The following is a 243,793-nucleotide window of genomic DNA, read 5'->3' on the forward strand; positions in this document are numbered from 1 at the left end:
TCGGCTGGCACCTTTTGCGCCACCCCTACTCACGGGGAAACCCAGTTTCGGGGATCCAGAGCAACGTAGGGTGAGTGGTGCGGTGCTTTGAACCGACTGCTTCCTTCACGGAGCAAAGCCGCACAGCTGTTGCCAGAGAGCACTGACTTTTTCCTGTGGACAATTTGATTTTAAAGCAATTACCCGTGAGTAGAGTGGAGAATAGGATTTTTAAAAACGTCTTAATTTGGCATCGAACAGGGGAGGTTCAAAACAGGAAGTCCGCCTTCCCCTTTTGTAAATAGACTGAAGCAAAGAGGCTGTAAGCTAAACTCTTGGAAAGCCTATCTTAAAAGACTAAATTTCCATCAGTAAAAAACATCTAAACCCCCCCCCTTGGAAGCAGGAGAAGAGGGGGGAAGTGTTGGATCGTACATGCCTGCAGGAGAGAGTGAAGGAAGTTAGAATACTACCGCTCCGAACCTGGTCTGGGGCTGCCATTAAGATTGACGTGCTTTGAAATGTTTACGCACTGCAAATAGAATGTTTTTTGACAGCTTGCCAAATAAGAGAGATACTTTGTTTTGACTGTCTCCGTCTGACTTAAAAAAAAAAGTAACTGAAAACTGTAACTAATTAACTTTATTGCTTGAACTGCTTTTTAAAAGTGGACATTACGGACTGTTACAAATTGCAACTGTTTCCCTCTAGAGGAAGTTTTTGAAACTGTCACAGGAGCTGGATTAGGTAATTCCCAGCTGTAAAGATAAAAACTGTGTGACTGTGGGACTGACCTTGAATTTTTAAAGTGTTATGGCAGATGGAAAGGGAAAGATAGATCAGTCAATCCCAGAAAAAACAACAAGGTCTGGGAAGTCTTGGCAGCAACCTAGTAGAGCCTCAACATCAGGTCCCCCTGCTCCCTTAGTGGCTGCATCAGTACATTCTAAACCAAGAGGAATGTCAACAGAAGAGGCATTAGCGGCTGCATTGGGCAAGATTAATGAGGCTTTGGAACAGCTTAATAAGAAAGCAGATGCGACAAATGCAAAAGTGGATGCGACAAATGCAAAAGTGGATGCTGCAACTATTAAAATTGACTTAAATACAGAAAGTATCAATAACTTGGGACAAAAGGTGAATACTAATACATAAACTATCCAGAAATTGATACAGGAATCTACTTTGATTTGACAGACTGCAGAGGAAGCTAGGGGAAAAGTTGCTGTTGTAGAAGATAAAGTAACACAACTGGAGGCAGAGAGAGTCCCAAATCTACAGAGGCAACTTGATCATAGAATCATAGAATCATAGAGTTGGAAGAGACCACAATGGCCATCGAGTCCAACCCCCTGCCAAGCAGGAAACACCATCAGAGCACTCCTGACATATGGTTGTCAAGCCTCTGCTTAAAGACCTCCAAAGAAGGAGACTCCACCACACTCCTTGGCAGCAAATTCCACTGTCGAACAGCTCTTACTGTCAGGAAGTTCTTCCTAATGTTTAGGTGGAATCTTCTTTCTTGTAGTTTGGAACCATTGCTCCGTGTCCGCTTCTCTGGAGCAGCAGAAAACAACCTTTCTCCCTCCTCTATGTGACATCCTTTTATATAGTGAGTTCCCAATGGGTTTGCAGTTCCATTTGTTGCCAGGCTGACACAGCTGTCAAACTGTGATCTCTGGACTCCGATGCACTCCTGCAGCAGGCTGCCTCGAATTTCTGTTCTCATCCTGAAGCAAAGTTGTTAACCTGAGGTACTATTTCTGGGTTAGCAGAGTCTGTAACCTGAAGCATCTGTAACCCGAGGTACCACTGTATGTACACAAACTACGGAATTAACCAGAACAGGATGTGGTGATGGCTACTAATTTAGACGGACACTGCGGAAAACAGGATGGTCTAATACAGAGGCCTTTGGCCTGATCCATAGGACTCTTTATATGTTCTCAGTGCTTCCCACAGGTCTCATGTTACTGTAAGTGTTGAAACTTAAATCAGAAATACACGACTAAAACCAAGTTTTGGTCATAAGGATGAGACCGTGTAGCTACTTAGGGCATGGTCAAGCTGTGTCTAGGAAACAGCTTTCTCACTTGGTAGAAAGTGATTCAGAGAATGGTCTGAAGATGCCTGAAGTTGGAGCTCTTTGGGACGGGGAAGAAATATACTCCAGGCCATGGATAGCTCTCATACAGAAGGGGGATACTACTCTTTAAATTAAAAAAACTCAGAAAACTTTAGTATAACTATAACAACATATTAAACTGTCTCAAGGGCTCAACCCTATATAAAAGCTTAAAATAGACTAAAACAGCAAAACACAGTTTTATCTCACTCAAAGATTGGGCCAAAATGTTTCCACCTGTGCTCAAAAGGAAGCAAGGAAGGAACATTCTACGAGAGGAGAAATCCCTTCATTCATTAAGGGACCACCACAGAGAAATGATGACAACCTAGCATCCAGAATGCTGGAGCATATTGTCGTTGTTGTTTAGTCATTTAGTGGTGTCTGACTCCTCGTGACCCCATGGACCAGAGCATACCAGGCACTCCTGTCTTCCACTGCCTCCCGCGATTCGGTCAGACTCATGCTGGTAGCTTCAAGAACACTGTCCAACCATCTCGTCCTCTGTCGTCTCCTTCTCCTTGTGCCCTCCATCTTTCCCAACATCAGGGACTTTTCCAGGGAGTCTTCTTTTCTCATGAAGTGGCCAAAGTATTGGAGCCTCAGCTTCACGATCTGTCCTTCCAGTGAGCACTCAGGGCTGATTTCCTTAAGAATGGATAGGTTTGATCTTCTTGCAGTCCATGGGACTCTCAAGATTCTCCTCCAGCTTCATAATTCAAAAGCATATAGCAGAGCTTTTAACCTGATCTTAATTTTTTTTTTTCTGAACCACACTGATTTCCTCCAGTAATGGTTGCAATATTTCTTTGTTGCATTTTGTATTATTTTCAGGTTATGAACTTACTGGTATAGAACATATCCCTAAAGGACCAGGGATTATTATTTATCATCATGGAGTTATGTCTATTGGCTATGTCTTATTTGTGGCTAGATATTTTTTAGAGACGGGGAGAGCATGCTTTTCATTAATGCATCATGTCGCGTATTGGATACCAGGTAAATTATTTAAATTTAAATCATGCATTTTTACATAAAACATGTAAAATATAACATAAAACAATGCTATAAGCTATGAAACAATGCTATAAAGTATAAAACTGCACATCAGGAAAGCAGGTAGAAACAACTGATAAATAAAATAGCAGCAACAGGTGAAATAGTTTAGTTAGTGCAGATGAAGGTACTTTTTCACCAAGTCATTGCTAGTAAAAGAGAATGAATGCAGGATGAATAATTATTTCCAGTTCAAAACTGAGTCAGCAGAAATGGTCTCCATGAAGAAATGCTGTGCTTTTCTGCCTACATTCTTCCCCAGAGATCTAAAAACTGAGGAATCTGGATAATGTCATCTGATTCCTATGCTATGACTACAAGCTCTCATGTAATAATTGCTGTTCACTTTAATAACAGAACAGGGCAAGGCGTAGGCTTTGGGGTGTCTAAGTTGATGATTTCCTCAAGTACAAAGAGTTTTGCAAAGTTCAGTCATTAGTAAAGATGGGATATTCCTTACTGGAAAGAACAACGCAAAGTATGGGATTCTGCTTGGGAGCATCTGCACTAGCAAACTACCTGTGCAAAATCCCTGTATTCAGACACCACTGGGTGGCAGCTGGGATGGGGTGGGAGCTACAGCTAAGGAAAAGAGCAGAAGCCCAAGTGAAGCCCAAAAGACATGTCCATGGCTTTCATAGCAAGTCCAACCTATCACCAAATCTGCACACAGATCCCAGAAAACATGGCCCCACCCAAACACATGGCCAATCAAGCACTCCCACACACAGCTTTTATGCCCCCATGTGACTGCAATCAAACACATGTGGCACCCTTGCTGTAGTGTTCATGGCCCTCCACTGCCACTCCCCCCACATCATCTTCCTCTGCATGCACACAGCAGCCACCCCAGGAAACTATGACATCACAGAAAGGTCATTTGAAGGAAGGAGTCCAAAGAGACCCAGTAGCACTCCTGTTTGGAGTTTTTCCACTAGGTTAATTAATGCAGCATATAACCTCCACCCATATATCTGTGTACCAATCTCTGCTGGTGGAGGCAGTTTTTCATCAGCATAGTCTCCTCTGTGCCATGCGTGTATCTCTCCCCCCCCCCCCATGTGTGTATCTACTATATCCAAAAGCTCTGCACCCTAAAGTGATTGAAGGTTTGGATGGTGGAACAAGGCACTGTGAGCTGTATTTTTATCATAATGCATACTTGAATGTATTACAGGCTTGACTTGAGGAACACATGCCTAAAAAGTTCCCTCCTCAGCACTCAATCCCACTCAATGTGCTTTCCAAAAAAAGCCTACTGTCAGAACCTCTGAGCAAAAGAGGAATTAGCATAAAGTCCTCCTTCATGAAATCCTAGTTGAAATGTATTAGCAGAGAGCTATGCTTGTGATCCATAATAGTGCAATATCTTTGGAATAATGACACTTGTATTGTATCCACACTATTTCCTAAATAAGTTTCACATAAATACATTCTTCTATTTGGGGCTTATTTTTTCAGGGCTGCAGATGTTTTATTATGTGATCGGGTTGAAATCTTACAATAAAGCTGAAATTGTGGAAATGATGAAGAAAGGCCGTTTAATGGGCATTTCACCTGGTGGAGGTAGAGAAGCACTGTATAGTCACGATTACTGCATAATGTGGGGTAAACGCACAGGTTTTGCTCAGGCAGCTTTGGAGGCGAAAGTGGTGAGTGATCTTTGTGCCATTTGTTTTTTGTTTTTTTTAATGATATTTATTCAAAATTTCAAAAGGAAAAAAATACAAGAAAAAACAAAAATACAACAACAAAACAACAAAAAACAGAAAAAAGAATAACAAAAAAAATACAAATCCAAATTACATCCTTTCATAGAATCATAGAATCATAGAGTTGGAAGAGACCACAAGGGCCATCGAGTCCAACCCCCTGCCAAGCAGGAAACACCATCAGAGCACTCCTGACATATGGTTGTCAAGCCTCTGCTTAAAGACCTCCATAGAAGGAGACTCCACCACACTCCTTGGCAGCAAATTCCACTGTCGAACAGCTCTTACTGTCAGGAAGTTCTTCCTAATGTTTAGGTGGAATCTTTTTTCTTGTAGTTTGGAACCATTGCTCCGTGTCCGCTTCTCTGGACTTCTCCAGGCTAAACATGCCCAGCTCCCTGAGCCGTTCTTCATAAGGCATCGTTTCCAGGCCTTTGACCATTTTGGTTGCCCTCCTCTGGACACGTTCCAGTTTGTCAGTGTCCTTCTTGAACTGTGGTGCCCAGAACTGGACACAGTACTCCAGGTGAGGTCTGACCAGAGCAGAATACAGTGGCACTATTACTTCCCTTGATCTAGATGCAATACTCCTGTTGATGCAGCCCAGAATTGCATTGGCTTTTTTAGCTGCCGCGTCACACTGTTGGCTCATGTCAAGTTTGTGGTCAACCAAGACTCCTAGATCCTTTTCACATGTACTGCTCTCAAGTCAGGTGTCACCCATCTTGTATTTGTGCCTCTCATTTTTTTTGCCCAAGTGCAATACTTTCTCCCTATTAAAATTCATCTTGTTTGTTTTGGCCCAGTTCTCTAATCTGTCAAGGTCGTTTTGAAGTGTGATCCTGTCCTCTGGGGTGTTAGCCACCCCTCTCAGTTTGGTGTCATCTGCAAATTTGATCAGGATGCCCTTGAGTCCATCATCCAAGTCGTTGATAAAGATGTTGAATAAGACGGGGCCCAAGACAGAACCCTGTGGCACCCCACTAGTCACTCTTCTCCAGGATGAAGAGGAACCATTGATGAGCACCCTTTGGGTTCGGTCATATGCTGATGACCATAAGCTGATGCTTTCTATGATTGAGCTTAAAGAAAAACAGACAAATCTGAGGATTAGAGCTGTACCTGAACTGGAGAAGGACAGTTTGATAGAATTTCTCATGCAGGAATTTGCTGATTTTTGGGAATTGGACTTGAAGCAAGAGGAATTCAGAATTGTGAGTGCCTTCAGACTCGGAAGGGGGGGAGAAAAGAGTAGAATAAGAGACTGTTTGATCACCCTCGAAACTAAAGAAGAGAGGGATAGAATTTTGGGCCGGCACTATCTGAAAACTTTGGAAATATAACAGTCAAGAGTGGAAATATCTTTTGGATCTTAGGTTTAATTACAGAGATTTGGTCGACCTGTTGAGAAGGAATAAAATCATCTTCAGGTGGGAATTCCCCCAAGGTCTATCTTTCAGTTTCAAAGGAAGGAAAATAAAAATAAGATCAGTAGAAGACAAAGTAAAGTTTTTGCATAAATACAAAGAAGATCTCCAGAAGGGACTTGGGAAAGAGCCAGAAGTACTGGATAGAAGACCAACAGACAGAGGACTAGAGCAAAGAGCATTGGACAGAAGATCATCAAATAAGGGAATATTGGATATATCAACATATTCCTTTGGATTGGATCCCCCAGTGAATGTGACACCAACAACACCAACAGAAGAAGAGCAAGCATTGGGTGCAGTTGGAGGAAAAGCAGAGTAATTACACCATGGCGTTGCAAGTACTGAGTTGGAATGTTAATGGACTGAACTCCCCAGAAAAAAGGCGGAGAGTCTTCCATTTATTGAAAAAAGAACATTTGGACTTGATCTGTTTACAAGAAACACATGTGATAAGGCTACACAGGAAGATATTGAGAAATAAAAGATTGGGCCATGAATTTATTTCATCGGATAAAGTTAAAAAAAGAGGAGGAGTACTTTATGCAAAGGAGAGCCTATCACCGAAATTTATGTTTAAAGATGAACAAGGAAGACTTGTTGCAATTGAAATTCAATCACAAGGAGAGAAATTTTTGATAGTAGGTATCTATGCACCAAATGAAGGAAAATCGGAATTTTTTAAGAAGTTACATGAGACTCTATTGGACTATATGGATTACAATATGATCTTGTTGGGAGACATGAATGGAGTGGTGTCTACAAATATGGATAAGGCACAGAGACAGGTAGTCACCAAAGATGGTAGATTACCAAAACCTTTTTTTGACATGACTGAAAATATGGATTTAGTTGACATTTGGAGAATGAAGAATCCTTTGGGAAGAGAGGGAACTTTTTTCTCTGAAGCTAAAATGACATGGACAAGAATTGACCAAATTTGGATAACTAGAGGTCTGGTTCCGAAGACTAGCAAGGTGGAGATATGCCCCAAAACTTGTTCTGACCATAATCCTGTGAAGATGGAGATGAAATTGACGCCAATTGGTTCCTTTAGATGGAGGATGAATGATACTTTGTTTAGGAATGAAGAAGTAACCAAGAAGGCCCAAAAAACTTTGAGAGATTATTTTGAGATAAATATGAATACTACAGTGGAAAAAAGAGTAATCTGGGGTGCAAGCAAAGCGGTTATGAGAGTATTTTTGATACAACAGAATGCAATTAAGAAGAGAACACAAAATGAGAAAAAGGATAAAATCCCGGAGAAAATAAAGGAAGGAGAGAAGAAACTGAGAACAAAACCAAAATCACAGGAGATCCTGAGAGAGATAAAGTTATATCAAGTACAATATATGAAATTGATGAATCAAGAGATAGAATGGAAGATTAAACAGATGAGACAAAAGGCATTTGAATTGGCAAATAAGTGTGGGAAATTGTTGGCCTGGCAAATGAAAAAAAGACAAAAACTTAATACTATTACGAATTTGGAAGGAAAAAATATACAGAATCCAGTGGAGATCAGGAAGTGCTTCCAGAGGTATTATAAACAACTTTATACACAGGAGAAGCAGAAAGAAATGGACATTGATCGATTTTTGAAAACAAATGGTCTACAGAAAATCTCTCAGGAAAATAAGTTAATGTTGAATTATAAAATAACGGATCAGGAAGTGGAAGGGGCCATACAGAATATGCAATTGGGTAAATCTCCAGGACCAGATGGTTTGCCTTCAAGATATTATAGATCTTTGAAAGAATGGTTAATACAACCATTGAAGCAAGTCTGTAATGAAATATTGGAAGGGAAAAGGGCACCAGAGTCATGGAAGGAAGCCTATATTACACTTATACCGAAAACAGAGACTGAAAAGACACAGCTTAAGAATTACCGCCCCATATCACTGCTTAACGTGGATTACAAAATTTTTGCAGATATTTTGGCTAAAAGATTAAAAAAGGTGCTAGTAGAAGAAATTCATAAAGACCAAGCGGGCTTTCTCCCGGGCAGACATCTGAGAATATGAGGAATATAATTAACATTTTAGAAAAACTACAAATGAATATTAATACTAAGGCAGTTTTGATATTTGTGGACGCGGAGAAAGCTTTCGATAATATTTCTTGGAGCTTTATGAAGAAGAATTTACAGGGGATGGGGGTAGGTCAAGGTTTTGAAAATGGTGTAGGTGCAATTTATTCAGAACAAAAAGCAAAATTAATTGTGAACAATGTAGTTACAGAAGAGTTTAAGATTGAGAAAGGAACACGACAAGGATGCCCAGTCTCTCCACTGCTTTTTATATCGGTCCTGGAGGTTTTGCTAAATATGATTAGAAAGGACCAATTTGTTAAAGGTATACAAGTGGGAGCTAAACAGTATAAATTGAGGGCATTTGCTGATGACCTAGTATTGACTTTACAGGAGCCAGAATCTAGTACTAAAAGGGTACTGGAACTGGAACAACTAGGCTTTTACACACACACACACACACTATCTCCTTTATCTTTTAGCTCCTGAAAGACTCAAGTTCCCATCTTAGCTGATTTCTTTCTTCCATAGCTTCAGTTATGAATACCAGAGTAGGCTGATCAGGATTCAAGAATTTTGGGGGCATTTGTTTCTGAAGATGATGTATGGCCCTGTGAACAAAGGCCAAGCTTTAGATCTGAAAATCATTGGGTGTGTTGAGGAATGTTATTACAGAGCTGGGAGGTAGATATTCTTGATGACGCCTCACAGTATTATGGTCATTGGCATGGTGCCATGGACATAGATTGTGCCATGAAAATACCATATTTTTCGCTCCATAACAAGCACTTTTTTCCTCCTAAAAAGTAAGGGGAAATGTCTGCGCATTTAATGGAGCAAAAGCACTGGACGGCAGAGTGATGCCTCAGCTGTGGCTGCAGTCGCGAGCTGAGGGATGCCTCTGAAGGGATGAGCAAGCAAAGTGAGAGCTGCGCAAAGCGGGACGGAAGCCAAGTAAGCAGCTCTTGCTTTGCTTGCTTTAAAGCAAGAAAATCGAGATCCACTTATACGCTCTGTGCATAATATTTTTCTACTTTTTTCCTCCTCTAAAAACTAGCTGCGTCTTATGGTCAGGTACATCTTATGGAGCAAAAAATACAGTAAATATTTGGTCACAGTATCGGAAAATCAATCATACTTGTTGCAATTTTTGTGTGGTATTCATTCAGAAGTGGCTCCATTCTTGTCATCCTGATAGCATCATTGATTGAAGTTCTCACGGCCCACATAGTGAGAGTTTCAACAATGCAGGGTGCATATCACCTTAGTGGGGTGTTCCAGCCCATTTCAAAACCACGCCAGCATAGTTGTGGGTGTGGGTGTACCTAGCAATTAAGGAGACACAGCAACTGCAGGAGACATTTTCTTACATGCCACTGCATTGCACCATGATGGGTTACAGCATTGGCAGAATGTGAAGGGGCACTGCTGCTCACCTGACCTCCGACTGGTCACATTGCTGCTGCTTAACAGGAGGTAGAGAGGGAAAGGCAAGTTGGAAGCGAGGTCAGCATGGTATAAACAAACAAACAAGCAGGATCACTGGAGTGGCTCCATTGATGTGTTTTAATCACACCCACCTTGCCACTATCTTCCCCACTCTCCCTCTACCTCCAGATAAGTAGAAGTCATGCAATACATTGGTTTGTTCCCCCCACAAAACCCTCAGTTATTGGATTACAAAGAAATAACCCCCTTCCCTCAATCATATATCTGAATATTTATCCCAGTTGTAATGATTTGTCCCAGTTGTAAAATTTTGAAGCAGTTATTTCCCATATTCTTTCTGCTGCCTTCACTACCATCTTACCTCCATATTGGAGAAGCAGCTGGCTTCTCCTGAATAGGCTGTACCAAGGAAAGGAAGGAACAGCAAAATGATAAAAAGATAAAAGAGAATTGATCCTTCTAGTCCTTTGCAATCTCTCATTTTCTTAGTTGCTTCCCTGTCCAAAGCCATTAGGGGGATTTGGTTAACAATAAAAAACAAAATATCTATCAAGACAACTATGTAAAAGCTTAGAAGAGGGAAAGATTTGGAAATATGGGAGAGAATGAAGTTATCACTGTTTTGGCCATCAAAATGTATGTCCTTCCAATTATAAATGATATTTGATGATTAATAGAGTGGCAGAAAAACATATTAAGGTTCATATGGCAGGGAATGAAGCCCAGAGTAAAATTTAAAATTATGAATGATGAAAACAAAGAGGAGGTTTGCCCTGCCAGACCTTCAACTTTACTTCGAGGCATCATGCCTATGTTGGATAAAACATGCTCTCTGTTCCCGTTTTTGAAAATGCAAAAAACAAAACAAACAGTGGGGAAAACTAGGAAAATATTAAGCAGTATGAGATTTTCATGTATTCATGAATGTTTCTGGGATGGCAGATCAAACCAATGTACTGCATTTTCTGTTTTCCAGGTAAACAGTGGGGGAAATAGCATCACAACTGAAGAAAATTTCACTTCATATAGTTATTTCATTGGCATACGCTTGGTGCTTCAGATCAGGATACAATGAGCTGGTTTACTCAAATGCTGCAAAACTTGATTAGTTTTCCTTATTTAGAAGAATACCTGAGCTCAGTGGTTCACCCTTGGTGGTTTCGTAAGCTTCTGATTTTGCTTTGTTCATTAATAATAGATATATATTTGGTTGGCTGTGCTTGCTCATTTGGGCTATATGTTTACAAGAAGATGAATAAGCACCAAGAAACTGATCCTGATAGCAAAATTTGGAAAAAGCCAAGGAAGATTTTTGCTCATATTGCAGATATATATGGAAAGATATGGCATGGTGAGTGAAAGTTTCTTTCATAGCAATAATTCTTCCTTATGAGTCACTATAATTTCATAGGACTGAGGATCAGAATTTCAGGCTTGAAGCACTGGTACAATAGTTGCCACAGTGAATCAGGACTGGACCTCTGAACCCCCCTCAGAGTCACAACAGTTACAAGTTTGGGTTGGCTATATAAGGATCAAAATAAAAGCATGGCTATTTATTTATGTAATAAGAAAAACAAAGCATTTTATGAAGTATGAAACTAAGGCGGTTCTGTGAACCCCCCTGAGGCCTCCATGTATAGGGTGGTATATAATTTCAATAAATGATAAAATAAATAAATAAGACAGATTAGAAAAGAAAGGGTCGGCTGGTGGCTGCATAAACACCATACATTTAAACCACATTTTAAGTATGCTTCTTCTCCAAAAGAAACCTGGAGAATGTTGTTTACCCCTCACAGAGACACAATTAGCAACTATGTACAGTGGTACCTTGGGTTACAGATGCTTCAGGTTACAGAACTTTGCTTCAGGATGAGAACAGAAATCGCACCATGGCGGCGCAGCGGCAGCAGGAGGCCCAATTAGCTAAAGTGGTACCTCAGGTTAAGAACAGTTTCAGGTTAAGAATGGACCTCCAGAATGAATTAAGTCCTTATCCTGATGTACCACTGTAGTTGCTATGGAGGTCAAAAGTGAGTTCCCAATGGGTTTGCAGTTCCATTTGTTGCTGGGCTGACCCAGCTGTCAAACTGTGATCTCTGGACTCGAATGCACTCCTGCAGCAGGCTGCCTCGAATTTCTGTTCTCATCCTGAAGCAAAGTTGTTAACCTGAGGTACTATTTCTGGGTTAGCGGAGTCTGTAACCTGAAGCATCTGTAACCCGAGGTACCACTGTATGTACCCAAACTATGGAATTTGCCAGCACAGGATGTGGTGATGGCTACCAATTTAGATGGACACTGTGGGAAACAGGATGGCCTGATCCATAGGACTCTTTATATGTTCTCAGTGCTTCCCACAGGTCTCATGTTACTGTAAATGTTGAAACTTAAATCAGAAATACACAAATAAACCAAGTTTGGGCCATAAGGATGAGACCGTGTAGCTACTTAGGGCATGGTCAAGCTGTGTCTAGGAAACAGCTTTCTCACTTGGTAGAAAGTGATTCAGAGAATGGTCTGAAGATGGAGCTCTTAGGCACGGGGAAGAAATATACTCCAGGCCCTGCAGAGCTCTCATACAGAAGGGGGATACTACTCTTTAAATTAAAAAAAGTCTCAGAAAAATTTAGTATAACTATAACAACATATTAAACTGTCTCAAGGGCTCAAGCCTACATAAAAGCTTAAAGTAGACTACAACAGCAAAACACAGTTTTAGCTCACTCAAAGACTGGGCAAAAATGTTTCCACCTGCTCAAAAGGAAGCAAGGAAGGAACATTCATTCATTAAGGGACCACCACAGAGAAAGTCTTGATCTGTGTGGATGACAACCTAGCATCCAGAATGCTGGAGCATATTGTCATTGTTGTTTAGTCATTTAATGGCGTCCGACTCCTCGTGACTGTGGGAATGTTCTGGGGTGCAGGAGAGGATATATTGACTAATTACATCCTTATCCAACTTGTGCTAACAAGTTCCCAAAATATCAGCAGAGTTTATGACATTCCCCTTTTAGTTCGCAACGGTAACGTCTGCACAGGTTCGCTAGAACCTCTATAATAATTACTCTGGTAATTTCCCCTTTTGTTCCCTCTTAAAATACAAGACACAACACAGTCTTTATAAAAGTATAAAAGAGTTTACTCACGTTCTGTTCACAATATGATCCCAGAAGGCAAGACAGCTTTAAAAAGGGTTACATACACTTAGAATCTATCTTATAGGAAGATAGTACTGTCCTCTCTTGGCTGAGAGCCAAGAGGGCATGTTGCTCCTTCAGAAGATGAAGATGAGAGAGAGAGATATGGCTGCCTGCCCTGTGCTTTTATCATTTACCTGCACAGGTGAGGCCACTCCCACCTCTGGTCACATGCGGAGGAAGTCCGTCCCCAGGAAGTTTACCTGCTTGCTAAACAGACATCCCTCCCCATGTTCTAACATGTACACTCTAGGAATGTTGTCATTGACTGCTCCTGTGTTTACATCCCACATACCCCTTCTCAGGCAGTACAACATACACAAAACATAAACAACTTTATTCAACCACCCAGAGTCCCAGCTTGACACGTAGATTCTGGAAACTCTCTCTTGGTAGGGGTTTCATCAGGATGTCAGCAGTCATCTCTTGGGTGCTGCAGTAGGATAGTTCCACAAGTCCATCCTGGATCATCTGGCATATGTAGTGGTATTTAACCCCAATGTGTTTTGTTCTGGCCAGGAACCTCTCACTCTGCGTCAGCTTCAGGCAACTTTGATTGTCCTCTAGCAAGCTGACAGGCCCTTTTCTCACCAACCCAAAGTCCTTTATGAGTTGATTAAGCCAGGCGATCTCTCTGCAGGCTTCTGTTGCTGCAACGTATTCTGATTCTGTGGAAGATAATGCTACACAGCTCTGTTTATAACTGCCCCATGAAACAGGTCCATCACCAAACATGAAAACATGACCACTTGTTGATTTATAATCAGCATTATCCCCAGCCCAATCCGCATCAGTATACCCAACCAACTTGGGATCTCTGACGGCTGGTAACCTTAATTTACAATTTATGGTACCCTTCAAATATCGCACCACCCACTTTACACCTGCCCAATCATGCTCAGTGGGAGAATTCACTTTTCTGCTAAGAATCCCCACAGCATTAGCTAAGTCAGGTCTACATGTGGTAACTAAATACAAAAGTTTACCAATCGCCGACCTGTAGTCATTGTTGTCTGGCAACTGCTTCGAATCCTGCTGATTCTTCAGAAAGTCAGTAGCCATTGGTGTAGCAACTGGATGTGCGTCTTGCATCTGCATGTGCTCAATCAGCTCGTGGATCTTCTGTCTTTGGCTGAGAAGAAATGAGCCGTCCTCTTCTCTTTCCACCTGGATCCCGAGGTAGTACTGGACATCTCCTAGCTCCTTGACCTCCACCTCTTTGCTAAGGTGTTTTACTATCTGTGTATAGTCTTTCTCACTTGCTGTGGCAATAATGAGGTCATCAACATAAGCTAAGATATATGAGAATTGTCCATTATTTGACTTACTGTACAAGCACTTGTCAGCGGCGCCTTGCTTGTACCCAAGTTGCGTCAGCATTTTATGCAACTTCTGGTTCCAGGCTATAGCAGCCCGTTTAAGTCCATAAAGTCCTTTCTGGAGTTTGCACACTAAATGTGCCTCATGTGGTTTTACAAAACCTTTGGGCTGTTTCATATAAATTTCTTCAGAAATCTGCCCATGTAGAAAAGCGGTAGCAATGTCTATGTGTTTCACTCTCATTTTCTTGGAGGCTGCAATGCTTAAAAGCATTCTTACGCTGCTGTACCTCACAGTTGGTGCAAAAACTTCATCATAGTCTTCACCAAAACACTGTGAAAATCCCTGTGCTACAAGTCTAGCTTTGTAGCGCTGCACTTCTCCTTCTGACCCCTTCTTAACCTTGAAAACCTATTTACTGCCAATGTCCTTCTTACCGGGAGGCAGCTCAGTGAGTGTCCAGGTCTTGTTCTGATGCAGTGCATCCATCTCCTCCTGCGCGGCCTTCCTCCAGAGACTGGCTTCTGCAGCTGGCATCTCCTGTATCTCTTCCCAAGTGGAAGGTTCCTGTAGAAACACTGACCCTGCAAAGTAGGACAACCGTAATGGTGGGACACCTTTGTTGGTTCTGGATGAGCACCTGACCTCTGGTTCTGTGACCGCATCAGCTTCCTCATCCTCCTCCAACGCAGGCATGTCCCCATCTGAGTCCTCCTCTTCGTCTCTGGTGCCGCCAGGGTTCTGGTCCTCTGCGTCTTCTGGTGTGTCGCCTGTAGGGGGTGCTGTAACACTCGAAGGCAGGTTAGTACTTTGTGGGGTCTCAAAGGGAAATATACGAAGTCTTGAGTCCTTTCTGACTCATCTGAAGAATCCACAACAGTGTTCTTAGTGTCTACTTTTCCATATTCATCAACATAAACCGCATGGTATGCATTTGTCTTACCAGTTTGTAAGTCCATAATTCTATATCCTTTGCCTCCAGAAGCATATCCCACAAGGATACCTGCTTTTGCTCTGGAGTCAAGCTTGTGTCTGTGTTCCTTGGGCACGTGGAAGTAACACAGACTTCCAAACACACGTATGTGCGACAGATTAGGAGCTTTCCCATGCCAAAGTTCAAATGGTGTGCGCTCTGCACCTTTAGTTGGTAGTCTATTCTGCAAATAGACCGACGTGTATACTCCTTCGGCCCACAGCTTCTGTGGCAAACATGCATCCTTTAGCATGCACCTTGTCATGTCCATAATGGACCTAAACTTTCTCTCAGCTATGGCATTCTGCTGTGGTATGTAAGGAATTGTGGTTATGTGTGCAATTCCTTCCTTGGCCAGGAGAGCCTGCATTTCATTTGAGCAGTACTCACCTCCATTGTCACTCATTAGCACAGCTGGAGCTCTCTGGAATTAGTTCTTGACCATGGCAATGTATTCCTGGAGCTTGTCCACTGTCTCACTCTTCTCTTTGAGGAAATATACAACAGAAAATCTTGAAAAGTCATCCAGAAATATTAAAATATATCTATTCTTTCCCAGTGAGGGAACATTCATGGGTCCACATATGTCAGTGTGCACAATATCAAGCACTTTGGTGCTTCTTTGTTCAGCACAACGTGGAAATGAAGGTTTTACAGCCTTCTCAGTAATACAGCTTATACACTTTGCTGGAGCTTTGTTGCTCTGCTTTACCTGCAAACCTCTTACAAGATCTCTTTTCTGTAGATCCAGAATGACGTTGGTATCTCTATGTCCAAGCCTTCTGTGCCATAGGTCCAGATCCGCTTCATTCTTCTGGCTGGAATATGCCACTTTTGCAGACTGGTTCTCTGAAAGATCAAGCTCATATACACCATTTATTAGCTTTGCTTGAGCAACCACTTTGCCATTTTTAGTCACCTTGCATTCTCCATTTCCAAATGTGATCTGGAAACCTTTCTTGTCCAAAGTGGACACGCTGATTAAATTGCAGCTCAGCTCTGGAACATACAAAACTCTAGAGATTGTGTTCTCAATGCATTCGTTGTTTATATTGCATTTCAGGCTCATGGAACCTGCACCTTTTGCTTTAACAATGTTGCCATCTGCAATCTCAATTTCAGATCCTTCTTCATCATTTATCTTATTTATCTCATTAAAATAGTCCTTTTTATATGAAAAGTGTGAGCTCGCTCCTGAATCAATTATCCATTTATTACGGTTATTTTCACGATTCTGGACAGCTAAAATCCTTTCTTGCAGTAGCCATGTGCATTCACAATTCCCCTTCTTTTCCCCTTTTGGCTGAAAGGGGTGGGGTTTCTTTGCTTTAGGAGCCTTGCAATTCTTTGCAATGTGTCCTTCTTTGTTACAATTGAAACAAATCACCTTCTTAGGCATCTCTTTGGACTTTGTAAGCTGCCTAGATGCATAACTGCTGTCCTTGATTCTAGCATTTCTCACTGGAGATTCACCTCTATCTCTGCATTCTTCTTTTAAATAACCAATCAAGTCTTTAAAAGTCAGACCTTGTCTATGGTCCATCAAACTTACAAATGCGCTAAAGCGTGGTCCAAGCGATGATAACAAAAATGCTATCTTTGTAACTTCATCAAAAGCTTTGGGAGTCAAATCAATTCTTTGAATAATCTCAGTAAACTTGTTGATGTGCTCTGTGAATTCCTCTTTTGAATTCATCCTCAATCTGGTTAATTTACACACCAAGTTTCTGAAGCAGTTTATGCTAGATTCTCCATACACGCACTCAATATCTCTTAAGATTTGAGATGCATCATCTGTACTATTTATTAATGATAGCTGCTCATCACGAAGTCCACTCAAAATTATGTGTCTAGCTTCGCTGTTCATGCGTTTCCAAGCACTTATCTTGGCTAAATCTCCCTCAGTTGTTCCTGTAGGTTGAGGGTTTAAAGCTTCCAAAATGTGCTTATAATCTAAACATGCTATCAAGCGCTGCTTCCAGTGTATGAAATTGTGTTCATCAGCACAGGCATTCCTAGCTTTGCATCACTATCAAAAGCTGCTCTAGCCATCTTAAAATCCAAAATTTGAAAATTCTTCAAAATTTGAAAATTTCTCAAAATTTTAAAATCAAAATCTCAAAAATCTCAAAATACAAAACAAATTTTCACTGCCTTGGGTCACTGTGAACTCTGAGGGAAGGGGGGGTTGCTTAATTCCCACTGCACAATGGAACAAAGGACCATGTGCTTACCAGGAAGTTAACTCAGAAAAATACTACTCAACTCAAAATCACAATCCAATGCAATCCTTCAAAAATATACAGAAATATGCAATACTGGGGCCACTAACCCTTTGTGGGAATGTTCTGGGGTGCAGGAGAGGATATATTGACTAATTATATCCTTATCCAACTTGTGCTAACAAGTTCCCAAAATATCAGCAGAGTTTATGACATTCCCCTTTTAGTTCGCAATGGTAACGTCTGCACAGGTTCGCTAGAACCTCTATAATAATTACTCTGGTAATTTCCCCTTTTGTTCCCTCTTAAAATACAAGACACAACATAGTCTTTATAAAAGTATAAAAGAGTTTACTCATGTTCTGTTCACAATATGATCCCAGAAGGCAAGACAGCTTAAAAAAGGGTTACATACACTTAGAATCTATCTTATAGGAAGATAGTACTGTCCTCTCTTGGCTGAGAGCCAAGAGGGCATGTTGCTCCTTCAGAAGATGAAGATGAGAGAGAGAGAGATGGCTGCCTGCCCTGTGCTTTTATCATTTACCTGCACAGGTGAGGCCACTCCCACCTCTGGTCACATGCGGAGGAAGTCCGTCCCCAGGAAGTTTACCTGCTTGCTAGACAGACATCCCTCCCCATGTTCTAACATGTACACTCTAGGAATGTTGTCATTGACTGCTCCTGTGTTTACATCCCACAGTGACCCCATGGACCAGAGCATGCCAGGCACTTCTGTCTTCCACTGCCTCCTGCGCTTCGGTCAGACTCATGTTGGTAGCTTCGAGAACACTGTCCGACCATCTCGTCCTCTGTCGTCTCCTTCTCCTTGTGTCCTCAATCTTTCCCAACATCAGGGACTTTTCCAGGGAGTCTTCTCTTCTCATGAAGTGTCCAAAGTATTGGAGCCTCAGCTTCAGGATCTGTCCTTCCAGTGAGCACTCAGGGCTGATTTCCTTCAGAATGGATAGGTTTTATCTTCTTGCAGTCCATGGTTGTGATATTTCTTTGTTGCATTTTGTATTATTTTCAGGTTATGAACTTACTGGTATAGAACATATCCCTAAAGGGGGACTTCCGGGTTAGCCCCTCTGGCAATGGCGGAATTCCTCTGATCGGGAGGAATTTACTCCGTGGAAACAGGGTCTGGCTGCCACGGCAAAGGCGGAGACCCACTAAAAATCACAGGCGGGAGAAGCCTATGAACCTGGGATTCGGCGGGCAACTTTTGCGCCTCCCCTACTCGCGGGGAAACCCGGTTTCGGGGGTCTGGAGCAACGTGGGGTGAGTGGCGCGGTGCTTCGAATTGACTGCTTCTTTCACGGAGTGAAGCCGCATAGCTGTTGTCGGAGAGCGCTGACCTTTTCCTGTGGACAATTTGATCTTAAAACAACTACCCGTGAGTAGAACGGAAAATTGGATTTTTAAACGTCTTAATTTGGCACTGAAATGGGGAGGTTTAAAACAGGAAGTCCACCTTCCCCTTTTGTAAATAGACTGAAGCAAAGAGGCTGCAAGCTAAAGTCTTGGAAAGTCTTCCGCAAAGGATTAAACTTCCATCGATTGAAACTATTAAACCCCCCTTGGAAGCAGGAGAAGAGGAGGGAAATTTTGGATTGCGCAAGCCTGCAAGAGAGAGTGATGAAAATTAAATCACCACTGCTCTGAACCTGGAAAGGGGCTGCCAGTAAGATTGACGTTTTGAAGTTCATTGGCTGTGAATAGAACGTATCTTGACAGTTAGCTAAATAAGAGAAATATATTGTTTCCATTGTCCTCTTCTGCGTTTAAAAAGGAGGAAAAGTAACTGAAAATTGAAACTATATTTACTGTTTGAACTGTGCTTAAAAGGATTGACACAAATAGAAACTGTTTCCCTCTAGAGGGAGCCTTTGAAACTGTTATAAGAGCTGAGCTGGGGGAACCAGCTGCAAGATAAGAGACTGTGAGAATCAGGGATTGACCTTGGACTATTTGAGAATGTCGACAGAAGAAGCTTTAGTGATTGCATTATGCAAGATAAGTCACTCGTTGGAACAACTCCACAAGAAGACAGATGTCATGACTACTAAAATTGATAACTTGGGACAAAAAGTGACTAACTTGGGACAAAAAGTGACTAATTTGGGACAAAAAGTGAACATCAATACAGAAATTATTCAGGATCTGATACAGGAATCTACTTTGACAGGGCAAATTGTCGAGAAGGCGAAAGAGAAAGTTGCTGTTGTTGAACCTAAAGTAATATAAGTGGGAGCCCCAGCCTTACAGAGGCAAATTGAGGACTATAAGTTGAGGCCTTTTATGATTGAATTTAGAAAAAGTCAGATTTTGAGGATCGGAGCCCTGCCTGGACTGGAGAAGGAAAGTTGGATAGATCCCTTCATGCAGGGATTTACTGACTTTTGGGATTTGGACTTGGGTCGTGAGGAGATTGGAGCTGTGGGGGCCTTTAAATTTGGAAGAATTTTGAAACATGTCCTGAAATACCTTATGGATTTTAGATTTAACCATGGAGATTTGGTTGACCTGTCAAGAAGGAATAAAAGCATTGCTAGGTTGGAGCTTCCCCGAGATCTGCTCTTCAGTATCAAAGGAAGGAAAATAAGAACAAGATCAGTAGAAGACAAAGTAAAGTGCATGTATAAATATGAAGAACACCTGCAGAAGGGACTTGGAAAAGAGTTAAGAGCCTCGGACAGAAGATCACCAGGTTGATGGACTATATGGAATTGACGAATGACTGGCAGTATCCGAGACCAGAGAGAAGAGATGGTGGAAGAAGATTGGAAAAAGTTTAAAGTTTATTTTTAGAAATAGAAATATTGTAAAATTATTGGGTGTTAGAAAAATGTTGGAATCAAATCTTATGGCTTTAGTAGAAATGTTATAAGGAGTTAAGTATAAATAAGCATTATAGTATTAATGGAAAATAAAGGTAAAAATAAGTTAAGATATTTATATGACAGAAAATAGAGAAAGATGGAAAGGAATTGCTGAAACAATTAATAGAAGTGGAATACAAAAAGGGAGGTGAGAGGAGGTCGATGAAACAAGGGTATGAAAGATAGAGTACTGAAATGGTATGATGTATGTTTTTAAATTGTTTTTGTTTTGTTTTGTTTAGGCCAATGTGTCAATATTGTGTTTTGTATTGTTTATATATTGTATTGTTTTTTCCCTTTCGTGTTTTTTTTCTTTTTGTCTTTTTCTTCTTTTTCTTTTTCTTTTTTGTAAGTTTTAAAAGTAATAAATATTATTTTTTTAAAAAAAATAGAACATATCCCTAAAGGACCAGGGATTATTATTTATCATCATGGAGTTATGTCTATCGGCTATGTCATATTTGTGGCTAGATATTTTTTAGAGACGGGGAGAGCATGCTTTTCATTAATGCATCATGTCGCGTATTGGATACCAGGTAAATTATTTAAATTTAAATCATGCTTTTTTACAAAAAGCATGTAAAATATGACATAAAACAATGCTATAAGCTATGAAACAATGCTATAAAATATAAAACTGTACATCAGGAAAGCAGGTAGAAACAACTGATAAATAAAATAGCAGCAACAGGTGAAATAGTTTAGTTAGTGCAGATGAAGGTACTTTTGCACCAAGTCATTGCTAGTAAAAGAGAATGAATGCAGGATGAATAATTATTTCCAATTCACAACTGAGTCAGCAGAAATAGTCTCCATGAAGAAATGCTGTGCTTTTCTGTCTACATTCTTCCCCAGAGATCTAAAAACTGAGGAATCTGGATAATGTGTCATCTGATTCCTATGCTATGACTACAAGCTCTCATGTAATAATTGCTGTTCACTTTAATACCAGCACAGGACAAGGTGTAGGCTTTGGGGTGTCTAAGTTGATGATTTCCTCAAGTACAAAGAGTTTTGCAAAGTTCAGTCATTAGTAAAGATGGGATATTCCTTACTGGAAAGAACGTAAAGTATGGGATTCTGCTTGGGAGCATCTGCACTAGCAAACCACCTGCGCAAAATCCTCTGTATTCAAACACCACTGGGTGGCAGCTGAGATGGGGTGGGAGCTACAGCTAAGGAAAAGGGCAGAAGCCCCAAAGACATGTCCGTGGCTTTCATAGCAAGTCCAACCTATCACCAAACCTGCACACAGATCCCATAAAACATGGCCCCACACAAACACATGGCCAATCAAGCACTCCCACACACAGCTTTTATGCCCCCATGTGACACTGCAATAAAACACATGTGGCACCCTTGTGTAGTGTTCATGGTCCTCCACTGCCACTCCCCCCACATCATCTTCCTCTGCATGCACACATCAGCCACACCAGGAAACTATGACATCACAGAAAGGTCATTTGAAGGAAGGAGTCCAAATAGGCGCAGTAGCACAGAGTGCAGTTTGGAGTTTTTCCACTAGGTTAATATATGCAGCATATAACCTCCACCCATATATCTGTGTACCAATCTCTGCTGGTGGAGGCAGTTTTCCATCAGCATAGTCTCCTCTTTGCCATGTGTGTGTGTGTGTGTTTGCATGTGTCCTTGATCCTTGATTGCCGTGACGGCAGATTGGTTCCTGAGGTAAAGGTCTCTACTAACTCTGTTAGAGACATTATACCAGGGGCTCATTTGTCCTTTAAATTGCGGTCCAGGATTTTGAATGGCCGCTATGTGGACATTTTTGACCTGGCACCGCCGACTGCAAGTCTGGATGGTCAAGCTAAAGCTGTTTCTGCCCCAAAGAAGCTGACTGTGCTTAAAAAGGCTGCTAGGACCGTTGAGCGCTGGCTGGACAGCTTCCAGGTCTTTGCTGGGGTTGTTTCGGCTTCTTATCCTCGGAGAGCTTTGCATCTCTTTGTGTACATGTCTATTGTCCGCTCGGCTTACGCCATGGCTGGGGAAGTGGCGGCAATCCAATATGATGAAAATTTTCAACGTCGCGCTGCTAAAATCCCTACGGCTCGATGGGACCGCAGGGATTTGGACATGTGGTCCCACATTTTGAGAGGAAGGCCCTGGAACAGCCCAAGCCGAAAGCAGCCCCTGTTCGGCCCGGGCATAAGATAATCTTTTGGGATTTTAACAAAGGAGAGTGCCAACGGCAGTCTTGCAGATATCCCCATGTGTGTGAGATGTGTGGTGGAGGTCACGCCGCTACCAATTGCCAGGGTGGTAAGCAGCCCTTTCGAGGGGGAAAAGGGGGTGCTCAGCAACCCCCAAAGGCCACACCCTCAGCCTCCTCTGCTGGAACTGTAAAGTAGCGACTTACTGTCTATGGCGTATACGCCGGTAAGACTGTCAGCATTGTTGCCTTGGCTGCAGTCTTATCCTAAGCGCGAGGCTGCAGGTTATTTGCGGGAAGGGTTTTCAGTGGGTTTTAGGATTCCTGTAGCCATGGCGCCCATGGCACAGAATCCTCGCAATCAGAAGTCGGTGCGGGAGATGCCTGATATCGCTCGCAGGAAGATTGTAAAGGAGTTGGCCTTACAACGTATGGCTGGCCCTTTTACAATACCCCCATTTCCTAAGTTGCATATTTCACCTTTGGGTATTGTCCCGAAGAAGGCTCCGGGGGAATTTCGCCTTATTCATAACTTATCTCACCCTAGAGGCACGTCAGTAAATGATGTTATTCCCCCAGAGCTTTGTTCAGTGAAATATGCATCCCTTGATCAGGCAATTGAGATGATCAGGAAATTTGGCCCTGGGGCCCTGTTGGCGAAGTGTGACATTGAGTCGGCGTTTCGCCTGCTACCTATTCATCCCGAGGACTTTTGGCTGTTGGAATTCCAATTTGAGGGAAAGTTTTATTTTGACAAGGCTATGCCTATGGGTTGTTCCGTAGCATGTGCGGCCTTTGAGTGTTTTAGTACCTTTTTGGACTGGGCCTTGCGTGTTAAGACTGGCCTAGTGGGCGTGTCCCATTATTTGGATTACTTTTTGTTGGCCTCAGCACACGACATGGGCAGCTGTGTTGTGTTACTGGAGGCCTTTGCTTCCCTTATGGAAGAGCTGGGGGTCCCCTTGGTGGCAGATAAAATAGAAGGCCCAGCTACTCAATTGACCTATTTGGGCATTCGGTTGGATACCAATGCTCAAACATCCAGCTTACCCCCGATAAGTTAATTACTTTACGTAGGGTTATTCAGGAGATCCTTCCTTTGAGGAAGGTTACCCTGAGGCAGCTCCAGTCCTTATTAGGTCATTTGAATTTTGCATGCAGAGTGGTGGCGCCTGGTCGCCCCTTCTGCTCCCGTTTGGCCAGCCTCACGGCCGGATTACGGGCTCCGCAGCATCGAGTGCGACTGTCAGCACAGTTCTGGGCGGACCTGCAGGTTTGGTTGGAATTCTTAGAAGAATTCAATGGTGTATCCTTGTGGCAGGACGTTTTGAACCTCCACAATGATTTTCAGGTGCACTCTGATACTGCTGGTTCATTGGGATTTGGATTGTACTGGAATGGAAGATGGTGTGCCATGCGGTGGCCTCCTGACTGGCAAGGGGAAGCGATTACGCGAGACTTAACATTTCTTGAGTTTTTTCCCCATTGCAGTAGCAGTGCATTTATGGGTCGCTGAATTCAGGGACCGTCAGATTTGTTTCTGGTCCGACAACCAGGCGGTGGTGAACGTGCTGGCAAAACAGTCGTCTCGTTCTCCCAGGGTATCGGCCCTTTTGCGGGCTTTTGTTTTACACTGTCTGAGGTTTAATATTGTGTTTTTGGCACGCTACATCCCCAGGATATCTAAGGAGATTGCTGATGCTCTATCCCATTTTCAGATGGAGCGATTCCGGTCCCTGGCTCCAGAAGCTCAGAAATGTCCAGAGTATTTTCCGCCGCACCTCTGGAATCTTGGCAGCACTTAGTTTTGCAGGGAGTAGCAGCATCCATTTCTACGTCCACTTTGCGATCCTATAAAAAAGCCTGGACTGACTTTTTAAAATTTACACAGTCAATGTCCACCAATTTTCAACCCCCTCCTTCCACTTCTCAGGTCCTGCAATATTTGGCACACCTGTTTCAGCTGGGCCGTGCTGCCAGAACTCTGAGAATTCATTCTGCAGCAAACTCATTTTTTAGCAAGTCCTTTTACGACAAGGACCCTTGTTCTAAATTTGTGGTGCGCAAAGCTATGGAAGGTTGGGGTAGACTTGCCCCCCCCCCCCCAGGATGGCTTCCAGGCGTCCTATTACCTTTGAGTTGTTGTCCAGTATGCGCACCAAACTGAGGAGCGTGTGTTGGTCTAGATATGAAGCTCGCCTTTTTTCAGCGGCTTTTTCACTAGCATTTTTCGGAGCCCTTCGGGTGGGAGAGGTCATGGTAGAGGGCAACTCTACTGCTGGTTCCCATGGTTTGCTCCTTCAGGACATTAGCGTGTCCCCCCTGGAGTTGAGACTAGTTGTGCGCAACTCCAAAACTGACCAGTTGGGTCGGGGGGAGGTGGTCTGCCTCCCAGCCACTGGGGAGGCGGGCCCGTGTCCGGTCAAGGACGTGAGGAAGTACTTGGCCTTGAGACCTCCTAGGGATGGCCCCCTGCTCATGCATGAAAATGGTTGCCCTCTGGCACGGCATCAGTTCACAAAAATCATGCGGCATGTGGGATTGCGGCCTCCGGTTTCACTCCTCATTCCTTTCGCATAGGGGCAGCAACCATGGCAGCCCATTGGGGTTTGTCAGCTGCCAGGATTAAGGATCTGGGGAGATGGAAATCGGATGCCTTCAAGGATTATGTGCGTAACAAATGTTGATTTTTTAAAATAATATTTGTTGTTTCCACTTGTAGATCCCTCGCCGGTCTGCGTCTGGATAGTGGGACACAGCATCGTTCATTGGGCTGGCATCAGAGCGAGGCAATCTGCCAGGGGATCGTGTCTCGGCCTCCCTCAGTACGTGCAAGTGTCATGGATTTCCAGACGCGGAATGTTGTGGGAAGAGTTTTTGCCGCTTATCAGATGTCGGCTGCTTTCTCCCCCCCCCCCCCATGGCCATGGTAGTGCAGCTGGGGGGAAATGATGTGGCAACTGTTGATTGCCTTACTTTGCGTTCCATTATCCGAAGGGATTTGGAGCATTTGGCAGCCTTGCTACCTTCTGTGAGAATTATTTGGTCTCACTTGTTGCAGAGGCAATCCTGGCGCGGCGTTTCCCGCCCGGAGGCCGCTGAGAAGGCCAGGAAGCGCATTAATTCTGTGGTGTGCAAGAAGGTTTTAGAGCTGGGTGGCTTAGTGATTCCACACCCTAGCATTTATTTTAAGGCTGTGGCCCTTTACCGGGTGGATGGTGTACACCTTTCTGATTTAGGGAATGATATTTGGCTGGATGTGGTGGCTGAAAAATTAGGTTCCTGGTTGGGTTTGTGAGTGGTTGACGGCGAGCGTTAGAGCTCGTGTGGCGGTTAGGCATTGGTTATAAAATGCTGGTCGTGGAGGGGTCAGGATAGGCTGTGCCTGCCCCTCCTATTGCTCTGAAGGGAATTCCGTTAAAGGAATCCTGGGGCTTGCCACGATTTCATCCAATCCCTGTCATGGGACCAGGGCTGGCAAGCCTTGGGGAGCTGCTGGGGTGAGCGGCGTGGGTCCGACGCTTAGCTCAAATGATCCCCCATTTTGACTTTCCCTTCTACTGGCTTCTGATCGAACCTCGGTATGTCAGTTCTGTCCCAGGTGGGGGGACAGATAGTCATAACCAATGTCTCTGAACCACTCACTGATTTTGTATTTTAATAAAGTTGTGGCCAAAATAGTGCCCAAAAACCAAAACTAAAATTACGTGTTATGTGTGAAATTATTTGAGGGGTGGCCTGGGGACCTACACAAGCAACTTGCACTAGTAGAGGCAGAATCGAGCAGTATAACAGGAAGGTGAGTGTTTAACTAAACATGAAATAATATTACATGTGAAAGAGTAAAAGTGGCACTTTTATGTTTATAAAAGGGTGCTCCAAGATTTGAGCCCTATAATGCAAATCCTTTTAAACTTTTAGCAAGAAAAGTAGAGAAAACAAAAAGACAGCTGGAATTGGTGAAAAATAGATAAACAACTACACAACTTTCTGAAGGCAACGCTGCATCAGGAAATTTTTAATTGATGATGTGTTCCTCTGGTTTTTATGTTCTAAGCTCCCCAGAGTGATTAGAACAACTAGGATTTTACACACACACACACATCTCAATAATTTTTTGGGCATTTATTTCTGAAGATGATGTATGGCCCTGTGAACAAAGGCCAAGCTTTTGATTTCTGAAGATGATGTATGGCCCTGTGAACAAAGGGCAAGCTTTTGATCTGAAAATCATTGGGTGTGTTGAGGAATGTTATTACAGAGCTGGGAGGTAGATATTCTTGATGACGCCTCACAGTATTATGGTCATTGGCATGATGCCATGGACATAGATTGTGCCATGGAAACACCATATTTTTCGCTCCATAAAAAGCACTTTTTTCCTCCTAAAAAGTAAGGGGAAATGTCTGCGCATTTAATGGAGCGAAAGCACTGGACGGCAGAGGGATACCTTGGCTGCAGCTGCAGTCGCGATATGAGGGATGCCTCTGAAGGGATGAGCAAGCAAAGTGAGAGCTGCGCAAAGCGGGACGGAAGCCAAGTAAGCAGCTCTTGCTTTGCTTGCTTTAAAGCAAGAAAATCAAGATCCGCTTACACGCTCTGTGCATAATATTTTTCTACTTTTTTTCCTCCTCTAAAAACTAGGTGCCTCTTATGGTCAGGTACATCTTATGGAGCGAAAAATACAGTAAAAATTTGGTCACAGTATGCTTCTTAATCTTTAAATGGTTTATTTAATTTATTTAGATTCATATCCTGCTTTTTTAACAAAATTCCTCAAAGTGACTAGTTCTTTTTACTAAAATAATGATGCTAGAATAATGGAAGCTGCAGAAATATATACAGAAAATATTCAAGTAAGCAGCCATGGGAAATCAATAATACTTGTTGCAATTTTTGTGTAGTATTCATTCAGAAGTGGCTCCATTCTTGTCATCCTGATAGCATCATTGTTTGAAGTTCTCACTGCCCACATAGTGAGAGTTTCAACAATGCAGGGTGAATATCACCTTAATGGGGTGTGCCAGCCCATTTCAAAATCACACCAGCTTGGAGGTGTGGGTGTACCTAGCAATTAAGGAGACACAGCAACTGCAGGACACATTTTCTTACATGCCACTGCATTGCAGCATGATGGGTTACAGCATTGGCAGAGTGTGAAGGGGCACTGCTGCTCACCTGACTGGTCACATTGCTGCTGCTTAACAGGAGGTAGAGGGGGAAAGGCAAGTTGGAAGCGAGGTCAGCATGGTATAAACAAACAAACAAACAAACAAACAAACAAACAAACAAACAGGAGCACTGGATTGGTTCCATTGATTTGTTTAAATCACACCCACCTTGCCACTATCTTCCCCACTCTCCATCTACCTCCAGATAAGTAGAAGTGATGCAATACACTGGTTTGTTCCCCCCATAAAACCCTCGGCTATTGGATTACAAAAAAATAACCCCTTGCCCCAATCATATATCTGAATATCCAGAATGATGTATCCCAGTTGTAAAATTTTGAAGCAGTTATTTCCCATATTCTTTCTGCTGCCTTCTGCACTACCCATCCTAACAGGTGCCTTTTTATTTCCTCCACCCACATGCCAAAAGAACCTTTACCTATTCGGCCTTTGTTTTTTTTTTTTTTTATAATAATTTTTATTGATTTTACAACATAAAGAAAAAACAAAACAAACATAATGCGACTTCCCCAAACCTCCCCTTCACTGCATCCAAATTTCAAAATTTTTAGCAATTCTTTATCCCATTTTTATATTTAATTCTCTTTAAAAAGAGTTTCTGCTTTATAAATTTCGATTTATAGCTGTAATTCTTAGTGTCCAATCCCCTGACATCTTAACATTCCGAAATTTTACAACAATTTTTAAGATAGATTTTAAATTTTTTCCAGTCCTCCTCCACTGTCTCTTTCTTCTGGTCACGGATTCTGCCGGTCATCTCTGCCAGTCCCATAAATTCAGTCACCTTGGTCTGCCATTCTTCCAGAGTAGGTAGTTCTTTAGTCTTCCAATACTTCGCCAAAAGGATTCTTGCTGCTGTTGTTGCGTACATAAAAAAGGTCCTATCTTTCTTTGGTACCAATTGGCCGACCATGCCCAAGAGAAAAGCCTCCGGTTTCTTTACAAATGTCCACTTAAGGATTTTCTTAATTTCATTATAGATCATTTCCCAGTAGGCCTTAATCTTTGGGCAGGTCCACCAAAGGTGATAAAAAGTTCCTTCACATTCATTACACTTCCAGCAATTGTTATTGGGCAAATGATATATCTTTGCAAGCTTGACTGGGGTCATGTACCACCTATAGATCATTTTCATTATGTTCTCTTTCAGGGCACTACATGCCGTAAATTTAATACCTGTGGTCCATAACTGCTCCCAGTCAGCAAACATAATATCATGACCAATATCTTGTGCCCACTTAATCATGGCTGATTTAACCGTTTCATCTTGTGTGTTCCATTTTAGCAGCAGATTATACATTCTAGACAAATTCTTAGTATTGGGTTCTAGCAATTCTGTTTCTAACTTTGACCTCTCCTTCTGAAATCCTAGTTTTCTGTCCTGCTTAAAAGTTTCATTAATCTGGTAATAATGTAACCAGTCTCGGACTTTAGGTTTCAATTTCTCAAAACTCTGTAGTTTCAGCTTTTCACCATCATATTCTACAATTTCACAATATTTTGGCCAGTCTGTATCCATGTTCAATCTTTTTACCGCCTTAGCTTCCATTGGTGACAGCCACCTGGGGGTTTTACTTTCAAACAAATCTTTATATCGATTCCATACATTATACAATGCTTTCCTAATAATATGATTTTTAAAATTTCTATGTACCTTTACCTTGTCATACCATAAATATGCATGCCAACCAAAACTATTATCATAACCTTCCAGGTCCAGAATGTCTGTATTCTCAAGAAGTAGCCATGGTTTCAGCCAGCAAAAAGCTGCTGCTTCATAATAAAGTTTTAAGTCCGGCAGGGCAAAGCCCCCTCTATCCTTTGCATCAGTCAAAATCTTAAATTTAATTCTGGGTTTTTTGCCCTGCCAGACAAATTTAGATATATCTTTCTGCCACTTCTTGAAACAGTCCATCTTATCTAAAATTTGCAATGTCTGGAACAAAAACAACAATCTCGGCAATACATTCATCTTAATTACAGCAATTCGGCCTAACAAGGAAAGTCTCAATCTTGACCATATATCGAAATCTTTCTTCACTTCAGCCCAGCATTTCTCATAATTATCTTTAAATAGATTCACATTCTTAGATGTTAAGTTCACCCCCAGATATTTTACCTTTTTAGTAATTTCCAAACCAGTTTCTCTTTGAAAACTATCTTTTTCCCCCACCGTGAGATTTTTTTCCAACACCTTTGTCTTGTGTTTATTCAATTTAAAACCTGCTACCTGACCAAATATTTCAATAAGTTCCAAAACTCTTTTTGTACTAGTTTCTGGCTGTTGTAGTGTCAAAACTAGGTCATCTGCAAATGCTCTTAGCTTATAATGTTTAGTTCCGACCTGTATACCTTTAACCAGCTGGTCTCTTCTAATCATGTTAAGGAAAACCTCCAGTACCGATATAAACAATAGAGGGGAAATTGGGCATCCCTGTCGTGTCCCTTTCTCTATTGGAATTTCATCCATAACCATACCATTTACAATAAGTTTGGCCTTTTGCTCAGAATAAATTGCACTTATACCATTTTCAAAGTTCTTGCCTACCCCCATTCCTTGGAGATTCCTCTTCATAAAGCTCCAACAAATATTGTCAAAGGCTTTCTCTGCATCCACAAAAATCAAAACAGCTTTTCTATTTATGTCAGTTTCCAAAAGTTCTAGAATATCTATAATATTCCTCACATTGTCTGACAAATGCCTGCCTGGTAGAAAGCCTGTTTGGTCCCTGTGAATCTCCTCTAACAGCACTTTTTTGAATCTTTTTGCTAGAATGTCTGCAAAAATTTTATAATCCACGTTCAAAAGTGATATAGGGCGGTAATTCTTGACTTGATGTTTCTCAGTTTCTGTCTTTGGTATAAGTGAGATGAATGCTTCCTTCCACGATTCGGGAGCCTTTTTCCCCTCCAAAATTTGATTGCAGACTTCTTTCAATGGTTGTATTAACCAATCCTTCAATACTTTATAATATCTCGCAGTTAATCCATCTGGTCCTGGAGATTTTCCCAGCTTCATATCCTGGATGGCACTCTCTATTTCTTGATCTGTAATTTTCTCGTTTAAACTCCTTCTGTTGTTTTCAGAGATTTTTGATAGTCCGTATTTTCCAATAAATTCTTCTATCTCCTGTTCATTTTTTGGCCCTTGTTTGTATAATTTCTTAAAGAAACTTTGAAAACAATTACTTATCTCATTTGGTTTATTAATAGACTTCCCATCTACTTCGAGTGATGTCACTGTATTCAATTTTTGTCTCTTTTTCAGTTGCCAAGACAGTAGCTTCCCACATTTATCTGCAGATTCAAAAGTCTTTTGTCTCATTTGTTTAATTTTCCATTCTATTTCCTGGTTCGTCAATTCCATATATTGTGTTTGATAGAATTTTATTTCTCTTAATATCTCCTGGGATTTAGGCTTAGATCTCAATTTCTTCTCCCCTTCTTTTATTAGATTCCAAATTTTCTCTTTCTTCTCATTCTGCTTTTTCCTCTTTATTGAATTCTGTTGTATTAGGAAGCCACGCATCACGGCTTTACTTGCGTCCCAAATGATTCTTTTTTCTGTGTCTGATCTCAAATTGATCTCGAAGTAGTCTTTAAGTGTTTCTTGGGCCTTTTTGCAAATTTCCCCATCTCCAAAGAGAGTGTCATTCATTCTCCATCTAAAGGTTCCAGCTGTTGTCAGTTTCATTTCCATCTTGACAGCATTGTGGTCAGAGCAGGTCTTTGGGCAGATTTCTGTTTTTTTAACCTTTGATGCCAGATTACTAGAAATCCATATTTGATCAATTCTAGTCCATGTCATTTTTGCTTCAGAGAAGAAAGTCCCCTCCCTTTCCAGAGGGTTCCTAGTTCTCCAAATATCGATCAGATCCATAGTGTCAGTCAGGTCAAAAAAAGTCTTTGGTAGTCTTCCGTCATTAGATATTGTTTGTCTTTGGGCCTTATCCATGTTTGTAGAGACGACTCCATTCATGTCACCCATCATTATAATTTTAAAGTCCAAAAAGTCCATTAAAGTCTCATGCAACTTCTTGAAGAATTCAGCCTTCCCCTCATTTGGTGCATAAACTCCAACAATCAATATTTTTTCTCCATAAATTTGGATTTCCACTGCCAGGTATCTTCCTTGGTCATCCTTAAAGATCAATTTTGGTTCAAATTTTTCCTTGACATAAATCACAACTCCTCTTTTCTTGACTCTATCTGATGATATAAATTCTTGTCCTAATCTCTTGTTTGTTAAAAGTTTTCTATGTATCCTGGCAATGTGAGTTTCTTGTAAATAGATTACGTCTAGATGTTCCTTCTTTAATAAATGAAATACTTGGCCCCTTTTTCGAGGGTGGTTCAAACCATTGCAGTTCCAACTGAAGAGTTGCAGAGACATTTTGGTTACTGGGTAGACCTTCCACCGACTGCACCAAGTTGTTGTTCCTCCTCGGTCGGTGCTCGGTTCAGTCCAAATGATAGATTTGAGATGTCCGGTACTTCCTCCTCGCTGACAGTTCCTTTCTGAAGATCCTCTTGATTTCTTTCCAAAAAGAACTCTTTATCCTGGTTTGTTTTTATTTTAATTTTCTTCCCTTTGTAGCTAAAGGACAGCCCTTGTGGAAATTCCCACCTGAATGGGATATTATTCTTCTTAAGTAGATCAACTAGTTCTTTAAATTGAGATCTAACCTCCAAAAAGTATTTAGGAATATCCTTGAAGATTTGAATCTGAGAATTTTTAATGACCAAGGCCTTCTGGAAATGTAGGTTCAATATTTTGTCTCTTTGTTCCTTTGATCCTAAGGTAATTAAACAATCTCTTGGCTTCTTCCCTTGCTTCCTGCCAATCCGAAAGGCTGAGGTTATCATAAATTCATCTTCCTCTCCATCTAGCTCATCATTCCAGAAGTCTTGAAATTTGTCTGTAAGGAATTCCCCGAGCTTGTCCTCTTCCTCTTCTGGAACCAGTCTTAATTTCAGATTCTTACTTTTCCTTTCCAGTTCTAGTAGGGCTAATGCTGAATCATGTTCATGTACTTTTTTTACAATAGGCGCAAACTTTCCTTTGGTTTCTTCAGCAGTGAACCTAGCACTCTCAGCTATTCTCCTTGTTTCCGTAGATTCTTGAACCAAACGGTTTATAGAATCTGTATTAGATGAAATTGTTGTTGTATTCAGGTCTAGTCTTGTTGTCAACTCCGTCAATTTCTTTGAGTTCTCTGTAGACTGTTTAGTGAGTTCTGCAGATTGCTTGGTAAGTACTTCTAGTGACTGATTTATTTTAAGCAGGGCCTGTGTCATTGACTCCATTGATGCTGCTGTTATTTTTTCTTGTGCAGCTGCTGCTCCTGATAAGGAGCCTCTTTTTTGAGCTTGTTTTTGAGCCTGCTTTGTTTTACTTCTTGTTGAAATCTCTTCTGGCGGGTTGCTCATAACTCAAGGTCATTCACACAGGAAAGTTGCAAGTGGAAAATCCCACTGGATACTCCGTAATGTAACTAAAGCCCTCTAGAGGAGGAAATTGTAACCGTCCAAAGGCACCCAGAACAAAGAAACAGAAAGTCCAAAGGCAAAAGTCCCATTAAAAGTCTTTAGTTTGTAGCACTTTACTGTTAAAATTGTAATCCACCAAAGTCCCGAGTATGTTTCAAAATAAGTCTTATTTTGTAGCCGCTGTCCTTTGACAGCTCACTTGACAGTTCCTTTTTTCAGGCGATCGCTGCTCCGGCAGCCTGGCCAGAAGTATCAGCAGCAGAGGTTTTTTATTCCTTATCCCTTTCTTTTGCAGGTTAAATTAATTCTGTTTCCTCCCCCCCTTCTCCTGCAGAACAGGGGGGAGATCCTTTCGATGTCTGGTTTAATAAGAGTTAAAAGGAAAGTCCGTTTAAACACAGCTTAGTCTTTTCATTGCTCCGTTAATCATGCAGTTCCGGGAGGCTGACTTCCTTAATTTTGCCTTCCCGTTTTCAGCCAAATCTTCTAAATTTTTTAAATCCCGTCTTACTTTTGCAATCTTACTCACGGGTATTGTTGTTGCCAATCGTTGATTTCAGAAAGGAATCGGCGCTCTCCGTTAATGGCGACGCGGCTTCACTCCGTAAGCTGGGTAGCGATCCTCAGCACCGCGCTCACCCCGATGCCGCTCCGGAGCCTTTAAAAAGGCTCTTTCACGATGCCGGGGGGGCGCAAAGGTGCCCACCGAATCTCCTTGCTCACAGGCTTCAGCGCCTGTGATTTTAGGGGTCCCCCGCTTGCCGTAGCGGGTAAGACCCGAACTTACGGAGCAGTCCTGCCTCGGAGCTTGAGGCTAGGACCGCCATCAAACGCTGGCGCCGACCTATTCGGCCTTTGCAAGGGTTGGTGGGCTTCTGTGGCACATTTGTCTTGGCTACTTTCATATCACTTTCATGTTTCTTTTAGAAATAAACGTTAAGACCACCATATGTGTATGTGATTATAGTATTGCTCTGACATAACTGACGAATGCATGTTGGACCCCCACCTGACAATATTGAACATGTACCGAAAGCCGGAGACCCTTTGATGTCAAAGCATGTCAACCTGGAATTTCTGGAGCTCCTGAGAAAGCAAAGCATACTGCAGGAGCAACGAGTGAAGAAGCTTTTTGATGAGCTGCCTGCAGAAAAATCAGCATGGCAGAATTTAACCAAACAATCAAATACATGGTATTGGAGATCTTAGACAATGCCCAGAGCACAAGTAGCTGGTCAAGTTTATTAGTGTAGGATTGATTACTGAGGATGATTACTTGAGATTCAGTATTCAAACCTAGTAGGTCTTAATGAAATCCACATACGCATGCTGCTGTAGAATTAAATGGCAGCACTCAGTGGAAGAGCTTTTATAGTGCTAAGGTTCAATAGTGTAAAAATGACATGTTATTAAGGTTTACGTATTGCAGGATGATCCTTTTACATGCATATCTTGTCACAATTCCTACCTTTCCTCCTTAATCAATAACTGGTTTTCTGTGACCCAATATGTTATTGTGCAATATGACTGCTATTGTAGGTGTGATTCCTTAAGTTATCCTTAATTACAAATGGCCACAACTTCCAAGTAGCAGGCACTCTAAGCACTCCCTCTTTTTCACAATTCTTCGTTTCCTCATTCAGATGGCACACCCATCAGAGTGTTTTTAAAGAGCCACATAAAGGGACATGTCGCCATAGGGGTGGAAATTAGCCTACAAAAAAGTGCACCAGACAAGACTTCTGCTGCTTCAAGAGAGAGGTGACTGAATTAAAGGCAATTTAGGCTTACCAGGAATGTAAGTAAAAGTTTTTGTTCAGATAATCATAAAGTGTAGATTTGGAAGGGTTCCAAGGGTCATCTAGTCAACCCCCTGAAATGCAGGAATCTCATCAAAGTCTCTCATTCTATTTGAAACCATACTGATCAAACCATACAGATCAAACCAATGTACTGCATTTTCTGTTTTCCAGGTAAACAGTGGGGGAAATAGCATCACAACTGAAGAAAATTTCACTTCATATAGTTATTTCATTGGCATACGCTTGGTGCTTCAGATCAGGAAACAATGAGCTGGTTTACTCAAATGCTGCAAAACTTGATTAGTTTTCCTTATTTAGAAGAATACCTGAGCTCAGTGGTTCACCCTTGGTGGTTTCGTAAGCTTCTGATTTTGCTTTGTTCATTAATAATAGATATATATTTGGTTGGCTGTGCTTGCTCATTTGGGCTATATGTTTACAAGAAGATGAATAAGCACCAAGAAACTGGTCCTGATAGCAAAATTTGGAAAAAGCCAAGGAAAATTTTTGCTCATATTGCAGATATATATGGAAAGATATGGCATGGTGAGTAAAAGTTTCTTTCATAGCAATAATTCTTCCTTATGAGTCACTATAATTTCATAGGACTGAGGATCAGAATTTCAGGCTTGAAGCACTGGTACAATAGTTGCCACAGTGAATCAGGACTGGACCTCTGAACCCCCCTCAGAGTCACAACAGTTACAAGTTTGGGTTGGCTATATAAGGATCAAAATAAAGGCATGGCTATTTATTTATGTAATAAGAAAAACAAAGCATTTTATGAAGTATGAAACTAAGGCCCTGAGCCAGCCTCCTCCTTATATACGCCCTGAGGGCGTTATATGAATTCAATAAATGATAAAATAAATAAATAAATAAGACAGATTACAAAGGAAAGGGTCAGCTGGTGGCTGCATAAACACCATACATTTAAACCACATTTTAAGTACGCTTCTTCCCCTAAAGAAACCTGGAGAATGTTGTTTACCCCTCACAGAGGCACTATTAGCAACTATGTACAGTGGTACCTCGGGTTACAGACGCTTCAGGTTACAGAACTTTGCTACAGGATGAGAACAGAAATTGCACCATGGCGGCCCAGCGGCAGCAGGAGTCCCCACTAAAGTGGTACCTCAGGTTAAGAACAGTTTCAGGTTAAGAACAGACCTCCAGAATGAATTAAGTTCTTAACTTGAGGTACCACTGTAGTCACTATGGAGGTCAAAAGTGAGTTCCCAACGGCTTTGCAGTTCCATTTGTTGCCAAGCTGACCCAGCTGTCAAACTGTGATCTCTGAACTCGAATGCACTCCTGTCATAGGCTGCCTCAAATTTCTCTTCTCATCCCGAAGGAAAGTTGTTAACCTGAGGTACTATTTCTGAGTTAGCAGAGTCTGTAACCTGAAGCGTTTGTACCCTGAAGCATCTGTAACTCGAGGTACCACTGTATGTACACAAACTATGGAATTTGCCAGCACAGGATGTGGTGATGGCAACTAATTTAGATGGACATGGTGAGAAACAGGATGGTCTAATACAGAGTCCTTTGGCCTGATCCATAGGACTCTTTATATGTTCTCAATGCTTCCCACAGGTCTCATGTTACTGTAAGTGTTGAAACAACATATTAAACCATCCCAAGGGCTAAACTCCATATAAAAGCTTAAAGCAGACTAAAACAGCAAAACACAGTTTTAGCTCACTCAAAGACTGGGCAAAAATGTTTCCACCTGTGCTCAAAAGGAAGCAAGGAAGGAACATTCCACGAGAGGAGAAATCCCTTCATTCATTCATTAAGGGACCACCACAGAGAAAGTCTTGATGCATGTGGATGACAACCTAGCATCCAGAATGCTGGAGCATATTGTCATTGATGTTTAGTCATTTAGTCGTGTCTGACTCGTCGTGACCCCATGGACCAGAGCATGCCAGGCACTCCTGTCTTCCACCGCCTCCCACGGTTGAGTCAGACTCATGCTGGTAGCTTCGAGAACACTGTCCAACCATCTTGTCCTCTGTTGACCCCTTCTCCTTGTGCCCTCAATCTTTCCCAACATCAGGATCCTTTCCAGGGAGTCTTCTCTTCTCATGAAGTAGCCAAAGTATTGGAGCCTCAGCTTCAGGATCTGTCCTTCCAGTGAGCACTCAGGGCTCTTTCCTTAAGAATGGATAGGTTTGATCTTCTTGCAGTCCATGGGACTCTCAAGAGTCTCCTCCAACTCCATAATTCAAAATCATATAACAGAGCTTTTAACCTGATCTTAAATTTCTTTTTTTCCCCCTGAACCACACTGATTTTCTCCAGTAATGGTTGCGATATTTCTTTGTTGCATTTCGTATTATTTTCAGGTTATGAAATTACTGGCATGGAAAATCTCCCTAAAGGACCAGGGATTATTATTTATCATCATGGAGTTGCTCCTCTCGGCTATGCCTTATTTGTGGCTAGATATTTTTTAGAGACGGGGAGAGGGTGCTTTTCATTAATTCATCATGTCGCGTATTGGATACCAGGTAAATTATTTAAATTTAAATCATGCTTTTTTACTTAAAACATGTAAAATATGACATAAAACAATGCTATAAGCTATGAAAAAAATGCTTTAAATTATAAAGCTGTATATGAGGAAAGCAGGTAAAAACAATTGATAAATAAAATAGCAGCAACAGGTGAAATAGTTTAGTTAGTGCAGATGAAGATACTTTCACACCAAGTCATTGCTAGTAAAAGAGAATGAATGCAGGATGAATAATTATTTCCAGTTCAAAACTGAGTCAGCAGAAATGGTCTCCATGAAGAAATGCTGTGCTTTTCTGCCTACATTCTTCCCCAGAGATCTAAAAACTGAGGAATCTGGATAATGTCATCTGATTCCTATGCTATGACTACAAGCTCTCATGTAATAATTGCTGTTCACTTTAATACCAGAACAGGGAAAGGCGTAGGCTTTGGGGTGTCTAAGTTGATGATTTCCTCAAGTACAAAGAGTTTTGCAAAGTTCAGTCATTAGTAAAGATGGGATATTCCTTACTGGAAAGAACAACGCAAAGTATGGGAATCTGCTTGGGAGCATCTGCACTAGCAAACCACCTGTGCAAAATCCTCTGTATTCAAACACCACTGGGTGGCAGCTGGGATGCAGTGGGAGCTACAGCTAAGGAAAAGGGCAGAAACCCAAGTGAAGCCCAAAAGACATGTCCGTGGCTTTCATAGCAAGTCCAACCTATCACCAAATCTGCACACAGATCCCAGAAAACATGGCCCCACCCAAACACATAACCAATCAAGCACTCCCACACACATCTTTTATGCCCCCATGTGACACTGCAATCAAACACATGTGGCACCCTTGCTGTAGTGTTCATGGCCCTCCACTGCCACTCCCCCCACATCATCTTCCTCTGCACGCACACAGCAGCCACACCAGGAAACTATGACATCACAGAAAGGTCATTTAAAGGAAGGAAGGAAGGAGGCCAAAGAGGCCCAGTAGCACAGAGCGCTGTTTGGAGTTTTTCCACTAGGTTAATTAATGCAGCATATAACCTCCACCCATATATCTGTGTACCAATCTCTGCTGGAGGTGGCGGTTTTCCATCAGCATAGTCTCCTCAGTTCCTTCTGTGTATCTCCTCCCCTCGCCTCCCGTGTGTGTGTCTACTGTATCCAAAAGCTCTGTACCCTAAAGGCATTGAAATTCCCCATCCATGAAATCATAGTTGAAATGGATGGCAGAGAGCTATGCTTGTGATCCATAATAGTGCAATATCTTTGGAATAATGGCACTTGTATTGTATCCACAGTATTTCCTAAATAAGTTTCACAAAAAACAGCATTCTTCTATTTGGAGCTTATTTTTTTCAGGGCTGCAGATGTTTTATTATGTGATCAGGTTGAAATCTTACAAGAAAGCTGAAATTGTGGAAATAATGAAGAAAGGCCATTTACTGGGCATTGCACCTGGTGGAGGTAGAGAAGCACTGTATAGTCACGATTACTGCATAATGTGGGGTAAACGCACAGGTTTTGCTCAGGCAGCTTTGGAGGCGAAAGTGGTGAGTGATCTTTGTGCAATCTGCATTGCCTTCACGATTATCCTAGATAAGACGTAATGTGTTGACATCCTTGATCCAGCATCCAAAAAAGCTGAGGATGGCAAATATCCTGTTTGGGGGTCAAATGATATCTGGAGTGCCACAGGTCTCCCCACCCCTGCTTTAAAACAAACCTACTGAAATTCATGACATTTAAAAAAGAAAAGCATTTTCCTTTTATCTTTCTTTTTATATATAATTTTATTTTAAAAATTTGTTTTAATGTTTAAAATACTCATTTTACATCCTTAAGATATCAATGACTTCCTTTCTTCTCCTTTGATAGTTCATTTTACATATCATAAATCCTTGCATATTTTACAAAAACTATACTATTCAGTTTTCCATTATTGAATCCATCAAAACACATTACACTGCAGAATTTATCTTAATGCTGCCAGTCATCATCTATTTCAAGATCCTTCTCATAATATGTCTGGAGCACTCAGTCTTTGATATTTCTAGAATAAAAAAAGAACCATACAATCTCCTGGAAATGTTTTCTTCTTAGCATACGGGGATTTAACCCTGAAAGCATGATCAATAGCTTGATGTACCTCCTGCTTTTGAGTCTCAAGAAGATTTGCAAGTGCCTCAATTATTTTATCCCTTATTGCTTCACCAGATTGCTGAGCAATAGATCTAAATCATAAAAGCATCTCTTTTTGCCTCAATTCAATTAAAGCCAAATTGTCTGCCAATAGTTCCCGAGATGCTATAGCTGCCGCCAGTTGAATCCAGGGGGGAGGAGTATAAAAGTTTGAATGCTTTTTCTTGAAAAAGAAAGTTTTCAAAGTTCTTATCCCCCCCGTCCCCCTCCTTTTATTTCCGATGGCAGACTTTCTTTGTTTCCTTCAATGCTTCAGCCATCTGGTTCCCATGCAGGATAGTCACCAATTCTAGAGAAGACTCCCCTTTTGTTCTCCTGGAAGTTCGCCAAATTAATCCAAATGCTAAAGACACTTGAATAATAAATCCCCTTTTCCTTGGTTTTATTTTCTGGGAAATCTGCTAATCAAAAACTTGACCTGATTGAGCAAAACCAATGTGATTTTTGGATTCAGCGCATCAGATTCGTCCTAAATCAACTGAAAAAACGCAGACAACAAATTTGTTGTTGACCAGTGTAATAAATCCCTTTTTCCTTCGTTTTATTATCTGGAGCCCAGAGATGACAGCTTGACAGCCGGGTTAGGCCAGCACCAAATGGAACCTCAGACCTGTTGGGAACTCGTTTTTGACTTCCACAGGAGCCCTCAGAGTCCTGGTCATCCCCAAGACCTTTTTTGGGTGCTCGTTGCCTACGAGCTGCCGCCAAACTCCAAAATGCAGCGGACGGTTGGCTGAACCTGGCTTCCTTTCCCCCTCAGGGCAAACCAGGAAATTCTTTTTTCCCCTTCAATTCCTGAAAATCTGGAGGACAGCTTCTGAATTTCTTCATCTGAGATATTTGAATAAATGTGTCAGGAATTTTAAAGCCAATTACATTATCATTTATGAGTTGCTTCTCATTATAATCTCAGATGTGAAGCATTCTTCATAGTCCATAACAAAAATAAAGGCAGGATGGTTTGGACAAAATAATTATCCACTCCTCACCTTTCTTTTCATGTTTGTTTCATCTTTTATTTTTTTAGCCCATCATCCCTATTTTTACACAAAACATTTGTGAAGCATACAGGACCATTGGAAAGACAAGTAAGTTAAATACCTTGGTTAATCAAGAGATCTCAGGCAATATACATTTTAATACTATAGAATGATCTTTTAAAAAGAATATCTATTTACTACTCACGAATAGATTTTATAGGGACATGGGTGGCGCTGTGGGTTAAACCACAGAGCCTAGGACTTGCCAATCAGAAGGTCGGTAGTTCAAATCCCCGTGATGGGGTGAGCTCCCATTGCTTGGTCCCTGCTCCTGCCAACCTAGCAATTTGAAGGCACGTCAAAGTACAAGGTAGGTACCGCTCCAGCGGGAAGGTAAACTGCGTTTCCGTGCACTGCTCTGGTTCACCAGAAGTGGCTTAGTCATGCTGGCCACATGTCCTGGAAGCTGTCTGCGGACAAACGCCGGCTCCCTCGGCCAATAAAGCGAGATGAGAGCCGCAATCCCAGAGTCGGTCACAACTGGACCTAATGGTCAGGGGTCCCTTTACCTTTACTTAATATATTTTATTCCATGTCCACTTATCTGCAAAACTGTGCTGCCTGCCTCAGTACTGAGTGAACATGCCCTTGCTTAGTTTTCTATTAGATTTAACAGAAAGCTATAATCGATAAATGTGGGAGCAACCCTAAAATGGAGGGGAACTGAACAGGAAACATACCATATTCTGTAGTCTATTGTACACAACTTATGACTGATTGCAAAGAGCTGAGAAGAGCTGACTGAATATCTTGTACAGTGGTACCTCAGGTTAAGTACTTAATTGGTTCTGGAAGTCTGTACTTAACCTGAAGCGTTCTTAACCTGAAGCAGAAAGTAATGGAAAGTGGATTGATCCGCTCCAGATGATGAAAAAACACCCCCTAAAATAGCAATTTAACACAAATTTTACTGTTTCACAAGACCATTGATCCATAAAATGAAGGCAATAATCAATGTACTGTACTATAAAATAAATAAGACAGTATTTTAGATGAAAAGAATTAAAATTTATTTCCAAACTCACTGTTTGGAGCGGGCTCAGGGTCCTCTTCCACAATCACAATTGGCTTGGCTTTTGGCATTCGTGGAGGCCTCAGAGAGCTCCTGGAGCCCAGTCGCAGAGCCTCTGCAGCCACCATGGATGTCGGGGCTTGGCTCCCGGCATTCGCGGAGCCGCTCTAGGCAGCGCAGATGTCAGGGCTTGGTTCCCTGCATTTGCAGAGGCCCCTGACAGCTCCGTAGGCTCTGCCGATGTCTGGGTTTGCCTCCAGGCAATGTCCTCCGAGAGCTTGGAAAACTTACTTCCGGGTTACAATCCTTCGTAACCCAAAAAAACGTAAGTTGAAGCGCTCGTAACCCGAGGTACCACTGTATCTCTTTTCCCAAGCACTCATATTATTTAACTCTTCCTCTCTTCCTATTTATTGCAATTGCTAAACACTGAGAATTTCAACTAATTTCAGATTTGATATGGTGTCGCTTTCCTTCAGAATCTTCTTCCATTTCATACACAGGGCTGACAAAATGGCTGTATGATAAAACTCGATGTATGCTTCTTCCCATTTACGGAGGGTTTCCAGTGAAATTGAGGACATTTATTGGAGAACCCATCCCATATGATCCAAATATAACAGCTGTAGAGCTGGCTGAAAGAGTAAGTTAACTCTAAACTTGGAAGTTTAAAAGCAGAATGTTTCTTTTCCTCTTGGTTTCTCTCTCTTTCAGCTCTAAATTGTATTGTACATATTGATTTCCTCATTCTATATGACCTGATATAGGGTTCATTATATATACTTTTGTGCATTATGCCCATCACTCAATTTCCCCTTTCCTTAACTTGTTGAGACTAATTAAATGGGGGGGGGGGAACTATGTGGTACAAAGATAGATCTGCTCATGCAATGGGATTTCTTCTTCCCATTATACTAGGGTGGACTATACAAAATAATCAAATAATAGATCTTATTCTAATTGCTCCTCATGAAAATTTTGGTCAATTGCATAAAAAGTTGTTGAGCTGAGCTTCTTTGGGCCATTGGTCAGAAAGTTGAGATTTGGGGGGGGGGCGGTTGCCCTCTCCCCACCCCAACTTCCCACAGGCGCAAAACAGAACCAGAGCCACTCACGTAGGCACCTGAAACAGCGCACACACAAATTCCCCCCCCCAACTCGGATATTTCCTTAAAATGGAAAAAAGAAACCCCCCAGATGGCCCCAGAAGGACCAGTCTGGGATTTCCCAAACATATGGCAACCCTACACAATGTGCCCCAGAATTTGCCTGACAAGGTGGCTCCAAGCCACCCTAGTGCTAATTTTTGAGGATATGGAGAGGGTTGAAGAGGAAGACAATTTATTGTACATGTTGATATATGTTGCATGTACACACTGATGTGTGTTTAAGAGAGCATTGGATACAGCTTTGTTAAACGGTGCCATAATTCCTGACCAACTACCAAGCTATCAACTCTGAACCTGCAACACATATACTGTAATTTGTTATATTTCATGCATCAGGAAGCTCCTATATGAGATGCCGTTTCACTGAATACAATGTCAAACACAGATACCATTTGTATGGTATTACATTGCATGACTTATTCTACCTGCTCCTGCAGGGGATGATACACTTTCCCCCTTCCTCCAGGAAAACATTGGACTCTGAATCCCAAAGGGAGGGGGCTAAGGGGAGGAGCATGTAGGGTCCTGGTGGCTAATGGGAACAGGGTGGGAACATTGTTTAGTATGCCTGATCCTTCTCCAAGCACTTTCTGCTTGTTTACTTGCTGCATCAAGCTTCAGGTTTTGATTGCCTGTTTAAAGGGGCAGATAAGAAATTTCTTTCTGCAAGGGGTTATGCCTTGGTTGTCCTGAGGTTCACTCCTTTTATCCTACATTGTAACAACCATGCAAGGTAGCTACTGTGTACAAAGCAGCCCAAGGCACATATGTTTGATTGTTTCTCTGCCATTCTCATACAGTGCTTTTGGTAAACATACAGAGAGTGGGCTGGATTCACTGAGAGATGAGCAGTTTCCTAGTGGGGGTTCCTCACCCTGGCTGCTCTGGCCCAACCCTCCATGTTGAAGAAACCACTTTTGAGGGTTGAGAGACAAGGACTCTCATGATGCAACACATCTCTGTGTACAAAGTCAGTTGTGTATCCCAGAAAGAAGTCACATATTGTGCTTCTATAGCTGGAATAAATGGGTTGCCTCTGGTTCTGATCCCTTTAGCTTTTTCCTCACAGATATTAATAACTGTGAATACCTAATTTGCAATCTATTCCTATAACACAATGTATTCCTCTGGTTTTCTTTCAACAGGCGAAGACTGCACTTGAAAATCTTCGGGATAAACACCAAAAAAGGCCAGGAAATATATTAAGAGCTCTATCAGAACGATTTGATAAGCATTACAAAGCTAACTAGTCCATATAAAATAGTTGCAGTGTTCATGAGAAGGTGTCTGTAATAGGAAGCATTAATAATTATGTTATTAAAGCTAAGTTGATATACACAGGATTGTGCTGGATTTTATATGAATTATTTGGAAGGGTCCCTGGCTCAGTAGCTCAGCTGTGTGTGCAGAAGGTTCTACGTTTTTGAAGACGTACAAGTGCTTTTCTGCCCTATCCTGCAATATACCCAGAATTCCCCTTTTTGGGGAACTTGCACTAGTAGAGGCAGAATCGAAGAGTATAACAAGTAGGCGAGTGTTTAACTAAACGTGAAATAATATTACATGTGAAAGAGTAATGTCTATAAATTACCTGTATTAAACAGTGGTACTTCTTTTATGTTTATAAAAGGGGGCTCCAAGATTTGAGCCCTATAATGCAAATCCTTTAAACCTATAGCAAGAAAAGTAGAGAAAACAAAAATACAGCTGGAATTGGTGAAAAAAGTGACTGATCTAACGAAAACAGCCAACTCACCTATGAATCTGGATCTGGTGCCCGCCCCACATTAGCACCGCCCCCCTGTTGAACACCCTCTTATCAGATGTCAAATAGATAAACAACTACACAACTTTCTGAAGACATCTGAAGGCAACCCTGCATCAGAAAGTTTTTAACTGATGATGTGTTGCTGTGTTTTTTATGTTCTAAGCTGCCCAGAGTGATTGGAACAACTAGGCTTTTATTTTATTTTATTTTATTTTGTTTTATTTTTTAAATAATATTTATTAGAGTTTAAAGATTACAAAAAGGAGGAAAAAGAATTAAACAAATCAATATAATAAAATACAAAAACAGAAACAAAAACACTACATGAAACATTGAATTAACAAAACAAAAACAATTAAAAACACTTCCAATATTTTCAATCTTAACTTTCATTCACTTGTTTCATTGACTTCCTCACGCCTCCCTTTTTGTATTCCACTTCAATTAACTGTTTCAGCAGTTCCTTTCCATCTTCATCTATTTTCTGTCCTGTAATTAATCTTAACATATTCTAACCTTGTTTTTTCCCTTTAATACATTAACAATCTATCTGTACCTAGTTCCTTATAACATTTCTGCCAAAGCCATATAACTTCATTCCACCATTTTTCTATAGCTCATTAATTTTACAATATTTCTGTAAATAATCTTTAAATTTTTTCCAATCTTCTTCCACCGACTCTTCTCCCTGGTCTCGGATTCTGCCAGTCATTTCCACCAATTCCATATAGTCCATCAACTTCATCTGCCATTCTTCCCGGGTGGGTAAATCTTGTGTCTTCCAATACTTCACAATGAGTATTCTTGCTGCTGTTGTAGCATACATAAAGAAAGTTCTGTCCTTCTTTGGCACCAATTGGCCGACCATGCCCAGGAGAAAGGCCTCTGGTTTCTTCAGAAAGGTATATTTAAATACCTTTTTCATTTTGTTATAAATCATCTCCCAGAATGTCTTAATCCTTGGGCATGTCCACCAAAGGTGAAAGAATGTACCTTCAGTCTCATTACATTTCCAACATTTATTTTCGGGCAAATGGTAAATTTTTGCAAGCTTGACTGGTGTCATGTACCACCTGTAAATCATTTTCATTAAATTCTCTCTTAAAATGTGAAAGAGTAATGTCTATAAATTACCTGTATTAAAACAGTGGCACTTCTTTTATGTTTATAAAAGGGTGCTCCAATATTTGAGCCCTGTAATGCAAATCCTTTTAAACTTATAGCAAGAAAAGTAGAGAGAGAGAAATACAGCTGGAATTGGTGAAAAAAGTGACTGATCTAACAAAAACAGCCAACTCAGCTATGAAGCTGGATCTGGTGCCTGCCCCGCAGTAGCACCGCCCACCATGTTGAAACCAACTTATCAGATGTCCTATAGATAAATAACTACACAACTTTCTGAAGACATCCCTGTATCTTATTCCTTTGACAAAAAAGAGGTGTTGGTGACCAGTCTATAGTTGTTGCACTCTGTTTAGGTCTAGATGGAGTGTAGTGATCAGGTGGGATTGCTATGAGGAATTATAACAAATATAGAGTAAGCCATCTGTGTCAGCAATGAAAGCATTGCGTTGTCTGGGTTTAAACTATTTTGATATGATTCTTGATCAATCCACACCTCTGCATCCCTGTTCCATTTCTCTTTCTTCACCAGTCATGTACACTGCCAGTTGCTTCGCCAGGCAGGCATCCTGGGCCATAAAGATAGTGGGCAAGCTTCTTTGAAGGCCTTTCTGATATGTTAATCCCAGGATGTTAATCTTAGGGCCAGGAAACAGATCTCACATGAAGGTGATAATGATCGCTGTCCTCCTGGCCATCCTTCTTATCATATATATTGCTTGTTTATCACCTCTGGGGTTGCCAAATGCTCTCCTTTGTAGTTCTGTTATTTATTTACCCCATGCCTAATTAGTTTTGGTAGTTTAACTTTCTCCCCACATGGATTTGTTGAAATGCTCAGAAGAAATCTGATTGGTTCTTACGAACACTCTGTAAAAAGTTCTTTTGTGAATAAAACAACCTGGGCCGAGGGGGCTGGAGACACAGACAGAGATTATTATACGTACCCTTCCCACAGTCTTGCTGGTTCAAGCCTCTGTGTGTATTCTCATTAATCAGAGTTCAATCCTTCCTTTACTTTGGGAACGCCTCAAGTGGTGCCCCGTGTGAGGCTAAGCTAAAAAGAAACATATGAGGCTTGTAAAAAAAAAAAAAACTCAGCGTGTGAGGCAAAGCAAAAGGAAACCTCAGCAAAAGGAAACCCCCAGGATTGGACTCCCCTCGGAGCTAGCAACCTGCTATCCCTTGGTCACGGTGGATCATCTCCTGCAAAACGATTCCCAGACTTAGGATCTCATTCGCTCGGAACGAGCCCCAAAGACGTGCGTCTATACCCCTTCAGGTGAGATCATGGGAAGCAAGCTTTCACATGAGCAGGAAAAGCATAGGAATAATTTGTTATTTTTGCTAGCTCAGGCAGGGCATGATAAGCATCTAGCACCCTTAGTAGAAAAAATGTTGTTAGGGATTGCTAGACTGTGCCCCTGATTTCCAGAGGGGGGTCCTTATGACATTAAGAAATGGAATGAGCTGGGAGATGCACTCCATAGACATCCTCAGGCATCTGTACAAGTTTTGCACACCTGGCATTTGTGTAGAGACGCAGTTGGAAAGCTCTCTAATGCTTTGCTCCAACCACCCGTTGTCTCTGTGAATGCTCCCACATTGTTGCAACCCCTAGCTGCTTTTAAAAATACCATAATATTGCTTCCCCCATCTCAGCCTCTAGATTTCAAGCCTCTCTCTGAGGTCATGCCAAATGTAATCAATTTCCAGTGGCACCTTCCTTTGCCAAAGATTTGCCTGGGTCGAATGTAAATTCCATGCCACCTTCTTTGTTGGACCAATGCCCGCAAGGGGCTCAGACCACAGTGCAAAAATTGGTTATTCCAAATATGGCAGAAGGAAGCAGTGAAGGAGAAATAGCTGACACCTTACCATTATTATCAGTCTGTCCTGTTGTTCAGAATGCACAGGAACAGAGAGCCAGTGAATCATTGCCCTTCGCAGTTTTTAAACAATTGAAGCAAAGTGTGACAGAAAATGGCTTGCATGGCATTCTTGATGGGCTAAGAGGAGCCAGTACAGTGGTGCCTCGCAAGATGAAAAGAATCCGTTCCGCGATTCTCTTCGTCTAGCTGTTTTTTCGTCTTGCAAAGCAAGCCCATTGACGGCTTAGCGGATTAGCGCTATTAGCGGTTTAGCGGCTTTTAGCGGCTTAGCGGATCAGCTGATAAGCAGCTTAGCGGCTTAGAAAAAGGGACGGAAAGGAAAAAAAACCTGCAGGAACTCGCAAGACATTTTCGTCTTGCGAAGCAAGCCCATAGGGAAATTCGTTTTGCGAAGCGCCTCCAAAACGGAAAACCCTTTCGTCTAGCGGGTTTTCCGTCTTGCGAGGCGTTCGTCTTGCGGGGCACCACTGTACTTAAATTCCAAACCTTGAAGCCTCTGAAGTTTAAATGAAACAATTGGCTTATGAAAATGAAAATGCTGATTGCAAGACTGCTCTTAAAGCAAGTTATCAGAAGCCAGAAACAGATATTGCTCAAATGAGTAAGCCTTGCCAGAATATTGACACCGAGACTCACAAATCTGCCCTCCTAGCAGCAGCTAGAAACTACAAACATGAGTCTGACCAAACTGCGGGAGACAGTGGAAGATAGGAGTGCCTGGCGTGCTCTGGTCCATGGGGTCACGAAGAGTCGGACACGACTAAACGGCTAAACAACAACAACAAGCAGCAGCTTTGTCTCCTTCAGTCCTTCATCCTGCTAAAGACAGGCAATGCCACAACGGATGGCCTTCCAGCCTGAGTTTAAATGGGAGAACAAACACTGTTGTGCCAGCTGATTGTCAGGATTTTACTGAAGCTAAATTAGCAGAGCCACCTATTGCTTCTAACACAGTTGCTTTTAACACACAGTCTCCTGTGACAGATCTGCGCCATGCCACTAAGTGCAGTGCTGGTTTGAATCTAAAGACAGCAGAACTTCCTAATTTCAGTTCCAGTGCCCTATGGTGGTTTATAAAATTAAGACATAGCATACAGGTCTGATTCCACCTCAGACAGTGAGACTTATTCTTCATCACCTGTTGCAGACTGTTTTTTCTCCTTTCCTCCCTCAACTTAAAATTCCTAATGAATTTACTTTACAGCAGTTGCAGAGTTTTGGGGTCAATTCATACGAGTGATTTTCCTTGATACAATGTTTTCACCTACAGGACTACTTTTTCCCCAGACGCTGCTGACAGAATAGTGATTTTAAAGTGGCTACATTTGCCTAACACTGGATTTAATATTGCTGTTTGTTATTTGCTTTTTTTCTAAAGAGGAACACGAGTCCCTAATGAGTTATTCTCTTTCCTACCAGTTTACATTTACTGATTAACATGGGATAGTTTATTTTAACCCTCCTAAAGATTCACGCCTAGTTTTAATTCAACAGGTACCCTGGAAATTGGTTTCTGTCCAAAAGCAGGTTCCTATTCAACACCTCTAGAGTGTTTTAACATAAGGATTCTGAAAATAACTGGCATATTTTTTGCAGCTAATCAGGAAACTGACAGAGACCAGCCTACACTTTCACTGCATTTTGTGATTTTTGTGTGAAGTGGGATATCTTTTTAGCACATTTGGCTAATTCCTATCTTTCTCCTATGCTAGATTTTAATCTACTCTTTGTTTTTGACACTGAAAAATCTCTTGACAAATAGAATTGCGCCTTTCTATGCTGCTCATGTTTACTCTCACGGTTGCTCCCATACAGGATTCAAAGATATAATTTCAGAAGGAAATCAACATGCTGATTCTGCTCTGAAATCCTTCTGTCCATTATTTTCTAATGTACTTGATAGCCATGCATTTTTCCATCAGGGAATTATGCAGCTGATAACATATTTTTTTCATTCCTTTGACACAAGCTAAGGATATTGTTGATGGAGGTCCTTCCTGCGCGTTAACTTCTGTTAACTTTACCTTAAATTAACTGTTTCCTGAAGTAAAAGGAAAAAGTCTGGAAGGGACTCAGCAGATTGGGAGATAACATCCCTCTCTGGAAGTTTGTGGTTTTTAATCTGCCTTTTAGTAGGTTCTAAGTGATTTTAATGGATTTTGGTAGGTTTTAGCTCTTCTTCAATTGATTCATGAAGGGACTAGTGAAGATTGGAGACCTGTTTGTTTTTTGTTTTTTGGCTTTATTTGCCTTTTATATGGCATGGATATTTGTCTTTATTGCATCTATGACTGAATTGCAGACAGAGAACTTCATGACACAGCATTTTTGTGGATAAGGAAGGTCAGCTACTTTATAAATCCTCATAAATCTTGAGAACCTGGTGATAAAGCATTGTGGTGTGTGGGGGGGAGTGAAGAGTAATGGTCTTTACAAGACTCCAAAAAAGAAAATTAGAACAAACTAACCATGTCAAACAAATTAAACAAGGCAAGGCTATCAAATTATTTCTCCCCTGTTGATCAAACCCCTTAATGCAGGAAAGTACTACTACTCTGTCACAACGAATACCTCTCCCCTCAAAAATAGAGTAAAACAGACCACCATATGTGTATGTGATTATTGCTCTAAATTAAAGAGAATTAAAGAGAGAGGTCCAATGGAAAAGCTTTTCCTGATGCAGCGCTAGGATTTAATATTGTAAACAGAACATGTTATCAAGGTTTACGTATTGCAGGATATCTTGCAAGCACATCTTGACCCCATAACTTACATTTAATTAAAAAGGGCCACGACTTCCCAGAAGCAGCCTCCCCAAGCCCTCCCTCTTTTTCACAATGCTTTGTTTCCTCATACAGATGGCACACCCACCAGAGTCTCTTTAAACCACCACATAAAGGGTCAAGACTCCATAGGGGTGAAAATTGGCCAACGAAAAAGTGCACCAGACAAGCCTTCTGCTGCTTCCAGAGAGGTGACTGAAGTAAAGGCAATTTAGGCTTACCAGGAATGTAAGTAAACGTTTTTGTTCATAGAATCATAAAATGTAGAGTTGGAAGGAGCTCCAAGGGTCATCTAGTTATCCCAACAAAGTCTCTCAGCCAATTTGAAACCATACTGGACCCTGCTTCGTTTGCAAATGTGCTAGAACCTAAATAAAAAAAATACATAGCAAACTGAGGTTCTGTCCCCGCCCCATGGTAGAAAGTACCCGATATATTTCTTTTTTACAAAAACCGGCAGTCTCCTGCTGAAGTACGTAGGCGCAAACAGCTCGAGGCAGCCTCACTTGCGACCGCAGACTCATCCGCAAGACTGCGAAGCTCCTTTTAACGCCAGCGCGACTCCTCCCTAGCAGACGCTTCGAGCTTGAGGCTACCTTCACCGACAACCTGCTGCGAACAGCAGCAGCCGAGCCCCTCGGAAGGAAGCGCCGGTGAGGATCTCTGGAGGCCGATACCCATTTCCTCGTGTCATTCTCCTTCTCCTTCTCCTCCCCTTCCGCCCTCCGCTAGCGACGGACGAGGTAACCGCAGAGGTGAGGCAGAAGGGCGCAGGGAGCTCCCGCCGGGTCCCCCTGCGAAGCGCCCACGTGAGGAGCTGAGGACGTCCCGTGTGAAGGAAGCTCGGCGCGCAGAAGAGCCTGAGAGGAGGCGAGGCGAGGGGAAAGCGCGCGAGCGGAGCAGGGCGGGAGAGCGGTTGATGGGGGGGGGGGGAGGCGAGGGAATGGTGGAGCTGCTGTGGCTATGGAGCTGAGCAACTCTGAGAGTCAGCTGCTGTGGCTATGGAGCTGAGCAACTCTGCGTCACTCAGTCGCCCTCCCCCAACACACACAACTAGGGGACCTCCAGGTGTTTGGGACCCTGGCGTCTGTCAACTTCTACCCAACCCTCATTCCTTTCCCCAAGCCCTCAGGAGCACTCAGCCTTCTAGCACCGCCTTGGCTCTTCCTTATTCTCCCATGTAGCGCCTTTTCCTATTGTGAAGGGGAGATCCACTTCAGGGCTCCCCCAGAATGCCCCATTGGGGGACTTCTGCTGGGTGGTGCTGAAGAGCCCACCAGAGGCAGCTAGCCCACCCACGTGCTCTGAGGACAGAAAATGGAACTCTGTGCTACTTGGGTGCTGCTGGCTTCACTCTGAAGCTAGGAGGACAAGTTGCGGGGGGGGGGGGACTTTTCTATCCTATCTAGCCCATTGCAAAGAGGAACTACACTGTTAAGTCTCCAGCCCGGAACTTAAGACACAGTGGGCACCTGCACCCAGGGGGTGCCACATGCTGGGGGAAGGCAGGCACATGTGCCAAAGGAGCGTTTACCTGGGAGTAAGCTTCCTTTTGCACAGTAGCACTTGCTCTTGAGTAAATATGCAGAAGGCAGCACTGTGAATATGTATAGGATTAAAATGATTTTGGATATGAGGTCCAAGCTATGCTTCTAGGCAGAAGAAATTTACTGGGTTACCATTCAGTACCTGCTCCATAGTGATAGTTACAACATCCTGGCACATTTGCTCACAGTATTGTGTGCCTGCTGCACGTCCTCTCCTTAATCAGCTGAACTATACGTAATGTTCTACCATCTATGGTGCAGAGAACTAGTGTTCACAGCCTCAGGCGAGACATGTGATGTAGATTGGCTGGTGTAGTTCTTGGGCAAGATAATTTGATTGTATTGCTAGTATCTCTAGAACAGGAGGAATATTTAGCAGCTCACAACTGGTTTTTCTGGAATGAAGAGATGCTTCAAGTTTTTTTTGAGGAGACTACAGTTTGTGGTAGAAAGGGTTTCACATTGTTTTATTCTTTTTCTTAAAAAAAACCCAGGACATTATTAGTGTGAATAAATGCTACATACAACTATGACATACTCTACATGCCTTAAGTATCTGATGGAAGAATGGATTTTTCTTGAATATCTCCCATATGTGATCATCTGTTCAGTAGTGCTGGTGTTTATCAACATCCTGTTATTTTTTACAATTCCTACATGTGTGCTGCTTCTTCTTTACCTTTCTTCTTTGGTCCTCTTCATCTATGAGAGGACACATAAACTAAAAGAAGCTTATTCCAGTAAAGCATGGGATGGTGCACGACTAATTATAACATTCATGTGGGATAGACTTGGAAGATATTTGAATGGTAAGCATGTTTCATCTTCGTCTTCTGATTTGTATGTTGTCTTTCCTTAATTAAAACCTTGCTCAAGGCAACTTACAACATGAGAATATTTACCATAATTACAAACAAAACCAAACTAGTTATCAACGTTTAGCGCTGCTCAGCCCTTGCCACCAGGCAAGCGCTCATGTGCAGGGCAGGGGTGAGGTGAAGGAAGGTCAAGAGTATTGTCTGCGTTCTCTTGCAGCCAGGTGTTGTGTGCTGGGTGGGAAAGGGGCGCAGAGAGTGCCCTTCACCCTCTGCTCCCCAGACCTTGCCACCGCTGTGCCGGCACTCACACAATGGGCAGGGGCAGGGCGTGGATAGTGTGTCATTTGAGGGTTCACAACCCCCCAAATTGTGGTTTTGGGGCAATGGCCCCCTTGGCACCTCACACTACACCACTGGAATCTACTATAGTTCAGTTACCCATTCAGAATTACTTAATTTGAAATAACAACCCTTTTGCACTTTGTATTCCAAACAGGTTACGAACTACATGGCATAGAAAACCTACCAGATGGACCAGGCCTTATAATATTTTACCATGGAGCAATTCCTATAGATTATGGTTACTTTTTATCCAAACTTTTTCTTCTGAAGCGCCAAAGTTGCTATACAGTAGTTGATCGTTGTGTTTTCAAACTTCCAGGTGATGCTCTTTGTTAATTTAAAACTGATTTCAGGTAATGTGTGTAATACTAAAATATACCCCATCTTCCCCAAATGGTTTAGGAAGCTTCAGCCTTTTGCAGCATTAGTTTCCTAGTGAGGAGCGGTTAATGGAGACACAGGTTAGTAGGTTGCTAACTACCAGCCATCAAAAGTTTTCTCTGCTTGTTTCAGGAAGCAATGCCTAGTCCTCAGTGGTCATGAAAAAGCATCTTATATCAGTAAATTAAAGAAATGAATAGAGGGAGTTAGAATCTGCTGGATGAGGCCAATGGCCCATCTACTCCAGCATCCTGTTCTCACAGTGGCCAGTCAGGTGCCTAAGAGAAGATCCAAGCTTGTGCAGGATCACTCTCCCCACTTGTGATTTCCAGAAACTGGCAAGATTTTATCTATTATCAAAATGGTAAAATCTATAAATTTCCCTCTGCTTAGCATCAGGGGTAATGCTGTTTACACTGGCTAGATAAGTCCTTCATTAGATAAGGCAGTTTTAATGCCTAGCATTAAATATTTGAAGCACAAGATTCAGTGTTGTGAGTATGGGGGTTTAGCCTGCTTGATGCCTGAGTCCCTTCTGAGTTCCCGGGGTCCTAGATCCAGCAAGGGTTAAAATGAAGGATTCCATTGTTGAACTAGCTGGGCAAGCTTTTTGATGAGTTAATGGCCCTTAGTGTAGCAAGGGAAATTGCTCTATGCCAGAGAGCAAATTGGTGGGTCCTTGGCCAATGGAAAACAAGCCTTTAATCAAAGGTTCTATGCCAGGTCACCAGGTCATGTGACTGAGTGGACTGGGCTTAAGATCCAGTCTAAGTTCCCCGCTCCCCATCCCACCACATCCTCAGAACACCCTTTTGGGGTGACTTTCAAAAGCCTTTGCTCAGTCAGTCTCAGTTCAGCCAGGATGAGCAAATTATGCTGGCATATCTTCAGCTGAGCCAGGTTTGGGGCTGTTTATTTGTTTATGTCTTCTTGTTTATATTTTATAGGTTTAAAAAACTTAGGTGCTGTAATGTGGCTTTTACCTGGTACACAGCAAGAGTGTGTAAATGTTCTAAAAAATGGTCATCTGCTGGGAATTTCACCAGGGGGAGTTCGAGAATCACTATTTAGTGATAAATCATACAAACTTATATGGAAAAATCGGAAAGGTTTTGCTCAAGTGGCTATAGATGCCAAAGTGGTAAGTACTATTCATATATGATTATACATTTGGACACTTCTGAATGCATATATGTTATCAAACAAAATAAGAAGCTAAACAGCTAGAAGACATGTTATGTTTTTTAACATAAAAATGTTGTTAATCAATAATCTAAAATTATAATTTTCATGTGCATGGGATTCACTTAATATAACTAAGATCCATGCTGTAAAATGAAGTAATAGCGATCTACCAAACAATTATATTTAAACTATTACCTGTGGTTATGCCTGTTAGCTGCAGAGAAGATCCAAGATGCCTAAGTATCAGTCTGTAACTGATTTCAGGGCTCGAGGCCACTGTCCTTCTGAAGTAACTTGATTATCAAAGGGGATCAGGACTTGCGCTGGTCCTTCCATTTGCATTAATTCTCATTTCTCGGTCTATAAGATCCACCTTGTGAAGATAAATCTCCATTCTCTAAAAGAATCTTTTGAGGAGTTTTCCCATGTAAATATCACATAAATTAATGATTGCTGCATGCAAGCACTACTATTGTGACCTCTGTTTTCTTCAGAACAAAAGGAAGACTACAAGGCACTAGTTAAATTTCAAACTTCAGCTCTGAATAACTTTATTGACTTGATTAAACCTTCTGAGTAAGTGATATGCTTTTTAGCAAGGCAACTTAAAATATTTGAACCTATGTACATTTTATAGTTAATACGGTACAGTACAGAGAAACTATGGCCCTCCAGTTGTTTAGTTGAATTCTAACTTCTACAAGCCCCACCCTGCGTGGTTAGAGGTCAGGGTGGATGGGAGTTGCAGACCATCAACATATGGAAGGCCACATCTTCCTGGTCCTACACACAGCTGTTCTGTACATTTCAGAGTTAAATAGTGGCACACTAGAAATTCAAATTAAATCCAGACATGTGGAAAATTAAGCATCTTAAAAAAGTAACTTTCTGCTTCAAGAAGTGCTTTGAGCGGTGAGAAATAACTGATTAAAACATACCCATTTGGAATACTGTAAAAAGGTATGATATAATTCTGCAGAAGTCTGGCCCTTTGGAATCCCATTCTAGTGCGGGAGAGAAAAAAATGGTAAAACATTTAAAATGAAACAATGGGTCTTAATTGCATTTTATTGTCTTCTGCTCTTGAAAGTGCTAATTGAAGTCTTCTGCTCTTGAAAGTCAGTGATTGTGCTAATATTGACTGAATCTAGAAAATTACAACTACCCAATAGACAAAGATCATCATATTAGATTAGCCTGGGAGGATGCAGGCATTTGTTTCTGAAAATAATATATGACCTGTAAAAAAAGGCCCAAGCTATTCACCATTTCCCTATTTTTCACATATTTATAAACAACAAAAATCCCCTGTGCTGCAAACAGAACAATCTGACAATCCAAAAGCAACACAATAGGCTAATAATATGATTACAACACTTTTATATCACTACTGAATTGTATCTTAATTTACAATCAGATAACATACAATATATACATGGTGACACCAACTAATATGAGTTAAGAAAATGTCCCAAAGTAAGGGATTTTTTGGCTAGTATAACATCACAAAGAATCACTCAAGCCTGTGGCAACATGCCTTCCAAGGTAAGTGTAAAGTCAGGCAAAGCACAACATATGCAGTGTTTTGCAGGGAATTTGTTGAAGCATGTTGGTGCTCCAAAATCAGCAGTCAGATTGTCACATATCTACAGCATGGTCTTCATATGACAAATGGTTACATAAAATGTCTACCTTAGGAACACGCATTACCTGACCAAAAGAGCCAAGGCTCCCCACCCACATGAAGAGGGCGGGAGATTATTCCTGCTCCTTTATCTAGTCTAGCAAAGCAAGTTTCATGTGATGTCATCACATTAGCAAGTTTTGCAACCTCTTGGCCAACCTTTGCAGAACGAGGGAACTTGCAACATGCCATATCATGTCTTTGAGCCTCAATGTGCAGTTTATAGAAGCTTTAGAAGGGGAAGAAGAATAAAAAAGAGAAGGGAAAGTAGAACTTTTGGTGAGGAGAGTAAAACAAGACTCTGAAAAGGGTCAATAAGTTGAGCTTAAATCCTGACAAGACAGAAGCACTGTGGGTGAGCCATTCCTGTGTTTGGGAGACTGGTTGTGTTTGGGAGGCGGGTTGCAGTTCTGCTACATATTCTGGGGGGTACTTCAAGATCCAGCTAGGGTAGGAGTGATTTTTCTCCACTTCTGTTGGTCTGTTGTCTGTGACCGTTCCTGAATTGGGATAGCTTGACTACAATTTTGAAACATTGGCAATTTTGACTATATAATATTGTAATGCACTATTTGTAGGACTACCCTTGAGGTTGGTTCAGAAATTGCAGCAAGTGCAGATTTCTAGAGCCTGGTTGCTGGCATCTAACAGTTGTGCTGAGGAAGCCACTGGCTACTAGTATGGTACCAAGTAGGACTGAGCAATATCTGGTTTTCAATATTGTGATATTTCACCAGCTAAACATTTGTTATATACTGATCTATCACAATGTATGAAATAAGGATGCAGCTATGTAGAGGCTTCATGATTTCCCCCGCACTGTGATTTTTGCGTAGTGCGCGCGCACACCCACACACACATTATTATTCGCAATATATTGCCAGGTCAAATATATTTTGGAGCCAAGATAGACTGTAAGAGTGGTTTGCCAGCTGGGTGGGAACTTACAGAATTCCTTTCTGGTAGCATCAGCTACCTGTGTGTATATTTATTCTCAAGATAAAGACTGAACTTTAAATATGCTAACTTTAACTATCATGTTTTCTCTCCTCCCTTAGCCCATCATTCCAATGCATACACAAAATGTTCGGGAAGGATTTAGGATCTTTGGACGAACAAGTAAGGCATGCAGATATTTAGCTTGTACTTTTAAAATGTTGTGTTCTCCAGCCTGCAGCTCAGTGCCTGCTTCAAAAGACTTGCATAGCACTTCCTTACACATGAAAATAAATCCTGTTCATTAAACAGAGTGGGGAAGCTTTTGCTAATGCGTTTGTTGGAGCAGCAAGCTCACATGCATGCTAGGAGCTTCATGGTTGGTCTGGACATTTGTTTTAATTTTGGTACTAATGTGGACTTCTAGTTTTAACTTAAAATCTTTAAAAACTATTCCTTCTCCTTAAGTACTGGGAGTCATCACATCTTGGCTATGGGCAGAGTCAATTGGTCAGGATAACACAGGCAGGGCTAGGAAGCTTTTCCAACCAGCCCTGGACCTCACTGTTGAGCTCACCAGAAGAAGATAACAGCCAGTGTTTTCTTTTCGCTTCCCTTTAATTCAAAGGTGTTCAATGCAGAAACATTCTTCTCAGGAAAGAGAATAAACAGGATATACTGCATGGCTCCGCCACTTTCTCCTCACAGCTGAGAAAGGTGTTTTCTTGGGGCACAAGCCAAGTGCTCAAGTGGCTTTCTGCCTCCTTCTGCCAGCCCACACTTGCAGGGAACAAGCCAGCCTCAATACAAAGTGGCCAATAGGTTCTCTTTCCCTCCTTTGTCCTAAGCAGGGAATGAACCTCTGAGTAAGGGAGCCAGCTGGTTGGCCATCTTTTGCATTACCTCAGCAGCCACAGAAACCTCATCTCATGGCACCTAGTGCCCATGGATGCACAGAGAGCAGAAGAAATTAGTGGGTAATTCCCTTAAAAAGTTGGGGGGCTCTCTTGTTTTACACCTTTATTTTTAAACTAAAAACTATGAAAAGCAACAAAGTTGGCTTCTGCCTGCTTTACCTCGTTACCTGAAAGAGGCAGAGCCCAAACACTTTGGAGAAAGATAGCTCATTCTCTCTCCTTCTAAAAAAGCAAATTCCCTTTTACCTTATGTGATATGGGACTGGAATGTGGCAAGAGCTAAATAGTAGTACTGCTATTGATCTCAGCGGAATATAGCTTTGAAGAGTTTAGTATCAATTAAAGCTCTAGCTAAAACCTTTATAGCAGGGGTCAGAAAACCTTTTCTGCAGGGGGCCAGTCCCCTGTACCTCTGACCTTGTGGGGGGCTGGACTATATTTTGAAAAATAATAATGAATGAATTCCTATGCCCCACAAATAACCCAGAGATGCATTTTAAATAAAAGTACACATTCTACTCATGTAAAAACACACTGATTCCCGGACCGTCTGCCGGTTGGATTTAGGCGATTGGGCCGGATCCGGCCCCTGGGGCTTAGTTTGCCTACCCATGCTTTATAGCTTTTTGAGCTTAAACATACATGATTTGAATGTACAGTACAAAAGTATTAAAGATGTGTATAAACCTGTGCCTTTGGAATAGGATTGATAAGATTCAGATTAAAAATGAATGTACATATGGATATCCCAAAAACACTGAATTCAGAAAATGGTCTCAGGCATGTAGAACCCTTCACATATGTACAATGCTGCATATTTACGAACAGATGTTTTAATTTCTGAAGAGCTACTTTATTGATCTGCAATGGAAGCTGTAAACCTTAATTAGAAGTCTTTCTGGGTGCAGGCACAGCAGTGAATTCAAATCCACAAGGACTCCCTCAGTAACTTCCAACAGGATGCTTTTGTGTGCTCATTGAAGTAAACAGCAAAACCCTTGTAGTCAGAGTACATCAATATATGTATCCCAGCAGTGGAGCAATGGACTGATCCTAGGGAAAAGAATTTTTAGATTAAAAAAATGATTTTCCTTTTTTTCCCCCAACATAAAGGGCACTCACATTTTTTTAACAGAAAGAAAACTGATATCTTGCTTGTTTCTTTTTTGCCCTCTGGATTTTAAAAAGGATTCACTAGGTGGTGTTTTGAATCTCTTCGAGTGCCTTTTCTTCCTGTATATGGTGGATTTCCAGTCAAATTTCGTACATATATTGGTAAACCCATTCCATATGATCCAAATATAACAGCTCCAGAGTTAGCAACAAAGGTATGTTTTCTGCTAAACCAATATAAAACACCAGCAATACTGTTTCATTATAAATGTGCACTCAAAATATTCCTATTTAAGAGAAATGAGTTGTTAGCTTTAATAGCTGGTAATACATTTACTAAGCCCTCTATTAAAACAGTTTGAAAAGAGAAAGCGTTTTTCTAAAAACATGTAGGCTGCAGTGCAGTATTGTCACCTTTAGAACTATATTGCTAAGCCATTTGGAGGTTAGAGCATTATTAAACACAGGCTCAAGTCCTAGAATTCTAGTTTTATTTGTACATGACTATTGCAGCCTTTTATTTGTTTGAAAATAATATCTATATTTGTTTGAACAGAGAGAATCTGTCACAAGGTTTATGTCAGGAGTGGGTAGAAAATTGAAACTGACCATGATCTGTCACCTGGGTATCTAGTACCTAGTGCTGGTTGCTATGATTTTCTTGCAAGGAAAGTTGGTCTGATCAAGCAAGGCATTTATTTTGTTCTTGATGAACAGTGTGTGTGTGTGTGTGTGTGTGTGTGTGTGTGTGTGTGGTGACTTGACAAAGATTAGGTTGACCCTCATTTTTAGCTCCTGAGTATGCATACGTTATTTGCAAATCAAAATGTGTTGAACTTTCAAATACTTATTGATTAGGGAAACTTGAGATGGTGTTTTTTAAATAAATAAATAAATAAATAAATAAATAGCGTTATTGTTTTAAATAGCATTAGTTCAATGTGGCTTATTCTACTCAGTTCCTATGACACTGGACAGTATATGATACAATATAATAAGGTTATCAGTTAGGCATACAATGTAATAAGGTTAGGGATACAATGTAATAAGGTTATCAGTTAGGCATTCTACTTGACTACAATTGCCATAATCTCTACTCACCGGCTAAACTGGCTGGTGCTGAGAGTTGCAATCCAATAACTTCTGGAGGGCATTGGATACCCCTGAATTAGGGTGAGGCCAGATCCTAGTCGTCATCCCCATGAGCTGAAGGAGTTCAAATGAGGAATCATTGTTTGTATATAGATTTGTAGACTTCATATGCATTTCACTATAATTTTTCAGGTGGATTAATTTACATGCCCATGGAGCTGTAGTAGTGAGATGCATAACTTTCCCCTCTTTTCCTCATTTTCAGAGTAAGGCAGCACTCCAGGCATTAATTCAAAGACACCAGCAAATTCCTGGAAACATCTATGATGCTTTAATGGAAAGATTTCACAAAGAGAAGAAAAAACCCTGAAATGAATTATTAGTAAATTTCAGCAGTTTTTTCTCTAATCAAATATATAAACTTTGTCTCAAATAACTTCAACAATTCCTCCACATTAACATTGAGTATAAATGATCTGCAAAAGGACGTTATGTACTGAAAACAGAGATGATTTATGGACTTTTGTAACCCAATTAAATATTTAATAAAAAAAAAAATTGAAAAAAAATTCGGTCTGTGTCCACACGAAGTCTCTCATCTGTGACCATATATCAAAATAATATTTCATAGTTCTTTTCTCGTTATGATTTCATTAATGTGCACCCAGTTCCATATCTTCCATTTCCTGTTGTGTTTACTGTGGTTTTCCATCCTGATTTTTTTAAAGCCCTTCCATTTACACTTCTTCCATTCTTTTCCCACAAAAATCCCCAGTCTTGAGGTAACACCTTGCCAGAGTTTTAGACTTAAATACCGTATTTTTCGCCCTATAGGATGCACCGTCCCATAAGGCGCACCTAGTTTTTTTGGGGGGAAATTATTTTTCCTCCCCCCAGGCGCAGGGCTGGGGCGGAGGAAGCCCAAGCTTCCCCCGACCCCAGCCCCCAGAACAGGCAACTCTCCGCAAGCCGCGGGAGCCCAGCGCCGGGCTCCCACGCCTTGCGGAGAGCTGCGCCCAGCCTTCGGCATGCAGGCAACTCTCTGCAAGCCGTGGGAGCCCCGTGCAGGGCTCCCGCACCTTGCGGACAGCTGCACCCAGCCTTCGGCATGCAGGCAACTCTCCGCAAGCCGTGGGAGCCCGGCGCGGGCTCCCACGGCTTGCGGAGATCTGCACGAAGCCTGGAGAGCGAGAGGGGTCAGTGCGCGCCGACCGCTCTTGCTCTCCAGGCTTCAGCGAAAGCCTGCATTCTCCCCATAGGACACACACACATTTCCTCTTCATTTTTGGAGGGGAAAAAGTGCGTCCTATAGGTCAAAAAATACGGTATATAATTTTTTTTATTTTCATGATTCAGTTATCCATTTTTCAATTCCATGAAAGGATTTATGTACATGTGAGGATGTGTGTTCTAAGAAAGTGTGTGTGTGTGCGCGCAAGAATGTCATTTTATGCCTTATGCATTTAAAAGCAACCCTTAGCAGGAGGGATATGTGTGGAGGGGTGGCAACCACCAGCCATGGTGGTTGCCATCCATCAAATCACCTGACATGCAACAGCCCAAATGCTATTGCATATTGGCAGTGGCAGGCACTGCAAAGAGCAGCTGCCACGTGAGAACTGAGCTTACCTCCTCCTCCCATTCAAAAAGTGCCTGCCTGCCCATTGCTGAACACATCAGTCCAGGATGTGGCACAAAGTGGTCAACACATCGAGAAGAGGGACAACTTCTGCTCTGCTACTGGTATACCTATTCCTACAGAAATCTTTTTATCACTGGCTGCCTTGCCCTTTGAATCAGAAATGAGGGTTTCGTTCTGACTGCTTTTTAAAAGATATACCATATATTTGCTCCATAAGATGCATCCGACCATAAGACGCACCTAGTTTTCAGAAGAAAACAAGAAAAAAAATATTCTGAACGAAACAGTGGATGTATGATTTTTGTGGTTCATGCTGTGGCCACAAACATGTGATTTGACGGTGAGTTTTGGGTAGCCCAATGCAAAAATCCTGAGGATCCATGTGGATTCGTGCTTTGTAACCATGTTTTTGCACCATTGCGGCCCCATGCAACAGTGGGTGCGTGATTTTTTTGGTGCAGGCTGTAGCCATGGACATGCTATGTGATCTGATGGTGAATTTGGGGTGACTCAATGTAAAAATCCTGAGGATCCATGGGCTTTTACCTCCCCCCTCTCAGGCAGCCTCCTTTATTGCTAGCATCCCTTATCTCGCTTCCGATCACTTGCGATCAGTGGCTTTGTTTCAACACCCACTTCCCTCTTTCAAAAAACAACACCATGATCTCCTTTTTGCCCCTGGGCAATTCAGCTCCAGGGACCACGCATTCACTCCATAAGACGCACAGACATTTCCCCTTACTTTTTAGGAAGAAAAAAGTGTGTCTTATGGAGCGAAAAATATGGGTATGTGTATTTTCTGTTTATTTCCAAGTAAGCAATGTTATATACAAAAAGGGCAACCAATAAAATTAAAAAGTTTGTATTTTTTCTTTGGCATAGGAGGTTAGTCTGTTGGTCAAGATTTTTGACCTTAAAGAGGGCCATGAACGAGGTGGGGTTTCATTTCAGGAAGCAAGGGGCCCAATGATACGTTGTGCCCAAGAAACCCCAGAAATCTAGAGGCAGCCTTGGGTTCAGGACTAAATGAACAGTTTCCTGTTCACTTACTCCCAAACCCCAGCTGTCTGCACAATAGGTCAACTTATTCTATAACACAAGATCAGTGGTTCCCAATTAGGGGTCCGCGACGCCATCCCCTGCCAGGGCCTTGCTTATCTTGGTAATTACACAATGAAAACACCAATAATGATCCACGGATCACTCAACCTCTGCTTAGAGAAAGAGGGCACTGCGCTTACCTTTCCAGGGGCTGCCGCCGCCACCGCTTCTTGTGTAGCAGGTAGGCAGAGTGAGCTCGTCTGCTCCGCTCCCTGGTCCACAGGAGCACTATGGGGGTGGCAGTGACAGGAGGAAGAGGCCGAGTGGCGGCGGCTCTGCCAATCAAATGCCATGCCTGGTTTACCTCAGCGTGGCGCGGGGAGGTCTCTACCAATCAAACACCACTGAGGTAAACCAGGCACGGCGTTCGATTGGCAGAGCCCCCGCCACTCGGCCTCTTCCCACCGTCGCCATTGCCGGGAGTCTTGGCTTTGTAGAGGGTTCTTAAATGGCCAGGGGGGTGGGGGTGGATTTAGGACCCAGGCGGGCCTGATCCGCCCTGGGGGACTGTACTTTGCCGACCCCTGTTCTACTTGTTTTCAATGACTATCAAGTTTAGAGGACTCTTCCACTGCTTCTAGGTTAAGGTTACCAGATTTTTTTCAATGAATCCATGGACACTTTAAATAAATAAATAAATAAATCACATTTGGGACGTTGATGCTGCAGCGATGGCGGTGGCAGAGGGGCGGCCACTGCCTTGACCTTAACCGCCACGTTTCCCCTTCCTCCGAGGCTTCTATCTCCTTTCTCCATGATCCATGAGCCTGGGCAGCCCCATAGTTGTTGGTTCTTCGGTGGTGGTGGTGGTGGGGAAGTGGTGTGTGGTGGGTCAGGCATGGAAAACGGAGGAGGGCCGAGAGTGGCAGCAAGGCTCGGGCAGCGCAATGCCTCCCTTCTCACTGGAGCAGCCCCAATTCCATTCCTACCTGTGTGCAAGCAGGAGGGGGCGAGGATCCCTCAGCTGGGAAGGGAGGCTTCCCATTGCTTAACTGAGCGATTCCCCCCCTGCCACCGCTTGCACACAAGGAGGAGTTGGGAGGCTGCTCCAATAGGCAGCATGAAACCTCCCTTCACAGCTTAGTTGCTAGGGTCAGGGAAGGTGGAGGCAGCATCTTAAAAGCCCCTGCACCACCATCATATGGGGACTTCCGAGCAGCTCCTGAAGCCAGCCAGAGCCAACTGCTCTGGGCTGCTGAGACAGCTGCTGCTGCATTTCCCAGGGACATTAGATGAAATCCGGGGACATTCCGGGGATGGAATTTGTCCGGTGACTTATTCACAAATCTGGGGGCTGTCCCTGGGAAACAGGGACATCTGGTAACCCTATTCTAGGTAGGGTTTCAAGTGACTCTTGGCTTATGAGTTTCGGATTCATGTCTCATCTTGGAAGTCCAACAGGGGAAATACCTAAGCAAATTGCCACGTTTAGCACAATAGCTTCCTCTCTGATGATTTAATTTTGTGCTAGGGCTGGGCAATACTTTCTTTGCAACATTGTGATATTCTTCTTCTTTGGTGATCACTCATAGTCGAGTAAGATTGTCTTCCATAAACACAGTTTTAGCAATGAGTCCATAAGTGATTGTGGAGGCCAATTCTGGATCCATACTTCCTTCCACAGTGGGGACATTGGTTCACAGGCGAGAGTTGATCACGGTATGGATTTGCCAAGTGCTCCTTCCTCTTAGCATGTTTCTCTCTTGCGTCCTGAGTTCAAATGTCTTCAAAGCCCATGACACCTTTGGTAAAGGCTGTTCTCCAACTGGAGTGCTCGCAGGCAAGTGTTTCCCAATTGTTGGTGTTTATACTACATTTTTTTTAGATTTGCATTGAGACAGTCTTTAAACCTCTTTTGCATTACACTTTCCATTTTTAAGTTCGGAATAGAGTAGTTGCTTTGGAAGACAATAATCAGGCATCCACACATGACCAATCCAATGAAGTTTATGTTGAAGAATCATTGCTTCAACACTGGTGATCTTTGCTTCTTTGTGATATATCAGCAGCTAAATACCTGTATATGCTGATATATCACGATGACTTCGAATTTATCTTGCCTGCTGCATCTGAGATACATAGCCCAGCCCTACACGGTGAGCAAGTCCCGATGCCTCTTAAGCTCAAATGCAAATCATGATATATTGCCGAGTAAAGCCACCATCACGGTCTGCTCCCATGCTGGTCCTGGGCGATGCATCAATGCATCGCTCAGGCCTATGTAGTGCAAAAGGCAGCCTGTGTGGATTTTTTTTCTTGTTTTCTGTGGGAAGCTATGTAGATACATTTTGGGTGGGAGGAAACAGATATATGGCAGAATCCTAATAAATTCAACAGTTCGTTCTTATCGGGTAATCAGCAATGATAAAAACCTCACTCCAAATAAGTACTGTATTTGACTAATTAATCTCTTTATTTTTTTAAAATAATATTTATTAAGGTTTCAAAAATTACAGAAAGAAAAAGTAAAAAATGACACATTAAACAAAAGCAAAACAACACATCACAATATAAAAAGGGGGGGAAAACAGAGAAATAAAACCCGTTAAACAAAAACAAAAACACACAAAAAATGCATCAAATCTCCTCATTACTAATCTTTCATTAGCTTATTTCCTTGACCTCCTCCCACCTCCCTTTTTTTGTATTCTAGGTCAATTATCCATTTCAGCAAATCCTTTCCCTCTTTTAAATTTTTTGTCCTGTAAATTGTCTTAATATAATGTAACTTTACTTTTCCTCCTTTCACCAATTAACAGTCAGTTATTCCCAAATCCTTTATATCATTCCGGCTAAAATCATATAATATTATTCCAACATCCTTCTAACAGATATTAATTTTACAATATTTCTGTAAATAGTCTTTAAATTTCCTCCAAATAACATTTCTGCTAAATCCATAAAATATCAATCCACCAATTATCTATCACTCATTAATTTTACAATATTTCTATATATAAACTTTAATTTTTTCAATCTTCTTCCATCAACTCCTCTCCCTGGTTTCGGATTCTGCCAGTCCTTTCCGTCAATTCCATATACAGTAGTCCATCAACCTGGAGATCTTATGTCTGAGGCTCTTAACTCTTTTCCAGGTCCCTTCTGCCGATCTCCTTCATATTCTTTGATGCTAGAGAGCAAATCAAGAAAACTCCATCTTAACAATATTTTTATTCCTTCTGGACAGTTCAGCCAGATTTCCATAGTTGAGGCTAGGGTCAATAAAGTATTTCAGGTCGTATTTCAAGATTCTTCCAAATCCAAAGGCCCTCAAACCTTCAATCTCCTCCAAGTCCATGTCCATGTCCCAAAAATCAATTAATCCCTGGATAGAGGGATCATTCTGACTTTCCTTCTTCAGTCCAAACCAGGAACTAATCCTCGAAATCTGACTTTTTCTATATTCAATCATAGAAGGCCTCAATTTATAGTCTTCAATTTGCTTCTGTAAAAGTAAAAGTCCCACTTGTGTTATTTTAGGTTCAAAAACAACAACTTTCTCCTTTTCCTCCACCATTTGTTCTGCCAAAGTAGGTTCCTGTGCCAAGTCCTGAATTATTTCTGTATTGGTGCTCTCTTCTCGTATCAAATTAGTCACTTTCTGTTCCAAGTTATCAACTTTAAAGGTCGTGGCATCTGTCTTTTTATTAAGCTCTTCCAGCGAATGACTTATTTTACATAATAGAGTCACAATATCTTCTCCTATCAACATTTTGAATAGTCCAAGGTCAATCACTGGTTCTCAGAATCCTTATCTTGCAGCTGGAGATCCCCCAGTTACACTCCTGTAACAGTTTCAAAAGCTCCCTCTAGAGGGAAGCAGTCTCCACTTGTATGAGTTCTTTCAAGCACAGCTCAAGCAATAAACAAAGTTTCAATTTTCGGTTACTTTTCCTCCATTTTGAATGCAGAAGAGGACAATGGAAACAGTATCTTGCTCTTATTTCAACTAGCTGTCAAATCCGTTCTGTCAACGAACTTTCCCCAAACGTCATCTGGCAACCCGTTCCCAGTTTCAGAGCTGAGGTGATTTGATTTTCCCCTCACTCCTGCAGGCTTACTAAGTTCAATTCAAAGCTTCCCCCCTCTTCACGTGCCTCCAAGGGGGGTTTTGTATTTTTAACTGATGGAAATTTAATCTTTTATCAAAGGCTTTCAAAGGCTGCTTGTAACGTCTTTGCTTCAGTCTATTTACAAAAGCGGAAGGCGGACTTCCTGTTTATGACCTTCCTGCTTCGGCGCCGAATTAAGATACTTAAAAATCCAATTTTTCGTTCTACTCACGGGTAGTTGTTTAAAATCCAATTGTCCACAGGGAAAAGTCAGTGCTCTCCAGCAACAGCAATGCGGCTTCACTCCGTGAAAGAAGCGGTCGATTCAAAGCACCGCGCCGCTCACCCCACGTCGCTCCGGATCCCCTAAACAGGGTTTCCCCGTGAGTAGGGGAGGCGCAAAAGGTGCCAGCCGAATCCCAGGTTCACAGGTTTCTTCCACCTGTGATTTCAATGGGTCTCCGCCTTCGCCGTGGCGGTCAGACCCTGTTTTTCACGGAGTAAGTTCCTCCCGATCGGAGGAGCTCAGCCATTGCCGGAGGCGCCAACCCGGAAGTCGACCAATTAATCTCTTTAAGCCAGAGATGAAACCTGGGCACAGAAGGACTAAATAAGTTGTTGTTGTTGTTACTACTACTACTACTACTACTACTACCAACATTACAAAATTCCAGCTGTTTTCTTCTAAGTCTTCACCAATACTTTATTAAGCCCCGACCAGGCCTTCACCTATGTCTTGAAGGTGCAAGATCCCTCAGTCAGCAGAACCATATGCTACAAAGTTTTGCTAAAATGTACCATCTCAGATTACAAGTAGGAAATAAAATGTTTGAATACTCTCTCATATAAATAGCCTTCTGCATATAGAACACGGGCAAGTTAGGGACACAATTGTTTGTTTGTTTATTCAGTTGTAGTGGAGCAATGGAGACAAGTTTTTCCTACTGTCTGGAGATAGGAATTTTGTGGTAATATCACAAATTTTATGGTCTGCTTTTTAGTATACCTAAAATCCTTTGCTTATTAGGGGCCACCCCAAATTTTCTTCAAAAAATTGCTTTGCACAGGTAGCTACTATAGAGTTATCAAAATTTTCAAAAGTAGGGGGTCCGTGGCTTGGCTTTTGAAAAATAGTAGGTCCTCAGTAATTAGCTAATTGGGAACCATTGCACTGAGCTGTAGCAATTCAAAGCTGAACATCTAGCCAGAGGCAGATTTAGGGGAACACAACTGGTTCATGAAGCCTCAAGGGCACCACAGTGGGCGCCGCAACTATGAAGTACAGTAACTGGGAGGTGAGAGGCAGGGGGATGTGGATTTTGGCTTTGCACAGGGCGCCGCTTGAATCTGAGACCCCTATGGTGTGCCACTGATCTAGCCCCAGAATGTAACAATACTGTACTTGAGGAACAAGCATTTCCTAATCCTTAATTCTCCTCCTATGTGAGATTGTGATTCAGCATGGCCCCAACTTGTTTGTTCTACTCCAGGATGTTCATGGTTGTCCCAATACACCTATGCAAAATAAACACACGGATTTCATACGTCATACACACTGTCAGATTTACGTATAAGCTAAACAAGCTATTGCTTAGGGTCCCACTCTCTTGGAGGCCCCCAAAAAATTTAAAGGGAAAAAACCCTGGATGTACATTTCCAAAATATAAGATAAAAAACATATAAAATAAAACCTACATACAGTTAGAGCTTAATAATTATTTCACTATTAATATACTTCTTCTTAATTGCATTTCACTATTAATATACTTCTTAATTGCATTTCAGTTCCAACAGTTACTTTGATAAAATACATATTTTGTTATGTGCAAATGGCTTTAGATACCTGTTAGGTCCATAAATTACCATATAGCATATATTCAACACAAAATACAGCGACAATTTGTTGTTGACAAAGGACCCCGTTACCTTCAGTAGCTTAGGGCCTCATCAAACCTAAATCCGGCCCTGGTCATACAAACTGACTTCAATTTACCTATTTTCCTAGGTTGCAGTTATCTTCATGTAGGCACAGAATCAGTGGCCCTAAGTGACAGATGTCCTGCAAAGAGCTATACATAGAACTCTGTTCATCTGCTTCATCTAATGTTCTGGGGGTATTCCTAACACCACCACCACTGCCTTTCTGTTAATTTCAGGGAGAAGAGAGGAGGGATAATTCTACTGGGTGTCATGAAATGCTTGCACAGATAGAATGACTGAAAGAGCACAGTATTGTATTGAATTCCACCCTATATCTTTTCATTAGATGGAGCAGATAAATCACCACAAGGTGGAGTTCTAAGTACAGCTTTGTTTCCAGAAGACCAGTGAAGAAACAGACGTGTGAGGACCACTGTGTGGCAAACTTGCTACATGGAAAACAGTCTATATAAGAAGTAGTTTGCAAAATGCGTAATGTGCACAAGCCTTGCTGTGAGTACACAGTGCAAAACGCATGCATGTATGATTGTTGCATCTAACAATGTACAAGGAATTTTAATGTAGTCTCTCTTACCAGGTTTTTATGAATACTTTTGCTTCACTTTGTACTCTAGCCTAAAAAAACTGTTGTGATGCTACCTGTAAAACCCATAGCTTAGGCATAGGCAAACTCGGCCCTCCAGATGTTTTGGGACTACAACTCCCATCATCCCTAGCTAACAGGACTAGTGGTCAAGGATGATGGGAATTGTAGTCCCCAAACATCTGAAGGGCCAAGTTTGCCTATGCCTGCCATAGCTTAAATCTTTCCTTTCATGGAGCATCTACTAGGTCATCTTGGGAAAACCAGTACAGTGGACGCTGGGGTTGCGAACCTGATCTGTGCAGGAGGCATGTTCGCAACCCACAGCGCCACATCTGCGCACGTGCGGGTCATGATTTGGAGCTTCTGTGCAAAACGCGATTTAGCGCTTCTGCGCTTGCACTGAAATCCGGAAGTAACCTGTTCGGTACTTCCGGGTTCGGCGTGGTGTGCAACGCAAAAACATGCAACCTGAAGTGTCTGTAACCCGAGATATGACTGTAACTCTCTGTCCCGGTACTGTTTCTTTGCAATGTAAGGTCAGAACAGTCATACCTCAGGTTGAAGTAGCTTCGGGTTGAGCGTTTTCAGGTTACACCCCACGGCGACCCGGAAGTAATGAAACGCGTTACTTATGGGTTTCGCCACTCTGTGGTTTTAAATTGTTTTCCGTGCTTTGCATTTTTAAAGTGCCCTGGGACCTCAGGGTGAACGGCGGGCAACAAATTACATTGTTAACAATAATGATAATAAGGGGATTTATGCATTTGCCTTGGCAGGGTTGTTTTAGATTTCCCTTTTCCCTTTTTAGATTAGTACTAAATAAGATGTGAGCTACAACAGCCTCTGCAGCTGCCTTTCTTGTTTGGAAGCAGCCATACGCCGTCCTCCCTTCCCTCTGGGCGAGACGGGAGATGGGCGTTTGTTTTTTTAAAGGCTTCCGACGCGCAGCCGCAAAGCAGTCTCTGTTACGCGTCCCTCTGCCCTTTCTTTTCTCTATGGCGCATTTCCCGGAAGCCGCCTTCTCTGACTTGTTCAGGCACCTGTCCTCCTACTCAATGGGAGCAGCGGCCCTAAGCTTAGCGAAGAGCACGCTGTCCTCTTTTGGTGCGTCCTCACTCGGGACAATGGGATAGCGGTGAAGTGCCAGGAGTGGCCGCTTGCCATACCGCCCCTTTGGGGGCGGCAGGAGAGGAAGAAAAGGCCGAGCTCTCTCGCCGAGTGAAGCGTCTCTGCAGCTGCAGCTGCCGCCGCCGCATCCTCCCTCTCCGAGACAGGTGAGGCCCGTCTTCCCTTCCTCCTCGTTAGGATGCAGCAAGTTGTCTCTTCGGGCGGGGAGGAGAGTTGACAGAGGGAGGGCAGCCCTTCCTGGCTCCTTTCTCGCCTTCCCCTCCACCCCCTTTACATGGGCAGCCTTTTCTGTTGCTTTTCTCCCCAACTTCTCGCAGGACTTCCCATCTCCGTGCCGGTTTGGGCGCTCTCTCCCTGATTCTGACTTGAGTCCTTGCGTTGTGGCGCGGGCGCCGTTAATATTTCCCGTGCTTTACGAATGTTGTAGGGGCTGCTTCACGCAATTCTTACAACCCCATGTCAGGTAGATATTGCAGGTGTGCAGCTGGGAAAGCGCGGCTCCCATTTGCTGGAAGCCACCCAGAGAATTTATAGGAGAGACAAGATTGGAGCTGGTCTTTCCTGATTTGTAACTTTATCAATTCAGCTATCGGTCATCAATTTGCAGTAGTGTCTCCCTGTGCACTGAGTTGCTGTTGTGTGTGCACTTGAGCATTTGTTTTTATGTGGGAGTGCCTTTTTGTGGGATATTCACTTGTCTGCTTGCTCTTTATTGCTCTTTCAGCTCTTTATTGCTGAAAGAAAGACTTTGAAACATGATGAGTGCCCCCCAAAGGACCAATAGCTCTTTTTGAAAAACAGGTGGTTATTTCATCAAAAAGACATTTGTGGCCCCATCTCTGTCAGGTACACAGATCTAGTCAATGTATCCCAGTAAACCCATGTGAATTAAACGAATGAAGATGATCACTGAAGCCTTTTTAAATCAGAGCAGGTTTCCATCATAGAACTCAGTTTGCTGCTCTTGTCTTTGTCACTGCACTACACAAAGAGGATGATGCTGGGACACAGCAAGAGAACCGAAGAAAGCCATACATAAATTGTTGTTGTTGTTGTTTATTAGATATATATACTTCCCTTCATCAAAAGATCTCAGGGAGGTTCACAAGATAAAGTCTGGAACAAAGTCCCTCCTGTACAAAGAAAGCTATCTTAGATGGGCTTTGGATTTTACAACATTGAAAGCCTGTTTTCTACTATTGTAAAAGTGCTACATGGGAGATAAGAATCTGTTGCCATACGTTGCACTTCATAGACTTTAAGAAGCAGAGGGTAGACAAGTATTACAGGTTCCCTAGTTGCTTCACTCCCAAACTTGATTGTTGTGTTTACTTGGTAATGACAGCAGTCTGTATTCAACTTAAGAGTATTCTGGTCTTTAGTGAAAATTGTCTGGAAATTCAAACTGACAATTCCAAACACTTCTTTATAATATACTATGCAGATCTTTATATACTTTAAAAAACTTGTTTTGTTTTCTTTTTAAACAGAATATGATAGGCCGAAATGAATCCTGTGGTGCAGAGCAGATGCCCATGTCTTACTTGACTTGCCTGCTTTACATACTGGAAGGATGGACTGGAGTCGAACACTTGGACGAATATCTGAGTTACCTGGTCTACCTCACATGGCTCTTTGCACCATTGCTTGTAGCATTTTTACTTCCTGCACTCATCCTCATTCTTGTATATGTCAGCATTTTTATTCTTCATATTTACAAGTTACGGACACACCTAAAAGAGGTTTATTCAAATGATTTTTGGGATAGTGCAAGACTTGCAGTGTTAACTTTGTGGCATGTTCATGGAAGAATATGGAATGGTAAGTACATTTTTCTTATGTAGATGATATAAGCTAAATAGTCTTCAAGTATAAGGATACAAAATCCTATACTTGTTTTCAGAAGAACTTTCCCAAGCATTTTTTTCAGTAGCACTGCATAAACTACTTTGTTATTACAGTTTCAGAGGTTCAGTACTTTTTTATTCCACTTCCTAATCAATCACATTCCTATATTCAGAATGTGTATGCGTTGTAAAAAAATTTGTTTGATTAAAGAGGAATTATTCCACTGTAGAAAGTAGCTTTATATTTTACATTCACGTATGTTTGAGGGAGGCAAATGATAATAAGGTTTATGTTAAAGGAGCTCTTTCTGAGTTGTTCATTGCTAACTAGTTGCACCATGTATTTCCCAACCTCACTGGACTTTCTGGAGATCGTAAAAAGAAGCAAAAAACAAAATCATTTTGATTTTGCACCATCTATTACCCAGATGTGTGTTTGTGCACACACCTCTTTGATGAGGAATGCATGGTGTGTGCATAGGAATGCATAGGCCTTTTCCTACAGGAAAGTGGAATTCTGTTGTGATTCATTCCTTTTAAGCAAGAACTGCACCAGTCTAAGAGGGTACATGAGATTCTCAAGACAATATAACAATAAACTCTTTAGCTTGTTCACTATAAATCTTGGACTACAAGGCTTTTTAGACAAGCTTCTTGTTAGGGAGAAGTCTTGTAGAATAGACAATAATGGGGGTGCATCAGTGCTTTCCTTCCTTCTTCCCAGCTGCCAGAAATCAAGGTGTTCCTGTGAACTTTCAAAGAAAACAGGAACTTCACGTAATGAACTCTGTCTACTTTTCTTCTGCTTCAGACTACCTTAACTATTGTTTCCCAGTCTGGTATGTCATACTTATTGTCTGTTACTTTCCTGTGCTGTACAGGCACTAATATTTAGCAACTGTATTCAGGTGACGTAGTTTGTCCTTGAAAGACAGATTTAGTCTGTGTGAATATTTAAATATATTTTGAATTTATATGCCCAATGATGTGGGGTTATTTTTTTTTAATAAGTAAATCGGATTTTTTACAAAAGGTTCTAAAAGATACCGTGAAAGTCAATAATGAAACAATTAAAGGCTTTCTAGGCATGGTTGCTAGACTTCTTCCCTTCTTTTTGCTTTAACAATGTATGCTAATTGTAGCAAGTATATTTTAGAAAAAAATGAATAGCATGAGATTGCCTCTGAGTCTGACTAATGGAATTGGTGGCAAAGTATAGTCAGAAAAACTATAGTCTCTTTGCTTGAAAAACTACATGATGACCAGGAAAACCAGTTACGTTGTTTCAAGCCTGCAATACTATGTCTACTCATTCCCATTCAAGTCCCATTCAATTCAGTGGGGCTTTACTCCTAGACAAATGGGGTTCCAACCTCAGTCAGTATTTCTGCTCCTTCACTTGCAAATGATAATGAATAGCTTCACACTTATTTCTGTTCAAAACCTAAGCAGCCTAATTAATCCTTCAAATATCCCATAGCTCAGGGGAGGACAGACTTCAGGCTTGTGGGATTTACATTTTTTTCTATTAAAACCTGAAGATCTATTAACCAGAGCCAGGTACAAACAGACACAAGTACTTAGAATTAATAAATTCTGAACCCAGTGACTTTGAGCATCAGAACAAAACTGAACTCTTCAGTCCCTCCACACACTAATGCATCACTTTCTGCTTCATTTCAGCACTATGCAGTAATGTGGGTGTGGGAGTCATTGCTAAACAATTGGGGATTTGGGAATCCTTGCCAATCTACTTAAATTCCCCAGAAATCTGCTGGTAGATTTTGCTCCACAGTGTCCATCAATGCCCTAGCCTAGCCTAACCTGTCATATGGAGGGAAATAGTTAAATAAAGGAAAGTATGCAATTAGGGCAGGAAAGAGGAACCTGTGGCCCTCCAGCTGTGGTTGTACTTGCAAGTTCTCTAAGCCCCAGCCAGCATGGGCTGTGGGTGTGGATCATGGGGGTTGTAGTTAACATTTGAAGAGCCTGAACTTTTCTGTCCATGACATAGGCCATGATATAGAAATCTTCTGTATTTCTGTTCAAGCCAGCAAAACCTCTTAGCCACAAATGCTGTGACCCAAATTCTAAGAAGTTGGTTATTCAGGATTAGAGTGGCAAACTGCAAGAACCACCCACATGTGTTGCCTCTTGATTCACTGGAATCTTTGATTGTCCTTGAATCTTCCTGCCACAATTGACATCCTCTCCTGCCACACCAGTGTGGCAAGCCACACCGCTTGAGAACCACTGACTTAAACCATCGGTCTAATAAGGCACATATATATGCTTTTGCCAATATATTGGTCTAGCATTTTATGTCATTCTCTTCCCCCATCCCAAGCTTCACAATTATGTGGACCTCCAGAGGAAAGAGTACAGAAAAACTAGTGGGGAAGATGGAAGAATGACTGTGGAAAGTCCAACAAGTTCAGCAAGTGTGTAATTATAGCAATTATCCACATTCATTTAGGGAAGTGGGGAGAAGCCCTCTTTATGGAAAAAGGCATTTTACAACTTTTAAGAATTAGAATAAAAATAATTAATGGACTGAGTAAAGGTAAAGGGACCCCTGACCATTAGGTCCAGTTGTGACTGACTCTGGGGTTGCGGCGCTCATCTCGCTTTATTGGCTGAGGGAGCCAGTGTACAGCTTCCGGATCATGTGGCCAGCATGTCTAAGCCGCTTCTGGCGAACCAGAGCAGCGCACAGAAACACTGTTTACCTTCCCACTGGAAGGTATTTATCTACTTGCACTTGGATGTGCTTTCGAACTGCTAGGTGGGCAGGAGCAGGGATCGAGCAACAGGAGCTCATCCTGTCACGGGGATTTGAACCACCGACCTGATCGGCAAGTCCTAGGCTCTGTGGTTTAACCCACAGCGCCACCCGCGTCCCTGTAATGGACTGATATATACAAATATTAAGTTGTGTATTATCAGGCAAATGCTGTAACAAATTCAGTCTGCTTCTGTTCTTAACCTGATAGTCCCCAGTAAATGGCTGGCATAGGACAAAGGTAGCTAATCACTTTAAACCCAAGGACTGCATTCAGTTTTGACCAACCTGCTTGAGGGTTTGATGCCAGAGGAGAGAAAAAGAAATTCATGTTCACCTGCATGCACTGTACTGCAGGGCACTTGTTCACCAATGAATCTCTGTCTCTGGCACACACCGCAACCATGCACATACAGGGATCCTTTCTTTTTCTTCCCCTGTGCAACTCTTCATTAATTCTACAGGTGACAGCACCCTTTGTCTTTGTCCTCAGTGCAACTTAATGGCAACAGCAATCTCTCCATTAACTTGACTGGAGAAGGGAAAAGGCCTTTGGTGGGCCATGTGAGGCTGTCTTGTGGGTCTGATCTGGTCCATAGTTCATAGATTCGTCACCACTGCCACAGGATACAATAGTATACCTTAAGGCAGTTTACTGTCAGTGTACCATAAGAGCAGTGCTAGGAAATATTTGTTGTGCCAGATGCTTACATGTTTTATGCTGGTGCTTAGCAATGTGAAATATTATTTTGCCGAATATGACCACCTCTTTTATTCATGTATCTCTATGGTCTCCCTTATTCCTGAGTTCAGATCTTTGTAGTTGTATACAACCTAGATAGCATCAGTTTTATAGACCGTTATTCATCTCCCTTTTCACCTGACCACTGATACTGTGTTAGTGGCACAGGTTGATGAACCTGAAAGTCAATAGGAACAACAATTAGGACATGCAACAAAAAGTTGCCGTGTATCCTTGCCCCCCCCCCCCAAATAACAGGGTTGTTCTGTACTCTCTGGGTGCTATAAGCTGTAAGGGCTTAAGCAAGCCATCTCAAGCGCTTAAGCAAGCCTGTCATTTCATATGAAGCTAACTTTGGTAACAGGTTGTGCTTCTCTGGTAATTCATTATCCAAATTTAAAAAGCATACTTAGTTTTTAATACAGCACAGGACCAACTGTTGTAAAGTAGTTGTACAATACCCACAGTGGATGAAGCAGAGCCTTTAGCAAAGTGTAATGGAAGAGTGGTTTGGCCAGGATTCTTCAGGAAAACTTGGAAAGGAATGGGGTTGAGACAGCTACCCAAGGCAGATCCCAGAATAAAATGACATTGCCAACCCAAAAGTGAAAAACTAGGTTTAGAAAACCCGAATTTACAGTGGGTGGGCATGATGTAACCACAAGTTTTTGATGTTGAAAATTATTGCAAAGACATGTTCTTTCTTGACAAAGAATGAAATTTATGATATTTTATTTCTTGTAATGAAAATTTTATGTATTTTGGACATCATGGGGGAAAATGGCTACTGGGCAGCCATTTCGTACAACTTTCCTACAATCCATAGCTGTAATAGAAAAAAATTAATGAAACAAAGTTGTATATCTTAAAAATTAAAATAATATTGGTTATTATAAGTTCTTTTTGAAAGTGTAGACTTGTTTTAATTTTGGGAAATTTGAAGTTATTACAGCTATGGATTTTCTAAACCTAGTTTTTCCACCCAAAAAACTAGGCTACAAGTGCATTTTAAAAAAAATTTTAAAAAAATAGGCATTTATAAAATCTTTTGAGTGCTGGTGTATTTTTTTCTTAAATCGTCATCATTTTATTGAGCTCTGTGTAAAATTTCAATCTGATACTTGTTTATGGAGAAGAAGAAGAAATGTACACAAGGGTATCTTATGCCGAGGGTCTCAATAGGGACAGACAATGCAGATTTAACAAAACTTCGAAGTACTATAAAATTAAAACCGTTTGAGATGGAGGGAAAAATTTAAGTGGGTTTCAAATTTCATCAACATCTGAGATGGATGGTGACATGACCTCATTGAAATGACATGGAATGACCCTTTGCTTAAACTCAGGTTGATGACGGTTCTTGGATATTCTTAAGCATTTCTATTTGGCTAAATAGTCAGGTGTTCACATGAATTTATCTTTACCTGTCTTGCAGCCCAGGGCTGGTCCAGGCATTAAGCAGAGTGAGACTGCTGCCTCAGGCAGCAGAAGCCCCCAAGGCTGTGTCCTTATGGGCACCCCTTCTGCCCCACTGCCTCCACCGCTGCCATTTACACTGATTTCCAGCGAGATTTTTCTTCAAATTGGCACCATTGCTGGAGGCACCAGGATGGCACTTCCTGTTTCTCCTTAAGCGAGTAAAATGGGACACTCCACCCCTGTTGCAACCTACCTATGTGATGAAACATAATTATAATTAGATTATGAAACAATGAACTGAAGGTTGGGAAGTTCCCCTATTCAGATCTTGCCTCAGGTGACTTGGTAAACAATTTTGAGTATAGCACAATAAACATAGAAAAATTTCTAAATATTTTACCCTACCTTGCCTTAACCTGAAATGATTTTATTCCATTCTTTCTAAAAAAAAGCCCAGACCAGTACACTACATTTAAAAACTTATAAATGATCGACATGGAAGGGCAGTGAAATAGCAGAACTACTAAATTCCATAGCCCGTTTATGGCCCAGATCCCCAGGTGAACATTTTAAAAATTGGTATCTGAATAGTGACAGTGTGGGGGACAACCACATTTCCTTTGGGAGGGAGTTCCATGTTCAGGGTGCTGCCACTGAGAAGGCCACTGCCTTAGACCACCACCAATAAGCCAGGCCACTGGTTGGATCTTGGAACACAGACCTGTAGGTATTGGGAGAGCACTCCCATTGGGAGAGTAGGTATTGGAAGGAGTACTTTGCTCCTAAGTCATCTGGGGCTTTGTACACCAGTACCAACACATTAAAATAGGCCCAGTAGCATGCAGTCAGCCAGTGCAGAGTTCTGAGGATTGGAATCACTTGAATCCCATCTGGCTGCCCCTTTTAGGAGCCTGGCAACCACATTTTGCACTAACTGCATCTTCCAGACTATAGTTAAGGGTAGCCCCACGTAGAGTGCATTGCAGTAACAAGTCATGAGGTTATCAGAGCGTGGATTACTGAGACCTGCTGTCCAAGTCCATGAATTGCTATAGCTGGTGAGGAGTAACTATTCCCACTGAGGCTACTTGTACTTCCAGTGACAGCTTTGAAATCTTGGAGAGCTCCCAAACCATGTACCTTTTTTCAGGTACAGTGCAACCCCATTCAGAACAGTCTCTCCAATTCCTGGACTTGGAAACTCTAAATGTGAGCAGGTGGTTCTTAAAGATTAGCATCTACAGCTCCAGGTCCTCTGTGCAACAGCAACAACAAAGGTGGTTATTCCCCCACTTTGCAGGTGTTTTCAAGAAGAGGGTGTGCCCATGAAGTAGTCAGTGAAATCTTTTGAGTCAGATGGGACAGATTCCTTATCAACAGAAGAATTCCTTTTGAAGGTAGTGTAATGTTGTAAGCGGATTTTCTCTACAGATTTTCATATATGTGCTTTCATGGGGTGGAGCCAATTGTATTGGGATGATCAGATATGTTTTCAGTTGCCCACTCTACTTGCAGAAAATGTTTCTCAGGAGCAAGGCAGAGATGGAATGAGATTCTTAATATTTGATAATGGAACAGCAGCAATGATCTGAAAAGGACAAAAGCCATTGCAATTTTGGCAGGACACTATAATTCCTCTACAGAACAGGAATGTTTTCTTTGGAGATGGACTTTATTGATACTGACTGCATTTATCAAAGAGTGCACAAGTATGTTGAAGAGTAACTAAACAAGATTATGAGATTTAGCATATGCTGGTGGAGAAACTGAGATGAACCCCCGATGGTTACCTTTGTGTCCCAAGGTAACCATATAACCCAGATTAGAAGCTCTTACTATTTTTCATTGACAGAAGCTAGTCCAATACAAGATATCATTTTTAAGAGCAATGTAACTTCTGTCTAAAGTAACAAAAGAGAAGTCAGCAGTTACCTAACTGGCAGACAAGTCAGTCATTTATGAGGGCATTAAAAAGTAGTTCAAAAGAGGCTTCCTTTCCAGGAATGTACTCAATCCTTCATATTGAATGTCCAGTTGTGATGTGGCCTTTGCTTGCCTGTCATTTGCAACTGTAGTTCTGGTGCTTCTTTGAGTAAGCTTTTGCAATGCAAAGTTGATATCAAATGTTAACCTTCCCTTCTCTTCTTAACAGGTTATGAGGTGCACGGCCTAGAAAAAATACCTGATGGACCAGCCCTATTTATTTTTTATCACGGAGCAACACCTATAGACTTTTTCTACTTCGTGTCTGTTGCTTTTACTAAGAAGAAAAAATTCATCCATGTAGTTGCTGATCACTTCGTCTTTTCATTACCAGGTAAAAACTGTGAAATGTGATTATGATGCTTGTAGATCAGTTAAGAGTACTAACTGGACATCTGAAGACACGTGTTATGGACAGGGTTTATTTGTTTGTGTACACAGGTGCATTCATACATAAATTCAGTGAGCAAATATGCAGTTTGTAGAGTTTTAGAACAACTCAAAATGCAGAAATGAACACTGGCTGTGTTTGTATGTCGTTTTGTTTCTCTCTCCTCCCCCCCCCCCTTACATTTATATCCTACCTTTCTTCCACCATGGAGCCCAAGGTGGTATACATATGATTCCCAGGCAGTTCTGCATTGAGATTCTGACCAGGCCTTGGCCCTGCTTACCTGTAGCAATGTGGTAGCTCCATGTGACTTCAGATCGCAGACCTGGGATCCATAGCTTACCATGACACATGAACACACTCACTGAGAATGTTCTTAAATTGTGGCTTCTGCATTGCAGATTTGAAATTTAACTTACTTTATTATGATTTGCTTACTGGACTGAGTTCTGTCTTCAGTGGTGAAAATCGGTAATAATGATCTGAAAAGGGATTGACTGTACCTTTTCTAGTTGTAGCCCTTTGAAGATGGAAACAGTATCTTTCATGACTTTTAAAAATATATCCTATATTAAAAACTAAATAACCATTCCTGAGGAATGGTTAGAAAATAAGGTGTTTCTTATTCACAGTTGCAGCCCCATACAGATGTAATACTTAACAGTGGTTAGAATTTGCCATAGTTGTTTCCTTTACCCTTTGCTAAAATTCCCAAATGTGCCATGAAATATATCTTGCTGTGCTAATTACCCTTCGGTGAGAGTGGTGTAGAAAAACACTGTTAAACTAAATAAAATTTAATGTGACCAAATGGAACGGTCACTTGCCAAATTATTAATTGTACCGAGAATTCTGTCTGATTACACCAAACTCTATGAAACTTTTAAATTTATAGTCTATAAAACAATTCACAAATTTTATGAAATATAATGTGTCTTCAAAACACTAACTTTTCTAGAGTGATAATAGTAATGGTTTGTTGTTTCTGTATTAGTACCATGTAAGCCCTGCAGCACTAAGCTTGAATTGGCCCAAATGCACCTGATATGTGGAAATTAGGTAACAAACTTTGTCCTAGAGAAAAATGATGAGTCAATAGTTGCTTAAAATTATCACTATTTTGTTTTGAAAGTACCGTATTTTTTGCTCTATAAGACTCACTTTTTCCCTCCTAAAAAGTAAGGGGAAATGTGTGTGCATCTTATGGAGCAAATGCAGGCTGCACAGCTATCACAGAAGAAGCCAGAACAGCAAGAGGGATTGCTGCTTTCACTGCGCAGCGATCCCTCTTGCTGTTCTGGCTTCTGAGATTCAGAATATTTTTTTTCTTGTTTTCCTCCAAAAACTAGGTGCGTCTTGTGGTCTGGTGCGTCTTATAGAGCGAAAAATACGGTAAATGTTTTGATTAAGCCCAATATTGATGCAGGAGGATGTGAACAAGAGGTGGGTGCTGGACTGCATTTAGGTGTATAAAATCCAATTCTTTCATGGTTTTGTTCAATATTTCCATTTTTCTTTTTTGCCTACTGTTTATTCCAGATTTCTCTCATGAGCTATTTGTTTCTTAACTCTTTGCAGGTTTCAAAATCGTAGTTGAAGTGTTTCGTACTTTGCCTGGATCACAGGAGGAATGTATAAAAGCATTAAAGAGCGGATGCTCATTGGCCATTTCACCAGGAGGAGTTCGGGAAGCCCTGTTTGCTAATGAATACTACCCCATACTATGGGGAAATCGTAAAGGATTTGCTCAAGTGGCTATTGATGCAAAAGTGGTGAGTGTTTTCTGAGCATAAATGCAATATAACTTCAGGCATCTTAACCAAACCAGCACCATCAGTGTTGGAATCTTTCTATATGTAAAATCAACAAAGTAAAGACAGATGATTTGCTTGCTCATGTTCTTCATCCAGAGAGAACTACAAGAAGCAGAGACAAGCAAGCAGAAATTGAAACAAAATGGATGCACTTAATGGCTCTTCAAAAAATGTTTATATGGAAGCCCACCACATACATTGAGAATCTATATAAATAATGTTTCCATTTATCCAAGTTGATCAGATCTTACATATTCCAAAGTAGTTGTATAAATGGTAAAGTATTGTGTTAGTGCCCTGGTTCTTCTGTGTAACACCGTAGTGTATGCCAACAAAACCATCAATTTCCTGGAAATTACAGAACATCAAATAAAATCCTGAATTGTTCCTCCTGTCTTATCTTTTGAATGGCCATCTAGACTAATGTGAATAAATGAATGTGTTATATGCAAGGCTATTACTGAAGATTTCTTAATAGGTTATGTTGCTTTCAGATGTTTTGTCTGATTGACTATCATACAGTCTGATGGCTTGATCCATATTTTTTTTTTGGAGGGGGGCTGTCCTGGTACAAAAAAAGGCTTTAATTGTATCAGTCTTTTCATTCTGAAAATTAATTTCATTTGCCCTTGTTTTAAATAAATAGAAGGCAAAGTCTGCTTTTTCAAATTGCATTGAGGATGAAATTAATGATCTTATGGACAAAATAATGTTTTTTAACAGGAACAGCTCACATAGAATGCTGAGAAGTACCGTATTTTTCGCTCTATAAGACACACTTTTCCCCCTCCAAAAATTAAGGGGAAATGCAGGCTCCATGGCTTCAGCGAAAGCAACGCAAAGCCAGGAGAGCAAGAGGGATCGGTGCACACCAATCCCTCTTGCTCTCCTGGCTTTGCTTTGCTGGAGAGGCGCTGCACAGCTTTCCCTCTCTGCACAGCGCTCTTTCAGCGAAGCTGGAGGAGAAATGGAAGGGGCTCCGTTTCTCCTGCCGCTTCGCTGGAGGGGCGCTGCGCAGAGAGGGAGATATTTTTTTTTTTCTTGTTCTCCCCCTCTAAAACTAGGTGCGTCTTATGGTCTGGTGCATCCTATAGAGCGAAAAATACGGTATCAGAAGTGATAAGATATTGATTGTGATCCTATATACCTTAATTTTTAGCATTCCAATTGTTTCTGTTAGAATATGCGGCTATGAAACACAAGCATTTGGGTGAAATAGATTCTTGTTCTAGTTGTGAGTAGAGTGGTTTGGTTTTCCTTTGAAAATACAGATTTACCTTGAGGGTTTTTCTTACTCCAAAACAAATTCTTTCTTTCTCTACAGAATCACATTCTAAGTTTATAGGTGTAATAATAGGGGATTCATATTATGCTGTGGCTAAAAACTCAATTTTGTGATAGAGACCCAGGTTCAAATGCCCATTCCCATATGAATCTCATTGGGTAATCTGTTTCACTGGACAGCTGTGAAAAGAGTAAGTGGGAAAATTGCACTAAGCTCTTTGGAGCAAGCATAAGATACAAATGTAATTAATGAATGGTTTAGCATGGTTCTCTCGGCTTTCTACTCATTTAATAATCCTATAATGATACAAAGTAATCGTTAGTGTGTAATCACTGAGGAATGCACTCTGTTATTTAGGATGCAACGCCTTGAGTGTGAGACAGAAACTGCTAACGCATGTCCTTCATCTTTACAGCCCATCATTCCCCTTTTCACACAAAATGTTCGGGAAAGCGTTCGAACATTTGGTGGAATAAGTAAGCAACTTCAGTTTTTGGGGTTTTTATATTATGCTTTCAGTTGTTACATTTATTGCTTTCCTGGTTGAACCTTTGGCTTGCTATCTTTGGTGCATATAGGGGTAAGATTTTCTTTCTTGAACGATGTGGTTGACATTTTAATCATTAAGTGCTGTGAAGTGAATATGTATTTGTAATCCAAAACATCTGGAGGGATGAGGTTGCTTTATGCTAACTCCAGCTCTACAAATCCACAAGTGTCAGTTGTCCTTTTGGAATTATTAGCAAAGCCTTAATACCTAGATATATACTGTTCTGTGTAGCAAGGTGTTCCAGACTGGTTCCATTTTTTCTTAAATCTCCTATTACCTTCCCCCCACCTATGCCTTTGACATTCAATTTTGTAAAAAAGAGAGACAGAGAAAAAGTGTAATTCACAACCATTACAAAATATAACAGAAGGCTTTGTTGCCGTTCTATCCCCTGATCCTTTTTGTTGCTTTCCTTTCTATTGTTTTCTGCCTCCACCCTATTCATGCTCAGTCCTCTCATATGTCTGCTTCTCAGCCTAGCCTTCAACCATCCTTTAGGCAGCCACCATGAATCTGTTTATCCCATACTTTAGTTTCCATACTTCATAAGTCATCTTTCTGCTCTGCTTTCCCTGTGCCTGCTTCCTGCCTTCTCTTTTTCCTAGGCACTATACAAGAGGTTTTCCCCACCCCACCCCCCAAACCAGGCTCTTAAAAAAAATAAATGGAGGGTCACTATTGTAGTTGTTAAGTAAATCTTAAAATATTAGCTAATTGCATGTATAATCAAAGATAAAGAAGGCAGACTAAATTTCATTTAAGGGTCTTCCTAAAAGGGGTGGGGAATTTGCTGCAGTTCTCACACTTGTTTAGATATAAGTTCTGTCCCTCTTATGACAATAGCACATTGATTGACTATGGTCCTATGAAGACCTAAAGAAAGGCTAAGCAGAGAATCTACTGGTATTTATCACAGGACATGCTCCCTGTCTTATAACACAGGTATTTAAGAAAGCAGCAATATGTTTCTAGAACAATGACTCTTTCCTCCAAAACAACTTTTGGAATCTCTTCTTTTACTATTCTACACTAGGAAGAGAGGTTATGTAGGACCTAAGGCTTCATTCATACTTTATACTAAGCTATAGTTTTGGATTCCTGCACTTCTCTTTTTCTTCTCACAGTCATGCAGAAGAGGAGATCATAAGTTTTTGCTTCTGTTTTCAAGTAACTGTAGTTATTCAGTATGTTGAACCAAGAACTGTGGTTAGTGTTAACTATAGTTAAGGAAATGCAGTAGGATTCCCTAAACCAGAATTAATATCAACAGTTTGTCCAGATTCAGATATTACTGGTTGGTGGGAAATGGAAGCAAAAGCTTGTGATTGGTGGTGGGGGTAACATTACATGCAAACACAACCTACATCTTGGAGATATTTCAGCAATTATTTCTTCTCTCTCATGACTTCTGGCTTAGAATGCATAATCTGTGCAACTAGCTCAGGATTGGATATACCTGTACATATTCCAGAACTGTGAGGCTTTTAGCTTGCATCAGTAATTTATGAGGCATTACTGTATAAACATGACTTGAAAGCCATTGCCTCCAAGATACCTTTAAAGAGTTGCATGATTTGGGCAACAGAACTTTATTTTACCTTCTATTCTCTTAAATATGTCTTCCCCCGCCTTCTTTTTAATGAACCAGAATTTCTTAGATGGGTCTATGAGAAGACTCGTTGGCCACTAGTCCCATTGTATGGAAACTTCCCTGTCAAACTACGCACATATATTGGAGATCCTATTCCATATGACCCAAATGTCACTGCTGCAGAACTGGCAGAAAAAGTAAGTTTTTGTTTTCATAATGCTGAAGTAGCAAAGTTACTATCCTAATCCTAAATAATTGTAGTGTAATATTCCTATGTTCTGAATACAGTTATGGAAACATCCCAAAGAGCCATGGGATGAAGCTGATTAATTTCATTGATTTTGAGGTGAACTGCCAAGATTGCCCAGCGGTATGCTAAATCAGTGGAGAACATTTTGGGAGGTTGTGATTTGAGAATGGGAATGGGAAAAGGTGAATTTGACCTGGCTGAGATAAAGATGCAAAGAACTAAAGAAACAAGAGAGTGCAAGGACAGTAGAATAAGGAATAATGAGAGATGGGAGAAGAGTGTCACATATCTCCTTTTGAAGATAGACCTTACAAGCTTTAAAATACATTTGTTGAAACATATCCAACTTGAATCTTGCTATTCTGGACTCACAGCCAGAAATTTCTCTTATTCCATTCTTGGTCATGATGCTAGAGTGTATTGTGACTTCTCAGCTTCAGGTTTTTCTGGATGATTCAGCCTGTCATTAGGCTGGGTTAAGGAAGAGGACCAAGTTTACCTTGCTACGCATATGGGGTATTATTAGAGAACAAACATTAGATTTCTTGTGGGTTTTGTTGCATATTTTGGGTCTGGACCCCATGTTAACTATTTAGCTTTGCTAACTATATGCTATAAATCATTGGATAGAAAGCATCAGAATTCTAACTTCAACCCACCTGACAGTTGCTAATACTTCGTACTCCATTTTGTGCATTTGCATCTCACAGTTGTTTTGTAATTTTGAAATTAAACTGCTGGTATCTTGGGTTTTTATTGCTACTAAAAGGGCTAAATGCTGGTTTTAATTTTAATCTGTGACTGACTGAAAGCTGTTACAATAATGAGCTATTTTCTTTTTGACCTTATAGGCAAAAAATGCAATACAATGTTTAATAGACAAACATCAGAAAATACCAGGAAATGTATTTAGAGCATTGATGGAACGATTTGAAACACAGAAAAAAGAAGACTAGTGTCTTTTTGGGTTCACAAATAGTTGTAAAATATTTTAAAATTATGTTTATGATGTGATGTAATATTTGAGAAAAATGCTATTGTATTTTACTTTCTTTACAGTTGTACAGTTTTACAGAAAAACAAGTTATTTCCCCAAAAGATCCTTGTTAAATCTGGAACTTGGGAATCTTACTCTTTAGGTACCAACACAAAAATTTGATATATTTTTAAAAGCACAGTTGTACCTTGGAATAAGCTATAAAATGGCTTTTTTGGTTTGTTGAAAATATATGAAATTTCCATACAAATTTTATTTAAATTGAAGATAACATTAGGATGTATTTGAACATTATAGTTGTGTCCATTTCATGTCTCGTGTGGTGTAACAGAGATTTTCCAATCATGATAAAGTCCTTAATTATATTTATTAACATTTGTGAAATGAAGATGATGCTATTGCTGTCAAACTAAAACTGCAATAATACGCATGGGTACCTGGGAGTAAATCTTACTGAACTCAATGGAGTCTGGCTTCTGAGTATACACGCATAGGATTGCACTGTAAGGGTGCTTAGAAAAGGCCCTGTGGATGCCATAATTTTACCATGTGTAAGGAACATTTAACTTGCATTACCTTCATTTGAAATCCCTAGAAATGCAAATTCCATCACAATTTGCTGTGCTGCAAAAGTATTTATTTGGAATTCCATGAACTTGCATTGCTGAGTTTTGCCTCTTTGTAGAGGGAGAGTATTCCCTCTAATACATCCCTTCAAAGGTTTTCTCTTTTTTCCATCTTTGGTGGTGGCTGAAGGTTTAGAATTTCCATAGACACTCTATAATAAGGAAAGCAAGCAGGATTAATACTATACAATTGCACAGTTCTTTAGCCCAAAAGAGCAGTAGTTGGATAGCCATATGCATCAGAAAAATTCCAAAACATGGCGAGTTTTAGCACTTTAGAAGGATGTGAATGCACTGAAAATTGTGTGGACCAGTGCTGTGCCAGATGGAAACTTAGCTAATTCACATAGCAGCCGCAGTTATCTCTCCCCATATATTATGAAAGCTAAGTGGTGGGTGTATAGATACTGCCCCATTTGTGATGGCAGCGTTGAAGCCACTGAGAGTTGTTGGGAGACTGGCTCCACATAACGGCCTTAACATTTATTTAAAAAAAAATTATGCACTGCTTCCGGGTTAAAAACACGCAGCTGGAAGTTGTTTACAAAAAAATTAAAACAAGCAAACAAAAAAATTAACAGCAATAATGTAAAACTTCCAAAAAGGTAAAATAACAATAGACCAGAAACATATTTGAAAAACCACCTGGCGCTCTTATGTAGAGAGTGCATTTTGGCACCAACTGCTGGCAGAAATATATGACAATACTGTGAAAGCCTGATAAATATCTTGCATGAAACCACGACCACACAAGCATTTTCCTGCCAAAATGGATAAAGAGGCCCTGGATGCAAAATGATAGGTCAACATGTTTATCCTTGGAATTGTATTCCAACTTTGTCTGTAGTAAAACTAGTAATATTTAATGCTTTAATTAGGTTGTTTTTTTTAAGTACTTTTAAAATTTGTTGGCTTATTTAACCTGAAGAGAGCTGGTTTGTGCTCCATAAATTGATGAGTTATACTGAACTTTCAGTGATGTGACTTCTGTTTAAATACCCGCTTTCAGGATAATAGCAATTCTGATATTTAGGTGTAAATACTTGAGTGGTAGGGACACAGGTGGCGCTGTGGGTTAAACCACAGAGCCTAGGACTTGCAGATCAGAAGGTCGGCGGTTCGAATCCCCGTGACGGAGTGAGCTCCTGTTGCTCGTCCCTGCTCCTGCCAACCTAGCAGTTCGAAAGCACGTCAAAGTGCAAGTAGATAAATAGGTATCGCTTCAGCGGGAAGGTAAACGGCGTTTCTGTGCGCTGCTCTGGTTTGCCAGAAGCGGTTTAGTCATGCTGGCCACATGACCCAGAAGCTGTACGCCGGCTCCCTCGGCCAATAAAGCGAGATGAGCGCCGCAACCCCAGAGTCAGTCACGACTGGACCTAATTTGACCTTTATTTGAGTGGTAGCTTATTTCCTAAATTGATATGCTACTTTTAAACATTCCAGAATAACTTGCCATGCTCATTTGTACTTCTTAAAATTAATATTTATATATTTAGCTTATTTGTTATTTTGCAGAGTTTATCTTTATTTTGTAGGTTTAGCTTAAGTAAAGCTACTTTAAAAATTGTCAGGAGCAAACTCCAGCTGAAGATGCTGTAAAATAGACTTTTTCAGTATACTTGAATACTAATCTGCATTGATTTGGAATATGTGAAATTGAGTTTTACATTACTTTTCAGATTTTAATATGTGTAAATAGGGCCTCACCCAAAACTCTTCAGGAGATCAATGTGTACTTCTTCTGGTCAGGGTAGGCCTTCCTGTTCAGTGAACATTTGAGCACTTATCTGCGCCTATCAGAAGATTGCTAGATTCAGGTTAGAATTGAGCTGCCAGAAAATTAAATTGGTTTGTTAAAATACATTTGTGGGCACTGATTTCTCTCTCAAGTGCCTAAATAAATGGGATATGGTATGATTTTGCTTTTTAAAAATGGTCCCATGTCACAATCTTGCAACAAATGTAAACCTGATGATATGAATAATGATGCAATTACATCCGGATCCAGTTTACTTTCTCTTGCATTAAAAAACAGTGGCAGCTCTAATACCAATTAAAAGTGAATGATAAGACAAATGACATTTTTAGAAACCTCTTTCTTTCTGTGATTGTAAGTTGTTTTAAACTGATCTTGACATTGTGTTTGAATTGCTGTAGCCAGTCCTGGGACCTTAGGGTGAAGGATGCATAATAAATTTTAATACTGTATGGAAAACAGCTCAGGTGGTTTCTGTTGACTTGATCAGATGTCATACTAGTGCAGTGCAAACATTATAGTTATTTGTCCTTGCCCACAACTCCTTGCTGGAGTTCTGATGTATATAGAAAAGCTGTCACATGCAGCAGCTTCTTGACAACAGCGCAGGTTGTAGCCAAAAGTGATTGAAAGAGCCTGTATGTATCTCAGAATGTATAACTGTATGAAGATATGTGTGCTCAATTCTGGTGTGTGAGAGACAGAGAAGAGAGAGAACGATTGGGTGGTGGTGGCAAATATAACAGTAAGTTGTTTTTAAAAATAATGCAATCTCATGCTGAACTGCAATTGTTTGTGTTACAAACCTGAAAAAATGGTACTGGTACATTCCTTCATTTTTAAAAAGTATTGAATTGAGTATCAAAGCAAAATGCAGTATAATTATTATGGTCAATTAACATATCTCAGTTAGTTTTTCCACATTCTGTTTTCTGCATATTTGTATGGTATTCTGTGAAGTTTTTTTTTTAAACTGCAGAATAAAGTTGAAATGGCAACTACAACAAAAATCCTGTGTGTTTTTCTTAATGCTTATAGTTTTCTTGAATAATAAATAAAAATAAATAACTGAATAAAATGAACTTTCAGCCAGTTTCAGATAAACAAGCACAGATGTGTATCACTACTAGAGTAGACAGAAACACCAATAATATACCCAGGCATATTGCAGACAACTAGCCTAGCAAGTGTTCAGTTGTGTTAAATGCATAACGATTTTGCAGGAAGGCAATTATCTACTGTTAGAGTTCCTCTCTTTTTAACGCTGAAAAGAAAGAATGTCTAGACAGTTTGTCAACTTCTGTCAGGAATGTGATAATCATTAGACTAATTAGTTTGAAAGCCAAATTAGGCATCAAATGTAGGATGGCATGGATAAGGTGAGGACAGCGTTCAAGAGTGTCTTCCTTTGCTTGTGCAGGGGAGCCGCACCAAGTTGACATATTCAGCTCTCTCCTTCAGAATCCAAGCCAATGGCGTCTGTTATATTGGAGGGAGGGGGTGGGAAATAAGTCGTCTTATGGCATTTGAGGGCGTAAGGCTAGCTGCTACATTTTTAATGTTGGTTTGTTTCTCTATTGAAGATTTTTAATCCCTCTAATTTGCATGCAATTTTAGCAATGTAATTGTTGTTGTTTAGTCGTTTAGTCGTGTCCGACTCTTCGTGACCCCATGGACCAGAGAACGCCAGGCACTCCTGTCTTCCACTGCCTCCCGCAGTTTGGTCAGACTCATGTTTGTAGCTTCGAGAACACTGTCCAACCATCTTGTCCTCTGTCGTCCCCTTCTCCTTGTGCCCTCCATCTTTCCCAACATCAGGGTCTTTTCCAGGGAGTCTTCTCTTCTCATGAGGTGGCCAAAGTATTGGAGCCTCAGCTTCACGATCTGTCCTTCCAGTGAGCACTCAGGGCTGATTTCCTTAAGAACGGATACGTTTGATCTTCTTGCAGTCCATGGGACTCTCAAGAGTCTCCTCCAGCACCATAATTCAAAAGCATCAATTCTTCGGCAATCAGCCTTCTTTATGGTCCAGCTTTCACTTCCATACATCACTACTGGGAAAACCATAGCCCTTTACTATACAGACTTTGGTGGCAAGGTGATGTCTCTACTTTTTAAGATGCTGTCTAGGTTTGTCATTGCTTTTCTCCCAAGAAGCAGGCGTCTTTTAATTTCGTGGCTGCTGTCACCATCTGCAGTGATCATGGAGCCCAAGAAAGTAAAATCTCTCACTACCTCCATTTCTTTGCCAGGAGGTGATGGGACCAGTGGCCATGATCTTCGTTTTTTTGATGTTGAGCTTCAGACCATATTTTGCGCTCTGCTCTTTCACCCTCAATAAAAGGTTCTTTAATTCCTCCTCACTTTCTGCCATCAAGGTTGTGTCATCTGCATATCTGAGGTTGTTGATATTTCTTCCAGCAGTCTTAATTCCGGCTAGGGATTCATCCAGCTCAGCCTTTTGCATGATGAATTCTGCATATAAGTTAAATAAGCAGGGAGACAATATACAGCCTTGTCGTACGCCTTTCCCAATTTTGAACCAATCAGTTATTCCATATCCAGTTCTAACTGTAGCTTCTTGTCCTACATAGAGATTTCTCAGGAGACAGATGAGGTGATCAGGCACTCCCATTTCTTTAAGAACTTGCCATAGTTTGCCGTGGTCGACGCAGTCAAAGGCTTTTGCATAGTCAATGAAGCAGAAGTAGATGTCTTTCTGGAACTCTCTAGCTTTCTCCATAATCCAGCGCATGTTTGCAATTTGGTCTCTGGTCCCTTCATGGATCACTGCCTTGCCGTGGCGAAGGGGCTTGAATAACTCAGAGAAGCTATGAACTATGCGGCTTACTGCAAACTCAACCACCTGACAATTGATCATGGAAAATCAAAAGTACTGGTCTTTACCAGGTCTCGGAAAACTTACAGCTGGAAGTTAGATGGAGTCCAATTAGAACAGGTTTTCAAATTTAAATACCTGGGAGTCTTTTTTCACTATAACCTAAGCTGGAAGCCACAGATACAGTATTTACTGAACAAAGGGAAAACAATACTTTACACTCTACTCCAATTTTTTGCGGCCGACGGAGCCTCCCACATCCCTTCTGCATTGAAGGTGTACCACGCAAAAGTGGTTTCCACCCTCTGTTATGCTGCCCCGCTCTGGGCCCCAGGGTCCAATTTAACATCGCTGGGGACATTGCAGAATCAGTTTCTCCGTCGCCTCCTGAAACTCCCCATGTGTGTGAGCAATGCAGCCATACATCTGGAGTTAAATATTGCATCATTGGAGACGGTCATCTGGAAGCGAGTCTTTGGCTATTGGCTGTCCAGCTGGCATAGGCTTCCCGACCATTACCTCTTTCAGTGCCTCTGGTGGGATGACTTTGTTAACCCATGGGTAGGAAAAATCCATGCCAAACTTTTGAGCATCGGAATTTCCCCAGCGGACTCCTTAAAGATGAACCTACGCTCAGCCAAAAGCCTTATCGAGCAAAGATTAGCAGACATTGAAAATCAACACAACCTCTCCAGGGGTGGGGGTGTCTGCTCTCCCAGGTATCACGGAATAACCCCACCACTTGGCCTTCCATCATACATGTCATCTCTTTCATCTGCACCACACCGACTTGCATTTATTCGTGCAAGGTTCAATGTTTTTCCATCGAACCTGTTGAGCTACAGATTTTCCAAGGGTTTGGTGTCTCCGCTATGCGAGTGTGACGGGAAAACATTTGAATCTCTTCCTCATATAATGTTCAACTGTCCCTTACATAGCATAGCTAGGACTAAATTCCTGGGTCCTGCTTTACTGCGCTTGGTTGGCAGGCCTGTTGAGTCACATGCCGCACTGCTCTTGCAGGATACAGATCCTTCTGTAACTCTGCAGGTGGCGAGATTCCTGAATGCAGTTATCTCACACACAAAAACCACCAAAAAAACCCAACAACAACAAAAACTAATCGGACAGTCATGATGAAAGTGCATGACGGATCTCGTCTCCAGTTCTCCTTTTTCTGTGAACCGTCCCTTGGATCTTTCCGGGCCCCAAGCCGTTACTGTCACTGTTCAATGACCCACCCTTGCATCGTGGTGTTCCCCTTCTGTTGTTAGATGTATTGGTTTTTATGCTTCTGTGCTTTTATGTTTGTACATATTTTATGGGCTAATAGCCGTAAAATAAATAAATAAACTATGCCAAGCAGGGCACCCAAGATGAACAGGTCATAGTGGAGAGTTTTGACCAAACGTGATCCACCTGGAGGAGGAACCGGCAAGCCACTGCCAAGAAAACTCCATGGACAAAGACAACAGCAATGTAATTATGTTATTTTGTTTTATTCTTTATGAACCTTTCAATTGTAAGCCAGCTTAAGAAGCCCTTTGATTTTGAAAGGCAACACACAAGTTGCAATAATAATAACTAATAGTAATAATAATAATTCTGCCTATTTACTGGATCTAGGATGGTAAATTAATCCCAGTTGCTGGGAATCATAGGAAAACAGTGCTTTCATGCTCATGCTCATGCTCATGTGCTGTGCAGCGCTCCGTCTCGCTGTTCTGGCTTCGGGGACAGCCTTTGAAGCCTCCGCAGGGCAGCGGGGTGCCTTCTCTCCGGTGCCCTGCGGAGGCTTTGCGCAGCTAAACCCAAGCTAGAACAGCGAGACAGAGCGCTGCACAGCTCTCCGTCTCCCTGTTCTGGCTTTGGGCTTAGCCGCGCAGCCTGCATTCACTCTATAGGACGCACACACATTTCCCCTTAATTTTTGGAGGGGAAAAGTGCATCCTATAGAGCGAAAAATACGGTATTCCTAGTAAAGAGTTTAGGATCCTACAAGCTACTTGGCATTGAGACACCTCAGCCTCACACACCATTGTTATTGTTAACATTTACTAAGGAGTGGAAACCTCAGACTTTTTGCATGAAAAAGAAAATGAAATAGTGGCACTTGGATTTGAGGATTGAAGATAATGTTTGTTTATAGAAAGTGGTATTGTTTGGTGTTATACTGGAACAGATTAAGTGAATATTGTTTATATATAATGGACAGACAAAGAACAGGAAGTTCTTTAGTTTTTTCTCTCTCTTTTAATACCTTTTATATTTCTTTTTCTTAATCTTTCTTTCATTCTCTCCCCCCCCCCCTTCTATGTTTTTATCTTATTTAATGTTTTAGTTTGGACAAAAAAGGATATTTTATATTAAGCTTTGTATTTCTCCTTATAAACTCTAGTAAATTCTATTATATATAAAAATAAATTGCTGCAGTTTTGGGAGGAAATTCTTTCCAGCAGAAACCGTGGTTGGATTGTGGAAGCAGCTAATAATTGTGTCTCAGATATATGGACTCTTTGTGTTGACATCCATGCCAAATCTAGATCCCTGAAGACTTACCGTTGCACAGTTGCTCAATCTTTTGAAACAGAATGCATTTACAAGCAGATGACAACCCATTAAAAGACTCCACGGCATCCATAAAATGACCACAGTGTACTTTATTTAATGATTTGGTACTTCGTGTTGCAATAAAAAAAAATCTACAAAATCCAAATATATAAAATTTTCAAGTTTTCCTTTGAAGTTTTACAAGAAAAATCAGGTTGTAACCAAAGAAATTTGTTAGTATGAAGCACTACTTTCAACTTCATTTCATCACAAATTGCAACTTACTTAACAGACCAAAAGAACTATGGTACTGTAGTACACCAAATACTTCACACACTGTGTTCTTTACTATAGCACATGTAACCACTGCCACACAAGACAGTAGTCTCTAGCTGATAAAGACACTCTTCACGATCGGGACTCTAAAGGAATGTTCGTATACATGGAATCTGAATATAGTTATTTACAGGAAGGATTTCATTTCATTTAACTATTTTTTGAATCTTCATTTCAAACAGAATACCCAATACATTTGTACAATGTTTACAATCCATAGCACAAGAACTGTCATGAATATCATTCAACTCGAGTCACTGTGCTTGTACCAAGGGAAATATCTACACTTTCCATAAACACAAAGGTGATCTCCCAGAACTTGTTTCTGATAATGGTTAAGTATTGAGTAAAAGCACAGTAACAATTAGTTAACACAATCAGTGTATAATTGCAACAGTTTACAACAGGAGCTGAGAAATTATTGATCCACTCTATTCCATTTGTTAGTCTGCTGTTGACAGTCACATTTCATTGTTATGGCATGTTTTTCAGAGTTTTATATAATTACATATCTGGTACAGGAGAAACAAAATGAAAAAGACTCATGAGTGGAAAAAGCACAAATCTTTTAAGGCAAATTAAGCATATACAAGCAGTGACCGTTTCTGTTCCTGGGTATGTGGTTTTTGATTCTGGATAATTAAACAACACCTCACAGACCCATAGCTTCTGATCCAGCTATGCATGCACTGAGCTGAACAATCTACCCCACTAATTAAGATGGTTGATACTGTTGACTGTGGACACATCTATCACTATTTTTTTTTTAAGGGAGGGGTCTAAATTCATCTTCCCTACCACTGAAGTGATTGGTGCTGCCATTTCCTATCAGGGCTGTTCTCAAAGTTCCTAATCTACCCCCTCCTGCCCAAAGGTAGATGAAGCCTGGAAATTCAAACCAAGCACTATGTTTCACATCACAACACAAGACATGTGGAAGCTTGTTTCTGTGCATGCACTGTCCTAATTGGATCAGGTAAAGATTGTTAGCAACTACAGTATGTTCTGTTCAGTGTCTTCTATGAATAAATTGGCATGGCTTTGAAACAGGTTTCATTTTCTAAACTGGGAAGGGCTGGTTGAGACAGAAGCCCTAATAAATACAAAGTGCATGCTTTAATATCTAGAGGGAGGAGAAAAATTAAAGGTAGCTGAGGTAGTTTGATGTAAAAATGCAACGTGTCAGAATAGCAAAAAAAAAAAAAAAAGTTATTTGGAATTTACTCACTTATATGTCTTTGGGATATTAATTAAAAATGGACATGACCCAGCCAGAGTTAAATATGTGTAAGTTCCATCTGGATTCAGCTGAAATAAGAGGAACTTAAACATCCTTAGTGTTCCCTGGGTTATGCCCAGGAATCCCTAGGCATGATCACTTACTCTGCTGTAGTCCCATTTACTTGACCAGTTTTGTATCAGTAAATAACAAAGTCTCAGTAACTAAACTGTACAAACAAAAAGAACATTTAGAACTGATTTTCAAGTATTGATATGTTTTTGCAGGTCTTAATTTTTTTTCCAAATATGAGATAACAAAAAAATGACATGACTAGAATGCTGTGCTAACAATGTACCATCTGAACAAGCAATAGCCCACTTAGCTGAGCTTCAGCAGGATTTCATAACAGCATCTGTAAGATATATTTTTACCACTGGAGACAGTCATACTTGTAGGAGTCTATATTATGTTGCATTGTTTGGTCTCTAGCGAAGGGGTGTTGACACTGTTCGTTCAGTTTAGCCCAGTACAGCTACAAGGATGAGCCCTGCAGTCCTCTGTTGTATGGCACTGCATTTAGTCAAAAGGGCATAGATAACACTCTGTATTGTTTCCAGATAGGCCATGTCCACATTGGAAGGTGTCACTAGCCTTACTCTAGCATTTCATGCACATGAAATTGCTCCCCTTGCAATATACCATGCAAGATCTTAAGCAACAGCCATGAGGACAGAAAGCACCCTGCTTCAGATCTTCACCCTCTATGAACTGAAAGGCAATGGGGCAGAGGTTAGCACTCTTGTCTATGCTCATGTGTAGGTTTTATGTGCAAGCAGAACTCCTGTTTAGGACTAGTATTCCCCACACTTCATTTCCTTGCTTTTAAAACTGTAGATTTCATATCCCGCCCCCGCCCCCAATCTCTGTGCCAGTGTTGATGGCAACACAAGTAGTCAGGGCTAGCTCCACTCTTGAGGGGACCCTCAGCATTGAGTATTCTAGTGCACACGGTTCTATGAAGGTGGGGTACCCCATGAGCCCAGGAGGGGGTGATATTAAGGGGTGTAGCATGCAGCAGCACTCACTAAATGATGGTAAGCTACAGGGCCATTGAGCACCCTGGTGTAGCATTGCTCTGTGGCATTGTGGGAAATGTAAAAGGCAGCTGTAACGTATTTATTTCTCACAATGCCCCAGAGAGATGCTATGCCAGAGGTGTGCTGGGATATTGCAGGAAATGTAAATGTCACTCCAAGCCACTCACAGCAAGTTCAGAGTTAGGGATGTCTAAGGAGAGCAGGTGCTGAATCTGGACCTGCTCATAGTGCAAAGGCAGGACCCAGATGTTAGCAGGGAAGAACAGAGCAAACGTACAAACCTAGTAACATTGTTGTGGGGCTGCTTGATTTCAAGGATGGAAAACTGATGGGCAGATGGGGCCCATGGATGTGTTCCAAGAGATAAAGGGCCAGAGTCCTTTATGGTAAAGGGGCAGATACAGATAACTAAATGCCCAGGAAAATAAAAACACTGAATTGGGGAGGGGAGAGAAACAGGTTTCATTAGAGTGGGGGACTGCATTGGAAATTTGGGGTGGGGGAGAAATAGGGACGGGAACTATCAATGCAATAGTTTCAGAATGATCAGTGTTGGTTTTTTTTTTTTTTAAGGACATCTTTTAAAATAACCAGACTCTGTTGCAAAATGCCTAGACCCAAGATCCAAAGGTAGCAATTTGATACTAGCTGTGATGACCCTGAGATTTAAACTTGCTGCCCTGAGAATGGACCCCAAAATCCCAGTCTCAGCATCAAACCTGAGACCTACCAAACCTAGGCAAACTCCAAACAGATCTGGTGGAGTAATAGTGGAACAATGAGCATTATAGCCCAAGTCTAACTATTTCTGCTCAGAAGGAAGGAAGTTCTATGGAATGTATTGACTGTATTAGGGCCCTTTCCCAGATAAGTGGGGTTATCCCTTAACCACTAAAACATACAGATAGTGTCCTGTTTTACTGAATTAGCTATAAACTGTGGATTGTACTGTGCATCCATTTCTAGTTGCATGCTAGACAACTCTGAGAATTTTGTAATTCTAGTGAACTGACTGAGGCCTCCTGAACAGAATATTCTAAAATGCTCATCTTGGATTCATGTGGAATGGAAATGAACAAACCATATCCTGAAATGTTCATTTATCACAGCACTCTCTTCTTAGCAAAGAATTATTGCCCTAATATGGATTATGGTGGAGAGTATATTCCTTTTAATTTGACATTAAAAAGCCCTTTGCCCCATTTGTTTGCAATTTGGCAGGCTTACTCCACCCACTCTAGAGGGGATACTGTGCCTGCAAATTTCATCTACTCCTGCCAAGGAGAACACATTATAGACATTTTTAGATTTCTCATTAGAGTGAAATTCAGAGCTTTACTGCACAAGAGTATATTGAAACCCATATCACAGATTGAAATGGACAGATCATGTCAGAAATATATTAGTTTGTTAGGATTATTTAAAAAAGAAGATCTACAAGACAAATCTTGGGGCCTGTGCCTACCTCTAAACATTTACTAAGTAGATCCCATGGGTTTTAATGAAGTATTTTAATATTTATATTTATATTATTTATTTTTATATATTTATTTTCCAAGAATGTGCTTAGCTAAAGAAACAGGCTGATTTATTAATTACGATCCCTTGGATACCACATATGTTCAGCAATTGCCAACCTGATGAACATAAAATAGCCATGTCTTTCAAGGATAGAACAACATTATGAAATGAATGTTCATTCATTATGGAATGAAAATCCATGGGATTCAACAACAACAGAAAACAGGTTGCAAAAGAGGCAGATTATTATGTTCTACACTGGGAAAGAAGGAGTTGGAGTTGGATGAAGTCACAGAAGAAAAGATTTGCCATGTTACACTTCCTCACCCTTTAAACTAACCCTGATGCCAAGACCAGATAATTCTGGTACATTTGGAACCATTGCACAAGAAGTGATGTCTGGAATGGCTCCTCTTGCAGCTCACTGTCTTTGTTGTCCCTGTACCCTGGTTTCATGCTGACACCTATCATTTGCACCACCACTGTACTGCAGCTGCCTCCCTCCTATGATCTGACCTGCAGCAACAGCATGCCAGGTGATGTGGAAAGCCTGGACCAGTGGCCCCCATCATAGGCTTGTCCTTTGTCCCCATCCACCACAGCATCTGCCTTTGCATTAATGATAATAGGAGGCCATAGGATTAGGCAGAAGCGAAACTGCTCCCTTCCCAATGGCACATGAAAAAGATTAGGCACTGCATACTACAAGAGCATGATGGGCCTGGGAGCCCAGCTGCTGTGGTGCTTGCACCAGAAAAACATGCCTATGTGTAGTCATCACATGGAGGAGGAGGAGGAAGAGAGAGAGAGGTAAGCCTTTTGTAAACAGCACGTGGTGTTAGCTCACAGTTTCAGAGGTATGATAATGAAAATAACAATTTCAAAAGCTCACAACCAATGATAATATGCATGCTATTACATACACCATTAAGTTGGAATTTAATCTTAAATCTAATCGCTTGCTATTGGTTTTACCCCCTCCTCTCCCACATAAATCTGAAATAGCATTTCTTCACATTTTTGTTGTGGTTTATTCTTTATGTTTCGTCATCATTACTTTGGATAATGTATCACCAAAAACCATGAACTAATTGCTTTACAACAGTTTAATCAGAAGTTATTCCCACTGAGTCCAGTGGGACCTGGAATAAGAGAAAATTAAGGCTACCTAGGAATAAGTGGGCCTTAATTCCTCTTTGCCCCACATAAAATATTAGAAAGAAACACTGCCTTCACTTCCTGTTCCCATTTGAAAGCTGCCATTTGGGTGGAAGGTCTATGACACGGAAGCAGGAATCTAGAATACAGCATAAGCCCCACCTGAATGGCACTGACCTCAGTGTTTAAGTAGTATAGAAGCATAGAAAGCTGCCTTGTGCCAAGCAAGACCAGTGGTCCACCCAGCTTTGTCTACAATGACTGGCAGCAGTTCTTCATGGTTTCAGACAGGATCTCTCCCAGTTAGAGATACTGGAGGTTCAATCCAAGACCTTCTACAGGCAACTCTTCATTCCCCCTACCTCCATTTGTTCAGAAGTTGCTATGCTTTAAAAGGAGAGTCGTGCAAATATGTATAAATTTGTATCCAATAAGGCATTTAAGGAACCCATTCCTGGATCTCACGACACTGGGGCTTAATGTTAAAGGACAAATTCGCAATCCATGTCCGAGAGAGTCGAACAGACAAGAAAATCACTACTTTTCAAATCAACCTGGCATAGTTTTATTATGTGACCTCGCAAGAACATGCTTTTGACCTCAGAGAACACATAGCTATTTGTGGAAGGATACCTTTGTTTGAAAACTGAAATGACTTAAAAGTTTAATGTAATTAAGTAGACATTTGATGCTTCTGTGGGGGGTGGAAGTGGGATTGTTCCTTTTTTTAATCAGCTGTGTATGAATCACTATTTATGACAGATATATGTCACAAATAAAGATATTGGGGGGGGATCGTCATGCCTTTTGGGGTAAGAGGGGGTCTTTTGGAGAAACTGCACCAGGGCCCCTAACCACCTTTAACTGGCCCTGCCTGCTTGTTTGATATGCATCTGAATTTGAAATCCCTCAACTTTATGTAACTTTATCAATACTCTTAGTGCTTTGAAATAGTTAGAATGCAAATGCATTTGTGGGAGGAATAAAGCAGCTTATTGAGGAGTTGCTTCATTGAAACTAACAACTCAATCAGTTAATTAAGAATGGCAGCTATATAATTACATTCCTGTTGAGACAAGCCTACCCAGAGGTTTATAAAGTTCAGGTAATTTTAATCTGTTTTAGTATTTTAACCTTTGTATGTTTTAAACTATGGCTGTGATTTTTTCTTGATTTTACTGTTGTATCTTTTTCTAAACAGCTTTGATGATTTTGACAACCAAGCAGTGTAAAAAATTTGTGAAACAAAGAAATAATAAAAAGTAGGGAGCAATACAGTCCTGGGGGAGAAGATTACTAGAAATATTACCCTTCAACATTTACAGGGATTGCAAGAATTTAAATTCATGGTTAAAAGGATGTGATGCTAGAGCAATGCTCCACTTCAAGATACATTGATTTCAGTGGGATATGTAGAAGAGGAGTCTTTGTTCAATTGCATCAATCCATACCTAGAAACACACTCACTCTGGTTAAAGGCAAAACAGATGCATGTCCCTACACCAGGTTAATAGCAACTTTGAAGTAATACTGAGACGGGGGAAATGGGATGAGGGAAAGGGTTCAGCACCCACAGCCTCAGCACCGCTGCACTCATTCAAACATGAATTGCTCCTTCAGCCATGGATCTTCCATGTCACATTTCTTTTGGTTCTTATACAAACTCTGGCTAGTGTCTATAATGTGTTTGACAGGAAGGGAAGGCTAGGAAGGACAGAATCCAGAATCCTACTTCCTGCTCTGAACAGCTTCTGGTGCTATTTGGCACCTTTAATTACAGGTTTGTCCCAACTGGTAGTTGCAGATATGGGATCCAGCTACGGAAACATACATGGGCACCTGCATCACTGAGCATATGGCAGGATGAATGTATGTTTTAATAACTAACTAGATTCTAATGAAGAGTGAACCTTTAAAAACCCACCCCAAACTGCTCACAATAGCAGCCAGTATCACATCACCAGCACAGACCTATGCAGCCCACTCAGAAGTAAGCATCACTTGAGTTCAATGGGGTTTTCTCTCAGGGCAGTGTATATAGGAATGCAGCCTGAGACATTCATTTCTTAACAGGAAACACCACCTTTAAAAGATCATTAAACTGATGGCAAGAATTTTCAAGGAGCACAAAGATCTCTCTGAGAAATTAAGATTTTTTTAAATGTATGGATTTCTCCCCTGCTCATTCTTTTTAATGCTTACTCACATTTATATGGCAGCAACACAGAATCTAGACCTTCTTCTTTTCATAACAGGTGATTCTATGGGTTACGATCCTATACATACATACATACATACATACATACATACATACATACATACCTTCCTTGAAGTAAGCGCCTTTGAACTCAGTTGGGCTTACTGTTGATTAGACATGCACTGGATTGCTAATGTGAACACACATGTGCCTACTGAGGCCTTTCCTGGTGCCCACAAGGTTTCCTCCCTGCCCAATTGAAATTAGTTTTGAAATAAGAGCTCTGCTTAGCCAATAGAACAGGTGGTGGGTCCAGTTTACAAATGGGTCCCAGAAAAGTTATCAGTCTCTGCCTTAAGTGATGTGAATAATATATATTTGCTAGCAAAGTAGCACATAATGTACACTTTTAAAATGCAGAAACATGTTTGCAAATATCTCCTCTTATGCAGAAAGTTATGGGCAGTTTAAGGGTAAAAGTGCACCTTCTGCCTGCAAATGTGTGTATCTGTACAAATGGGAAGAAGCAAAACGAGGCAAAACGAGGCATGCTACATGTATGGCTTTCTGGAGAATTAAAAAAAATCATAAGTTGACATTAAAAGCAGGACATTTTGGAAACTCATCTTGCCTCTAGAGTTTATAACTGAGATGTAAGCAAGAATGGAATGCCGCCCACAACACCCTGATGAGCTAAAAACATGCTATGTTTTAAACATACTTATCAAGAACCTTGATGCCATTTATGCTTTCTGGAGACCAAATGTGCATTTGAAATTATAAAGGGGAAAAAGACCACTGGGGGAAGATTTGGAGCAGAGAAAGAAATAAGTGCCAGAAGTGCCTGCCTCTCCCCACCAAGCATACTTGTTCAGATAATGATAAGTATACTCATATTTGGAAGGAGAAGTGGGATCATGGGGACAGGCCCCACATCAACCTCCATGTGTGGATTGTGCCTTGTGTACTGGTCCAATGTGTGTGTAAGATCTACACACACAGGCTCAGTTAAGATGCTTCTCCCTCCTCTCTCTCTCTCTCTCTCTCTCTCTCTCTCTCTCTCTCTCTCTCTCTCTCTCTCTCTTCCTTCCCCCATGTGTTTGCACAGGGCTTCAGCCAGGGCTGGTGAAAAATATTTTGGTGTCACACACGCATGCTGAGGCTGGTTAAGTTACTTTGATACCTGAGGAAGAAAATCCTACAAGCACGTCTCCCCCTCCTGGGCAGCAAAAATACAGCAGTCATAATTTGGTGCCTTCTCATAACATCCAGAGTTATTTGTCTGAAGTGGCTGCTTTACTTTGCTACTGGTAGGGCTGGTTCTAGATTCCCTCACCACCTCCAAAGGGCATTTGTTTAAAGGGCATTAGGATCCAAACATCATTTCTTGGTTTTTTGTTTTAAAGAAAAGCCACTTTGGAAACGACAACTGAGAGAAAAGAAACCTTCAAGAAAGATCACTCTGAATCCTTTCTCAACTGCACCCTATACTTTTTATATAGTTCTATAAATTTATAAATACACAATAACACAATACCTTTGCCAACAGTAAACATCTTTTGGTGATATCACATTACTATATTATTGCTAATGCGTGACCAATATTAACAAATAATAAACTGCCTTTAAAGCTACTTTTCCTTTCCACTCTCATTTTCCGTCAAAACAAAATAGAAAATCTCAATGCTAACAGAATCTGTATACTTTTTGACATTTTCAGCAACATGGATGGGCAAACTTACTTAAAAATATTATTCAACCCTATGTTTACTGCTTTCTTGTAAGGTAAAACATGTTACTGAAAACCCTCAGTTTAAAAGAGCTGTGATTGACTTGAAGCTCAGTGAGAGGAGAAATGCAGTTTCTTCACAAAACCTTTTCAGCCTGTCACACAGGCACCATTTGTCACCCTCAGACCATCCCAAAGAATAGTGCTGCTATTCTAGGGAGTTAGAACTGTTTTTGAGAGTATAAATTTTCTGGGCAACTCCATCAGTTATACATCAAACTGTGGTTTTGGTTGCATGGGTAATTTATTTTGGCAGTAGTTCACAAGTTGCTTTTTGAAATGGGTTGCTTCACTCCAGAAAGGAACTCCAGAAAGCTCTACAAAAATAGACAATGAATACTGAAGAAATATGCAAATAAATAATGTGATCTCTGAATAAATTTTCAGGTTAGGTTTTCAAAATCTCTCTTATACACAGTGAAAAAGAAAAAAAAGTTAACAAAGCACAATAAAAATACATGGCTTTGCCAAAAATGTGAGAATGCAAAAAATTTTACCTAATTATGCTATTCAAACCAAATGCTTGATTTCTACTTAAGCTTCCTGTGAAAGAGTGAGCAATTAAAAATAATTAAGGAGTTCAACACATTTCTCAATTCTGTTATACCATGCCAACATGTAAAAGTGTAGGCTTGTTGATTTATGAACAACTTACCATTATATAAAAAATAATGTACTCTCTGAAGATGCTTAACAGACACAGTGGGTTTGGAAGAACCACTTTCCTTAGGAAGTATACATTTTTTTTTTTTGTTTCCTGACATGCAAAGGAGAAAGTGATGCAACAGCAGACTTCCACCATTACATTACAGCCAGATTCCTGACATGTGAACAAATTTCAGAAGACAAGAGTCAAGGAGCAAAAACTCCTCTGAGCAGACACACTGAAATCAATGGACAAGTGCTGGAAACCACCCACTTTCATTTGCTCGTCGCCTCTCATCTCCTAAAATTGGTTACCACAATGTCAGCAGCTCTGATTAGAGATGGGGAAGGGGCACTAAAAAAAAAAAAAAATCCTCCCACTTCTTTAGCAGATACTTCCCAATGGATCACATGCAAGGGCACTAATTGGATATAAAGCCCTATACTGCTTAGTACAAGATGTATAGACCAAGAGAATCCTGTTTCAGAGTGAAAGAAAGTTACAGTGTGTCTGCTTTGATGCTGTGCCAGGCCACTAGCTGATTGACACGCATGGGGAATGCGAAATCAAGTGATAGCTAGGAGGAACAATTTCAATAGGGTTTATGTGTTGTGCAGATACTACAATTACGTAATACAAAAATGTGTATGAGAGAGATGTATGTAAACATGTGTAGTCATAGCCACCCTCCTCCCAAACAGGAATGCACCTGCCACTTGTTCTCTGCATCCCTTTGCTCACTAGAGGCTAAAGAAGCAATTAGTTGTATGAATGCTCTTCTTTGGGAGGGCACTATTGGCTTACATTGGAATAATTATCAAATGATATCTTTCTAACTTGATCAGTTTTCCTAGTACAACATGTCACAGTGTGTTGCTCCCACTCTATCCAACTTAAAATTAAACAGCTGCAGATTTAATGTCTTCAGCTTAGCTGGGTGTGAGCTGGATAAAACAAAATCTGCAAAAAAGGAATAGGGACCTGTTGAACCTGATTTGGAAAGTAGGTAGCACTTTCCCTGTAAGATCTCATGTGCCCAATATGAAATTTCAACATCACCTATATATGGCTGCTTTGTTTATACTGGCACCTCAGAAACTGGAATAATGGGCTAATTTGTGAATGCTGTAAATATTTACTACTCATTCATAATTACTATTATTACCACTGACATTTTATTTTTAGGTCTTGGTAGAACAAAATACCTTGAACTTCCAACCAACAGAAACATGCTTTTCATATACCTGCAGATTAAAAAATATACCCCCCCAATAATATTTTAACAGAGAAGACTAAATTTATGCACCACCAGAATGCACAGCAGAGACATGATGCCTAGTTCTTCTGAGATAGTTAATCTTGTATCTGGGGTTGTACCATTTCATACTGCATTATAACATTCTGTCTCCCCTCTTCACTCTCATACGAGAGATCACATTTACATGAAACACTAATGTATCGGGGGAATGGCTTTGCCAGAATGCTTTTCTGGCATCTATTTTTGTATATGGACCTTTTTGTGTGAAGGAGCCTTAAGTCGTGTGATCCTCCATCTGCATACTAATACAGTGGTGCCCCGCAAGACGAACGCCTCGCAAGACGGAAAACCCGCTAGATGAAAGGGTTTTCCGTTTTGGAGGCGCTTCGCAAAATGAATTTCCCTATGGGCTTGCTTCGCAAGACGAAAATGTCTTGCGAGTTCCTGCGGGGTTTTCCCCCTTTTTCCCCCCTTTTCCTAAGGCATTAAGCCGCTTATCAGCTGATCTGCTGGTAAGCCGCTTAGCAGCTGATCGCTAAAAGCCGCTAAACCGCTAATAGTGCTAATCCGCTAAGCTGTCAGTGGGCTTGCTTCGCAAGACGAAGAAACCGCTATACGAAGAGCCTCACGGAACGGATTAATTTCGTCTTGCGAGGCACCACTGTAAGTGTTTCTCGAACTTGGGTCTCCAGCTGTTGTTGGACCACAACTCCCATAATCACTTGATTACTGGTCCTGCTAGCTAGGGATTATGGGAATTGTAGTCCAAAAACAGCTGGTGACCCAAATTTGAGAAATGCTGTGTAGTACAGCTCAAACACAGGTTTAACACATCTGTGAGAACTAGGCCTGTCTTTAATTTCCATGATGCTGAAGATTAACAAACCAGACTACAATCTCTTCTGTTCTGTGACAAATTTATCCAGAATATAAGGTGGTATATCTTCTCCAACACCAAGTCAAATCTAGTGACATGCAGCTGGTGTGGATACAACAGGCCATATCTTAAGAACCTCACTGCTGACACAGCTGGTCAGACACAGACCAGTTCATATATGAGGACTTGGTTTAATTTGGGCTGGATTGAGATCAGTGATGCTCAAATGGAAATTTCCAGTTGTGTCCTACTCTTCTGAATGGGATTTACATCTACACAGGATTGCTTCTCAGGAAACAAGTTGGCTACCTTCAAGTCATTTGTTCAACAGTCTCTGATATACGCCCAATATTTGCTTATTTTAGTTCTTTATATTCCATTTTTCTTACTATGGTTGTTTATATTCCATTGCAAGTGCACACCTGAAATTGGTAATTATTGGGGTGGATTGAGAGAAACATCTGCACTGTCCACATTGTACATTTAAAGCATACTCAACACACAGGACTTCCCACAAAAAAACCCAAGAAACTGTGGTTTGCTAATTGTGCTGAAAATAGGTGAAAATTATGGGCCACATGATTCATTTGGGGTGCTTTAAATGTGAATTGAATATGCTTTTAAATGTATAGTGTGGATCTGCATATGATAAAGCCATCATGGGTGATTATTTCTGTGTTGTGGTAACCATTTGTTCTGACCTATTGCAGATGCATAGTGAGATAATGACTTGCTTATACCTAGAAGATGTACTGAATTAAAAGCATGAAAACTGTGATCTTACCATATTTTCTGCGAGATCTCATACTATTCAAACAGCACTCCTTCATGTTCCTAGTCTGTTCATCGTACCATAACTTTGCAATATATTTCTGAAGCTTTTTATACTTCTCTCAAAGATTCAGGGGAAAATAAGTTTTTATCATTATATCCAATATACACATTGCACTGTACTTGAAACACTCATTTGAAGGCTTCAGTATTTTCAGAATATTCTAAAAGTACCCATAGAGGCTTTCATATGCTATTATGTTGCAAAACAAATTAATATGGCATCAAGAGTACATGGTCACGTCAATGTACAAAGGGCCAGCTGATATAATTTGTGGACTATTTTTAAAACTTGAAGCTATTAAAAAGAATGAGTTATGTGAGAAAAAATTCAAAGTCTATAAAAAGTAACAACCTTGTGTACTGTGTTTTGCTTTAGAAAAATATTGGCGTAATACATGAGTTATTCCAATTTGCACCTGGTTTTGTTTTCTAAAAAATACTATCAAATTTTGACTTGCATCTGTAATGCAACTGAAAGCACCATCAAGGGATACTTTTAACATAAGGAAAGCTACAATTAGCTTGGCCAAGGGAAGTATTTCATACCTGAATGCCTGTAAGCAAAAGCACTTTTGTACAAGTGACTTTTAATAGATAGTTTGGATGTAATGCTAATATGAGAATGATCAAGTTTTTTAAAAAAACTTTCCCTTGTCCATGCTTCTTCAACATAGCAATAAGAAAATGTTCAGAAACTTATCTGAGTTCAACAGCATATTAATCTTAACTATGGTTAGTTGAAATCAGCCAACTTCAAACCATAGGTTTCAACTGATCATAATCACTGACAATAGTTTAGCATTCAGATGACATGGTAAACTATGGTCATTCTAAGATGGAAGTGGAAATTTCTGATCTATTTGCAGCTGTGCGGAAGTAGGAGAGGGAGCCCATGAGCCTGAGATTTTCTGAAGCTCATTTTCATAACATCCAAACACAGAGAAACAGGTTTTGGCCAATTCAAGGACATGATGCACACAGCCTGGTTTAATGTATGTTTACTTTAGATACCTACAGACAAGTAGCCAATTTTCACCTTAAGAAGGACCAAATAGTGATGTCTGCAAATGTGGGAAGTATGATTGCTCTTCCCAGCTTCTTGCTTAAGTACATGTGCCACCCATTTTCTGTTCCTCAAACAATAATATCAATTTTGCAGTTACAGCAATGTTTGGCACTAGAAGGGTATGGCATTGTGGTTTTTTATCACATCTTCTGCTCACACAGAGTTATGCATCCCAGATCCTGAAAAAAATGTAAGTTAAAAGTCTGTTCATCTCTTAATATTGTCCTGAATATGATCGCCAAAAGTTCAATTACAGGAAATATACCTTCTTGTTTTCATGCCATTTCTCTTTCTCACTCTTTTTTTCTAATTGAAAATTTAATCATGATTATCATTTAATTAACATTGCTAAGGACTAGCTGAAAGCTGGGGAGCCATCTGCATAGAATTTCTGTTTCAAAAATGCCAAACCCCTGAAATTGTATGTATAATATTTCTGTTAAATAGAATAAAATAAAGCAAATAAATATATAAAAATGAAGAGCTCCTTAGATTTCAACACATGTATTTTGCTCAGTTAGAATTTAATTTAGTTCTAGACTCAGAAAAAAATCCTTAATGTCTTTTTCAAACTGTAATTCTTTTGCAATTGTTTTATGATTTACCTATTCAAAACCAGAGAATAATTTTTTTTTTATAATTTCTTTTATAGAAACTAGAGTTCACTTAAGAGTAACATTACCGTTTACAAAATAAGTTATTTTGACACCCCCCCGACTGTTTCTTCATTTTGTAAATGACTATGCAAACACCAATAGTTGAAGTTTCTCTAAAATAAAATAAAAATGCATTAACTAGTATGTTGATGCAACTCATTCAAACCTTCCTGTTTTACTTTTAAATACTGTGCAGTGCACTTTGAAAGAAATAGGAAGTAACTGGACTAGGTCTATTTCTCAGTCAGATTCTTTGAGGCTCTTGGATGCTGCTGCTTTATAGGTGTACTATCGACAGACTGTGGGACAGCGGATCAAATGATAATCATGATGGTAGCCAGATACTATTACATCTTGCTGCTCTGTTGTAGAATGCAGTTAAGTTATTGCCACGGCCCTATTGCCACCCTTTTATTTTGGATGTATCGTAGCCGCTGCATTGAGCTCTCTTTAAAAATTGTATTTATAATGTTGTTTCATATTCCAACCGCTCCTGTATAAGGGCATCATCTTTATATTGTAGCCGTGGAGGAGCAGGCGAACATTCAAAAGCTAAAATGGCCTTTCTCAGGCTCCTGTCCAATACATGTCTTTCCCATGCTGGATACCTGTTCCTGAAGAGATCAATTTTAATGACAGATTCTTCAATCCTTGGTGGCCGGGATGAAGGAGTAGAAGGTGCAGTAGGTCTCACCTGAAAAACAGGCACACACCCATCTCTCTCTGCAAATTTCTGATCCCGGTCACTTGTGACACTCCTGTTATTAGAAATAGACCTTAAAGTACTTGATGCTACTTCTGGAGGAAGAGTAAAGGCAGCTACAGAGTCCTCACAAGCACAGCTTGGTGACTGCCCAAACCTTGGTCCATTGGGATGAAAGAAGGCATAGTACATCAGCATAAAAACAATGCCGGTTAAAAAGCTGCTGAACACCACACATAGTGCCGGTATGGCAAATGCGTCAGAAATCATAGGAGCCTTGTATAGGTACCAAAGAGCACTCAAGGCAGTGTTTTCCAAAAGGATCACAAAATAGTAAATGAAAAGCCTACAGCGTGTCCTTCCCTCCTTGACGTTGAACCAACTAAAGATATAAATGATCCCAACGACCATATCAAAGACAATCTCTTCCCACTTAGTGATGCAGAATTCCGTCTCGCAATGGACAATCCAGAAGGTCATGATGCACCAGTGGAGGACGATGAAGATCCCAAAATACAGTTGGAAAACAGAGGCAAAGAGAGCAAAAGTAATCACCCGGGCTGCAATTGTGAAGAAATGCCAGCAGAACTGGATTATCACAGCCATATAACTGATTGGTTTCTTGTCATCACGGGAATCACGAAGTGCTTTTTGATAGGAAGCCAAAGCCCATGCCAAAGACACAAGGGATGCTGCAGCAGTAAGTCCTAGAAAAATGGGGCAGGACAGGGAGGGAGAGAAAGAGAGAGAGAGAGAGAGAAATAGAGAATACAGTCAAGAAATGCAGAAGCTTCACATAGGAATGTTTTTGCAAAGGAATCTTAATGAACCAGGAGAAAGACCCATGTCTTTTAGCCTTATTACACAAATGACTAGGTAAAAAGGTAAAGGTAAAGGACCCCTGGATGGTTACGTCCAGTCAAAGGTGACTATGGGGTGCAGTGCTCATCTTGCTTTCAGGCTGAGGGAGCAGGCATTTGTCCACAGACAGCTTTCCGGGTCATGTGGTCAGCATGACTAAACTGCATTTCTATATTTAGCTTCTACTTATGCAGTCAGTTGTACAAATTAATATAATTATATAAATAGCATATAAAAGCAACCTCCACACCAACTAAATTCATAATTCCATCCAAGGCTGTCCGCTACAATGTGCAGTAGAAAGATGGGAACAAATATGAATCACAAAACCTGAGCAGAAACTCTATCTATAGATAGATTTGGGCCAGTGGACACATTTGGAATTTTGAGGAATGGACATCAGAGAAAGGAGCCTGTTCACAAAACTTTGGTTACTTTGGTGGGTACTTCCTTTGACAGAACCTCCATTTCACAGAAGGCAAGTTACTAGAGTGCAAGGCAAAGGGCGGGGATGTGAATCCCCAAACTCAAACCCATTCATTTGAACTCATATTAGCAAGAAGATATACCTAATCAGTGCTTTTTCAGGAGGTACTCAAGGGTACAGAGTACAAGTACCTCCTTTTTTCTTTTTGTTAAAAAGTGTGGCACTTACTGTAACAACTTCATGGTGAGTACTGGAACCTATTTTTCTCAAAAAAAAAAAAAAAAAAAAAAAGCACTGACCTTAATCATCAAATTTCCCTATATACACAAAATCACAACACCCCATACTGCAGAAACACAACTCCTCCCTCCCCACTCACAACACAAATTCACACACACACAAAAACCACAAGCCACTCAGAGGCATTTTAAAAAAATGCTTCAGGACTCTGCCTGAAAATCAATATTAATTCTTATTTCATTGGCTAAAATATGGTCTTGAGAACAGAAGTTAATAGAGGAATAGCAGGAGAGAAAGTAAAAGATCAGTGGCTTAAACATTTTTATCTTGACTTTCATATAGATTTCTTCCTCCATGGGAAAGAAATCAAATGAATCAAAGACAGGTTAATAAAATTTCCAATGAGTAAATAATCTAGGATCCCTGAAAAGGGATTAGTTATGCCTTAATTATCTGCACTGTCATACTCACAAATGATAAAAGGATAATATCTATTTTGCTGGGAGAGAACAAATATATGAACGAACTAATCTGCTTTTAAGTACAAGGTCTCATTTATGACATCATGCATGCAGATGGTGATTGTTGCATAGTGCTGAAGTTGGTGACTAATTCCAGTTCCCTATTTGCATGGAAGTTCAAAATATAGCTCAATAATAAAACTTCTAAAATAGCCAAAGGTTCCATGTCCCTGACCCTTAACATCCATTATGGTGAATAAAGCTAGCAATCGCTGCTAGCCACAATGGCTATGTTCTGCCCTCACAGTCAGATCCAGCAATTCTTCTGAATGCCAGTTGCTTGGAACCACAGGAGGGGAGTACACGATTGCGCTCAGGACTTGCTCAAGGGTTTCCCACATCTGGTTGGCCTCTGTAATGTTCATAATTACATAATCCCAAGCAATGACAACAATGAAAGAACTGGGGCAGTCACATCTACAATAAGCTTTTAAGCTACCTCAGATTATACACCTACGAATCCAGAAGACTGTCCATGAAAAGATTTGGTTGCATTGTGTCCAGCCCAATGCTTTACTTGTGAGTAGCAGACTGTTGAGGATGTGTGCCCATAATAATAACAATATAATTATAATTTATTATTTATACCCCGCCCATCTGGCTGGGTTTCCCCAGCTACTCTGGGCGGCTTTCAACAGAATATTAAAATACAATAGTCTGTCAAACATTTAAAGCTTCCCTAAACAGGGCTCCCTTCAGATGTCTAATAATAATAACAATATAATTATAATTTATATCAGCGCTAGACCTCAGTGTCCGGGCAGAAAGGTTTCGGGGAAAAACAGGTCCCCCTCATTCCACCTCCCCCCCCCCCGGACTTTCACATCATTAGGCACATGCAATTTTGGGGGTAATTTATACTGTCTGCACTGGACATTTTTGGGAACTAATACTAATTTAACTACAATGTATACATTTCTAAAGATAGACAAATGTCTCTGTTCAAATATGCATGGAAAAGATCCTATAAACTGAATATTTCTTTAGGTACAGTTTGAACACTTATGCCTATTCTCAGGAAATACAAGTAGTAAATAAATATGTATGTGAACCTATGCCTATTCAGACTATAGGATGGATGCACAGGGGTGATAGTCTTTTCATGCAATCAGGGACCAAGGAAAAAGAGGGCTTTGTAGATGCTGTGTAGACATTCAATGGAATGCCTGTAAACTGAGGTGTGTCCTTCTGCCGCAGTCTGTTCTCCTCACCTACACACATTAACTCACTGATTATTCGGTAAAAGCAAGGCGCTTAACTCCCATCTACTACTACTGCTCATAAAGAGGTGCAAGACGTCTTCATTTTTCTTAATTATACCTTTGTGCAGCAGTGTGACTCTAATCTTCTTGATTATAGCGGGATCATGGTGATCTGTCACACCCTGATGCAGAGTGCTAAACAAGATTGCTACAAGGATCTGTTGTTTTCTTCTTGGACATCAGACACTGGCACCTTTCAGAACATAATACATCAAGGCTGTCATGTCATTTATCAAATGGTCATTGCTACCTGATCAGGAGAACTTTCAGCTTAATCCCATGGGAGACAACATTATTAATGACAGGGTAGTGTTGAAGCCATTGCTTGCAATGATAACCCCTTAAGAAATTGGCAGCCATTGATTGAAAAAAATTGCCTTTGATTTTGAGTATGGTTGCTTAATGAGGTGCAACAACTTAGATCCAAATTTCAATTTGGTTAGCAAGCATGTCAAAACCAATGAATCCATTATTTCAAAAGCCTCACAGACACAGAGAGATTATTGTGCCAGCTCTTTTTCTCTCTCTATCCAACTCATGTATATTTGGTACCCTTTGTGTAGACCGGCATGAAGCCTTTTTGATCAGTTATAAACGTGTTTAGATGCTTGCTGTGAACAACTTTGCAGATTTACTGAGCTTGGAAGTGGGCACAGTGAAACTTTTGACCTCTGTGATGAGGTCAGCCAACACTATGCCAAGGTTGAGGCTGAAAGATATTCAGTTCTCTCAGGGATGTTACAGTACAATTATTATGTGAAAAACTTCCTTTTTTATAAGAACACTCAAGAGTCCTTCAAAGCACTATTGTAACATTGTTTTTAATTGATTGTTCCCTATTCATTATTGTTAGTGACCTTGAAAGTTTACTGGATGAAAAGGAAATAGTATTATAAATACTTTAAATGAAATAGTATTATAAATACTTTAAATGAAATACTTTAAATGAAAAACGAACACATAGACAATTCTCAGGATGCTCTAGTGGCCCTTGCTTCACTGCAAATTTCACTGTGTTGGGATTTACATCAGTGCAAGGGCCATTGGATTGTGCTGTTAATTACTGTATAGTCAACCAGAGCTGCTGAATCCCATGGAGAAACAGTCACTGGGTCAGGGTGTAAGCAAAGGTTGGTGTGGGTTGGTGGGATGTCTAATAGGAAATTTCTGCAGTTGGAAATCTGCTTTCATAAACCTATGGAGGAGAATTTGCGTTCCCAAATAGTTAAGTATGTGTATGGTGCAGCATTAACAAAACCCACTTCTCCCAAGGATGCTATGTGGGCCAATAGCCAAACACAAACTATTAATGTATAGAGATCGGCAAGGCAAGGTTACAGGAAGAAAAGAGGCCGTACTGTGCATAATTCTGAACTTTTTAATTTTGGCAAGTTCTGAATCTGAGATTATTCTAAATTGAGTAAACTGGGGAGGAGGTTTGGAAAAACCAAAACCAATTTCTTGTAGTAAGGAAATTTCAGAAAGATGTAGGAAGTTACATCTTTCATTGTCAGTGAAGAATCACTTTAGTGGTTTTCATGCATTACTAAGGTAAAGGTAAAGGACCCTTGGGTGGTTAAGTCCAGTCAAATTCGACTATGGGGTGTGGTGCTCATCTTCACTCTCAGGCCGAGGCAGTCAGCGTTTGTCCTCAGCCAGCTTTCCGGGTCATGTGGCCAGCATGACTAAAGCACTTCTGGTGCAATGGGACAGAGTGATTATGATCAACAAGCTCAAGAGGCTTGGTGGTTTAGACCATAGCACCACCTGTGTCCCTCATGCATTACTACAGTCACACAGCACTGAGTTGTAGGCATTAAGCCCAGAGGACTATCCATGCCATTCATCAACATCCAGTTACTAAGCAAAGAGGGATCAGAGGCAGATTTAGGGCAGTTTGATCAGTGTAGTTGCACCCAGCACACAAGCCAAGGAGGGAGCCTTCTTAAAGCCCAGTGAGCACTTGACTGGCTTCAGGAAAGAGGTGTGAGGGCTCTGACAGGGTCCTAGAGTCCTCCTGCCTCCTTCCCAAAGCAGGCAAGTACTCATCAGGCTTTGGGGAGAAGGGCTCTAGGATCCTGCAAAGGGCCTTGCGCCCCCTTCCCAAAGCCCGGCTTAAGCCAGTGCCATGAGGGCTGGGGGTATCAAATGGCTCACGCAGGGTGGCATTTTACCAAGATCCACCCCCTGGGGGGACCATAAGAAGGTCTGGTCCAGGCTTCTGTTTCAAGGTAGGGTTTTGGCACACTAGCCCCCACTGGTCAAACCATACATTCCAGACCTGTATGTATCATGATTTGTTTTACTGAACAAAATCATAGGCCACTTAACAACAGTAACAAAATAACCTCCAGTATAAAATATTTATCAAAAATACTGATAAATTGTCTAACTTTAAAAACAGAAATAATAAAATTATAAAAATACAAGTGATGATTATTTGAAATTGTTAAGCACTTGCACAAAAAGTAAGTTACAAAATCATCTCACAAAACTTACAAGCAACTTACAAAATCGACAAAATTAAAAACAAGTATGCATTGTATCTCTGGGTAGGTTTCCAAAAACAAATAAGTTTTGAACAAGTGTTCAAAATAGTACAATGAAGACACCTGCTTGATATTAAAAGGCAGGAAGTTTCAAAGCATGAGTGCTGCTACACTGAAAGGGAAATTCCTTGCTAGAGGCAGTGGAAGACAGGAGTGCCTGGCGTGCTCTAGTCCATGGGGTCACAAAGAGTTGGCCACGACTAAAAGACTAAACAACAAAAATGACAGAAGTGATCTTACAGGCCTTGGATGTGTAAATCCAAACGAGATATAGATGGCAGCACTTTAACTTTACCTTTACATAGATTTGGAGATGATAATGACCTACATTCCACCTACTGCATTAATCCCTATAAAATTGGAATAGCTTTGCCTTATTATTAATGTCCTGTTGTTGTTTTTTAATGTTGCTCAAGCAGAGGCAAGCCTTCCAAATTTCTTAATGATTAGTTCTGAATGTTGGTTGCACTAACAATTACCTCATCTCTCTGAGAATTACTAAACTATTCATTATGGAAAAGGATGAAGCAGTTTGCCAAGTTACAGTACTTTTAATAATAATAATAATAATAATAATAATAATAATAATAATAATAATAATAATTTATTATTTATACCCTGCCCATCTGACTGGGTCCCCCCAGCCATGCTGTGCGGCTTCCAACAAAACACTAAAATACAATAACCCATTAAACATTAAAAGCTTCCCTAAACAGGGCTGCATTTAGATGTCTTCTAAAAGTTTGGTACTTATTTTTCTCTATTATTTTTCATGGAATTCATAAATATGGCTGGCATGCATACCTTGGTACGAGAAGGTTAAAGTACCATGTGGTAAGGAAAGCGGTTTATGAAGTATCGACAAAATATAAAAAAATATTACAACCAAAAACAACATGGTGACTTTCCCCACTGGAGCCAATATCTCTAGAAAAAAGAAGAAAAAATGAGAAATGACTGGGCATCTTATAAAGAACTATTAATGGAAGTAGATCATGAGTTGAAACGAAAGAGGTTTGAAGATATAACAGGATTATTAACTGATTGGTTACAACACCATCAGCTTAATGATATATTTAAGATGGACAATCAGAAAGGTTTCTCTAATGAAATCTCTAAATTTGAAAAAGAGTCAAAACAAAATAAAAAAATTCCTTCCAGTAGCACCTTAAAGACCAACTGAGTTAGTTGATGGACTTCCATTTCATGCGGCTCAATGTGGTGCCTTCCATAGTTCCAGTTACAGATAGGTAGCCGTGTTGGTCTGCCATGGTCAAAACAAAATAAAAAAATTCCTTCCAGTTAACTCAGTTGGTCTTTAAGGTGCTACTGGAAGGAATTTTTTTATTTTGTTTTGACCATGGCAGACCAACACGGCTACCTATCTGTATTTGAAAAAGAGTGTTTAGAAAATAAGACTAAAATACTTTCAAAAATGTATGAACTACTATTAGAATGGCATACGAAAGATGAACAGGTCAAATCAGTTATGATATACTGGGCAAGGGACTTTGGATATAATATACAACTAGCAACATGTGAGAGGTTATGGAACTGGGATTTGAAGTTTACAGGATGATATATTTTGAAAGACAATTATATGAAAATGATGTATTGCTGGTATTTAAAACCTAGCAAATTAGCTAAAATGTATAAAGCAAGGTTAAATATATGCTGGAAATGTAAGGAAATAGAGGGCACCTTTTACCACATGTGGTGGATCTGTAAGGTAGTAAAAATAAAAAATAAAAAAGGAAGATGATATATAATGAACTGATTTTTTTAAAATAACCTTTTCTTTAAAAATGGAAGATTTTCTTTTAGAAATTGTAGGTGGCGAAATTCCAAGGGACCAGAAGAGACTTTTTATGTACATGACCACTGCTGCCCAGATGCTATTAGCCCAGATATGGAAAGAAAACATGGGCCCTACCAGAGAAGAATGGCAGATTAAATTGATGGACTACTCAGAATTGGCAAAAATGACAAAAATGACCGAAAGAATCAGGAACCAGGAAGACCAAAATTTTAATAAGGAATGGGGAAAATATACAATTTGCCTTAAAAATCATTGTAAACAATGAAAATTATTAGTAGGATGGGAATGACACTTGTAGTTAAACATTGGACTATGGTCGTAATGGAGATTTAATAGAATTGGATTATCAGGGAAGATGCAGGAGAAGAAAGTTAACGAAGGGGACGGGGGAAGTCCATGGGAATTTATTGAATTTTTAAAATGATTTTGTAAATTTGAATATATATATATATATATATCTATGCAGGGGTATGGTGTGGGGAAGGCCAAGGGGGCTATAGACCCAGCTGCATGGTTTTGAGGGGGTGCAAACCAGGTACCCCCACCTGCCGCTGAGGGTCTTTGGGCCCAGGACCTTGGCCTTGTTGTCACACCCCTGGCCCCCTCGCCAAGGGTTGCATTGTCCGGTTGCGCTCCCCACTGTGCAGGTGGTGTACCATAGCCCCATGAACATTCTGTGCCCCGTGTCACCCGGTGGCAGAGGCAAGGGTTCAGCTGGCGTGTCAGGTTTTGTTAACCCTCTGCACCCAGCCTCTGGTCCCGCCTTGGGTGCATGCATGCCCCAGGCGCCAATAAAAGATGACACTCCACTGCAAAAATGTACAGTATCGTAATACTACAAAGACAACTGTAGAGTAATTGGAACCACGACCACAGAATTCTAGAGCTTCCTTCCAGATAACTGTCACTCATAAGAATGTTGTATTATTAGAAACTAGTATACATTTCCCCCCCATTTCATGATTCAACTGGATTTATTCCTAATAAAGTCAAAAGCATTCATGTAGGTTGTTGTTGTTGTTTAGAAGTTTAGTTGTGTCCGACTCTTCGTGACCCCATGGACCAGAGCACACCAGGTACTCCTGTCTTCCATTGCCTCCTGCAGTTTGGTCAGACTCATGCTGGTAGCTTCGAGAACACTGTCCAACCATCTCATCCTCTGTCGACCCCTTCTCCTTGTGCCCTCCATCTTTCCCAACATCAGGGTCTTTTCCAGGGAGTCTTCTCTTCTCATGAGGTGGCCAAAGTATTGGAGCTTCAGCTCAATTTTTATAGCAAATGTACATTCCAGACATTCTTGCTTTATGTAAACCAAGATTGGGTAATATGTGGCAAGCGTCTGTTACTTACGTTTGTTGCTTCACCAGTCCAGGCAGGTGTAATTATCTGAAACTTTTTGCAAGGTGCAGTCCAGATTGCCACATTTTTGAGTGGGGAAATCTACTTCAATATACTGACATATTGATTTGAATGTCTTGCAAGAAACATCATCAGAACAGTAATTAGCAAACCATTTAACAGCATTATGTTCTGATAATTCATCGCATAGTTTCATTTGCTAAGGTGGTTCCAAAATGCCTTGAATTTTTTGAGTAAATGTGGGCTGTAAGTATTTAAATGCATGTTATGAATGTGGGACACCAGCACCAACTTCTAGCAGGCAAAAAGTTAAATGGAATGTCCTCAGTGGTTCAAATGATAGTCTGTTAAGATTTGAATCTGGGGTAAAGGCATCAACTCACTCCTACACCTTGGATTAATCATGTGCCCTAGGACATATTTCACAGGAGACTTGGTACTCTGGCCAAAGAATGAAAAGGTTATAAGCACTTTGCACAATCAGAGGTGTAGCAAAACAGCTAAAAAGGTAACATAAGGTAGTGGTCTAATAATCCGGTCTGGGGAGCACAAGAGAGCCCTGAAAATGAACTGTCACAGGTCCAGTGACAGCACAAGGAAAGAGTAAAAAGTCAAGCATTTGTTTAGCATCAGGACAAGGAGGGAGGTATCTTTCTTCCCCTATAATAAACTTAAGTAAATATTAAGGGCAAGGAGGGAGGTATCTTTCTTCCCCTATAATAAACTTAAGTAAATATTAAGGGCAAGGAGGGAGGCATCTTTCTTCCCCTATAATAAACTTAAGTAAATATTAAGGGCAAGGAGGGAGGTATCTTTCTTCCCCTATAATAAACTTAAGTAAATATTAACTAGCAAACCTTGGTTTAAAAAACTGTAAGAGTAACAACATGCATTTGAAGCTAGAAAGACAGTGTGGGTAATTGTGTTTGTGGGGCTATTCAGAATCATTCCTAGTACTACAAAGGCAGAGGCTGTATTTGGGGTCTTTTGCATTGGAGTATTTTGCAGATGTCATGCCACTTCACTCTTTGAAAAGTGTTTTTCTTTTTGGTACTTTGCGCATGAGGAGGCTGCCACACTGTGGGCAAATTTGTGGTACTGGCCTGACCTTCAAATCTTTTTAGGTACCTAGAAATGCCTGTGATATCACATGTTCGATAAACTGCCTACAGCACAGAAGTCTTGGGTGTGTGCTTAGTTTTAATTCCCATAAGGTTAAGTTGGCTCTAGGAGTGTCAGCTTATGTCTGTATGTGGTGTGACATCACCATGCCCCACAACATGCTGACGTCACTCACACATGCCACCATGGCGTGCATGCCTGGCAGTGTGCCCGTGTGCCAGCTGCCACACTTTGTGGGGGCCCAGGCCGGTCACTGGAAATTTTGAGGGTGCCCGCAGACTTGGTGCCTATGGTTGGCTTACCTGCAGAAAATGAAAGGAGCAGAAAGGCATGTAGGTCTAATCCAGACAAGACAGAGGGGCTAATGGTTAGTAAAAGAGGTGAACTGGGAGAGAATATGTGTTCTGTTATTGATGGCGTTTTTGAACGACCGGGCACATAGCCTGGGAATGCTTCTGGGCTCTGCTTTGCTCCTTGATGCTCAGGTGAAGGGCAATATATAAATTTAATAAATGAACAAATGATAGCATCTAAACCACTGTAGCAGCTCTATGCATGTATTGAGGAAGGTCCTGCAGAAAGCATGACATGGGGCATAGAGCTAGCTAGTGTGACTGTGCTGACATACTGATTTTTTTAAAAAATCAGAGGTGCCAGGACATTATGTACACACAAGGATGCACAAAGCAGCAGTGAGTGTGGTGTAGTGATTAGAGTGATGGGCAAGGATATGGAACCCCATTATTTCAATCCCCACTTGGCTATGAAGTTCATTGAGTGACCTGGGATCACTTGCTCTCAGCCTTTGTTGTGAGGATAACATAGAGAGAACTACGTATGCTTTATGGAGCTCCTTGAAGGAAAGGTGGAATATAAATGTAATAAATAAATAAAGTGCACTGTCACTGATTGTGCAGGGAAGAATCTGTTAGTGAGCAGTGAAGTGTGTAATAAAGTGATCCCAGAAGGCTCAGAAACATATAATTAAAAACTGACATGGAAAAGCCTTTTAACCCACTGACGAATTTATTGTATTTCCATTTTCTTCTTTAAAAAAAATCACCGGTGGGAAAAATGAAATACTAATGCATATACAAAAAGACTTCATTTTCATGCACTGTTTTACTATATTTTCAGCTGTGTCAGTGCACACCAATTTTGCCTGAACAGAAGAGAAGAATAGTGCAAGCCCAAACCTTAGCTGCTGCCCATTCATTTTGGCAGCTTTACATAAGTACTTTTGGTACAAGTGGAAAAAAACTACAATGCAAACCAAGTCACCTTAATGCTTGGACTAGTATCTAGGGATTATTTGGAGCCTATGTCTTACTTCTACCTGGCTCTGTGGTCAGACAAGCTTTACATATGTACAAAGGGATAGTCAACACAATATAAAATCAGGTTCAGTGAAAGTTACATAACTAGACCTGAGAGTTCTTTTTCTTCTTCCCAAAGACAATGTTACTTTTTTCTCTAGAGCAGACATGAGTGTTCTGAAGAGGAGTGGAGGGCACTTTACACTGAAAGCATTTTAGCGCATGAACACTTTTTATTTTTATTAATTTTTTGTCTTACAAATATACTTATAACACACAGATTACATAAACATCTCTCCCTCTCCCCTTTTGGACTTCCCTCAGCTTCCGTTTCTGATTTATTTACCTCCTTATATATTCTGCTATCTTCTACAAATATTATACTTTACCCTTTTATTAAATTACCTATTCTCTATCCATAAAATTGTGAATGTTTTTTCAAATCCTACCATCAGATCAATATTCTTCCTTTGTTTCTGCAGATATAATATAAAAGGTTTCCACTCTTTTCCAAAGTTCCTATTGTCCTTTCTCTGAAGTCTGTGTGTCAGCTTCACCATCTCCGCATAACTCATCAGTTTTTCTTGCCATTGTTCTTTTGTTGGAATTTCTCTAGTCTTCCAATTCTGTGCTAGCAGTATTCTCGCCGCCGTCATTGCATACATAAATAGTGTCCTTTTCTCTTTTGGCAGATCTTGCCCTAAAATGCCCAACAGGAAGGCTTCTGGTTTTTAAAAAAATGTCATTTGAGAGCCAGTGTGGTGTCGTGGTTAAGAGCGGTAGTCTCGTGATCTGGGGAACCGGGTTCGTGTCTCCGCTCCTCCACATGCAGCTGCTGGGTGACCTTGGGCTAGTCACACTTCTTTGAAGTCTCTCAGCCCCACTCACCTCACAGAGTGTTTGTTGTGGGGGAGGAAGGGAAAGGAGAAGTTAGCCGCTTTGAGACTCCTTAAAGGGAGTGAAAGGCGGGATATCAAATCCAAACTCTTCTTCTTCTTCTTCATTTTAAACATTTTTTTTAATTCATTGTAAATCATTTCCCAGTATACCTTAACCTTTTTACAATCCCACAACATAAGATTAAAAAGTCCCTTCAACCTCTTTACATCTCCAACATTTCCTCTGTTTATTTTTATATATTTTGGCCAGCTTCACCGGTGATCTATACATCATCTTCATATAATTTTCCTTTAACAATATACAGTCTGTGAATTTCAAATTTACTTTCCAGAGTTTTGTCCAATCTTCAAATTGTATGTTGTGGCCTATGTCTTGTGCCCATTTAATCATTACTGATTTCACTTCCTCATCTTTCGTTTTCCATTCCAAAAGGATATTATACATTTCTTTAATAATTTTGTGTTCTCTTCTATTACTTCCTTTTGGAATTTAGAAACTATATATGAAAAGCCTTTCTTATTATCCTCTTTGAAAATATCTTTTAGCTGCCTATGATGTAGCCAGCTTTGAAGATGTTCCTTTATTTCCTCATATTCTTTCAGTTCCAGTTTCCCTTCCTGTTCTACTAACAATTCTCTATACAGTATGTAGGCCAATCTCCCTTTCCCCCCAATGTTTTAAGTGATAATGCCTCAATAGGTGATAACCACCAAGGTGTTTTAGGTTCTAATAGTTTTTTATATTTATCCCATACCTTGAACAATGCTCTTCTTATTATATGATTATGAAATCCTTTATGAATTTTTGTTTTCCCATACCATAGGTAGGTATGCCATCCAAACATATTATCATGCCCTTCCAAGTCTGTTATCTCTTCTCTATCAAGTTTGATCCAATCTCGGATCCATATTAGGATTGCAGCTTCATAATACTATTTTAAATCTAGAAGTGAGAAGCCACCTCACTTTCACATCTGTATCTTATTTTTTATCTTCGGTTTTTCCCCATTCCAGACAAATTTTGAAATTTCTTTTTGCCATTCTTTGAAGCATGCAGTCCCTGCTATTATTGGTATTGCCTGAAAAAGAAAGAACATCCTTGGAAGTACATTCATTTTTATTGCTGCAATCCTTCCTAGAAGGGATAGGTTCATCCTATTCCACATTTCAAGATTCTTTTTTACTTCTAGCCAAACTTTTTCATAATTATCCTTATATATATATTAATATTTTTTGCTGTCAGCCATACACCTAAATACTTTACTTTTTTATGGGCTGCTATTCCTATCTTTTCTGTTATTTCTTTCTTTTCATGTTCTTTAATATTTTTTAATAACATTTTAGTCTTACTTTTGTTTAATTTAAACTCTGCCACTTGACCAAACTCTTGAATTTTTTCCATTACTTTAGGGAGAGAACTTTTTGGATCTTCTACCGTAATTACCAAATCATCTGCAAAGGCCTTTAATTTATGTTCACTCTTCTTTACTTTTATTCCTACTATTTCTTTATCTTCTCTTATATTTCCAGTCAGCCGTTCTAGGACCAGAATGAACAATAATGGTGATAACGGGCAACCTTGTCTGGTTCCTTTTTGTATATTATTTATTTGTTATTACCTGATTCTGCTCAGAGTAAACAGCCCGTATCCCCCTATTAAAGTTTACACCAAAACCCATCTGCTCCATCACCCTTTCCACGAAGTCCCAAGAAACATTATAAAGTGCTTTCTCCACATCTATAAACATCAACACTGCTTTCTTCACATATCTAACTTCCAGGTATTCAATAATATTCAACACATTTATAATGTCAGGGTTTTAGGGAGAGAGGAGACAGAGAGCGAGGGCGAGGAGGAAGAGGACGACAACGAGCCGAGGTTGTCCCAAAGTCCGTCTAGCGAATCAGAGGATTCCCAGAAGGGAGCCCCCCTGGTCAGGCCAAGGGGCAATAGAGAGGGAATCAGTCAGAGAGAGGGGAACGAAGAGGGAATCCCCAGTGGGAGTGGCAAAGCGGGACCAGCTCCCCCGTCGGAACGGAGTAGAGGGGGGGGAGTTGCCAGTGTGTCAGAAAGAGCAGAACAGGAAGGAGGAAGGGGGAGGAGTTCGGAGCAAGACGTCCTGCCTGAAAGGGAGGAGTGTAGTACCGAGAGCAGCGTAACTGTAGAAAGGAAGGTCAGAGGCAACGTACGCGCGCCAAGTTCAAATATAGAGGCGCGCGGAAATGAGGAGAGCTCTGAGGAGGAGCCTGGTGCCAAAGCACGAAGGAGGGGGGAGCAGGCGGGAGAAGACTCAGCCTCTGGGGAGTCCCGGAAAGAGGGAAGACAGGGGGGCAGGAAGACCCTGCGGAAAAGGAAAGAGAGGAAAAGGTGGAGCAGTACAAGCCTCTTAAATTGGTGCAGGGGAGGGACGGACTCAGAGGGGACTTCTAACATCTAAGGGTAACAGATGCGGAGCCACGGAGTTTGGATGTAATGACGACAATGATCTTCAATAAAACCTTTTGTATATAGCTTGGACTGGACTTTGGTCTCTTGTGAGCTGGGACCCAGGGTGGCTCTGACAGAAAGTCCCCTCTCCAAAGAACGCAAAATTTTTTTTTTTGCAAAGCTCACGAACGGTGACAGCCATGACTGCGGAGGAACAGTTGACAGCGCTGCGAACTACAGTTTCCGAACTCACTGCTGCAGTCCTTGCGTCTCAGAAGAAGCATGACGAAATGGAGAAGCGCTGCCAGGACCTGCAAACAAGGTGGGAACGTGCAAGCAGGGAAGGGTTCCCAGGGTCCAGATCAGAGGGGATTGGACTTGGACGGAGGGGGGGCAGCCTAGTCACCCACTTCGATGGGAACCTGAAGCACTACCCCAGTTTCAGAGCAGACGTTTTGTATGCATTGCACTTGCTTCGTCATGACTTTAAAGATGAGGAGGAGAAAGTGGGGTTTATTGTTTCTCACTTGCATGGGCCGGCCAGAGACTGGTTGCGCAATTTGTGGCGTGAAGATGGCCCTGCCCGCCGCGATGCAGATGAATTCATTAAAGCGATGGATGCCTGCTTCCAGTCTACTGTAGATGTGGATCTTGCACGCAGGGAAATTTTTGGATTGCGGCAAGGCAAAGCCACTGTGCGTCAGTACCATTCTAGATTTTTTGCTTTACTGACTGCGCTAAGCTGGGAGAAGGATTGTGCACCTGTGAGGGATTTGTTCTGGGAGGGGCTCAGCGGTCCCATTAAGGATGAACTTGCCAGGGGAGACAGACCCCAGACCCTGGAGGAGCTTGTGCAGAGGGCTTTGGCGATTGGAATACGGCACGAGGGACGTCCTTGGCACACTGAGGAAGAACGTCAGGTGCGTCCACCAGCGAGGACGTCTTCTTTCATCCCCAGGGAGTTCAGTCAGTCACATCCTTCGCCACTGGGAAGGCAGGGGGAGGAGCCCATGGAACTTGGTGGTGCTAAGGCTCAAGCAACAGCCAGAGCCCCAGCTTCCGGTGCAGTGAAGGCAAAGCCTCCTAGAGGGACCAGGAAGTGTTACATTTGCGACAGTGCACAGCACATGGCGAAAGAGTGTCCCCAGAGGCTGCAGAAACACACTGCAGCTTTAGCAACTGTTGCAGCAGAAATGATGCAAGCAGAGCAACCTCAGGGAAACGACAGTGCCTGGCTGGAAGCAGAGCTGCTGGGGCTCAGCCAGGCGAATCTGTAGAGCAGTCCCCAGCGCTTTTGCAACGCACAGACCCTTTACCACCCAAGCCAGCGGTGCAGCTCACTGCAACACTTCAGTTGCCGAATGGAACCACCCTGGAAGTCCCCATCACGATTGATTCTGGGAGCAACGCAGATTTTGTGGGGACGCACTTTGTCAAGCAGCATCGCATAGCGCTTCTGCCAGCGACAACACCTCTGAACGTAGTCACGGTGGATGGCAGGAAATTGCTAGGAGGACAAGTTGTGCAACAGACGCCTCCCATGGTGATGAGGATTGGAAATCATCGAGAAGTCATCAGCTTCAATGTCACCCGCCTTTCAGACACGCCTATAGTATTAGGCATGAGTTGGCTGGAGAGACACAGTCCTGCTGTAGCGTGGTACCAACGGCAGATCACCTTTTGCTCATCGTACTGTGCTCAACATTGCATCCAGTCCAGCCAGGAGGAGGGAGCTGAGCAGCAGTTGCAACTTGGCATGGTGCAGGCAGTACCCCGCAAGTACGAGGGGTTCCTGGAGGTTTTCTGCGAGAAGGAAGCTGACCAGTTGCCGCCCCACAGGCCTTATGATTGTGCCATCGACCTGGTGCCAGGGGCGCAGTTGCCGACTGCAAAGCTGTATTCCATGTCTGAGGACGAGATGCAAGAACTCAGGGAGTTCATAGAGCACAATTTGAAGCGCGGATTCATCCGAGAATCGAAAGCGGTGGGGGGCAGTCCTGTTTTCTTTGTAAAGAAGAAAGACACGCCCCAGAAAAGACTCATTGTGGACTATCGATTCATAAACAGTAAGACCAAACCCAAGGCCTTCCCCATGCCCAAGATAGATGATCTCCTGGCAACCGTAAGGAAGGGGAAGATCTTCACCAAATTGGATCTGCGTGGAGCGTATAACCTCATATGCATCTGGGAGGGCGATGAGTGGAAGACGGCCATGTTCACGCCTCTGGGCACGTACGAATACAGAGTTATGCCATTTGGTCTCCAAAATGGATCTCACGTCTTCCAAGCATTTATGCATCACGTGCTAGCGGGACTTCTCTACAAGAAATGCGTGTGTTTCCTCGACGACATCCTGATCTTTTCGGAAACGGAGGAGGCCCATGAGAAGGACGTAAAGGAAGTCCTGCAGAGACTACGGGAGAACAAGCTCTACGCCAAGTTAGAGAAGTGCCAGTTTGATGTGACGGACGTGGATTTCCTAGGCTACAAGCTGTCCGACAAGGGGCTGGCCATGGACAGCGCCAAGGTCCGCGCGGTGTTGGACTGGAAGAGCCCTCGCAATCGGAAGGAAGTCCAAAGATTCATCGGCTTCGCCAACTTCTACCGCAAATTCATCAGAGGTTTTGCAAAGGAGACGGCAGCGATCACGGACACTCTCAGTTCCAAGAAAAAGAGGTTCGTGTGGACGGAACAGGCGGAGCGCTCTTTTCAGAAGCTTAAAAGCCTTTTCGCCTCCGAGGAGCAGCTGCTGCACGTGAATCCAGGCAAGCCCATACGACTAGAGACCGACGCGTCAGACAGAGCGGTTGGAGCCGTACTCCTGCAAGAAGATCCACATGGAAACTGGAGACCCGGTGCCTTTTACTCCAGAAAGCTCAGCAAAGCGGAGCAAAACTACACCATATGGGACAGGGAGCTGTTAGCCATTCACGCAGCTTTCAAAGCGTGGCGACACTTCCTCATAGGAGCCAAGCACACAGTACAGGTCCGCACGGATCACAAGAACCTAGAGTATTGGCGCACGGCGAAGCTCCAAAGCCAGAGGCACATGCGCTGGGCGGAATTCTTCGCGGATTTCGACTTTCGGATAGAGTACGTCCCAGGAGATTCCAACGTTATAGCCGATGCGCTATCCAGGAAACCGCAATATCTCGATGAAGCGGCGCCTGTAGCAGCCAAGCACATTTTCGCACCGCAGGCGTGGTCGTGCGCTGCCGCCACAGTAGATCTGGACGCGGTGCGACGCGCGTTGCAAGTGGATCAGTTCGCACAGTCCAAGATGGAGGAATTGCACAGAGGTGTGCAGAGTGGCGAAGAGTTCCAACTACGCGACGGGCTGCTAACTCGCAGAGGTGCCCTCTACGTGCCAAGCGACGAGCTTCGCGCAAAGGTTCTGCAGCAGTTGCACGACGCCCCCAGTGCGGGCCACTTCGGTAAGGAGAAGACAATAGAACTGGTGGCAAGAGACTTTTGGTGGCCCCGGATGCGTGGAGAGGTAGCGGATTACGTCGCCAGGTGTGACACTTGTCAGAGGTTCAAGCCAGTACACCAGAAGCCAGCGGGGCTGTTGGAACCGCTGGAAACGCCACAGCAACCGTGGGAGAGGGTAGCTCTGGACTTCGTTACTGACCTGCCCAGCTCCAGGGGGAAGACGGCGGTACTGGTGGTTGTGGACCTGTTCACCAAGATGGCGCACTTCATTCCATGCGCAAAGGTGGCGACGGCGGAACAGACTGCCAAACTCTTCATCGATCACGTGTTCAAGGTGCATGGGCTGCCGCAGTCCATCCTGTCCGACAGGGGGCGCCAGTTTGTTTCCAATTTTTGGCAGAAGCTTTTAGGTATCCTGAACGTCAAGATCAACCTCACGTCGGCGAGACACCCACAAACCAACGGCCAAGCTGAGAGGGTCAACGCGATCATGCAGCAGTACCTGAGATGTTACGCCAACCAGCGACCAGCAGTTTGGGTGGACTACCTGCCGATGGCAGAGTTTGCCTATAACAACACGAAGCACGCGTCCACGGGGGTGACGCCGTTTTTCGCGAACAATGGTCGTCACCCCAGAACCTTCCCGGGGTTCGTGGCACCGGGAGAGGGGGTGCCGCAAGGAGCCGACCAGTTTGCAGCGGAGCTGCAGGAGGTGCACGAAGAGTTGCGGAGACATTTAGAGCTGGCCAAGCAAGCATATAAGGTGCAGGCTGACAAAAACAGGAGAGAGGGAGAGGAGATCCAGGTGGGGGACTGGGTGTGGTTAGCGGCCCAAGCGATGCCAGCCAAGTCGTTGGCCAAGAAGAAGCTGGGGCACTGGCAGTTAGGGCCGTACCAGGTGGAGGCTAAAATCAACCCTGTAGCCTTTCGACTAGCCCTCCCCGAAGGTTCCAGAGTGCACCCGGTCTTTCATAGATCGGTGCTCACTCCCTACAAGGCACCGCACAGGTTTCAGGAGTCTGACACAGTCACGCAACAACACACTAAGTCACAGGAGAGGGAGAGGGCGCCTAGGGCCGAACCACTCAACGAGGTCACAGAGATCCTGGACTCGAGATGGGGGCAAGAGGGAGTAGAATATTTTCTAGTCAGAGAGGGTGCCCCAGTCAGTGCCAATGGTTGGGTGCCGGGCTACGCCTTAGACGAACCTCTTTTAAAAGACGAGTTCCATGCCCTTTTCCCTCATAGACCCATGCCAGCCGAGTACTTTGATGACTGGCTCTTTACGCCCACATGTTCAGGCAGCACTTTCCACGGCTTTTCTTCAGCTGAAGAAAGGTCGCCGGACTCCAACTCGCCCAGGGGATCGTGTTCGGGGGTGGACACAGAACCCTCTTATTGGTGGGACGAGCAACCAGAGGAGGACTGGCGCAGGAAATGGCTGACGGGACCTTGGCAGGCAGCACCGGACCAGGTACCAATGGAGGAGGGAGAAGAGAACACCTTGGGTCAAGAACCCGAATTCGAACACTCGTACAACGAACTGCAAACAGAGGAGATGGAGGTGCAGAATCTGTATCCTGCGTCCGCCTCCGAAGAGCGGCAGCTTCCACAACCTGCACCCGATGAGCGGAAGGGGGGAAGGGGGGGCTTCGAGGGGGGGATGGATGTCAGGGTTTTAGGGAGAGAGGAGACAGAGAGCGAGGGCGAGGAGGAAGAGGACGACAACGAGCCGAGGTTGTCCCAAAGTCCGTCTAGCGAATCAGAGGATTCCCAGAAGGGAGCCCCCCTGGTCAGGCCAAGGGGCAATAGAGAGGGAATCAGTCAGAGAGAGGGGAACGAAGAGGGAATCCCCAGTGGGAGTGGCAAAGCGGGACCAGCTCCCCCGTCGGAACGGAGTAGAGGGGGGGGAGTTGCCAGTGTGTCAGAAAGAGCAGAACAGGAAGGAGGAAGGGGGAGGAGTTCGGAGCAAGACGTCCTGCCTGAAAGGGAGGAGTGTAGTACCGAGAGCAGCGTAACTGTAGAAAGGAAGGTCAGAGGCAACGTACGCGCGCCAAGTTCAAATATAGAGGCGCGCGGAAATGAGGAGAGCTCTGAGGAGGAGCCTGGTGCCAAAGCACGAAGGAGGGGGGAGCAGGCGGGAGAAGACTCAGCCTCTGGGGAGTCCCGGAAAGAGGGAAGACAGGGGGGCAGGAAGACCCTGCGGAAAAGGAAAGAGAGGAAAAGGTGGAGCAGTACAAGCCTCTTAAATTGGTGCAGGGGAGGGACGGACTCAGAGGGGACTTCTAACATCTAAGGGTAACAGATGCGGAGCCACGGAGTTTGGATGTAATGACGACAATGATCTTCAATAAAACCTTTTGTATATAGCTTGGACTGGACTTTGGTCTCTTGTGAGCTGGGACCCAGGGTGGCTCTGACATATAATATTATCCTTAATTTGCCTTCTTGGAAGGAACCCAGCTTGATTCTAATGAATATGATCTTTTGGAATGTTTTTCAATCCATTTGCCAACACAAATGCAAATAATTTGTAATCATTATTTAATAATGATATAGGCCTATAATTTTTAACCAATGTTATATCTGAATCCTGCTTTGGTATTAGAGTTATATAGGCCTCTTTCCATGTTTCCGGGACTTCACCTGTTTTTAAAATTTCATTCATAGTATCCCTCACTGGGTTTACAAGCTGTTCACTCATTTTTTAAATAATATTTAGCCGTTATTCCATCTGGCCACGGTGATTTCCCTTTCCTTTGTTTGGTTTATTGCATCTATAATTTCCTGCATGGTTATTTCTCGGTTTAAAATCCTTACTTGCTCCGTTGTGATTTCTGGGATGTTACTCTTTTTTACATATTCTTCTTTCTGTACCTTCTTTTCTGTTCCCTTTCTGTAAAGATCTGTGTAGTATTTCATGAAGGCTTCCCTTATTTCCTTTGTTTTTTTCAGTTATTTTACCATTAAGTTTTATCCTATTTATATAATTTTTTTGTTCACTTTTTCTCAGTTGCCATGCCAGAAGCTTACCTGATTTGTTAGCATTAAAAAAAAATATTGTTTTGTCTTTTTAATTTTCCATGCTATTTCCTTGCTAATTAGCATAGAGTATTGCAACTGTAATAATTTAATTGCCTCTTTTGCTGTTTCTTTATTAGGAGTTTTATTTAACTCTTTTTCTTTCTCTGCTAATTTATTTATAATTTCTTTCCTTCTTTCCTCTTTTAACTGCGTTTTGTTGAATAAACAGTCCTCTCATCACCGCCTTGCTAGTGTCCCAGACTGTTTGTGGCCCGGTTCCTTTATTCAAATTTAGTTCAAAATATTCTCTCATCATTTTTATTTTATTTTTTTGCCTTTTCTAAAAAGACATTATCATTTAAGATTTCTTCATTTAGTCTCCATCTAAAAGTTGATTGGGTTTCTTTTTGAATTTCCATCACTATAGGATTATGATCTGATAATGTTCTTGGCTCTATTTTGATTTTTCTTACCTTTAACTCTAATTCTTTTGAAACCCAAGCCGCATCCAGCTTGCCATGTACGTTAGAAAAAAAAGTGAACTGCCTATCAAACAAACACTTGACGCTCCAAATATCCACTAAATTTAATGTTTCTACCATTGCACATAAACACTTTAGAAAGAAGAGTATGTATTTCTCTTTTCTTCTCCCATCTCACTTTAATCCTCCTCCCTTGAAGAACTGGAGACTTAAAGAGAACATTAAACAAAAGATTGATGTTCCTTTGAAGAGATACTTCAATTCCCCATATCTATAATGTGCTTTCTGATCTGAGTGATCATATTGCTCTTCAAAATGGTAGCTTAATGTCAATAATGAAAGGAATGGGCATTCCTAAAAGACTTTGGGCTCAGATGTCTGCTTTGGAAAGTAAGCTTTGCTAACAGCATGATCATAAACATGCTTACTCAGAACCAAATCCTTTTCAGTTCACTGAGAGTTATTGCCAGTATGTCTATTTATTGCTGTCTAAATCTTATGAGAAGTTGCTGGTGTCTTCTCTCTGACCTCCTTACTTTGATTCATTCATTCATTCATTCAGTGTGTACACCACCAAGTGGTTTGCAACTAATTAAAACACCAAATAAAACAATAGATAACAAAGCACTACTGAAGAAGGTGAAATATAAAGTATACATTCAAAGCAGCATAATGAACAGGAAACTGAAATATGGAATGATAGAATAATAGAATTGTAGAGTTGGACCAACTTCCTGAAATGAAGAAATCTCACCTAAAGCATCTATGGCAGATGGCAATCCAATGTCTGCTTACAAACCGACAAGGAAAGAGAGTCCACCAACTCTCATGGGAGTCTGTTCCACTGTTGAACAGCTCTTGCTATCAGAAAGTTATTCCTGGTGATTAGTCAGAATCTTCTTTCTTGTAACTTGAAGCCATTGGCTCGAGACCTAGCATCCGGAGCAGAAGAAGACAAGCTTGCTCCATCCTTCATGTGACAGCCCTTGAGATAATTGAAGATGGCTATCATAACTCCTCTACATTAAGGTTACCAGATTCCAGGGAAACTTTTTTTTAAAAAAAGAGAAAAAATTTTTTAAAAAAACATTTTTTTTAATAAGAAAAAGGAGTAATATCTTCTCTTCTGTGGTCTCCTCTGTCGCACGGCCTTCCTCTGGGCCCTGGCCTGCTCTCTTGGAGCGCTAGCAGCCGTGGAGTAGGCTTGGGTCGGGCCAGGGCTCAGCCACGTGTCCTTGCCCTACCGGTGCTCTCCTACCTCTCCTCCTCAGTGGCGCAGCAAGGTCGGGGCTCCTCTCTTTTTTTCTCCTTCCTCTTTCTCCTCACCTTCTTCTCTCAGCATTGGCTCCAGGATTTTTACTGTCCTGGATCGTCTCTGGGCAGTCGGCCGGGTGCTCTTGCTCCCAGCTCAATTTGGGCTTGGGGGGGGGGGTCAGCGGTTTCCCCAGGTGATGCACCGGGCGTCCCCGGTTCCCCCTCAGCAGTGGCGGTGGCAGTCTCAGCAGCCCGGAGCCAGCCTGGTAGCGTAGTTGGCTCTGGCTGGCTTGAGGGCTGCTCGCTGCCATGGTGGCCACCATTTTGCCCCCATATGATGTGTCTTGTGCTGCTGAACCAATCACGCAACATTCATTCCCTACTAATAAATCTACAACATTTAAAATAAAAATCCAGGGACATTAAATGAAATCCAGGAACATTCCAGGGGCACTTCAAGGAGTGTAAGGAGTTCAGCCTACACTTGAGTAGGACCCTGGCAGAGACACATGCCCGACTGGCATGTTCTCTCCCTCCTGGTTGATCATTCGGGAGCTTCATAAGCTTTCTTCAGCCCAAACATCACAGCGACCGACGCCAACCGACACTGGCACACTTAGGGATCCGCAGAGTTTGCGCATTTCGCGTGACAGACCTCAGCAACTCAGCTTTTTGGCTAATCTACTTTATTTACATATAAACACATTTGCAATCACTGTTTGGGAGAGAAAGAAAACTCACTATTTAATTAATGTATATGTATTATATGTGCAATATAGATGATCATTTAGAAAATTATTTCTATGTGCATGAAAGTTAACCAGGTTGGGCTATGGTCTAAAATAAAGTGAGGAAAGTATTAGTACTGTAATATAATCCATTCCCCCCCCCCCCGGGCAAAATTGTTATATGCATGGCCCACTAGATGGCACTGCAGAACAGTTTAATTGATAGGTTCATTTGTGGGCTAAGGACATTTTTTGTTTCTATATTATCAGTCCTTAAAAATTTGTTAACAGCTTAGTCATATCCAATGGACAGACCTAAATGAGTGGGGCAAGATTGTTGATGACGTGCCTTTGAAGTCATAAGATCAAGGTAACCACAGCACCTTGTAGTAAGGATTTTTGGCAGGTGTCAGATCTACCTGTGGAAGTAGGAAAAACTGGTGATGAGGTAATCATGCAGGATGAGAGTAGTCAGAATCTATCAATGCCTGATTCAGGATCATTCCATATACAGCTGTAAATCAGAAAGCTGAACTGAATCCGTTCCAGAAGTCCATTCGACTTCTGAAATGTTTGACTTCCAAAGTGCGGCTTCTGATTGGCTGCAGGAAGCTCCTGCAGCCAATTGGAAGCCATGGAAGCCCTGCCGGACGTTCAGCTTCCAAAAGAATGTTCAAAAACTAGAACACTCACTTCCGGTTTTCGATTGTTTGGGAGCCAGAACGTTTGACTCCCAAGGTGTTTGGGAGCAGAGATACAACTATACAGGTAAACAGAGAACATGGTCTGTGTGATAGTATATTGAAATTGGACATTCACAAACAGTCGATGCATTCCAAAGCCATATATATATGCATCAACCAAATGATCTGGAATGGATTGATTACGTCTCTATCTCTCTGTCTCCCTATCCATCCATCACTTTTATCCTGCACTTATTGTTCCAGAAGGTTCAAGACAACTAACTGTGCTTCCAGTGAAAGCAATGAGAATACAATAAGAACAATACAGCACAAATCACCAGAAGAGGAAACAGCACAGCATGACATCAGAATCTTAAGGAGGGGAGCATACAAAATACTTACTTTACTGTAAGTATGCTAATAATTTCTTATTTGCTGAAACATGATTAGGAAAGCACAACACTCCCATTCCACTAATCTATATGCTTCTTAATAAGCAGAGTGCACTAATTTTCACACCTTCCTCCATGCCTGGCTCATATCTTTACTATGTGGACACCCACTAAGGAATTCCCCTAAGTGAAATTCTACTGGAACTTTACGTTAAGCCTTACATTCAATCAGTCCACAAAGCAGAGCTCAATATGCACAAGACATCTAACAAATATGCCACATATATACCTAACATATATTCATGATTTTGTCTGTACAAAAGCACAAATGGATATTGCACTGGTGGGTAGTTAGGGCACATCCGAATTTCATTTTGTGTCATGTTTCTAGGCACAGGTCCAGACGGGCTTTAAAGCTCCATGTCTGATCTGATCAGGGTTTTGGGTTTTTTTGTCCTGGCATTTTCCACAGGAAAACTCGCATTTTACTGCTGAATCAGAGCAAACGAAAACTGAGTTTTCCATGGATTGCTGCTTGCTCCAATTCAGCAGCAAAACATGGGTTTTCCTGGGGAAAGTGCTGTGGCGAATAGGACTGACTTAGACATGGAGCTTAAAAGCCCAGACCTGTGCCTAATTTCATTGCACCAGTCATTAGGTATAGCAGAATATTGCAGTGTGCATGAGCTCCCAATAATTTTTCTCCATTCGTTTTGCTTATAAATGCCCACTACATTATACAATGCTTTCCCCTCTAGTTGTGACATAACTGGGATTTCTTTTAGCTCCACAATCATTTCTTTCCCATTCATTTATCAGGATGAGCAGGAATATTAATTTTAAGCAGGCAAAAAAATTGTAAGCAGGTAAAACTAACCTAGATTTCTTTCAAGGACCGTGAAAGATCCTGCCTTTCGTTTACCAATTCATAACTATTTTTAGCAACAAATCTGGAACAGACGATTTCACACCATAGCTTTACTTGGTATTAATACTTTCCTTTTGTTTTGTTTTTAAAATCTGTCTGGAGGCAAGAGCTCATCAAACCGTTCACTAATAGCTGCAGAAAACTGTAAGCAGAAAAAGTGCAAATGTACAGAAGTGATGGTGGAAATATGAACTACTGTGTTCTATTTATTTTTTAAAAAATACCTTTAAGCAACTTTTCATTTAAAAATCACAAATTGGTGTAATAAAAATGCAGTAAAACCAAGATTTCTACAATAATAATAAAAACAAACAAACAGATTAAGAGCAGACTGGTTTAAATTGCCAGCTAAGCCTTGAAAGTGAGAATGAGCAATTGTGGGTCAAGTCAGGCTAGTCTCATTGCTGACCTCTTTTAAATGAGATATAAAGGCATACGTTTTCAGAAAAATCTTTGAGGATTAAAACGTGAGGTCGGCTCTTTGGGCATGTGTCCCATGATAGTTTTAGCCTGTTAATTTGTCTGATAGCAATGAGATTTCATTGCTGTATTTCACAGGTTGTTATTTTACTCCATTGTGTATAAAAATGCTTATATACTGCAATTTTGTAACAAAAATGTAAAAGTGGCATACACACACATAAACACAATAAATCACATAAAAACTAACATCACAGGTCACCAGGGAACTGTACAATTTGATTTTAGTTGTGTGCACAAGATTGTCAGCAAAGAAAAGTTTTCAGCAAGTATTTGCAAACAAATGCTAACAATGTCTGCTGAATGTTTACTGGAAGAGCATTCTACCAGATAGTCAATAACACTGAAGGCTTAGTTTCAAGTTGGTATCAGATGAACCTTACCAGGTTGGGAAACAACCATAGTTGATCTCAGTTATTGAGGTAGGATACAAAGGTTCTGGTGGTACAATCAGTGCCTTGTAAATTAATACAAGAACCTTGATCCAGGTTTGGTTGCAGGTCGGCAGCTAGTGCTGATATTAAGGATATATTTAAGTGACTATACATCACTTTGTATGTGACTATTCTGAAAAGCCTTATAAATTAATAAATGATAAATATGAAATTATGCTGCCACTTTTATTTGGTATAATGTATTTGGCCTGTGGTTTATTTATGTGTTTGTTTTTAAAAAATAGTCAAATGTTTTATTCCACTTCAAAGACTTCCCTAAGTGTGCTATTACGGCAAAATCACAGAAAGCCATCAATTCAAAATACTTGTTTTCCATTCAGGATTCCAGAATGGTTCCTATTAGCAATTTTCTGTCTGGATTTAAAGGAAGATGCTGTGTTCACTAACCAGCAAAGAGAACATTTTGTGCAGTATTATTCAATTCACTACCCCTGCATCCCTCATTTTGCTCAAAGCTCTTGAGTAAAAATTGCTCCAAACTGGACAAAAGATAAAATGGGGGAGGACGATAAGGCAAACATGTATGTGTGCATCAAGTCCTATTGCCTAAAACAAAACAAACTATGAACACCTCAAATTGTTGCATAAGCAAAGCAGAAAACAGCAAACAGAGGGAAGAAGTGAATTGAGTAATACTGTATATGCGAGGGGTCAGTTCCAATCCTACTTTTAAAAGATGACAGATTCTTGCTAATTGTACTTGCGACCTACAGATCAAGCCAAGCACAAGATCTGCTGAGATGAGTGAGTCTGAATTAGGCAGATCTTGGGCTTTCTCAGCTCAGCCAGGGCTCAGCTGGCATAACTTACACCAGCATAAGTCCCCCCAAAGGGCATTCTAGGAACATGGTGGGATGGAGCAAGGAGAGATTTACACTTATTCTAAACCCTGTTCAGCTTAGTCATGTGGCCAAGGTGGGGGTGGGAACAGGGCAGCAATGTCCTTATTTTTTTAAGGCTCCTAGCCATGTGAGATAATCTTGATTCTTATCATGGCAGAGAACCTACATGCTCTGGATAAAACATAGCAACCGCCTTGGAACCCTTTCCCTGTATTTCTGTCTTATTTTGCTTTTGAAAATGTTTCTGTGGGTCTTTGGACTGAAATAAAAAATGTCTGTGAGAGAGAAGTGAATAGATAAGTCTCTCCTTCCCACATGCTGTCTTCCTAGTAAGGTTCAGGCTCTCATGCACCTGTAACTATTTCAGGAAAAACAAGATATGTAGATGCATGCTTCATATTAAGTAAATACCTAGGTTGGCTCTCTGTTGAACAAAAAACTGGTGTCTTGCAGTCAAAATGAGCCATGAAATGTGCTCCTGCTTTGTTACTTCACGGTACTAGCGAGAAAAGAAGCTACAGCATATTTTATTGTAGTTTGTGCACTCTGCATTTCAATGTCTATTTAAATCCTCTTGTTGTTTTAGTTTAGCAAGAAAACAACAAAAACCTTTAACCAAGGAAAATTAATTCTGCTCCATGGGACCAAAACTGAGATTCAAGACTTTCAGTTAATTTTAATTTATATTCTTGAATGAAACCCAGAACCTGACTGTGACTGTGGATAATACTGCTTAGAACAATGAAGAGATATGACTTAATGCTGTGAACAGAGGTGTGTTTTTTTAAAAAGTGTTATTAAAGGTGCAATCTGTCCCTGCAAACCACTAAATAAAGAACCTGTGGAGAAATTTAATTAGGATTTAGGGTAGTACTTTTCTGTGATCTGAGATATTAAATTAGAAAACAGGGTTCAGATGTACATCTCTTGGCCTGATAAATCAAGATAAGAACAAACTTTATGCCCCAGTGCATCAGTTTCTTTCTCCTCCCTTCTCAGCATGTTGTGATTAATGCCCTCTTCGCACCCACAAAATATGCTCCAGAGAGTAGGCGTTGTCTCCAGAGCAGATTTTGATGGCATGCAGGGAGAAGAGAGGAAGGTGGAGTCCCATTACTTGAGTGGAAAGCCACTGATGCAATGTTGGATGCAACCTTTTACTTTTCTATTATTTCAGCCTTTGAACTCATCTCTGTTCCTCAAATTAGTCATTTTTTAAAAAAATAAATTGATAAACAGCACTACAGCATGCACAACACAGATATGCTACCTACTTCTTCCTCCTACTCTCAGTCTCAGCCAATTTACATATAGACTATATACTGCAACATTGTGTAAGAACTGAATTCTGCACAAATACTAAAATGTGGTACATTAAGTGATTTACAGTGGTACCTCTGGTTACATACTTAATTCGTTCCAGAGGTCCGTTCTTAACCTGAAACTGTTCTTAACCTGAAGCACCACTTTAGCTAATGGGGCCTCCCGCTGCTGCCGTGCCACCGGAGCATGATTTCTGTTCTCATTCTGAAGCAAAGTTCTTAACCCGAGGTAATATTTCTGTAACCCGAAGTACCACTGTATTCAATAAGGCTTCAGCGGTGATCATTTGTAATACTAATGCTTGATGTAGGTGCTATACTAAGCAAAAACTATAAATCATCACTTTATAGCTTATAGCCAAGAGCTAATTTACATGGTAACACTTGTGGGTAGGTGCAAATGAGTATGTATGCAAGTCACGAAGAGGAATGACTAAAGATAAGATGCATTAGCTATTCAATTAACACCATACATTTGAAGAGAAGTGTCATGCTCTGTAGGGCTAATACTATAACATTTCTGCATTCTGGCAGCCAACCACTATTGGATTTTGTATATCTTCAGAAGGTGGAGATTCTTTGTACTTGCTATAGATCACATTAATTAAGAGATTAATATTGGCCAATATTGAGTGGGACATAAAGGTAAAGGTAAAGGGACCCCTTACAGTCAAGTCCAGTTGTGAATGAGCTCCCGTTGCTCGGTCCCTGCTCCTGCCAACCTAGCAGTTCGAAAGCACGTCAAAGTGCAAGTAGATAAATAGGTACCGCTCCGGCGGGAAGGTAAACAGCATTTCCGTGCACTGCTCTGGTTCGCCAGAAGCTGCTTAGTTATGCTGGCCACATGACCCGGAAGCTGTACACCAGCTCCCTCGGCCAATAAAGCGAGATGAGCGCTGCAACCCCAGAGTCGGCCACGACTGGGCCTAATGGTCAGGGGTCGCTTTACCTTTACCTTTACCTTTACTGCACACATATGAGAAGGGTTGTTAATCAGCATTACAGCACTTTGCAAAGCAGGCATTGATCAGACCAATGACTTATCTATTGCAGTGACCTTGCTAGTAGCCTTTATTATTAGATGTCACAAATAATGTTGCAATAACATAGATTGACTAAATTTGAGAGAAATCCAGTATAGTGTATACTGGCCAAATGCTGTGACACTCCAGGGAACAGCTGATGAAAGAAAAATTGTCTCTCCAACTCATATTTCTTAATTCCATTGTCATACTCTGCTTGGTTCTCAGTTATGATTGTGCATTCCTAACATAATAGTATTTCAGAGATAAGAAACTATAATACTAAGATTATCAAGCTTCATGGGTATGTTGCTATATGGAGGAAATATTCTCTCTCTCATTTCTTAACTTGCTATTTTTTGGTTTAATGAAATGGCCTTTTCTTTTTCTTTACTTACTTAAAAAGCAGAACAAACATCCCATGGTTTTTATTCTGTATTATCATTTTTGTCAACTGAAGCCTTGTGCTCTTTTTTATTGATCTCCATCATAAAGGTTCTCGAGTTTCTTACTGGGGTTTTCCTAGCCATATTCAGCTTCCACCCTTAGATCACTTGATCCTTGCATGAATGATATACAGCAGGGTATTATCTTTGTAAGAAGACTGTGACAGAAAACATTTTCTGCTGATTGAAACAGAAGCTACATTTCCTTCTTTTCTTCTGAATGCACAAGCTTTTTTAAAAATGGATTGCAAGCGTCAAAACCTCTGTTTCCTCAATCACCATCTAGAAATGATTTTAAAAAACAAAAACAAAACAGATGTTAGAAGTAATTGAAAACTAGCTGGGAATTAAAACGCTGACAAAACCATATCCTTGGCAGCACTTAGCACAGCCTGTTGTATTGCAATCAGCTCTATATTGTAAGCTTTGCCTATGAATCTCTTTGATTTTAAGCTAAAAAAAAAGTTTAGATATCAATTCAATTCTATCCATTATGTGTCCTCTGAACTCCCATCTGGAGCCGACGCATAAAGAGCCTGAAAAGATTATTCTTCCTTCACTTACGTAATTGTAAATCTGAAGTACTGCCACTGCATTAAATACAGCTACACTATGCTAACCAGGTGCAAGAATATGCAAAGAATATGGCAACATGGCTCCATCATGGCTCAGAGTCCCTCTGTGCCTTTTGCTTTCAAAGACTTTACTGTGGTGCAAATTCCTAGTGTATGTAAAATTTAATTTACTTTTTTAAAAAACAAACTGCAATGGACTCTTGAAAGTAGAACAGATCCAAGCCACTTCCTTTCCCCAACTCGATGTTTTTCACTAGAAACATATACATAATATCTCTTTAAAACATACATTTTTGCGGGCTGAGTTGCATGTAACATAAAGATCATAACAGCTCCTTCAGCAGTAGCAGCCAGTAAAGTGGAACAAAAAGCCCGGACCACTGCTGCTGAGCAGGAATAAACAGGGCAGGACTTTGGGGCAGAAGTTATAGAATCATAGAATTGGAGCATTGGAAGGATCCCCAGCCAGATGGGTGGGGTATAAAAAATAAAATTGTTGTTGCTGCTGTTGTTGTTTAGGCCAGTCCCCTGCAATACAGGAGCCACAACAGAAGATTCCCTGGCAGATAGCCGCCCTCTGTTTAGAAATATCCAATGAGGAAGAGTCCACCACCTTCAGTCCAGCGTCCCCCCGCAACATAATGAGCACAGCAGCGGCCTCTCTAGGCAAGAGGCCTGTCATAGTACATTCTAAAGCAGTATCCCATATTAAGGGAGGCAAATTACCAAATTGCACTGAAAAGGTACGTGGCAGAGAATGTAAAGGCAGAAAGTGGCTTGTGGACATGCTGCTGGCAAATCTGGTATCTGTTATGGGATACAGACGTCATTGGGCCTTTCTCATGCAAAGATGGGAAGGGGTGCATTTTTCCTCAGCTGCATTCAAAGACACTTGTTGGCTTAGTAGGGCATGAGGCTTCTCCTCCTCGCTCTCACACCACTTTGCAGAGGTGGCCATTTGCTGCTTTCGGCCCCAGCTGATCAGCCAGAGGGCATGCTAGCTGGAATTACAATCGCTGAGAACATTCTGTAATAAAAGATGCCATTCTCAATGTCCTCTTAACTTCCAAGTCATTTGGCCTGCTTTCTCTCTTCCTGGCAGCAGAGACAGTAAAGAGTACTGATACCTTTCCTGGTAGTTATTTTTAGTACCAATAAAGCAGAAGCAGTAAAATAAAAAAGTATGTTATATCCAGTCAGAGAAAAAGCAGCGACTTGAATAAGGTCATTGGTTGGTAAAAGGTCAAACCAACTGTAATACATTTGAACTTCCACTTTTGTTTGTCTTCCATGCATTTTTTTAAAAATTAAACAAAAATAGCTTCACTTCAGAAATAGGAACTTTAGCATAGGGGAGACCATGTAAATTCCACATACGATGGTCATCTTACAGCAATGGAAACTAGCTGGACTGGCAAAAGAAAGCTGTGATATGGGCAATTCTTATTTATTTAAAGTATTTCTATCCCTAATTTTGGGGATGTGGGTGGTGCTGTGGGTTAAACCACACAGCCTAGGACTTGTCGATCAGAAGGTCGGCAGTTAGAATCCCCGCGGCGGGGTGAGCTCCCGTTGCTCTGTCCCTGCTCCTGCCAACCTAGCAGTTCAAAAGCACATCAAAGTGCAAGTAGATAAACAGGTACCACTCCGGCGGGAAGGTAAACGGCGTTTCCGTGCGCTGCTCTGGTTCGCCAGAAGTGGTTTGGTCATGCTGGCCACATGACCCGGAAGCTGTACGCCGGCTCCCTCGGCCAATAAAGCGAGATGAGCACCGCAACCCCAGAGTCGGCCACGACTGGACCTAATGGTCAGGGGTCCCTTTACCTTTATCCCTAATTTTACTATGAGGCAAGGAATGATGGTGACTCCAGGCATAAGATTTTGGGTACCACTCATGCAAGCAGGTTTTGCTTTGTGTTGTGTTCTCCCTCCTTCAATCCCTCTCATCCTTTCAACCCTTTCTAAATTCTATCCAGTTTTCACTTAAGTAATTCAGGGATGGATGTGAAGAGCTTTGAGGGAAGGCTGGCAAGGATGTTGGGGGAGGGGAAGCTGGCAATTTTTCTCTAGTTCAGATTCTGATCAGAGCTGGAGAAGAATCTGGAAGCTTTAAAAGCTCACCTGTCATTTGAGTCAGGCTTTTGGAATTCCCCGAAGTTCTTTACCAAGCTTGGCTTGGGTGACCTTTGCTGGCAGATCTATTTTTGTACAAATGGTATGTTCCTAGGGCTGAATCTACACATGTATAAAAAACGCTGTGAAAATGCTTTTGTAAAAAAAAGTTTTAAAATATATATGGAATTTGCCATTAGCTCACCAGTGCCATTTAGTGTCACATTTGTATAATGCACTTAAAACACACTTAAAACATTGTATTTGCTGTTGTACAGCTGAGTCCCTAGTGATGAAATCAAGAACACTTTAATCCTCTATCAGACATGTTGACTCAGACCTACCACATCACTAGGTGTTATAAATTATAAGGGAAGATTATTGTGTGCCCAAAAAGTCTTTGCCTTTATACTACTACAGACTGAAATGCAACTTTTCCAGAATAAAGATGTATGCTTGTACACTGGCACTTCAGATACTTAAATTATTAACTTTCTATTACATCCTTCATCTGATTATCACAGGGCTGTTTACAATATAAAACAGAAAAATACATGACAAGCAAAAACAATAATGCCCACACAGTTTAAAAGATAATAGATTATTTAATTACTGAAAGGCGTGGGAGAAGAGGAATATTTTCACCTGAGGCTAAAGGCACCAGGCAAGTTTCCCTGAAGAGAGCTTTCCAAATTCTTTGGACATAATAGTTTTTTATTGCAAAGAAGTCCCAGATGCACTAGGATTTGAGTTAAACCTTAGACTTTCATCACTTTGTATGTTACTCCACAAAATGTCTTTCTTTAACCATTTCTTTAACCATATCTATTCAAGTGTCCTGTAGCTAAAATCTCTTATTTCATTTTGGGTTGTCCCAAGCCAGTTTCTGCTTATTATTATTTTAGGACCATTCCTGTTATTTATACAAACAAAAACCAAGCATTTATCCTATTGAGACAATGAAATAATTCTAAATCTACTGCAGTTTGGAAGAGTTTGCAGGGCAATAAGGTGAGCAATGACTTAGTAACCACTAAAGGTAATGGTGAGATCGATAAGCAACATTTTTCAGGTCCTTTGTGTGCAAATCTTCCTGTCAGCTTATTTAATGGACAGCAAGGCAGAAGGGCTTTGCTATAACTCCCATTTACAATATATAATTCACCAATACACATTTTCTATATTGCATTGTTTGTCGTGAAGTTTGAATAGAGCATAAATAACCACTTCATTAACTGATCTTAGTTTATGTATGGTGAACAGATTGTTAAGGACAGAGACAGCAGGAGGGGGAAGCACAGAAGAGGTAAAGTAGGTGACTCATAGGAATAACTTTGATAGTGTTCTCATGCTATGTATAGGGAACCAAGCGATTTTGCTGAAGCTTGGAAATATCAGGAATATCAGCAATGAAAAGCTAGAGGGAAACTCCCTTGTCCTGGAAAATTGTCTTTTGTTTATAACTTAAACCAAGAGAATTATTACTGATGTGTAAATTGTGAATCCTTATCATTGTAAAAGCCACTGCTTATTTTTTCTTGAATTTGTTGATATCTGTGGTTCTTTTTCTAAATTTTTTTTAAACAATATGGTATTGTTTTATGAATCTTTCTGTTATTGTCTTTGAACACTACTACATAGAAAAATAAGATATAAGTGTACTGACAAACAAATCATTATGTGTACAGTAGTACTTTGGTTTCCGAATGTAATCCATTCTGGAAGACCGTTCGAGTTCTGAAACATTCGAAAACCGAAAACTCAATAGCTGACAGCTAGGCCTCAGGATCTTGCACTCAGTGGAAGCCGTGTGGCATGTTTGACAACCGAAGCATTTACTTCCGTATTTACAGCGTTCGAAAACCAAAATGTTTGTTAATGGAGACATGCAAAAACCGAGGTACCACTGTACATTGTCTATTTTTTGCTAGTGTGGTCTGCATTATTCAGACAGCACAAAAACATGGTGCATGCTAATCGATTGCTGCAATTTACTTGAACTTTTAAAAACAGGTATGCAAAGTACACAACAATAATCTGGCTCTGAGTCTGGGGATTCTCAGATTAGAAAAACTCATATTCACAAAGTGCAGGATATACATCATGTAAATGTAACCTTTACAAAACATGTAGATGCATAGAACTACAAAACATGTAGTTCTCCTCCCCAATGACGCTGCCTTGACTGCATACTCTGAAAGGGCAATGAGTCTCAAATGTAGATATCCTTTAAGAAACATTTGTGGTTGGATGTGGCTTAGGTTGTTCTGCTTCAACTCTAATTAACAGTTCATAAACAAAATACAATGCAAACTGCTTAACTACAAGTATTAGCAACATAGGAACCTGCCAAATTAGGAACACAGGAAGCTGTGCAAGAAGTCAGATAATTGAGCTCAGTGCTGTCAATGTACTAACTAGCTGTGGTTCTCTAGCATTTCTCTCAGTCCTACCTGGATATGCAAGGGTTTGAACCTTGGGGTCATTAACATGCACAGCATGGGTTTTTATCACTGAGTCAAAGGAAGGGTTAGCCCTGTTTTAAATCATGCCCATGAACATTTGAGGACATTTACAAATTTTCACTTTTCCTCTCCTGAAGACGAAACATAATAACAATGGAAAAATATACACTCAGAATATATTTTCAGACTATAAACCCAGAAGATCTGAAGGACGCAAGAAACAGCAACCCCAAAAGCAATGAAAACATTGTTCCAGTTTATGAATTATATTTCTTTTGTCTGATTGACTGCCAAATAGACAGTTTTGCAGAAATTCTGATTAATCCAGAGCTGTCATTTAAACAAGATGAGAAAGATGTTTCATTATGTCTCTTCTTCATGTACATTCTTCAAACACAAGAGGCTACAAAGATCAATGAGCCAAAATCTGATCACAGCATTGTTCAATATCTGTTCACAGCCTGGCAGTTTTTGAGCTTCTCTGCTAAAAACATATTTGAGAAACCTCTAATTTTTAGCTGGATAGATTCCAGATCTTAAACCAAGCTGTTCTTGGTTCTAGTCCTATGGTAAGTAGCTGAGGCCAGACTTTAACATGCACATCTTTAAGTTTCTTCCGGAAAAGAAAAGGCTTTGATTCTGTAAAAGATCCTCTGGTGTAACATGGGCAAATTGGTGCAATGGTCATACCAGCAAGGTCTGTGCCAGTTTCAGAATGTTTAATGGTTTCAAAGGTACAAAGTTCCAATTCAGGCAATCCTCCTGTGCGTGGTATCCAATTACAGTGAGCTTTTGGTGATTAGGATATGCATGCCAGCCCCAGGCCCAACATTCCTGTGTATGCAATTCCTACCCACTCAACCCCTGGCTTTCCCAGTACTGAACAAGAAGTTCTTAACAGTGTGTTCAGGGATTTGCATTTGTAAGCCTCTCCATGATTGGGAACTCTGATAACACAGGGTTCCAAATAATGGAAGCTTGTTAGTATGTTGGTTCAAACATGAGTAGAATTCTCTTTCAGACCTTCCCACTCTACTTGGGGAGGAGCAAGGAGGGACAGCACACATGGAGAAACTGATGAATAACACCTGAACAAGGCTACTATCAAGCTATGAAATTCATTTCTGTGTTAAGTATTTTAACCAATCTTTCTAAATTTAAACTTGTTAAATAAGAAGCCAAACCAAGCCTGGAACCTTACTGACCCATCTGTCTTTAAAAAGTGAATGTTCTGCCTTCTCAGGAGCTCAGTATTATTGGCATTTAATCATTTATGACAGATGGAACTGAAAGCATCATGACTGAGGCAACAAGTAGAAGAAATAACCAGGCACACAGCAACTATGACACCAAAAACAAGCCACCAAGACCAGTGGGAAAAAAATTTCTGTATATTATAACTATTATTGAAGCAAATGTGGATTAAAGGTTTTTTTTTAATATATTTATAGCAGTAGCACTTTGGTTCAGAAAAGAAGTCAATTCTTACAAATTTCATAGGATAAAAAGGTGGCACTGCATAATTTTATCCCTGCTTACTCAGAGGTATGTCACAATGAGATTTAGAAAATTGTTTTGGATTTTTAAAACAAAACAAATTCCTTCCAGTAGCACCTTAAAGACCAACTAAGTCAGTTCTTGGTATGAGCTTTCGTGTGCATGCACACTTCTTCAGATACACTGAAACAGAAGTTTCCAGACCCTTCTATATAGTGAGAAGGTGGGGAGGGGTATTACTCAGAAGGGTGGTGGGAATGGGTGATTGGCAGATAGCTGTGATGAGCCTGTTGACGACTCTTAACGACTGCAATAGGTCTTACAGGAAAAAGCAAGGGGTGAGAAGGTGAAAAATGGCTTTGTCATGTATAATGAGATAAGAATCCAAGGTCTTTGTTCAGACCAGGTTTCTCCATGGTTTTGAGTTTGGTGATAAGTTGTAATTCAGCAGCTTCTCTTTCCAGTCTATTTCTGAAATTCCTTTGTAGTAAAACAGCTACTTTGAGATCTTGTATAGAATGTCCTGGGAGATTGAAATGTTCTCCTACTGGTTTCTCTGTCTTGTGATTCCTGATGTCCGATTTATGTCCGTTTATTCTTTGGCGTAAGGTCTGGCCTGTTTGTCCAATATAGAGAGCTGAAGGACACTGTTGGCATTTTATGGCATACACAATGTTAGACGATGAGCAATTAAATAGTCCCGAGATGGTATGTGTGATGTTGTTGGGGCCAGTAATGGTGTTGTCCGGGTGTATGTGGCAGCAAAGTTGGCATCTGGGTTTATTGCAGGCTCTGGTGCCAGTGTCCGTGTTAGGTCTGGTTGTAGTATTATTGTGGGTTAGGAGTTGTTTAAGACTGGGTGGCTGTCTGTAGGCAATGAAAGGTCTTCCTCCCAGAGCTTGAGAAAGAGAACTGTCATTGTCCAGGAGAGGTTGTAGATCTCTGATGATGCGTTGTACTGTTTTAACTTGGGAGCTGTATGTGATAACAGTACAACGCATCATCAGAGACTGTTTTGACTATGGCAGACCAACACGGCTACCTATCTGTAACTGGATTTTTAAAATTATTCTCAGCTTCATTCAAGAGACTGAAGCTGTGTGAGACAAGGTGAACACCATACACAGTAGCCAGTAAAATGTATTATTTGCTCAACTAGTTTCATTTTCATTATAAAACAATCCCATTGTTATTTACCTGGATCATAAATGTATTGTTTATGTGGTAAATAATTGTGTTCAGAGACTCTGACATATCACATCTACATGATAACTAGTCTTCTCAGCAGCAGAGAACAAATTGCTAAATAAGTATTGTCATGCCACTAGCTTCTGAAGAAAATTAAAAGGATGTGTATTGATCACGGAAACAATAAGCATAGCAAAGATGCCACCCTCCCACCCCCCCACCCCAAATTGACAGTTCAATGTGAAGAAACGTAACAGGCTGCTATGCTGTGGGATTTAAAAATAAAATCAGCTGTAGCAAAGCACAGCTGTGAGAAATTAAGTACCATTTATGCAGCCCTATGATGTTTCTGTAAGCTGCCCCTCCTAAATGTTACATTATCTGAGGAACTGCACTGAATCATCATTATGCTCAATTCTTGAGTAGAAGTTTGAGTAGAAGTTTTTGCCTTAAAAAAAAAAAGGATTGAAGTAAGTTTTTAAAATCTTTGGCACCCCATTCCCCCCATCCCAGTATTTGTTATATTTACTACTTCCTATTCACTAACATATTAGATTCTCATTCCTCTGCAGAGAGTGCTCTCAGAGAGTGTTTTTATTGGAAGGTGTATTCCTTCCAATATTGTCTGCTGCCTTGTGTGACACCTAAAATGAACATACAGAATCTGATTCACAAAGAAACAACCTACATGCAAATCCACCTACATACAAATCTTTGGTGGCTTAAGTTTTTTACTCACTGATATCATTTGGCATAATTAATGGCAACCCAAACATAATAACCCAACGAGCCATTATAAGCAACTTATTATGGATGGAAATGTACCGTATTGTTCGCCCTATAGGACGAACCGCCCCATAGGACGCACCTAATTTTTTGGGGGGGAGGGGGAAATAAAGGGGGAAAAATATTTTTTCCCCAGGCACGGGGGCTGGAGTGGGGGAAGCCTGAGCTTCCCCCGACCTCAGCCCCCAGAACAGGCTGCCGCCCCAAGCCTTGCGCGCCTGGCGGGACTTCCTGCAGGGCGCGTGAGGCTTGCAGACATCTGCCCGAAGCAGGGGCGGGCTCTGCAGCTCACCCCCTGCTTCAGGCTGCAGGCTGCCGCCCCAAGCCTCGCGCGCCCGGCGGGACCTCCCGCCAGGCACACGAGGCTTGTGGATAGCGTCCTGAAGCCTGGAGAGCGAGAGGGGTCGGTGCGCACCGACGCCTCTCGCTCTCCAGGCTTCAGCAAAAGCCTGCATTCACCCCATAGGATGCACACACATTTCCCCTTCATTTTTGGAGGGTAGAAAGTGCGTCCTATAGGGCGAAAAATACGGTATATATTTGAGAGTGTTTGTGTATTCATTTAAAATAGAAAAGATTATCATGTATGCATTATCACCTATATGAATATGAAGCCCAGCCAGATGGCCTGGGAATCATAATCATAATTATAATGTGGTTAGTCTACCTCTAAGATTTACTAAGTTTTTAGCAAAACTAAAGTAGGTCACATTCAAAACATATCTGAAACAACTTGACGTGCAGAAGTTGTTAGGTTTTTTTTTAATGGGGGGGGGGAATTATGTTGATATGCATGGCTATCAGAAATATTGCTAGAATGGAGCATTATTTTAAATCCAGGAGATCTTTGGAGACTTTTGTTGGAAGCTGCCCAGAGTGGCTGGGGAAACCCAGCCAGATGGGCGGGGTATAAATAAGTTGTTGTTGTTGTTGTTGTTGTTGTTGTTGTTGTTATCATTAAAAATAGTTCAAGTAGAAGGCTTGGAACAATCTTAAGAGGAATTTATGTCCCATTCTGAAAGAAAAGTGTGTAATGTCATGTATATCAGTCTTTTCCTGTACAAGGCACTGGCATACAATTAGTAATATGTATGTTCATTAAGAAGACTTTCTTAAAAGGACAATTATTAAGGATATTCTAGAACAAAACAATTCACAGAATAAAGGTGAAGGAACTGGGCTATAGTATTGCCAGGGTACATCACAACTACAAGCATACTGTTTCTGTGGTATAGTGTCTGCAGCAAGAATGGCTGCATTTGTAAATCTACCAGACAGAAGAATATACCACTTCAGAATGAGCATATACTGCTTCTAGCCAACATATGACATTTTGTACTTTATTATGCCCATATTTAAAGAAATGCAATAATGTTACTAAATAAAGTTTTTGAAGATGAGATTTTGGAATTTTATAAAAGGAGATTGTTAGATCAATAGACATTTGGGCTGTAGACTGGAGTCAGCTGAGTCCTTAGCCAAAGCGGGTCTATTTTGGAGGGACTTGGGGTCGAATCATTTGGTTACAGACAGCCATGAATTGTATATGCAATCAGGAACCCTGCCTTTAATAAAGTCTTAAATGGCAGTAAGAATAAACTTTTAATAATGTCTGAAAATGGCCATGAGAATAAGCAATTACAACAGAATGGAATCTAGGTTGAATGTCAAATTCACAGAATCCTTGGTAATATCATGTCATGTGCTTCTTTTGACCTGGCGACACAATGAAAGTTGCAAATTGTTACTAAAGATGGATCCTGGCACTGATGTCACACAGCCTAGTTGGTAAGCAAGCTCTTTGAGTAACTATCAGCAACTATCAGCTTTGGCTCATTTTGGTTAGCTCTCTTTACTAACCCCAATGTTCATCCCATGCTTCCAGCCTGGTAGCATATCTCCAGATGTGCCAATTTTTTTGTTGACCTGGCAGCATCATGTCTTGTTTTGTACTGTGGAATAAGAGCTCACTCTTCAACCTAAATGCTACACTGTCTCCTACTTTCACAACACTTAAAAACACAGAATTATAGAACTGTAGAGTTGGAAGGGACCCTGGGAGTCATCAAATCCAACTTGCGTTCATTGATCCAGAATGAAGGTAAAAAAAGCACATTGCCTCTCATGATTACAACATAAAGGCTGCTAGCATTTACCACCCATACATACAGGGAACTGCATTTCTGGTCTGGATTTCCCCTTTAAACCCTGGCCTTTTTGTGTAGGAAAATTGGATTATTTAAGTTTGTTAAATCCAAAACACATTAATAACAGCTTGGCAAAAGCTTGATGCATTTCTCCTTTGCTTCCTTTTAGCCCCCATTAAAAATAAATCATTCTTAGGTCTTTACTTCAGTATATATAGCATTAGGTTGCATATATGCATACAGATTTATCTGTACATATTAATTAAGACCAATAAATAAATAAATCCTTACCTTGGAGGGCCTGAAGAGTACGTGTCTGTACAACAATGCAGAGCTGGAGGACCAGTTGTGGGGCACTTTCTAGAAATGTAGCAAGCAAATGCAGCATACTCACATCTGCATACTCATAGACCATTTTCCAATAAAAGCGCCATCTGTCACTATCACCACTCCGTCTACTTCGGATGCCCAAGTAGATAGTGTGAAAATACCTAAAAAGAAGTGAATGAAAGGTATTTCAAAGGATGGTATTTTTACTCTAATGTAACACTAATATACTCTCTGCATGCATGTATTTGTAAAGTGTAGATTGCAAGATCATGGAGAGGGAGCAGACTGCAAGATTAAATTAATGTATAATTCAAAATCAGAATAGTTTAGTAAAGCCTTTGACTTAAGCTACCAATGAGATCGGCCAAAGGAACCCTCTTCTGTACGTGCACTGGGAGGAGTCTATTCCAAAAACTAGAAAAAAGATCAAACAAGTGTACACTTTTACAGACCAGTCTCATCACTGAAGTATTATTATAAAAGTTGGCTAGAAAACTCATCAGGTAAATATGAACACTAAAGCAATTTTTAATCCACCAAATACCCAACAACTAGGCTGTAGTCCTAAGCATGTTTTTCTGCGAGTAAGCCCTTTGAATTTAGTGAGGCTTACTTCTGCATAGACATGCATAGGATTGAACTGAATGAATATTTTCAATTATTCTGAAACGGCTTTTAGTTTTCTTCTCAGGCTGTAAGGATGTAAACCTCAGTGGGGCAGTAAGGGGGGGGGGATTGATGTTCCGTTCCCTGTCAGCCAGCCTTCCCAGATTCATGTGCTGGGTTTTCGGAAAGGAGCCGCAAGGCTCTGGCAGGGTCCTAGAGGGCTCTGGCCTCTTTCCCAAAGCTGACGAAGTGCTAAGTAGGCTTTGGGAAGGAGGTGGGAAGGTGCCCCTTTGGCTCGGCATACTGCACAGGGAAAACCTGTTGCACTGCCCTAAATCACCCATGTGCTCAATATAGATCGGTCTTGTGTAGCCTGGCCCATAATTAATCTGGAGTTACCAGATCTTTCAATAAATTATTGACTTTCAACTTCTTCACCAAATTATATGCTATGCCTATGAGATGCTCTCTTCAACATTTTTATAGCAAGATGTTACTAAATAAATATGCTACATAGTAGTAGATAGAGTAGTAGAAAGACAACCTACTTTGCTTTCTTACAAGTCAAGCAAATGGTGTACTATGACCATTTGCTTGATTTGAAATTGCTATGAAGATACAGTTGACTAGAACAACATTTGCATTCTACAGAAAAATAGAAATGTACTGATTTCATGCCTCATACGCTCTGATATTTATGACAGCCACCCAAGTCAAGAGAGGGCAATTGCTTATAATATATAACATATTGAAACATTTATGAAAAGATCAAATATTACTAATGGCTTGTTACAGATACAGGAGACGCTTATTCCAATGTCTAATTTGCTTCCTGCACCAAACAGTACATTAAACAATTTAGCTACACCATAAACAGTTACTCTTTCTACCATCTCATAAGTACAGAGAATAAAAATCTCTACAGCTGGGATTTAAAAATAAAAAGTAAACAGCAATTCAGGTAAGTGGTGTTTTTTTCCAGTTGCCTAGCTACCGGGGGGAAAAAAACTATGCTGTATTTTTAGCTCAATGGAGCTGACTGTTTAAATAAAGATATATTGTCCTATTTTCTTTCTGAAGTATTTGCTTATTAGCTGTACCTGAATATAAAAGTGTGGGGGAGTTAAAAAATGAACACAACTTACCATAAATAAGTAAATATATCTATACTAGAGAACCAGTTTTATTGGCATCTTAAACACTTGGTATTATAACCTTCAATCTAAATTGAGGCTGAAAAAAATGTTAGTGTTATATATAAACAGGAAATGTACCCATGAAAATGATCTGTGACAAAGAATGACCCAAAATTTGTAGGAGTATCACATTCACAACATTCCTGGCAATTAAGCAACATAGAACTAGACTATGTTTTCTTTCACTATTTAAGAAGATTATACTGAAAAAATAAAAGTTTGTTCTTTGTCTAGAACAACTCCCACCACAACCCCACTCTTCTGGGTTAAAACCTCTGCAGGCAGAAGTGACCAACTAGAACACGCAAGCTTCAAGGTCTGAAAATAATATGTGGAATAAAATTCTAAGATTCTATGACCTCTGGTTTCACAAAAGAGTTATGGTGCTTATAAATTCCACCAAGGCACCAAAGAAAGTATGGAAATAGTGAGCTACCAGTCTTAACTTCAACACTATGGAAATTGAAGCAAACCGCAAACCAAAAACCCACACATTTGATTTGACTGTCTCACACACTGTTCTCACCGACAGTTTAGCCTTCAGCCCCAATCCTCTTCCTCTGGACATCATTGACAATGGGGTGGATTGGGGGAGGTTTGTGGCCTGTTGTAAGAACAAGCCTAATGAATCACACCAAAGGCATTTCTAGTGCCTTGCATAATCTTTCTGAAAAACATGTTACCTGTTTGATCAGTTTTGTATTATGTGCTTGGAATCATCTGTGGGGAAATGCTGTGGGTAGGGGGAGCCACTAGGCAGAGTGAGTGGGCAAGACATCTGAAGGAGAAGAGAAATCCAGCATTTCAGGTCTGCTTCACCTGATCCTAACATGGTACTCCGAATAATCAAGCTACCCTCCCCCCATAAGTCTTACAATGCTGCTATTTAATGATCCTGAATGAGGAGATTGACTTCGCTTGTTTCACCAAGATTTGAAAGGACGATAAAGGTAGAGCTTTTTCCCCCAGACACAGACTTGAGGTTCAGGAAAGAGCTGTTGCTGTTGTTTTTAGGGATTTCATCCCCCAGTCCAGGCTCCCTATCAGATTGGGTGCACACTTTAAGTATCTGTACCTGGTTCTGAGAACAAGGGACAAGGTAGGGCTGCTGTTGGTGTAGTAATCATCCTGCAAACAGCACACATGATACAAAACAGTAAAAGGGGAAAAATGTAACCCAAAATGATGTTGTGCATGACCAAGAACATGGTCAGAAACAGATAACTTCACCTTCAACGCAGAAGCTTTTAACTGCTAGAACTGTGCCATTTCCCCTCAGTTTTTAGCCAGACTATATCTCTTACCAATAAATTCTCAGTGAATTCCACCCCCCAATGAATATAAGAAATTATCTTGATGCTATGAAAAACAAAAAAATATGAATGTGTCATAATGGCAGGATGCTGAAAAGGATGCTGAAACTATGCAGCTGCATAAAAATAGGTCTAGTCACTGCCATCATGCAGAAAGTGCCACATTTCATTATGCAGTGGAGGTTACCCGGTGACAGACACACATTATAATACCTAGAAGTGGCCTGCTATATCTAGCTTATAGAATTGGAAATGAATGGGGGGGGGTATTTTAACTTGCTATAATTATTTCTTGTTTTATTTTACTAGAAATCAGTGCTCTTGGATTTCTGTCACCTGAGACCGAAAAACCCCAATATTTACTAACTAGAAAACCAAGTACTGTCAGTAGCATGCTGAACCTAGCAGTATGTCATCCATAGAAGAAAGCAGTCGGAGGAGCGTAGGTGCTCTCAGGGATATACAAAAGAATGGCTCACATGACACTTGCTATCCCCCAGCCTTCAATGTTACTTCACAGAAACATAACCTGCCTACTTTTTTTTGTTAGGTATTCAATAATGAAAAATGTGTTTTAGCGGGAGTGGGTCTGAAGGGTTAGGTTGCATCATTCAATTCAACGATGAATTTGTAAGCTAATGGCATCAGCTATGCTCCACAGAAGATTTACCAGGGAAAACCCTTGAATTTCTACTTGAACAATGAACTGTAAGCTGTTTCTCTGTCTTGTGATGGTAATAAATATTGTATATTGTGTCTCTCCCCCCCCCCTTGCTAGACACTCCTTTTAGGCCACATTATCTTTGCAACAGTAGACAACTAGCCATTCATGATTTTATTTGCTAAAATCCACAAGTTTCTACTAAAAGAAAAAGTTCCTGATGTGCTTTCTTAGTATCATGTACTATTAAATGCTTTTGCAATATCCACAAGCGGATTTAGGAGGATGAGCGACCTGGATCATAGACTCGTCTTAAAAGACAGATCTAAAAAGGAGATAATTATCCACAAGAGGAGCTTTGCTCAAGTCCATCAAGTCTGGCCCTAGGATTTTAAGACTGTAGACCTGACACAGTGGCTAATACCAGGATAAACATAGGTTCCAAATACATCATCTTTATGGCTTCTGGTTCCACTCTCTCTTAATGGAGGCAGCCCTCACTTGAAGGTGAAGGAAAAACAAGGATGATTGAGGGTAAATCATCCCTGCAAATTCCCCCCAGGGATGGGGGGAATGGGCTACACTCACAGTTTGTCTTGGTACCTGGCTCTCACTCCGGCTTGGAATGCGGGGGGCAGGGAGGTGCTGAGAGCAAAAGCACTTCACCTGGTGAAAACCCTCCAATGCAGCCATTAAGAAGCAGAGGTTCTTCTGTTAATTAGAGCTTAATTGGACTAAAGAACAGGTGTATGCTAGAAGAGATGAAATCACAAACTGAGGAACAAACCAACTGCAAGGACTTTAAGGTATGAATTTGAGATAAGACTTCATTTGGTGCAAAAGACGGTGGGGAGCCTACAGTTTCTTTATTTAAAATTTTCTTTTCTACATTTATGTTTCAACAACCCTCCTCTGAATATTAGTTCAAATTATATTTGAACAAGTGAGGATGGAAGAAATTGGATTATAAATATGGAATAAAACATGAAAAGCAACTGTGTGTGTATAAAAAAGGAAAGAGAGGGGGAAGCTCTACTTTGCAAAAGGTTTACGATGAAAACTTAGAGCTCACTCTTTCCCATCCTTTATTATCTACGAACTGAACTGAATAAAGCTAAGAGGACTTGGAATTTAATTTAATTGGAAGGATAACTGGCTGTATATCTTTAGCTGGAAGGAAGGATGAAAGGAGTCTGTGATCTGTCAAGGAATTGATAAGGTTCTTTATTGAGTCATCTGCAGTTCGACAGACTGCTCTTCTTCCCAGCCTGAGAGGAAAAATGGTGAAAGCAGTTTATATACTGGGACAGAGCGACTTTTGCAGCGGTTGTTAAAGTTCTCGGTGCAAAACAATGAAGCACGGGACGGAGTAATGAAGAAATTTCTGGAACAACAATGGAATATCAGCTCTGCCCAAGGGACGACGTGTTACAGCAACAATCGGAGTAAAGACAGACATAACATCTTACAAGGGCAGAAAAAAATACCATGGACAGAATAATTGCCACACACAGGAAGAACAAGGATATAGTTTGAATTCCTCACTTGAAGACTCATAAATCATTTAATGTGTCAACATGAATAGAAGTTATTAATAAATCATTTAATGTGTCAACATGAATAGAAGTTATTAATATTAGAATCATAGAATCATAGAGTTGGAAGAGACCACAAGGGCCATCGAGTCCAACCCCCTGCCAAGCAGGAAACACCATCAGAGCACTCCTGACATATGGTCGTCAAGCCTCTGCTTAAAGACCTCCAAAGAAGGTGACTCCACCACACTCCTTGGCAGCAAACTCCACTGTCGAACAGCTCTCACTGTCAGGAAGTTCCTCCTAATGTTTAGGTGGAATCTTTTTTCTTGTAGTTTGGAACCATTGCTCCATGTCCGCTTCTCTGGAGCAGCAGAAAACAACCTTTCTCCCTCCTCTATGTGACATCCTTTTATATATTTGAACATGGCTATCATATCACCCCTTAACCTCCTCTTCTCCAGGTTAAACATGCCCAGCTCCCTTAGCCATTCCTCATAAGGCATCGTTTCCAGGCCTTTGACCATTTTGGTTGCCCTCCTCTGGACCCGTTCCAGTTTGTCAGTGTCCTTCTTGAACTGTGGTGCCCAGAACTGGACACAGTACTCCAGGTGAGGTCTGACCAGAGCAGAATACAGTGGCACTATTACTTCCCTTGATCTAGATGCTATACTCCTATTGATGCAGCCCAGAATTGCATTGGCTTTTTTAGCTGCCGCGTCACACTGTTGGCTCATGTCAAGTTTGTGGTCAACCAAGACTCCTAGATCCTTTTCACATGTACTGCTCTCAAGCCAGGTGTCACCCATCTTGTATTTGTGCCTCTAATTTTTTTTGCCCAAGTGCAATACTTTACATTTCTCCCTGTTAAAATTCATCTTGTTTGTTTTGGCCCAGTTCTCTAATCTGTCAAGGTCGTTTTGAAGTGTGATCCTGTCCTCTGGGGTGTTAGCCACCCCTCCCAGTTTGGTGTCATCTGCAAATTTGATCAGGATGCCCTTGAGTCCATCTTCCAAGTCGTTGATAAAGATGTTGAATAAGACGGGGCCCAAGACAGAACCCTGTGGCACCCCACTAGTCACTCTTCTCCAGGATGAAGAGGAACCATTGATGAGCACCCTTTGGTCAGTCAGCCAGTTACAAATCCACTGAGTGGTAGCATAGTCAAGACCGCATTTTACCAGCTTCTTTACAAGAATATCATGGGGCACCTTGTCAAATGCCTTGCTGAAATCAAGGTAGGCTACATCCACTGCGTTCCCTTCATCTACCAGGCTTGTAATTCTGTCAAAAAACGAGATCAGGTTAGTCTGACATGACTTATTTTTGAGAAATCCATGCTGACTATTGGTGATCACAGCATTCCTTTCTAGGTGCTCACAGACTGTTTGCTTAATGATCTGCTCCAGAATCTTCCCTGGTATTGATGTCAGACTGACTGGGCGGTAATTATTTGGGTCCTCTCTTTTCCCCTTTTTGAAAATAGGGACAACATTTGCCCTCCTCCAGTCTGCCGGGACTTCGCCTGTTCTCCAGGAATTCTCAAAGATGACTGCCACTGGTTCTGAGATCACATCTGCCAGTTCTTTTAATACTCTTGGATGCAGTTCATCTGGCCCTGGAGACTTGAATACATCTAAACTAGCCAAGTATTCTTGTACTATCTCCTTAGTTATTCTGGGCTGTGTTTCCTCTGCTGAATCATTTGCTCCAAATTCTTCAGGTCGGGCATTGTTTTCTTTATTGGAGAAGACTGAGGCAAAGAAGGCATTGAGGAGTTCAGCCCTTTCTGTGTCCCCTGTTTGCATTTCACCATCTTCTCCTCTGAGTGACCCCACTGTTTTTTTGTTCTTCCTTTTGCTACGAACATACCCATAAAAGCCTTTTTTGTTGCTTTTAACCTCTCTAGCAAGCCTGAGTTCATTCTGTGCTTTAGCTTTTCTGACTTTGTGTCTACACGTGCTGGCTATTTGTTTGAATTCCTCTTTGGTGGTTTCCCCCCTTTTCCATTTTTTGTACACATCCTTTTTTAATCTTAACTCAGTTAAAAGTTCTTTAGATAGCCACCCTGGCTTCTTTAGGCACCTTCCATGTTTCCGTCTCATTGGTATTGCCTGAAGTTGTGCTTTTACTATCTCCCTCTTAACAAACTCCCAGCCATCATGAACTCCCTTTCCTTTTAGTATTACTGTCCATGGGATCTCACCCAGCACTTCCCTAAGTTTTATGAAGTCGGCTTTCTTAAAGTCAAGAAATTGAGTCCTAGTATGCTTGGCTGCTCCTTTCCGCTGTATAGTAAACTTCAGAAGAGCATGATCACTCGCGCCTAATGATCCTTCCACTTCTACCCCACTAACCAGGTCATCAACATTGGTTAGGACCAGATCTAAAATGGCTGTTCCTCTTGTTGCTTCTCCCACTTTTATTGCAGTTGTTGTATAAGGGATTATTATTATGACCGGGGTGTAATTGAAACTAGTAAGATTTTGTAATGCAGAATTAAAGAAAATAATTAAATCATCAAATCTAGCATGCTGGGGGCCACTTTAACTAAATTATATAATTCAGTATTTGAATGATTGGTATTAATAATTGCATTATAAACTGGAATTGTTATAATGAGGCTATTATTGGACTGTAATTGAAAACTAATAAAATTTATTGTATAAAAAACAAATATTATCTTTATAATACTGAGCCACTTTTAAAATATATTTATATAGGATATATCCATGCTCTAAATACTTTGCTAATTGATAAAATTTCTACTCTGCCTTTCTGTAAAACACATCAAATATCTTACAGTGCCCTGGTTTGCACACAACACTAATCCATGGTGAACATAAACCAACAACAAACCACAGCTTGAAGGCATAATTTGTTCATGCTTAATAAACCAGAATTAAGATGCTGGGCCAGGTTTGGAAGATTAAATTAATTAACAATTGCAATGATACTGAATATCTGAAAAAGACTAAACCTGAAATCTGATAGTGGGGTTTACAACTTCAATAAAATATTGGAGGGGGCCTAGATAAACTGAGCCCTGCATAACTGATCACAAGATGCAGTGCACACACATTTTTTTTTAATGAGGCAATTGCTTTTTGTGCTGGTCCCGGGGGGAAGGTTACCGTTGGCGTGGTCAAAGTCCAGTCCTGGGTCACGAGTCTGGAAACAGTTCACAAAGAGCGAGGCGGGGTCCGAAGCAGGAAGCCAGGCGGGGATGGGAACTCTGGAAGGACAGGTCTGGGTCTGGGCAGAAGCAGGTATTCAACGACGTTGCTCCCACAACCTGGGACCGGGCTGACTGGCCTTTATCTTGTCTGAGGCCGGGGCGGTCCCAGCCCCCAGGAGACCCGCCTCTCCTGACCTTAAGGCGAGCACTCCTCCTGGGAGAAACCAGTTCCCTCCGCCTCTCTGCCCTGAGCCTCTGCAGCTCAGGAGAGGCTGGAGGGTTACTGGACCCAGGGGAAGGCTCACCTTCCCCTGACAGGGCTGGGAGAGGCGCACCTGTAGGCACTGTGTCCTCAATCACCTCCGGAGCCAGAGTGGAATTACCTGGTGCCTGCTCCTGAGGATCCGGCACACTTGCAGGCGCTTCAGATCCAAGGCCCTGGAGGCGGGGACTCCTGTGCAGGCTGGGGTTCCTCCGGTTCAGCCTCTGAATCGGATTCCCAGGCCATCACACTTTTATTTAAAGATTGTCAAGAAACACAAATTCCAAAAGCATCTATTCATACAGCATTTCATTTGTTTGGGTAGACACAATAGGGATTAAGAAATCCCCTCTAGTGCCGTTGCTGAGTACTTACCGGTAAGTGTGTCTGCATTCCCACGTCCAGAGACAAAAGGCAATGATGGCTATATAGTTATACTGCAGATGGACATTCATTTTAAGAAATGAATCAGAAGAACAGAAACAAACAGCAAAGGTTGTTGCTTATCTATCCTTCCAGCTGCACGAAACATCTGTATTATGACAAAAAGAATTACTGGAGTGAAGATCACAGATCACCATGTTAGCATGCAATGAAGCTGAAAAGACTTCAACCAATCCCTTGAAATTTAGGAGAAAGGATTCCAAGTAGATTTGTTAATTCCCCCACTTCTGTGACCAGCAGCATCACCACTGGATCTCATCATCCTGGTCAGCAGCACTGATGGTGGTGGGAAGATAGCTCCATGACACCACACTGGTTGCTCTTGGCTATGCTGTTAGTGAAATGTCATATCTAGGTTGTCTCCACAACCTATTTCTCTGCATATCTCAATAACATTTCATGTGGCTGCAGCTGAGAGACAGGTGAGACAGTATTCATCAGTTCAGCTGTGGGCAACTGCCATTTGGTTCCTCTTCTCACAGGCCTGCCAGATCAGTGGCTACTCTGCCTGGTCATTACATATTACAGTGCTGCATCCATCTAAGTTTTGTTTAAGAGAGGACCCACTGAAATTAGTGAATCTAAACAACTTATGTTCATTAGTTTCAGTGGGCCTACTCTGAGTAGGACAAACACTGGATACAACCATATATATATATATATATATATATATATATATATATATATATGCGCCTCCATTTCCTAGCGTTCCTCTCAGCTCCTAATCAATTTTTCTTTGCTGTTATATTTATTTGTATCTTGCTCATTATATAGTTAGTAGGAATATGCTGTTCTCTTAAGTCTTTGCACAGCGCTTAGGAAACTTGGGTGTCTTCTAAATAATGATCATGATTACAACTATAACAGTATAATAGGTTTAGAAAGCTATGCTCCATTGAACTCAGATTGTCATCCAAGAAAATGTGCACAGAATCAAGCTGCACTTTGGATTTTCTCCCCCCCCACACACCTTTACTTTTTTTTAAAAAAAAAACTTGTTTTTGCTAGCATGTACAAGAAATGCAATTTACTCTTTGTCAAAGATCACAAATTTGCTAATTATGTATACACACCTTCAGAATAAAAATGGTTTGCAGTGATTCAAAGCAAGTATAAAATAAGTGGAAGCTGGTAAAAATGGAGATATGTTTGCTGTAGTTTGCAGCAGAGATGAGTGAACTTGGCTAGTTTCGGGCTAAAAACTTTAACAAAAGATGAGACTCCTCATGTAATGCTTCTCTTACTTAAGATAGAAGGTGTGGTTATTCCACATCTGAATGTTCCCCTTATTAGAGATGAGACTTTCAATGGCCCGCAGCAAGAATATTATTGACACAAAAATGGAAGCAAGAAGAATTACCGATGAAAGAAGAATGGTGGATGAAACTGATGGACTATGCAGAATTAGACAAACTAATGGGAAGGGTTTGAAGCCTGCGGGACCAGAGATTCTTAGAAGACTGGAGTAAATATACGAACTATTTGAAAAGTAATTGTAAAGAACAGATTATGCTAGTAGGACTGCAAGAAGTTTTGTAAGGAGGATTATTTGAAATATTGGAAGAAAGACTGTGAGGAAAATTATTAGTTAATGATAATTAAGTGTAATAGGGAAATTAAGAAATGCAGAATAAGTGATAAAGAATGAAAAATCATCAGAAGTGTCGACTGAAGTCTAAAACATTGTATAAGATAAAAAGTTATGTTATATGATTGATGGAAATGATATGTTAAAAAAACCAATATATATATAGAGAGAGAGAGAGAGAGAAACTTTCAATGGCCCAAGCAAACATAAGAACTTCTTGAACAGGGGCCAATGCTGATTTCAGCCCCTATTTCATGGGCTTCATTTAAGCTAGGTTCATTGCTGGGCCCTGTAGCATTTTCAGATGCTACAGTTGAGTATGCTTACAGCTCAGGTTGAGCCTGGAGCCTAGTTATCACTGCCAGTCTTCAGGTCACTATCTCCTTGTGCTCCTATTAATTTCCAGAGAACAAATGCGTGAAACACAATGCACAGTCTCAAAGCTATTGAATTTTATTCTCTCTTGAATATGCTGCTCATTCAAGCAATCTTAGCTAGTAGTTTTCACAGCTAAAGCTAATTTCTTGTTATGGAACTTTGCACATACATAAACCCAAAGCAGTAAGATATATAGAAAAAAATATCAGAAATATTTTTGAGATATTGCTCCATGCATGAGTGGTGGGCCTCTATACAGAATATCCGAGAAAAGAATTACAGCAATTATCAGCAAACATCTTGCACAAAAAGGCACACCAAAGCTCAGGTCTTTTCTGTTCAGGTTTTTTTGATGCTCCGCCCAAAATATAATTAGGCAAGGGTAACAGATCATTGACTAGATTAATCATTCTGATATTTCTAGAGTAGGCATAGTCTCAAGGTTCATGTAATCTGGTTAGAGAAGAGCAATGTTTCCTATTTAGGCTTCTACATTTTTATTTGGAATTTTCACATTTGTATTTAATGAAGCTTTTTTCCCCTGTGTAAATTCTTCTGTTTTAAAACATGTGATCGCTCCAAAGGCAGACAGCCTGAATTAGCAGTATGCTCCTATCAAAGGAACCTCTCGTGTTCTCATACAGAGAAGTTACACCCAAAAACCTTTCCATTCACTTCAGTGGAGTGCTGTATGCAGAAGCAATACAGTATACAATAAAAAATGGGAAACCTTTCCTTGTAGATATTTTGGAAGGTGTAGTGCAAATATATATAGATATATAAAATTGTATGAGATATATGTGTATTCAACGCTTCAATCTTGTGTTCATTATTGATATCAGGCATAGCTGCTGTCCATTGTCCATTGTTTTCAATAAGATCCTATTGCTACAGATATACCAGTGGTCTGCAAGCCAGTCACTGTTGAAATAAATGATGCCCATCCAACAGCAGTGTGGAGATTTCAGTATTGTGTAGCATAGATGCTTAATGGCATGATTAATTTTGTCCTAAGGGGTCCAATTCCAAGATGAATCTAAAGCTTACAGAATAATCTACTGGGATTCAGTCATGAGACACAAAGGGAATATTTGGTACAAATGCCCAGAAAACCAAACAATAATATTCCCAGCTGTGGTACATACATTCTTCCTCTCTCTTTAAATATTGTTGAAAATAATATTGAAAATTTCCCATTTATGATTTGCTTGTTCAGAGAAATATTTAAAAGGAAGACATTACCAATACTAACTTTAGAAGAAAATGGATCTGTACTTGTGTCCAAGGCTGCACATCACATTCCTTGAATTCAAAATTAGCTATTTGGAGTTGGGAATTGTTATTTTATTTGCTCAGACTAAAAGGTCAGCATTATTTTACCAGCTTCTTATTTTCTGTATTTAAAATGTCATCCAACATAGTTAGCCTGGGTAACATTTGTGCTTGGAACATTCCCTCTTCTGTTTCTTATTTCTGATAAGGTCTTTTATGCAAAATGAATTCTAATTATGTTTAAGTATGGATATGGGGCTTTGAAAAAGCATTCTGTTTAAAAAGATAAAGGACAAACTTATATGTCCATCCACATCTTGTCATGCTAAAAACGTATTTTACACGGGTTACTTGTGCTTGAATGTAAATTCATTGGAATCAACACCCCTCTAGAAACCATAACCCATTTTGGAAGATTTTTAGTGCCTTTTCTATCTGAAGCTTGTTTAGATCTATAAGTTGCTTTAAGACTAATTTGTGTGAAATGTGACAGATAAATGAAATAAATGAAAATTTAAAAATAATGATTTGCTGCCATGTCTTTGAAGTCAGTACTGTTTTGCATAGTACTATAGTCTGATAATATAACGTGCAGTGTAGTTCACATGATTGTGCTCATTGCAAGTCTTTTAACTAACCACATAAATTTCTGGATTTTTAAACTGCTATGATGGATGAGATCATGCTGTTGTGGGGAGAATGTCTATTACCAGCCATCATAGATCCTATTGTTTGAACACATTAAGCTTTGTAAAGGTTGACAGCAGTCAAGACTTCATTTTCTTGTCCACGTAATAATATGGCCCTAGGTGCCACTGTGTCAATAATCCTACTGATGAGAGGTGTGAATAATACTTAACAGCTAAATATGTGCACAACTTAATCCACCTCACAGTCTAGTTCCTCAGGTTACCAGGGCTGGTGCTGGGATAAGAATGGTTGCTTCAGCCATGCAGCAGCTCCAGCTAACAGCTTGTATAGGACGTGGTGGTTTAACCTGTGCCTGGCTGTGTCAGGTCCTGATCTGAACAGATATTTACATGCAATTTCCTTCCTCCCAAGTAACCTCATATGCAGCTACCTGGGCCCTTTAGTTCTGATGTCCCTGTCTGGATCACCCTTCCTCTGCTCCTGTCACCATGGAAAAGATAAAACAGGGAAACTAGCCAGAAATCCAGGGACCTGGTTGGGGCAAGCCTCCAGTCCAGGGGCAAGGATATCTTAATCCGATGGCTCCTTAGTACTATTGGCAATGTGGAGCTCTGCTAGAGGGTCCTGTTCCACTCGCTGCTCACCTGATGAGGTCTCTGGTTTGAGATATGGGTAAGACAGAAGCCTGACACACAGCCAAAGGGTGAAAGCAGAAATCATATAATACTGTAACAATTTAGCTTGATGTTCCACCTTTATTGTGTAAGATTCTTAACAGATGCCTGCTTACTTAACTGGAAGTCAGGTAATTAAAGAAAAAAAGCACTCTGTACAAAGATTCTGGCCTCATAAATATGGTAGAGTGGCTAACCTGTTGCTATTCAGATCTTCTTAATGGGAGTCGTATTCCCACCACATCTGTTGTGGTCACAGAGGTCAACCATAAAATAGAAGAAGACTAACCTGCTAATACTTGCCTTCTCAAACTCCTGTGTTATGGTACTCAGTTGTTTTCCCTATGCTACCACTTGTGAATGCAAGTGTCTAGTGGATGACATAACCTTCCCATTATCTTGCACACATGCATGGTTGATGTGTAATCATTTTTACCACATCTCAAACTTTGTAGCATTGCCATGAATCCTAGGGAGTAGCATCCTACAAGTTTGCCACATTATGTAATGCTTGGAACGCTGATTATTTCTTTTCAACTTTATTGCTAAGAGTGCACAGGAACTAGGCTGATACACTGATGTTAACACACCACAAACATAGCAGGACCACTGAATTTCTTGTCCCATCACCTTTTTAATATGCTTTTGATATGTAGGTTTTTTTGTGGTAAAAGCAATAAAAGCTGATCCTCTTCCAAAGAGCTGCTTTTGTCCTAACAGTATTTTTATGCCTGTGTTTATCTGCTTTCTATATTTCACCCCTGCCATCTGCTTTTGAATATACAGGTCATTGTAACCTTATAATATCCTTGTGAAAAATAAGATGTAGAAAAATGGCAAACAAAGAAAACAGGCACTGACAAATGGGGGGGGGTGAGAAATAACAAAATGAGGAGAAGATGGAAAGAAATAAAAGTAAAAAAGTGTCTTCCGAATAACATGGCAAAATAGATTTATTGTTTCTTTGCTAACACTGTGTCCAAATCCTAGCCTAGTTTTAGTGGCAGATGTTTTTGACTAAAACTCCCATCATCCACAACCTGGTTTGGATGATGGCAGTTGTACTCCAAGACATTTGGAGGTTACCAGGTTGAAGAAGGCTGTCTTGAATCACTACTTACTTCATGGGAAATACTGGTAAGATTAAACAGACACTGTTGCATTTCCCCAAAATGAGGGGAAATGTTTTTGGGGTTTAAGATTATTTGGAAATTATGCTCTCTGCTCCAAATTCTGGACAGGGGATTGCTGCAGTTCCTATGGAAATACACGTCACACATGCTCAGACCTATTTTAAATTATTTCATCTACTGTATTTTATGAATGATCCATGACATTTTCAACAGAGTCATGGCACCATTTTAGCCCAGATTGTGTGGCATCAGTACAGAACCTTATCTTGCCCATGGAAATCTAATGAATTCCTCGTAAATGCTGCTTATACAGTGCATCACATCTTAAGTCCTTCATTTGAAAGCTGTTCCTCTCTGCTCATTCCTCTCATTTATTGCATAGATATTGAATACTTATTAAACATGCCCCTGCTAGTTGTTTCTTTAAATTAGCTTCCTACTTAAGGTTTGATATCATTCTGAAATCCCTCAAGAACCATTCAAGCTGTAATCTGCACTCAGTATTGAATTTGCACCAGATAAATAAATTAGCTGCAAATTATGGAAGGTTCCCTTTATGCGTTATTTGAGTTCACTCAGCCAAAACCACTGTAGCCCTTGGCCACTGTAAAGAACTTTGGCCTCCTCCCAATAAAATCAGCCATGAAAGAAAAAAGAAAAACCAGGCAAACTCTACGGCTTCACAACAGCTGGAATCCCAAGCAAGTCCACTGTTATAATTGCCCTTTATCTGGTCTGAAGCCAGCTCAGCCAGTTTGCTTGTGTCCTGGCTTGTATTTTTTTTTTCTTGGGCAGGTTCAAAGTTAGTCCAAGGGTCAATACTACATGTGCATCATTTAAATAAATTGATCTGCATATGAGCAATGCTTTCAAACAATCTTGGAAAGAAAGCAATCCCACCCATATTGCCACCATATAGCATAATGCTATGCGAGTTTTAAAGGCATCATTTTGCACTAGCACATTAAAAAATAGAAAGCAAATGAAAGTTTGCAACTGTTCATAATTTTCAGTTCAAGAAAAATGTGAACAACCTACTCCCAAAGTATCCTATTTCACAGAAGTTTCTATTGTGAGGACACATTGTTTTGTATCTCTGTTTGGCTCAGAGAACACACCCAGAAATCATGAATGCTGTTCTCTGTTGGTAGTACAGCTGTTACACCACAAGTCCTTTGCCTTTATGGTCACATATCCAGCTCATCTCTGCTAATCGAGCATGTTGAGGCTCAACAACAGTTTCCTTGGGTCACTGAGTTCTCTCTGTTCTTGCTCATCCATCCCGACTTCTGGAAGCTGCTACAAATATGCAGTAGCATCCATACAAAACATGCATTTTCCTGAAGATTTTCATTTATATGCTAAGAGAAGAGCCACAAGCACATTAGAATATTGCAAAAAATTATCTGAAATTATGCACCTTCAATGCACATTTATGCATGGTGCCATGCATCAAGCAGTAAGTGAACACTGAAAATGAGCCATAACCTTAGCTTCTCAGTATGTGACATAATATACAGGGGGAAATCCAACAACAGAAAGTTTTAAAGATACATAAAAATGAAAAATACTCCATAAGCACTAATGTGATCCTCAAACTGACTCAAAGGTCTTCACTTTCTAATATGTAAAAATCCAAAACCTCCCACAAAATCCCTGCAAATGTACCAGTGACTTCTGACAACCAGCTATATGGAGGCATACAGACAAGGGGTGGGTGACGGGTGGACAGGAAGGAGTTTGAAGCTGGTGGGACTTGAACCTGATAAATGCTGGGCTTAGTTAAACTAGCTTTTATCACATTGATGAAATACGTTGTGATAGAAAGGAAAACTGAGGATATCTAAAACAGTTGAGGTGTGAAACCAAGTATACTGTGGGCAATAACATAGCTATGATAGAGTGGTAATAGCTTTGGTGAGGGAAAGCCACAATGCTTGTGAAATCTCTCATGCAGCCTGGGGACATGATGCACATCCTATGAACTTGAAAGGAAATAAGACAACTATGGCTTTCCCCCCAGGGGTAAAAGTGCTGTGGGGAGGAGAACTGATTTGCTGGGGCAGAGTATTGCTTCCTCTTTTCTTTTGAAGAAAACAGCTTGAAACAATTTGTTTTGGAAAACACACACACAAAGATCATACATTAAGAATAAAAGTACATTATAAGAGAAAATTTCAAGTAAGGTGTAAAATGAAACATCTTAAATTGATGTAGTAGTTAACTATGAACCACCCTTGCATTTATATAGTCTTCTACTTTGCTTTAAGAAGAAGAAATGTTTATTTCTACTTGTTGGAGTAACTGTACATGGGAAGGTGTCAATTTACTTCATGAACGTATATCACCCCATGGATGAGCTAATCACAGGTACAAGGTCAGCCAAGCCAGTTGTTATGGTAATAGCCCCGTGCCCTAACTATGTCTTTGATTAATGCATGTCAGTTTAGCAGTGTTCATTGGTGTGAGTAGTAGGTCAGATTGTCTAGCTTGAACTGCTGGAGTTTATTTGGAGCAATGGAGATACTTTCTCCTTGTATGTATCTATACATATCTGTATCTGCAAAAGCCTATAAACTACACACACAGAGAGAGAGAGAGAGAGAGAGAGAGAACTATTTTACTGCATGGATTTTGAAGGAGGTTGCAGCTTGTTATTTTATCTTCTGCAACTGTAAACTATATGGACCTTAATCTGCTTCCATACTAGCACTGGGAGAAACTTGTACTGCATCTGGATCTCATATAAAATTTCCCACACTAGTGTACTGTACTGCACTCCCCCACAGGCCAACATGATACATTTCATATGTTGTTAGCACTCCTATCAGCCCTAGCCAGCATAGGCAATGGTCAGGGATGATGAGATTTGTAGTCCAACAACATCTAGATAAAAGCTAACTGTTTAGCCGTCCTACTAACTAAGATTGGATCCTCTTGCAATGTAATCCTACACAATAGATCATATACATGTTTATTCATTAGTATAACAGAATCACAGAACCGTAGAGTTGGAAGGGACCCTGAGGGTCATCTAGTCCAACCCCCTGTAATGCAGGAATCTCCACTAAAGCATCCATGACAGATGGCCACCCCACCTTTGCTTAAAAATGTGTGTGAGATATTTGCTAACTGTATTTTTGTTTTACCTATACTAAAACCTAGGTGAACAAATAAAGTAATTATTGTAGAACTACTGTATAGTACTCTATAGATTAATTCAGCAGTAATCTGATAGGGACAAAAACAAATGCATTTCTAAAACTGCTAGTGTTGGGATGAATCCAGGCTATGTTGAAACATCAGTTTTAAATTCTGTATACAATTTATTTCCACCTATTTTACTTCTTTTGCACTTTAGCCAAGAGGAGCAAAATGCACATTTCTAACCCCAAATTGGATCAGTTTATCAGAATGTTTATTATTTACTGATGTACTCTAAAGAAGACTTGCTTTTGTCATCTTTTCACATGGCTGCCATCCAATCAGCTTCAGGCAATCCTAGCTGGTACTTTGTTAACTTGCCCTGCAAACTCAGTCTCCATATTTTCTGCATAGTTTAGACTTGCCCCCATCATAGGCATATCTGCATCTGTAAAGAATGAGAAGCAACATCTGCCCAAGTTGCTTAATAGCTAGGATCCTTCTCATTCACTGAACTGCTTAGTCTATCCACATTTCTCTTTCCACAGACCACTTAAATGTATCCTCTTATATTCAAGAAAGACAATGAAGCACCTGTCTCAACCATGAGAATCTACTTAAACCTTTCCCAGCAGGATCTCTGTCTGCTAGCAGAAAGGATGCATTGTGGAAAAGCCAACAGCAAATTTCTGGAAGTGTTCCATAAATTCAGATAGGAAGATGTCTTAAATGAAATGATGACAGATGAAATAAATGCAAAGGCTTTTCCTGTACAAGGTTATTTGAATCTCTGACAAATAAATCCAGTGATGTCTTAAGCCAGAATAACCAATATGCAAAGCTAACATAGCCAGGATACAGAACACTTTCTTGGTATGATTTAATTAAGAAATTCAAAGCACCTTTGCATTTCTTGAGGTGAAAACTTGAGTAGTTTGCATGTCTGAACTGATAGACAGTTGATGGCCAGCAATTCTACTTACTACTTTACTTCACCAAATCTTTATTAGGCATTACAAATATAGTCCATCATAAAACATCCATATATATATATATATTAAATATATACAAATAAACAGCCATGTAAAAAATATGAAATAATGAGGATTTTCATTAGAGTTTCTTCCCACTAAATAGTGCCATTCACCACTCAGCCACCCTTACAGTTACTTCTGGGTTGATGTCAGACAGATAGAATCTGATATTTACATTGTGCCGTGATGTTAGACTACCCAAAAAAGGGGATACCAAATGTTTGTGTAGCTCATTGTACAATGGACAGTAGAAAATAATATGTTTGACTGTGTCTGGCACATTAAAAAAACATCTGCAATGTCTATCATTTCTGGGGATGTTTAAATATCTGCCCTTGACAAAAGCTATTGGGAAAAACATTTAGTCGGGCTAACATAAAGGCCCTGTGTTGGACTCAAATTATTAATTTTGAAATATAAGCGCCCCTGCTATCTGTTCTATTTAAACAATAAAACTTGGGGGAGCAAATTTTTACAGGGTCAGCAATTCACTGTTGCTTGGATACAAAGATCTCAAGTGGGGAAAAAACCTTTAATATTTGCAGGTAAGCAAACACCATTGAACGTCACATCAGTTACATTAATTTTAATAACATTTTCGTTTGGGGATGTGTAAATCCAGACAAGACAAGTTAAAGAGATAAATGATATAACCATGTTTTTGGTTGAATGATTTAGTTAGAAGACTAGAAGTAGATTTGTAGACAACTGAAATTCCCTCAAGGCACAGCTCATAATAATTTGTGCAGACAAGATACATTCCTTTTCGAGTTGACCCATTTTCATAAAGAAAATCTTTGGACTCGGTCCTGCAAGGCCTAGTCATCATTGCAATACTGCAAAGTAGTTTTTACACATGCTTAGCTGGAATTGAATTGTATTTAATACTGAAGCACTATCACAATAACTATTTGCTTACAAGGGACATAAAGTAATCTTCTTTCCTACTGGATTGGAAAATACATCCATTCAGTACGTTAGGCTGAGGTGATGAGCTATTTATTAATTTTACTGATATGATGTTCTCTTACAGTCACATGATGGTTATTACTATGTTTAAAGATCTACATATGTGCTCTTGGAGGAAATAGATTTTCTAGATCCCTTTTAGTTAGGGTTTTGGCACAGAAATTGTTTTGGTCACTCAGTATGATGACCTCAGAGATAGGGGAAATGTGTCCTTGTTAATTCTCCTCAGCCTCTCAGTGGCTGTCCAAGGCAGGGGTGTTCAAGGCTAACAATAGCCTTCTCTTCCATGAATTTGTCTTTTGAAGCCATCTAAATTAGAGGTCATTACTGTCTCCTGCAGGAGACGTGGTTAGTGCCACATTGTCCTGAATCTTCCACAACTCATATAGCATTTGTAGACTTCCTTCTAGTGTCTAGAACTTCGGGAAGAGAGACAACTGAGAGGTTGTCTGCATAATCCTATATGTGAGTACTCAAAAGTAACTCCCATTGAGTGAGGATTTACTATCTGGTAAGTGGGTTGAAGGTAACAAGTTCTGAAGGGCCAAGTTAACACTAAATGAAAAGCACTGAACTCAAGATGGAATTTCTATTACAGCTACAGTACTTAAACTAGAATGTCACTGTGTTGTCATTACATTACAATCAGGCCGTAGTTCTTCCTGTGACAAAAAAATGAGCAATACCAAAATTTAAATTTGGCCCAATTAACTGGAAGTAGTGATGCTACTTACTGCATCACCAATCATATAGCATGAACAGCATCACACCATTACCAATTAGAGTCATTATTATTTTATAAAATGCTTGGATGGCATAAAGCACATTAGAGGTGCTAAATGAGAAGAATCATCATTAAAAGGTTTTGGCCCATTAATTAGAATCATCATTTTTTAAAAAACGGAATCATTCTAGGCACTTAGAAACTATTAAGCACAGTCAGCTAAAAAGAAAAGGATCTCTGTGGTACGGAAGAGGAACATTCGAATCACAGACTGGATATAGGGAAACTGTGCTGCTCTGCCAGCGTCAATTTCCTACACAGATATTGTAGCTATATGGGAGAGGACAAGCATCTTAGACCCTCGTTAAGTCCAATTCCATCAGATTTAATTTCTGTCAAACTCTTGTACAGGGTAGTCGGAAGGAGAAAAGCGCTGTTTCAATGTGCAAACGGTTATACATTCTGCCTAGAGAAACAGCCAGTTGTGATGAAGAGCTCATACCCATTTTAAATAAAACTCCCAAGAGTCAAGCTAGACATGATTCCACATGCATTTGCTGGAAGCATATCAGGTTTTTAGAAATTAGTAGCAGGCACATGGGGGCAAATTGCATTTGGACTGCAGTGCATAGAAAGGGGATATTTAGCCCTTTTCTCCACTACCAGGATCCTGAGGAAAGTTACTTTCCCTCCACTTTTATTAGTGGTGTTTTTATTGTAATGATCTGTATGTGATTATAGATATAGATATATATTCTACTAATGTTTATTTTTTATGATTGCTTTTTTATATGTGTTTTTAGCAGTGAGCCACATTGAGTCCCTGTCAGGGGAAAAGTTGGGATATAAATAAATAAAATGATAATAATTAGCTGGGGAAACTACCTCCACTGGTATCAATGGGAGCTTTTCTCCAGGGCTAACAGCTGTGCATGTATTAGGATGATTTTAATCAGGATCTTGGATGGTATGGGAAGGGCTAAGCATCTCCTCCCCTCACAGTATGGTCTTAATTCATTTGCTCCCTCCCCTGCACCTGCTATTAATTACAAACAAACAAACAAACAAACAAACAAACAAACAAACAAACAAACCTTGACATGGTTTAGAGCAGGCATAGGCAAACTTGGCCCTCCAGATGTTTTGGGACTACAACTCCCACCATCCCTAGCTAACTGGACCAGTGGTCAGGGATGATGGGAACTGTAGTCTCAAAACATCTGGAGAGCCAAGTTTGCCTATGCCTGGTTTAGAGCAATGTGTTTTAGTGTCACATCTCATTTGGCGCTCAGAAAAACAATGTTTAAAACATGTATATACTCTTCAGCAAAATTGGCCATTAATTATTATCATTTGTTGTATTAATGATGAACATAGAATTCATGTATTTAGTATGAGTTTTCCAAAATGCAATCTGGCATCTCCTTGATTTAGCTAGCTTGGTTATTGCTAACCAGATGTGTTCATCCACTTTGGACAAAGCTTGAATACAGAACCCAGGTGGTATTCAGGCCTTCCCCAAAATGAACTAGGTCTTCTCCAAAGTGGTCCTAAGCTATGTGGGTTACTCTCAAAGCTTTGAGAGCTTCAGAAGGGTGGGTGTCCCCCCCCCCATTAAGCACAATTGAATACTTGCTTTCCCTCTCCCACAGGCAAGCTCTACATAAAAAAAAATTAATCAAGGCAGAGAGGAGGAGCTTGTAGTTCTATGACTGACAGCTTTAGGTTCCAACCAGGCAACAATTTTACCAGAGCTCTCAATATAACTTGCAATCACAATGCTTTGGGATGGAATGTAGAAGGAACTAACAGAAGGTGTTCTATCATATATATTTTTTCATTTACTTTTTAGCTGTAGCAATGCACAGCTTCCAAAGTGATATACCCATCACTAACAGGGATTTGTCTGTTATCCTACTTGCTGCCTGTTCAGTGAGTGGTTGATACCGACCAACCCCCCCAATGATGCATTTGGATTTCTTTCCACCATCCAAGCTCCCTGACACTTTCTCTCTGGCTGCTGGGGCAGAGCAGTGGAGGCGGCTTCTACTGGCAACTGGTCTCACCACCTGAACTTCTTCCTTTCCCACTGCTCGTCATGTATAGCCACAGTGATGAGCTGGGCTTTTCAGCTGCAAAACTAAGAGTGAGAAGGCCCCTCCATATGCACCCAGCCTCTGCCTGAAAGAATAGTCAGATGGCACTCTGCTGACTTTGCAAGCAGGTATGTCTTTTTTTTAAGGTTGCACTAAGGACTATCAATTAATTAATTAATACCATTTATATTCCACCTTTCTTCAAGGAATCCAATATGGTATACAATATGGTTCTCCCTCTTTTCATACTATCCTCACAACAACCCTGGGATAGGTTAGGTTGAAAGATGGCTACCCAAGGTCACCCAGTGTGTTTTGTGACTCAGTGGGGACTTAAACTCTACTCCTCCAGGTCCTAATCCATTGCTCTAACCAATACACAACACAGACTTTCTAACATGGTGTGTATTGCACATTCACACAACAAAGATTATCCACACCTTAAAACCCACAAATGGTAAAAAATAAAAAAAGAATGTTCCTTTTTAAAACACCCCAAACTTTAAAAACATTCCTAGTGGGCACCAGCACAATATTATACCCCTCTATGTTTTCTCAAAGTATAATCCATCCATTCCACCAAGGCATTTGTTGCCAATTCAGAGCAGAAAGCAAACACAAAACAAATAGCCTCATACTGTTTTGATATTATACAAGAACTCCTGCCTTTCAAGCCAGTGAGAAGCTAGATAGTAGATCCAACTTTTTGTCCGTTTTACTGAAAAAGAGTTCTCTACTGATGTTTTATTTTAGTTGACTTCCCAAAAGAAGTCAAGACTTCAAAAGCTGATAAATATGACTGGAGAGGAAAAGGAATAAACCAGTGACTTTCTATAAATCTTGATAACCCTTTCACATTTTTCAGGTAAATGTGAAACAAAGTAAAGGCTACCTCAGTTGCCAAAGAACAGAAGAAAAGATTGGTAAGCAGACGCTAGCTGGATACATGATGACACCATATTGTTGAGAAACAAATTCTTTAGCACTGAGCAAAATCTGAACAATGTCTTCTCTAATGCCCTCTGCATTCAGAACAGTTGACCTTTCTCTTGCAGGTATGCTTAGGTATATAGAATCTTTCATTTGTTCATTTAATCCTTTCTGTTTGGGTCCAGCTGCTCCCAAAGACTATATATTGGTAGCACTGCAGATTGAGAGTACGGTATATGGGTAAAAATTGTAGGAGAATGAATAGAAGAATTACTGTGGGTGTCTGCTATAGACTTCCAAGTCAGACTGAAGACTTGGATAATGCCTTCCTAGAGCAGATTGCTCTAGGCCTGTGGCTCCATTGCTTCCTAATTACAAAATATCCAGACAAGACAGCAGATATATATTTTGGGTTTAATTAGGCCACAACTTTATTTGGGGTAGGGTGGTGTCGGTTTCTGTCCTGGGCCCACTGCTGTTCAACATCTTTATAAATGATGTGGATGAAGGAATTGAGAGGATGTTCATCAAAAAATTGCAGATGACGCCTATCTGGGAGGAGTAGCTAATGCCACACAAGACAGAATTGGGATTCAAGATGACCATAACAGACTGGAGAACTAGGGTTGCCGTATTTTGAAAATCAAAAAAGAGAACACGTTTGCCAACTTCTATTTTTAACTATGGATCACTATGAAGACTCTACCCATGAAAAGAGGATGTGTCCTGGAAAAAGAGGGCATATGGCAACAAAATGAAGTTCAATACAGACAAATATAAGGTTCTACACTTAGGTAGGAACAACCAGCCACACAGATATAAGATCTGGGACACCTGACTTACCACCAGCAGTACATGTGAAAAGGGATCTATGGGTCTTTGTAGACCACATGCTTAACATGTGTCAACAGTGTGATGAAGTAACAAAACAAACTAATGCTATTCTAGGCTTCATCAACAGAAGTATAGTGTCCTCATCAAGGAAAGTCACAGTCCTGCTCTGTTCTGCCTTGGTCACACAACACCTAGAGTACTGTGTCCAGTTCTGTGTGCTACAAGTTAAGAAGAATATCAGCAAGCTGGAACATGTGCAGAGGAGAGCAACCAAGATGTTCAAGGATCTGGAAACCAAGCATTACAAGGAATGGTTGAGGGAGTTGGGTATGTTCAGGCTAGATAAGAGGAAACTGAGAGGAGATATGATAGCCACCTTCAAATATCTAAAGGGCTGTCAAATGGTAGAGGAAGCTTGTTTTCTCCTACTCTGGACTGTAGGACCCAAACCAACGGCTTCAAGTTACAAGAAAGGAGATTCCCACTAAACATCAGGAAGAATAATTTTACAGTAAGAGCTGTTCAACAGTAGAATGGACTCCCTTGAAACATAGTGGACTCTCCTTCTTTGAGGGTTTTAAAGCAGAGGTTGAATGGCCATCTGTCATGGATGCTTTAGTTGAGATTCCTGCATTGCAGGGGCTTGGACTAGATGACCCCCAGGGTTCTTTTCAACTCCAATTCTATGATTTCTTTTATCTATTTTTCCAGTTTTCAGGGTTATGGGTTCAGTAATGCATTTATCCCTGTGGCCTCTAATTCCTGAACTAATTCCTTTGTAGCAGTTCCTCTGTGCGTGTGATTATAGCTGAGTGAATAATTTACAGTGAATAATTTATCTGCCTTTCCTGGTCACAGAATATCTGCAAGGAGATTGTAATTATGCTCACTTTATTAAGCAGATGTATTTGATTTGTTAATTCTTACTCTCTGTGTTTATCACGATCAGAGCTACTATTATGAGAGCCATTTTGCTTATTGGCACTTTGCTTATTGGCATTGGCTGAAATAGATGAAAGAATGAAGCTCCTTAGATTTTGTGATAAAAACATACGGATATATTTAAAACCACCAAACTTGGTGCTACTTTCTGATAATAGATGTAAACTCTGGATACAGCAAATAAATCCAATTAGAAAATAAAGACAAATGAAGCACAACCCAGTATTGTCTATTATTTTCATTATCTCGGCTTCTCCCTCACTTTTTTTTATTGTACACAAGTCCATTGTACACAAACTCCTATTTAATCTTTTCTTCTATAGCTCACCCAGTGACTCTGCTTTTCTATCATAAACATTATAACTAAGTATCAATCTTAATGTTCCTGTTTATAATACAGTGGTACCTTGGGTTACATGCGCTTCAGGTTACATACGCTTCAGGTTACAGACTCCGCTAACCCTGAAATAGTACTTCAGGTTAAGAACTTTGCTTCAGGATGAGAACAGAAATCGTGCTCCAGCGGCGCAGCAGCAGCAGGAGGCCCCATTAGCTAAAGTGGTGCTTCAGGTTAAGAACAATTTCAGGTTAAGAATGGACCTCCAGAACGAATTAAGTACTTAACCTGAGGTACCACTGTATTCTTCATTTTGCTCCTCTTTATTCCTGGGTCTTCAGTACGTTTCTCACCCTATTTCTCATCTCTTTCTGTTTCTGTTTCTGTTAGGTGTTGTTCTTATGTGCCAGATGTCTCACAATGTTGCTGTTTACTGAGAGGAGGAAGGAAAAGGCAGTGGGAGCTTTGTTTGGTTCCACTGCTTTGCATGCACTGAGTTCCTGCTGCCTTCCCCATCCCCGCCTCAGTAAGCAACAGCATTGGGAGGCACTGGGAAGACAGGAGAGCAAAACATCAGCACCCATGCAGCTCGGCCAGCCACTACTGGATATTACTGAGTTATTTGTGACAAGTGTATAATCAGCCGGTTTTTTAATTTTTTTTAATAAGATTTGTATATCACTTAATCATCATAACCTGTAAGCAGTTTACATAAAATATAAAATCACATAAGATCTCACACCTTCTTTCTAATGTCAAAGAACAGAGCAGAAATCCAGTCAAAACGTAGAAGCAATCCAGGTTCTGCCTATGGGTAGCTTAGTACAAAATACCTGGATGATTGCAGAGAGGAAGGTTTCACATGACTTAGTGTACAAGAGTGCAACTCTTTTCAGTAGAAAAGGCCTGACAGGTTTTATCCGAGAAGATGATAACTACTTCATTTTGCCTCTCAAACAACTGCTTGTTGCCTTGTGCCTTCCCTCACAATGACTTCTCAGTAATGGACCCAAGAGATGTGTTGGGTCACGCAAGATATGCGTTCCGTGTGCTGCGCTGGATCGCCAGATGCAGCTTGTCACGCTGGCCACGTGACCCGGAAGTGTCTGCGGACAGCGCTGGCTCCCGGCCTATAGAGTGAGATGAGCGCACAACCCTAGAGTCTGTCAAGACTGGCCCGTACGGGCAGGGGTAACTTTATCTTTACCTAAGCTATGCCATGGCTTAATGTGAACTTTGTGAAAGATACAGCCGCTACTTATTTTCAAAATGAAATTCAGTATCTTCGTTACGCTTTATTTATAGAAGCTACTTAATTCTGCACTAACTCTGACTTCAAATTAGTTCAGTCTTCCAATAGTGTAGCCTAGCCTCCCAGCCTTCCCATAGTTTGATATCTTGTTGAAATTGAACAAGAATAATGAACATGGCTGAAATGAAGGTGTGTAAATTTAGGGGGCTTTGCAGAAGCACAGGCCTGTCTTACCCATATAATAGTAATAGTAATAATAATAATAATTTATTATTTGTACACCGCCCATCTGGCTGGGTTTCCCCAGCCACTCTGGGCGGCTTCCAACAAAGATGAAAGATACACTAAAATGTCACATATTAAAAACTTCCCTGAACAGGGCTGCCTTCAGATGTCTTCTGAATGTCAGGTAGATGTTTATCGCTTTGACATCTGATGGGAGGGCGTTCCACAGGGTGGGCTCCACTACCGAGAAGGTTCCCTGTAACCTGCCTGGTTCCCTGTAACTTGGCCTCTCGCAGTGAGGGAACCGCCAGAAGGCCCTCGGAGCTGGACCTCAGTGTCCGAGCAGAATGATGGGGGAGGAGACGCTCCTTCAGATATACTGGACCGAGGCCGTTTAGGGCTTTAAAGGTCAGCACCAATACTTTGAATTGTGCTCGGAAACGTACTGGGAGCCAATGTAGGTCTTTCAAGACCGGTGTTATATGGTCTCGGTGGCCGCTCCCAGTCACCAGTCTAGCTGCCGCATTCTGGATTAGTTGTAGTTTCCGGGTCACCTTCAAAGGTAGCCCCACGTAGAGTGCATTGCAGTAGTCCAAGCGGGAGATAACCAGAGCATGTACCACTCTGGCAAGACAGTCTGCAGGCAGATAGGGTCTCAGCCTACGTACCAGATGGAGCTGGTAAACAGCTGCCCTGGATACAGATTTGACCTGTGCCTAAATGGACAGCTGTGAGTCCAAAATGACTCCCAGGCTGCGCACCTGGTCCTTCAGGGGCACAGTTACCCCATTCAGGACCAGGGAATCCTCCACACCTGCCCGCCTCCTGTCCCCCAAAAACAGTACTTCTGTCTTGTCAGGATTCAACCTCAATCTGTTAGCCACCATCCATCCTCCAACCGCTTCCAGACACTCACACAGGACCTTCACCGCCTTCACTGGTTCTGATTTAAAAGAGGTAGAGCTGGGTATCATCCGCATACTGATGAACACCCAGCCCAAACCTCCTGATGATCTCTCTCAGTGGCTGCATGTAAATGTTGAAAAGCATGGGGGAGAGGACAGAACCCTGAGGCACCCCACAAGTGAGAGCCCAGGGGTCTGAACACTCATCCCCCACCACCACTTTCTGAACACGGCCCAGGAGGAAGGAGCGGAACCACTGTATGACAGTGCCCCCAGCTCCCAGCCCCTCAAGGCGGTCCAGAAGTATGTTATGGTCGATGGTATCAAACGCCGCTGAGAGATCCAGCAGAACTAGAAAACAGCTCTCACCTTTGTCCCTAGCCCGCCGGAGATCATCAACCAGTGCAACCAAGGCAGTTTCAGTCCCGTGATGAGGCCTGAATCCCGACTGGAAGGGATCCAAATGGTCCGCTTCTTCCAGGCGTGCCTGGAGTTGTTCAGCAACCACTCACTCAATCACCTTGCCCAAGAATGGAAGATTTGAGACTGGGCGATAATTGGCCATCGTGGCCGCATCTAAAGATGGTTTTTTAAGAAGCGGTTTAATAACCGCCTCTTTCAGCGGGTCTGGGAAGGCTCCCTCATGGAGGGAAGCATTCACCACCCCACGAAGCCCATCGCCCAGTCCTTCCCGGCTAGCTTTTATAAGCCAGGATGGGCAAGGATCCAGGAGACAGGTGGTTGGCTTCACTCGTCCAAGCAGCCTGTCCACATCCTCAGAGGTAACAGATTGGAATTGATCCCACACAACTTGACTAGACAGGACTCTAGCACTCTCCCACCCTGGCCCTGCTCCCACGGTGGAGTCTACTTCTTCCCGAATCTGAGCGATTTTGTCTGCAAAAAACTTTGCAAAATCATTGCAGGAGATCATGTGGCCCGTACTGGGCCCCGATGTCGCAGGTGGTTCCGCTAAATTGTGAACCACCTGAAAAAGTCTCCTGCTGCTGTTTTCTGCAAATGCAATAGAGGCGGCGAAGAAAGTCTTGTTCGCCGTCGCTATCGCCACTTGGTAGGCTCGACGTTGAGCTCTAACCTGTGCCCAGTCAGATTCGGAATGAGTTATCCACCACCGGCGCTCTAGCCGTCTCAACGATTGTTTCATTGCCCTCAGATCCGTGGAAAACCACGGGGCTCTCCAGCCTACATGCAATCGGAGAGGGCGCTTCGGAGCCAAACAGTCAATAGCCCTGATTAACTCCACATTCCAGCGGGCCACCAGGGAATCGGCTGAAAGGCCATCAACATGGGATAAAGCATCCCCTACCACTTGGATCCATTAAGTGGCGGGGGCGGACCATCTGAATCGGTCCCACCTTCCTGCAGAGGGGATGGGTCACAGAGAAGTCCAGTTGCACCAGGAAGTGATCTGACCATGGCACTTCTTTCGTTTCGCTTTTACTTAGTGTCAGATCACCAACATCCATAGAGGTAAACACCAGGTCCAAGGCATGTCCGCGGCTATGGGTTGGGCCAGACTTATTCAGGGACAGCCCCATGGAGGCCATGCATTCCACGAAGTCCCAAGTGCCCCTTGTAAGGCCGTGTCGGCATGGATGTTAAAATCCCCTAGGACAACCAAGCTAGGTGTCTCCAGGAGAACATCCGCCACGACCTGAAGCAGCTCGGGCAGGGAATCCTTGGTGCAGCGGGGAGGTCGGTACACCAAAAGGAATCCTGTACTGCCCCTATTGCCCAACTTCCAGAACATGCACTCGGAAAACTGGGTCTTCCCAATAGGACGCCTGGTGCAAACTAATGACTTCCTAAAAATCACTGCAACCCCCCCTTCCCGCCCACATGACCTGGGTTGCTGTGCGTAAGAGAAACCTGGTGGACAAGCAGCGGCAAGGACAGGCCCATCTGCTTCATCCAACCAAGTCTCTTGTTACACATGCCAGGTCAAGTCCTCCATCCATGATCAAGTCATGGATGGCAGTGGTCTTATGAATCATTGACCTGGCATTGCACAGCAACACTTTCAGGTCATGTGGGTATCCCTTGTTGTTTCTAGTATCCATCCGGTCAGGACCAGACCCGGAGGCAGGGATAGTCCTCAGACGACTAAACCTGCCTCCTCTGTAATGACATGGTCTGGTCTTAGCGTAACTCCTCCTCCTGCCCGTGATCACTGAGATCGGTTGTCCCAGTGCATCCCCCCCCTGTGGAACATGCCCCAGCCATTTTGTTGGCTGGGACCTACTCCCCAGCAGCCCTGACCCCTCCCCTTAAGAACAAAACAACACCTTAAAAAAAACCCAATGCAATACAAAAAACAATAAAAATTACAAAAACATAAAATCAAACAAATTCCCAGGCCCAATAAACATCCATCCCACCCCCCCACATACAAAAAATTCAAAAGAAAAATTTTAAAACATTTTAAAAGCACTCTGCACCCCTCCAGCAGTAACAGCAACTGTCCTAGTGAGGCCCGTCAGGCCCTGCCCTGGGCCAGGTGGTAAGTGGCAGGAAGGAGCAGGGCCCCCAGACACTCACACAGGAGAGTCCTCCTGGGCAGCAGAGCACAGCAGTCCCTGTGAGGCTTCAGGCCCCGCCCTGGGACAGGTAGATGGTAAGCGGCAACAGCAGGGCCCTCAGACACTCACACAGGAGAGTCCTCCTGAGCAGCAGAGCACAGCAGTCCCTGTGAGGCTTCAGGCCCCGCCCTGGGCCAGGTGGTAAGTGGCAGGAAGGAGCAGGGCCCTCAGACACTCACACAGGAGAGTCCTCCTGGGCAGCAGAGCACAGCAGACCCTGTGAGGCTTCAGGCCCCGCCCTGGGCCAGATGGTGAGTGGCAGGAAGGAGCAGGGCCCTCAGACACTCACACAGGAGAGTCCTCCCATAGGCACTAGGGGTGAGGGGCACCTGGGCACCGGGCTCTCAGGGCAGGGGCACCAGGCCAAGAGAGATGAGTCCGGGGAAGAGCACGCCCGTCAGTAGGAGAGCTGCGGCAGGCTCTTCTGCTGCAGGTGGCTCTGCACCATGAGTTTGGGGGCGACTGAGCCAGCGAGACGCTGAGGCAGCTGGCTGGCTCCACCCTCCTGTGCGCCTGGGACTGGCAGCCAGGGTGGGGTGGGGCGCCGCGTGGATCATTGGACCCCAGCTCCCCATATGCTTAAGACAGCCCTGCAGAAGCATGTGTTCGGATCACTGAAATAGTCGTTTTTGTTATACTCCTGGTGGGATGGTGAAGCCCAGGGAGTGACTTTTGGGAATGGTACAGGGGTTACTCCTTTTTAGAACTTATTTTAACTCAGTAGCAGCAGTGATGAGATCAGCAATAAAGGCACTCTTTCTTCAGGAGTTATTGCATCATTGCCTTATTTTCCTGAGACTGCCAAAAACAATGTTGTTCCAGTCGGTGTGTTGTATTGACAAAAGCATTACAGCAGTCATCTTTTTTTGTGGCAAGACATGATTTTTTCTTCTTCACAGCAAACAGGAACTTTGTTGTGCCTGGACACTCTGGGAGAAAGAAAATGGTGGTGCATGTGCCATTGAAGAGAGCTCTTGCTGCTGTTTCATGAACACTGGCAAAGAAGGATAAAAAAACAACAGAAACATCCCACTGCCTCTGTTAAAGATGAGTAGCCCTACCCCACACTGACTATTCCCTCAAACCTTGGAAAAATATTGCCCAGGTTCACCCCCAATGGGGCTGCAAACTTGGGGTCGTATGTGTTCTCAGCCATAGAATTTATTTATGACCAGAAAGTTTGGTGAATGGTCACAGAAATCGGACAGCGAGAAATGTTCGAAAACGCAATCGGCATCAGAAACCCATGAAATGCTCACAATTGTGTACAGAGATGAAGCTGTAACTTTAAAGACAGTATATGAGTGGTTTGTGCATTTCCGTGAAGGGCTGCAAACCATCGAAGATGACCCTAGGTCTGGCAGACCGTCGACAAGCAGAATAGCGGCAAATGTTGACAGAGTTTGTGAGTTATTGATGCGGGATCAGCATTCGTCCATCTGAATGATGGCGGAAGAATTGCATATTCCACATGAAATCATTACTGAGGTTACTGAGTTGTCCCACCATCCATATTCTCCTGATCTGAGGAAAGTCGGCTTCCAGGTGGAAATATCAAAACTAGAAACTGAATTGTTAGAACCTAGTACTAAGAACTTGTCAAAAATGTATAACTTGCTGTTGAAATGGAATACACAAGATGAAATGGTTAAATCTGCAATGATTAAATGGGCGCAGGATATTGGTCATGACATAATGTTTGCTGACTGGGGAAAGTTATAGACCACCGGGATGAAATTTACGGCATGTAGTGCCTTGAGAGAAAATATTATGAAAATGATTTATAGGTGGTACATGACCCCAGTCAAGCTTGCGAAAATCTACCACTCGCCCGAGAACAAATGTTGGAAGTGTAAAGAAAGAGAAGGAACATTCTTTCACCTTTGGTGGACGTGCCCAAGGATTAAGGCTTTCTGGGAATTGATCTATAATGAACTGAAAAAGGTACTTAGGTACACCTTTCTTAAGAAACCAGAGGCCTTTCTTCTGGGCATAGTCGGCCAATTGGTTGCAAAGAAGGATAGAACTTTTTTTATGTATGCTACAACAGCAGCAAGAATTCTTATAGCAAAGTACTGGAAGACACAAGATCTACCCACCGTGGAAGAGTGGCAGATGAAAGTGATTGACTACATGGGCTTGGCAGAGATGACGAGCAGAATCCGAGACCAGGGAAGAGCAACGGCGGAAGAAGATTGGAAAAAGTTCAAAGACTATTTAAAGAAATATTCAAAAATCAGTGAATGCTAGATTGATGTTGAATGAGAAAAATAGGGGTTAACAGCGATAACGGTTAAGTGGAAGAAACTGAATGTTTTTACAATTAATTTGAAAGTAAGGGAGGGATTTGTTAATTAATTAATTCGACACGAGAATGCAGAAAGGGGAGGTATGAGGAAGTCGGGAGAGTAAGGAATATGAAATTAAGACTCTGAAATTATACGTGTTGTATGTTCTTTATTGTTTTGTTTTTTTTCTTATGGATGGAAAATTGAATAAAAAATAATAATAAAAAAAAACATTCTCCTGATCTGGCCTGTGATGGCTTGTGAGTGCTCTCCGCAAGAAATGCCTCTGCTCACTCAGAGATACATATATACATCCTTTATTTTACATATGTACAAGCAGCACACATAATTATGCGTCCGAATCCTGTGAATCAGATTCCCGAAGTGACTTACGTCTGCCCCTTTTCCAACAGAAGAGGCGAGGCATTCTCATTTGATGTCTCTGCCCCCTCCGCTTTAACCCTCTCCTTTCCTGAGCAGATGGGACCGGCACTGTATCGCTGTCCGTGCCAGAGCTTCCTGTGTGGAGTTGAGGCTCTGCTTCAACATCTGAGAGCCTCCCCTCCTCCTGACCTTCCCTCCTTTCCACCATTGTCACTTCCTGCCCCCCTTCCTCTGCTTGTCTCTCCTCCTCCTCCCCTGCGTTCTCCATCAATACCATGACACTGGCCCCACTGGATTTCTTTCTTTTTCCAAAACTGAAATCTGCACTGAAAGGGCACAGATTTTCCAACATTTCACACGTCCAAGCTGCTGTGACGAGGGAACCAAAAGCAGTATGAAAAGAGGACTTCTCCGGATGTTTCCAACAGTTCTATGAACATTGTCAATGGTGCATTGTATCAGAGGGGACCTATATTGAAGGCCTTTAAGGTATGTATGTTTGCATATTTCTCGCTGTCCAATTTCTGTGACCATTCACTAAACTTTCCGGGCACACCTTGTATATTTAGTGCATTTATATAGGCTACCCAAACTAATGTTCTCTAGGCAGCTCACATGAAATAAGAGAATAAAACACAATATTAAAATACAAGGCGGAGATATTTTCAACCCATAAAAAAGTGATGAAGCCTGTTTATATATAATAAATATAAACATCAGACATAAAGAGCTCAGATTTTGAAGATGGACCAGGGAGTGAAACCACAACTTCCTTGGGACTGCTGTCCTAAGGATTCTGCTTTAGAGGATTCCTTATATGGGGGCATGACACAATTAATCATCCATTCCTTTTTAAGTCCAAGGGCTTCATTTTCTTGTGGTGACCCTTCCAGCAATCACATGTCAGCAATGAACATAGCAAAAATGAAGGTGGCAAAAGTGGTCATTGCCAGATCTGATAGTGGGTAAAGCCATCTCATAGTCTCTCCTCCCCCCCCCCCACATTCGTGTGTGTGTGTGTGTGTGTGTGTGTGCGCGCGCACACGCAAACATCCACACATCACATTCATTTACACACCATCTCTCTCTCTCTCTCTCTCTCTCTCTCTCTCTCTCTCACACACACACACACACACACACACACACACACACTACAAGGCTTTTTTCAACCCTAATGGTAGCATAGAAGCTTTTTCAGCAAAGCCATCACCACAGCACATGAGGGTACTGACCCTTCCCTCTCCAGCCGTGACCATTCCAAATGCCGTCAACCCACATTCTGTAAAAATTTAGATGCGCAGCACATGCATTGTTGTAATCATCAACAACAAGAATAATGAAAACTCTATGTGAGCCTACAAGGGAAGCAGTTCTATGTGTTTTGTCATCAACATATTTATTTGTAAAGACTTCCATCTATAATAGGGAGTTGCTGTTAAAAAAACAGCGACTCCAAATCATTCTGTTTGGTTAGGAAACTAATCTGCATATTTACACATATGCAAGTCCCACTGAGTTCAGTTACACTTACTCCCAGGTAATTGGGTATAGGATTGCTACCTAATTACATTAACATCAATAAGATTTAGGCTGCAGCCCTATGCAACTCTGTCTGGAAGTCCCACAGAACACTAGGCATACAGCTAAGATTTAAACACATGGTGTATTGCTCTTATATTAGCACAAGCTATAGGAAATGGGAAAACAATTGCCCAAGAAATGCTGCATGGAACAAATCACCAATAATGTATATGGCAGGGCCATGTAACCTGAACCTTTACTGGCTAATTATGGCTTGGTGTTTGAAAGCTTTTCCTGTAAATCTATCCAGGAATAAAATTAAAAGTAGGGTTAACAAAGTGGACAAGTAGAAAGAGATAAGGTATAAATTCAAAATATGTGATTCCATCAGCACTTTAAAAAGTAATCATATTCTAAAGCCATATCTGCCTGATTTAGCATACTATGCTTGAAGAAAAGAATTCATTGTCTTCTGTTTTCAAACTACTTGCGGCTATCAATCTGTAGCACTCATTATATATATAATATTGCCTATTGCATGCATTCCTCAGGGAAGGGCTTCATGCTGATATTTCGGCAGGAATCTCAACACAGAATAAGTGTGAGAAAATCTGTTATCTGTAATATAACAGTGACAACTTTGTAATATATTGGCTTTCTTTGGATCTTAGAAAATCAGATAGTGTTTTGCACACAATCTGGTACCCTTTCATAGGAAGAACTTGTTTGGCAATAAAATGATATTCTCCCTCTTTTACTGTTACTGGATCTATGGTTGATATTGCATTAGTCTCTGTCAGTGGGAAACATTTGCCTTAATTTTTTGGGGGGGGAAATGCATTTATTCAACATTTATACCAGGAAAGGGAAACTACCTGCCCATGAGGACTCCCCACCCAGGCACTTTCTACGTATCCAAAAATCATTGCTTTTCAATACCAGTTTTAGGCTTTGTCTGGGACACTTCTAAATTGGGCAAAATGAAATAAATGAAGGGGTTTGTGTATACTCACAGTGAAATAAAAGATGTCAACATTGCAAATCATAATCCAATGGGGAAATTGAGTTTTGAGAAACGGGCACAGAATCTGAAGTTGTGTTTATGCTTTATTTAATGCATTTTGAGTAGTACTAATGAGATAAGATAGAAGCCATACATAAAATAGGAATCTGGTCTGTCCTTCATGATACAAAGACATTTTTCAGAGAATACCATTGTTCAAAATGCACTGGGTTATCATAATACTATATATGTAACGTACAGCAACATCAGATTTCACCATTTCTCTTTGAACTGTAACCTAGTGCTACCACTTAATTTTTTTTACTGTTTAGAGGGGAAAAAAATTATTACAGCTTTTCAATTCTGTGTCAGTTGACACATGATTGCACACAATATCCAACTATGAAGCCCTTGAGGTTTATTAAAATAGTTTAAGACACAGCAATTTCATTAAACAAGAAGAAATGCCGGTCTTATACTAGGAAATATCCTGTACTAAAAATCGCAGCTTGACTTGCCATATTACAAGCTGAAGGGTCAAAGCATTTACATGCAATGTTAATAGAACTCACAGCCAAGAAACACAGCTGGAGCCCTGTCACTTTGCATCTTAGGGGACAGTATTGGCACTCTCAATGGAAAATACAAAGGATACCCTTGGAACATAGCTATGGAATATCACCTTTCCCCCTTTTTTTCTTATGTGGACCTGCTAACACAGCTTGACTAAAGCAATTAGGTCCAACCTAAAAGAATAAGTGCAAAATCATTGAAACCACATTTAGAATTTATACATTACATATGCTCAATATAATGTCACTCAGATCAGCCTGCAACAGCAATAAAATAATAAAGCAAAATATGGAAACCTAAAATATTTACAATATTAAATTAAAAAGCAAATTACTAAGCAGTTAACACTTCAGTAACTTATATGGCATATAACTAAATAATAGTGTGTAAAGGTGTGCAGAGGTGTAGAAACATTTGGCTTTTGCATGACTGGAATGAAGGGGACTAAACAAAAGTTAACAATCACATCCATTGCTTTGTCCACTTTTCAGGCTTGGGACTCAGCCAGCTCTGGCATGCAGCCCACTAGGGGTGCTGACTTGGGCCAAAAATTGGGGGGAGGGTGCGCGCAGTGGCATGTTGTGTGTGCAGCTTCAATGGCCACTGCTTCTTCTCTCTCGTGCTCAGGAGGAGCATGCCTTTGATGCTGCACTGTGTTTGGCCTTCTCCGTCCCCTCAATAATAGAGGGGTTGAGTCCCTGTTAGGAATATTGAGCGGGCTGAGGACACCTCTGCCCCCTAGAATTGGCACACCTGCAGCCCACAGAAGTTTGCCCACAAGAGAATGCAGCCCTTGGGATGAAGAAGAGTTCCCCACCTGCATTATAGTTAACTTGGTTAGTTATTACCACGGCAGCCCTTGAATTTCAATATCAGTAATATTTGTTACTCCACAAGATATTCCATTTTGCAAGTTGTACAGTACTGTACAACAGTCATTAACATACCGAGAATTCCATTCTACTGAAACTAATCTAAGAGATACTAAAGTCCAAATGCAAATTACCGTATGAGAGATGATAACAAAAGATGTGAAATATTTTGGACATGTATCAAACTTGAAAATGGTCCCACCAAATTTATTAGTATAATAATAATACCTTTCTTGTCAATGTACAATCTGTGTACAATGAAATTAACCAAGCCTTCCCCCCCCCATACACTCAATCACATTGCACTCTGTGTGCTTGTCGCACAACACACCAACCCTGAAAGTCAGTTGCACTATATTATTTTCCGTTCAGCAGCCTAACAGTCCACAGATAGAAACTGTTTTTTAGCCTGTTGCTACGACTGATTATACTTCTATATCTCTTGCCTGAGGGTAGAAGATTAAAGAGGTGCTGGCCGGGGTGTGAATCGTCCCTCCTAAGTTTTCTCGTTCTCCTAAGGCAATGATCCTTGTGATGTCATCTAGTGGGCTCAGGGAACAGTGCTGTGTTCACCACCCTCTGTAAAGACTTTCTGTCCGTGACTGTCAAATGTACCACACTTTGATACAATATGAGAGGACACTTTGTATTGTGGACCGGTAGAAGGAAGTCATCAATTGTTGTTTAACATTGTTCTTTCGCAAGACCCTGAGGAAATGGAGTCTCTGTTGGGCCTTCCTAACCACCTGAGTTATATTGTTTTTCCAAGTGAAGTCTTCACTAAGGTAAACTCCCAGGAATTTAAAGAAAGATTCTCTCTCCACCCAACCCCCCCCCCATATACAACAGGCCTAGTTCCCCTCTCTTCCTCCAAAAGTCCAACACCATCTCCTTTGTCTTGCTAATATTTAGATGCAAGTTATTCTCTACGCACCATGTCAATACTGATTCATCTCCCCCTGTAATTAGACCCATTATGGTAGTATCATTTGCAAACTTAATAATTGCAATGGATGGATCAGATGAAATACAGTCATATGTATACAATGAGTACAGGGACTCAGCACACATCCCTGTGGGGTGCCAGTGCTGAGCTTCAGGGAGGTAGATATAACAGGCCCAATCCTCACTGTTTGTGTCCGATCCCTCAGAAAGTCTTTATGAATGGTTTTGTTAAAATAAAATAAATCTCTAGAATTTTTGTGTGTGGTTGCAACCTCATAATATATGAGAAGCTCAATAACATTATATGAAGCTTAAGAAAAATGTCTGTGCATATTGATGCTAAAAATTATGTAAAGGTTTGCATTTGCAAAAGCATGGAAATCTACATTAAGTGAGAGATTCCACTCTAGGTGAAAGAGGAGGTCTGGTGTTTTTTCATTTCACAGGCTTAGGCTACCTGATGACTCATCATTGCAAGAAACCCAAGCTGCAAAGTGCTCAAGAAGATAATTGCAGGCACTCTTGGGGGATGCTGATTATCCCGTCAGTAAGGTAAATCTTCCTGTTCTTTGACATTTGTGGGAAGGCTATGCTCACTGCACCATCTCTTTAAGAGGTAGGATCAGAAGAGTATTTTCCGGTGGCCATAGGATATATCAGATAAGCCTCTTTGACATTAGAGACAGAAGTCCTTTCTGACACCACTTGCCTCTTTGAATCTCTGGCCCAACTAATGGATCCCTGGCAGCAGAAGGGCCCAAAAAGGGGGCATGTTGGGGAGCAGTTGTGGTCCAATGGATTTTCAGGCCTTCCTGGGACACACAGCTAAACTTGGAGAAAATTTAGGCATACTTTTAAATGTATCTAAAACTCTTCCAACTCTTCCAATGGGAGAGCAAATGGCCAAGCCAGACATGGAGGGAGAAATGAAGAACATTTCTATGCCCTCAGTTTCACCTTGTCAGCAGGGCTCTGAATGAGGAAGTTAAACTGCCTTTCTAATTCATCAAGCTTCTCATTAGGATTGCAGCCTTAATCACCTTTTCTGCCAGCTAGTTAAATGTTTGCTGCTTATAATACTTATTTCTTTTTAGTGCTTTAAGTTCGATTCTGTTCATTTCACTGAATGCTTATTTTTTGCTTTGTGTATAATGGAGATTATTGGGGAACTTTGTAAATAACTAAATAGACAATCAATTTATGTATAGGTTCAGTTCTGTGCACGCACAGAGATCACCACACATATTTACTAGCCCTTTTCCTTCCCTCTTGCCCCTGCAGCTGATCTTGTTGCTCCCTACCACCCTCACCACACACTTTCAAGCTGCTCCTCTGTGGTCTGCCTCTCATATTGCATCACTCAAAATATTTTTTTGTAGATGAATAACTAGTTACTTGTACGTTTTTGAACAATGAATTCTACATGGAAATGTAAGATCTGTGTACCATGGAAACAATTTTTTAAAAAAAATATAAACACTGATTACTGTCCTGCTATGATTTCTAAGGTCTTTCAGGTATTTGAAGCTCAATAAATATGTGGCTAAAGAGAGGAGGGAAATGAACATGTACTGTCAGTAACAATGAAGGAATTGCAACACCATAATATGAGCCAAACTAAGTGCTTGGTGTCTAAACCGCAGAACCTAGGGCTGGCCGATCAGAAGGTTGGTAGTTCGAATCCCCGCGACAGGGTGAGCTCCCGTTGTTCGGTTCCAGCTCCTGCCCACTTAGCAGTTTGAAAGCATGCCAAAGTGCAAGTAGATAAATAGGTACCACTCCGGCAGGAAGGTAAATGGCTTTTCTGTGCGTTGCTCTGGTTCGCCAGAAGCAGCTTAGTCATGTTGGCCACATGAACCGGAAGTTGTCTGCGAACAAACGCCGGCTCCCTTGGCCTATAGAGCGAGATGAGCGTGCAACCCCAGAGTCATCTGCGACTGGACCTAACGGTCAGGGGTACCTTTACCTTTACCTAAGTGCTTGGTGTAAAGAAAGTATAAATTGTTTTGTCCAGACAGTTCTACAAATTAATAATTTTGTTGTTGTTGTTAATTATAGGAGTATCTCAGAGTATTTTGTTGCTTTTGCATCTCAACAGAATCAAAATATTCTAAGGGGAAACCAGCAACCATATGGACTCGTTCCCTAGGTTCATCCATGTGATAGCCCACCCTTTGATGAGGCTCACTCCAGGGGGAAGTGGGGATGGGACTGCAGTCTAATTAACACTCTTACTCTAAGGATAAAGCTGGTCTGCCAAAACAGCAAAAAAAAAGAATTACAGTGGTGCCTCACAAGACGAAATTAATTCGTTCCGCGAGTTTTTTCGTCTTGCGATTTTTTCGTCTTGCGAAGCACGGACTTTGGAAAAGCTTCAAAAATCACCAAAGTCTTCAAAAACCTCAAAAAAGGCTACCACACCGCGTGCTATGAGTTGCTCTTCGAAGTGCTCGCTTCGGCAGCACATATACTAAAATTCGAAGTGAATGCACGGTTTTAAGAAAAAGGAAACAAACTTGCAAGACAAAGGAAACAAACTTGCAAGACGTTTTCGTCTTGTGAAGCAAGCCCATAGGGAAATCCGTCTTGCAAAACAACTCAAAAAACAAAAAACTCTTTCGTTTTGCGAGTTTTTCGTCTTACGAGGCATTTGTCTTGCGAGGTACCACTGTACATGTATTCAGCTATTCTCATAGCTTGCTGTAACCTTTTCCCGCAATCTGCGAAAAAAACGAATTGCTGTTATCCCCTGATTCAGCGTTAAAGAGTGGGATTTCCTGGGGAAAGTTGTGGGGCAAAAAAAAAAAGTGCTCAGACACGGCACTTTAAAGTGCAGACCTGGGCACAGAAGTGTTGGGGGCAGTGGAGGTAAATGTGGACAAACCCTCACAGTCTATGGATTCAAAGGACAGGAACTGAAGTCCACTTTTGATAGTAATACAGCTATGAAGAACACTATAGAAAGACATGCTTATATATTTTGGCAAGAAAAGCTTCCCCAATGATGTAGGTACAAAGAAAAAGAAAATATAGGATTATTGTGAAAACAAGTACATAATGCAAGTAACTGATATGAATTTAATGAAAATATTTATTTAAATGGCAATATATACAATGGAGGGGGGGGGATGACAACTGTTATCCAAACAAATATATGTAATGCTTATAAGTACGTAAATGAAACTAAGAATATAATTTATTGTGGTACATTCTGGTGAAAACACACACACTAATCCTAAATAATAATAAAAGTGATGATGATGATGATGGCCTTGTATTACAACACACTTTCCACCCTTCTGGATGCCTTCTGCTGATACCTCAACTCCTATTTGTGCTTTAATGAGCAAACAGTGCTTCTTCACATCACGGCAACCCATTTTCTTGGTAGAGAGGGCATTTCTGAGCATGTAAAGAGATATCCCCTTCCCTGTTTTCTGTTATAGGACAAGTCTTTGTGGATAAGGGACCTCTGTGTGCGCACTGAATATTGCTCCCCCCCCCCTTCTCTGCCTGCAGTTACTGGCTGGATCAGAATATGCTTGTGCTTTCAAAGATACAGACAATATCCCAAATGCTGCTGTAGATAATGACTTAGACTAGCAAGTTCTACCACAGATTCACTGCTGGACTCAATATGTGTTGCTTTCTCTCATACTCTGTTTCTCCTTTGTAAAGTGGCTATAACAAAAGATGTTTCAAACATTACACTTTTACCAAAATTATGTGTGAGATCATCCCAGAAGGTGACCTAATGCATAAGCTCTGAGGTGGTTCTTAGTGAGCCTGCCTTGGAGAATGGATTGTGAAGCACTTTGTATGGGCAAAGTTGAACAATGATTATGTAGCAGTTTGAAACCACACTCTAATCTTGGTAGTACAGTATCTTTACAGTCAAAGACTATTTTCTAGTGATACAGACTGATATATATCACACATATTAAAATAACAGTACCTCAATTGATCACTAAGGTCAGTTTGTAGGTCAAGGTAGGGGAAGCAGGCTATATACTTACAACCGTTAGATGCAGTGAGTCTACTAGCAAAAGAAATATATTTAAGTAATTTGGTTGTTAATTTTCCAGTGCAGGGTCAGCAGCATCCTTGTTACATGCCTTAGGCAATATATGGTTCATTATGTAATGGAACCTGCCAGCCTGCCAGGTATGTTTATACATCCTGCACACTGGTACCATGTACTGGAGCAGATCAGAAATTTGACTCTAATTATGGCAGCTGTGTTCACTGATGCATCCAAATTAAAAGTGACCTGTGGGAGTGAAATCTGCATTGCTTTTAGTTTGAGCATCCTTTAGGGAATTGTATAACCTATGAAACATTCTTGGGTTCATTTCAAAAAGGCACAGACTTCAAGATGCAAAATTTCAAGCACCAGTTGTCCATTTCACAGATAAAAGCACAGTGCATGCCCGCTGAGACATTTTGATCTTCAGCCAGCCAGTAAAGAACCAGATGGACAAATTTTCTAAGGCAATACAAAGTTTCTCCTTATAGCTTTGTATTTGATTCTGCCCAGTGTTCCCAACCAACCCTTCCCCATGTCCTGTGTAGTTCATTACCAGTGCACGGATGCTGTTTTCTCAGAGGCTCCTGGTGACTGTATATTCTACATTGTGGCACAGCAGTAGGGCTGCCAGGTCTTCACCCAGAGTTGGTTCTTGTCCTTTTAAAAGTTCCGAGGCACCAAGAGTGGATGGATAAAGACAAACCTGTGTAGTAGCAGTGATGTCCCAACCCCAGGCATGTATAAGCTGCAGCAGGGGAACAGAGCACATATATCAAATTGTGTGGCATGAAACTATGCCACTCTGCCCCCACACCTACCTAGTCAATCTCTACCTTACCCAATCACAGACTGGAGAGGAGGGTGGGGCAAAGGTTCTGTTGGAAATAGTGTAATGTGGGCATAGGCAAACTCCGGCCCTCCAGATGTTTGGGACTACAATTCCCATCATCCCTGACCACTGGTCCTGTTAGCTAGGGATGATGGGTATTGTAGTCCTAAACATCTGGATGGTCGGAGTTTGCCCATGCCTGGTGTAATGGGAGGTGGCCAGATGTCATCTACGCAAATCCTTCCTCAACACAAACTAAGCCTTTCCTCTGTTGATGGACTTCTTGCACTTGTGGACACCTGCAATTCATGACATACACCCACCTTTCTCCTCTTGTTTTCCCAGAAATGGTGTCTGTGAATTTGACATCGTAGGTAGGATACAAATGTGTGCCACTACACAATTTGTATGGTGCATTTCCAGCATAATAGCTCTATAGTCTTACATTTCTGCTACATAGGAGCTATGTATCTCAAACCTGGGCCATAGTCAGCCAGGATGGGCACTGGCCAAAGGCCTGATGGCTCACTGGCCTCACCCAGCACTGCTGTCATATCCCACCCTCCCAGCTGAGCCCCCTAATAGCTGGTTTAGGGGTGGAAAGGCAGCAGAGCCGCTTAAATAGGAGCCAAGCTAATGGCCACCTACCACCTTCAATGCTCTAGTATAAGCTAGAGCATTTATATACCACCCTATCGCATTCAGATGAATCTAGCAAGTGACCACAGGGCACAAAGCAGAAGGCCTAGATGCTCCAGTAAAATAGATGGGAGGACAAGGAGAGAGGGGTGGGTGGCAGCAAAGTGACTGCAGTGCCATCCATGTCTGACAATGTTTGAAAGACTGAATGAGCCTAGAAAAACTTTGTTGCAATAGAAAATGGAGCACAATTTGTCAAGAAGAGGATGCTGGATATACTGGAAGCCTTTGTTTAGATGCAGAATGCTTGAGGGAATAGTAAGATCTACATTGACAGAGTGGCAGGGTTCAATGTTTTTGCAGGAAAGAAAAGCTCTTTGCCTGTCTTTTCACACAAAAGAACCTTCTATCAATCCAGCACGTGAGTGCCTATCAGGTATATAAAAACAGATTTTCTGCACAACTTATAAAAATGCTAAATTAAGGTATATTTTTGCAACATTTCATTCCAATATCCTCAGATTTTAAGCACTGTTGTATGGATTAATTAATTGTAGCAAATTTGTTTTAAATTGAGCTGCCATACTTTTTTTGTCACTGGAATTTGGTAATGCACAGGTATTGTGTATAAATAAACTATGTCGTTTGTTATCAATGTATTACTAATGAGCTCTTGAAACGTTTTATTCTACTGGCAGTCCTTGAATAACAATTCATTGAATTTCCAGACTTATTTCCATGGTGAGTTTAGGAATACACGCTTTAAAAAAACACAATACAAATTTCATCTAAATTATTTTTTATTTACTGGTTTAACTGGCAGCTCCACTGCACTCTGGGTGGTTTATTTGCACTTGTTAATGTCAAAACTGTCTCTTAGTGGTGGTTTTCAAATGCTGATTAATGAGGAGTTTTAAAATTTATTACAGATTGCTTCTTCAGTGCTCTTTAAGCAACTGTGTGATTTAAACAAATAAACTAACAACTACAAAATACTCTGCATTTGTTAGCAGCCCTATTAATCCTTGTACCACTTAGGAGGGTCATACTAGTAACACTGACCGCACTGGTGAGAATGTATTGCCTCAGCAGCACATAAAAATCGTTTTTATAGGACTCATCACAGTAAGTGGCTTGCACCCTTTTCCACATTATGAACACAGCGTATCACCTTGCATGTGTATAAGCTACCCATTCCTCTCATTCTTTTATTGACACATATATTGTACTGTCAGCTCACCGGAACCACTTGAGCTGCACAACCCACAGCATGCACCAACCACTCACACTTTGTCTGTACAGAAAGGAATGCTTCAACATTCTCTCATTTTGCCTACTTAAGGGGAACACAGGCATTCTGTGCATGGTTTTATTTATTAAATTTGTATACAGCCCTTCATCAAAAGATCACAAGACTGCTCACAACGTAAAAATACAAAATGAGACAACACAAAACACATTTTTTTTTTAAAAAAAAAAAACCCAATAACTTCCCCTCCCACATTATGGTATTGCTCAAGGACCGAAGTTTTCATTTGGGAAACCATCTGAAGTATGACATTCTCAGGACATCCATGGCCAAGCAAAACAGAAAGCAAGTACAGATGATGCACTGCTGCTGGAGCAGTTGCTAGTGGATGCACTATGACGTAGCAAGAACATCCTGAGTGTACAGTCACTGTTGGACCTCCTGGTTGGTCTCCACCCTGAGTGCACCACAACTGACCACTCCAAAGAGATAGGCTCGTATAAGACTTCACATGGGAATTTACCTCATTATCGAGAGCAATGCAGGCAAGTTCCTTATCTGTGGTGATAGGCCTGAGAGCCCCACCATCTCTTCCAAGGCCCACTACCCAAGGACCCTGGTCAGTACTGCATCTGGCTGAGCTGGCTTAAAAACAGAAATTATGTGTAAGTTATGTGTATTTTAATGAACTGAACAGTGTGTGTATTAACAGTGCTCAGTTTATATTTTTTAGTTGCTATTTTATTAATGTTGCTAATATTGTTTTATAGATTATAAATGCCCTAATGATTTGTTTGATAAGACTTTTGGTGTAATTGTGATGCTTCGCTTATTTTTAGATGCTTTTTTTGTTAATAGTGGTTTACATATTTGTATTTGTTTCATGGATGATTTGTTAATTATTTTTTATATGATTTTTGCTGTATTTGTAATGTTACATTATGTTTTATCGCTGGCATCCATCTGCCTTGAGAGACAATGGAGTGCTCCTCTGATAAATAATAATGCAATAATTAAAACTGAAATACCATATATCTGGAATGTTGTTTCCCCATTCAGTCTGGCTCATTTTTGTGCTGTAACAAATATGCATAGTTATAATATATTATGGCCAATTTATCCACACCATTATATTTGCCTTTGCAATGACTAGTATGCTTTGACAGAACTACAGACTTTCTTAAATACTGTTTGATCATGTATCATTATATATGCTGGATTTTAAAAAGAGATGCCAGAAGTTATACACAGAAAAGTCTAGACAGATGTACTATTACTAGCTTGAGACCTCTGTGTAGGTAAACATTTGTGCTCCTGGACCACATGAACCCGGTCCTGCTACCTCTTCAGTTGTAGCTATTATGGAATTAGCAACATATGACTTCTTTTCCTTTCAGTTCCTGCTCGTGTAGTGGATGTATACTAGGGTGTGAGCACACAAAAGATTCAGGTGAATGTGGCTTGCCTGAGCTAAATGGGAATCTCTCCAAAGTGTCCCAAACTGAAGCAGGGACCTCTGACGCAGTATCAATTGACAAAGTGGTACCATGATAATGGGATTATCTCAACATTAAGTACCTTACAGCACTATGTGGTTGATACAAGTCTCTCTAAAATAAAATGGCATTACTTCAGTTCAGCCTTTTTTGTCTATCTGTGTTTTAAGAATGTCCATGCATAACAGAAAACCTCGGTTCACTAATATCGTATTCCAGAACATTTCTGTATCTGCTGTAGGATTCTATGTTTCAAAAATTAATTGGAAAATGAACTGGAAATTAAAATACAGGAAAACAACAAGGTGGGGGGGGGGGAGAGACATAAACATGCACAGCAGCTCAATCTAGCAATTGTTGCCCCTAGGTAAAGAGTAAGAATGACATTTTGCGTGCATAGGTCCCGTGTGATATTGCTGCCATTTATTCTATAACTCCAGCTGAAAGAAGATGAAAAGAAAAAATATTTTTATCTAACCTTGAGGGATTAGGTTTTGCAGCATGCTTTAGACTAGAGATGATTGCTAATGGGCAAAAGTTAAAGATGTTAAAACTGCAATACAGTGAATAATTCAACTGGCAAATGCATGACAACTTAAAATTATCTCCTGATAAAGGGGCCATCGGGGAAAAGAGAGAGAGAAATTCCTTGGATTCTTTGTTGTGAGGAACAAATAGAAGCTTTACAGCACAATAAAATCAATCAACCCAATGTAATGGTTTTTAATAGGCACAGGAGTCACAATGCAAATACAAGGGCTTTTACCTTTCTATAAAGGAAGCAGATACATATGCACATTGCATTTAACACACGGATTATTAGAGTCCAGAAAAATGAATGGAGCAGCTGTTGTGTGCAGGGGAGGTGTATGCGCTTATTGGAGAGGTTCTGATGTTTGCATGGTGTGCAGAACACAATTACAAAAGCTACAGGAACTTGGACCTCACTTTTCATTTGCTGGTTAGATACACATTCACCCCAATATAAAATGCATATCCTCCTTCAAATGTGAAAAGTGCACACATGCAGGATTAGGAAGGAGTGCCCAGAAGGAGCATCTAGACTGCTGCTTCTACTCAGCAAACTATTTTGTTATATACATTTCACATTGACAGGATGCATGTGTATTTTGTCCTAAGCATACGTAGCCAAATAGAAAAAAATGTTTTTGAAGAATCCACCCCATGGCAAAGAGAATAAACATACACAACTGGATACATTGTTCCAGCCAAGGTTTTTAAAAGAAACAAAAGCAAAATGCATCTTTCCTTGTCTCTTTTACTTTCATCATGACAGTAAAAATGCTTAATACAAACTTAATACTAGGTATAAAAACAGAACAAAGATGGCATTCTGGGGGTTGGACTGATTTTATTTTATTTTCTACTAGGAAAATAATGAATTAGCTTTTAAAAAGGAAAAGTGAACGGGGGGGGGGGGGAATCACTAATGGTGATGGCTACAAAGATTATGATGAATCAATTATTATGGTAAAGATAGATACATTTTTCTTGAGATGGATACTTGTCATTTTAAAAGCATCATAGCAAGAAAAAGTTGCCCATCCTGTCAGATTGGATTTAGCTCTGCTATGCATTTCCTCTTGTACCATTCCTCCCAACTTGGTCAGATATTGTCTCGGAGATTGATACTAATCCCAGTCCAAAAGGTGCAAAGGGACACTCAGCCAGCAATCCCCTTTCCTCTGTGCTGCAACACAAGCAGTTTTTTAATCTCTCATAAATGCAAAACAGGGTGCATTGTAGAGTGATTGAATGATAACAGTAATAGTGTATGGATTTTATTGTGTTGTGTTTTTTTTTAAAAAAAAAAATTGATGTGGATGCAGGCATGACTGCATAGGTAAAAGGGCCCTCTGGATCAAAGTTCTAGCCTGGTTAAAGAGGGCTGGCCTATGATCACATCTTGCTCTCTGAGGCAATGGACAAGATGGCAACCCCTCCCTCATAGCACATGCAGAAGGTAACTGGATTGGCTGTTATACCACATCATACACCACACCAGAGGGTAGCAGGCCAGTGTAAAGCTCACGCTGCATGCACAGCTTTTCTTCCAATGGAGGAAAATAGTTGGGGGTGGAAAGACTTGCCCCAATACTCTTTAGCATGTTGCCTAAGATGGCCCCTCATTCTACCTAATGCTAGGGCTGACCTTGAAGCTGAAGGAGCACCAGAGGTAATCTGATGAAGAGTCAGACAAAACTAAGTAACAGCTTCTGTCACAGATACAATATCAGATCCAATGCTTATGCCAATTTCTATTAGAATATGCTCGCCCTTGATTATTTGAGAACATGGAACTATTATTTGGCTATTCACTTTGTGTAAGGGAGAGACACAACACCTGCCAGCAATTCCTCATTCTTCACATAATGTCTACTTCAGGCATAGGCAAACTCGGCCCTCCAGATGTTTTGGGACCACAACTCCCATCATCTGAGCACTGGTCCTGTTAGCTAGGGATGATGGGAGTTGTAGTCCCAAAACACCTGGAGGGCCAAGTTTGCGTATTCCTGGTCTACTTGATTCATTTGCATGTAGGGTCCCAGAGGCGGACTTTGGAGATCTTCTGTAATATGGCACCATGTGTGAGGCCATTTGGTGTCCCCAAATGGATCTTCTCAGTTATGGATCTTCCAAATTTTGTGCCTCCTTGGCTTGGCACCCCTTTGTGAGGCAACCACCTGCACTGCCCTAAATCTGGCACACAGGATCCTGTTTGTGAGCCTCCGTCAAATATGGTGATCCTGCATAGCAGATGTAGCTTACAGAACAAGTGTCCATCAAGGAATGACTTGCTGCCTGAAGTTTTGAGGATACTGTTTTGATCCTCTGTAAAAGTAGAAAATGTTCTCCATCAAAAAAGAGATCAAACATTGCACTTTGTTCATCAATATTAACAGATTAAAAACAAATACTATTTGTTTTAATGTTCACCAATATATGGGGATGAGAGAGCTAGGTAACTTGCAGGTTCCACTTGTACCATCTTCATCCCAGTACTTAAATATATATGCAAAATACAGTGGTACCTCGGGTTAAGTACTTAATTCGTTCTGGAGGTCTGTTCTTAACCTGAAACTGTTCTTAACCTGAAGCACCACTTTAGCTAATGGGGCCTCCAGCGGCTGTGCCGCCAGAGCCCGATTTCTGTTCTTATCCTGAAGCAAAGTTCTTAACCTGGAGCACTATTTCTGGGTTATCAGAGTCTATAACCTGAAGCGTATCTAACCTGAAGCGTATGTAACCTGAGGTACCACTGCAATCTAGTAAAGTAGAACATGATAACTTTAAAATGTACAACCTAATTTTGTGCATCTTTCTTTGGCAACATGCCCAGATACATTCAATTAGACTTATGGAGGGTAAGCGTGCATGGGGTTTCAAACTCTGGTGCACTTAACTGTGACTGAACCTCAATGAATACAGTGAGTCTTGAAAAGCAGCACATGATAGTGCTGTAAAAATAACACTTCAACTGAAAGGTACCACTTTATCACAACACAGTACCTGTTTCAATATGTACATGTGCTGATCGATTCCTGCAAAAATTTCCATTACGTGGATATTAATGTTACTCCTATTTAACATTACACTAGTGACATGGTGTGCAAACTAGATGCAATTTTATTGACTGACACAAGGACCAAGGAGGCTGATATTTCGGCCAACAGAATTTACTAATTTGCTTGTGCGTTTGCTACTCATTTGAAGAATAAAAGCTAGTATTTCATTCCTCATAAGAGACTTATCAAAAAGTAAAAAGCTAAAGAATAAAACAAGAACAAATTAAATGGTGTTGAAAGCCTCAAGGGGAAAAGTAATTCAGTTTGCGTTGCTTGGGATTTTAATTGCTGGCAAATTATATTTTGGAATGCATTCAGGAGATGAAATGGTTTCTGCTCTGTTTTGTAAATCATTTTCATATTTTACAGGCATGCAGCCAACTGGTTATAATGACATATTGAACTCAAAGTCCCACATGATGTGTACTGATGATACACTCATACTGAAAAGAGGATTTCCAACTATGCTTTCTAACTATATCTAACCATCTGTCTATCTATGAACTGTTGACTGCAAAAGAATACGAATATATGAATATAGCCTTGTAAATAATTATTCAGTAGATACTCATTCACCTGGTCCTTTACCTATCTGCACACCTGCCCCACCTCCACCATCATACAAAGGGACAACTTTTCTCCAGCTAGCACAGTAGCAGTAATTTGATTAGTAGCACTAGAAGTAATTATTAGAGAGATAACTAGTCAAAAAACAAAGGTTGGTAGCTCTTCTCTTAGTTTTTCTCATTTACTTCTTCTTACTGTATTGCCGATTTAAGACTAACACGTAGGCTATTGAGTTCAAGAGTTGCTCAAATTTGCATCTCTTTGATGTTGGCATTTAAACTGTTCTAAACTCAAATCTATAAACTGCATGCAACTTTTTTTGCCCTTGAGTATCTCCATTTTTTGTAAGTGTCAAATGCCACCAACGCAAGTTCCCAAATAGAATGCTGTACACCAAGTATCAGCCTGTGCAATGCAACATGCTGTCCACTGGAAAAAAAGAAAGACATGTTTTCCTCCTTATTTTTCCTACCAGCTATGATGTTATTCATGAACCTTGAGGACACTTAGCCCTAAACTGGGATTTTGGCACTATGAAGACAGGGTGCTTTTGAACAGGACTGCACCTCTTGGGATTTTTCTGCTTCAGAATAGCCTTAGAAAGACTGCAAGTTCAATTTCTTGTCATGACAAAATCTCTCCATACCATCACTTCATGATAAGGCTACCCCAGAAGCCACTTCATTGACATGCTAGCTTTTACAGGCAGGGTATATTTGATATCAGCATCCATTCATGCAATTTCCTTCTCCAAGAGCATTCTGAATAGCTAGATTCTCACTGGAGAAATAAAGAGGAATAATTTACGCTCACTTTCTCTAAATGGATAGCTTTTAAAGTACTGGAAATTATGGAGGTAAATAAACAGGCCAAATTCAAATGACCATAAGGAGTTATACACTTAAGTCCTACTTTATGAGAAGTCTGGGGATAATAATTTTGTACTTATAAAAGTTGCATTATTAATTTAAAAGGATATGCCTGTGGTTTAACATCTAAATAATTTTAAAGCAAAATTTCTTTTTCTTTTTCAAGCAATAAGTTCATAATGTTATTGAATGTGCTTAAAAAGCCCAGCCCTATGACACATTGTTCTTCTGCCTTGCAACAGTGACCATAGGTTTTGAGCCCCATTAACCAGAGGCTCATGAAATCTAAGGATTTGCCTGAGGTCCAACAAGATTGTTTACCCTTTTTTATCCATGCTAGCTAACTGCAGGAGGTAACCATCAAACAGAGTGTGCAGACAATACGCTGAGAGGTCCTAGGGAGGTTGCAAGACATTTGAGATGGGGTACTTGCCAAAGTTAACCTATCTCCTGATGAAATGCTGATGAGCAAGAATGAACAGCTCCATCCTGCAAGCTACTGCTTCCTCATTGCCCATAAATTTATCTTGGGGTATGGGAAGAAGGAGAAAGACATTAGTGAGTACTCCCCACACTCTGACAGAGAATTTCTGGGCACTTTTACTGAATACTCATAAAAGCTCAAGCCTCTGGGGCATTTGATTGGAGCACATGCAAAGGCTTGTCTTCTTTTAGGAATAACTTTCCTTTTAGGAATAACTTTCCTAGGACCTTTACTGCTAAGGGAGGTGGGCTATTAGAGGAGAGATTCAAGCATGTTGGGCAGCTGCTGAGACCCAAGTGTGGTCACCCTTGTTCTTAGGCCATGGCAGCTGTAATGTTGTGGGGTAATCTGGTCCTCTGCTAGTGCATAGTAGTGGTTTGTCAGATGTGGGATTGCAATAATTGGTGATGACTGCTGCCCAGTGGTATTGTTAGATACTTAAAGGACTTAAGTACCATGAAAAAACTTTTGCATAAAATTTGCATATGTATTGATGAACATTAAAGGCTGACCTTCAGAAGCAAAAACACAGCCTGTGTCTCTCGCTGTCAGGGTTTACCCTAAGCTATGGAGACACGGGTGGCACTGTGGTCTAAACCACAAAGCCTAGGGCTTGTCGATCAGAAGGTCGGCAGTTCGAATCCGCACGATGGGGTGAGCTCCCGTTTTTCAGTCCTAGCTCCTGCCCACCTAGCAGTTCGAAAGCACGTCAAGTGCAAGTAGATAAATAGGTACTGCTCCGGCGGGAAGGTGAACGGCCTTTCTGTGCGCTGCTCTGGTTCACCAGAAGCGGCTTAGTCATGCTGGCCACATGACCCGGAAGCTGTCTGTGGACAAACGCCGGCTCCCTCGGCCTATAGAGCGAGATGAGAGCTGCAACCCCAGAGTCATTCGTGACTGGACTTAAGGGTCAGGGGTACCTTTACCTTTACCTTATGGGGTACCAACAGGATTTTCTGGGCCCAGCACATTACATGTGGATTGGGCCCTCCATAAACTGAGATGGGGAGTCTCAGCAGCACTGCACTTTACAGCCACCTGCCCTGTAGTTAAAGGACTTTCTTTTTTAAAGTGTGGAGGGCAAAGACTGAGCCCCAATACAAAATACCTAGGAGTTGGCCACCTGGGCTATCCTCAAACAATGCTCCTGCTGCTGGCAGAGTGGGGTCAGTGATGTATGGACCATGAGTTGGGTGATAATCATATGATGTAACAGCTCATAAGTAGGCCTGCTGTCCATGGTACTGCAATAATGGTACAATTAACTAGAGTGTGGTTCAAGGACAAGCAAAATTGTGCCACACACACACATAGGCTGGCTACCCTTGCCAGACTCTTTGGTCATTTATTCAGGCAGGGTTATAACCACCACACTTGATAACAGTGTGATCCATTTTAATCCCAGTTCCTGATGTATGCTGCATTATTTCTTTAATCTACAATTTGAACTTCTAGAACTTTGGGGATTTCAGTAAAGTTATAAATTCAAGGCAAAATACTGCAATTGCCTTATGTGCTTCTTTCCTTTCTTCTCTCAATTTTATGTTGCTTGTGAAGTTATTTGATTTCAGAAAATAACTAATCCCCATTAGACTAGACTAAACTGGAACAGACTAAAAACTAGCAATTCTGTTCATGCAGTGGAATTATTTTTCATATTGTTTCAATAATTCCAATCTATTTCTGCATGGCCCTACCTTTCTAACCATTTTTGACCTTGGCTGTTGTAGGAATTGAAAGCATCTGCTTATGTGAAATGGCATTAGATTGTTTTTTAGATTAATATAGTTTGACATAGAGTCTAGTATATGCAAGCCCACATGAGAATATGCACAAAGAGATAAACATATGGGATGAATAAGGCAATACTCTGTTGATAGCATTAACCAAAATAAAAATAAAAATGTTATCATGTGAATTGGCTCAAAGAGAATTAGGTTTCCTTCTGTATCCTTTCTAATGATATATTTTATTCAAGTTTGGGTTAGAGATTTCTTTCCTTCTATCAAAAGAATGCCTATCATAGGCTTACAAGAAACTTGTTAAAAGAGAATTTGATTAGACTAAATCTACTTGTTATTTGACAATAATGCAGCATTAATGGAATAACGCAACGAATAATGGAATTAAGAACTCTGAAACAGCTCAAACAACATCCCATTACACCAGACTAATTCCACTATTTCAGCAGTAATCTGTTTCACAGCACACCGGAGTGCTTATGCAGTCAAAGCAAGGAACAGTTGCCAGGGAAACCAATCAATTGAAGATACCTTGTGTGAAAATGCAAATTGGGGAGGGGGGATATGAAATGGCTGCACATGGTATTTTGCCAACTCAAGGTAAGTATGACTATTATTTCCTTATCTTCTAGTTAAGTTAATGATCAAGTAAATATTATCATCACCACCCTCTGCCCCAAAAGGAAAAGACTGGGTGGACGCAATAATGTTGTGAAGGAAAAAAAATAAAAATGCTCACCTTATATATTTAAGACAAAGGTCAACACATGGCACAGGACACTTTTTACTTAAAGCTGTTCTGAAGCTAATTTAACATGCTGTGAAATAAATTGAAGGTGCAGTCAAAGAACAGAGGCATAATATGAAACCAAGTAGGCACTATTCCAATGAACAGTCCTCATGAACTGGCCAGATTGAATTCTACTCTTCTGCAGCAACTATTCATTTCATTTCAAATCCCAGTGTGATTTGTTTTCAGATCTGGCTTTAAAAATAATATTTCTCTTATATAGATCCCCCCCCCTCCGATTATTCCCTTGGCTGCCAATTGGAAATTTAGAACTATTATTCTGTGAACACATCAAACATTGCTGTATGTAGGAGCTCTATGGGTAATGTGTAATAATAGGAAGTGTATTTTTCTTACTAATAGTGACCACTTTATAGCCTCCACAGCAACCTATGAATAACCTCCATACCTCTTCTAGCTGATGATAAGACCACAAATCATGATTACATTATTTATGCTGCACCTAGGGTTGTCAAAGTGGTTTATATACATTGACAGGCTCCTTGCTTTAAAGACACACACACACACACACACACAGCAAGCCAGAAGTTAATACAATTCAATTCTGAACTTCACAGTTGTGATTATTCATGATTACTCGGCTTTATTTTCAGCAAACATTTAGTACTCTTCATGATCTCTACAGAAATGCTCATCATGGTTTGATCTGCAAAGTGCAACTAGCATGCCTGAACTATAAAGTTTTGCACTAGGAAAATATTTTTAAAAAACAAATATGAAAAGAACATTACTGTACATTTAGTAAACTTTGATTATTCAACCAAACTATCTGGTCATCCTGTATTTGAATGGCAGATAAAAATACATCATAGCTGATGTACCAAGACTAAATGAAGAAAAAGTAGCCGAGAAAATGTCTTGCACCAGTAGGTTCAAATTTGCAATCCCCATATTCCAAAAGATAGTTGCAGCTTACGTAATGGTAATGTGGTGCTTAGGTAATGTGGTGCTTGCAGGTGTTATTGAAATATAACTTCCATTATCCCAGACCACTGGCCATGCAGGCTAAGAACAATGCAGTCCAGCAAGTCCAGCAACAACTAAGGTACCCGTGCTGGCCACGTCTTGTGTGCGGTATTGTTCCACACCGTATTCCCTTCTAACTTTAGGACTGAATATGCTTTTTCACTACCCTGTGCCCTGGCAACAAGAGGGAGGATGGGTTTGCTTTCACCTGTAATCAGAAGCCAGGCAAGAGGGGACATTTGAAAACCAAACAGAAATATGATTTAACAAACCTAACACAAATTGTTGTGATTTAACAAATTATCTGCACTGTTATTGTGCCAGAACTACTTATACTGCAAGTACATATTTGTAGATATCGAACATGAAATTAAGTTTGCCTGAACAACAGGAATAGTGAAAAGAAAAAGGTATGAAAAATATAGAAAGAAAAGACCCTAATCCTAGCAAAACTATGCTTGGTTGAGGAGACATTTCATATCACTATTACTGAATTTAGTAATTTTCCCCTTTGTGTTATAGAAAGAGCTAACTAGAGAGCAGAAGAAATTCACTTTGCTGTTAATTGCACTGAAAAGCTAACCATTGCATTTCTATTTGGCCATAGTTTTGCTTAATCAGCCTGGATTTTGGAGAAATATAACTATTTTGATATTTATTTATTTTTAAATGTAAGTATCACATAAAATCAAAGTTGCCCATGTTGTTGCATGAATGAAAATGAAAATAGCTAAAGGTAGCTGATAGTGTAGCAATTTTCTGGAAACAAAACTTGCTCCTACAATTTCCTTCCTCAGCAAAAAGGAAAGGAAAGGCTATTAATGCTTATAAACACAATCCAGCCATCTTTAAGTTCTATTGATTTTAATGGGGAAATTAACTAAATTTCTCACAGAAAGCAGTGGGGCCTAATTAGCTGAATGTTGGTGGATTGTCTCATATTAAAAGCCCTTCTGTGAGTGGATTCTACCTATAGTTTATTGTGAAGCTAACCTATGTACTAATGATATAGGAAAGTTTTACTAAACGTTTCAAAGTTGGAGAAGAAGAACTTGGCCAATCCAATGGCTGCTGTTTTCAGTGACAGTGCTGTGTTAATCATCATTTATCTCCTATACTGTAAATTAACACTTCCAAAGCAAGATACATTTTCCTACCAATTTGGATCCCATTAAATTCAGAAACAATTCTATGTCATTTTCAAATTAGAATACTGAGACCCCATTTCCCTCTTGAATTAGTGTCCTAATCTGCCTTGTCTGGAAAACAGGTGGCAGCAGCTGGTAAAGAACAGAGGTTTGGAGAGCAATTCTGCCTTGGGAGACTGATTGTTGGGGATGCAAACTGTCATATTTCACATGCTTTTATACAATTGATGGTAGTGAATAATTCTGCTCAGAATATTCTATACTGGAGAATATTCATAATTCAGAAGACTATCTGCAATACTGGAAGCACAGTGAATGCATAGTGCACTGAAAAGTAGTATTCTGGTATGTTATTGTAAAGGACAACTCTAGATTCCCATAAATGTTAATGGAAATTGTGTGGTCATGTATTTGTGCGCAGCATTCTGAAAATTCACAAAGGAGAATGATTTGTTTATCAGTTTGAGTTGGATACAGTATGAAAGTTTATTAGTGAGGTGGAGGAAGGAATTCTACACTTATGGATGTTAAAGATGGATTGCTAGTATGCCCAGATGAATTAGAAGACTAGGTCCCTGGGGAAAACACCAGAAAAATGCACTGAGGAAACCTCCACTGCACAAAAGACCTATTGAGCAAGAGTGTGTGAAGTTGGGCCATTCACCCCATTTTCCTGAAGCAACTAAAGTGTTGCTGAAGCTGGGGAGTTTTCTCAGCTCAGATTTTTAAAAGCATTTGTACAGTTAATTCTCTCAGCAGTAAAAAAACAAAACACAAAACCTAGCTCCTGGGATTGGAGGCTGTCGTTTCCAGGAAGATCTGACCTGATGTGTTATTTTGTAGGATCAGGCCTTTTGTAGCTCTACAGCTGAACTGTAGATGTGGATATATTTGTTTAGGCCAGTGTTTCCCAACCTTGGGCCTCCAGCTGTTTTTGAACTACAATTCCCATCATCCCTGACCACTGGTCTTTCTAGCTAGGGATGATGGGAGTTGTAGTCCAAAAACAGCTGGAGGCCCAAGGTTGGGAAACACTGGTTTAGGCAAATCCTGCCCTCCACCTCATGACAGCATTCAGAATGACTCTTGTGTTTTGGATTTTGCTGCAGTATATTGTGTTTTTATTATGTTTCTGTAATTTTTGGTTGCTTGTTGGTTTTAAATTGTAAATGATTAGTGATATATAGCAGCTTTAAAATAAATAGATGGGACTAGCTCAACCCACAGGATGTCTGTTTATGGCTGTTTCCAGTTGGTAAAATACCATCTCCTTAGCAGAAAAAAACCCTAAAATCACACAAGTATGAAGTCTGATACAAATATTGCATAGTTGGTGTCAAGACCATAGCATGAAATTAGAAAACCTTAAAATAGTTGATACCCAATTAGCCATTTGCCTAGCTTTCCCACTTCTTTTGAACAGACATACTAATACAACTTAATGATACATAGATGGGGTTGCACACTACCTAAAGGATCTGGTGTATAGTCTTGGGGTGTGGGTGGAGATGGGACTCCTAGATTCTACTTTGACATTTGATACCCATCTCTCTCTTCAAGAGATTTTCTCACCAGTGGGAAAGAAGTCTGGATCCAAACCAAAGTATTTATACCATAGCATTTGTCTTCTGAATAACTGGCAACAATATCTAGAAAGCTAAAACTGAAAGCCCTTCACACATAACAGAATGTGCTTTAAATAGCATAATTTTATAGGAGGAGTAAGCAAGTTTTTTGGAATTCTGAGGCTGAAAGGAAGGGAAATTATGCTCTGATAATAGTATAAAATGAATGTGGTAGATATTCCCCATAATTAAAAGATGCATAACCATTACTACTGCGGCTTGCTTTATCATTCTGTGCATTTTCACAAAAATAGCTTTGTTTTCAGAATCTATTATTGCAGTTAAATGAAAAGCCAGCATTTAAATTGCATTTTCCCTCTGCACCTGTTCTTCCAATTTTGTTTCATTTCCCCCCACAATGTAACATACACTATGGTTATTTATGTAGATGTTTGAAAGTAATGGTTTTTTCACTAAAACTTGCTAGGATGCCTTTGCCGTCAATCTGGATTGGATCTGAGAAATCATTTTCTCCTAGCTTATGCTTTGGAGGGGTGGGGGGCAAATAGCAGCCAGACACGGGGTTCATTTTCAGCAGAAAACCAGTAAGCCTGCTCTGATCCAGACTAGGAGTATATTCAGGATCAGGACCCTTGAATGCTCTTTCTCCAAAGTAAAAGCAGCCAGGTTAAGCACATGTGACTAACATCATATGGAATGTGGCACTGAGTTGTCTCACTCAACTAATTTGGTTTGGATCCAGCCACTATCTTTTGGGGCCATTAAGAAAGTGTACTAATATTATTAGCAGCTTTTAATGGCATAGCCACCCAAGTTTTTCATAAAAGTGTAGAATGCCATAAAGGGTGATGGGGCTGGGGTACAGCCACTTCACTGGTCTAATCCATGGAGAAATGTTTGTTTAAAGCATTTGCTGGTGTCACTTGGTCCTGCGCTGGCCTGTGGTATAAGGCTTTGTTTTATTTTCATTTGGTAATGATACAGGGTTTTCCCCCCATAGAGTTCTAGAAATGAGCAGGACAATATGACCAATGGAAATTCCACTGGAGCCTTTGTAACTTGGGAGGAAATTTACAGTTGGCTAATTGGTAAAGGATGCTTCTCAGAATTATTTTTACACTTATTTAAATATGGTTAAAATAAATAACCGTTAATGTTTTAGAATGCAATGTCATGTATAATAGAGAAAAATGGATTCATTGTCATCCCAATCCTGCTTAATGCATTTTTCATAGTTCAAAAGATGCCTTCTTGAACTTTGTAAAATTCTTGCTATATAAATAGCCTGCCGAATGCTTGTGTTCTGACTTAAATTGATTGCTACCTTTACCCCATAGAGTATGTTAAGATAGAAATATGGGTAGAATAACTAATTTACTATTTTAAGATTGGTATATTCTTATACACTAGCTGGCCCATCTATTTTTCCTGTTCTTACTTATTTACCGTCAACTCAGTGTTTGCAATTCAGTGACAATCATGAGTAGTTTTTGCCCTGTAGCAGCACCATCTCGCTATCCCTAAGCAACTGAAACAATTGAATAATTGTTGAGCTGGTTGTGGATGTCACAGCCTCTAGGACAAGCATGGGCCTGTCTCAAATTGCCATCAGGCCAACACATGACTCACATCAAATCCTTAATTTGATCTTCGCCCCAGCTTGAAAGTGACAAAGGATAGACATATTTGAAGTAAACCTATTGTTATGGGCAGACCATCTCCTGGTGACAATTGGCCTTTTGGTGACAGTCTTCCCTATGCAGGGATGGGAAATTCCTCAAGAGTTTGGGGTGTTAAACTGGGTGCCAGACCCCTCTAATCCCTGGATCCAGCAACTGTTCAAATTTAATCAAGGTTTCTAATTCTTGGAATAGCCAGGCTAGCCTCCTGGTGAGGTGAGAACCTGGGTGATAAGACATTAAGGAGGATTAAGGGCTCAATGCATTGGGAAATGTATAGTGCCCCCTTCCCTCAACAGTAAAAGCTAGAGTTTGGAACAGTGGGAGCAGTGGTGTGAACTAAATGGAAAGCAGAAAGCTGGAGAGTGTCAAAGCAATGTTTGAGAGGAATGTTTGATTTCAGATTGAATCCAAGGCTGTAACTATGGGAGAAACAAGGCCTCATTTGGGGGTTTTAATGCTGTGAACCCTTCCATTAAAGGCCCAGGTTTCATATATGTCATAGAACCATATATCATAAAGACACCACATTCTCTGCTGTGCCTCATTTCCAGAAGGAAATATGAACCCTGGAGAAGCATCTGGGACCCCTGGAATCTTGCACTGTTCAGAAATTGGGGTGGTGTGCGATAATCCATTTTTTTATTAGAATGGAAATATTTCAGAAATCTTAGCAATTAACAGTAAAGTGAGTCCAAACTGGGGGTCATATTAAGGAAACGTAAGTATGAACTATGTTCAAGAAGGGAAGAAATAGAAGGGAAGAAAAACTACACAGGTCACTGTTAAAGGGCCTGAACCAGGACTCTTTCAACAGTTATTACTAACCAGCTCATGAAGAATAAATCATATAGCTAATGAATCTCAGTGCTGAGATATTTCTGCTCCTCAGCCTTGACTTCTCCTTTGTGACAGCTGGAAAATCAGCTAGGTACAGTGGTACCTTGGTTCTCAAACACCTTGGTTCCCAAACGCCAAAAACCCGGAAGCAAGCGTTCCAGTTTTCAAATGTTTTCTGGAAGCTGAACATCTGATGCGGCTGTCGGCTATTGTTTCCATGGCACCTGCACCAATCAGAAGCTGTGCCTTGGTTTTTGAACATTCCGGAAGTCAAATGGACTTCCGGAACAGATTAAGTTTGGTGCCTTTGTTTTTGCTATTTATTTTGCGTTTTTGTTTTTGAGGCTTTTCGGTTAATTTTGTTTTCAGCTACTGATTGACTGATTGTGTGACTGTGGAAATGGATAAAAGCCCGCCATCCAAACAATGACTATCATCAGTACAGGTAGGGAAAAAAAATAATTTAATTTTTTTATCATCTACAATACTGTCTTATTTATTTTATAGTACAGCACATTGATTATTGCTTTCATTTTATGGATCAATGGTCTCATTAGATAGTAAAATTCATGTTAAATTGCTGTTTTAGGGGTTGTTTTTTTAAAGTCTGGAACAGATTAATCCATTTTGCATTACTTTCTATGGGAAAGCGCACCTTGGTTTTGGAACGCTTTGGTTTTGGAATGGATTTCCGGAACGGATTAAGTTTGAGAACCAAGGTATCACTGTAAATCTTTTTGATTTAAACGCATGAGCTTCAAAAACCCTTTTAAAATTTTGACATGTGTTTTTGCTGGTGACCAGCGAAAGCTACACTCTGATATCACGTCATATATATTGTAAATATTGTTTGTTTGTTTGTTTGTGTGTGTGTGTGTTTGTGGGAAAGTTAATTCTTATTATATCCCTCAAGTTTTTTTTATTTAAAAACATAATGTAAATACAATATTTGTTTGGATCCACAAAAGAAAAGCAAGTGTGTTTCTTTCTGAATGATTCTCACAGATCCTGTTTAACACAAGAAACTCAGTTTACTTAGTTACTGCTGTATAACCACTAAAGCAAAATGTGACAGCAATTGATTTACATCAAAATCCAATGACAGACCACTGGTATCCAAGGTCAGGGGTGCAACACATAACGACCCAACTCTCATTTTACATATATGAGTAAAAAATGTATTTACTTATTAAAAGATCTCTATCTTCCCCTTCTAATGCATTTACATTACTCAGATCAGCTTACAACAACCAAAATACCACAATCAATGCATGCATGGTCCATTAAGTGTGAAGGGCATGCACCTGCAAAATTATGAGAACATAAGAGCCCTGCTGGATTAAAGTAAAGGCCTATCTAGTCCAGCATCCTGTTCCAACAGAGACCAAGTAAGAGGCCAGTGGGAAGCTCACGAGCATGAGTGCAATAGCCCTCTCCACATACTGCCTCTGGTGCTTGAGGTAATGTAGCCATCATGACTAGTAGCCATGGGATTTCTCTAATCCCCTTCTAAAGTCATCCAAGTTGGTGGCATCCCAACATTTTTTATAGCAGATAATTAAATTCGCTACTATGTGCTGTGTGAAATAGTACTTGCTTTTGTCTTCCTTCCCCCCAAATTCAGCTTCATAAAAAATTATCAAGGAACAATTACTGCCCTACTAGGGCGGTTCATAAAAAAACTTTTTTTAAAAAATGCCTGCTCCAAATGTCTTATCTTACTACACTAGGGATTATATAGCTATATATGAAATTTCATGCATATCATTTAATATCTTGACCCTCCTCCACGAAAATAGCTGTTTACTTGGCCATTTTCCTATGTCGTGAAGGCTGAAATTTCAATTCAGTGGAGCAGGGTCAAGATATTAACTGATATGCATGAAATTTCACATATAGCTATGTAATCCCTGGTTTAGTAAGATAAGACCTTTGGAGCAGGCATTTTTTTAAACAAGTTTTTTATGAACCACCCTACTGCCCTACCCTCTGCTGGGCTTCTCTCCCCCACCTCCAGTCTCTGTTGTTGTGTCTTTATGCATTGTGTGTTGTGGCTGAGGGGAAAAACAGAAGAAGAATGGCCATCAGTCAGGGATGGTCTAGTTGAGATTCCTGCATTGCTCCAGGGGTTTGGCTAGATGACCCTCAGTGGTTCCTTCCAACTCTACAATTCTCTGGTGCAGGCTTGTGCAGAGTTTTAGGTACAAGTTGGAAGCAAGGGGTGCATAGGATTGCAGCCCATTTTATGCACCTTCGGCTCGGGAATAAGTCCCACTGATCATGATGAGACTAGATTGCTGCTGTGCAGTCCTGTTTTTTAAATAAATGTTTTCCTTTACATATAATACAGAGCATGGTGAAATCACAATAAATAAAACCTCCCCTTCAGTAGTTTCAAGCACTACTACAGGTTCCACATAATATCTGTACTGCATTGTTTACTGTGACAGCACCTGCACTTTGGAACTCCCCGTCTATTGCAACAAAGCACATGCCTTTGCTAGACTCTTTTCAGGCACCTGCTAGAAGCATTCTTCTTTAGGCAAGCATACCTAGATGCTTAGGAAGTTGAAGTAATTTTAATCTTAATATTTTAGCTTTTGTATGTTTTAAGGTAGGATTGTTAATTTTTCTTGATTTTACTGCTGTGGTGTTTTTTTGTTTTTTGTTTTGGTAAACCACTTTGCAGGTTTTTTAAAACAATTTTTATTAAACAAATAAACAATAAATATAAATAAAATAACACAAGCCAAAACACAACCCATCCTGTAAATTTAAATATCTGTCCATAGTTGCCTACTTGTTATCAGAGGCTCGGAATCCACATTCCTTTGTAAGAAAATATGAAATAATGTAAAACCATTTTTGCAGGCAAAAAAAAAAAAAAAGAAATCAATGTGGGGGGTGGTGACAAGAAATTTTCCGCACCGGGTGCCACCTGACCTTCCTACGCCTCTGGGGATCCCCCCCCCTGCCCATTTTTTCCACCCCATGCATGGTTTTATATACCTCTATTATGTCTCGTTTCCCACTTTAACTTTTCCTTTAGGGGATGCACTTCAGTCCCTTTATCATTTTGGTTGCCTTTTTCTAAACCTTTTCCAACTCTGCATAATATTAATATTAATATTCATTGTGAAATTTATTTATTAAATGTGTATCTCATACTTTTCCCAAAGGGAGTCCAGGATGACATGATTTCTGAGGTGCAGCAAGCAGAAATAATACACCATGTATACACACAGTATTCCATATATTTGTATAAAAATATTATGATATTGGTAGTTTTATTTTCCTTTTCCTAATGATCCCTAACATGAAAACCACGATTTTCACAGCTGCTGCACCCTGATACTATGCATGTGTTTCTTTTCTTTTCTTTTCTTTTTCTTTCTTTTTTTAAAGTTAGTAATACTAGGAAGCAGCAGCTAGGAAAAGGATTCACTGCTTCCCCTGAGTGGTTGTGTGGGTTTTTTTTTGTGGTTTTTTTAAGGTAAGAAAAAAAGGTAAGAAAAAAAGGCCTTTCAATTCTACATGGGCATCCAGGAATTTTCTTACCCAGCAGATGGGAAAGATACCTCGTCCTGCCTCAACGTGATAGCACTGCTATCAGATCTATGATTATATCACACATATTGTATATTTTTCAATAGATGCTAGAGTTGTTGCCCACAACTCAAGCCCTGATAGCCAATGTAACACATACTCTCCAACATTTCTCCTATGAAAACAGGGACATCCCATTCCATAATGATAATTTCACTACAGTAGTACCTTGGGTTACATATGCTTCAGGTTACATACGCTTCATGTTACATACGCTTCAGACTCCGCTAACCCAGAAATAGTACCTCGGGTTAAGAACTTTGCTTCAGGATGAGAACAGAAATCGCGCAGCAACAGTGCGGCGGCAGTGGGAGGCCCCATTAGCTAAAGTGGTGCTTCAGGTTAAGAACAGTTTCAGATTAAGAACAGACCTCCAGAACTAATTAGGTTCTTAACCCGAGGTACCACTGTATTTATACCCCCCCCACACACACACATCTTACTGGCTTGCCCCAGCACTCTGGGCAGCTTCCAACATATATAAAAAACCATGATAAAACATTAAACATTTAGTAAACTTCCCCATACAGGATTGCCTTCAGACGGCTCAGGGGTTGGATAACTCCACACCGTCCAATGTATCTCCAATGAAACTAGGGACACTCTAAAGAAAGACAGGACATTCCAGGATCAAATCAGAAATCGGGACGGCTTCTCTAAATCAGGGTTGTCTGTGGAAAACAGGGACACTTGGAGGGCCTGGCAAAATTGGTATAAAAAGTGTTAGTGTATGGAGTGATCTGCTAGTAGTTTGGGCTAACAAGTTGTGCAAGTGCTAGCACAACAAATAGTGCAACTAGTGCTTAAAAATGAGGTGTACAAATACATGTTCTGCACTAGGATTTGTGCAACATCTGGCACAAATGGAAATTAATCATTTCAGCTGTTGCACAAGGCTGCCTCTAGCTGTACACGCTTTGCACTGGCAGAATACTACTGGATACAAAACACATTATTCTGTTCAGCATATGGACAATCATTGGAAGTGTAAGATGAATTCTACCACTGTTGTCACCAAATGAGGTCACTGGTAGCAAGTAGGTATATGAGCAGGAAAGAGGAACTGAGAATTTAGAAAACAACAGGAGATCTTATGTTTACAAGATTATGTTTACAAAATAATGGGGGAGGATAGGTCTTTTAAATGCCCAGCTTTCAGAGTCTGTGATGCACAATATCTAATAAATGTTATACTGTATAATGCTTTCTTTTCAACTCAATTATACTGTGGTAGCATGATGCATCTGTTATGGCTTTGCTGAATTGTATGTCCTAGGCTTTTTCTAAAAAATAAGTAGGTGAAAGGGATTTTTCAGGTTCTTTATTCCAGACCTGTCCTGCATTTCTAGCCAATCCGAAGAAAATGGGGTTTCATTAACCCTGCTTTCCATTTAGAATGTCAAAAGCTGTATTATAATTTTTACTCTTAATCATTTGAGATTAAGTATGCATATGACATTAAGTGTAGTATAATTCTACACATTCATCACCTTTTTCTTAAAGGGTGGCAAAGGGAAGAAGAAAGGAGACAATGTTATGCACTAGAGTGATTAATAGTAGGTTTATTTTCAGAAAACCTGACACATGCTAGTATTAGTTTTGCTATATATTTCAAAAACTGTGAACATATACACACACACTTAGGCCAAATGTTTTTGGGATAATATATCTATTTATTTTTTAAAAAACACCATTGGGGCAGAGTGAAATGTAGAAAAAAAGAATAGTTTTTTTTCTTAGTAGGAATAAATTTTAGGTACTTTTATGGGAATGCTTAAAAAAACAACAACCCTGTTCTGCCACCTTAACAACAATGGAGCCACAGCTATCGGCACCCAGCAGGCTGCCATGTCTTCCTCTCCCACGCCCCACTAGAAATCATTCTACATTATGATGTAGCATCATTCTAAAGGCATTGTGAAGGTGAAAAGATGGGTCTCCCACAGGCCATTGTTGGAGCAATTCAGTTTAAGAAAAACAGCCAAACAGCTGCTTCCACAACTGCTTTTTTCTAGTAAGCCCTCAAGACAAAACTTTATAGTCAGTACCAATCAGTGGCGTAGCGTGGGGGGTGCAGGGGGGGCCGGCCGCACCGGGCGCAACATCTGGGGTTAGGGCAAATCCACGGGTTAGGGGGCGCAAATCCACGGGTTAGGGGGCGCAAATCCACGGGTTAGGGGGCGCAAATTACTTGCCTTGCCCCGGGTGCTGACAACCCACGCTACGCCACTGGTACCAATGGAAAATAACACCTATTGAAATATATTTTTAGTACTTTGGCTAAGAAAGTTATAGCTAAAGAGCAAAACCTTAGGTTACAAACTTACAGTAATTCGTTCTGGAGGTCCGTTCTTAACCCAAAACTGTTCTTAACCTGAGGCATGCTTTTGCTAATGGGGCCTACCGTGTCGCCAGTGCGCGATTTCTGTCCTCATCCTGGGGAAAAGTTCTCAACCCAAGGTACTACTTCTGGGTTAGCAGAGTTTGTAACCCGAAGCGTTTGCAACCCGAAGCGTTTGTAACCCGAGGTAACACTGTATTGTACAGTTGAGTTGTAGGAAGGCAAAATTCTGTTTTGAAAGACATAATGCTATGCATCTTCAGGGAGAAAAGGAGGAATTTAAATACTTCTGCCTACAAACCATGCTTTCTCCTCTGAATGCACCTACGCACAGGTAAAAATGTGGCATTTGACCACGTTCTCTTGGCTTGTTATTTTAATATTGTTCTCTTTATGGTTGTTTTATTACACGTTCTTAAATTTGATGCACACAGACCTGCCCACACATTCTCCATCACTCACAACATCCCATTTTGTTTTTCTTGTGAAATCTTCTGCGATGCAGGCAAGGTTCAGTTTAACATGCTAGCCGAGCTATCAGTGTTTTGTTTCTTTTTTACAGCTGCCAAAAAAGTCAGTCCTACTGTCTCTGTATTTTAGGGACATATATACCTTTGACTCACTCCCTAAGAATGCATTTTCTCATATATTTTGAGAGGCTGGAGAAGCTTAGGGGCTTATTAAAGGTGATTATGATGAGAACAAACCATGAGCAATTGTGAACAGTAGATATATACATGTTTCTGTGACCTAGAAACTGGAAAGGTTTGATTTCCTAGCCTCAACTTTTCTGCACTGATACCAGTTAACCCTTCCATGTGTTTCATCCTTTTGCTACTCTACAAAGCTTTCTTCTCCTATTACTTATGTCATGCTGTTCCTTCCTTATAATTTACTTTAAAAAATATTTTAGGGTTGTCTACTAAACAAGAGACAAGAGGTGAAATTCAACATTGCTCCAAGAGACGTGTTTTGTTTTTGCAAGCATTTCAGTTTGCTGGACCTAACAATGGCCTGCTCTTTCTCCATTCACTATTCTGGGGGTTCTCCTGAACCCTCCTCCCAGCCAGTTTTGGGTCTCTTGAGTGTGTGCATATAGAAGAGATGGAGGAAATCCCATTGCAGCAGTGCTTGTGCAAGGCCTCTGCTGACAGGACTTGTGAGGTAAATCCTCCCCAAGACATATAGAAGCTCAGGAGAAACCTGAGAGTAGATGAGCAACACTTTTGTATTTGAGCTATAAAATGAAGGCAGTGCTCATCCTACATTGTTTGTTAAAGTGAAATAAATAACAACAAATAAATAATATGAGTATAATAAGTGTGTTTCACTGGTCATCATTCCTGTCAGTCACTAGACATTGTGGCCTGGCTCTCATTTATCTGTGGTGGCGGCCTTGATCTAAGATTGTATTCTAAGGAGGTCTCAAAGCTCCTGAATCATTCAGAACCACAGTATGTGGTTGTACAACTAGTTTATCCCTCCTGACTGGCAGAGGAAAGAAGAGTTAACAAACTAGGTATTCTAATTCAGATCTTTCAGGTGTGGAGTCTGACTAGACTAGCTAACCAACTTATAGACTCCCCTTGAAGAAGGCAGAAGACTAGTTGCAAAAGCAGTCATAATCCAAAGTACAATAAGTCATGCACAAGAATTTATGCAGTAGAAGCAGTGGGCTTTCTCCCCTATTCCCAGTAGCAACAGCTTATTACATTGTTTGGTTCAGAGTTTGGTTCTAAAGCTATCCAGTGTCTAAGAACACATGATCAGAATTAAGAAAACCTGGGAGACTGCTTGTTAAATAAACAGAGTTCTTCATATTGCCCTCTTTTCATTGTTTTGAATGAATGCATAACTTTGCAAATAGTGCTACAAAGATTCATTTGAATAATGGGGTGGTGATGGAATAGCAATGAATTGTTGCAATAATTAAAAGGTAGAGGTGTTTGTTTGTTTTGTTTTGAGGTGCTTAACATTTGATAATCAAGCCAGTTGACTGATGCTTCTATTGTTTAAAAAATGAGTGCTATGCTTGTTATCATGATAGCACATTATAAAACCACTGAACATTTCTACCCAGCAGCCCTAATTTATCTAGGGACCCCCAGCCTAAGGAATCTTTCCCTAAGAACTCGAATCCTGTTTGACAAGATATTTACTGTAAGCATAAATTCTACAGTCTGATGTCTAAACTTCTTGATTTCATAGCATGTGACAATATATATCTGTGGGACAATATCAAAATGTGGAAGACCTGAATTTGTTGTGACTGTATTTCTACCAGCAATTTTATTATCTGTTCAAAATCATGCCTGGAGAGTAAACAAAAAATCAGTAGACTTGGACTAGACTGTAAGCATGCAAATCTCTGTCTGCTTCAGAACTTAATTTACTTTGGGAAGATAAATATTCACCCAGCAATATTCATCTAAAGATAACAGTCTTTCTGTTGTTTTATATTTGATTCTGAAACTGTTTGCTACAACATGCATATTTTCAGAACGTACATATTAAGATGTGGAAATCCCTTCACAATGGTGGACTATTGACAACATAAAGACAGCAGTGAAGTTGTGGTGTGCAGGTGTTCCAGCTGCACAAACACCTATCATACTGGAATAATGATGCCCTGAAATAAGATATTTCCAAATACTGTTGCATTTATAATTAAGTGCTCTTCCTAAAATAAATCTAGTCTTTGCATTAGCTTTGTTCATATTTCAGTAATAATAATGATGTTGTTGTTGATGATGAATAATAAGAATTAATTATTTATTTATACCCCGCCCATCTGGCTGGGTTTCCCCAGCCATTCTGGGTGGCTTCCAACAAAATATTAAAATACAATAATCTGTCAAACATTAAAAGCTTCCCTAAACAGGGCTGCCTTCAGATGTCTTCTAAAATCTGGTAGTTGTTTTTCTCTTTGACATCTGGTGGGAGGGTGTTCCACAAGTAGGGTGCCACTACCAAGAAGGCGCTCTGCCTGGTTTCCTGTAACTTGGCTTTTCGCAGTGAGGGAACTGCCAGAAGGCCCTTGGCACTGGACCTCAGTGTCTGGGCAGAATGGTGGGGGTGGAGATGCTCCTTCAGGTATACCGGACCGAGGCCGTTTAGGGCTTTAAAGGTCAGCACCAACACTTTGAATTGTGCTCAGAAACATACTGGGAGCCAATGTAGGTCTTTCAAGACCGGAGTTATGTCATCTTGGTGGCCACTCCCAGTCACCAGTCTAGCTGCCGTGTTCTGGATTAGTTGTAGTTTCCAGGTCACCTTCAAAGGTAGCCCCACAAAGAGCGCACATTTAGTACATTTATTCAAAGCGCATTATTAAAGTACAGATACTGGCATATAACTCAATAGGCTCTAAACTGATCTCACTTAATGGATCTACTCAGTAAGCCAAAGTGGTTTCCTCTACATGGACTACAACTCCCATTATCCCTGACCAATGGCCATATGGGCCTGATGGGAACAGCATCTGGACAACAACACCATTGGCTACCCCTTCCTGAAGGCATACAGTTTCATACAGCTTGGAAAAAGACTGCCACCTTTAAAAAAACCACCATATTCTAGTTTCTGTGTCAAGTTACTATTTTGACATTGCATTTGAACTATTGTACTGAACATCTAGTTTATGAGTGAAACACAAAATAATCACATTAGCCTATTAAAAGCAACAATTACAAAGGGATGTAAATTGGAAATGCAGACTTATCGTCAACAAGCAGACTAATACCATCTTTGAATAATGCATCTTTCATTCACTCTTCCAGAAGATATAGGAGCACTATAGCCACTTGCCAAGTTTCATACTAATGTGCCACGGGGTGAATGGAGACCCTAAACTGTCACACCTTATTTAGATCATACATGTTGGAGAAAAGCTACTTCAGTTGCTTCACATATTAAATTACTATTACTTTACTCATATTTCTTTATGGACAGTCTACAAACCCAAATAAATTATTAAAGAAGTGGTTTTTGAAGAGAAGATTATTTCCTTTTCTGCACAAAATACAGCCCAATATGATACTGTGCAAAGGTAACAGTCAAAAAGAAAAAGAAAGAAAGAATCGATTTATGTAGCCAAGGATACAATTACATGCCAGAACATCCGGTTTCCCATTTATTTTGTGGGGGGCACTTTTGTATTTATATTACAATGTCACCTGCATAACTGCACAGACAAGAGGAAATGTCATACTTAAGAATCCTAGCATAGCTCTTATTTCAGTAATCAGTTATTACAAATTCTTAATTAACCCATAGCAAATTGTTGCTGACAGTAATTAAAATCTGTCCTTCTGACACATGAGTTCATGCACTATTGTTTAGAGTTCAAAGTAGTTATTATTGAGTTGTATCAGCGTCATTAATTATCCTCTACTGTATTTGGCTTCATTCTGGTAAATCTTTGTTAATTGCTTTGATTGCAGTAGCATTTTCTTGCCTGACACACTGTGTATAAAATGTTAAGGGATTTATTTTTCCTAATAAGGTTGTGTTATGTGTAGTTTTCAGTTATTGTATTAAACATTTGTGCAAGCAAAGTGCACACACATAAATGTAACTTTAACATTAATCACTTTTAAATACTTCACCGACATGCTCCTTGAGCCATTCAGCTTCATTTAATTAAATTGCATTTGAAGTCCTTGCTACAAACTGTATGATGGTGGCTATCTAAAGCAGTAATTCCATATTAAGCCTTAGCATATAACTGTGCTATTTGACAGGTATTTGCTCTTCTACACAAGTTTGTCTTAGATTATGTTGTGTGGATTTACCCCTTTGTGAACTGCAATCCTCAAAACATGCAGTCCTCAAATACATTGATACAACACAACCCCTGCAGGTACAGGTGGTGAATTGAATTGCACAACAGTGCAATTCAGTAAATGTCTACTGAGAAGGCAGTCCCACTGATTTCAGTGGGGCTTATTGCTAGGGAAGTGTGTATTGGATTGAAGTCCTAGTTAAATTTGCACCATGGTGCTTTAGCTGTATTCCTGTCATGCTACCTCACCAAATATGGTCAGCAACCTGAAGTACTGACTTCATCTGCAACATCACATCACCACAGTGATGTTGCACCAGTAGAGCAGTGACTTAATCCTATCCAAAATGCTTACTAGCCTATGCAGCAGCCAATGGTATCACGAAGCTCAGCATTTCAGCAGCCTGGAGTAGGCTGATTTTAAAACATGTTCTGCAGAAACAGGTAGTTCTCTTAGTCATGATATATGAGGCAGTTAAGTTGGTTAAATGCAACTGCTACTGTTGTTTTGTGACAACTCAGGTTTCACTCTCATTACTGTTAATGTAAGGAAAATTGAACTGTCACTATTTATGTTTTCCCTGATCTACAAGATAGATGGCTTTATTTGCCTAGCTTCACACATGCCACACTACCACACCATCTGTTTGTTTTGTTAATGGCACTTTGTAAAGTCCTTGGAGTTCCTCATGGGTAAGTTCTAAATCTCTCTTCTTCAAAGTACTTGGGATGACTAGGAATGATTGTCAGTTTGGGTCTTAAGTTCATTTTCCAGTCTTAAGTTCATTTCCAAATACCGTATGTTTGATAATTTGAAAGTCGATGTGAAATGTCATACAGTGGTACCTCTGGTTACGTACTTAATTTGTTCCGGAGGTCCGTTCTTAACCTGAAACTGTTCTTAACCTGAAGCACCACTTTAGCTAATGGGGCCTCCCGCTGCTGCTGCGCTGCTGGAACACGATTTCTGTTCTCATTCTGAAGCAAAGTTCTTAACCCGAGGTAATATTTCTGGGTTAGCGGAGTCTGTAACCTGAAGCATATGTAACCTGAAACGTCTGTAACCCGAGGTATGCCACTGTACACATTTTCCTAGTATTGGCAGTCTTGTATGCTGTTTTTGCTTAGTGTATGCATTTTTGCAATCAGTTTTCTCCTAATAGCATGCATTTGTGTGTGTTATTTTCATGAATAGGTTTGTTTTTGTGCACATTTCACTAATGTATACACTTTCCTATGCATTTTTAAGTTAAAGAACTGCATTGCATTGCAAATTTTGAAGGAGATCTGTGTTTCAGTTTGTGCATTGGCTTAGTAAATGTGCCTTTGGTAGGGGCACATGAAACTGCAGACTGGACAAACTTCTCTCCCATTCCCAGTGATGACAATTGAACCCCCTCTGGCAGCATCTCATTGAACTCACTGAACTGCCCTCAACCAACAAAATAATCCTTTACTTCAGGTTACCTGTTTTACTGGCACTTTCGCCATTCTGGAAAAAATGAAAACAGTAAGCTTGAAAATATTTATCTGCCTTGGTCACCTTAATCACCTCTTGCAGTCATCACATCCTTTCTGGCATTGGTCTGTGAGCTTTAACTGCCCCTGCTAGCAGAGACTGTCACATTGTGTTTCCATCCCAAACTATCCCATTGGACTTCATGATCATGTGTCTGCTATTAACAGAACTTTCCCCCAGGAACAAGTTCAGCAACTAGGTTAAACTACATCAGCGGTGCTTTTTCTAAAAGAAAAGGGTACCTTTAGTTGTGGCTGACAGGCAGCTTGACTAGCCATGCCTTATCTCTGGCAGCCTTACATCCAGTTGACATTGTGAGGTCATCTGGCCACTGAGGGAAAGGCCAATTCTAATCTAGATTGGTGTCATGTGGAAGATGACATACTCGTATGCATGTCACAGGCAGCAGCTCTGGAGGCCTGTAAGGGGCAGGGTTGAGGACAACACACTCTGGGTTGTGAAACCTGCTGGCAACAAGTTTCACCCCGTACTGTATTTGATGGTTTCCACTAATTGATTTTTCTGCATGGATGGTTTCTTTTGTTGGGACTCTTTTCACTAGTCACATCCAGAAGTTACATCCAAGTTATTTCTGATCTCTCTTCTTATTTTTAACCATCTTGGGTTCCCTTGCCATTCCTACTGAAATGCAAAGGGTTGACCCTCTGAAATTTCTTTAAGAGTTAGTACACAATTGGCCTGCACCTCTGTATAATCGTTCTTATGACTCCTATGAGGCGGCAAAATGTTTGAAAATGTGGTCAATTGGCATAGATTAGGGAAGAAGACTGCACTGCCCCCATTTCCCAGAGAAGCCTTGTTGCTAGGCAAAAACTAGCAAAAAAATCCTTTTGATGATTCTGTCAAAGTTGAACCTTTCCAGAGCAAAAACTGCAATGGCAGAGAGTCCTGGTGTCTTTTATTATATTGGTGACATTATATCAGATTATTATTGAGAAGAGACTAGGACAGAATTAACAAGGAACTGAATTATAGCTTTATAAATTAGAACAGAAGTAATTATAGAGCTAGCTTCCTATTTCTGGTTGCAGTGCCACCTACTGCTGGAAGAGCAACTGATAGTTGCTGCTGTAGAGCAGCCCCTTAATTTGGCAGTTTTATCCCATTTTTAAAGTGTATGCTGGCACTATTGTGTTGTTTTTTTAAAAAAAGACATTGCTATTATAACCTTATTATTTTCTGCCAAATATTATATGTTTTTGCAATGTAAAATTTAATAAAGTATTTAACACAGAATAAGTTCCTCGGTTTGCTGCAGATGGTATTCTCAAATCATTTGGTACTGAGAAAAACAGCAATATTCATTGCATGGCAGTGCCAGCTTGAGCAGAATATTTCTTGCAATATCATAAGTACTATGAGTGTATACTCAACAGAAGATTTAGTACTACAGTAAAGCAATTAGGAGCTTTGAAACACAGCCTGCCTTGGTCCAAAGTAATTCAAAGGCTGCCCAATTCAATTCAGGGTCCCAGGCCAAATCTGTTTCAGACAAAAGGCCCATTCACTATGGGAGAAGGCAATTACTATATAACTTTTTGCTTTTGCAAAAAATCAATGAAATTTGCAGGCACAGTAGCCCTTCAGAGTGTATTAAACCTACCAAATTACAAGCGAATACAACCAGGATCTTTTGTGTTGAGCACTTTTTTAAAAGTTTGATGACGACAACTTTCTTTTAAAAGGAAATATCTATAGATTTTTTAATTTCTAGCAGAATTAGATGAAATTTGCAAGCAGATTTGACCCTTTGGAAGAGATCGATCCTACTTAATTTTGAAGGATAACTGCTTTGGTTTTCTTGCAAGGGTAACCTTTACAGTTTTGGGATGGATAAAAATTATTAATTTAATCTCACCTAGTGTTTTGTAAGTAATTGTCCTGAAAATAGTGGGCATGAGAGGTAACAGTGAATTGTTTTATAAACCATTCGCAATTAACACGAACTCTCACAACCTCCCCTGTCAAATGCATAAACCTTGGAGTTTGGAGTTTGGTACTGGGGAAAAATAAGATGCATCCCTAACTTCCCTATCAGCTACCTCTGGCTCCTCGGCTCCTTAGGAAGAATCATCTTATCATTAATATTCTAATGTTAAATATTTATATCCAGTTACAACATGTTCTTTTTCAGCGACTTATCCATCAAGGAACAGAGAGCCATAAGAAATTCTAATTTTCCTTTGAAAGCAACAGAGCAAACCATCTCCCATGTTTACCAGGTTTGGGTAGGAGGGACTTGGATTGGACAGAGGTGTTCCTCCACCCAGCTCTATTGGGCAAACTGGCCACCTGCTGCATGCTACTGGTTCAGAGCTTTCCATTCTGCCTGCTGAACTTCTGGGTGGGCAGAAGTGCTGGTGGTGGGTATGCTGCTGGTAATAGCCTGTAGAAAGCTCTAAAACAGGGTGTTCCAGAGGCTGGGAGGGTTGTGGCTAAGCCATCCTGGGAGCCATTAGATCCTGAGCTGATCCCACTATTGTCATGTTATGATATCAGACCTAATCTGTGCCTGATCACTATACCAGTTGCATGTTGGCACAGTGATCATCCTGGCCTTGTTTTCTGATCATCCATCATCACAGGAGGGCTGCAGATGCAGTAGTGGCCTCACCATTCCATAAAGAAGAAGAAGAAGAGTTTGGATTTGATATCCCGCTTCATCACTACCCTAAGGAGTTTCAAAGCAGCTAACATTCTCCTTTCCCTTCCTCCCCCACAACAAACACTCTGTGAGGTGAGTGGGGCTGAGAGACTTCAGAGAAGTGTGACTAGCCCAAGGTCACCCAGCAGCTACATGTGGAGCAGGGACGCGAACCCAGTTCCCCAGATTACGAGACTACCGCTCTTAACCACTACACCACACTGGCTCCCTTGCCAGTCAGCAGTGGGAAGTTTTATTTTCCCCTAACAGGCAATGATAAGCACCTCTCTTACGTACTCAGAGAAGAGGGGAATGTGAGTTGTCGTATTACCCCGTGGATGTATCTGTAAGGTTTTGGGTTTTTTTCCATAACCAAGTATAACATTCTCAAAAGACACAGAAACTTCAGACCCAGTCCAGTGCACACATCATCTTGACAACTTGGGAAAGCTTTGTGTAAAAAGATGTGGGCAGGGCATATTGATCTAGAAGAAAGTGAAGACTTTGTGCACAAATGTTTTGAATAATATACCCAGACAGTGCAAGAGTGGCCTTGGCAGCATTCAGCTACTACCTTTAAAAAGCTCATTCATATCAATAAATTACACTTTACATAAGCATGAGGCCATTTTCAGCATTAGTTCAATTCCCATTCTTACTTCCTTGAGTGCAAAAAAATTTCTCATGCCAAGAAATAAACAGCAGCACAGCACTGAAGTTACCTGTCTTGCTAAAGTTAATATTCATAAATATGATGCATCATTAATATAGATATTTCAGGAATATATCAGGTGTGAATCTGTATTTCTGAGGGGTCATCTACTTTTCTCTATCTGCATATTTGGCCTTTCATGAGTTACAACATGCATAACTGACATACAACACATTTTATAACCACAGCACAGTATCCAAGAAGCAGAGGGTAAAAGCAAGTCCTAGACCAGCAAACCAAAAGAGGGATAAATTAATGAGAAGTACACCTATCCATCAGACAAAGCACTATGAGAGAGACAGAAACAGAGATTGGTGCAGTATGCACCTATGTGGAAACCACATGAAGTCCTCCTCTCTAATCCCAAATATCTGTGGACTAACAGTGATTAGTAATGGAAAGCCATTCTCTCTATGAACAGATGCATTCTCTTCATAACTATTGCTCACATATGTATTATTGATAGTCAACATTCCAAGAAATTCAAAGTATGTTCTTCTGGGGTGAGCCATGGTAAGTCCTAGCTCAGATTAAACTTGGGGGTGGGGCTACTTCCATGTTGTGAGATGGACTGTTATCATACCTAGTAGCAATAACATGTCCTATATTGTTCTAAATATATGAATAAGCAAAATGTTTGTATAAAACACACTATGTGAAACATGTCCTAATTACTTCAGAAATGCGATGCCATCTTGTCTTCAACATTAAATCTTGATTTAATGTCACTATAAAGCGCAGCCCACAAATAGCATCTAGGTGAGGCTCATCTAAAAATCAATGTAACTTCTAATTACTGTGGCAAAATGCACCCAGTCAAAAAGGAGGGGAGGAATGCTTCAAGTGATGGTGTCCCAGTAGACATAAATGTAATGTTAACCAGTACTCTTGACTATCACATCTGAGAAATTAAATATTGGCTGAAAGGACTGACAAACAATTGACAAACATACAAATACACCCTTGGAGTTCCATGAGTTAGACAAGTTATTCTAGAATTGGACAACATGTGAAAACGTGTGTGTGTGTGTGAGAGAGAGAGAGAGAGAGAGAGAGAGAGAGAGAGAAACCAGCATGAGTTACAGTTGCTGACAAGGATCACGCAGCAAGAGGAAAATGTGCTGCAAGCACCATGAATTGAAAGCACTGAAAATATAACTGGGATAGACTCCAATTCAGACACAGCCTAGAGGGACAGGGCTCAATGAACATACACATGATCCTCTTGACCCTTGCTGTCACTGAATATGGTAAACAAACAAACAAACAGGCTATGGAGTTTGAGTGGCCTTTGCCATTTCACTGTTTACATGTACCATTTTAAAACTAGTTTTTACACATTCCCGAAAAGAGGGAAAAAAGAAAAAAGAAAGATACTACAGCCTTTAACCTTGAGGCCATAGTTGATCCCACACATTTGGGTCATAGCTGAAACACCAAAAAACAAAACATATTTCCCCAACTTTTAGCACTTGGTATCCAATGTATGTGATCCAAAGAAATATGGAGTCCAAAGAAGCTTCAGAATGCTTTTTCTTGAACTCTGAGCACTCCTGTGTCAGATGGAAAACATATTTTAAAATTCATGTGATTTTCAAAACAGTGTTTCAAAATTCAGGTGAGTTGTTTGCAACATGATTTGGGTGTCCACAAATAAGTAATAAAATTCGACTAATCTAGAGCAGGCATGTCCAACAGGTAGATCACAATCTACTGGTAGAGCGTGGGGTGTTCCTTGTATATCCTGGTTGATCTCTGGCCCCTCAGTGACCTTTTTACAAAGAAAGCAAAAAACTTTGGCCTTCCTAAAAAAAGCTCCATAATTTTGGTGAGATCACTGCCAGTCTTTTTACGACAATGGGTAGATCACTGCCAGTTTTTTTATACTGTGAGTAGATCACAGTTTATTGGGAGTTGGACGTCCCTGGGCTAGAGCAAGTATTTTAAGGAACTTTTTTGATTCTGGACTGTGTTATTTTCTTTTTCTTTTCTTTTTTTAATATTTTTTATTAAGGATTTTCTTGTTTTACAGAAGTGTAGTGCCTCTTTTTTTTTTCTTCTTCTTCTTCTTCCATGTAACATTTTTACAAATCCGTTTCATTTGTTGAGGCATTAGGGGGAGAAGAAAACAGAAAGAAAAAAGAAAGGGGGGGTGGGGAGAGGGAGGATGGATGGGGGTGGGGTCGGGTGGCGGTGTTTCTATTATGTTTAATGTATGTAGAGTTTGGTGTCAGCGTTGCTTGTGTTGTTCACTTGTGTTCCTTTGGTGGTGAGAGAGGTTGGGGTTGGCTTAGGGTGTGATTGTTTGCTTGTGATTGGCTGTGGTGATCTTTGTTTTCGTGTGTGAGTGAGGTGGGTGGGTGTTTTGGATCAGGTTAGCCATATTGATTTGTATGCTGTTGGTGGATTATTGTCGTTGTCCTGTTGGGCTGTGTATGTGATAAAGGGGAGCCATACCGGGGTGAAGGCGTCTTCTTCTGTTTGTCCCCGTGTAAGTTTCAGTTTATTAGTTAATTTTTCTAGTAGGGCTGTTTCCCATACTATTTGGTACCATTGGTCCATGCTTACTCCTGACAGGTCTCTCCAGTGTCTGGTTATGATGTTTCTGGTTGCTGAGAGCAGGTGGGTTATAAGTTCTTTGTGGTGTAAATGGGCATTGTTGTCTTGGAAGATGTTTAGTAGGGCCAATTCTGGGGTGATGTCTATTACTTGCTTAGTTATTTTACATATTTCTTGTATGGCTGTTGTCCAGAATAGTTGAATTTTGGGACACTCCCACCACATGTGGAGGTATGTGCCTGAGGAGGTGCACCCTCTCCAGCATTTTGGTGAGGTTCCTGGGTGTATTAGCGCTAGTTTCCTTGGTGTTAGGTACCACCTGTAGGTGAGTTTCAGTGTGAGTTCTTTTCTTTTTGTTGATATGGATTTAAAGGGGGGTTTAGACCACATTCTGGTCCATTGAGTGGGGTTAATCTCATAGCCTATGTAATTCTCCCATTGTTTTTTGATTGTGTCTAGGGGATTTGCGGGATTTTGGAGTAGTATTTTGTATATTGCGGATACCGTCCCTTTACCGTTTCCCTTTGTTGTTAGGAGGAGGTTTTCGAAGGTTGTCAGGGGCCTAGTTGCTGCTGATTTTACAATTATTATTTAGTTATTAGTTATTTTCTTACAATAAAGTGGTACCTCAGGTTACAAACACTTTGGGTTACAAACACATTGGGTTACAAACTCTGCTAACCCAAAAGTAGTACCTTGGGTTGAGAACTTTGCCCCAGGATAATGAAAATCATGTGGTGGTGGCGCGGAAGGCCCCATTAGCGAAAGTGCACCTCAGGTTAAGAACGGTCCTCTGGAATGAATTAAGTTTGTAACCCGAGGTACCACTGCAATTGTCTTGTGCTTTAACCTCTTTCCTAAAACATTATGGATAAGTAAAAATGTACAAGTCGAAATTGAGAATTACAGACTAGGAAAGCGGTTATTCTGACTTGTGAAAAAGAAGTTCCTTATATATTCAAAATAGATACATTTGTCTTCAATTCCATACACTACACTTATGTTCATCCCATACTACAATCCATGCAGGTTTAAACTACATTTTTCCAGCATCACCGTGTAGGACCTTCATATGTACAATGAATGCATCCCACAAATCATTCATACATGTATAGAATGATTTGGGTCCTTCTCACCAGCATACAGTCACCTTCCTTGTACCACAGCTGTTCCCTGTGTCATTCTAGTTTCTGTGTACTGATGCAAACATAGTCCTGGTTCTGATCATGCTTTAGGTGAGTAGGAATGAGCCCTGGGTTTATCTGCATGAAAATTGAAGCTTTCACTTTTTACTTAAGAACAAACTGCAGCTCCTTGTTTTGCATCAATTCAGGGAGTTGTGGTTTGTTCTGAAAGAAGTTAGTTTAAGAAAATCAGATTAAATTGTGATTTGATATCCAAATTAGTTAACTAAGGGCTTATCCACACTTTGTTTCCCCACCACTTTCCCCTGGGAAAACCCATGGATTAGTGTTGAATCAGAGCAAATGGCAATCTGGCTTTCTGTGGACTGCCATTGGTTCCAATTCATTGCTAAAGCAGGGGAAAGTGGTGGAGCAAACGGTAGTGTGGAAAAGCCCTTATCCTAGCAAACATGAGACAAGTGAGAAAGCTCTCAGACCCATGCTTTCTAGGCACAGGACAAGTGGAACTGTGAACGAACCCCCTCTTTAGCTAGAACAAACCTCATTTTCTTGTATGTAACATGGAACTGAGGTTTGTTATAATGTGAATGCAGAAACTTATACTCTGCTCCTCTCAAGTTCAAAGGAAGGGGATTAATGGAGAGCATGTGAGCCTGACATTCACCATGGTTTGTTCACAATCATTTGTTAGGTGGTTTAGAATTATCATCTGAACTGGGCCATAGTCCCGGCCTACTCTAATTTTTCATCACATCCTGCAGTGTTTCTTCGTGTTCCCAAAATATACACTCCGATCCATTGTTCTAGATTTCCCCAACAACAATACTAAACCACTGCTATTAAGCACTAATCACTATGACAAACTTTACTGAAATAGATTCAGCTCAGACCTGAAAGAGAGCCTCTAATTATATGATAAACGCCCTTATTATATCCAAATTAGGAATTTTATATTACTTAGGACTTGTCTGATTTTTTCCCAGGGGTAAAAAATGCTGCGCAGATCATCAGACACTATTACTAGCCAGTATTTCATTTGTAGAAATCTAGGCACAAAGTGGCATTGATTGTATTTTTTCCCTAGTCTGGAAAAGAATTGATTATCACTGACCTCATCTACTTGTGTCTAGGACATTGTACCATGAGCCTTTCCCACAACTTCATTATATGGTTCATTAACTTAACACCTTTATAATTTCCACATTCCTTGGTGCCTACTTTGTCTTGAAAAACCGGTGCTAAATTATTAGCTCCCTGTGCTTTAAACATCCCCACCCATTAAAAGTTGAATTCAGGAGTTTCACTCGTCCCCAACCACATCCTTTCTAGTCCCTCCTGTGTGTGCTGCTCCATGCATAGAAATCTCCCTAGTACTGCTCCTTCCCATCCATAGCCCTCCTGCACACAGATATATGCATTTGCATCAGGGTTACGTAATGCTGTTGAGTGCCTTCAGAAATTTACTGGGGATTCCATTCTGCCCCAGGGATTGTTCTCTCTTTGGTGCTACTTCCGTCTCATGCATTACAGCAGCAATCCATTATTATTTCTAATTTAGATGATACTCCCCAGATAATGCATTGAATTGAGAAAGTCATGAAAATATTTTTCCTTATCAGTTTTAATGAACACTTTTATTACTATACTTAATAATTTCCACTTTATTCAAAAATTGAATTATTTTATTTTAATTTTGCCAGGTTTCCCTTTTTTCTCTTCACTTGTTACCTGCTCTTTTATTTGGCATATAGTAACTTATTTGAGGAGCTTCCTCTAATATCAGCCCCTGCCACTTTAATATTTTCTCTTTTGTTTTGTTTTCCCCCACCTGTAAGACCTACAGGTCTTATCTATACTATTAGTATGATCTGATTTTGCACTGAACAAGAATTGAAATTCCACAGACTCTTCACTCAATAAAATTTGCAATAATCACATATGTTGAGGTTTTGAATACATTAGAATTAGAATGACACAAACTTACTGAAGAGAGATGGGAGGGGAACTAGGAGAACTATGGGGCCATGTGCAAGAACAGGAAATATTCCTAACACAAATCACAGATCACTGTATGTCTTACTCATACAACATCTATTTCTGAGACAGTTTCAGACATTCACCCTAATGCAAAGTATCATGTACACTCATATGCATACATGATTTTTCTTGTGAGCACAAGAAAATTATTCATTCATACACATACTACAAACATATTATTTTCTGCTCATGGGAATAAAGGAGAATGGGATGGAGAGAGAGAGAGAGAGAGAGAGAGAGAGAGAGAGAGAAGGAGAAGATAAAGGGACAGAGGAAAAGGGACAGAAGGATGGAGTGCCTTCTTTGCCGGCTGCTGCTGTTGAAAAAGGGAGCAACAATGTCAGGAGGAATTGCTGATGCACTAGCAGAAGCAGCCAGGAAGGGGTTGAGGAGCTCCTAGGAACTTGGAAGGGAAAGAGTCAGATTATGTGGCATTCTCAGTGATGCCCAATTCCCAGTGATGCCCAAGTCCCAATTCAGCTTGAATTGGGGCGAGGGATTAATCAAGTTATTTTTGTGTCCTCACCCTGTCCCAAAAATGACTTGCTCTACCAAACACAGTTCAAAATGGAATGAAAGGATTCACAAACCATGATTGGTCTGTGCTTTAATTCATCATGCCCATATACAGAAACAAAATGAACAACCCATTCCCCTACTTTAGAAATACATGATAAATTTGAATCCATGAGTGGCCAAATTAACAGTGAACTCTTGGTTTGTTTCCAGATTCAATTCAAGGTGCTAGTGCTAATTTTTAAAGACCTAAAAGCTTGTGACTGCGTTACTTAAGATTTACCTTCATATGTCCCGCTGCACATGCTCTGTCATCATCTGTTGCCCTGCTCTAAATCTCTCACACCCTGAGGCACAGCTTCCAGTGACGAAGGCAAGGTTAGTAGTTCCTGTCCTCTGGAACACCTTACTAAGTGAGATGCTCCAAGCCCCATCACTGCACTATTTTTAGCTAGTTGGTAAAAAATGTGGCTGCTTATAGATGCATGTGGCTGATTGTTTAATCTCTGATGTTTTGGTTCTGGTGGTTGTTTTGAAATTATTTATTGTGGTTTAGATTTGATATACAGTGGACACTCGGGTTGTGAACATGATCCATGTGGGATGCACGTTCGCAACCCGCAGCATTCACAACCCACAGCGGCGCGTCTGCACATGTTGGGTTGCGATTCAGCACTTCTGCACATGCACAAAGTGCGATTTAGCACTTCTATGCATGCACAACCGCCAAAACCTAGAAGTAACCTGTTCCGGTACTTCCAGGTTTTGGCAGGTCCGTAACCCGAAAAAAACGCAACCTGAAGCGTCTGTAACCCGAGGTATGACTGTATATTGATATTTTGATTTTATAATGTAATGTTGCAATAGGAATATATTTTAATATGGTTGTTGCATTTGAATTCATTAGGTTCCTTGAATTTCTTTTGAAAATTGGGCAAGGTATACACTTTAAAATAAATAATTAACATTATTTACACTTGAGTGAGTGGCAGGCTTGGCCATCATAGCCCCTGTATGTACTAAATTACGCTAGTCTGGCTATGGAGTTGTTGTTGTTGTTGTTGTTGTATAGAAGCCACTTTGAGAAAGTATGTATGTATAAGTTAAGTAAGTGAGTAACTTTCAGTCTCAGCTGGGCTTTGTAATGTTCTCTCCACTATTCACACCCTGCCCCCCCCCCCCCGCCAGCTATACTATGCAGCTATACTGGACTAATTTCAGATGCAGATTTTTGCAGATATATTTTGAGGAAGCCATTCCCCACTCCAAATAACAGAAAGAAGAGGGGGAAATCTCTACTTCAGAGCTAGGCTGGGTAGCTAGAGCTTTCTATAGTGTGGTAGTAAAATATATATTTGTTGACCCAAAGAGAAGGACAAGAACAAAAGGAAAGTCAGTGGCAGACCTCGGCATCTCAAATTTCAGTGGTGCCCTGTGCAACACCAAAATCCGGTGCCCCCTCACCTCCCGTTCAACATCATAGTTGTGGTGCTTGCTACACCGACCCAGAAGCTCTGCATGTGGTGCGATCAAATTGGCTGCGCACCCCTAGATCTGCCTTTGGGGAAGTGCAGGAAGGCAAATTTTAGCTAACAGGAAAAACCAGACAGCCTCATAAGGTGATGAAGTCTTCATCACTGGAATTATTTAAGCAGAGTTACTGGATAAACATTTGTTAGGGATGCAGTGGTTGCATCCTGCATTGCACAGGGGGGTGAATTAGATGACCTCCTAAGTCCCTTCCAACTCTGTGTTTCTATGAATTTTTTTTTTTACATTTGGTGGGAAAAGAAGCCAGATTAGGTAAAAATCAGAGAAAGAAATCCACATCTCTCTACCTTCCCACAAGATAGGAAGATGCCTCCACCTGCCTGCACCATTTGCATACTTCCAAATGACATCATTGCTCATGTTGTGCTTCCCAGAACCTTCATTGAAATAACTGCTTCTTCCGGCACTTGCTGAAAGCACATTTATGGGGTAGATTCTCATTTCCAGTAAGTTTGTTATAGCACACACAAGATGTGAGTTAAGAGTGCTGCATGTACATACACATACCATCAATACAACATGCATATATTTGTCAAAATATCCATAGCTTTATACTGAGAAATTCAATAGGAAGGGGACGATAAAAGATAAGAATAAACAATAAAATCCCATAAGGTGATAAGACTCTGACTCCCGGCTGAAGCAAAACAACTATCTGGCTGTATCAAGTATTCAGACTATAGCAGGAACATGAACTCCCTGATCACCTCCAATACCTGCTTCAACTTTTCGTTTGTGCATTCTATGCCAGAGTTCAGCATTGACATTTGTAGAAATGAGAGGCAGAACACAAAGAAGGCAGTTTTAATTATTATTCATAAATCAAGTGTCATCAGTGGCAGGCATCACTTTCCATGCACCCTAGTAAAATGTTCATTTTAATCATTTTAAGTAGCTTTTTCACAGCATCACCCTGTGCATGCAACATTAAAACCCCCATTAATTCCCAATTAGTATGTTTTAATTAAAAATAATAATACATAACTATTTTCAACAATAGCATTTATATTTGTAAAGAAAAATTGAACTTAGCTGTATTACCAAGAATAAATGGGTTCCAACAATTCAGTGGCTTAACAAATGTCACAATTATAAGTGAATTACATATTTTATCGTGAGATTATATGAGAGGGCAAATATACCAAAGAACCAGCAATTTACATCTCTAAGGAAGAAAGAGGAAAAAAGTGGGGAAGGGGAACATGATATATCCTCTCTACTTCTGTCCTCCCTCCCCAGCCATCCTTTTGTCTCTCCTTGCAACCATTTCAACAGATGTCTCCTGCAGTTGCAGCTAGGGATGTCAGAAAAAGTCTTCACATTTTTGCACAAATTCCATATGTTTCAGCATTTCAAAGTGTAGCCTGGAACTAAAGCTCCTCCTTGTCTTATATACCCCATTAGCCTTTGAATGAATTTGGTGTGGTGTAGGTTATGTGGGCATTGTTGTTTCCAAAAAATATTTCTTACCTTTAGTAACTGTGGCAACAAGTCACTCTTTAGTTATGCAACAGTATGTCCAAAAAAGGGGAAATGTCCCAGGCTATTGACTTTACAAAAGAAATTGGTTTGACTAAGATTAATATAGGCACTGCTTGGACATGATTCCTTAGGTAATGAAAGTGTAATGAAGATGTCTAACCATAAATATGAACAGTGCAAAACATGCAGTTCACTGCACAAGGGCAGGGGAGGATAGACTTTTGCATGCAACACGGGACAACGAGAAAGATTCAGTCTACGCACAGGATGGTGGGATAGGGATTCACACATGCCTACTGATAGCCACTGAGGTGTCTTGCTAGAGGAAATCATCAGCCATCCCTGCAGGGCAATCAAGACAGGAGAGGAAAAGCTGCAGTTTGTTGTTAACTGTCATGAGGTGGCAGGGTGTGTCTCAGTCAGCACTGTGGAAGCACATGGTTGCTGTCCGACTAGCACCACCACCTATGTTGGAAGCCAATTCTAACACTAGGAACTATTAGTCACTCAGCAACCATGCATTCACATGGTTCTGGATTCCTGATAGTTACTAGTAAGAATGAGCTTTGCTGCGCTGGATGATTGCTACTGGGTGCCAGCCAGAGACCCACCTCACTGGCCAGTGCTGCTCTCTTGTTCTGTTAGTGCAAAGTACTTTTCACCATATCCTGTGCAACTTCCAAAGTTCCAAGTACATTAAGATGATGGGATAGAAGACCAGTGCTACTGCTGGGAAATATCAATGCTTGTCTCCTGAATTCTTGCTGATATTCTTCCTTTTCCACTTTCTCTAAATGACTGACCCACAGCACCTCCAGCCCTACTGCTAAGGCCAGGAAATGTTAGCAGGGAAAACACAGAAATGAGAAGTGACAAAACTGTTACTTTACTAGGCTTTGCTTGACTGTTAACTGCACCAAGTGCGGTCAGAAATAGAGCCAATATAACAACATCAACAACAACAAATGCTAGAATAATTTGTCTGCACATGTAGTAATACATATTAAATATATCACACAAAACAATTTTCAGCCTAGATTTCCAATGTATCTACATGATTCTTAATAATATTTTTATTAGTGATTCTCATGTGCTTTACCAAACATGGTCTAATATAGTATTATGTTTAGTTTATATACCTTTTGGTCCAAAATATCCTGCAACATGGAATGGATATATATATGAAATTTTAAAATGATGAGGAATGCCTACTTTTGAACCCCAAGCTTTGCCATATATCTGCTTTTCGTGTATTTTTAAAAAACAACTATTAATGCCTATCTTTGGTGAAAAAATGATAAACAATGTACATATCAAAATTCTAAAGTGTGTAAATGTGTGATTTTTTTTTAATAGTGTTGATTCTCATGGTGGGAAAAGTAATAAGCCCTCATTTTTAAAATAAAAGCAGATATTCTGATAAGAATGAGGAGGCAATGCTAAAGTGTCTCAAAGGCTGCATGTAGTTTCCAATTCTAGCATTCAACAATGATGCCATCTTCTCAATATCATACAACAGTAGTGGGGAACCTTCAGCCCATGGGTCAAATGAGACTCGCCAGCTTTGGAAGGTCATTTTGGCTAACCCCATCTACATTTGCTAGGGCTGACATCATATATGAGATCAGATATGGCACATATTGAAATTTCAGTCCATGGCCAAAGGAATAAAAGTGCACACTTTCCCCACCCCCCTTGGAGCTAAATGTCAGTGCTTTTAAGATTTTGGTATCTTTTCCTGACACCCTGCTCAGTGGCAGGAAAATTTTAAAAAGTGCTGGCCTTTGACTTCAGGGGAAGAAGGGGTGTGAGCATAGCTAGAAAATGCTGATGATTCTTTTTGTGTGTGTCCCTAAATTGAATTCAGAGTGGAGATGCAAAAGAACATGTTTTCTCTGCAGTTAAAACCTTCCTTTGCAGGTGTGGTTTGATTTGAAGAAGTGGCTACAAAGAAAGATTGTTCCTTTGCAACCACTTCTTGAACTCAAGATATGCCTGCAAAGAAAAAAGGAAGAATCAGGAGCACTCCCGATCATTTCCTTTGAAATCATGGTGGTGCCAGGTGATTTACAGTTGGCTGGCCCCACCCACCTGTCAAAGTGGCCCACAAGGGTGGGGGAGTTCTGAATCCACTCCACTGGCTGAATCCAGTTCCCCTCCCCTGCTGTACAATCTTAGCTAGGGAGCACCCCTAGTTTAACAAATCCTCACCTGGAAGTCCTGACGGTGTCCTAAACAGTGAGCTGCTTTGCGCTCACCCAGGTCACAATGCCCCTCTCTTTCTTCCAGGTCATGACACAACATTTTGAAATCATCTGGATTACAGTCCAAATAACCAAAGTATGTGAGCAATAGGGTGTGGCCAGTTTAATAAAAAGATCTTTGACTAAAACAGAAGTAATGGAGATAAAGGTGGATGTCATTTTGGAATGAAGAAGTTCCATATTATGTTACAGCAGAATTTTAGAAATATTCTCTTCCTTCAGAAACATTATAAGAAAATATCCATGAACACAAAGATTTATTGAAATATACCTTTAGTCACTAAGCCAGAATCTCCAATATTATCATCAACTGTAAGCTATATCATATGTTACTTTTTATATAGTTCTATATACAGGTTCAGATATACTTTAAAAAACAAATATCAACTATCAGTTAAAATTCACTGCAGCCATTCCACCTCAATTTTTAAATAAATCACTAAAAACACTTGCTGTCGGAATTAAGTAAGACCATCAACCAAGATCTCTAGGAACAAAGTGACTATAGTCCTCTATTTTTAAGTGCTCTAACACTTTTTTACACATTGATTCAATCAGGCAGCTATGTACTCACCTGCAGTGTCCTTCATAGCTACTAAGAAAGGAAACCCACTGATCCTAGTCAGTCCCATAATAAAATCTGCAGTCATTTCAGCTGGATCACAATTTCAAGCTTAACCAAGGTTCTTGAATTCTACTTTGATCAAGTAGACAGACATACACACACACCCCTGAAGTTACATGGAGCCTCTTAAAAAGTACAGTAGTTTAATGCAGAGGTTAAATTAACATTTCTCTAAATTTGTCCAAATACTTTATTACACTTTAAAGTGAATGCTAATTTATTATTACTATTAATTCCATTTGTTGGTCTCAAAGTGACTTAACAGGGTGCGCATAGGAACACTTTTATTTTGTGTGGAGAACCAAAGTCTGCTGACAAACTCATCTTACAATACAGCCGGGTCCACCTTTACTCAGAAGTGAGTGCTAAGTAAATGTGCAGCCTGCAACACCTATTCAGGATTTTGAAACTACAGTCCTTTACAATGCTCCTCTTCTCTAAACTTCTTGCATATACCTTTTCATAAGGTGAAGTTATGGCACCAAAGCCATAGGACCCTTAAACAACTAACCATGTGCTTGTTCCCCATGTTGCTTTTTAACAAGTAACAGCCTCAGAAATAACGCCTTGTGACTGAACAAGTCAATTGAAGCTGCGGCTGGAATTTGCGTGTGCTCCTTTTTAAGCAGACACCAGGATTATCCCAGTGATATGGTATTTCCGCTTCAGAATTTGGAATGACCCCACCCATTATAACCGCCAAGCGCATCTCTGCTTTTAAAGCTCAGGAGACAAGCAGGGAAACAGGCGAGGTCTCAGCATCACGCAGCCCAACAGTGCAAAAACAAGCGAGTCTCCTAAGGGGCGTGGATGCCATCTCTCCATTGTGTGCCTATTCAGCCGCTCCTGAAAAGCCCTAAGTGGCAGCACGGGCAAGCACACGCAAGGCATCGAGGCCTTGACGGGTCAGTTAATTCAAGCCCGGGCGTTGACACACAGCGAGTTCAAGGCGCACGACACGAGACCGTTGCCCCTGGAGAAGCGCGCGGGGTGGGCAGACTGTGCTGGGCCCCCACCCCGCCTCCCCAAGAGTTAAGGCAACCGGGCCTCGGCGTCAGAGCCGGCTTGGCAAGTCGCCGGCTCGGAGCCTCTTCGGACACTTTCCCAGGCGACCGAGGCCCGGCTGCGCGCCTTCCTGAGCGCAGCGTGGCTGGAGGGAGTTCAAGGAAGGTGAGCGGGGTGAGCGCGCGTGCCTTACCTCCAGATCTGCCCCAGCTGCAGGATGTGGATGAGCGCCTGCATGAGCCAGATGCAGAAGGCGCAGGAGGGGGACCGGCTCTTGGGGGGCCGCATGCCGCCGCCGCCGCCGCCCGCCCCTGCCGCTCCTCCTCCGGCGGCGGCGGCGGCGTTGGTGCTGCTGCTGCTGTTGGTGCTGTTGGTGGCGTTGCCCTTGCTGGCGTTGGACGCCTGCCTCTGCGGCGTGCCGGGCCGGGCGCCGGCCTCCATGTCCCCCGCGGCGGAACCGCTGCTCACCAGCAGCTTGCTCTCGCCGTGGCCGCCGGCCGACGAGGAGCCGGGCGCTGCTGCCGCCGCCGCCGCCCCGTCCTCGCTGCTGAAGTCGTGCACGAACCAGCGGAAGCTGAAGACCTGCACCGAGAGCGAGCCCAGCAGCACGAAGAAGAGCGTCAGCCCAAACCACCAGCGCTGGCCGCGCAGGTAGTAGTCGACCGCCAGCCAGAGGTCCGTGCCCACGTCCGCGAAGTACACGGCCACGGCCGCCAGGATCCAGAGCCCGTCCCACAGCGTGTAGCGCCGCTGCTCCCGGCCCAGCCGCAGGCACAGCGAGGACGAGCCGCCGCCCGAGCCCCGCGAGCCCCCGGCCGCCCGGCCGCCGCCGCCGCCGCCGCCGCCGCTACAGCAGCAGCGGCAGCCGCCGGATGAGCAGCAGCCGCCGCCGCCGCCGCCAGGCGCCTCGTCGTCTTCGGCGCCGCCGGGCCCCGCCGCCGAGGGCAAGCCCGAGGCCAGCGCCTGCACCGAGCCCGAGTGCTCCGAGTTCTGCAGCGGCGTGAACGCCACCTCGCTGCCCTTCTTCATCTTCAGCCGCCCCCCGTCGGACTTCGCGGCCATGCTGCGGCTGGAAGGCGGCGGCGGCGGCGGCGGCGGCAGGGAGAGGGACCCCGTCCGGGAGCCCCTTGGAGTCCGCCCCCTCCCTCCCCCGCCGCTGCTGCTGCCGCGGACAAGCCGCTCGCTCGGCGGCTCTTCTCGGGGCGCTGACGGGGCTGGGCCAGCGGCGCCTGCGGGCGCTGCTGGAGCGCCGCCTGCCTGCGGGGAGACCCGCTCACCCGCCCAGCCCCAGGCGCGAGCAGCCCGGGGAGCGGTCCCCGAAGCAGACCATCCTTTCCTCGGCCTGGCCCGCCCCGCCGCTTTGCCGCCGCCGCCGCCGCTGCTGCTGCCGCCGCCACCCAGCTGACTGACGCCGGGAAAGAGGATGACCTCATCCCTCTCCCCCCTCCCCAATACACACACGCGCGCGAGAGCGCACACACACACAGAGCAGCCGTGGCGCCCAGGAGGGAGGGAGGGAGGCGATGGCACTGGGGAGGGGACGCTGTGGAGCAAGCAGCCGATGCAACAGGATGAGGGGATTTGAGGGGAGAAAGAATGAATCGCCTAGACGAGGCGCGCTGAGGGGTGGTCTGCAGAAAACGTTCCGGGAAGGACGGGCGGGAGAGGCGTCCGCCTTCCTTTGCAGAGTGGAGGGGAAAGGGTGGCTACTTGTATTCAGGGGACACGGGGAGGGCTACCAAGATTGCCCTCTAAGCGGGGCGGGGGATTTTATTTGACGGGAACACACCTGTGGGGGGGTATTTCGGCGGGTGGGAAATATATAAATATGTATATACGTGAGGGGAGAGGTAGAGACTCGAGTTCCACCACAGACTTGCTGCCGCTGCCCGCTTAGGCTGTTTAGTGCCACGCCGCTGTGGCCCTGAGCCTGTTTCGAGGCTGCAAGCTGGGCGGGCGCGAGGAGACAGCCGCGGAGCTGCAGCTGAGGTGATGGGGCCGCGTGGGAGAAGTTGCAGGTGCCCATCCGCGCAGAAGCGCGTGCTTGCCGCGAGGGGTCTAGTTGCCCTTCCGGACGCCAGTCAAGCGGAGCGGGGGCGGGCGGGGAGGTGGGGGAAGCTGGTTTCCCGCCTTCTTGGTATGGGCGAGTGAGTGGAGCCGCGCAGGCGGCTGCCTCATTAGCAGTGCTTTGTTACCTCAGGCCGCGTGGCGACGAAGAGTAGGGGAGTCTTCCGCAGCGGGTGGCGCACGGGGGTAGGAGGGAGGGGACCGGGAGGCGGCTCGCGTGCGACGGCCATGCCCGAGGAGGGACCTGCTCCTGTTACACGGATGCATTATGTATGTGTGCCACGAGGGAGGGAGGAGGGGCGGACGCGGGAAAGCCTTTCTTGGCCGCGCGCCAGCTCCACGCTGGTGGGGACGCGGGGGATGAGTGACGGGGGGGGGGGCGTCGCGCGCGCGCGCTGGAATCAAACGGCTGAAGCAGTAGTCGCGGGAGCAGAGCGAGTGAGTTTTCGTGGCGCTGCCTTCAGCTGGAAGTGCCTTCGCCCAAGAGGCGTCCTTATCCCCCTCTTCCACAAAGCCAAGTGAGCAATCCCCGCCTGAGGCCATTTGCTGGGGATTGGAGACAGGCACATTAGCATGAGGATGTCGGTTAGGACGAGCCAGACCAACAGCGCAGCTGACAAGAAGAAAGGCTACGGAGGATTAGCGCCTCCTTGGCGAGGCGCGTCGCTCGTGGGCAGGCAGGCAGGCAGGCAGGCGAAGCGCGAAAGGACAGAGTCGCCCACCTGGCAGAAAGAGCCCATTGTCTCTGAGAG

At 41.2% G+C, this 243,793-nt stretch overlaps 3 protein-coding genes and 2 long non-coding RNA genes across 8 annotated transcripts in view; 3 read left to right on the forward strand and 2 right to left on the reverse strand.

The window, feature by feature from the left end:
- LOC309349122 overlaps positions 1-34,603 on the reverse strand; it is a 128,562-nt gene extending 93,959 nt beyond the window's left edge. Inside the window, exons 1-2 of the long non-coding RNA XR_014159734.1 lie at positions 34,086-34,603; positions 28,102-28,169 (exon numbers count right to left, since the gene is read on the reverse strand). This is a non-coding gene — a long non-coding RNA (uncharacterized lncRNA). The remainder of the gene's footprint in view (positions 1-28,101; positions 28,170-34,085) is intronic.
- LOC309349057 lies at positions 1,710-4,829 on the forward strand. Of its 2 annotated transcripts, none has more exons than XR_014159639.1 (3): positions 1,710-1,733; positions 2,939-3,103; positions 4,622-4,829. It is a non-coding gene; the product is annotated as an uncharacterized lncRNA (long non-coding RNA). The 2 variants fall into 2 exon arrangements; XR_014159640.1 differs by lacking the exon at positions 1,710-1,733 and adding an exon at positions 2,716-2,730 and having other exon boundaries at positions 4,622-4,825.
- On the forward strand, positions 10,682-44,312 carry LOC309348880 (DGAT1/2-independent enzyme synthesizing storage lipids-like). Of its 2 annotated transcripts, none has more exons than XM_081874677.1 (7): positions 10,682-11,134; positions 18,538-18,554; positions 20,778-20,925; positions 38,911-39,101; positions 40,778-40,838; positions 42,306-42,445; positions 44,117-44,312. In XM_081874677.1, the coding sequence occupies exons 1-7, from the start codon at positions 10,855-10,857 to the stop codon at positions 44,219-44,221; spliced, it is 942 nt and encodes a 313-aa protein (XP_081730803.1). In that variant the 5' UTR covers positions 10,682-10,854; the 3' UTR covers positions 44,222-44,312. The 2 variants fall into 2 exon arrangements, with proteins under 2 accessions (XP_081730803.1, XP_081730802.1); XM_081874676.1 differs by lacking the exons at positions 10,682-11,134; positions 18,538-18,554; positions 20,778-20,925 and adding exons at positions 34,920-35,039; positions 35,215-35,589; positions 37,395-37,559.
- A 6,166-nt stretch (positions 44,313-50,478) lies between these two features.
- On the forward strand, positions 50,479-87,780 carry LOC309349250 (uncharacterized protein). The gene is made up of 15 exons (XM_081874994.1): positions 50,479-50,764; positions 51,269-51,406; positions 52,578-52,892; positions 53,398-53,562; positions 54,572-54,765; positions 57,552-57,612; positions 59,535-59,674; positions 60,817-60,917; positions 71,021-71,147; positions 72,492-72,822; positions 79,944-80,108; positions 81,744-81,937; positions 83,680-83,740; positions 85,463-85,602; positions 86,507-87,780. Exons 3-15 carry the CDS (start codon positions 52,598-52,600, stop codon positions 86,609-86,611), a joined length of 2,079 nt encoding a protein of 692 aa, XP_081731120.1. The 5' UTR covers positions 50,479-50,764; positions 51,269-51,406; positions 52,578-52,597; the 3' UTR covers positions 86,612-87,780.
- A 20,740-nt stretch (positions 87,781-108,520) lies between these two features.
- XKR4 (XK related 4) lies at positions 108,521-243,398 on the reverse strand. Of its 2 annotated transcripts, XM_081874246.1 has the most exons (4): positions 241,168-243,398; positions 194,376-194,417; positions 151,138-151,337; positions 108,521-110,490 (listed from the first exon to the last, which is right to left on the reverse strand). In XM_081874246.1, exons 1-4 carry the CDS (start codon positions 242,034-242,036, stop codon positions 109,544-109,546), a joined length of 2,058 nt encoding a protein of 685 aa, XP_081730372.1. In that variant the 5' UTR covers positions 242,037-243,398; the 3' UTR covers positions 108,521-109,543. The 2 variants fall into 2 exon arrangements, with proteins under 2 accessions (XP_081730372.1, XP_081730373.1); XM_081874247.1 differs by lacking the exon at positions 194,376-194,417.
- Between the last annotated feature and the right edge of the window lie 395 nt (positions 243,399-243,793).

This window comes from Podarcis erhardii (assembly GCF_964252035.2).
Source record: "Podarcis erhardii genome assembly, chromosome: 8".
Taxonomy (NCBI): Eukaryota; Metazoa; Chordata; class Lepidosauria; order Squamata; family Lacertidae; genus Podarcis; species Podarcis erhardii.

Bases quoted from the DNA above. Each gene is read 5' to 3' on its own strand.
- LOC309348880 (XM_081874677.1), top strand. From the start codon at position 10,855: ATGAGCTGGTTTACTCAAATGCTGCAAAACTTGATTAGTTTTCCTTAT. The intron at 39,102-40,777 runs GTGAGTGATCTT...TTATTTTTTTAG, and splicing joins CAGCTTTGGAGGCGAAAGTG to CCCATCATCCCTATTTTTAC. The intron at 40,839-42,305 runs GTAAGTTAAATA...TTTCATACACAG, and splicing joins CAGGACCATTGGAAAGACAA to GGCTGACAAAATGGCTGTAT.
- LOC309349250 (XM_081874994.1), top strand. From the start codon at position 52,598: ATGCTACATACAACTATGACATACTCTACATGCCTTAAGTATCTGATG. The intron at 72,823-79,943 runs GTAAGTACATTT...TCTTCTTAACAG, and splicing joins TCATGGAAGAATATGGAATG to GTTATGAGGTGCACGGCCTA. The intron at 80,109-81,743 runs GTAAAAACTGTG...AACTCTTTGCAG, and splicing joins CTTCGTCTTTTCATTACCAG to GTTTCAAAATCGTAGTTGAA.
- XKR4 (XM_081874246.1), bottom strand. From the start codon at position 242,036: ATGGCCGCGAAGTCCGACGGGGGGCGGCTGAAGATGAAGAAGGGCAGC. The intron at 194,418-241,167 runs GTAAGGCACGCG...CCCCTGCTGCAG, and splicing joins CAGCTGGGGCAGATCTGGAG to CTTATACATGCCTGGGGTTG. The intron at 110,491-151,137 runs GTAAGGATTTAT...CCATTTTTCTAG, and splicing joins TACTCTTCAGGCCCTCCAAG to GACTTACTGCTGCAGCATCC.